The 282,464-nt window shown below is 46.1% G+C and overlaps 1 protein-coding gene, 1 long non-coding RNA gene and 1 pseudogene across 2 annotated transcripts; 1 reads left to right on the top strand and 2 right to left on the bottom strand.

Annotated features, from left to right (window-relative positions):
• Positions 1–52,307: 52,307 nt before the first annotated feature.
• On the bottom strand, positions 52,308–198,897 carry LOC134984421 (zinc finger protein 585A-like; annotated as a pseudogene).
• LOC134984422 (uncharacterized) lies at positions 85,388–94,181 on the bottom strand. Its single transcript, XR_010191747.1, has 3 exons — positions 94,094–94,181; positions 87,935–87,966; positions 85,388–85,466 (listed from the first exon to the last, which is right to left on the bottom strand). It is a non-coding gene; the product is annotated as an uncharacterized LOC134984422 (long non-coding RNA).
• Positions 198,898–231,283: 32,386 nt separating the features above from the next.
• Positions 231,284–245,269, top strand: LOC134984423 (gastrula zinc finger protein XlCGF17.1-like). Its single transcript, XM_063950006.1, has 2 exons — positions 231,284–231,654; positions 242,921–245,269. Exons 1-2 carry the CDS (start codon positions 231,561–231,563, stop codon positions 243,913–243,915), a joined length of 1,089 nt encoding a protein of 362 aa, XP_063806076.1. The 5' UTR covers positions 231,284–231,560; the 3' UTR covers positions 243,916–245,269.
• Positions 245,270–282,464: the final 37,195 nt, after the last annotated feature.

The following is a 282,464-nucleotide window of genomic DNA, read 5'->3' as shown; positions in this document are numbered from 1 at the left end:
AAAGAAGCTGCACAACACAGCTAGGTCCCAGGAACAGAAGTCCTCCCCGGCCTCTACAAAAATCCACCGCATGTCGCTGGAGCTCCACAGGCGGAGCTAGGCCCGGTGGGGGCACACTTTCGTAAGTTCAGCCACAAGTGGGTTCACTCCCTATTAGATCCCTGGGCAATAGATATTGTGTCTCCGGGATACAAGCTGGACATTGAGAAGATGCCCCCTCACTGACGGCCCTGCCGGCTTCCCCCTGCGAGAGGGAAACAGGGTTAACTGCAATTCACAAGTAGTATCTTCAACAGGTGGTGGTCAAGGTTCCCTTCCTTCAACAAGGAGGGTGTTATTATTCGACCATGTTGTAGTCACGAAACCGGAAGGTTCGGTCAGACCCATATTGAATTTAAAATCCCTGAACATATACCTGGAAAGGTTCAAGTTCAAGATGGAATCACTCAGAGCGGTCATCGCAAGCCCGGAAGGGGGGGATTTTATGGTGTCTCTGGACATAAAGGATGCATACCTTCGTGTCCCCATTTATCCACCTCATCAGGCGTACCTCAATTGCGGTACGGAATTGTCATTACCAATTTCTGACGTGGCCGGTTGGTCTCTCCAAGGCCCGAGAATTTTCACCAAGGTAATGACGGAAATGATGGTGCTCCTGCGGACGCAAGGTGTCACTATTATCACGTTCTTGGTCTATCTCCTCATAAGAGCGAGATTGAGAGAGCAGTTGCTGAACAGCGTATCACTTTCTCTGGAAGTGTAACGGCAACACGGCTGGATTCTATATATTCCAGAGTCGCAGTTGGTTCCTACAGCTCATCTGCCTCTTCTAGGCATGATCCTAGACACAGACCAGAAAAGGGTTTATCTCCCGATTATAGAGAGCTCAGGAGCTCGTGACACTGGTCAGGAATCTATTGAAACCAAAACTGGTGTCAGTGCATCACTGCACTCGAGTCCTGGGAAGGATGGTGGCATCATACGAGGCCATTCCCTTAGGCAGGTTCCATGCGAGGACCTTCCAATGGGACTTACTGGACGAGTGGTCTGGATCACATCTTCAGATGCATCGGTTAATTACCCTATCCCCCAGTGCCAGGGTGTCTCTCCTGTGGTGGCTGCAGAGTGCCCATCTTCTCGAAGGTCGCAGATTCGGCATTCAGGACTGGGTCCGGGTGACCACGGATGCAAGCCTCTGAGGGTGGGGGGCAGTCACACAAGGAAAACAATTTCCAAGGGCGGAGGTCAAGTCAGGAAACTTGCCTTCACGTAAATATCCTGGAATTAAGGGCCATATGCAATGCCCTAAGTCAAGCGGAGAACTTGCTTCGCGAAAAAACTGTGCTGATTCTGTCAGACAACATCACAGCAGTGGCTCATGTAAACCGCCAAGGTGGCACAGGGAGCATAGTGGTGATGGCGGAGGCCACTAGAATTCTTCGCTGGGCGGAGAATCACGTAAGAGCACTGTCAGCAGTGTTCATTCCGGGAGTGGACGACTGGGAAGCAGACTTCCTCAGCTGGCACGACCTCCACCCGGGAGAGTGGGGACTTCATCAAGAAGTCTTCACGCAGATTGCAAGGCAGTGGGAACTGCCACAGGTGGGCATGATGGCATCCCGCCACAACAAAACGCTACAGAGATATTGTGCCAGGTCAAGAGACTCTCAGGCGATAGCTGTAGACGCACTAGTGACACCGTGGGTGTTCCAGTCGGTTTATGTGTTTCCTCCACTTCCTCTCATACCCAAGGTGCAGAGAATCGTAAGGAAAAGAGGAGTGAGAACAATACTTATTGCTCTGGATTGGCCAAGAAGGATTTGGTATCCGGAACTGCAAGAAATGCTCACAGAGGACCCATGGCCTCTGCCTCTCAGACAGGATCTGTTGCAACAGGGGCCCTGTCTGTTCCAGGACTTACCGCGGCTGCGTTTGACGGCATTGCGGTTGAACGCCGGATCCTAGCAGAAAAAAGGGATTCCGGATGAGGTTATTCCTACGCTAATAAAGGTTAGGAAGGACGTGACGGCTAAACATTATCACCGTATAGGGCGAAAATATGTTGCTTGGTGTGAGGCCAGGAATGCTCCTACAGAGGAATTCCAGCTGGGCCGTTTCCTTCACTTTCTACAGTTGTGAGTGACTTTGGGCCTCAAATTGGAGTCCATAAAGGTCCAGATTTCGGCCCTATCTATTTTCTTTTAGAAAGAACTGGCTTCTCTTCCTGAAGTTCAGACTTTTGTAAAGGGAGTGCTGCATATTGCCTCCAGTGGCACCTTGGGATCTTAATGTGGTGTTGAGTTTCCTGAAATCACACTGGTTTGAGCCACTTAAAACCGTGGAGTTAAAATTTCTCACGTGGAAGGTGGTTATGCTGTTAGCCTTGGCTTCAGCTAGGCGTGTGTCAGAATTGGCGGCTTTATCACATAAAAGCCCCTATCTGGTTTTCCATATGGACAGGGCAGAATTGCGGACTCGTCCGAAATTGCTGCCAAAAGTAGTGTCATGTTTCATATGAACCAACCTATTGTGGTGCCTGTGACTACTCGTGACTTGAAGGATTCTGAGTTATTAGATGTAGTCAGGGCTTTGAAGGTTTATGTAGCCAGAACGGCCAGAGTCAGGAAAACTGAGTCGCTGTTTATCCTGTATGCATCCAACAAGCTGGGTGCTCCTGCTTCAAAGCAAACTATTGCTCGCTGGATCGGTAACACGATTCAGCAGGCTCATTCTGCGGCTGGATTGCCGCGTCCAAAATCAGTAAAGGCCCATTCCACAAGGAAGGTGGGCTCTTCTTGGGCGGCTGCCCGAGGGGTCTCGGCATTACAGCTTTGCCGAGCAGCTACTTGGTCAGGTTCAAACACTTTTGCAAAGTTCTACAAGTTTGTTACCCTGGCTGAGGAGGACCTTGTGTTGCTCATTCGGTGCTGCAGAGTCATCCGCACTCTCCTGCCTGTTTGGTAGCTTTGGTATAATCCCCATGGTCCTTACGGAGTCCCCAGCATCCACTAAGACGTTAGGGAAAATAAGATTTTACTTACCGGTAAATCTATTTCTCGTAGTCCGTAGTGGATGCTGGGTGCCCGTCCCAAGTGCGGACTTCTTCTGCAATACTTGTATATAGTTATTGTTTATATAAGGGTTATTTTATGGTTGCATCAAGTTTATCTGATGCTCTGTTTGTTCATTCTGTTAACTGGGTAAGCTTATCACGAGTTATACGGTGTGATTGGTGTGGCTGGTATGATTCTTATCCTGGATTCCAAAATCCTTTCCTTGTAATGTCAGCTCTTCTGGGCACAGTTTCCTTAACTGAGGTTTGGAGGAGGGGCATAGAGGGAGGAGCCAGTGCACACCAGTAGTCCTAATTCTTTCTTAGAGTGCCCAGTCTCCTGCGGAGCCCGTCTATTCCCCATGGTCCTTACGGAGTCCCCAGCATCCACTACGGACTACGAGAAATAGATTTACCGGTATGTAAAATCTTATTTTTAGATGTTGTTTGCAAACTCTAATCTGGTCTTCCTGTTTTTGTGGCTCACCAATGGTTTACATCTTGTGGTGAACCCTCTATATTCACTCTTGTGAAGTCTTCTCTTGATTGTTGACTTTGACACATAAAGGCCCTCATTCCGAGTTGTTAGCTCGCAAGCTGCTTTTAGCAGCATTGCACACACTAAGCCGCCGCCTACTGGGAGTGAATCTTAGCTTCTTAAAATTGCGAACGAAAGATTCGCAATATTGCAAAAAGACTTCTCTGTGCAGTTTCTGAGTAGCTCGAGACTTACTCTGCCAGTGCGATCAGTTCAGTGCTTGTCGTTCCTGGTTTGACGTCACAAACACACCCAGCGTTCGCCCAGACACGCCTCCGTTTCTCCAGCCACTCCCGCGTTTTTCCCAGAAACTGTATCGTTTTTTCACACACACCCATAAAACGGCCAGTTTCCGCCCAGAAACACCCACTTCCTGTCAATCACATTACGATCACCAGAACGAAGAAATAACCTTGTAATGCCGTGAGTAAAATACCTAACTGCATAGCAAATTTACTTGGCGCAGTCGCAGTGTGAACATTGCGCAATAAGCGGAAAATCGCTGCAATGCGAAAAAAATTACCGAGCGAACAACTGGGAATGACCACCATAGACCTATCTTCTGGAGAGTGCTCTTGATCTGGGCAACTGTTGTGATGGGGTTTTTCTTCACCAGGGAAATAATTCTGTCATCCACCACAGTTGTTTTCCGTGGTCTTCCGGGTCCCTTTGGTGTTGCTGACCTCTCCGGTGTGTTCTTTCTTAAGAATGTTCCAAACAGTTGATTTGGCCACACCTAATGTTTTTGCTATCTCTCTGATGTGTTTGTTTTGATTGTTTAGCCTAATGATGGCTTGCTTTACTGATAGTGGCAGCTCTTTGGATCAGATTAGAAATGCAAATGTCACAGCTGGAATCTACTCCTGACCTTTTACCTGCTTAATTGATGATGAAATAATGAGGGAATAGCCCACTCCTGTCCTTGAAATAGCTTTTGAGTCGATTGTCCCATTACTTTTGGTCCCTTAAAAAGTGGGAGGCACACATAGAAACCGTTGTAATTCCTACACAGTTCACCTGATTTGGATGTAAATACCCTCAAATTAAAGCGAAAAGTCTGCAGTTAAAGCACATCTTGTTTGTTTCATTTCAAATCCATTGTGATGGTGTATAGAGCCCAAAATATGAGAATTGTGTTGATGTCCCAATATTTATGGACCTGACTGTACATTCTACCACTGGGTGATATAATCGGACATCATGGCCTGGTCTACCACTGCTATGCAGATGACCTGCTTTTTACTCCATGTACTGAGAACCTAATACCAATCCTAAATTGTCTAGCTGAGCGCCAGGGGTGGATGATGCCAGTTAGCTGTGACTCAGTCTTTGTGAAACATAATAGAAGCTCACCAACAAAGGACAAGACTACAGCTTTACCAACCATCTGGATTTATGCTTTGGTGTTCAGAATTGAAAATACTGAATATGTGATGAATCTCTGTGTTGTCCTGGTATGTGGCTGACACAGACATCAGGTATCCGCCACATACAAATCCTTATTCTTCCATCTGTGGACCATAGCCAGAATCAAGCACTTGATTCCCTCAGAAGTTCATAGACTACTGCAATGCCATCTACCTGGGTCACCCAGCAAAAGAATTACAGAGCTTGCAGCTAGTACAGAATGCAGCAGCCAAGCTGTTACCTAACCAGCCCGTTCCTGCCTCATAACACCCATTCTCTACTCCCTTCACTGGCTGCCTGTAAGATGACAAATCTATTTCATAATTGGCTAACTGACCTTCCCAGCCCAACATTACATGGTCCAAGGTACTAGAAGCAGCTTCTGCCTCCTTACTGCCCTGCTTGCTTGCTTCTACAGATAAAGGACTGTTACCAGCAGTACCAAGAATCTCCTGTAATTCATAAGGGTCAAACTTTTAGTTTTGCAGCCCTGACCATGGAACTCACTGCCTTGCACAGTCCAAGAGGCCTCCACTCTAGAGACCTTCACAAGCAGACTGATGACTGTTACGCTTTTCATTAATGTACTTACAGATGGGTCCTCCGTTATCTTGACTCTTTCTGCGCCTAGACGGAGGTTTAGTCACACCTAGGCGATAGCTTAGGTTCCTGAGTTTAATCACAGACAGGCGCGTTGAGGCATGACTGGATACTCAGCATGCAATACACATCTCCACCACTGGGTGGCTAATGCTTCAGTAATCCAGTACTTTAGTTTGAATAGCAGCGGATTGATCTACAGTACAAGCTCTGGCAAATGGTCAGTGACGACTGTAATGTTAATATACAGTCCTGTACTGCATAGTGTACACACAGATGGTGACCAATGGTCAGACGGACAGAATAAAAAAGAAAAATAGTTTATTCATACGCAAACAAACATGTTAAAACACTTGTGTAAGCAGACGCAACTGAGAGAACACTTGTTTATGCAGACGCACCTAATGTGTGAAAGGAATAATGTAGCAAATTGACTTTACAGTATGTAAAATGCACAAAATGAGCATCCGAGTCCCCTAATGGCATAAACAAACACCAATGTGAAGTAATCGCTCTTTGCAGTACTTTTACACATGAACTTGAGAATCTTCCATGCAGTGTTGTGGGCTAGTGATGAAGGCTCCCGTCTGCCACACTGAGAGTCCCAGGTTCGATTCCCAAAATGTCAGGGTTTTTTTTGTGTTCCCGTGATATTCACTTTATTATTATTTTCTGTGTAATCCATTGTAAAACATTCAACGGAAGGGTGCACACAGGTTTAAATCTGCAGGAGTGACTCATTTGCTATTTAAAATACACAACGGTAATGAGCACCTATAGACATACCAGTAAATATAAATTAGTGTATTCTGACGCAACTAACTGTTCGAGCAACACAGTACTGTAGATCGTCGGCATTAGAGAATCTGTGTTGTGAGAATCTGTGTTGTACATTATAAGCTGTTCGTGCTAATTAGTACTCTAATAGAAAAAACTGTACAGAGATACTAAGGACAGTGATTTGGCATCCAGGAACTTAGGGAGGAGCTTTTATTTCTCTCCATTATACTTAATACTACGGGATTTGGACGCTCACATATCCCAAACATCAACAGACCATACTGTATCTGTAACTTGTTTGTTTGCATCTGTATAAGCTGTACTATTTGCGTCTGTACTGTATATACTGTTTTCTGTATTTACTGTTGAACGTGTTTTCACTTCTAGTTTGCCTAACTTGTTGCTGACACTCATCTTGATCAGGAGTGTCGAGTGTTTTCAGATACAAGATCCTGTCCATATATACCCTGTACATTATCATGTGCATTAGTCACCCGGGTTCCATCTGCGGTGGTTTGTTGTATGTTACATCTATATGGTGCGGATACTCCCCTGTATGATTTCATAATAAAAGCTTTTGTTTGCATCTAATTATTATATTAAAGCTTTTATTTTTTTTATCTGTTTTATATTCCCGTCTGCGTAATTACGCCATAATGTCTAATCTCGGAGTGGACCCCAGAAGATTTAAAGAAACCATGTAAGTTTTCCATCATTCTGTTTCGTGTAAGCATACAGGTAAGTGATGGCACGGTGGTCACTGACCGTCACATTCCGGTGGTATAATGGTAGTGGACTGTCTGGGCTTATTCTAGTCTACTGCAGAAATAAAAAACTCAGCCTTTATCCTGCTTAAAAAATTGGTGGCACATCATATAGGCTGAGGACCCATGCTTCTGGTATATATGGCATAACTCCCTCTTTGCCCACAAAAACCTTCCCTTCACCATTCACAATGTCCACCATTGCCCCTTCAGAAGGGACACAACTTTCCTTTGCTTTTTCTACCTCCTCCTGTACAGAGCCCAGGACCACCTCCATGACCATTTCATGTTTATCTGGAGGCCTGGCATCTGGGAGGTTTATGGCCTGAGATGACCACAGAACCACCAGGTAGTGGGCAAGAAGAATCCACAGCCTCCTGAGGAACTGGAGAGTCCAAGGTTCCACCCCACATGAGGCAGAGAAGGATCAACCACAGGGTCTGGCTCACCAATTTCCTTCCTAAAAGCTGCTCTTTACCCAGTTTGGTACCTGTGGGATCCCACTCCAATTTCCCTTGAGAGTCCTTACCCTCACTAATCCCTTCTGAACCTGCCAGTTCCTTCCCCTTCCAACCACTCCTCCTTTTTAAGTTTTTCACCACCTGCTGTGTGAGTCCCATCCAACTACTCCATTCCTTGACTCATTGGTGTAGCAACCCCCTTCTAACCCCCCACCTCCACCACACTGCTACACTGCAGTCAATCTGTGAGGCTTGCTGCTAGCAGTACTCGCTACTCAGCACACACACATCATGATTACACACCTGTGCCAGAAACACTATCTCACTGACAACCAGGATGAGACACTCCCAGAAAGGCATGTATGTATGAGTACGGAGAGAGTGGGTGCAGTGGGGCTGCATGACTGACAGCTGAGCCTGTCATGTCAGTGAGGTGGATGGGGCATCCCATTCCGAGCTGGAGCAGCACACTATTTGTAAGAGCTGCAGAAGTCTGTAAATGATGGGAAATAACATCTGGCCCATGGCTACTGTGAGGAAATGAGAGGTCTGTGACAATATAGCTATGCCTCATTTCTCATGTCAAATATATACTTTTTAATCCCCATATCCCTATACATTCAATTTATCTCTTTGCTCATTCTCCATAACATGTCCATTACTGCTCACCCAATATTGTGTTTAAATCAACCTTAATATTGTTAATATATGCAATTGTGTTACGTTATCTGTTACCCTTTGGATAATGTATTCAAGTTAGACCTAGTTTTCTATTGTTTACTACCACCACAGTGGACACTCAAAGGGTGAGTCATATAAGGTACCATTGTCCCTTTTTGTTTACTCCCTATTGTCCAACAGTGAGCTGACCAGACATGGTTGCTCTCTGGCTGATGTAATCACCTTGATTAGAATATGTATTGTATTCCAATGCTGTAAGATCCTTATAGGCCCTACACACTGGCCGATAAACTGAAAGATATGAACGATCTCGTTCATAAATGAACGAGAACTCGTTCATATCTTTCAGTGTGGAGACTCCAGCGATGAACGATGCGCGTCCCCGCGCTCGTTCATCGCTGATCTCCCGTCGGCTGTGCATGCAGGCCAATATGGACGATCTCGTCCATATTAGCCTGCACTTCAATGCAGCCGGGTGACGGGGGGAGTGAAGAAACTTCACTCCCCCCGTCACTGCCCCCCCCCCCCCCCCCCCGCCGCCGGGTCGCTCGTCTGCCGTCGGGCACCTCGGCGGCGCGTCGTTTAATGTATAGGGCCCCTTAGACAAAGAAGTCACACACACCCCATGTAATATGAAGCTTCTGGGGGTATAAGTAGAGCTAACCAGAGAGCTGAAAGAGATTCTATGCTCCTTGACTAAGAAGTGATGTTCTGTCAGGAGTTTGTGGTGGGCATTGTCATGTGGAATTGGATTACAGAGGTGTGCTGAGCTGTTTATAACCCATTCTGTTCAATAAAGCACTGTTGGATTTTCATCTACCACTGTGCCTGAGTGATTTGGAACCCAGTATCTTCACAGCTACTATCGATGGCGGGTAACTACCTGGCTGTCTGCCTTTGATGGTAAAACTATATATCAGGTATAGACAATCAATGATTCCTGATCATCAATGGATGATGGCCAATCCTAGACCAGACCCTGAGAGACCACAGCCACCACCAGATCCACAAAGTGTACCTAGAAGCTGCCACATCTGGCACTTTGTTACCCGTCCTCAGATCTACCTTCTCCTACAGAGCCACCTCTCCACATCTAAGCTGGAACTCATTGCATCAGCATCCTGGCCAACCTCAGACAGGTCCATGGAATCAGCATTATGATAACTTTTGACTCTTTATTTGCTGCAGCTGCTTTATAGATCCTGTGATTTCCTCCAGCTTAATAACCAGCTGCACCAGCTCCTCATTTACATAACTCCCAGCTGCTGCAACAGTTGTTTCTCCTGCAGCGTCCACAGGTTATCCACAGGATAACATTGGCATATGATGATGCGACAGCAGATTTGCACCAAATGGTCAAAGCTTTTGGCCTCCCAGCATGCAGTGGCCCCATCCATATATCCCCACCTCCTGGCTCAGGCAAATCAGTTTTTTGTTTGGTGTGGCAGGAGCGAGACTATGGTCAAGAGGGCTTCTGGTTTTTAGCAGCTATAAGCATTCTTATTTTATTTGTATAGTCTTTTTCTTGAGTGATCTCTTTAAAAAGCATCTTACACGCACCTTAGAAAGAGTCGCTCCAACAATACCCCGCCGAGTCGTGACGATGCTTACCCACGTGTACAGTGCCTTTTTGGCGGGAGTCTGTGTCGGATATACTAGCAAGTCCAGCAGAAGTTACCCGGCTGTGGCCGGAGCATGGGGAGAAGGTAAGGCATCGGTTCTGCTTAGAGGGGGAACATGGACAAAGCTGCACTGTTTTGGAGGCGACTGCCAAACAGTCACTGATGTGGCTGCCACCTAGGGTGGTAGCTAGGCCTTCAGGATCATAGGCTAGGCCTATGATCATAGTACTAGGCCTTTGGGATCATAGGTTCCAGAGGTAGTATGAGGCCACGATCCCTGGGATTGATGTCAGCAGTAGAGAGTCAGACTCTCCCCCGGTTGCCCCTCCCCTGGTTCATGACCAGTTTCCTCAGAGTCTCCTGCCATGAATGGTTTTCCGGCTTCCGTCTGAGACACTGTATTTAAAAGGACCCAGTCGCAGCATAGGCGGCTGTGTGACTGGTGCGGCAGTGTTCTCTTGGGCGTTTGTGTTCACTGTAGGTTCACGGGGCGAGTGTGTACACTATTAGCATCTGGATCCACTCAGCGTTTGCTAACGTATTGATCGGTCCTGGAGGCAGGGTGAGTCTCCTTGTATCACACTCTACGGAGCCGGGTAATACAGCACTAAGTCTCTATCTACCTTTTGAGTATGAATAGTTGGATAAGTGCCGGATGCATATGAGTCTAATCATTATTACTGTTGTTTCTTTTGCTATGTGTCTGAATACGGTTAAACTCCTATATAAGGTAATAGTTACATAGTTACATAATTAGTGAGGTTGAAAAGAGGCAAAATGCCCATCGCATTCAACCTGTATTCTGTGATCAGCTGATCATATTATAATGTACCTGCTGATGTAATGCTTAGTACCAATTGACAACAATGATTCTTACCACTCTCAGTTTAATGTCACTGTGGTAAATGCTATAACCCTGGATTCCCTTTGCAGTTAGAAATGTGTCTAATCGGTTTTTAAATGCATTTACAGAGTCTGCCATTACTATCTTCTCCGGCAGGAATTTCCAAATTTTTATTGCCCTTACCGTGAAGAACCCTTTCCTACGTTGTATATGGAATTTTCTCTCCTCTAGCCTCAGCGAGAGCCCACGTGTCCTATACAGAGTTCTTTTAATACACGAATCCGCTGCTAGCTCCTTGTGCTGACCCTTTACATATTTGAATATATTAATGTCACCTCTTAGTCGCTGCGTACTCCAGAGACTCTAACCCTTTAATTAATTTAGTAGCCCGCCTTTGAACCCTTTTCTAGTTCTCTTATCTTTTTTATAATATGGTGCCCAAAATTGAACACAATATTCTGTTTTTGTCCCAAAATACATAATTTAGCATTTTTCTATATTGAACCTCATTCCCCATTTAGACGCCCAGACTTCAAGTTTAAATAAGTCATTTTGTAGAGACTCCACATCGCTATCTGAATTAATTACCTTACACAGCTTAGAATCATCCACAAAGATTGACACTGTGCTTTCCAGGACTATTTCTAGATTGTTGATAAATATATTGAACAGTAGCGGGCCAAGTACGGACCCTTGTGGTATTCTGCTGACTACTAGTGCCGAGCTGGAGAACATCCTGATGACCGCTACTCATTGTGCTCTGTTATCCAGCCAATTACCTATCCATGTACAAATAGTATATCCTAGACCAAGTTCCCTTAATTTGATGATCAGTCTCCTGTGAGGCACTGTTTCAAAGGCCTTTTCAAAATCTAAATACACCACATCCACTGCTTTTCCCTGATCAAGATTCTCGCTCACTTCCTCGTAGAAACTAATTAAGTTAGTTTGACATGATCTGTCCCTTACAAACCCAGGCTGACTTTTGCTAATAATCTTATTAACCTGCAGATAATCCTCTATGCTATCCCTCAAAATACTTTCCAATAATTTGCCCACTATAGAGGTTAAGATAACTGGTCTATAATTACCAGGATTATTTTTAGCTCCCTTTTTAAATAAAGGCACTACCTCCGCTATGCGCCAATCCTTAGGTACCTTGCCTGATCTGATTGAACTGTGGAAAATCAAGTATAGGGGTTTTGCTAGTTATGACCTAAGCTCTGTAATAACCCTCGGATGAAAACCATCTGGGCCTGGTGATTTATTAATCTTTATTTTGCTTAGTCTCTCAAGGACACAAGTATTCAGCCAAGAGTCATTACCTTCACTATCTTTATGCACTACTTTCTCCGACTGATCCTCCCTAGTGAATACTGAGGAAAAAAATTGTTCAGTATTTCCGCTTTTATTTTATCATCGTTTATCAAAGCTCCCAATTCATCTTTTAATGGGCCTACGGTCTCCTTCTTTAACCTTTTACTGTTTATGTATTTATAAAACTTTTTAGGATTGCTTTTACTCTATAGCGATTTGCTTTTCGTTTACAATCTTTGCTGCGATTATTACTTTTTTGCATTTTTTTATTGCTTGTAATGCTGGAATGACTCCTCCATTAGATTGAAATGTTTTGAAAGCACGCCTCTTTTTAGCCATTGCTGCTTTGACCCCCTTATTAAGCCACATTGGTTTGTATTTAGTACTCCTGTGTTTACTGCTCATGGGAATGAATTTGTGAATATGCTCATGGGAATGAATTTGCGGAAATTGCTGTCAAGCAACCCTTTTAAAGCATCCCACATTACCGTTGTGTCTTTACCATGAAAGATAACTTCCCAGTCAGTCTCGTTTACTGCCTGTCTCAGCATATTGAAATTAGCTTTTCTAAGGTTGAATGTTTTAGTTGTTCCCTTATAGCTATGTTTCTTGAAACTGATGTCGAATGTGATCATATAGTGGTCACTGTTTCCCAAGGTCTCCCCAACTTTAGTGTTTGATATAATGTCCACATTATTGGTAATAACTAGGTCCAGAATAGTTTTACCACTAGTTGGGTCCTCGACTAATTGAGTCAAGTATTGATCCTTTAATGTATTTAAGAACCTGCTGCTCCTAGTTTTTACACATGAATCGTTACTCCAATTTATATCAGGATAGTTAAAATCCCCTAACACTAGGATGTCCCCCATTCCCGCAGCTTTTTCAGTTTGGTGTAAGAGTTGTTCCTCATCATGTACACTAATATCTGGTTGCTGGTAGCACGTGCCAATGACTAGTTTCTTCGCCTCTATGCCCCCACTTGTGATCTCACCCCATAGAAACTCCATGTTATCTCCAGCCTCCCCGAAAATACCCTCTATTAAGTTTGGTTTTAGCGATGGTTTAACAAAGAGACATACCCCTCCTCCCTTTTGGTAGCTCGATCCCTCCTGAAAAGAGAATATCCCTCCAAATTCGCAACCCAGTCGTGAGAGTTGTCCCACCATGTTTCCATAATACCTATAGTATCATACTGAGACTTTGATACAAGCCATTCCAATTCCCCCATTTTACCCGATGGGCTTCTTGCGTTCACAACCATACATCTTAGCTTAGCCTCTCCATTGCCCGTTTGTTTTAGTGGTATCTTATCTATATTTACAAGAGCCTTTCTAGACTTCCCCTTACTGACTGTTATTCTACTCCCTCCCTTTCCACCCCATCATGCTTAATACAGCCTTCCTCTCTACTATCTCTATCTGACCTATTAAGACTTTCTAATCCCCCCTCCCTGATGCAATGCACATTATTTTCTATATACTGTGTTGCTAAGCCATATTCGTCATTCGGTAATAAATTGGGAATATCTTGGCAATACCTGTGTCAATATTTCCGGTGTCAATACCCATGCAAATACCCTTGCCATCTGACCTTATGCTCCCTACTTCTCCACCGCCCAATTGTTCACTACCCCCATCTTTACTGCTCTTCCTGATTAACCCACAGCTTCTAACTAAACCCTCTCCCCAGGCTCCTAGTTTAAAAGCTCCTCCAAACTTCTAACCATCCTGCCCCCCCAGCACCGCAGCTCCCTCCTCATTCAGTTGCAATCCATCGTGACAAAGATGGCACCTGACTGAGAAGTCCGCCCAGTGTTCCAGGAACATAAATCCCTCCTTCTTACACCAGTCTCTAAGTCACACATTTACCTCCCTAATCTCCCTCTGCCTCCCTGGGCTAGCGCATGGCACTGGTAATATTTCAGAGAATATTACCCTAGATGTCCTTGCCTTAAGTTTCTTGCCTACGTCCCTATAGTCTCTCTCAAGGACATCCCACCTACCACTAACTTTGTCATTGGTGCCAACATGCACCAAGAACGCTGGGTCTTTACCAGCCCCTCCCAACAATTTACGCGGTCCATGATGTGCCACACCCAAGCACCCGGAAGACAACAGACTGTACAGCGATCACGGTCCTGGTAGCAGATTGCCCTATCTTCCTGATAATAGAATCCCCTACAACCACAATCTGACTAGGTACCTCACTATCTTTTTCCCATCTGCACTGGAGGGACCGCTCCTCTGGTTGCTAGAGGAAACTGTCTCCTCCGGTTCCATCATTTCCTCACTTCCGTCTTCAGAATCTTCATCCAATCAGGTGAATGTATTGGGAGTTTTGGCAGACGGAGATGTCCTGTCTTCCCCTCCACCTCTTCTTCCTTCTAACTGTGACCCAGCGGTCTACCTCATCTACCAGTGATCCCCCTGCAACTCCTCCACCATTCTATCTAAACTTTGCTCGAGATTGTGAATGCTCCTTAGTCACGTAACGGTCCGCTCTAGATCAGTTACCTGGGCTTCCAGGGTGGCCGTACGCTCATATCTCGCACAGATGTACCCGCACTTGGACTGTTGTGTCAGGTGCGCAGACATCATGCACGGCATGCATTGAGAGAGATTCCCAATCTCGGCCAACCCCATTTTTTAATTAGTGGTAACTCCCTGTTACCTTCAGAAAATCAAAAAGAGGGGGACAATCAATATATAAGGAATATATAAGGAACAATAACTAACATAAAGGAATAAGGGACAATAAATAAAAATATAAATAAATGGATAGGATAAGGATACATTTAGTACAAAGACAGGGACTCAACAATAAAATGCAGTAATGGACAAAGGAAGACAATCAGTTATACAACACAGTGGGGAAAGCTAATAGGGAAAGTTAATACTTATCTGCTCCACTGATCTGTGCACAAAAGTTGTTCTCCCCGGCTGCAGGCTCCCTTCCCCACCGGCTGCTGGCTCCCTCCGGCCGCTGCTTCCTCCTGGCTGCTGGCTTCCCCCTTGCTGCCGGCTTCTGACTCCCCCGGCTTGCGGCTCTAGCACCTTGCTGTTCCGTCCTTGTGTGCGCCCTCGTGTGTGCGTGCCCAACGTCACTTCCGGTTCCAGTCACTCGATGCTCTATCTCAGTAATAGGTTTCTCCTACATACTTGAAATGTATTTGTAGTTGATTATGTGCTCATATTGATTATTATACTAATGTATAACCTGTGACTGCTGAATTTACTATAATTCTGCCAGTTTTTTCTGTCTATTCCGATCTTCAATGCTTGTGCAAAGCAGGGTAGGGTCGGATTTTATGTCACTCTAACAAAATTTAAAGTGATTACAGTCACAAATTGTGTAGTACACTGTGCAAGTGTTTGATTATTTATCATGTCTAAGAGCGGCAAAGGTGAGGAAAATATACTCACAGCAGCACCAATATTCATCATGTTTGTCAAAGCTGGGTTAACCTCTCAGGATCTGGTTCAGAAAAATTGTTTTAGCTTTCATCAAAGTCTCTTGAAAAATCCAAGGAGGACACAGGTGCAAGTTGAACCACCATGGGCTACCTTTGTACAGACATTATCCAGTATAGCTGAGTGGATAATTCCAACTTCTGTACCAGGGATAGGTTACACTATTAACCCTTACATGCAGCATTCCACCTGAGGTTTATCACATCCAGCACTGGAAGCAGCAGCCTCTCAACAAAAACAGGATGAAAGGACAGTGGTAAGTAAAGCACATAGACATGAAACAACATCTTCACAGTCTACACATGCTTCAGATGAGGATTCGTTGGAGAATGAAGACTCATTACACTCCATTTCTGCATACGAAGCTGAGGAGGAAGGTCTCAGCTCAGTGGACATAGCTGAGTTAATTAAGGCAATGAAAGCCATTCTAGCCTTACAAGAATCAGCAGAGCCTGTGTTAAAATCCAAGTCACCTGTGATTAAATGTCCCAAAACAGTCAGGACGGAGTTTCCTAGAACAGCTGAAGGAAATTATGGAAGAGGTTTGGGCTACTCCCAGTAAGAAATTTAGAATTCCAAGGAAATGGAATTCCAATTATCCTCTTCCCTACAACCACTTTCTGCAACATCACAATGGGATCCCAAAGGGCCTTCAGGCCTTTGGTATGAGACACTTTGAGACGAATATTCGAGGTGGGGATATAGATAGCAATCTCCTTAGGTTTGAGAGCCAAATGATATTTCTAATGGGATGTCAACATCCAAGAGGTCTGAATGAAAACAACAGTTACTTACCTTTTTAGTGAGATTGAACGTACATCAGGAGAAAACATGATCCTGTTGTATACCATTATGAGATCCAGTGTGTATCCAGGAGTTTTCCCTTTTGAGTAAATGATTACCTGTCGGATACGTCCACCTACTCACAAGTTCAAGTGATGATCCCCTGGGATTTGAGAGATCATATGTAAATGACAGCTACCTATTTTTTTTATAATTGGGGAACTATGATTCTGATATATACCATCATATGACGTATTGTTTTTTTTTGTCTTTCTAGGATTCTCTCTCTTGAGAAATTGATTACTTACTTGTTGTGTCCATATAGATACATGGACTCAGTTGAGGGTATTTTGAGATCACATTCATTATTATATATTAATAGACATATGTCTATTTCATATATATTTAGGGGATGATTTGTACTTAGAAATCCATTGTAGGGGCTAGATTCCTGTACGTGTCCCTTATTTTATGCATATTATCAATACCTGTATTGCTAACTTCAGATTTGATCCATATAGGAGGAGTATATAGTAACATAGTAATTATTAGATGTGGTGTTTTAGGGAAGAGCCCTGGATATACTTTAACATAGAATTTATTCACCTATGCAGGGAATACATGAGTATGTAACCTATTTGAGGCTAGCATTCAAATAAGTCCACACAGACCATTAGGCATTGGGTAGTAGACACTTTGAGATGAACATCCGAGGTGGGGACACAGATGGAGATCTTCTCAGGTTTGAAGGTCAATGGGATACCAGTATCCAAAAGGGCTAAAGGAAAATAATAGTCACTTACCTTATTTTTGAAGATTGAACATACATTAGGTAAAAATGTGATTTTGATGCATACCATCATGTGACCCACTGTGTACCCGGAATTCTCCCTACTGAGAAATAGACTACTTACCTGTTACACTCATTTATTCACAAATCCAAGTGATGATACCCTGAGATTTAAGAGATAACATATAACAATAGCCACTTACCTTTCAATGATGGGGGAATTAAGATCTCGATACACACCATGATACATTTTATTGATTGATAGCTCTCATGGGATTCCCTTATTTGAGAAATTGATCACTTACCCAATGTGCCCACACATTTATGGATTCAATTGAGGGTACTGTGGGACCACATTTACTATATGTCGACAGATATCTGTCTAATTCTATACATATCTAGTAGATGACATACGTTCATTAGATTTTTTTTCTTGCAGAGGTCAAAATCTTACTTGTATGTCTTATATGTTACAAATACTATTAATAACCATATTGATAAAGAAGGACTCAAATCTTTAGATGAGATCTATATAGAAGGAGCATACAGCAATATACAATTCACCAGACGTGGTAATTTAGAGAAGATTTTTGCATATACCTTATCATAAATTCATCCATTTTTGTAGGGAATTTATTGGAAAATGATTAATCTGAGAATACCATCATATTGAGTCCTCACAATCGGTTTAAATACTCTAATATAAATATATATATATATATATATATATATATATATATATATATATACACACAATATTATTTTCACCTTCACGTTTCTGCACGTTTATTTTATATAGCTTTTACTTCATTAATTTCACATGATTTGTTTATTTTATTTTTTCTCACATATGCACATTCACAATAATTTTTATAATAATTCTCACCACTCAATTTTGATAATTAATTTAATTAACACGTAAAAATGTATACACTCTAAGGTCATTGACCAATATTTTGTTTTGCACCTATCACGGTCATAATTCTTAAATCACCATCACTCATACACATATAATATAAGCATTAAACCGCAGGACCATTAATATATTCATGCTCAGCATTAGCTAGTAAATCCCAACACCAGAATTACCAGTCTAGGATTTCTATCAATGTATGATCCCCCTTCCCTCTTAACTTATCTTGTGATGAAGAGAGAAATTATCCTAGAGATCATAATATGCAATTAAGCATTCAATAATATATGTAATTATACCCAAAAAAATCTGTTTATGTAGTACAAATTCTCTAAGATTCGATTATGTATAGATTCTCATCTGCTGAATGTGTTATTTAATTTCTCCTTTTATTTAACTTATGTTGATCCCCGGGTTCTATTATGATCTGGGAATCATCTACCAAGATTGGACGTTTTAGACACATGACATGTGTGAGACAATCAGCGCTGCAGAAGTAAATAGGAGCCTTGGAGAGGACGATGTGATGCGTGATCACATGCTCACACACCCGTCCGCGATTGGCTCCCCTTTCCTTTATAGTCATTCTAGGTAGGGCAATCGGGTTTGTCCTGACAAAGCTGGTGTGAAACGTGCACGTTGGGTGGCGTTTCAAAGTGGCATTGATATGCCTGCTTAATTCACTGTGAAATTTTTTTACATTTAATCTAATGATATAAAGAATTGTGTAACAATACGACCAGAAATATCCAAATGAGTGACAACCAATCTAGTTTATCTATGGGATGTATAGTGAGACAATACTTGAAGATAGGTTAGCACATACGCACCTCAGGTTATCCGTGATATATAGTAAACTTCATGTGGTGCAATGCCTGAATGGAACTAGCACAGCACAGCGTATCTGTGATTTAATGGCTCCTAGAGAACATTTCCTATGATAGGCTTTCTCAGAAATACGGAGTCTCACATATGAGTGTAATTGAATCAATGTAATACGTGATATCAGGGCTGTAACTAGATGTGTGCGGAGGGGGCACCACACATAGCGCTGCAGGGTAGGGGGTGCTGTTGGTGGCACTTCTCAATTATCTGCTTTAATTACTTTCACTTGCAGCTTCCCCTCTTTTTGAAGTCCAGCATCTCCTGACTGCACCTGTCTCCTACCTTGTCGCCTTCTGTTGCTAATACCTAAACAACATTCATAAACTTAACTTGAGATTTCTTTGTTATTCAGTCACACTATCCTTTATTACATTTCAAAATGCTGACATACCCGGAATTCAAACCCACTGCCTGTGGCACTGCAGTCAGACAGTTTATTCATTGAGCTATCTGCCCTTGCATAGAAAGGTAGATAATTCTAAGCTAGAGAATTCTATTTGAAGCTTACCTTGTACTTTGTGAAAAAATGATCAGCATTGCGGCTGAGCAGATCTATGTGGTGTGTGGCTGCAAGAGATTGCATGTGTGGCTGCACACTACATAGAACTGCTCAATTGCAATGCTGATTATGTTTTTATAAACTTACAGTAGCTTCGTATAGTGTACATAGTTTTTATGCAGGATCAAATAGCTCAATGAGTAGGGTGTTTGATTCAAATTCAACAGGTTATAGGTTTGAATCCTGGGTATGGCAGTATATTGAAATGTGTTAATTAATAAAGGGTATTGTAACTGAATAACAACAAGCTTTCTCTGTCTATTATATATATAATGTGGAAAGGATGTCATAGCATTGTCATGCCCCTTTCCAACGAGTCATGCGCCTTATGTCCCAATTGGAAAAATGTAAGGGGGGGGGGGAATACCCAAATAAAAACAGTACAGGCACACCGTGAAAGTAAAACTTTATTACAAACATGCCGACACACACATACTTACCTATGTTCACACGAGGCTCGGTCCACTTCTCCAAGTTGAATCCAAGGTGTACCTGAAAATAAAATTATACTCACCAAAATCCAGTGTAGCATCTCTCCTCTTTTTTGTAATCCACGTACTTGGCAAGAAAACAAACTGCATTACCCGGACCACGCATTGAAAGGGGTCCCATGAAAGGGGTCCCACTGACTGCGAGTAACCTCACCGCTGACCTGCAAAGTTCCCACCATTGAAGATAATGGAGCGGTTATGTGCTATGCGCGTCTGACAGCTCAGACGCGCACAGCCAATCAGGAGAGTGCCACGACGTGGCGCTCCCTGATTGGCTGAAGGGACCCTCTGTGACAGGAGTCACGGGGGTCTCAGACATGGGACCCCTTTCAGTGCTGGTCCGGGTAAATGCGGTTTGTTTTTTTGCCAAGTACGTGGATTACAAAAAAGAAGAGGACAGATGCTACACTGGATTTTGGTGAGTATAATTTTATTTTCAGGTACACCATGGATTCTACTTGGAGAAGTGGACCGAGTCTCGTGTGAACATAGGTAAGTATGTGTGTGTCGGCATGTATGTAATAAAGTTTTACTTTCACGGTGTGCCTGTACTGTTTTTATTTGGGTATTTTTTTGTAGTAGAACTACAGGTACCAGCGGGCCCGTCCCCCCCCCCGCATGCTGGTACTTGTGGTTCTCCAAGTACCAGCTTGCGGGGGGAGGCTTGCTGGGACTTGTAGTTCTGCTACAAAAAACAATATTCTTTCTTTGTGTCAGTTGGCTATCAGCCTCCCATCCACAGCCCATGGATGGGGGGGGGGGGACAGCCTCGGGCTTCACCCCTGGCCCTTGGGTGGCTGGAGGGGGGACCCCTTTATTTAAGGGGTCCCCACTTCTCCAGGGTACCCCGGCCAGGGGTGACTAGTTGGGGATTTAATGCCACGGCCGCAGGGACCTATATAAAAGTGTCCCCTGGCTGTGGCATTATCTCTCCAGCTAGTGGAGCCCGGTGCTGGTGTTAAAAATACGGGGGACCCCTACATCATTTGTCCCCCGTATTTTTTGCACCAGGACCGGACGCAGAGCCCGGTGCTGTTTCTAAAAATATGGGGGATCCCCTGTCAATTTCCCCCCCCCCCCCCCCCCCTATTTTTACAACCAGGACCGGTTCAAATAGCCCGAAGCTGGTTATGCTTAGCTGGGGGGACCCCATGCATTTTTTTCTTGATTTTAACCCATTCCCACCCCTTCCCACTGAAAACCATGCTCTCTCTATTTTAGTCAGTTAAAAAAAATATATATTCTTTTAAAAAATATATAAATAATACTTGTGGCTCCTAATAGACAAAGCAGGTACATAATCCCTTCTAATATAAATAGATATGCTATTAGCAATAAAAAAACACACAAAAAAAACATGTTTTTACATTTTTTTATTAGATTCCGCCAGCAAAGTGAGGCGGACTGAAATTGACGAAATTACTGTCGAACAGCACTCTTGTTGAATCGACATTCTTCAATTGAATATACAGGTTGAGTATCCCTTATCCAAAATGCTTGGGACCAGAGGTATTTTGGATATCGGATTTTTCCGTATTTTGGAATAATTGCATACCATAATGAGATATCATGGTGATGGGACCTAAGTCTAAGCACAGAATGCATTTATGTTTCATATACACCTTATACACACAGCCTGAAGTCAATTTTAGCCAATATTTTTTAGAACTTTGTGCATTAAACAAAGTGTGTCTACATTCACACAATTTATTTATGTTTCATATACACCTTATTCACACAGCCTGAAGGTCATTTAATACAATATTTTTAATAACTGTGTGTATTAAACAAAGTTTGTGTACATTGTGCCATCAAAAAACAAAGGTTTAACTAATTCATTCTCACTCAAAAAAGTCCGTATTTCGGAATATTCCGTATTTCGGAATATTTGGATATGGGATACTCAACCTGTACTTTTGTCGATAAGCCGCATTTTTACCACTGCAGACATGTCGAATTTAACAACTGTCGAATTTCAAAAAGTCGAATCTGAAACGTCCGTTTTTTTGTGGAAAAGTACTGTATTGCAATGTCGAATTTAAAATGCCCCGTTTTTCGACATTTGCGGCAATTCGACCGCAATTACATATACCCCATCATTACAGTATTGCCAGCAGGAGAACTGCATAGCAACACTGTAACAAATGTGTTACACCGCAGCCTGCTCTCCCTCTGTGAAGGGAAGGATTTAAGACGTATCAGCTACAATCAATGTCAGAGTATGTAGCAATTGGATAAGAAACAATGTATAAATAAATCGGCTACAGTGAGGTTCTTTTTAATCCACCTTTCAATAACAGGCTTTTACATGATATGTGCTTCTACGACTTCATTTATATTTAAACTATCTCACGATTTGAGTCATCCACAAATGAAATGATACGTTAAGAATGACTTATGAGCTGTTTATTTAAACAGTTCAGACAACCAATTAGGTTGAGAACCCCATAATGAGAAATGGTAATATACCCCAATATTTGGAGACTATAGATAACTCCTTGGCTGGATTAATCACTCAATACTGTAAAACACCATACATGAATGTGACTGTCACCCCTTGGTATATATAAAACAATGACCACAGGTATACCACAAGGGACTAATGATATATTATAATCCAATCCTAAGGGAAGAGATATAACAGTAAATGTAATATTGTGACACATCCCACAATATTCTATTGAACATAGAACTGCATAGGTGGTACTACTTGTGCCAATTCATATAGTAAGTGTGGGATTGTGGGATCATTACTCAAGGGGTTTGGACTTACAGTACATTAATACAACTATAGGTTATATAACAATGATTACAGACATACTGTAAGGGATTTAGGACATATTGTGGGATCCGAATAACTTGCTCAATATTGTGATCTATCCCACAGTAATGTGTGGGGCCTAGAACTGTATAGGTGGTATTACCTGAGATAGTTGATATACTACGATAGGGGATGATTAACATTAAAAGTTATATTTTATACAAATTAATAATTTTCTCTCTCTCTTAGTGCGCCAACAAAGAGACAATCTTCTCTTTCTTACCTTTCCCTACACCATGAGCCATAATGGCTTAAGAAAAATAACATAAATGTTCCCCACACTGACCATGGCATATGAAGATATGATGACACTAGGAATATGTACAAAATAATGTTTTGATAAGATACTGATGAATATGTACTTGAGCAGAAGAAGAAATATATCACTTATCAATTGAGACATGCCTACCAAAAGTATCTATTTATATCTCGTGGTTATAGAGCTAAAATACTATGATTTACAATTAATTTACTATAAATCATACCCTTACTGATATATCTTTTGGCTTGCTATATAGACTTGTGATAGACCTAGGAAGTTTTACTTTTATGGACTAGCTAAAAATATAAAGGCTACAAGCACCTCTATAGGACTCATTAATGAAGAACTGAGAGACATTAGAGAAGGTATGATTCAATATCAAGTAGCCATCCATTAGTTACTGCTCAGAGAAGGTAGCGGTTGTGAACAATTAAAGGAATGTGTTGTTTTAATATCTCAGATAATTACAATCCCATTGAACAGAAGGTTAAATTACTACAAGATTTACAGGAACACATAAACCAATCGGCTGATTGGGATCTTTTTGGATGGATGGGAGCTAGTATTTCTAAGTGGCTATATCAAGTGTTACATTATGTCATGATGATAATTCTTATAATTCTCATACTCTATGTAAGCATCAAATGTCTGCCGGCCCTTGGTCGTCAGTGTGGCAAAATACTAATACCCCAAAGAAAGCCAAAAACTAATCTTATGGTGATGACCCCGGTTACCTACACTGCGGTAGCCCACACATGATCACACTAACAGAAATATACACTTAATAGGTGCGTACATGCTTTTGCTTCATACACATATACATAGCAAGAAGAACCTCAACCTATAGCCAGGGTAAAGAAACAACATGTTCTGTCGCTACCTCTTCCATTTCTCTTATCTATACAAGTTTTCGGGAGGGTTGAGGCTTTTCGCATCGATACTCAGTGGACTAGTGCCAGCGATTGTATCCAGAGAACGGGTTTTCCTTATTCTATCTCACATCTCACACTACTCCACTCATCACCAGACAAATCATTTACACATGGTGAGTATTTGATTTATTATATGATTGTTGTTTAGAGATTAAACAAAACAGTGGAATGTTGAAGTTATATCAAATATCCTGTATTGTCTCATTAATTGTGCTATGAGTCTTGATATTCTAATGTTCCCTTAAACAGTGTCCTCTTTTAGTATAGAGTTACTATGCACAGAGTAATATTCTCCCACAACCCTTGAGCATCATTTGATTAGGTGTTTATGTGGCTAGTAGCAAGGCCTTTGTGTAGATAACGAGAGCTCAATGATATTGTATGAGACTTTGTGGCAGAACAAGAACATATCATGGAATATCTGATGGACCTTCACTTTAGACAACACGTTATTATGAACAAGAATGACCTTTATGACAACGAAGCCTATCAGAGAACCTAATTGTTATGTATAGGAGATTCAAGCTTCATGACAAGTCTGCCATCTTATGGATAAAACCACTCTCTTTAATTAGCTAATCTGACCATATTTGGCATTTCCCCTTATTGTTCATCAACCAATATATCTCCATGATTTAATCTATATGTACGCCTTGTTTGTAAATAAGCTCTGAATAATTGTACAATGTTATGGTATAAATAATGTAAAATCAGTGTTCTAAAGACACAGGCTCATTGATGAATTCTGTCTTGGTCCAGGCTCCTCTGCACAGAATATTGGAAGCGGTTCCCTCTTTTGATAATAAATTCCATATGCTGAATATCATCACAACGGAGAACTCTCATTTATTATTATTATAATTCGGCTTTAACACCAGACTTCTTGTATTGGGACTGTTTGCCATCTCCTTTTCCTTTTGTTTTCCCTTGAGACGGAAAGGGCTGAAAAGCCGGAACTTTAGTCTTGAATTTGTATGTGGAAGGAAACTTCACTTTTTTGGAGTCTGCTTCTGACTCCAAGATACTGGTTAATTCTTTACCAAAAAGAATATCTCCAGTAAAAGGTAAAGACTCCAAAACCTTTTTGGATTCTGAATCAGCTTTCCATGTACGAAGCCAAACCACTCTGCGAGCGGCTACTGCTGAAGCTGATGCCTGAGAGGCAATAGTACCCATATCCAAGGCTGCTTCTTCCAAAAACATTGCAGCCTGTTTGATATGTGCTACATGAGAGTTTTGCTCTCTAGATTCAATTGAAAGATCCCCTTCCAATGCATCAGCCCAGGCAGCCACTGCTTTTGCCAGCCAGGCTGAAGTCATGACTGGTCTTACGATTGCCCCAGACAGGGAAAAAACCATCCACTCTCCTATCCATGACATTTAATGATGTTGAAGGCAGAGGTAATATAGATATTCCCACTAATCGAATGACATGCGTATGTACTTTAGGGGACACCTCCCTCTTTAAAGTCCTCAGCTGGAAGAGGATAATTGGAATTCCATTTCACTGGAATTCTTAATTTCTTACTGGGAGTAGCCCAAGCCTCTTTCATAATTTCCTTCAGCTGTTCTGACCCAGAAAACACAGTCCTGTTTTGGGACATTTAAACACAGATGTCTTGGATTTTAACACAGGCTCTGCTGATTCTTCTAAGGATGGAATGGCTTTTATCACATTAATTTACTCAGATATGTCCACTGAGCTAAGACCTTCCGCCTCATCTTCATATGCAGAACCAGAGTGTAATGAGTCTTCATTCTCCAACGAATCCTCATCTGAAGCATGTGTAGACTGTAAAGATGTTTTTTCATGTCTATGTGCTTTACTTACCACTAGCCTTTCAGCCTGTTTTTGTTGAGAGGTTGCTGCTTCCCCTGCTGATAAACCTCAGGAGGAATGCTGCATGTAAGGGTTAATAGTGTAACCTATCCCTGGTACAGAAGTTGGAATTATCCACTGAGCTATACTGGATAATGTCTGTACAAAGGTAGCCCATGGGGGTTCGACTTGCTCCTGTGTCCTCCTTGGATTTTTCAAGAGACTTTGGTGAAAGCTAAAACAATTTTTCTGAACCAGATCCTGAGAGGTTAGCTCAGCTTTGACTAACAGGATATGAGTGTTAGTGCTGCTTTGAGTGTTTTTTCCTCACCCTTGTCGCTCTTAGGGGGTAATTCCAAGTTAATTACAGCAGGAATTTTGTTAACAGTTGGGCAAAACCATGTGTACTGCAGGGGAGGCAGATATAACATGTGCAGAAAGAGTTAGATTTGGTTGGGTTATTTTGTTTCTGTGCAGGGTAAATACTGGATGCCATATTTTTACACTGCAAAAGAGATTGCAGATTTAACACACCCCACCCAAATCTAACTCTCTCTGCACATGTTAAATCTGCCTCCCCTGCAGTGCACATGGTTTTGCCCAACTGCTAAAAATTTTCCTGCTGCGATCAACTTGGAATTACCCCCTTAGACATGATAAATAATCAGACACTTGCACAGTGTACTACACAATTTGTGACTGTAATCACTTTAAATTTTGTTAAAGTGACCTAAAATCCGACCCTACCCTTCTTTGCACCAGCATTGAAGATTTGAATAGACAGAAAAAACTGACAGAATTATTATAAATTCATCAGTCACAGGTTATTCATTAGTATAATAAGCAATATGAGCACATAATCAACTACAAATACATTTCAAGTATGTAGGAGAAACCTATTACTGAGACAGAGCATTGAGCGACCGGAACCAGAAGTGACATTGGGCGCACACACACGAAGGCGCACACAAGGATGGAGCAGCAAGGTGCTAGAGCCAGAAGCCGGCAGCAAGGGGGAAGCCAGCGGTCGGGGAGAGCCAGTGGCCGGAGGAGAATCTTGCACAGACTGAAATGAGGTGGATTTATAATATGGGCACTCTAGCTCCAAAAGGACTACACCTGGACTTTGGACTCAAATGGTTTTTATAATAATTTATTGATATATATATTTTATGAAAATCTATTTATATGTTCCTTTAAGGTTACTTTTCATTTCCACCCCTGCCTTCATAATGCTGTATTTGTACACATATTATCAATAAGCATGGGGTTACAAAGACATTCTCAAAATTACTTTCCGGCACTATTTATGGTGTTATTTTCATATAACCTTTTTTTTTTTTTTTATATATTCTTTATTTTGGTTTTACAGAAAAAGTTAGGACGTTATCAAGAGTACAACAAGTCGTACAGTGTAGAAATACATGGGTTAAAGTAGCTGTAAAATATAAAACATCCAACATCTACACATAAAACAAGACAGAGGTTAGAGGGGGGAATGGGAATAGAAACGGGAGGGGAATGAGCGAGCTAATCAATCTTAAATATTAGCGCGGGTTCCACATAGCGAGGCGCGTTACACAAATAAGCGGCATCATGTTATGTCTAGTGGGATCTGGTCTTTGTAGGTAGAGGTAGATTTAAACTCTATCCAAGAGAACCACGTGGCGACATAATCGGCACGCGAGTCAAGGACCGAGTGAAAAATATCCTCCATTGAACTATAGAAATCTATCCGCTGAAACCATTCCCATATTTGAGGGGGGGTCTGGGATTTCCAGTGGACTGGCACCACAGCTCTCGCTGCGTTATTGAGGTGTTTGAGAAGGGAGTGTTTATATTTTGCCAGTGGAATTGTAGTGTGGGAGAGCAACCAGAAGTCGATTCCAGTAGGCGCCTGAAACCCCAGGATCTTGGAGGATATTTGAATTATTTGGTTCCAAAAGGTGGTGATCAGGGGACAGTCCCACCATATATGAGTAAGGGTGCCACGTTCTTTTCCACATCTCCAGCACAAGGGGGATACTGAGGGATAAAACTTGTGTAGAAGGGAGGGACAGCGATACCACCTGGTAAGCAGTTTATACTGTGTTTCAATAACTTCTAAGCTAGTAGAGCAACGGGACATAGCTTCACAGTGTTTCTGCCAGTTGATGTGTATCCCTCTAGGTATGAGATCTGCATCCCATTTCGCGCAGAAAGCGGGGTTACCGGGGTAACGACCTTGTAGTAGTATCTTATAGATACCTGATATAACATGTGAGGGGTCAGAGGATTGGGAGCACATTGCTTCAAAAGGGGTAAGACTACCAGTCAGTGCAGCAGCTGTCCTGTGAGATAAAATAAAATGGCGGGTTTGGAGATAGAACCAGAAGTCAGTCGCAGGAATATCAGTACCCTCTCTAATGTCATTGAAAGCTTTGATCTTCCCTCCAGAGAGCAGATGTGTTATTCTAGTTAAGCCCGCCCTGTTCCACCTAGCGGGCACACCACCACCCATGCCCGGTCCAAACAGCGGGTTGTCAAGGAGCGGGAGAAGTAGAGATGTTGATGAGGAAAGACCCACCTTAAATCTTAGCGTTCTCCATAGAGCCAAAGTGGGCCCAACCGTCAGATGTGAGGAGCGGCCAATGGTTCCCATCCAGGGTACTGCCTGCAATTGTAAACCTGAAGACCGTTTCTCCAAGTCAACCCACCGTTTGGAGCCGGCATCAGGCCGTGACCAATCCAGGACCCTATTCAAAATTGTAGCCTGATAGTATGCCGTAACCATGGGCAGCTGTTGGCCCCCTTGAGCTTTTCTTAAGAATAGGTAGCAGTGTTTAAACCTGGGTTTTCTGCCGTTCCAAACAAAGTGGCTGATCGCTTTGTGTGCGTTTGCCAAAAACTGTTGGGGGAGCTTTAAGGGGATAGTTTGGAAAAGGTAAAGTAACCGTGGCAGGATATTCATTTTTACAATGTTCATACGGCCTAGCCAGGAGAACTTCTGTTGGAGCCACTGCGACATTTCCTTACGCAGTTTCTGCAATAGAGGGATATGGTTCAGAGTGACAGTGGTCGAGAGGGAGGCGGGGATCAGAATGCCTAAGTATTTAATATGTGAGGGGTGCCAGGTAAATGGGAATGCACTCTTTAGAGACGAAACTAATTCCGTGGTGAGAGAGATACTAAGAGCCGTTGATTTGGCATTGTTAATTTTGAAATTGGATAATGTTCCAAAACGTGCAAGTTCTTTCATAAACCCAGATAGGGAAACAGCCGGATTTGTAACGATCGCTAATAGATCGTCCGCGAATAATGCAAGTTTATGTTCGTTTCCACCCACCTTCAGGCCAGTGATATCCGGGTTCTGTCTAATGGCTCTAGCCAGAGCTTCCATGCAGATAACATATATCAATGGCGACAGTGGGCATCCCTGTCTGGTCCCATTAGAGATGACTATCGGGTCAGATAGTATTCCGTTTACCCGCACTTGTGCTGAGGGTGTTCGATATAGTGCCAATATTTTTTGCAGGAACACCTCTCCTAAGCCTAGCCTGCGCAGAGTGACCTCCATAAAGACCCAGTCAATGCGGTCAAAGGCTTTCTCAGCATCTATGGAGAGAAGCATCATGGGGGCCTTAGCGGTGTTCGCATGGGCAATCAAGTCAATCACTCGTATGGTGTTGTCCCTCGCTTCTCTGCCACGTACGAAACCAACCTGGTCCGGGTGTATCACTGTTGGAAGCAACTGACACAGGCGATTTGCCAAGAGTTTAGCATATAATTTAAGGTCAACGTTAAGGAGGGAGATTGGCCTGTAATTAGATGGCAATGAAGGGTCTTTTCCGTCTTTAGGGATGACCGTGACATGGGCCTCCAGGGACTGATTTGAGAAGGGGATCAGTGGAGAGACAGTATTACATGCCCGGAGCAGGAGGGGGAGAAGCTTATCCTGAAATGTTTTGTAATAGGATATGGGAAAGCCGTCAGGACCTGGGCTCTTTCCAGACGGGGAGGACTTCAGAGCGGACAGCAGTTCGTCAGATGTAAAAGGGACGTCGAGTGCCTCAATTACAGCAGGGGAGAGGGACGGGAATCTAATCTCCTCTAGATACTCCTCTATTGCCTTCCCATGCAATGACTGCTCACATTGGGAGCGCTGAGAGGTCAGATTATAGAGTTTCATATAGTACGTATGAAAAATCTCAGCCATCTTGCCGTCAGAAGCATGGGGGACACCAGAGGAGTCCTTAATCTCTCTGATATAAGTCAGGGATCTTTGGGCGCGAAGGGCGCGGGCGAGAAGTTTCCCGGGTTTATTACCCCATCTGTGGAACTTGTGTCGACAGCAGCGGAATGCCCTACGAGTGCCTTCGTCCAGCAAACCATTTAGAGAAGATCGAGCGTCTTGCAATTCTGCTAATACGTCTGAAGTTAGTGTGGACTTATGAATGAGTTCCAACCGTTTAATTTTAGCAAGTAGAGCTTCCCGACATTCGTTTTTTTGTTTTTTAAGGAGGGAACCCAATTGGATACATTTGCCCCTAATAACACATTTATGGGCTTCCCACAGTGTCACTGGGGAGATTTCATTAGTCATGTTAAGAGCTATATAGTCTTCAATGGCACTGTCCAGTTGGGCTCGGCAGTCTGGGTCTCTGAGAAAATGCTCGTTAAAGCGCCAACGCCACTGACGCGGGGGAGGGCAGCGCAGGGACAGGGTAACAGTCGTTGGAGCATGGTCAGATCCTACTATTTGACCTATTGTGGCATCTACTAGAAAATCGAGGGAGTTGTGGTCTACAAAGATATAGTCAATCCGGGTATAAGAATTATGTGGGTGGGAATAAAACGTGTAGTCCCTATCTTTGGGATGGAGCAGGCGCCAGGTGTCCATTAACTGAAAATCATGCAAGATTGATTTGAAGCGTCTAACATCAGTCATAGAGGATCTAAGCGCTCCAGTTGAAGTATCTAGAAGAGGCTCCAACGCCCAGTTAAGATCGCCTCCTATCACTAATACACCTGCCAGGGATTGTTCTATCAACTCCAAGGCCTCCCTCATAAAGCGAATCTGACCCTGATTAGGAAGATAAAGATTAACAAATGTAAAAATTTGTTCAGCAATGGTAGCCTTCACCATCAGGCCCCTCCCATCTCCAATAGGGGTTTCTGACACATCATGTAATCTAATATGTTTGGCAAACAGTATTGCAACTCCCTTGGCCTTAGCCCCAGAGAAATCATTATAATACCCCTGCGGGAAATGACGGGAGTGCAGCTTCGGAGAGGCACCCTTTTTAAAGTGAGTCTCCTGAAGGAACACCACGTCCGCTTTGTCGGTGTGTAGAGAGTGTAGGAGCCGGGACCTCTTCTCGGGGATGTTGAGGCCTTTCACATTAAGCGATACCAACTTTAAGGTAGCCATAGTGGTCTAATGATCGTGGATATCAGCATTACTAGTTCGCTGTGGTACCCATGCATCTGTACGATAAGAGCAGCCGCCCAGAATACCTTATCTAAATAAGGGGAAAGGGGTAGGAAAACACAAGAGGGAGGGAGGGAGGGGGATGACAAGGACTTAAAGAAATAAAGACAACTGCTGTCAATGCAACAGCAATACTCTGCGTCATTAGTCATGGGAAACCAGAAACGGCCCATGATCTACGAATGTATAGCAGAGCAAGGGGGGGGGTCTGGGGGGAACTGGGACACACCACCATAAGTAACATTGAGGTATAAACAGTACTGTTCAAAGCTAATCAGTGGACATAACAGTTCTAGTAAGGGAAAAACTAAATCAGCAAACTGTAAGAACCCAGTAGGGCAGTAGGTACATGAAGGCAAGACAACGTAACAGGAGTCGGGAGTCCAGTATAAAAATGACAACTTAGAAACCCGGAAACAAACACAGAAATCAAAGTATATAATGTGGCAGGGGGTATCAGTACTTAGGCATCTATGATTGGCAATCGAGTACTGGAGTAGTTATTGGAGTAAACTATTCAACCTGTATTGAAGAAACAGCGTAAAAGAGAGAACAATATATCGCTACTCAATAAACATATCTAATAGTCACGTGTCTCTATGGATCTTAGCCGTAACTCCTGTCATCTCGTGCCATCCGTGGTACTCGCAGCATCAGGCACAGGTGGAAGTTCTCCGGACGTGTCATTCCGCCGACGTCTTCGAGGATTACGGACTCTTTGCCATCTCTCCCTCTGGGGTGGAGGAGCCAGCGAAAGTTCGAGCGGGTCCAGCCAGTTAGGGAGGGTCGGGGCCGGGATATCTAGAGCTGAGCAGAAGTCCTTGACGCCATCATATTCCTGCAGAACATAGAGGGATCCTTTATAGGTCACTTGGATAGATATTGGAAAACCCCAGCGGAATTTGATGTTACGGCTTTTGAGTTCATCTGTGATGGGGCGAAGTATACGCCTCTGCTGTAAGGTAGACCATGAAATGTCCGGGAAGATTTGTATCCTCTGGCCCTGAAAAGTTATGTCCGGTGCTCGTCTGGCTGCTCTCAGAATCTCCTCCTTCTCTTGAAAGTAGTGGAGTCTGCAGATTACGTCTCGGGGTCGTTCCGTCGGCGCTCCTCTAGGGCGTAAAGCCCGATGTGCTCTGTCAAACACTATCTGGTATTCGGAGTCCATCTCCAAAAGTTCATTGAATATTTTGGTTAGGGTATATTCAAGGTTTTGGGGCGCAACGTCCTCAGATAAACCTCGTATTCTTAGGTTATTCCGGCGACCTCTGTTATCGACGTCATCGAGTCGTCGACCCATGGCTACCAGAGAACACGACTGTCGAGAGATGAGGTCATGGAGGTCTGAGATTTTTGTATCCGTCTTCTCAGCGCAATCTTCTAGTGTTACTACTCTATCTACAACTTGCGTGATGTCCGACTGCAAGGAGGAGAGACGGGTCTGGATAGAATCCTGAATTCGTTGTTCCATGGATTGAAGATCTTGCTGTAGGTCCTGCCGGGTGGGCATAGACCGCAATGTGGAGAGAATCGTAGATAAGTCTGAGGATTCCACCACAGGAGAAGATGGCGGAGGGAGAGCAGGTTGCTCCCCAACCGTCTTGCCCGCCATGACTCTGGAGGGCAGGGAGGACGATGACGGGGTGGTTGAAGTTGGAACAGTTGTCGGCGGTCGGAATAGCGTCTGAAAGGCCTTGGTTCGGGATGAGTTGGCTGTGACAGATGACCTTTTCTTGGTTGACCGTCTGCCCGGCATGAGGCACGATACTAGGCGTGATCGGGAAGGGTTATCGTCGAACTGGGTATCCACGTATAGGTATAGGTGTCATATCACGCGTTCCCCCCAGCGTGGCTTGATCAGGTCATTGTATTTTAAAGTCCAGGTACCATAGTGCGAAGGGTTGTGAGTCGTAGTTGGGGAGTGTCGGCATGTCGTTCATCCATTTTAATGCGCTCCTAGCCTCTCCCAGAGATGTGACGAAGTATAAGAAAATCTGAGGAAATCTGAGGAAAGGGAGCGTAGTTCCAGGGTTCGCCACAAGAGGGAGATCCAGTCTCAGCAATAATGTGGGAAGGTGAAGCTGAGTGCCTGTCTCACAGCACGTAAAAGTGCTAAGCAATTTTAGTGTGTAGATACAAGGGGGCCAGGGGATTGGGGTGTTGTGCCCATATATAGCCAGTGTCCAGGCTATTTTGGTGTGCAGCAGGGTGGTCCAGATGCAGCCCAAAGCATATAGAAAGCTGAGTGGGCGTGCAGCCCATAACAAATATGGCGGCGTCGGCTTCACTTATGGGGCCTCTGAAGATGAATCAGATCAAGTGATTCTTATGTGCCCCAGAGTGATCTGTAGTGCTGGTGGCCGTGTAGCAGCACCCCTCGGGCAGCGAGGCTGTCAGGAGGCCGAGCGGGCGGCGGGGACGGCGCCCTCTCGACCGCGGTCACGCCAGCTCCAGCGCACCGCCGTCACCCGGCGCCGATCACTGGGGCCTCGTCTCGAGCCACACAGCGGGGCAGGAGCACTCCGGTCGGGTCTGCCAGGTAGGGAAAGCGCTGCAGAGGCGCGGCAAGGATGGGGGAGCCGCCGTTTCACTCCGGTGAGGCTGGCACAGGGTCACTTCCGGTCCGGGTCTGTAAGAAATTGAGGTCCCGGCTTTAGGTGTGCAGGTAGGCCGCAACCCGCACGGGTGCAGAAGGCACCCGCTGGCTCTGCAGACCCCTGCGTCCGGGGGAGAGGAGGGATAGGGGGTATTGAAGGAGGGAGAAGGGGTCCCGGGTTCACTTATAATGGTAGTGTTTTAGCAATTTAGGCAGGAGCTCTGATGGCACACGTCTGCCTAAGTTAAGCACCGCTGCTGCATTTCATATAACCTTTTTTTTATACCTAAAAAAAATTTTTCATACTACTCATGATTATATTGCTATAAGGGGCCATTTTATTTATTTTTAGCAAGTTTGTTTGTATTACGTCCTAAATGCAGGTCTGTGGAACGCATAATAACCAAAAATGCGTTCCATGATCGGGGCCTCCGTGAATGGAAATCCTAGATGCAGGTACACTACATCACCACGGCCAATAGCACGGGGTCCGCGCGGAAATGGAAATCGTGTGCGTTCCAGACCGCGGGAGGAGTAACACAAACTGACAAGCTCGCGCCACAAATAGGAACGAGTAGCGGACGGAAGCGGAAGTCAGGTGTGCGTTCCACAAGTTGGAACGCACACCCAATTACGGTTCTTTTTAATGTTTTCAAGTATTTAAAAATAATTATTTTATGATTTTACCACCAAAGGGGTTGTGAAATATCTACATAAGACCCTCTAAAATAAGCCCTATGAGGTAACATATAGAGGGAGACGTTTACTTGCACTGCACAGTCTAAACCAATCACACCACAGCCCTGGGTTTAAATATCCCCAGTTCTCTATTCCACCATACCTTGATAAAGGCTCCTTGTGAGCAGAAACGCGCTGGTATTGTGGGACAGACTGCAGCAGAATAAAGAATCTGTGAAGGTACCCAGGACTGCCATAGCCAGAGGAGGAACAGTGCTGAGTTCCTGGGAGGTACTTGTTCACTATCTCACAAGCGCTATAGGGTAACCATCACTGGGGACCCCACTTATTCTGGCATGCACATTTGCCCCATCAAATGTTGGTGGAATTGTTTTTAATACTATTTTAAATTGTAGGCAGTTTTTTTTTTAATAAAACTGTACTTCACTATATATTCCTTCATTTTCTGTTCTTTTGAGGGAAAAAAGAGGAATTCTGTTCTAATTTTTAAGGAAGGATTAAAGTAATTGGCTATTTCCTACGGAGTTAATATTCAAGCATTAATCCCGTATTACCCCGGTGGGTGCGCACATCTGCATCTTGTGCATTGTTTGGTGGTTTTTTGGAAGTGGCGGTGACCACTTCAGCGGACGTTGCAGCACTGCTGGTTTGGAGCGCTGGTTTGAAAAACTTTTCTTTACAACTTCTGTGCACAGATCAGTGGAGCAGATGAGTAGTAACTTTCCCTATTAGCTTTTCCCACTGTGTTGTATAACGGATTGTCTTCCTTTGTCCATTACTGCATTTTATTGTTGAGTCCCTGTATTTGTACTAAATGTATACTTATCCTATCCCTTTATTTATATATATATTTATTTATTTAGTGTCCCTTATTCCTTTATTTTATTTGTTTATTGTTCCTTATATATTCCTTGTATATTGATTGTCCCCCTCTTTTTGATTTTCTGAAGGTAGCAGGGAGTTAGCACTAATGAAAAAATGGGGGTGGCTGAGATTGGGAATCTCACTCAATGCATGTCGTGCATGATGTATGCGCACCTGACACAACAGTCTGAGTGCGGGTACATCTGTGCGCAATGTGTCCACCCTGAAAGCCCAGGTAACTGATCTAGAGCGGACCGTTATGCGACTGAGGAGCATTCACAATCTCGAGCAAAGTTTAGATAAAATGGTGGAGGAGTTGCAGAGGGGATCATTGGTAGATGAGGAAGATCAGGTAGACAGCTGGGTCATGGTTAGAAGGAAGAAGAGGGGGAGGGGAAGATAGGACATCTCCGATCCCCCAAACCCCAATAAATTTGCCCAATTTGATGAAGGTTCTGAGGATGGCAGTGAGGAAATGATGTAACCGGAGGAAAAAAGATAGGTATCTAGTCAAATTGTGGTGGTAGGGGATTCTATTATCAGGACGACAGGGCAATCTGCTACAGGGACCATGATCGTCATAGTCTGTTGTCTTCTGGGTGCTCGGGTACAGTACATCGCGGACAGGGTAGATTGTTGGGAAGGGCCGGTAAAGACCCGGCGGACTTGGTGCATGTTGGCACCAATGACAAAGTTAGTGGTAGGTGGGATGTCCTTAAGAAAGACTATAGGGACTTAGGCAAGAAACTTAACGCAAGGACATCTAGGGTAATATTCTCCGAAATATTACCAGTGCCATGCACTAGCCCAGGGAGGCAGAGGGAGATCATGGAGGTAAATGTGTGGCTTAGAGACTGGTGTAGGAAGGAGGGGTTTGTGTTCCTGGAACCCTGGGTGGACTTCTCAGTCAGGCGGCATCTTTGTCATGATGGATTGCACCTGAATGAGGAGAGGGCTGTGGTGCTGGATGGATTAGAAGGTTGGAGGAGCTTTTAAACTAGGAGCCTGGGGGAGGGTTTAGCTAGAAGCTGCGGGTTAATTAGTGAGAGCAGTAAGGATGGGGGTAGTGAACAATTTGGGGGTGGAGAAGGAGGGAGCGTAAGATCAGATGGCAAGGGTATTTGCATGGGTATTGACACCGGAAATACTGACACAGGTATTGCCCAAGATATTCCCAATTTATTACCTAATGATGAATATGGCTCAGCAATACGGTATATAGAAAATAATGTGCATAGCATAAGGGAGGATGCTAACATCAGGGAGGGGGTTTACAAAGTCTTATAGGTCAGATAGAGATAGTAGTGAGGAAGGCTGTATTAAGCATGATGGGGTGGAAAGGGAGGAAGTAGAATAACAGTCAGTAAGGGTAAGTCTAGAAAGACACTTGTAAATATAGATAAGATACCACTAAAACAAACAGGCAATGGAGAGACTAAGCAAAGATGTATGCTTGTGAAGGCAAGAAGCCTATCGGGTAAAATGGGGGAATTGGAATGGCTTGTATCAAAGTCTCAGTATGATATTATAGATATTACGGAAACATGGTGGAACGACTCTCACGACTGGGTTGCGAATTTGGAGGAATATTCTCTTTTCAGGAGGGACAGGGCTACCAAAAAGGGGAGGAGGGGTATGTCTCTTTGTTACACCATCTCTAAAACCAAACTTAATAGAGGGTATTTTCGGGGAGGCTGGAGATAACGTGGAGTCGCTATGGGGTGAGATCACAAGTGGGGGCACAGAGGCAAAGAAACTAGTCATTGGCACGTGCTACAAGCAACCAGATATTAGTGTACATGACGAGGAACAACTCTTACACCAAATTGAAAAAGCTGCGGGAAAGGGGGACATCCTAGTGTTAGGGGATTTTAACTATCCTGATACAAATTGGAGTAACGATTCATGTGTAAAAACTAGGAGCATCAGGTTCTTAAATACATTAAAGGATCAATACTTAACTCAATTAGTCGAGGACCCAACTAGAGGTAAAACTATTCTGGACCTAGTTATTACCAATAATGTGGACATTATATCAAACACTAAAGTTGGGGAGACTTTGGGAAACAGTGACCACTATATGATCACATTTGACATCAGTTTCAAGAAACATAGCTATAAGGGAACAACTAAAACATTTAACCTTAGAAAAGCTAATTTCAATATGCTGAGACAGGCACTAAACGAGATTGATTGGGAAGTTTTGTTTCATGGTAAAGACACAACGGAAATGTGGGATGCTTTAAAAGGGTTGCTTGATAGCAATATTCACAAATTCATTCCTATGAACAGTAAACGCAGGCGTACTAAAAACAAACCAATATGGCTTAATAAGGAGGTCAAAGAAGCAATGGCTAAAAAGAGGCGTGCTTTCAAAACATTTAAATCTAATGGAGGGGAGGAGTCATTCCAGCATTACAAAGAATGCAAAAAAAATGCAATAAAGTAATAATCGCAGCAAAAGTTGTAAACGAAAAGCAAATCGCTATAGAGAGTAAAAGCAATCCTAAACAGTTTTATAAATACATAAACAGTAAAAGGTTAAAGAATGAGAATGTAGGCCCGTTAAAAGATGAATTGGGAGCTTTGATAAACGATGATAAAATAAAAGCGGAAATACTGAACAATTTTTTTCCTCAGTATTCACCAGGGAGGATCAGTCGGAGAAAGTAGTGCATAAAGATAGTGATGGTAATGACTCTTGGCTGAATACTTGTTGTCCTTGAGAGACTAAGCAAAATAAAGATTAATAAATCACCAGGCCCAGATGGTTTTCATCAGAGGGTTATTACGGAGCTTAGGTCATAGCTAGCAAAACCCCTATACAGGTTGAGTATCCCATATCCAAATATTCCGAAATACGGAATATTCCGAAATACGGACTTTTTTGAGTGAGAGTGAGATAGTGAAACCTTTGTTTTTTGATGGCTCAATATACACAAACTTTGTTTAATACACAAAGTTATTAAAAATATTGTATTAAATGACCTTCAGGCTGTGTGTATAAGGTGTATATGAAACATAAATGAATTGTGTGAACGTAGACACACTTTGTTTAATGCACAAAATTATAAAAAATATTGGCTAAAATGACCTTCAGGCTGTGTGTATAAGGTGTATGTGAAACATAAATGCATTCTGTGCTTAGACTTGGGTCCCATCACCATGATATCTCATTATGGTATGCGATTATTCCAAAATACAGAAAAATCCGATATCCAAAATACCTCTGGTCCCAAGCATTTTGGATAAGGGATACTCAACCTGTACTTGATAATCCACAGTTCAAACAGATCAGGCAAGGTACCTAAGGATTGGTGCATAGTGGAGCTAGTGCCATAATTAAAAAAGGAAACTAAAAATAATCCTTGTAACTATAGACCAGTTAGCTTAACCTCTATAGTGGGCAAAATATTGGAAGGTTTCTTGAGGGATAGCATAAAGGATTATCTGCAGGTTAATAAGATTATTAGCAAAAGTCAGCATGGGTTTGTAAGGGACAGATCATGTCAAACCAACTTAATTAGCTTCTACGAGGAAGTGAGCGAGAATCTTGATCAGGGTAAAGCAGTGGATGTGGTGTATTTTAGATTTTGCAAAAGCCTTCGATACACTGCCTCACAGGAGACTGATCATCAAATTAGGGGAACTTGGTCTAGGATATACTATTTGTACATGGATAGGTAATTGGCTGGATAACAGAGTACAACGAGAAATGGTGAACAGGATGTTCTCCAGCTGGGCACCAGTAGTTAGTGGAATACCACAAGGGTCCGTACTTGGCGCGCAACTGTTCAATATATTTATCAACGATCTAGGAATAGGCCTGGAAAGCACAGTGTCACACTTTGTGGATGATATTAAGCTGTGTAAGGTAATTCAGATAGCGATGTGGAGTCTCTACAAAATGACTTATTTATACTTGAAGCCTGGGCGTCTAAATGGGTCATTAGGTTCAATATAGAAAAATGCTAAATTATGCATTTTGGGACAAAAAACACACAAATATCGTACACTCTAAATGGGGAAATTATAGGGGTAACTGTGGTGGAAAAAGATTTGGGGGTGCTCATGGATAATAGGCTTATCAGTACACAATGTCAAAATGCAGCAAAAAAAGGCAAGTAAAGTGCTCGCATGCATAAAACGGGGCATTGAGACCAAGGACGAGGATGTAATCCTGCCACTGTACAAATCATTGGTACGTATGTATCTGGCATATTGTGTTCAATTTTGGGCACCATATTATAAAAAAGATTTAGGAGAACTAGAAAGGGTTCAAAGGCGGGCTACTAATCTGATTAAAGGGTTAGAGACACTGGAGTATGAGGAAAGGCTTCCGTATACAGCGTAGGGAAGGGTTCTTCATGGTAAGGGTAATAAAAATGTGAATCTCCCTGCCGGAGAAGATAGTAATGGCAGACTCTGTAAATGCATTTAAAAACCGATTAGACAAATTTCTAACTGGAAAGAGTATCCAGGGTTATAGCATTTAACACAGTGACATTAATCTGGGAGTGGTAAGAGTCATTGTTGTCAATTGGTACTAAGCATTACATCAGCAGGTACATTATAATATGGTCAGCTGATCACAGAATACAGGTTGAACCCGATGGGCATTTTGCCTCTTTTCAACCTCACTAATTATGTAACTATGTAACTATTACTTTATATAGGAGTTTAACCGTATTCAGACGCATAGCAAAAGAAACAACAGTAATAATTATTAGACTCGTATGCATCAGGCACACATCCAACTATTCATACTCAAAAGGTAGATAGAGACTTAGTGCTGTATTACCCAGCTCAGGAGAGTGGGATACGATGAGACTCACCTCACTTCCAGGACCGATCAATACGTTAGCGAACGCTGAGTGGATCCAGACACTAATAGTGTACACACTCGCCCCGTGAACCTACAGTGAACACAGATGCCCAAGTGAACAAAGCCGCACCAGTCACACAGCCGCCTATGCTGCGACTGGGTCCTTTTAGATATACAGGGGTATATTTACTAACATTCGTAATTTTCGGAAAAAGGTCAAAGTTCAATCACGAATGACATCGAAAGTGTAAACTTGCAACTTTTTAAATTGATTACGACTAATTTACTAAGCTGTCGTATTCTGCATTTGAATTTGTTCCGATGTCGATGTCATTCGTGTTTTTTTTCAATTTTTTACGGCAGTGATTACAAAACACTGCCGACTTTTTAAAAATGAATCTCGGCCGGATCTGTGTGATCCGTGCTGGGGTTAATTTTTTTTTTTTTACACTAAACATTGTCTAGGATATACTATTTGTACATGGATAGGTAATTGGCTGGATAACAGAGTACAACGAGAAATGGTCAACAGGATGTTCTCCAGCTGGGCACCAGTAGTCAGTGGAATACCACAAGGGTCCGTACTCGGCACGATACTGTTCAATACATTTATCAACGATCTAGGAATAGTCCTGGAAAGCACAGTGTCAATCTTTGTGGATGATACTAAGCTGTGTAAGGTAATTAATTCAGATAGTGATGTGGAGTCTCTACAAAATGACTTATTTAAACTTGAAGCCTGGGTGTCTAAATGGGGAATGAGGTTCAATATAGAAAAATGCTAAATTATGCATTTTGGGACCAAAAAAAATCACAAATATCGTACACTCTAAATGGGGAAATTATAGGGGGAAAAAGATTTGGGGGTGCTCATGGATAATAGGCTTATCAGTACACAATGTCAAAATGCAGCAAAAAAAGGCAAGTGCTTGCATGCATAAAACGGGGCATTGAGACCAAGGACGAGGATTTAATCCTGCCACTGTACAAATCATTGGTACGTCATGCCACAGCCGGGGGTCACTTTTATATAGTTCCCTGTGGCCGTGGCATCAAAAATCCAACTAGTCACCCCTGGCCGGGGTACCCTGGGGGAGTGGGGACCCCTTCAATCAAGGGGTCCCCCCCCAGCCACCCAAGGGCCAGGGGTGAAGCCCGAGGCTGTCCCCCCCATCCAATGGGCTGCAGATGTGGGGCTGATAGCCTTTTTTGAATTTGAAAAGATATTGTTTTTAGTGGCAGTACTACAAGTCCCAGCAAGCCTCCCCCGCATGCTGGTACTTGGAGAACCACAAGTACCAGCATGCGGCGGAAAAACGGGCCCGCTGGTACCTGTAGTACTATTATTCAAAAAATACTCAAAAAAACACAAGACACATGGTGGGAACTTTCTGCCCTGCGGTTGCCCGAAAGTGACCTCACCGCTGAGCAGAAAGTTCCCACCATTGGTTACAATGGAGCGCATAGGCGCTACATTGTAACACTGCCGCGTGCTGCCTGTCACTCAGTACAGGAGCACACAGCCGATCAGGAGAGTGCTACAACGTGGCGCTCCCTGATTGGCTGAAGAAACCCACTTAGACAGAAGTCAGAGTGGGTTTCTGGCAGTCGGGGAAAAGGGACCCATGTGAAAACATGGGTCCCCTTTCAGTGCGTGGCTCGGGTGTCCGTTTTATTTTTTTATTCAAGTACGTGGATTACAAAGTGATGCTACGAGGAGCCTGGGACCCTGGAGCTGGTGAGTATAATTTATTCAACAGGTACCCCTTGGATTCTACTGGACAAGAGGACCGACCTGCGTGGGGATATAGGTAAGTATGTATGTATGTTTGTGTGGATGTATGTAATAAAACTTTACTTTCAAGGTGTGTGTGTCTTGTGTTTTTTGGGGTATTTTTTTAGTAATAGCACTACAGGTACCAGCGGGCCCATTTTCCGCCGCATGCTGGTACTTGTGGTTCTCCAAGTACCAGCATGCGGGGAGGCTTGCTGGGACTTGTAGTACTGCTACTAAAAACAATATCTTTTCAAATTCAACAAAGGCTATCAGCCCCCCATCCGCAGCCCATTGGATGGGGGGGACAGCCTCGGGCTTCACCCCTGGCCCTTGGGTGGCTGGGGGGGACCCCTTGATTGAAGGGGTCCCCGCTCCCCCAGGGTACCCCGGCCAGGGGTGACTAGTTGGATTTTTGATGCCACGGCTGCAGGGCACTATATAAAAGTGACCCCCGGCTGTGGCATTATCTGTCCAGCTAGTGGAGCCCAGTGCTGGTTTTAAAAATACGGGGGACCCCTACTCTTTTTGTCCCCCGTATTTTTGGAACCAGGACCAGGCGCAGAGCCCGATGCTGGTTGCTTAAATATGGGGGAACCCCTGTCAATTATTTCCCCATATTTCTGCAACCAGGATCGGCTCAAAGAGCCCGAGGCTGGTTATGCTTAGGAGGGGGACCCCACGCAATTTTTTTGGGGAAAATAAGCACTTTCCCACCCCTTCCCACTGATATACATGCACGGATCTCATGGATCCGTGCATGCCTATCCAATCACGGATATAAAAAGCAGGTCTGGTTTTTTTTAGCACTTTTTTACGAGTTGTAATTTTTTACGGCAGTGTTTTTTTTTTTTGCTTTGCACTTCTTAGTAAATGACCGAGATTCATACTTAAACAGCCGTGTTTTGACCGATGGTGTATTAATTCGTATTTTTTTTGTTGGACTTCCAAAAAAATATGATTGCCCTCATCACTGCCGTGATTTGAGTTTAGTAAATTACCGAGATGACACTTTGAAGAAAAAACGGCATCTCGGTCAAAATCGGGACCTTAGTAAATATACCCCAGTGTCTCAGATGGAAGCCGGAAAATGGTTCATGGGAGGGGTGAGCAGGGGAGCGTCTGACTCCCCACAGCTGACATCAATCCCAGGGATCGTGGCCTCATACTACCTCTGGAGCCTATGATCCTGAAGGCCTAGCACTGTGCACCATAGGTGGCAGCTGCATCAGTGACTGGTAGTCTCCTCCAAAACTGTGCGGCTGTGTCCGTGTTCCCCCTCTAAGCAGAACCGATGCCTTACCTTCTCCCCATGCTCCGGTCACAGCCAGGTAACTTCTGCTGGACTTGCTAGTATATCCGATGCAGACTCCCGCCAAAACAGCACTGTACATGTGGGTAAGCGTTGTCATGTCTCGGCGGGGCATTGTTGGAGCTACTCTTTCTAAGGTAGGTGTAAGACGCTTTTTAGAAAGATCACTCAAGAAAAAGACTATAAAAATAAAATAAGAAAGCTTATAGCTGCTAAAAACCAGAAGCCCTCTTGACCATGGACTGGCTCCTGCCACACCAAACAAAAAACTGATTTGCCTGAGCCAGGAGGTGGGGATATATGGATGGGCCCACTGCATGCTGGGAGGCCAAAAGCTTTGACCATTTGGTGCAAATCCACTGTTGCATCATCATATCCCAATGTTATCCTATGGATAACCTGTGGACCCTGCAGGAGAAAAAACTGTTACAGCAGCTGGGAGAGTTACATGAAATGAGGAGCTGGTGCAGCTGTTAATGAGCTGGAGGAAATCACAGGAACTATACAGCAGCTGCAGCAAATAGAGAGTCAAAAGTTATCATAATGCTGATTCCATGGACCTGTCTGAGGCTGGCCAGGATGCTGATGCAAAGGAGATCCAAGCTGGTGGTGAAGGAAACCTGCAGAGTTCCAGCTTAGATGTGGAAAGCTGTGGAGAGGTGGCTCTCTAGGAGAAGGTAGATCTGATGGTGGGTGACCAAGTGCCAGATGTGGAAGCTTCTAGGTACACATTGTGGATCTGGTGGTGGCTGTGGTCTCTCGGTCTGGTCTAGGATTGGCCATCAACTATTGATGATCAGGAATCATTGATGGTTTATACCTGATGATAACTAGTTTTACCATCAAAGGCAGAGAGCCAGGTAATTACCCGCCATCGATAGTAGCTGTGAAGATACTGGGTTCCAAATCACTCAGGCACAGTGTGTAATTAAAAACCAACAGTGGTTTATTGAACAGTATGGGCTATAAACAGCTCAGCACACCTCTGTAATCCAATTCCACATGAAAATTCCCACCACAAACTCCTGACAGAACATCACATCTTAGTCAAGGAGCATAGAATCTCTTTCAGCTCTCTGGTTAGCTCTACTTATACCCCCAGAAGCTTCATATTACATGGAGTGTGTGTGACTTCTTTGTCTAAGGATTTTACAGCATTGGAATACAATACATATTCTAATCAAGGTGATTACATCAGCCAAAGAACAACCATGTCTGGTCAGCTCACTGTCGGACAATAGGGAGTAAACAAAAAGGGATAATGGTACCTTATATGACTCACCCTTTGAGTGTCCACTGTGGTGGTAGTAAACGATAGAAAACTAGGTCTAACTTGAATACATTATCTAAAGGGTAACAGATTACATAACACAATTGCATATATTAACAATATTAAGGTTGATTTAAACAATATTGGGTGAGCAGTAATGGACATGTTATGGAGAATGAGGAAATAGATGAATTGAATGTATAGGGATAAAAAGTACATATTTGACATAAGAAAATAAGATTTTACTCATCGGTAAATCTTTTTCTCGTAGTCCGTAGTGGATGCTGGGAACACCGAAAGGACCATGGGGAATAGGGGCTCCGCAGGAGAATGGGCACAACTAAAAGAAAGCTTTTAGACTACCTGGTGTGCACTGGCTCCTCCCACTATGACCCTCCTCCAAGCCTCAGTTAGGATACTGTGCCCGGAAGAGCTGACACAATAAGGAAGGATTTGGAATCCCGGGTAAGACTCATACCAGCCACACCAATCACACCGTATAACTCGTGATACTATACCCAGTTAACAGTATGAAACATAACTGAGCCCCTCAACAGATGGCTCATAACAATAACCCTTTAGTTAGGCAATAACTATATACAAGTATTGCAGACAATCCGCACTTGGGATGGGCGCCCAGCATCCACTACGGACTACGAGAAAAAGATTTACCGGTGAGTAAAATCTTGTTTTCTCTGACGTCCTAGTGGATGCTGGGAACTCCGAAAGGACCATGGGGATTATACCAAAGCTCCCAAACGGGCGGGAGAGTGCGGATGACTCTGCAGCACCGAATGAGAGAACTCCAGGTCCTCCTCAGCCAGGGTATCAAATTTGTAGAATTTAGCAAACGTGTTTGCCCCTGACCAAGTAGCAGCTCGGCAAAGTTGCAAAGCCGAGACCCCTCGGGCAGCCGCCCAAGATGAGCCCATTTTCCTCGTGGAGTGGGCTTTTACTGATTTAGGATGTGGCAATCCCACCGCAGAATGCGCCAGCTGAATAGTGATACAAATCCAGTGCGCAATAGACTGCTTAGAAGCAGGAGCACCCAGCTTGTTGGGTGCATACAGGATAAACAGCGAGTCAGTTTTCCTGACTCCAGCCGTCCTGGAAACATAAATTTTCAAGGCCCTGACCACGTCCAGTAACTTGGAATCCTCCAAGTCCCTAGTAGCCGCAGGCACTACAATAGGTTGGTTCAAGTGAAAAGCTGATACCACCTTAGGGAGAAACTGGGGCGAGTCCTCAATTCTGCCCTATTCATATGGAAAATCAGATAAGGGCTTTTACAAGACAAAGCTGCCAATTCTGATAAACGCCTGGCCGAAGCCAAGGCCAATAACATGACCACTTTCCACGTGAGATATTTCAGATCCACGGTTTTAAGTGGCTCAAACCAATGAGATTTTAGAAAACTCAACACCACGTTGAGATCCCAAGGTGCCACTGGAGGCACAAAAGGGGGCTGAATATGCAGTACTCCCTTTACAAATGTCTGAACTTCAGGCAGTGAAGCCAGTTCTTTCTGGAAGAAAATCGACAGAGCCGAAATCTGGACCTTAATGGAACCCAATTTTAGGCCCATAGTCACTCCTGACTGTAGGAAGTGCAGAAATCGACCCAGCTGAAATTCCTCCGTTGGGGCCTTCCTGGCCTCACAACATGCAACATATTTTCGCCAAATACGGTGATAATGGTTTGCGGTTACTTCTTTCCTGGCTTTTATCAGCGTAGGAATTACTTCATCCGGAATGCCCTTTTCCTTTAGGATCCGGTATTCAACCGCCATGCCGTCAAACGCAGCCGCGGTATGTCTTGGAACAGACAGGGCCCCTGCTGTAGCAGATCCTGTCTGAGCGGTAGAGGCCATGGGTCCTCTGATATAATTTCTTGAAGTTCTGGGTACCAAGTTCTTCTTGGCCAATCCGGAACCACGAGTATCGTTCTTACTCCTCGCCTTCTTATTATTCTCAGTACCTTTGGTATGAGAGGCAGAGGAGGGAACACATAAACCGACTGGTACACCCACGGTGTCACTAGGGCGTCCACAGCTATCGCCTGAGGGTCCCTTGACCTTGCGCAATATCTCTCTAGTTTTTTGTTTAGGTGAGATGCCATCATGTCCACCTGTGGCCTTTCCCAACGATTTACCATCAGTTGGAAGACTTCTGGATGAAGTCCCCACTCTCCCGGGTGTAGGTCGTGTCTGCTGAGGAAGTCTGCTTCCCAGTTGTCCACTCCCAGAATGAACACTGCTGACAGTGCTAAGACGTGATTTTCCGCCCATCGGAGAATCCTTGTGCCTTCTGCCATTGCCATCCTGCTTCTTGTGCCGCCCTGTCGGTTTACATGGGCGACTGCCGTGATGTTGTCTGATTGGATCAGAACCGGCTGGTTTTGAAGCAGGGGCCTTGCCTGACTTAGGGCATTGTAAATGGCCCTCAGTTCCAGAATATTTATGTGTAGACTCCTGACTTGACCAAAGTCCTTGGAAATTTCTTCCCTGTGTGACTGCCCCCCACCCTCGAAGGCTGGCATCCATGGTCACCAGGACCCAGTCCTGTATGCCAAATCTGCGGCCCTCTAGAAGATGAGCCGTCTGCAGCCACCACAACAGAGATACCCTGGTCCTTGGAGACAGGGTTATCAGCCGATGCATCTGAAGATGCGATCCGGACCACTTGTCCAAGAGGTCCCACTAAAAAATTCTTGCATGAAACCTGCCGAATGGAATTGCTTCGTAGGAAGCTACCATTTTTCCCAGGACTCGTGTGCAGTGATGCACCGACACCTGTTTTGGTTTCAGGAGGTCTCTGACTAGAGATGACAGCTCCTCGGCCTTCTCCATCGGGAGAAACACTTTTTTCTGTTCTGTGTCCAGAACCATCCCCAGGAACAGTAGGCGTGTGGTAGGAACCAGCTGTGACTTTGGAATGTTTAGAATCCATCCATGCTGTTGTAGCACTTCCCGAGATAGTGCTACCCCGACCAACAACTGCTCCTTGGACCTCACCTTTATAACGAGATCGTCCAAGTACGGGATAATTAAAACTCCCTTTTTTCGAAGGAGTATCATCATTTCTGCCATTACCTTGATAAACACCCTCGGTGCCGTGAAGAGTCCAAACGGCAGTGTCTGGAATTGGTAATGGCAATCCTGTACCACAAATCTGAGGTACTCCTGGTGAGGATGGTAAATGGGGACATGCAGGTAAGTATCCTTGATGTCCAGAGATACCATATAATCCCCCTCGTCCAGGCTTGCAATAACCGCCCTGAGCGATTCCATCTTGAACTTGAATTTTTTTATGTATGTGTTCAAGGATTTCAAATTTCAAATTGGTCTCACCGAACCGTCCAGTTTCAGTACCACAAACAGTGTGGAATAGTAACCCCGTCCTTGTTGAAGTAGGGGCACCTTGACAATCACCTGCTGGGAATACAGCTTGTGAATTGCCGCTAGCACAGCCTCCCTGCTGAGGGAGTTATCGGCAAGGCAGATTTGAGGAAACGGCGGGGGGGGTGGGGGGGGGAGACGCCTCGAATTCCAGCTTGTACCCGAGATACTATTTGAAGGATCCAGGGATCCACCTGTGAGCGAGCCCACTGATCGCTGACATTTTTGAGGCGGCCCCCCACCGTACCTGGCTCCGCCTGTGGAGCCCCACCGTCATGCGGCGGACTTGGAAGAAGCGGGGGAGGACTTTTGTTCCTGGGAACCTGCTGTTTGTTGCAGCCTTTTTCCCCTACCTCTGCCTCTGGACAAAAAGGACCCTCCTTTTCCCCGCCTGTTTTTCTGCGGTCGAAAGGACTGTACCTGATAATACGGCACTTTCTTAGGCTGTGAGGGAACATGGGGCAAAAATGCTGACTTCCCAGCTGTTGCTGTGGAAACTAGGTCCGAGAGACCATCCCCGAATAACTCCTCACCCTTATAAGGCAAAACTTCCATGTGCCTTTTCGAATCTGCATCCCCTGTCCACTGCCGAGTCCATAAGCCTCTCCTAGCAGAAATGGACAATGCACTTATTTTTGATGCCAGCCGGCAGATCTCCCTCTGTGCATCTCTCATGTATAAGACTGAGTCTTTTATATGCTCTATGGTTAGCAGAATAGTGTCCCTGTCTAGGGTGTCAATATTTTCCGACAGGGAATCTGACCACGCAGCTGCAGCGCTGCACATCCATGCTGAAGCAATAGCTGGTCTAAGTATAATGCCTGAGTGTGCATACACAGACTTCAGGATAGCCTCCTGCTTCCTATCAGCAGGCTCCTTCAGGGCGGCCATATCCGGAGACGGTAGTGCCACCTTCTTTGACAAGCATGTGAGCGCTTTATCCACCCTAGGAGGTGTTTCCTAACGTGACCTATCCTCTGGCGGGAAAGGGTACACCATTAGTAACTTTTTAGAAATTACCAATTTTTTTTATCGGGGGAAGCCCACGCTTCTTCACACACTTAATTTCATTAATTCATTCATTTCATTAATTCTTCAGATGGGGGAAAAACTTCAGAAATGTGTAATACCTCTTTCATTGCCTCAATCATGCAACGAATGGCCCTAGTGGACATTAAATTTGACTCTTCATCGTCGACACTGGTATCAGTATCCGTGTCGACATCTGTGCCTGCCATCTGAGGTAGCGGGCGCTTTAGAGCCCCTGATGGCCTTTGAGACGCCTGGGCAGGCACGAGCTGAGAAGCCGGCTGTCCCACATTTAGCATGTCATCAAATTTTTTATGTAAGGAGTCAACACTTGCACGTAATTCCTTCCATAAGTCCATCCACTCAGGTGTCTGCCCCGCAGGGGGTGACATCACATTTATAGGCATCTGCTCCGCCTCCACATATTGTTCCTCATCAAACATGTCGACACAGCTGTACCGACACACCGCACACACACAGGGAATGCTCTAACAGAGGACAGGACCCCACAAAGCCCTTTGGGGAGACAGAGAGAGAGTATGCCAGCACACACCAGAGCGCTATATAATACAGTGACTAACTAAATTATATCCCCTATAGCTGCTATAATCTTTATACTGCGCCTAAATTTAGTGCCCCCCTCTCTTTTTTACCCTTCTGTAGTGCAGACTGCAGGGGAGAGCCAGGGAGCTTCCTTCCAGGGGAGCTGTGAGGTAAAAATGGCGCCAGTGTGCTGAGGGAGATAGCTCCGCCCCTTTTTCTGCTGACTTTTCTCCCGCTTTTTTATGGATTCTGGCAGGGGTAATTATCACATATATAGCCTCTGGGGCTATATATTGTGATTATTTAGCCAGCCAAGGTGTTTTTATTGCTGCTCAGGGCGACCCCCCCCCCCCCCCCCAGCGCCCTGCACCCATCAGTGACCGGAGTGTGTGGTGTGCATGAAGAGCAATGGCACACAGCTGCAGTGCTGTGCACTACCTTGGTGAAGACTGAAGTCTTCTGCCGCCGATTTTCCGGACCTCTTCTTGCTTCTGGCTCTGTAAGGGGGATGGCGGCGCGGCTCCGGGACCGAACATCAAGGACGGGTCCTGCGGCCAATCCCTGTGGAGCTAATGGTGTCCAGTAGCCTAAGAAGCCCAAGCTAGCTGCAAGCAGGTAGGTTCGCTTCTTCTCCCCTTAGTCCCTTGTTGCAGTGAGCCTGTTGCCAGCAGGTCTCACAGTAAAATAAAAAAACTAAAATATACTTTCTTTTTAGGGGCTCAGGAGAGCCCCTAGTGTGCATCCAGCTCGGCCGGGCACAAAAATCTAACTGAGGCTTGGAGGAGGGTCATAGTGGGAGGAGCCAGTGCACACCAGGTAGTCTAAAAGCTTTCTTTAGTTGTGCCCAGTCTCCTGCGGAGCCGCTATTCCCCATGGTCCTTTCGGAGTTCCCAGCATCCACTAGGACGTCAGAGAAATGAGGCATAGCTATATTGTCACAGACCTCTCATTTCCTCATAGTAGCCATGGGCCAGATGTTATTTCCCATCATTTACAGACTTCTGCAGCTGCACCGAGATGATAGGCTGTCAGCCAGTAGCCCTGCACCGCTCCGGCTCTTACATGTAGTGTGCTGTTCCAGCTGGGAATGGGATGCCCCATCCACCTCACTGACATGACAGGCTCAGATGTCAGTCATGCAGCCCCACTGCTCCCACTCTCTCCGTACTATACATACATGCCTTTCTGGGAGTGTCTCGTCCTGGTTGTCAGTGAGACAGTGTCTCTGGCACAGCTGTGTAATCATGATGTGTGTGTGCTGAGTAGGGAGTGCTGCTAGCAGCAAGTCTCACAGCTTAACTGCAGTGTAGCAGTGTGGTGGGGGTGGGAGAAGGGGGTTGCTACACCAATGAGTCAAGGAGAGGAGGAGTGGTTGGATGGGACTCACACAGCAGGTGGTGAAAAGGTTAAAAATGAGGAGTGGTTGGAAGAGGAAGGAACTAGTAGGCTCAGAAGGGATTAGTAAGGACTCTCAAGGGAAATTGGAGTGGGATCCCACAGGTACCAAACTGGGTAAAGAGCAGCTTTTAGGAAGGAAATAGGTCAGCTAGACCCTGTGGTTGTCCCTTCTTTACCTCATGCGGGGTGGATCTTTGGACTCTCCACTTCCTGGGGAGTCTGGGTTCTTCTTGGCCACTGCAAAAGAAAAGAATTTCCAGCGCTGGCTGATCATGTATGATTAATAGGTACTATACATCCAAAAGGATTAGTGAATTAAAAAACACATTTATTCCACATGTAAAAACACATAAAAAAGAAAAAAATGGAGAAATAAATTAAAAGTTATAATATGCCACAATATGCCTGAGTTGATGATTTAGATGTCCACATCAACGGCTAATGACACTCAGAGAGGACCAATGTCACTGGAAATGTCCATCACTAGCAGTTCATGTGGACATCTAAATCATCAACACAGGCATATTGTGGCATATTCTAATTTTTAATCATTTATTTCTCAATGTTATTTATTTTATTTATTTTTTGTGTGTGTTTTTACATGTGGAATAACTGTGGTTTTTAATTCACTAAGCCTTTCGGATGTATAGTACCTATTAATCATACATGATCAGCCAGCGCTGGTAATTCTTTTCTTTTGCTGTATATTTATCCACCAGGGGATTTACCACCCCTCTTACCAGCTGCTATTGACGGCACTCCCCCTCTCTCTTCTTGGCAACTACCTGGTGGTTCTGTGGTCATCTCAGGCCATGAACCTCCCAGATAAACATGACATGGTCATGGAGATGGTCCTGGGCTCTGTGAAGTAGGTGGAACAAGCAAAGTTGTGTCCCTTCTGAAGGGGCAATGGTGGACATTGTGAATGGTGAAGGGAAGGTTTTTGTCGACAAAGAGGGTTATTCCATATACAGCAGAAGCACGTGGACACTGTCTTGTCCGACCAAGCTTGATTTATGGGCTTTGTCATTTTTTTAAGCAGGATAAAGGCTGAGTTTTTTATTTCTGCAGTAGACTAGAATAAGCCCAGACAGTCCACTTCCATTATACCACCTGAATGTGACGGTCAGTGACCACCGTGCCATCACTTACCTGTATGCTTACACGTAACAGAATGATGGAAAACTTACAAGGTTTCTTTACATCTTCTGGGGTCCACTCCGAGATTAGACATTATGGCGTAATTACTCAGACGGGAATATAAAACAGAATAAAAATAAAAGATTTAATGCAATAATTAGCTGCAATCAAAAGCTTTTATTATGAGATCATACAGGGAGTATCCGCACCATATAGATGTAACATACAACAAACCACCGCAGATGAAACCCGGGTGACTCTAATGCACATGGTAATGTACAGGGTATATATGGACAGGATCTTGTATCAGAAAACACTCGGCACTCCTTATCAAGATGAGTGTCTGCAACAAGTTAGACAAACTAGAAGAAGTGAAAACACGTTCCAATGGCCGCCATATTGTCGTGCAGCAATACAGATTGTGCAAACTGGTATTAGACATTCACATTTACACAAAGCACAAGATACAAAATAAACAGCAGAAAAAAGACCTAAGCATTTGGGATGTATTATTTAGGAAGTAAATATACAGATGGGTCCTCCGTTATCTTGGCTGGCTGAGGCGTTAGTCGCGATCAGGCATACGCAGCGTACTTGGGCGCAAGGAGGCGCGCCTAGTCGTAGGAAGGCACACAGAGCGTTTGGCGTTACCTTTGAGTGTTATACCTAAGATCATCCACCAGATGTCGCTTTTTTAAATCACCAATGGGCAAGCGTGTGGTCTCCATTAAAATACAATACTGAACTACAGCGTAAGAACTACTTTACTGGTGCATCTCATTACGCTACATTATGCTACAGTATGTCATAAAGTCTATAACAGTATATACAGTAAAGGTGCAAATAGTACAGCATATACAGATGCAAATGAACGTGTTACAGATACAGTATGGTCTATTGATGTTAGGGATATGCGAGTGTCCAAATCCCGTAGTATTAAGTATAATGGGGAGAGATAAAAGCTCCTCCCTAAGTTTCTGGATGCCAAATCCCTGTGTGTATAGTTTATACAGATGCAAATGAACGTGTTAAAACACTTGTGTATGCAGACACAACTAATGTAGCTCATTGACTTTACAGTATGTACAGTGCACGAAATGAGCATCCGAGTCCCCTAACGGCATAAACAAAGACCAATGGGGAGGAATCGCTCTTTGTAGTACTTTTACACATGAACTTGAGTATTTTCCGTGCAGTGCTGTGGGCTAGCGATGAAGGCTCCGGTCTGCCATGCTGAGAGTACCGGGTTCGATTCCCAAAGTGTCAAATTTTTTTGTGTTCCCGTCACATTCACTTTATTATTATTTTTTCTGTGTAATCCATTGTAAAACATTCAACAGAAGGGTGCACACAGGTTTCACACAAATCGGGATAAATCTGCAGGAGTGACTCATTCACTATCTAAAATACACAGCGGTAATGAGCACGTATAGACATACCAGTAAGTATAAATTAGTGTATTCTGACGCAACTAACTGTTCGAGCAACACAGTACTGTAGATCGTCGGCATTAGAGAATCTGTGTTGTGAGAATCTGTGTTGTTCATTATAAGCTGTTTGTGCTAATTAGTACTCTAATAGAAAAAACGTACAGAGATACTAAGGACAGTGATTTGGCATCCAGGAACTTAGGGGGGAGCTTTTATTTCTCTCCATTATACATAGAAAGATTAAACTTGCCACTCTACGTTACAAGCTGTTCGTGCTATTTAGTACACTACTAGTGTACTAAATAGCACGAACCCGATCACAACAGTTGCCCAGATCAAGAACACTCTCCAGGAGATAGGTGTATATGTGTCAAAGTCAACAATCAAGAGAAGACTTCACAAGAGTGAATATAGAGGGTTCACCACAAGATGTAAACCATTGGTGAGCAATAAAACAGGAAGACCAGATTAGAGTTTGCAAACAACATCTAAAAAAGCCTTTACAGTCCTGGAACAGCATCCTATGGACAGATGAGACAAATATCAACTTGTACCAGAGTGATGGGAAGAAAAGAGTATGGAGAAGGAAAGGAACTGCTCATGATCCAAAACCTACCAGCTCATCAGTGAAGCATGGTGGTGGTAGTGTCATGGCGTGGGCATGTATGGATGCCAATGGAACTGGTTTCCTTGTATTTATTGATGTGACTGCTGATAAAAGCAGCAGGATGAATGCTGAAGTGTTTTGGGCAGTTTTATCTGCTCATATTCAGTCAAATGTTTCGGAACTCACTGGAAGGCGCTTCACAGTGAAGATGGACAATGACCCGACGCATACTGCGAAAGCAACCAAAGCGTTTAAGGCAAATAAGTGGAATGTTATGCAATGGCCAAGTCAATCACCTGACCTGAATCCGATTGAGCATGCATTTCACTTGATGAAGACAAAACGGAAGAGAAAATGCCCCAAGAACAAGCAGGAACTGAAGACATTTGCAGTAGAGGCCTGGCATAGCATCACCAGGGATGAAACCCAGCGTCTGGTGATGTCTATGCTTTCCAGACTTCAGGCTGTAACTGACAAAAGGATTTGCAACAAAGTATTAAAAAGTAAAAGTTTGATTTAGGATTCTGGAAACAAAGGAAGAAACAAGAGAGCGACTATGGTGTAGTTTTGTCTAGTGTGAGCGGATTCGGTTTTACTCGGATCTCAAAACAGAATCTTTTTGGCTATACAAAACACATGACATCTGTAAGCCAATAAGATGCCGTTTTGAGAACAGAGTAAAACCGAATCGCTCATCACTAGTTTTGTCACACGCAAGAATATTATAGCGTACGGATTACGGCTTGACACATGGCGTATCCGTCCCCCATTCTTTAGTCCAGGTTACTGCTGGGATCTAAATGCTGCTAGGAGACACAAAGAATCGCTATATAGCGTAGTATATTTCCGTATGTGGGATTAAATTCAGTTATCACACAAAATTTATATGCGTACCAGATAAATATTTGCATATCAGTATGGATATTGTATCCAGGTCTTCATCTAGGAGATGGTAATCAGATCGCCCTTGGAAAATATGTCAAAGCTCAATTCACGAAACACTGATCCGGGCTGCGACCACATTAAGTAGTAAAGTATTTTTTGTTGAACTGGACGAGCGCACTGATCTACTGATTTACAATATTTGATTTAGGATTGTTTAGTTTGTACCATTACTTTTGGTCCCTTAAAAAGTGGGAGGCACATATAAAAACCATTTTAATTCCTACACCGTTCACCTGATTTTGATGTATATACCCTCAAATTAAAGCGGAAAGTCTGCAGTTAAAGCACATCTTGTTTGTCTAATTTCAAATCCATTGTGGTGGTGTATAGAGCCCAAAATATGAGAATTGTGTCGATGTCCCAATATATATGGACCAGACTGTATATTGCATGAAGCATAGGAGATAGGATTGACCCTTGAGGAACATTGCATGACAGTGATAATTATACTCCAGAAGATTTAAATGGTTCCGTGCTTGGGTAATGTCTAATATGTTCAACAAGAGCGGATTTATTTCTCTCACAGCATGAAAATGGCTTCTCACCTCGCTGATGTGTATCAAGACCTGATTTCTGTGTAAAACATTTCCCACACTTAGAACAGGAATACGGCTTCTCACCTGTGTGACTTCTCTGATGTGTAACAAGATTTGATTTCGTTGCAAAAAATTTCCCACACTCAGAACAGGAATACGGCTTCTCACCTGTGTGACTTCTCTGATGTGTAACAAGAGCCGATTTCTGTGGAAAACATTTCCCACACACAGAACAGGAATACGGCTTCTCACCTGTGTGACTTCTCTGATGACTAACAAAAGATGATTTGTGTGCAAAACATTTCCCACACTCAGAACAGGAATATGGCTGCTCACCTGTGTGACTTCTCTGATGTGTAACAAGAGCCGATTTCTGTGGAAAACATTTCCCACACTCAGAACAGGAATATGGCTTCTCACCTGTGTGACTTCTCTGATGTGTAACAAGATTTGGTTTCGATACAAAACATTTCCCACACTCAGAACAGGAATACGGCTTCTCACCTGTGTGACTTTTCTGATGTGCAACAAGATTTGATTTTGATGCAAAACATTTCCCACACTCAGAACAGGAATACGGCTTCTCACCTGTGTGACTTCTCTGATGTGTAACAAGAATTGATTGCGATGCAAAAAATTTCCCACACTCAGAACATGGAAATGGCTTCTCACCAGTGTGACTTCTCTGATGTGTAATAAGATCTGATTTCTGTGGAAAACATTTCATACACTCAGAACAGGAATACTGCTTCTCACCTGTGTGACTTCTCTGATGTGTTACAAGATTTGATTTCGATGCAAAACATTTCCCACACTCAGAACAGGAATATGGCTTCTCACCTGTGTGACTTCTCTGATGTTTAAAAAGAGACGATTTATGTGCAAAACATTTCCCACACTCAGAACAGGAATACGGCTTCTCACCTGTGTGACTTCTCTGATGTGTAACAAGATTTGATTTATTTGTAAAAAATTTCCCACACTCAGAATATGGAAATGGCTCCTCACCAGTGTGACTTCTCTGATGTGTAACAAGACCTGATTTCTGTGGAAAACATTTCATACACTCAGAACAGGAATACGGCTTCTCACCTGTGTGCCTTCTCTGATGTGTAACAAGACCTGATTTCTGTGTAAAACATTTCATACACTCAGAACAGGAATACGGCTTCTCACCTGTGTGCCTTCTCTGATGTGTAACAAGATTTGATTTCGATGCAAAAAATTTCCCACACTCAGAGCAGGAATACGGCTTCTCACCTGTGTGACTTCTCTGATGTGTAATAAGATCTGATTTCTGTGGAAAACATTTCATACACTCAGAACAGGAATACGGCTTCTCACCTGTGTGACTTCTCTGATGTGTAACAAGATATGATTTCGATGCAAAACATTTCCCACACTCAGAACAGGAATACGGCTTCTCACCTGTGTGACTTCTCTGATGTTTAAAAAGATCAGATTTCTGTGCAAAACATTTCCCACACTCAGAACAGGAATACGGCTTCTCACCGTGTGAAGTCTCTGATGTGTAACAAGATTTGATTTACTTGTAAAAAATTTCCCACACTCAGAACATGGAAATGGCTTCTCACCAGTGTGACGTCTCTGATGTGTAACAAGATCTGATTTATATGTAAAACATTTCCCACACTCAGAACATGGAAATGGCCTCCCACCTGCCTTAGCTGGCTGATGAGTAATACGGTTTGTGTTCTGTGTAAAACATTTGGCATCTGTAGAACAGGGAAACTCTGTATCTAATCTCAGAGCTGTAATAGATGCACCAATATCAGAGTGATCAGGAGAACATTTCCCAGGATCAGGGGGATCAGTTGATAGAGCTGGATGTATAATTGGGGTAATGAGGTTATCTCCTGGAGAATCCTGTCTACTGTCGTTATCTGTTATTTCACAATCCAGGGATAACATTAGATGTCGTTCTGAGATATTCCTGCTTGTGGGTCCATCTGCTGGAAATAAAATACATTAATATATAAAATGAGCAGACAAGACCCAGGATGTAACAGGATACAATATATAATTCTATAACTGCCACTTTTTTTTTTTACCTGTAATCAGTGCTTTTATGTTTATTAAAAAACAAAAACCTAGGATGCTTAGACTGGAGCTTGATCAACACTGAAGGCTCAAGTGGGATTACTAGAGGTGACATGGACGCTCAAGTGGGATTACTAGAGGTGACACGGACGCTCATATGGGATTACTAGAGGTGACACGGACGCTCATATGGGATTACTAGAGGTGATGTGGGCGCTCATATGGGATTACTAGAGGTGACACGGACGCTCATATGGGATTACTAGAGGTGACACGGACGCTCATATGGGATTACTAGAGGTGACACGGACGCTCATATGGGATTACTAGAGGTGACGTGGGCGCTCATGTGGGATTACTAGAGGTGACGTGGGCGCTCATGTGGGATTACTAGAGGTGACACGGACGCTCATGTGGGATAACTAGAGGGGACATTGGCGCTCATGTGGGATTACTAGAGGGGACATTGGCGCTCATGTGGGATTACTAGAGGGGACATGGACGCTCATGTGGGATTACTAGAGGTGACACAGACGCTCATGTGGGATTATTAGAGGTGACATGGACGCTCATGTGGGATTACTAGAGGTGACATGGACGCTCATGGGGGATTATTAGAGGTGACATGGACACTCATGTGGGATTACTAGGTGACATGGGCGCTCATGTGGGATTACTAGAGGTGACACGGACGCTCATGTGGGATTACTAGAGGTGACACGGACACTCATGTGGGATTAATAGAGGTGACATGGAACGCTCATGTGGGCGTACTAGAGGTGACACGGATGCTCATGTGGGATTACTAGAGGTGACATGGACGCTCATGTGGGATTGCTAGAGGTGACGTGGGCGCTCATGTGGGATTACTAGAGGTGACATGGACGCTCATGTGGGATTACTAGGAGGTGACATGGATGCTTATGTGGGATTACTAGAGGTGACGTAGGCGCTCATGTGGGATTACTAGAGGTGACATGGACATTGCTATAATAAAACACCATAGAAGAGAAAGTGCTGTCCTGTTTGCGCACTAATAAATAATATATAACCTTTATTAAGTACAGTAAAGTATGTAAGATAAATCGTTGAAATATTAAACACAAAGTTAAGTGTATAAAGAGCTGAATAAAGTAATAAAAATAAGATTTTACTCACCGGTAAATCTATTTCTCGTAGTCCGTAGTGGATGCTGGGACTCCGTAAGGACCGTGGGGAATAGCGGCTCCGCGGGAGACTGGGCACATCTAAAGAAAGCTTTAGAACTACCTGGTGTAACTGGCTCCTCCCACTATGACCCTCCTCCAGACCTCAGTTAGGATACTGTGCCCTGAAGAGCTGACACAATAAGGAAGGATTTTGAATCCCGGGTAAGTCTCATACCAACCACACCAATCACACCGTATAACTCGTGATATTATACCCAGTTAACAGTATGAAATATTAACGGAGCCTCTCAACAGATGGCTCAACAATAACCCTTTAGTTAACAATAACTATATACAAGTATTGCAGACAATCCGCACTTGGGATGGGCGCCCAGCATCCACTACGGACTACGAAAAATAGATTTACCGGTGAGTAAAATCTTATTTTCTCTGACGTCCTAAGTGGATGCTGGGACTTCGTAAGGACCATGGGGATTATACCAAAGCTCCCAAACGGGCGGGAGAGTGCGGATGACTCTGCAGCACCAAATGAGAGAACTCAAGGTCCTCCTCAGCCAGGGTATCAAATTTGTAGAATTTTGCAAAAGTGTTAGACCCTGACCTAGTAGCAGCTCGGCAAAGTTGTAAAGCCGAGACCCCTCGGGCAGCTGCCCAAGAAGAGCCCACCTTCCTCGTGGAATGGGCTTTTACAGATTTAGGATGCGGCAGTCCAGCCGCAGAATGTGCAAGCTGAATTGTGCTACAGTCCAGCGAGCAATAGTCTGCTTTGAAGCAGGAGCACCCAGCTTGTTGGGTGCATACAGAATAAACAGCGAGTCAGTTTTCCTGACTCCAGCCGTCCTGGAAACATAGATTTTCAAGGCCCTGATTACGTCCAGTAACTTGGAATCCTCCAAGTCCCTAGTAGCCGCAGGCACCACAATAGGTTGGTTCAAATGAAAAGCAGATACCACCTTAGGGAGAAACTGAGGACGAGTCCTCAATTCCGCCCTATCCATATGGAAAATCAGATAAGGGCTTTTACATGACAAAGCCGCCAATTCTGACACACGCCTGGCCGAAGCCAAGGCCAACAGCATGACCACTTTCCACGTGAGATATTTCAAATCCACGGTTTTTAGTGGCTCAAACCAATGTGACTTTAGGAAACCCAACACCACGTTGAGATCCCAAGGTGCCACTGGAGGCACAAAAGGGGGCTGAATACGCAGCACTCCCTTAACAAATGTCTGAACTTCAGGCAGTGAAGCCAGTTCTTTCTGAAAGAAAATCGACAGAGCCGAGATCTGGACCTTAATGGAACCCAATTTTAGGCCCATAGTCACTCCTGACTGTAGAAAGTGCAGAAATCGACCCAGCTGAAATTCCTCTGTTGGGGCCTTCCTGGCCTCACACCAAGCAACATATTTCCGCCATATGCGGTGATAATGTTTTGCAGTGACATCTTTCCTGGCTTTAATCAGCGTAGGAATTACTTCCTCCGGAATGCACTTTTCTTTTAGGATCCGGTGTTCAACCGCCATGCCATCAAACGCAGATGCGGTAAGTCTTGGAACAGACAGGGCCCCTGCTGCAGCAGGTCCTGTCTGAGCGGCAGAGGCCATGGGTCCTCTGAGATCATTTCTTGAAGTTTCGGATACCAAGCTCTTCTTGGCCAATCCAGAACCACGAGTTTAGTCCTTACTCCTCGTCTTCTTATTATTCTCAGTACCCTGGGTATGAGAGGTAGAGGAGGGAACACAAACAGACTGGTACACCCACGGTGTCGCTAGAGCGTCCACAGCTATCGCCTGAGGGTCCCTTGACCTGGCGCAATATCTTTTTAGCTTTTTGTTGAGGCAGGACGCCATCATGTCTACCTGTGGCCTTTCCCAACGGTTTACAATCATTTGGAAAACTTCTGGATGAAGTCCCCACTCTCCCGAGTGGAGGTCGTGCCTGCTGAGGAAGTCTGCTTCCCAGTTGTCCACTCCCGGAATGAACATTGCGGACAGTGCTAACGTGATTTTCCGCCCATCGGAGAATCTTTGTGGCTTCTGCCATCGCCATCCTGCTTCTTGTGCCGCCCTGTCGGTTTACATGGGCGACCGCCGTGATGTTGTCTGACTGAATCAGTACCGGCTGGTTTTGAAGCAGTGGTCTTGCTTGACTTAGGGCATTGTAAATGGCCCTCAGCTCCAGAACATTTATGTGTAGGGAGATCTCCTGGTTTGACCATAGTCCCTGGAAGTTTCTTCCCTGTGTGGCACCCGTGGTCACCAGGACCCAGTCCTGTATGCCGAATCTGCGGCCCTCTTGAAGATGAGCACTCTGCAGCCACCATAGCAGAGACACCCTGGTCCTCGGAGACAGGGTTATCAGCCGATGCATCTGAAGATGCGATCCGGACCACTTGTCCAACAGGTCCCACTGAAACGTTCTTGCATGGAACCTGCTGATGGAATTGCTTCGTATGAAGCTACCATTTTTCCCAGGACTCGCGTGCAGTGATGCACCGACACCTGTTTTGGTTTTAGGAGGCCTCTGACTAGAGATGACAGCTCCTTGGCTTTCTCCTCCGGGAGAAACACTTTTTTCTGGTCTGTGTCCAGAACCATCACCAGGAACAGTAAACGTGTCGTAGGGATCAGCTGTGACTTTGAAATGTTTAGAATCCAACCGTGCTGTTGTAGCACTTCCCGAGATAGTGCTACCCCTACCAACAACTGCTCCTTGGACCTCGCTTTTATCAGGAGATCGTCCAAGTACGGGATAATTAAAACTCCCTTTTTTAGAAGGAGTATCATCATTTCGGCCATTACCTTGGTTAATACCCTCGGTGCCGTGGAGAGACCGAACGGCAGCGTCTGGAATTGGTAATGACAGTCCTGTACCACAAATCTGAGGTACTCCTGGTGAAGATGGTAAATGGGGACATGCAGATAAGCATCCTTGATGTCCAGAGATACCATGTAATCCCCCTCGTCTAGGCTTGCAATAACCGCCCTGAGCGATTCCATCTTGAACTTGAATTTTATTATATACGTGTTCAAGGATTTTAAATTTAAAATGGGTCTCACTGAACCGTCCAGTTTCGGTACCACAAACAGTGTGGAATAGTAACCCCGTCCTTGTTGAAGTAGGGGCACCTTGACTATCACCTGCTGGGAATACAGCTTGTGAATTTGTGAATTGCCTCTAGCACAGCCTCCCTGCCTGAGGGAGTTGTCGGCAAGGCAGATTTGAGGAAACGGCGGGGGGGGGGGGGGGGGGGGAGACGTCTCAAATTCCAGCTTGTACCCGAGATACTACTTGAAGGATCCAGGGATCCACCTGTGAGCGAGCCCACTGACTGCTGAAATTTTTGAGTCGGCCCCCCACCGTACCTGGCTCCGCCTGTGGGGCCGAAAGGACTGTACCTGATAATACTGTGCTTTCTTTGGCTGTGAGGGAACATAGGGCAAAAACGTTGACTTCCCAGCTGTTGCTGTGGAAACGAGGTCCGAGAGACCATCCCCGAAAAACTCCTCACCCTTATAAGGCAAAACTTCCATGTGCCTTTTAGAATCTGCATCCCCTGTCCACTGCCGAGTCCATAACCCTCTTCTGGCAGAAATGGACATTGCACTTATTTTAGATGCCAGCCGGCAAATATCCCTCTGTGCATCTCTCATGTATAAGACTGCGTCTTTAATATGCTCTATGATTAGCAATACAGTGTCCCTGTCTAGGGTATCAATATTTTCTTACAGGGAATCTGACCACGCAGCTGCAGCACTGCACATCCATGCTGAAGCAATAGCTGATCTCAGTATAATGCCTGAGTGTGTATACACAAACTTCAGGATAGCCTCCTGCTTCCTATCAGCAGGCTCCTTTAGGGCGGCCATATCCGGAGACGGTAGTGCCACCTTCTTTGACAAGCATGTGAGCGCTTTATCCACCCTAGGGGGTGTTTCCCAACGTGACCTATCCTCTGGCGGGAAAGGGTACGGCATTAGTAACCTTTTAGAAATTACCAATTTCTTATCGGGGGAAGCCCACGCTTCTTCACACACTTCATTTAATTCCTCAGATGGGGGAAAAACTACTGGTAGTTTTTTCTCCCCAAACATAATACCCCTTTTTGTGGTACCGGGGTAAGATCAGAAATGTGCAACACATTTTTCATTGCCTCAATCATGTGGCCCTATTGGACATTACATTTGTCTCCTCATCGTCGACACTGGTATCAGTATCCGTGTCGACATCTGTGTCTGCCATCTGAGGTAGCGGGCGTTTCAGAACCCCTGATGGCCTTTGAGACGGCTGGGCAGGCACGAGCTGAGAAGCCGGCTGTCCCATATTTGGTATGTCGTCAAACCTTTTATGTAAGGAGTTAACACTTTCACGTAATTCCTTCCACAAGTCCATCCACTCAGGTGTCGGCCCCGCAGGGGGTGACATCACATTTATCGGCACCTGCTCCGCCTCCACATAAGCCTCCTCATCAAACATGTCGACACAGCCGTACCGACACACAGCACACACAGGGAATGCTCTGACTGAGGACAGGACCCCACAAAGCCCTTTGGGGAGACAGAGAGAGAGTATGCCAGCACACACCAGAGCGCTATATAACACAGGGATCCCACTATAACTGAGTGTTTTTTCCCTTATAGCTGCTTATATTATATATACTGCGCCTAAATTTTGTGCCCCCCCTCTCTTTTTTACCCTTCTGTAGTCAAAACTGCAGGCGAGAGCCTGGGAGCGATCTTTCCAGCGGAGCTGTGAGGGAAAAATGGCGCCAGTGTGCTGAGGGAGATAGCCCCGCCCCTTTTTCGGCAGACTTCTCCCGCTTTTTCTGGAACTCTGGCAGGGGTATTTTTACACCTATATAGCCTTCCTGACTATATATGGTGTAGATTTGCCAGCCAAGGTGTATTATATTGCCCTCAGGGCGCCCCCCCCCAGCGCCCTGCACCCATCAGTGACCGGAGTGTGAGGTGTGCATGAGGAGCAATGGCGCACAGCTGCAGTGCTGTGCGCTACCTTGTTGAAGACCGAAATCTTCTGCCGCCGATTTTCCGTTCTTGCTTCTGGCTCTGTAAGGGGGACAGCAGCGCGGCTCCGGAACCGGACGATCTAGGTCGGGCCCTGTGTTCGATCCCTCTGGAGCTAATGGTGTCCAGTAGCCTAAGAAGCCCAAGCTAGCTGCAAGCAGGTAGGTTCGCTTCTTCTCCCCCATAGTCCCTCGTAGCAGTGAGTCTGTTGCCAGCAGATCTCACTGTAAAATAAAAAACCTAAAATATACTTTCTTTCTAGGAGCTCAGGAGAGCCCCTAGTGTGCATCCAGCTCAGCCGGGCACAAGATTTTAACTGAGGTCTGGAGGAGGGTCATAGTGGGAGGAGCCAGTGCACACCAGGTAGCCCTAAAGCTTTCTTTAGATGTGCCCAGTCTCCTGTGGAGCCGCTATTCCCCATGGTCCTTACGGAGTCCCAGCATCCACTTAGGACGTCAGAGAAAAACCATTGGGTTTTAATTGGTTGTTAACTGATACAATGCTGGTAATGTGTGGGGGGGGGGGGAAGCTGCAGGCTTAAATGCATCGGTCAATACGTGAACTAATGCTCCACTGTTTATTATTGTTAGTTAATATAGCGAGTGCAGAGCCCCAGTGATTTGATTTAAACAATGTGGTCGTATACTGTGTTGCACCCCAAATCTAGGAACGGCGAGTGCTGTGGATTAGTATATTATGGGGTATATGCAATTGCGGTCGAATTTCCGACTGGAATTCGACTGTTTTTTAATTCAACAGTCACACACCCTCCCGCGGGGACCCAAATTCGTCATATTCAATAAAAAAACGGACTCGACAGTCCTGCTGTCGAAAAACGGACCAATTGACGATAGTGTGCGTCCTGGATTTGACTTCATGGACGGCACAAAGGTGTCTAAAAAACCCTGAAAAAAATTGCACAGGGTCCCCACTCCTAAGCATAACTAGCCTCTGAGTCCTGATTGTAAAAATACGGGGAAAAATGACAGGGGATCTGCATCTGGTCCTGGTGCAAAAAAAACGTGGGACAAAAGACGTAGGGGGACAAAAGACGTAGGGGGACAAAAGACGTAGGGGTCCCCGTATTTTTCACACCAGCACCGGGCTCCAGTAGCTAGATAGATAATGCCACAGCCGGGGGACACTTTTATACCGGTCCCTGCGGCCGTGGCATTAAATCCCCAACTAGTCACCCCTGGCCGGGGTACCCTGGAGGAGTGGGGACCCCTTAAATCAAGGGGTCCCCCCCCTCCAGCCACCCAAGAGCCAGGGGTGAAGCCCGAGGTTGCCCCCCCCCCATCCAAGGGCGGCGGATGGGAGGCTGATAGCCAAGTGTAAAAAAAAATAAGATTTTAAACCTACCGGTAAATCTATTTCTCCTAGTCCGTAGAGTATGCTGGGGACTCCGTAAGGACCATGGGGTATAGACGGGCTCCGCAGGAGATAGGGCACCTAAAAGAACTTTGACTATGGGTGTGCACTGGCTCCTCCCTCTATGCCCCTCCTCCAGACCTCAGAGAACTGTGCCCAGAGAAGATGGACACTACAAGGCAGGATTTGGAAAACCAAGGGCAAGATTCATACCAGCCCACACCAAGCATACCACGTAACCTGGATCATACATAACCAGTTAACCGTATGAACAAAAAACAGCAACGGTCCAAGACAGATTCCAACTGTAACATAACCCTTATGTAATCAACAACTATATACAAGTCTTGCAGAGTTTCCGCACTGGGACGGGCGCCCAGCATCCTCTACGGACTAGGAGAATGATAAAGTCAATTATTACCTTGGAACATTAGCTATATACTTTTTATGGACTAAGTACGCAAGTGGCGCATAGAGTACCGTAAGGGTACGCACTTAGCGTAGCAGACGCTAGACCGAGGGTGCGATGCACGAGCGACACGTATGCTCGCGGGTTTACGTTTAGTATCGAGCACGCTATAGGCGGCCGAGCACCGTAATGCTACGCTATTAGCGTAGCGGACGCTGTATCCGAGAGTGGGACATGAGCAGCGCAGACGCTCACTGAATGACACACAGTAAACCTTGCTAACAACACACTGTAAGGGTATGCTTATACTGTAAACCTTAGTGCTGTAATACTACAATGATGTAACGCTTATTGACCTTGATAATAAGAAAGCTGTTTGAGCGATTGAGACGCTCAGAAACCCTATGTAATAAATGGTGAAATACACAAGACCTGATAAGGTTCCAACACCTTCGTAAATACCTTTAGTATGTAAAAAGGGGAAAATAAGAATGTTACTCACCGGTAAATCTTATTCCCGTAGTCCGTAGTGGATGCTGGGAACTCCGGAAGGACCATGGGGAATAGCGGCTCCGCAGGAGACTGGGAACAACTAAAAGAAAGCTTTTAGACTACCTGGTGTGCACTGGCTCCTCCCTCTATGACCCTCCTCCAAGCCTCAGTTAGGATACTGTGCCCGGAAGAGCTGACACAATAAGGAAGGATTATGAATCCCGGGTAAGACTCATACCAGCCACACCAATCACACCGTATAACTCGTGATACTATACCCAGTTAACAGTATGAAGTATAACTGAGCCTCTCAACAGATGGCTCATAACAATAACCCTTTAGTTAGGCAATAACTATATACAAGTATTGCAGACAATCCGCACTTGGGATGGGCGCCCAGCATCCACTACGGACTACGAGAAAAATATTTACCGGTGAGTAAAATCTTATTTTCTCTGACGTCTTAGTGGATGCTGGAAACTCCGAAAGGACCATGGGGATTATACCAAAGCTCCCAAACGGGCGGGAGAGTGCGGATGACTCTGCAGCACCGAATGAGAGAACTCAAGGTCCTCCTCAGCCAGGGTATCAAATTTGTAGGATTTAGCAAACGTGTTTGCCCCTGACCAAGTAGCAGCTCGGCAAAGTTGCAAAGCCGAGACCCCTCGGGCAGCCCGTGGAATGGGCACTTTCCCCGTGGAATGGGCTTTTACTTATTTAGGATGTGGCTGTCCAGCCACAGAATGTGCAAGCTGAATCGTGCTACAGATCCAGCAAGCAATAGAGTGCTTCGAAGCAGGAGCACCCAGCTTGTTGGGTACATGCAGGATAAATAGCGAGTCAGTTTTCCTGACTCCAGCTGTCCTGGAAACATCGATTTTTAGGGCCCGGACTACGTCCAGCAACTTGGAATCCTCCAAGTCCCGAGTAGCCGCAGGCACCACAATAGGTTGGTTCAAGTGAAAAGCTGATACCACCTTAGGGAGAAACTGGGGACGAGTCCTCAATTCTGCCCTATCCATATGGAAAATCAGATAAGGGCTTTTAGAAGACAAAGCCGCCAATTCTGATACACGCCTGGCCGAAGTTAAGGCCAATAACATGACCACTTTCCACGTGAGATATTTTAGATCCACGGTTTTAAGTGGCTCAAACCAATGTGATTTTAGAAAACTCAACACCACGTTGAGATCCCAAGGTGCCACTGGAGGCACAAAAGGGGGCTGAATATGCAGTACTCCCTTTACAAATGTCTGAACTTCAGGCAGTGAAGCCAGTTCTTTCTGGAAGAAAATCGACAGAGCCGAAATCTGGACCTTAATGGAACCCAATTTTAGGCCCATAGTCACTCCTGACTGTAGGAAGTGCAGAAATCGACCCAGGTGAAATTCCTCTGTTGGGGCCTTCCTGGCCTTACACCACGCAACATATTTTCGCCAAATACGGTGATAATGGTTTGCGGTTACTTCTTTCCTGGCTTTTATCAGCGTAGGAATGACCTTTTCCTTTAGGATACGGTATTCAACCGCCATGCCGTCAAACGCAGCCGCGGTAAGTCTTGGAACAGACAGGTCCACTGCTGTAGCAGATCCTGTCTGAGCGGTAGAGGCCATGGGTCCTCTGATATCATTTCTTGAAGTTCTGGGTACCAAGCTCTTCTTGGCCAATCCGGAACCACGAGTATCGTTCTTACTCCTCGTCTTCTTATTATTCTCAGTACCTTTGGTATGAGAGGCAGAGGAGGGAACACATAAACCGACTGGTACACCCACGGTGTCACTAGGGCGTCCAAAGCTATCGCCTGAGGGTTCCTTGACCTTGCGCAATATCTCTGTAGTTTTTTGTTTAGGCGAGACGCCATCATGTCCACCTGTGGCCTTTCCCAACAGTTTACCATCAGTTGGAAGACTTCTGGATGAAGTCCCCACTCTCCCGGGTGTAGGTCGTGTCTGCTGAGGAAATCTGCTTCCCAGTTGTCCACTCCTGGAATGAACACTGCTGACAGTGCTAAGACGTGATTTTCCGCCCATCGGAGAATCTTTGTGGCTTCTGCCATCGCCATCCTGCTTCTTGTGCCGCCCTGTCGGTTTACATGGGCGACTGCCGTGATGTTGTCTGATTGGATCAGAACCGGCTGGGTTTGAAGCAGGGGCCTTGCCTGACTTAGGGCATTGTAAATGGCCCTCAGTTCCAGAATATTTATGTGTAGGGACGACTCCTGACTTGACCAAAGTCCTTGGATATTTCTTCCCTGTGTGACTGCCCCCCAGCCTCGTAGGCTGGCATCTGTGGTCACCAGGACCCAGTCCTGTATGCCGAATCTGCGGCCCTCTATAAGATGAGCCGTCTGCAGCCACCACAGCAGAGATACCCTGGTCCTTGGAGACAGGGTTATCAGCCGATGCATCTGAAGATGCGATCCTGACCACTTGTCCAAGAGGTCCCACTGAAAGGTTCTTGCATGGAACCTGCCGAATGGAATTGCTTTGTAGGAAGCTACCATTTTTCCCAGGACTCGTGTGCAGTGATGCACCGATACCTGTTTTGGTTTCAGGAGGTCTCTGACTAGAGATGACAGCTCCTTGGCCTTCTCCATCGGGAGAAACACTTTCTTCTGTTCTGTGTCCAGAACCATCCCCAGGAACAGTAGGCATGTGGTAGGAACCAGCTGTGACTTTGGAATGTTTAGAATCCATCCGTGCTGTTGTAGCACTTCCCGAGATAGTGCTACCCCGACCAACAACTGCTCCTTGGACCTCGCCTTTATAAGGAGATCGTCCAAGTACGGGATAATTAAAACTCCCTTTTTTCGAAGGAGTATCATCATTTCCGCTATTACCTTGGTAAACACCCTCGGTGCCGTGGACAGTCCAAACGGCAGCGTCTGGAATTGGTAATGGCAAATCTGAGGTACTCCTGGTGGAGGATGGTAAATGGGGACAAGCAGGTAAGCATCCTTGATGTCCAGAGATACCATGTAATCCCCCTCGTCCAGGCTTGCAATAACCGCCCTGAGCGATTCCATCTTGAACTTGAATTTTTTTATGTATGTGTTCAAGGATTTTAAATATAAAATGTGTCTCACCGAACCGTCCGGTTTCAGTACCACAAACAGTGTGGAATAGTAACCCCGTCCTTGTTGAAGTAGGGGCACCTTGACTATCACCTGCTGGGAATACAGCTTGTGAATTGCCGCTAGCACAGCCTCCCTGCCTGAGGGAGTAATCGGCAAGGCAGATTTGTGGAAACGGCGGGGGGGGGGGGGAGACGCCACGAATTCCAGCTTGTACCCCTGAGATACGACTTGGAGGATCCAGGGATCCACCTGTGAGCGAGCCCACTGATCGCTGAAATTTTTGTGGCGGCCCCTCACCGTACCTGGCTCCGCCTGTGGAGCCACACCGTCATGCGGTGGACTTGGTAGAAGCGGGGGAGGACTTTTGTTCCTGGGAACCTGCTGTTTGTTGCAGCCTTTTTCCCCTACCTCTGCCTCTGGACAGAAAGGACCCGCCTTTTCCCCGCCTGTTTTTCTGGGGTCGAAAGGACTGTACCTGATAATACGGCGCTTTCTTAGGCTGTGAGGGAACATGGGGCAAAAAAGCTGACTTCCCAGCTGTTGCTGTGGAAACGAGGTCCGAGAGACCATCCCCGAATAACTCCTCACCCTTATAAGGAAAAACTTCCATGTGCCTTTTCGAATCTGCATCCCCTGTCCACTGCCGAGTCCATAAGCCTCTCCTAGCAGAAATGGACAATGCACAATGCACTTATCTTAGATGCCAGCCGGCAGATCTCCCTCTGTGCATCTCTCATGTATAAGACTAAGTCTTTTATATGCTCTATGGTTAGCAGAATAGTGTCCCTGTCTAGGGTGTCAATATTTTCCGACAGGGAATCTGACCACGCAGCTGAAGCGCTGCACATCCATGCCGAAGCAATAGCTGGTCTAAGTATAATGCCTGAGTGTGTATATACAGACTTCAGGATCGCCTCCTGCTTTCTATCAGCAGGCTCCTTCAGGGTGGCCGTATCCGGAGATGGTAGTGCCATCTTTTTTGACAAACGTGTGAGCGCTTTATCCACCCTAGGGGGTGTTTCCCAACGTGACCTATCCTCTGGCGGGAAAGGGTACGCCATTAGTAACTTTTTAGAAATTACCAATTTTTTATCGGGGGAAGCCCACGCTTCTTTACACTTCATTTAATTCTTCAGATGGGGGAAAAACTATTGGTAGTTTTTTCTCCCCAAACATAATACCCTTTTTTGTGGTACCTGGGTTTATATCAGAAATGTGTAATACCTCTTTCATTGCCTCAATCATGCAACGAATGGCCCTAGTGGACATTAAATTTGACTCTTCATTGTCGACACTGGTATCAGTATCCGTGTCGACATCTGTGTCTGCCATCTGAGGTAGCGGGCGCTTTAGAGCCCCTGATGGCCTTTGAGACGCCTGGGCAGGCACGAGCTGAGAAGCTGGCTGTCCCGCATTTGGCATGTCGTCAAATTTTTTATGTAAGGAGTCTACACTTGCACGTAATTACTTCCATAAGTCCATCCACTCAGGTGTCTGCCCCGCAGGGGGTGACATCACATTTATAGGCAACTGCTCCGCCTCCACATAATGTTCCTCATCAAACATGTCGACACAGCCGTACCGACACACCGCACACACACAGGGAATGGTCTAACAGAGGACAGGACCCCACAAAGCCCTTTGGGGAGACAGAGAGAGAGAGTATGCCAGCACACACCAGAGCGCTATATAATACAGGGACTAACTGAATTATATCCCCTATAGCTGCTATAATCTTTATACTGCGCCTAAATTTAGTGCCCCCCCCCTCTCTTTTTTACCCTTCTGTAGTGCAGACTGCAGGGGAGAGCCAGGGAGCTTCCTTCCAGCGGAGCTGTGAGGGATAAATGGCGCCAGTGTGCTGGGGGAGATAGCTCCGCCCCTTTTTCGGCTGACTTTTCTCCCGCTTTTTTATGGATTCTGGCAGGGGTAATTATCACATATATAGCCTCTGGGGCTATATATTGTGATTATTTAGCCATCCAAGGTGTTTTTATTGCTGCTCAGGTCGCCCCCCCCCAGCACCCTGCACCCACAGTGACCGGAGTGTGAGGTGTGCATGAGGAGCAATGGCTACTTTGGCTACCTTGGTGAAGACTGAAGTCTTCTGCCGCTGATTTTCCGGACCTCTTCTTGCTTCTGGCTCTGTAAGGGGGACGGCGGCGCGGCTCCGGGACCGAACATCAAGGAAGGGTCCTGCGGTCGATCCCTCTGGAGCTAATGGTGTCCAGTAGCCTAAGAAGCCCAAGCTAGCTGCAAGCAGGTAGGTTCGCTTCTTCTCCCCTTAATCCCTCGTTGCAGTGAGCCTGTTGCCAGCAGGTCTCACTGTAAAATAAAAAACCTAAAATATACTTTCTTTCTAGGAGCTCAGGAGAGCCCCTAGTGTGCATCCAGCTCGGCCGGGCACAAAAATCTAACTGAGGCTTGGAGGAGGGTCATAGTGGGAGAAGCCAGTGCACACCAGGTAGTCTAAAAGCTTTCTTTTAATTGTGCCCAGTCTCCTGCGGAGCCGCTATTCCCCATGGTCCTTTCGGAGTTCCCAGCATCCACTAGGACGTCAGAGAAAAACAGTTACAGCTTATACACTACAGACCTAACATTAATAACTAAACAGAATAACATGAAACAAATATAAACAATAGCGAACGATCGTAAACACAAGTACACAGAGTGAGAATGAATGGCATACACAAAAGGTAACAAAGTGGCTACAGAGAACATACCATACGTGGGAATACTCGCATGCGCAACCCGGATCCAAACCTCCGATATCAAGCAGATGATCGTTGATGAGAGAGAGTACTGGCCGGTCAGGGAACAGTGGCCTTTATATACACACCCTACAGCACAATACAATGGTCCCTACAATCTCATTGTCCATTGGACACAGGAATGTGTCTCTGCATTATAACAAAAGGTCATAGGTGGATTCGAACAGGTGGGCTGTGACTATTTCAAACTGCTCAGGTGGGAGGTATCCTCAGGATTCCCACCGCATGGATAATGAACTGCAAATACAGTAAATGTCTGTAAACTACTTTTATACATAACTATACGCAGGAGCAAACAATCTCTTCCTAACCAACACCGGAATGTTTCTAATAAAATACTCTGCAGATTGATACTAAACACCATCGTTCAACCTTTGTCTGACCCTTCGTATTATGCAAAGAGGAATCCCCATGTCCACGAAGCATTTACACTATACATACTCGCAGACATTATTTAGGGGAATATTATCTACAAAACACACTATGGGGTATATGCAATTCACGGCGAATCGCGGCAATTTTTCGCCGTTTTTTTTTCCGACTCAATTCGCCAGGTGAATTCCGGCAGGTGCCTGCCGGAATTCACCATATTCAATGAAAAACGGATTCGCCAGAATCGCGGGCGAAAATCGGCCGATTTGGCGGATTTTGCCGCGATTTTAAAAAAACGGTAAAAACCGGGAAAAACCCGGAAAAAAAAATGGTGTGGGGTCCCCCCTCCAAAGCATAACCAGCCTCGGGCTCATCGAGCTGGTCCTGGTTCTAAAAATTCGGGGAAAAATTGGCCAGGGATCCCCCGTATTTTTAAAACCAGCACCGGGCTCTGCGCCTGGTGCTGGTGCCAAAAATACGGGGGACAAAAAGAGTAGGGGTCCCCCGTATTTTTAACACCAGCATCGGGCTCCACTAGCTGGACAGATAATGCCACAGCCGGGGGTCACTTTTATGCCGTGCCCTGCGGCCGTGGCATCAAATATCCAACTAGTCACCCCTGGCCGGGGTACCCTGGGGGAGTGGGGACCCCTTTAATCAAGGGGTCCCCCCCCCCCCAGCCACCCAAGGGCCAGGGGTGAAGCCCGAGGCTGTCCCCCCCCATCCAATGGGCTGCGGATGGGGGGGCTGATAGCCTTTTGTGATAATAAAAAGATATTGTTTTTTCCAGTAGTACTACAAGTCCCAGCAAGCCTCCCCCGCAAGCTGGTACTTGGAGAACCACAAGTACCAGCATGCGGGTGAAAAACGGGCCCGCTGGTACCTGTAGTACTACTGGGAAAAAAATACCCAAATAAAAACAGGACACAGACACCTTGATAGTAAAACTTTATTACACACTGCCGACACACACATACTTACCTATGTTGACACGCCGACTGCCACGGTCTCCGACGATCCGAGGGTACCTGTGAAAAAATTATACTCACCTTCCAGCGTCCAGAGATAAATCCACGTCCAGAGAGATAAATCCACGTACTTGTAAAAAAAAAAAAACGCAAATACCCGCTCCATACCGGACTGAAAGGGGTCCAATGCTTTCACATCAGACCCCTTTCTCCCGAATGCCGGGACATCACGTGACTCCTGTCACTGAAGTCCCTTCAGCCAATCAGGAAGCGCTACTTCCGTGGAGCTCACCTGATTGGCTGTGCGCTGTCTGTACTGTGACAGCGCATCGCAAAGCCGCTCCATTACTTTCAATGGTGGGAACTTTGCGGGTAGCGGTGGAGTCACCCGCCGGTCAGCCGCTGACCGGCGGGTGACCTCACCGCTAGCCGCTAAGTTCCCACCATTGAATATAATGGACGGGGCTGTGCGATGCGCTGTCTGAATTCAGACAGCGCACAGCCAATCAGGTGAGCGCAACGAAGTTGCGCTTCCTGATTGGCTTAGAGACCTTTGTGTGACAGCTGTCACTGACAGGTCTCATTCGTGGAAAGGTGTCCCATGTGTCAGCATGGAACCCCTTTCAGTCCGGTGGTCGGGTATTTGCGGTTTGTTTTTTTGCCAAGTACGTGGATGTATCTCTGGACCTTGGCTGAGGTGAGTATATTGTACTTTTCTTTTCAGGTATCCGTGGATTCTACATGGAGAAGAGGACCGATGTCGGCGTGTGAACATAGGTAAGTATGTGTGTGTCGACGTATGAAATGAAGTTTTACTGTCGACGGTGTGTGTCTCCTGTTTTTATTTGGGTATTTTTTTCCCAGTAGTACTACAGGTACCAGCGGGCCCGCTTTTCTCCCGCATGCTGGTACTTGTGGTTCTCCAAGTACCAGCTTGCGGGGGAGGCTTGCTGGGACTTGTAGTACTACTGGAAAAAACAATATCTTTTTATTATCACAAAAGGCTATCAGCCCCCCCATCCGCAGCCCATTGGATGGGGGGGGGGACAGCATCGGGCTTCACCCCTGGCCCTTGGGTGGCTGGGGGGGGGGGACCCCTTGATTGAAGGGGTCCCCACTCCCCCAGGGTACCCCGGCCAGGGGTGACTAGTTGGATATTTAATGCCACGGCCGCAGGGCACGGCATAAAAGTGACCCCCGGCTGTGGCATTATCTGTCCAGCTAGTGGAGCCCGATGCTGGTGTTAAAAATACGGGGGACCCCTACTCTTTTTGTCCCCCGTATTTTTGGCACCAGCACCAGGCGCAGAGCCCAGTGCTGGTTTTAAAAATACGGGGGATCCCCTGTCAATTTTTCCCCCGCATTTTTAGAACCAGGACCAGCTCGAAGAGCCCGAGGCTGGTTATGCTTTGGAGGGGGGACCCCACGCAATTTTTTTTTATGATTTTACCGTTCCAGCATTAAAAAAAAAAAAAAAAAAAATTTAAAAAATATATAAATAATATTTGTGCCTCCCAAAAAAAAAAAAGTACCTAATCCCTTCTAATATAAATAGATCTGCTATTCCCAAAAAAAAAAAACCACAAAAAAATACATGTTTAAAATTTTTTTATTTGTTTTCACCCTCCACAGTGTGGCGGATTGAAAATGACGAATTTGCTGTCTAAAAGCACTGCTGTCGAATTTCCAAACTTGAATTGAATATGCTTTGGTCGAATTGCAGCACTTGTATCATTGCAGAAAAGTCGAATTTGCAAAAATTCGAATTTCAAAAAGTCGAATTTTGAAAGTCTGTTTTTTGGTCGGAAAGCACTGAATTGCATAGGCGATTTTTTTTTTTTGGTCGAAAATGACCCGAAATTCGACAATTTCGGGAATTCGACCGCAATTGCATATACCCCTATATTGGTTAAATATGTAGCGATCGAGTCGCTCGCTAGACGCTCACAAACTCCGCAGTAAATACACATCTCAATGCGCAGGAGATGTAGGAGCGTCCCCTACGCAACCTGAGGGGATGCGTACGCACGGGGGAGTGGGTGCACGAGCAGCGGGCATGTGCATTGGGGTTAGTACAAGGCATTGTGAATCACAATATTTTTCGACTTTGACAAGAAATAGATTTACCGGTAGGTTTAAAATCTTATTTTCTCTTACATCCTAGAGGGACTCCGTAAGGACCATGGGGTTTATACCAAAGCATCCAATCGGGCAGGAGAGTGCGTATGACTCTACAGCACCGACTGAGCAAACGCTAGGTCCTCATCAGCCAGGCTATCAAACTTGTAGAATTTAGCAAAAGTGTTTGACCCCGACCAAGTCGCCGCTCGGCAAAGTTGTAATGCCGAGACACCTCGGGCAGCCGCCCAAGAAGAGCTCACCTTCCTAGTGGAATGGGCCTTAACCGAATTTGGAACCGGCAATCCAGCCATAGAGTGAGCCTGCTGAATCGTATTACAGATCCAGCGAGCAATAGTCTGCTTCGAAGCAGGTGCGCCAATCTTATTGGCCACATACAGGACAAACAGGGCCTCTGTTTTCCTAATACTAACCGCCCTGGCTACATAAATCTTTAAGGCCCTGACTACGTCCAGGGATCTGGAATCCTCCAGGTCACTTGTAGCCACAGGCACCACAATAGGTTGATTCACATGGAATGAAAAAACCACCTTAGGCAAAACTTGCGGTCGTGTCCTCAATTCAGCTCGATCCACATGAAAAATCAAGTAGGGGCTTTTGTGTGACAAAGCCGCCAATTCTGATACTCGCCTTGCTGATGCCAAGGCCAACAACATGTCCACCTTCCAAGTAAGAAATTTCAACTCAACCTTGTTTAGCGGTTCAAACCAGTGTGATTTTAGGAACTGCAACACTACGTTGAGATCCTATGGTGGAGGCACAAAAGGGGGCTGGATGTGAAGCACTCCCTTTACAAACGTCTGGACTTCTGGAAGAGAAGCCAATTCCTTCTGAAAGAAAATCGAGAGGGCCGAAATCTGAACCTTAACAGAGCCTAATTTCAGGCCCATATCCACTCCTGTTTGTAGAATGTGGAGAAAATGACCCAGATGAAAATCTTCCGTAGGTGCATTCTTGGTCTCACACCAAGACACATACTTTTGCCAGATACGGTGATAATGTTTTACCGTCACCTCCTTTATTAAAGTAAGGATGACCTCTTCCGGAATCCCCTTTTTTGCTAGGATTCGGGGTTCAACCGCCATGCCGTCAAACGTAACCGCGGTAAGTCTTGAAATAGACAGGGCCCCTGTTGCAACAGGTCTTCCCTCAGCGGAAGAGGCCAGGGATCTCCTGTGAGCATCTCTTGTAGATCTGAGTACCAGGCCCTTCGAGGCCAGTCTGTACTCTTCTTTGTCTTATGATCCTCAACACTTTTGTGATGAGAGGAAGAGGAGGAAACACGTAGACCAATTTGAACACCCACGGTGTTATCAGAGCGTCTACTGCTACTGCCTGAGGGTCCCGAGATCTGGCACAATACCTCCGAAGTTTTTTTGTTGAGGCGTGACGCCATCATGTCTATTTGAGGAGTTCCCCAAAGACGTATTATGTCTGCAAAGACTTCTTGATGAAGTCCCCACTCTCCTGGATGGAGATCGTGTCTGCTTCCCAGTTGTCCACTCCCGGAATGAAGACAGCCGACAGAGCGCTCACGTGATTTTCCGCCCAGCGAAGAATCCTGGTGGCTTCCGCCATCGCGACTCTGCTTCTTGTCCCGCCTTGGCAGTTCACATGAGCCACTGCTGTGGCATTGTCTGACTGAATCAGAACCGGTAGATTTTGAAGAAGACTCTCCGCTTGTCGAAGGCCGTTGTATATGGCCCTGAGTTCCAACACATTGATGTGTAGACATGACTCCTGGTCTGACCAAAGTCCCTGAAAATTTCTTCCTTGTGTGACTGCTCCCCATCCTCGGAGGCTCGCGTCCGTGGTAACCAGGATCCAATCCTGAATTCCGAATCTGCGACCCTCTAGTAGGTGAGCACTTTGCAACCACCACAGGAGAGACACCCTGGCCCCTGGTGACAGAATAATTTTTCGATGTAAGTGTAGATGAGACCCGGACCACTTGTCCAGAAGGTCCCATTGAAAAGTCCTTGCATGGAACCTTCCGAATGGAATGGCCTCATTGGCCGCCACCATTTTTCCCAGAACTCGAGTGCACTGGTGAACAGATACCCTTTTCGGTTTCAGCAGGTCTCTGACCATGTTCTGGATGTCCTGGGCTTTCTCCATTGGAAGGAAGACCTTCATTTGTTCCGTATCCAGTATCACACCTAGGAACGGTAGTCGAGTTGTCGGAATCAACTGTGACTTCGGTAGATTTAGGATCCAACCGTGTTGCTGGGAGCACTCTCAGAGAGAGCGCCACACTGCTCAGCAATTTGTCCCTTGATCTCGCTTTTATTAGGAGATCGTCCAAGTATGGGATAATTGTGACTCCATGCTTGCGCAGGACCACCATCATTTCCTCCATTATCTTGGTGAAAATCCTCGGGGCCGTGGAAAGTCCAAACGGCAACGTCTGAAATTGGTAATGACAATCCTGTACAGCGAATCTCAGGTATTCCTGATGGGGGGCATATATGGGGACATGAAGGTACGCATCCTTTATGTCCAGAGACACCATAAACTCCCCCTCCTCCATGTTTGCTATTATCGCTCTGAGTGATTCCATTTTGAATTTGAATCTTTTTATGTACAGGTTTCGGGATTTCAGATTCAAAATAGGTTTGACTGAACCGTCCGGTTTCGGGACCACAAATAGGGTTGAGTAGTAACCTCTTCCCTGCTGGTGCAGGGGAACCTTGATTATCACTTGCTGTATACACAGCGTTTGAATTGCAGCTAACACTACATCCCGTTCCGATGTGGAAGTAGGTAGGGTCGATTTGAAAAATCGGCGCGGGGGCACCTCCTCGAATTCCAGTTTGTAACCCTGGGAAACTATTTCCAACACCCAGGGATTCTGGTCTGATCTGACCCATGCCTGACTGAAAAGTCGAAGACGTGCCCCCACCGGTGCGGACTCCCTCAGGAGAGCCCCAGCGTCATGCTGTGGGTTTTGGAGCAGCCGGGAAGGACTTTTGTTCCTGGGCAGCTGCCGAAGCAGGTGCTCTTTTGCCTCTACCCTTACCTCTGGCAAGGAAAGAGGATCCCCGACCTCTTCTGGACTTGTGCGACCGAAAGGACTGCATCTGATAGGGTTGTACTTTCTTTTGCTGTTGGGAAATATATGGTAAAAAATTTGATTTATCTGCTGTAGCTGTGGAAACCAGGTCCGTCAGCCCATCCCCAAACAATACATCTCCCTTATAGGGTAGTACTTCCATATGTTTTTTGGAATCTGCATCACCCGTCCATTGGCGAGTCCATAAGGATCTTCTCGCAGAGATAGACATGGCATTGGCCCTAGAAGCTAGCAATCCAATGTCCCTTTGAGCATCCCTCATAAATAAGACTGTTTCTTTTATATGGGCTAGCGTTAAGAATATAGTATCCTTATCCATATTATCAAAGTGATCTGTCAGCTCATCTGTCCAAGCTGCAATTGCGCTACACACCCAAGCCGACGCAATTGTCGGTCTTGGCACAGCACCCGTATGAGAATAAATACACTTTAAGGTAGTTTCTTGCCTGCGATCTGCAGGGTCCTTAAGGGCCGATGTGTCAGGAGACGATAGCGCCACTTTCTTGGACAAGCGCGTCAGGGCCTTGTCCACAGTGGGGGGTGATTCCCAAATCTCCCTGTCCTGTTTAGGAAGGGGTATGCCATATAAATTCTTTTGGGGATCTGCGGTCTCTTTTCCCGAGTCTCCCAAGCTTTCCCAAAGAAATCATTTAATTCATGAGATGTGGGAAAATTAATAATCTGTTTCTTTCCCTTAAACATGTGTACCCTTGTGTCGGGGACCGAAGGTTCATCCTCAATATGCAAGACATCCCTTATTGCCACAATCATACACTGAATGGTTTTAGTCACCCTAGGGTGCAATTTTACTTCGTCATAGTCAACACTGGAATCAGAATCCGTGTCGGTAGTAGTGTCTTGTGTTAAGGGACGCTTTTGAGACCCCAACGGGCCCTGTGAGTCGGTCCAATCCGAAGATTGTCCCCCCTAATTCAGCCTTATCAAGCCTTTTATGTAAAGATGCCACACTTGCATTCAACATATGCCACATGTCCATCCATTTCTGAGTCAGCACAACCGACAGGGACACACCACTCATTTGCTCCACCTCCTTCTTGGAGAAGTCTTCTGCCTCAGACATGTCGACACACACGTACCGACACCCCCCACACACAGGGATTAACCTATAAGGGGACAAAACCCCAATCAGGCCCTTAGGAGAGACAGAGAGAGAGTATGCCAGCACACACCAGCGCTTAAAAACACTGGAATATATATGACCAGATAGCGCTTTTTATATATATAACCTTAATTCCCACTCACTGCGTCGCCAAAGTGCCCCCTCCTCTCTTTTCCAGCCTGTGAAGTTCAGCAGGGGAGAGATCAGGGAGCCAGCGTATCTCATGCAGTTTCTGTGGAGAAAATGGCGCTGGTTAGTGCTGAGGATCAAGCCCCGCCCACCCGACGGCGGGCTTCGGTCCCAGTAATTCTATATAAAAAATGGCGGGGGATTTTAGAATTTACTGTCCCACAGCCTAATCCTGCTTTATATTGCCAAAAAATGAGGAAACTTGCTGCCCAGGGCGCCCCCCCTGCGCCCTGCACCCTTCAGTGCCTGCTTGTGTGTGTGTGACTGGGAGCAATGTCTTACCTCATGAAGATCTGATGTCTTCTGCCGCCCGATGTCTTCTGCCTTCTCATACTCACCCGGCTTCTATCTTCGGCATCTGTGAGGAGGATGGCGGCGCGGCTCCGGGACGAACCCCAGGTGAGACCTGTGTTCCGACTCCCTCTGGAGCTAATGGTGTCCAGTAGCCTAGAAACAGAGCCCAACCGTAAAGCCAGCTCTGCTTCTCTCTCCTCAGTCCCACGATGCAGGGAGCCTGTTGCCAACAGGACTCCCTGAAAATAAAAAACCTAACAAAATTCTTCAAAACAGAAAACTCTGGAGAGCTCTCTGCATTGTACCCTTTCTCCTCTAGGCACAGAATCTAACCGAGGTCTGGAGGAGGGGCATAGAGGGAGGAGCCAGTGCACACCCATAGTCAAAGTTCTTTTAGGTGCCCTTTCGCCTGCGGAGCCCGTCTAAACCCTATGGTCCTTACGGAGTCCCCAGCATCCTCTAGGACGTAAGAGAAATAACCCTTGTTCTATAGCTGAGGTGGAACTGGGACAATGAACTGTGTCTGAACCAACTTTTGAATTGCCTGTTGCAGGATTGTACTTGCTTCCTGAGAGCTTGTAATCCTGATTTGAGGAATCTGTGAGGTGGGAGTTCTTGAAACTCCAGTCTGTATCCCTGGGCAATAAGATATTTGACCCAGAGACTTAAGCATGATGTTGCCCAGATATGACTGAAATCCTTTAAACGTTCTCCAACCTGCCTGTTCTCCAGGCAGTGTGGTCCACCGTCATGCTGAAGACTTTCAGGAAGCAGAACCTGAGCTCTGTTCTTGAGAACCTGTAGTTGCAGGTTTTCTGGATTTTCCTCGACCACCTCTAAAGGCAGTGGAGGAACCTTTGGATCTGTTTTTAAATTTTGCTGCCCGAAAGGACTGCAACGTAGGGGCAGAATATGATTTTCTAGCTAGGGTTGCTGCGGAAAGAAGATGTGTCGACCTACCCGCAGTCGCCTTGAATATCCACGTATCCAGTCCATCTCCAAACAAGGCCTCACCTGTGAAGGGCAGGCTCTCCACGCTTCTCCTGGAATCCGCAGTCTATTAGCGTAGCCATAAGCCTCTGCGTGCGGACACTGACACGTGCGTTGAGCAGGCCAATTTCCTTCATGGCCTTCACCATAACATTTGCAGAGTCCTGAATGTGATGCAAGAGTAATGTCACTCCTATGCAGAGAACCTAAATCATCAATTAGGTCACCTGACCATTTTGCCACCCCAGCAGCTGTGTACAGAGATTTGAGTGTGGTCTCAATTCCGCGGTCAGTCGTATCCTTTAAGGAGGCTTAGCCTGGGACAGGTAAAATAATTTTACGTGACAATCTAGATAAAGAGGCGTCCACTATCGGTGGCTTTTCCCATTTCTTCCTATCATCCTGAGGGAAAGGAAATGAGGTGAGCAATCTTTTAGGGATTTGAAACGTTTTCTCTGGATTTACCCAAGTTTCTGCAAAAAGAGAACGTAACTCTTCTGACGCAGGGAAAGTAACCGAGGATCTTTTTTACATTAAAATAAGATTCTTCCTCTTCTACTGTTACTTTTTCTGAGATCTGCAGTACATCCCTAATGGCCTCTATCAGAGCCTGCACCCCTTGAGCAAGAGCTGCACCCCCCCCTCCAGATCCACCTCACTGACCCCTGTATCTCAGGCATCGTCATCAGTGTCAGCCTGCAATATCTGGGCCAGTGTACGCTTCTGTGGATAAATGGGAGGGGTTAGAGGCGCAGGTGTGGGAGCTGACTCTTTATTCATCAGGTTCTCCATAGACTTTCTCAAATACTGCGTCTCCTTCTCAGTATGGGAGAGTTTATTAGAAATATTAGTAATCATCCCCCTTATGGAGTCCAACCAAGGCGGTTCAGACCCAGTAGCCTGAGAATGTGTACTGTCCTGAGTACACTGTAGTGATCCCCCTGGGGAGGAAAAACATTCTGCTGTGCAGGAAACACACTCCTTGGACATTTTGATGTGAGGTACACACACACACACACACACACACACACACACACACACACACACGAGAATATGCAGTAAGCACAATTCCACACAGAGCCCTTTAGAGAGTCACAGAGTAATGAGGAAACCAGCCACACAGCGCCCCTTTAGCTAACAAATAACTTAGCCAGGCGCAGACTAAATACCCTTAGTAGGACATTTTGATGTGAGGTACACACACACACACACACACACACACACACACACACACACACACACACGAGAATATGCAGTAAGCACAATTCCACACAGAGCCCTTTAGAGAGTCACAGAGTAATGAGGAAACCAGCCACACAGCGCCCCTTTAGCTAACAAATAACTTAGCCAGGCGCAGACTAAATACCCTTAGTAGGGTATTAGTAAGGATATAACTGCTGCCCCCCCCCCCCCCTCTATAACCCCCTGGTACCGCCGAGGTAGTCTGGAGTTGATGTGGAGGGGCAGCGCTTCCCTGCCAGCGTTTTCTGTGTGAGCTGCAGAGAGAAAATGGCGCTGGTGAGCTGCTGGATCCGCTCATGGTGAAGGCCCCGCCTCCTTAATGGCGCACGGTCTTCCCGCATTTTATACTGGCCCGAGGTACTTTTTATGTGCTTACACGATGAGTAAGACCCCTGTAAGGCTATATCTGCCAGTGTCCTGGGTATTGTGACTATCAGCTCGCCCGTCAGTGCTATCACTGTTCACATGTACTGAAAGCCTGGAGCCACAGCCTTGCAGCGCTGCGCTCCTACCCATGTGCTGCCATCTGCGCTGGTGACCCACTAGCCGGGACACCAGCATTATACTCACCACTCTTCTTACTTCTGGCTCTGTTAGGGGTGTCAGCATGCTGCGGGTCTGTACGCTCGCCGCGGGGATTGCGAGTAGGACCCTCAGGAGCTCAGTGTCCGGTCAGCGGAGTAACGGGACCATTAACGCATCAGGAAGTTGGTCCGTTCTCCCCCCTAAGTCCCATGAAGCAGGCATGCTGGTGCCACCCAGCCTGCCTGCAAAATAATAAGACAGAAAAACTCCTCAGGAGCTCTCCTATCTGTGACCAGCTCCTCCGGGCACATTTTCTAAACTGAGTCTGGTAGGAGGGGCATAGAGGGAGGAGCCAGCCCACACTATTAATTTCTTAAAGTGCCCTTGGCTCCTAGTGGACCCGTCTATACCCCATGGTACTAAATGGAAACCTAGCATCCTCTAGGACGTAAGAGAAATGACTGCTGTACGGCAATGTCTTCCAAAGGGACTTTTAACACATCCCGGATAGCAAGTATAAGGGGCTAAATACCCTGTGCAGAAGGTAAATCCTCTGTAATAGGATCCCATTCCTCCCCCTCCTCCTGTACCTCGTCCTCAGATTCTGAGAGTCAATAAGGCAGCCCACGCTTATGTGGCCCTGAACTAGGAAGGGGGGCTGTTTATTATCTGACCTTGCAGCTAGGTCTGCTACAGCCTGCTGCAGTTGTTGTGTCTTTTCATCATTAGCAGTGAGCTGGGATGACATGTCTGTCATCATGGTTTTTATGACACCTGAAGAGACCGGTAACCAACTGGGCTGGTAACACACAGTGACATGATGTGAGGGGGAGAGCAGGAGTATAATAGGGGCTGATGGCTCCTGATGTATGAGATACACCAGAGAGTGTGGGGAGGAGACTGGTCAGATCTCTGGTCTGGTAACACACAGTGACATGATGTGAGGGGGAGAGCAGGAGTATAATAGGGGCTGATGGCTCCTGATGTATGAGATACACCAGAGAGTGTGGGGAGGAGACTGGTCAGATCTCTGGTCTGGTAACACACAGTGACATGATGTGAGGGGGAGAGCAGGAGTATAATAGGGGCTGATGGCTCCTGATGTATGAGATACACCAGAGAGTGTGGGGAGGAGACTGGCCAGATCTCTGGGCTGGTAACACACAGTGACATGATGTGAGGGGAGAGCAGGAGTATAATAGGGACTGATGGCTCCTGATGTATGAGATACACCAGAGAGTGTGGGGAGGAGACTGGTCAGATCTCTGGGCTGGTAACACAGTGACATGATGTGAGGGGGAGAGCAGGAGTATAATAGGGGCTGATGGCTCCTGATGTATGAGATACACCAGAGAGTGTGGGGAGGAGAGTGGTCAGATCTCTGGGCTGGTAACACACAGTGACATGATGTGAGGAGGAGAGCAGGAGTATAATAGGGGCTGATGGCTCCTGATGTATGAGATACACCAGAGAGAGTGGGGAGGAGACTGGTCAGATCTCTGGGCTGGTAACACACAGTGACATGATGTGAGGGGGAGAGCAGGAGTATGATAGGGGCTGATGGCTCCTCACTCCCCTACTGGGCAAATACATTTCCCTCATTAGTCTGTACTGACAGAGAAGGGTGTAGGATAAGAGATTGCTGTAGTGACTGAGCAAGGAGAATATGTGATTCTTTTCTGTAATAAGTGTTTATTACTCACCTGTGCTGATATCTGTAGGGATCTCCTCCTCTTTACACTGCTGATCACCCGTCACATACATCTCTTCTTCTCCCCCTGTATCTTCTGCCTTCATATCAGTCACATACGTCTCTTCTTCTCCCTCTATATCTTCAGCCTTTATATCAGTCACATACGTCTCTTCTTCTTCCTCTGTATCTTCTGCTTTTATATCACTCACATACGTCTCTTCTTCTCCCTCTATATCTTCTGCCTTTATATCAGTCACACACGTCTCTTCTTCTCCCTCTAGATCTTCTACCTTTACAACAGTCACATACGTCTCTTCTTCTCCCTCTATATCTTCTGCCTTTATATCAGTCACATACGTCTCTTCTTCTTCCTCCATATCTTCTGCCTTTATACGAGAAAGACGTTCTACCTAAATAACCCAAAAAATACATTGGCATTTGCATACTGTTTGATTAAATTGAGGTGAAATAGTATAATATCAGTGTATAAGACACACAGCTCCTCTACAGATCATATAGTGACGGTCACTTTGGTATATTGGGGAGACCCTAAATCCCACCTACCTGATCCTCCTGTGGGGTCCAGTGATTTTCCTCTGTACAATCCTGGGAATACAGAGGACGGGGACATCTCTCTGGGGTATCTCTGTTACTGGGTCCATCTGTAGGAGACACACAGTGACCGAGTACAGTGTATATATGTGATTATCAGATGATGTGTGTATATAGGAGCCCCCATACCTGCTCTCCCCTGTACAATACATAACAGTCTCCTCTTACCCAGTGATGTGAGGGGCCGGTGATTCTCCATCATCACGTCCTTGTACAGACCCCTGTGTTCCTCTATATACTCCCTCTTCTGCATGGAGACATAGACAGTGACATCCTGACACCTTATAGACACCTGACACACACAGTGATACAGTCATCACCCAGACACATCCCCTGGTGTTACTGTATAATGCCCCATTCCCGGCAGTCACCTCTCCAGTCACCACCCAGACACATCCCCTGGTGTTACTGTATAATGTCCCATTCCCAGCAGTCACCTCTCCAGTCATCACCCAGACACATCCCCCGGTGTTACTGTAGAATGCCCCATTCCCAGCAGTCACCTCTCCAGTCATCATCCAGACACATCCCCTGGTGTTACTGTATAAAGCCCCATTCCCAGCAATCACCTCTCCAGTCATCACCCAGACACATCCCCTGGTGTTACTGTATAATGTCCCATTCCCAGCAGTCACCTCTCCAGTCATCACCCAGACACATCCCCTGGTGTTACTGTATAATGTCCCATTCCCAGCAGTCACCTCTCCAGTCATCACCCAGACACATCCCCTGGTGTTACTGTATAATGCCCCATTCCCAGCAGTCACCTCTCCAGTCATCACCCAGACACATCCCCTGGTGTTACTGTATAATGCCCCATTCCCAGCAGTCACCTCTCCAGTCATCACCCAGACACATCCCCCGGTGCCACTGTACTCCCAAGTCACCTCAGACCCCAGTCATGTTCCTGTATTATTACTATAGATATAAGTGACATTATTGTGACGCTCCCAGATCCCCTCATCTCCTCAGTCATGTCCCTGTATTATTACTATAGATACAAGTGATGTCACTGTGACACTCCCGGTCCCCTCACCTCTCCAGTGATGTCCCTGTATTATTACTATAAATATAAGTGACGTTATTGTGACGCTCCCAGATCCCCCTCATCTCTCCAGTCATGTCCCTGTATTATTACTGTAGTACTCTAGTGATTTGAAGGCCTTGGGACACTATGATGGGGCAAATCAATGAATGAATGTGTAGATCTATAAGGTAATAGAGATGCTGCCAACTGATGTATACCATATATGTGATAATAACTTGGATGTTTCTAGTGATCCAATAATGTATAGTGTTTAAGCATGTTATTATTCTGTGCCTGCTGAAGGTGAGGGGACTCTGGTAAGCGTGCAGTGTGCGGGGGAGATCATGGAGAAGCTTCCAGAGGTCCCGTGTGCTGAGAGAGGTGGCTGGGCGCGTGTAGTGGCGGTTTTGTTGGTGGGCTGACTAAGGGGAGAGAAAAAGGCTGGCGGCTGAGACAAGGGAGCTTACAGGAAGGCGGTTCCCTGCGAGTGAGAGAGCCCCTGTGGGGGAAAGGAATTGGATGTCTCCTGCTGTGGGTGAGAAGCGCTGTGTTAATTTCCCTAGGTGGACGCCGAGCAGGGTTGTGCCGATGCCTGGTTGTCACGGAGAATGCTGGGAGGCGGAGTGCTGGCGGGACAGGCTAGTACATGGGAGGAGACCGCAGTGTGGGCAGCAGCTACCAGGAGACCAGCAGTAGCAGACAGCTTCCCCCCCAAGGCAAAGCTGTGTACCTCATCCCATCCAACCCGCAGGAAGAGCCCGGTTGTTGGTGGAGGGGTCGGGGGGAGGTCCATACCGGGCACACTATCATTTTAAGTGCAGGATGCCCCCATATAAATCCTGCTAATCTGCATTCTCCCCTATCATCCTTTAACTATTAAAGTACCAGTAAATATCACCTCTAGAGACTCCATATCCATTAGATAATGACCAGCCGGGTAGCAGTCATAGAGTGCGGTGGTGTATAATGATGAAAGCAGCTCGGAGAGGGCGCAGGGTCGCCTAAACTTGGAAATTATACACTAGGGAGACTTTAAGCACCCCTCACCTATCAGAGACAGGTGCCAATAACCGGGACTTCTGCACGTTCTGGAGACAGCCCCACGAATCTACAGTGGGGCTATGCTTATACTGGGACAGGTAACACAGATCATCACCCCACTATATGTAACGAGTAGACCACGGGTATCAGGGATTCCAGAGTGGACAGCTCCACGTACTACCTTCTTGTTTCAGGTTGTCTAGGAGCGCTACAATTAGATCTTCCATGGAAACCATATTATTCATTGCCGTGAAGCAGGGATTGCTCAACAATCGTGAGGACAATTGCTCCAAGTGGATACCCATATAACCCAGAGTACTTCTTATACACAGACACGAAAGGGCCGCAACCGTGCACGATTATAGTAAGAGAACCTGGGTGGTTTTTCAAACACAGCCCCACAACTTTCTTGTGGAATCGTATTTTATGTATTGCATGCATTACCTTATGTATAGGTGGGGTATATTATTATGCATAGGTGGGGTATATTATTATGTATAGGTGGGGTATATTATTATGTATAGGCGGGGTATATTATTATGTATAGGTGGGGTATATTATTAGAACGGTACATGGTTTGAGTATTATATGATATAACTGTATAGGGTGGCCTATAACTTCTTACATATTAAAACTAGTATACTTACTTGTGGAACTGTCTTCGTATCTGTGGAAGAGCCTGAAATCACAAAGGAAAGGTACGATAGGTAAATGTGCATAGTCCTATCTGGTTACATTACATACTAATGTTATAGGCGACCACTACAGGGGTAGTTTATTTCTTAGGTGATTAGAGTATTGGGCTCTAAATAGCTTGGGTTGAGGCACAGTGCACATATACACTGTACCCCCAGGGAAAAATAAGAATTTACTTACCGATAATTCTATTTCTCGTAGTCCGTAGTGCATGCTGGGAACTCCGTAAGGACCATGGGAAATAGCGGCTCCGCAGGAGACTGGGCACAAAAGAAAAGCTTTAGGACTACCTGGTGTGCACTGGCTCCTCCCCCTATGACCCTCCTCCAAGCCTCAGTTAGGATACTGTGCCCGGACGAGCGTACACAATAAGGAAGGATTCTGAATCCCGGGTAAGACTCATACCAGCCACACCAATCACACCGTACAACTTGTGATATGAACCCAGTTAACAGCATGATAACAGAGGAGCCTCTGGATAGATGGCTCACAACAACAATAACCCGAATTGTTAACAATAACTATGTACAAGTATTGCAGATAATCCGCACTTGGGATGGGCGCCCAGCATCCACTACGGACTACGAGAAATAGAATTATCGGTAAGTAAATTCTTATTTTCTCTGACGTCCTAGTGGATGCTGGGAACTCCGTAAGGACCATGGGGATTATACCAAAGCTCCCAAACGGGCGGGAGAGTGCGGATGACTCTGCAGCACCGAATGAGAGAACTCCAGGTCCTCCTCAGCCAGAGTGTCAAATTTGTAAAATTTTACAAAGGTATTTGACCCTGACCAAGTAGCAGCTCGGCAAAGTTGTAACGCCGAGACCCCTCGGGCAGCCGCCCAGGATGAGCCCACCTTCCTTGTGGAGTGGGCATTTACAGATTTTGGCTGTGGCAGGCCTGCCACAGAATGCGCAAGCTGAATTGTATTACAGATCCAGCGAGCTATGGTCTGCTTAGAAGCAGGAGCACCCAGCTTGTTGGGTGCGTACAGGATAAACAGCGAGTCAGATTTTCTGACTCCAGCCGTCCTGGAAACATATATTTTCAGGGCCCTGACAACGTCTAGCAACTTGGAGTCCTCCAAGTCCCTAGTAGCCGCAGGCACCACAATAGGCTGGTTCAGGTGAAACGCTGACACCACCTTAGGGAGAAACTGAGGACGAGTCCTCAATTCCGCCCTGTCCGAATGGAAAATCAGATAAGGGCTTTTACAGGATAAAGCCGCCAATTCTGACACGCGCCTGGCCGAAGCCAGGGCCAACAGCATGACCACTTTCCATGTGAGATATTTTAAATCCACAGATTTAAGCGGTTCAAACCAATGTGACTTTAGGAACCCCAAAACTACATTGAGATCCCAAGGTGCCACTGGAGGCACAAAAGGAGGCTGTATATGCAGCACCCCCTTGACAAACGTCTGAACTTCAGGAACTGAAGCCAGTTCTTTCTGGAAGAAAATCGACAGGGCCGAAATCTGAACCTTAATGGATCCCAATTTGAGGCCCATAGACACTCCTTTTTGCAGGAAATGCAGGAATCGACCCAGTTGAAATTCCTCCGTTGGGGCCTTCCTGGCCTCGCACCACGCAACATATTTCCGCCAAATGCGGTGATAATGCTGTGCGGTTACATCCTTCCTGGCTTTGATCAGGGTAGGGATGACTTCCTCCGGAATGCCTTTTTCCTTCAGGATCCGGCGTTCAACCGCCATGCCGTCAAACGCAGCCGCGGTAAGTCTTGGAACAGACAGGGTCCTTGCTGGAGCAGGTCCCTTCTTAGAGGTAGAGGCCACGGGTCCTCTGTGAGCATCTCTTGAAGTTCCGGGTACCAAGTCCTTCTTGGCCAATCCGGAGCCACGAGTATAGTTCTTACTCCTCTCCGCCTTATAATCCTCAGTACCTTGGGTATGAGAGGCAGAGGAGGGAACACATACACCGACTGGTACACCCATGGTGTTACCAGAGCGTCCACAGCTATTGCCTGAGGGTCCCTTGACCTGGCGCAATACCTGTCCAGTTTTTTGTTGAGGCGGGACGCCATAATGTCCACCTTTGGTTTTTCCCAACGGTTTACAATCATGTGGAAGACTTCTGGGTGAAGTCCCCACTCTCCCGGGTGGAGGTCGTGTCTGCTGAGGAAGTCTGCTTCCAAGTTGTCCACTCCCGGAATAAACACTGCTGACAGTGCTATCACATGATTTTCCGCCCAGCGAAGAATCCTTGCAGCTTCTGCCATTGCCCTCCTGCTTCTTGTGCCGCCCTATCTGTTTACGTGGGCGACTGCCGTGATGTTGTCCGACTGGATCAGCACCGGCTGACCTTGAAGCAGAGGTCTTGCTTGGCTTAGAGCATTGTAAATGGCCCTTAACTCCAGGATATTTATGTGAAGTGATGTCTCCAGGCTTGACCACAAGCCCTGGAAATTTCTTCCCTGTGTGACTGCTCCCCAGCCTCGCAGGCTGGCATCTGTGGTCACCAGGACCCAGTCCTGAATGCCGAATCTGCGGCCCTCTAGAAGATGAGCACTCTGCAACCACCACAGGAGAGACACCCTTGTCCTTGGGGACAGGCTTATCCGCTGATGCATCTGAAGATGCGATCCGGACCATTTGTCCAGCAGGTCCCACTGGAATGTTCTTGCATGGAATCTGCCGAATGGGATTGCTTCGTAGGAAGCCACCATTTTTCCCAGGACCCTTGTGCATTGATGCACTGAGACTTGGCCTGGTTTTAGGAGGTTTCTGACTAGCTCGGATAACTCCCTGGCTTTCTCCTCCGGTAGAAACACCTTTTTCTGGACTGTGTCCAGGATCATCCTTAGGAATAGAAGACGTGTCGTCGGGATCAGCTGCGATTTTGGGATATTGAGAATCCACCCGTGCTGCCGCAGCACTACTTGAGATAGTGCTACTCCGACTACCAACTGTTCCCTGGATCTTGCCCTTATCAGGAGATCGTCCAAGTAAGGGATAATTAAAACTCCTTTCCTTCGAAGAAGTATCATCATTTCGGCCATTACTTTGGTAAAGACCCGGGGTGCCGTGGACAATCCAAACGGCAACGTCTGAAACTGATAGTGGCAGTTCTGTACCACAAACCTGAGGTACCCTTGGTGAGAAGGGTAAATTGGGACATGGAGGTAAGCATCCTTGATGTCCAGAGACACCATATAATCCCCTTCTTCCAGGTTCGCAATCACCGCTCTGAGTGACTCCATCTTGAATTTGAACCTCTGTATGTAAGTGTTCAAGGATTTCAGATTTAAAATGGGTCTCACCGAGCCGTCCGGCTTCGGTACCACAAACCGCGTGGAATAATACCCCTTTCCCTGTTGCAGGAGGGGTACCTTGATTATCACCTGCTGAAAATACAGCTTGTGAATGGCTTCCAATACCGCCTCCCTGTCGGAGGGAGACGTCAGTAAAGCAGACTTTAGGAAACGGCGAGGGGGAGACGTCTCGAATTCCAATTTGTACCCCTGAGATACCACCTGGAGGATCCAGGGGTCCACTTGTGAGTGAGCCCACTGCGCGCTGAAATTCTTGAGACTGGCCCCCACCGTGCCTGAGTCCGCTTGTAAAGCCCCAGCGTCATGCAGAAGCGGGAGAGGGCTTCTGTTCCTGGGAACTGGCTGTTTGCTGCAGCCTTTTTCCTCTCCCTCTGCCACGGGGCAGAAATGAGGAGCCTTTTGCCCGCTTGCCCTTATGGGGCCGAAAGGACTGCGCCTGATAATACGGCGTCTTCTTATGTTGAGAGGCTACCTGGGGTAAAAATGTGGATTTCCCAGCAGTTGCCGTGGCCACCAGGTCTGATAGACCTACCCCAAATAACTCCTCCCCTTTATAAGGCAATACTTCCATATGTCTTTTGGAATCAGCATCACCTGACCACTGCCGCGTCCATAACCCTCTTCTGGCAGAAATGGACAGCGCACTTACTCTTGATGCCAGTCGGCAAATATCCCTCTGTGCATCACGCATATATAAAAACGCATCTTTTAAATGCTCTATAGTCAGTAATATACTGTCCCTATCCAGGGTATCAATATTGTCAGTCAGGGAATCCGACCAAGCCACCCCAGCACTGCACATCCAGGCTGAGACGATTGCTGCTCGCAGTATAACACCCGTGTGAGTGTATATACATTTTAGGATATTCTCCTGCTTTCTGTCAGCAGGTTCCTTAAGGGCGGCCGTATCAGGAGACGGTAGTGCCACCTGTTTAGACAAACGTGTGAGCGCTTTATCCACCCTAGGGGGTGTTTCCCAACGTGCCCTATCCTCTGGCGGGAAGGGGTATGATGCCAATAACCTTTTAGGAATTATCAGTTTTTTATTGGGGGAAACCCACGCTTCATCACACACTTCATTTAATTCCTCAGATGCAGGAAAAACTACAGGTAGTTTTTTCTCACCAAACATAATACCCTTTTTAGTGGTACCTGTACTATCAGAAATGTGTAAAACATTTTTCATTGCCTCAATCATGTAACGTGTGGCCCTACTGGAAGTCACATTCGTCTCTTCATCGTCGACACTGGAGTCAGTATCCGTGTCGGCGTCTGTATCTGCCATCTGAGGTAACGGGCGTTTTAGAGCCCCTGATGGTCTTTGAGACGCCTGGACAGGCACAAGCTGAGTAGCCGGCTGTCTCATGTCATCAACCGTCTTTTGTAAAGAGCTGACACTGTCACGTAATTTCTTCCATAAGCCCATCCACTCAGGTGTCGACTCCCTAGGGGGTGACAACTCCATTACAGGCAATTGCTCCGCCTCCACATCATTTTCCTCCTCATACATGTCGACACAATCGTACCGACACACAGCACACACACAGGGAATGCTCTGATAGAGGACAGGACCCCACTAGCCCTTTGGGGAGACAGAGGGAGAGTATGCCAGCACACACCAGAGCGCTATATATATATTGGGATAACACTATACAGAGTGTTTTTCCCCCTTATAGCTGCTGTTTATATTATTACTGCGCCTAGTGCCCCCCCCTCGTTTTACCCTTTTCTGTAGTGCAGGACTGCAGGGGAGACGTCCTTCCAGCGGAGCTGTGAGGAAAAATGGCGCCAGTGTGCTGAGGAGATAGGCTCCGCCCCCTTCTCGGCGGACTTTGTTCCCGCTTTTTTCAGGAATCTGGCAGGGGTTAATATACATCCATATAGCCCTGGGGGCTATATGTGATGTATTTTAGCCAGCCAAGGTGTTTATATTGCTGCTCAGGGCGCCCCCCCCCAGCGTCCTGCACCCTCAGTGACCGGAGTGTGAGGTGTGCATGAGGAGCAATGGCGCACAGCTGCAGTGCTGTGCGCTACCTTGGTGAAGACTGATGTCTTCTGCAGCCGATTTTCCGGACCTCTTCTTGCTTCTGGCTCTGTAAGGGGGACGGCGGCGCGGCTCTGGGACCGGACTCCGAGGCTGGGCCTGTGTTCGGTCCCTCTGGAGCTAATGGTGTCCAGTAGCCTAAGAAGCCCAATCCACTCTGCACGCAGGTGAGTTCGCTTCTTCTCCCCTTAGTCCCTCGATGCAGTGAGCCTGTTGCCAGCAGGTCTCACTGAAAATAAAAAACCTAAAACTAACTTTTTCTAAGAAGCTCAGGAGAGACCCCTAGATTGCACCCTGCTCGGTCGGGCACAAAAATCTAACTGAGGCTTGGAGGAGGGTCATGGGGGGAGGAGCCAGTGCACACCAGGTAGTCCTAAAGCTTTCTTTAGTTGTGCCCAGTCTCCTGCGGAGCCGCTATTCCCCATGGTCCTTACGGAGTTCCCAGCATCCACTAGGACGTCAGAGAAATAAAAGGACACAACAGGCTGCTCCCTCTATATAATAATTTCTGGAAACCACAGGTTGATCCCCCAGTAAAATAATAATAACAACAACAACAACAGGACACCACAGGCTGCTCCCCCTGTATAGTAATAATAATAGGACACCACAGGCTGCTCCCCCTGTACAATAATAATAATAATAACAGGACACCACAGGCTGCTCCCCCTGTATAGTAATAATAACAGGACACCACAGGCTGCTCCCCCTGTATAGTAATAATAACAGGACACCACAGGCTGCTCCCCCTGTATAGTAAGACGCCATTACCTGATCTCTACGGACACTGAGGATTCCAGTGTGTGGAATGGAATGCAGTGACCGGAAGTCAGGTGGAACGCACAGGCCGGAAGTAGGGTATGATTGGCACAGGCCGCTTCCTAGTTACTGGCCCCTCCCCTCCAACACCCCGCCCACAGCCCGCCCTTTATAATGACTATTACCATACATGTCCTCAGTGCAGGATGCCGGCGGCCATTTTCTTGTAGACCAGTCCGGCAGCAGCTGCTGCAGCAGCAATAGGGTCCCTGGCCGTGTAGTGACGTCAGGAGCGGCGGCCATTTTCCCCTGGTCTGAGCTCCGCCTTCCTTCTATCATTCCCACAAGGCAGCAGGAGCAGAGAGCAGCCATTGCTGTGTCTGGCAGCAGGTAATGATATTATTATTATTATTCTATAGGCTGAGCAGCTCTGGTGTCAGGTTCTGTACTACAGGGGGAGCAGCCTCTGGTGCCTTGTTATAGTGCAGCTGGAGCAGCCTCTGGTGCTGCATTATCCCTGTACAGGTGGCTGACACTCTAGTGTCCTATTACTGTATTACAGGTGGCGCAGACCCCGCCGTTACCGTAATACAGGTGGAGCAGACCCCGCCGTTACCGTAATACAGGTGGCGCATATCCCGCCGTTACCGTAATACAGGTGGCACACACCCTGCCGTTACCGTAATACAGATGGCGCAGACCCCGCCGTTACTGTAATACAGGTGGCGCAGACCCCGCCGTTACTGTAATACAGGTGGAGCAGACCCCGCCGTTACCATAATACAGGTGGCGCAGTCCCCGCCATTACCCTAATACAGGTGGTGCAGACCCCGCCGTTACCGTAATTCTATACAGAGATAGGGGCCTGTGTTGTATTAATATACAGGGGAGCTGTATTAATATACAGGGGAGCAGCATGTGTGGTCCTACTCTACAGAGGGACCCCGCCGTTACTGTAATACAGGTGGAGCAGACCCCACCGTTACCGCAATACAGGTGGCGCAGACCCCACCGTTATCGTAATACAGGTGGCGCAGACCCCGCCATTTCCGTAATACAGGTGGCGCAGACCACGCCGATACCATAATACAGGTGGCGCGGACCCCGCCGTTACCGTAATACAGGTGGCGCGAACCCAGCCGTTACCGTAATACAGGTGGCGCAGACCCCGCCGTTACCATAGTACGGGGAACGCAGACCCCACCGTTACCGTAATACGGGGAACGCAGAACCCTCCGTTACCATAATACAGGGGGGCGCGGACCCCACCGTTACCGTAATACAGGGGGGCGCGGACCCAGCCATTACCGTAATACAGGTGGTGCAGACCCCGCCGTTATCGTAATACAGGTAGCGCAGACGCCACCGTTAGTGTAATACAGGTGGCGCAGACCCTGCCGTTACTGTAGTACAGGTGGAGCAGACCCCGCCGTTACCATAATACAGATGGCGCAGACCCCGCCGTTACCCTAATACAGGTGGTGCAGACCCCGCCGTTACCGTAATTCTATACGGAGATAGGGGCCTGTGTTGTATTAATATACAGGGGAGCTGTATTAATATACAGGGGAGCGGCATGTGTTGTCCTACTCTAAAGGGGGAGCGGCCTGTGTTGCCCTTTTATACAGGGGGATGGGTCTGTTGTGTCTTGTTACTATTATATAGGGTGAGCGGCATGTATTGTCTTTCTATACAGAAGGAGTGGCCTGTGTTGTCATAATATACAGGGGTAGCATTCTGTGCTATCGTAATATACAGGGGTAGCATCCTGTGTTGTCATAATATACAGCGGTAGCGGCCTGTGTTGTCATAATATACAGGGGTAGCATCCTGTGTTGTCATATTATACAGCGGGAGCGGCCTGTGTTGTCATAATATATAGGGGTAGCATCCTGTTTTGTCATAATATAAAGAGGTAACATCCTGTGTTGTCATAATATACAGGGGTAGCATCCTGTGTTGTAATAGTATACAGGGGGAGTGGCCTGTGTTGTCATAATATAGAAGTGGAGCAGCCTGTGCTGTCATAGTATACAGGGGGAGTGGCCTGTGTTGTCATAATATACAAGGGTAGCATCCTGTGCTGTTTTAGTATACAGGAGGAGCAGCCTGTGTTGCAATAATATACAGGGGTACATCCTGTGTTGTCATAATAGACAGAAAGAGCAGCCTGTGGCATCCTACTCTACAGGGGGAGCAGCCTGTGGTGTCCTGTTGTTGTTATTATTATTATTTTATTATTATTATTATACAGGAGGATCAGCCTGTGGTGTCCTGCTATTATTATACAGGAGGAGTAGCCTGTGGTGTCCTGTTATTATTATACAGAGGGAGCAGCCAGTGGTGTACAGTTATTATTATAATACAGGGGGAGCAGCCAGTGGTGTCCTATTATTATTATAATACAAGGGAAGCAGCCTGTGGTGTCCTATTATTATTATAATACAAGGGAAGCAGCCTGTGGTGTCCTGTTGTTATTATTATTATACAGTAGGAGCAGCCTGTGGTGTCCTGTCATACAGGATGAGCAGCCTGTGGTGTCCTGTTATTATTATATTGGGGAACCATTATTATTATTATTTTCTCTAACGTCCTAGTGGATGCTGGGGACTCCGTCAGGACCATGGGGAATAGCGGCTCCGCAGGAGACAGGGCACAAAAGCAAGCTTTTAGGATCACATGGTGTGTACTGTCTCCCCCCCCTATGACCCTCCTCCAAGCCTCAGTTAGGTTTTTGTGCCCGGCCGAGAAGGGTGCAATCTAGGTGGCTCTCTTAAAGAGTTACTTAGAAAAAGTTTTTAGGTTCTTTATTTTCAGTGAGTCCTGCTGGCAACAGGCTCACTGCATCAAGGGACTTAGGGGAGAGATTTTCAACTCACCTGCGTGCAGGATGGATTGGATTCTTAGGCTACTGGACATAGCTCCAGAGGGAGTCGGAACACAGGGCTCGCCCTGGGGTTCGTCCCGGAGCCGCGCCGCCGACCCCCCTTGCAGACGCTGAAGATGAAGAGGTCCGGAACCAGGCGGCAGAAGACTCTCAGTCTTCATCAGGTAGCGCACAGCACTGCAGCTGTGCGCCATTGTTGTCAGCACACTTCACACAGCGGTCACGGAGGGTGCAGGGCGCTGGGGGGGGGCGCCCTGGGCAGCAATGTATAATACCTGTATGGCGAAAAATACATCACATATAGCCCTTGAGGCTATATGGATGTATTTAACCCCTGCCAGATATCTAAAACTCCGGAGAAGAAGCCCGCCGAAAAGGGGGCGGGGCCTATTCTCCTCAGCACACAGCGCCATTTTCCCTCACAGAAAGGCTGGTGGGAAGGCTCCCATGCTCTCCCCTGCACTGCACTACAGAAACAGGGTTAAAACAGAGAGGGGGGGCACTGATTTGGCGATATGTATATATATTAAAATGCTATAAGGGAGGAACACTTATATAAAGGTTGTCCCTGGATAATTATAGCGTTTTGGTGTGTGCTGGCAAACTCTCCCTCTGTCTCCCCAAAGGGCTAGTGGGTCCTGTCCTCTATCAGAGCATTCCCTATGTGTGTGCTGTATGTCGGTACGTGTGTGTCGACATGTATGAGGAAAATATTGGTGAGGAGGCGGAGCAAATTGCCTGTAATGGTGATGTCACTCTCTAGGGAGTCGACACCGGAATGGATGGCTTATTTATGGAAATTATGTGACAATGTCAACACGCTGCAAGCCGGTTGACGACATGAGAGGGCCGGCGAACAAATTAGTATCTGTCCAGGCGTCTCAAACACCGTCAGGGGCTGTAAAATGCCCATTTACCTCAGTCGGTCGACACAGACCCAGACACGGACACTGATTCCAGTGTCGACGGTGAAGAAACAAACGTGTTTTCTTTTAGGGCCACACGTTAAGGGCAATGAAGGAGGTGTTACATATTTCTGATACTCCAAGTACCACAAAAAAGGGTATTATGTGTGAGGTGAAAAAACTACCTGTAGTTTTTCCTGAATCAGATAAATTAAATGAAGTGTGTGATGATGCGTGGGTTTCCCCCGATAGAAAATTATTGGCGGTATACCCTTTCCCGCCAGAAGTTAAGGCGCGGTGGTAAACACCCCTCAGGGTGGATAAGGCGCTCACACGCTTATCAGAACAAGTGGCGGTACCATCTACGGATAGGGCCGTACTTAAGGAGCTAGCTGATAGGAGGCTGAAAAATATCCTAAAAAGTATACACACACATGCTGGTGTTATACTGCGACCAGCGATCGCCTCAGCCTGGATGTGCAGAGCTGAGGTGGCTTGGTCGGATTCCCTGACTAAAAATATTGATACCTTTGACAGGGACAGTATTTTATTGACTATAGAGCATTTAAAGGATGCATTTCTATATATGCGAGATGCGCAGAGGGATATTTGCACTCTGGCATCAAGAGTAAATGCGATGTCCATATCTGCAAGAAGATGTTTATGGACACGACAGTGGTCAGGTGATGCAGATTCCAAACGGCACAAAGATGTATTGCCGTATAAAGGGGAGGAGTTATTTGGGGTCGGTCCATGGGACCTGGTGGCCAGGGCAACTGCTGGAAAATCCACCGTTTTTTACCCTAAGTCACATCTCTGCAGAAAAAGACACCGTCTTTTCAGCCTCTGTCCTTTCGTCCCTATAAGAGTCATATCTGCCCAGGGATAGAGGAAAGGGAAGAAGACTGCAGCAGGCAGCCCATTCCCAGGAACAGAAGCCCTCCACCGCTTCTACCAAGTTCTCAGCATGACGCTGGTACCGTACAGGACCCCTGGATCCTACAAGTAGTATCCAAGGGGTACAGATTGGAATGTCGAGAGGTTTCCCCCCTCGCAGGTTCCTGTAGTCTGCTGTACCAATGTCTCCCTCCGACAGGGAGGCAGTATTGAAAACAATTCACAAGCTGTATTCCCAGCAGGTGATAATAAAATTACCCCTCCGACAACAAGGAAAGGGGTATTACTCCACACTATATGGTGGTACTGAAGGCTAGGTGAGACCTTTTCTAAATCTGAAAAATTTGAACACTTACAAGGGTTCAAATCCAGATGGAGTCACTCAGAGCAGTGATAGCAAAGAACAAGGGGACTATATGGTGTCCCGGGACATCAGGGATGCTTACCTCCATGTCCCAAAAATTTGCCTTTTCTCACCAAGGGTACCTCAGGTTCGTGGTACAGAACTGTCACTATCAGTTTCAAGACGATGCCGTTGGATTGTCCAAGGCACCCCGGGTCCTTACCAAGGTAATGACCGAAAGGAGGATTCGTCTTCAAAGAAAATGGACGACCTCCTGATAAGAACAAGGTCCAGAGAACAGTTGGAGGTCGGAGTAGCACTATCTCAAGTAGTTCTACGACAGCACGGGTGGATTCTAAATATTCCAAAACCGCAGTTGTTCCGACGACACGTCTGCTGGTCCTAGGGATGATTCTGGACACAGTCCAGGAAAAGGTGTTTCTCCCAGAGGAGAAAGCCAGGGAGTTATCCGAGCTAATCGGGATCCTCCTAAAACCAGGAAAAGTGTCAGTGCATCATTGCACAAGAGTCCTGGTAAAAATGGTGGCTTATTACGAAGCGCTTCCATTCGGCAGATTTCACGCAAGAACTCTTCAGTGGGATCTGCTGGACAAATGGTCCGGATCGCATCTTCAGATGCATCAGCGGATAACCCTATATCCAAGGACAAGGGTGTCTCTCCTGTGGTGATTACAGAGTGCTCATCTTCTAGAGGGCCGCAGATTCGGCATTCAGGATCGGATGCTCGTGACCACGGAGGCCAGCCTGAGAGGCTGGGGAGCAGTCACACAAGGAGTGTGATCAAGTCTGGAGAATTCTCTCCACATAAATATACTGGAGCTAAGAGCAAATTTATAATGCTCTAAGCTTAGCAAGACCTCTGCTTCAAGGTCAGCCGGTATTGATCCAGTGGGATAACATCACGGCAGTCGCCCACGTAAACAGAAAGGGCGGCACAAGAAGCAGGAGGGCAGTGGCAAAACTGCAAGGATTTTTCGCTAGGCGGAAAATCATGTGATAGCACTGTCAGCAGTGTTCATTCCGGGAGTGGACGACTGGGAAGCAGACTTCCTCAGCAGGCACGACCTCCACCAGGGAGAGTGGGAACTTCATCGGGAAGTTTTCCGCATGATTGTGAACCGTTGGGAAAGACCAAAGGTGGACATGATGGCGTCCCGCCCGAACAAAAAATGGGACAGGTATTGCGCCAGGTCACGAGACCTTCAGGCGATAGCTGTGGACGTCCTGGTAACACCGTGGGTGTAACAGTCGGTGTATGTGTTCCCTCCTCTGCTTCTCATAACCAAGGTATTGAGAATTATAAGACATAGAGGAGTAAGAACTATACTCGTGGCTCCGGATTGGCCAAGAGGGACTTGGTAACCGGAACTTCAAGAGATGCTCACAGAGGACTAATGGCCTCGGGAGCTAAGAAGGGATTTGCTTTCAGCAAGTACCATGTCTGTTCCAAGAGGAACCGTGGCATCGGCCTTTAAGAAAGGACCTGCTCCAGCAGGGACCTTGTCTGTTCCAAGACTTACCGCGACTGCGTTTGACGGCATGGCGGTTTGAACGCCGGATCCTAAGGGAAAAGGCATTCCGGAAGAGGTCATACCTACCCTGGTCAAAGCCAGGAAGGAGGTGACCGCACAACGTTATCACCACATGTGGTAAAAATATGTTGCGTGGGTGAGGCCAGGAAGGCCCCACGAAAAAAATTCAACTAGGTCGATTTCTGCACTTCCTGCAAACAGGAGTGTCTATGAGCCTCAAATTGGGGTCCATTAAGGTTCAAGTTTCGGCCCTATAGATTTTCTTCCAGAAAGAATTGGCTTCAGTTCCTGAAGTCCAGACGTTTGTCAAGGGAGTATTGCATATACAGCCCTTGTGTGCCTCCAGTGGCACCGTGGGATCTCAACGTAGTGTTGGGATTCCTCAAATCATATTGGTTTGAACCACTCAAATCTGTGGATTTGAAATATCTCACATGGAAAGTGACCATGCTGTTGGCCCTGGCCTCGGCCAGGCGATTGTCAAAATTGGCGGCTTTGTCTTACAAAAGCCCATATTTGATTTTCCATTCGGACAGGGCAGAACTGCGGACTCGTCCCCAGTTTCTTCCTAAGGTGGTGTCAGCGTTTCACCTGAAACAACCTATTGTGGTGCCTGCGGCTACTAGGGACTTGGAGGACTCCAAGTTGCTAGACGTTGTCAGGGCCCTGAAAATATATATATATATATATATATATATATATATATATATATAATTCCAGGACGGCTGGAGTCAGAAAGTCTGACTTGCTGTTTATATTGTAGGCACCCAAAAAGCTGGGTGCTCCTGCTTCTAAGCAGACTATTGCTCGTTGGATTTGTAGTACAATTCAGCTTGCACATTCTGTGGCAGGCCTGCCACAGCTCAAAATCTGTAAATGCCCATTCCACAAGGAAGGTGGGCTCATCTTGGGCGGCTGCCCGAGGGGTCTCGGCTTTACAACTTTGCCGAGCAGCTACTTGGTCAGGGGCAAACACGTTTGCTAAATTCTACAAATTTGATACCCTGGCTGAGGAGGACCTGGAGTTCTCTCATTCGGTGCTGCAGAGTCATCCGCACTCTCCCGCCCGTTTGGGAGCTTTGGTATAATCCCCATGGTCCTGACGGAGTCCCCAGCATCCACTAGGACGTTAGAGAAAATAAGATTTACTTACCGATAAATCTATTTCTCATAGTCCGTAGTGGATGCTGGGCGCCCATCCCAAGTGCGGATTGTCTGCATTACTTGTACATAGTTATTGTTACAAAAAAAATCGGGTTATTATTGTTGTGAGCCATCTTTTTTAGAGGCTACTTCATTGTTATCATACTATTAACTGGGTTCAAATCACAAGTTGTACGGTGTGATTGGTGTGGCTGGTATGAGTCTTACCCGGGATTCAAGATCCTTCCTTATTGTGTACGCTCGTCCGGGCACAGTACCTAACTGAGGCTTGGAGGAGGGTCATAGGGGGAGGAGCCAGTACACACCATGTGATCCCAAAAGCTTGCTTTTGTGCCCTGTCTCCTGCGGAGCCGCTATTCCCCATGGTCCTGACGGAGTCCCCAGCATCCACTACGGACTATGAGAAATAGATTTATCGGTAAGTAAAATCTTATTATTATTATAATACAGGCGCAGCAGCCTGTGGTGTCCTGTCATTATTATTATTATACAGAAGGGAGCAGCCTTTGGTGTCTTTTATTATTACCATAAAGGGAGAGCAGAATGAGGTGTCCTGATGTTATTAGTATAATACGGGGGGAGCAGGTTTTTGTGTATGGTTATTATTATACAGGGACAGCAGCTTGTGGTGTCCTGGTATTATTTTATTATTATTATTATTATTATTATTATTATTATTATAATACATTGGGAGTGGTGGTGATGTCACAGTAATTTCACTTATATCTATAGTAGTAATACAGGGACATGACTGGGGAAGTGAGGGGGATCTGGGAGTGTCACATTTACATCACTTATAACTATAGTGATAATACAGGGACATGACTGGGGAGGTGAGGGGATCTGGGAGCTTCACAGAGGCATCACTTATATCTACAGTAATAATACAAGGACATGAATGGGGAGGTGAGGGGATCTGGTAGAGTCACAGTGACATCACTTATATCTATAGTAATAATACAGGGACATGACTAGGGGGGTGAGGAGGATCTGGGAGCGTCACATTTACATCACTCATAACTATAGTGATAATACAGGGACATGACTTGGGAGGTGAGGGGATCTGGGAGCTTCACAGTGACATCACTTATATATATAGTAATAATACAGGGACATGACTGGGGAGGTAATGGGATCTGGGAATGTCACAGTGACATCACTTATATCTATAGTAATAATACAGGGACATGACTGGGGAGGTGAGGGGATCTGGGAATGTCACAGTGACATCACTTATATCTACATTAATAATACAGGGACATGACTGTGGAGATGAAGGGGTCTGGGAGTGTCATAGTGACATCACTTATATCTATAGTAATAATACAGGGACATGATGGGGGGTGAGGGGAATCTGGGAGCGTCACATTTACATCACTTATAACTATAGTGATAATACAGGGACATGACTGGGGAGGTGAGGGGATCTGGGAGCTTCATAGTGACATCACTTATATCTATAGTAATAATACAGGGGCATGTATGGGGAGGTGAGGGGATCTGGGAGCATCACTGTGACACCACTTATATCTATGGTAATAATACAGGGACATGAGTGGGGAGGTGAGGGGGATCTGGGAGCGTCACATTTAATTCACGTATAACTATAGTGATAATACAGGGACATGACTGGGGAGGTGAGGGGATCTGGGAGCTTCACAGTGACATCACTTATATATATAGTAATAATACAGGGACATGACTGTGGAGGTGAGGGGATCTGGGAGCATCACTGTGTCACCACTTATATCTATAGTAATAATAAAGGGACATAAGTGGGGAGGTGAGGGGATCTGGGAATGTCACTGTGACATCACTTATATCTATAGTAATAATACATGGACATGACTGAGAAGGTGAGGAGAACTGGGAGCGTCACAGTGACATCACTTATATCTATAGTAATAATACAGAGACATGACTGGGGAGGTGAGGCAATCTGGGAATGTCACAGTGACATCACTTAAATCTATAGTAATAATACAGGGACATGACTGCTGAGGTGAGGGGATCTGGGAGCCTCACAGTGACATCACTTATATCTATAGTAATAATACAGGGACATGACTGGGTGATATAGAGGGGGATCTGGGAATGTCACAGTAACACCACTCATTTCAATAGTAATAATACAGGGACAAGACTGGGGAGGTGAGGAGATCTGGGAATATTTAAAGTGATATTGATGTCTCTCCCATTTAGCAGTATTACACCATACTAAAGAAGACATCCGGTGAGCGTGAGACCCCCAGCATCCATCCTCATGTTGCAGGTGGACTAAGCAGGACCTAGAGCCCCATCACGGTGCCTCCACCTCACTCACTGACTTACTGATACATAAGAGACACAATGACCAGAAGATCCTGGAACTCACAAAAAAGATAATTCAGCTGCTGACTGGAGAGGTGACTGCTGGGAATGGGACATTATACAGTAACACCGGGGGATGTGTCTGGGTGATGACTGGAGAGGTGACTGCTGGGAATGGGACATTATACAGTAACACCAGGGGAAGTGTCTGGGTGATGACTGGAGAGGTGACTGCTGGGAATGGGACATTATACAGTAACACCGGGGGATGTGTCTGGGTGAAGACTGGAGAGGTGACTGCTGGGAATAGGGCATTATACAGTAACACAAAGGGATGTGTCTCGGTGGTGACTGGAGAGGTGACTACTGGGAATGGGGCATTATACAGTAACACCAGGGGATGTGTCTGGGTGATGACTGGAGAGGTGACTGCTGGGAAGGGGACATTATACAGTAACACCAGGGAAAGTGTCTGGGTGATGACTGGAGAGGTGACTGCCTGGAATGGGACATTATACAGTAACACCAGGGGACGTGTCTGGGTGATGACTGGAGAGGTGACTGCTGGGAAGGGGACATTATACAGTAACACCAGGGGATGTGTCTGGGTGATGACTGGAGAGGTGACTGCTGGGAATGGAGCATTGTACAGTAACACCAGGGGGAGTGTCAGGGTGATGACTGGAGAGATGACTGCTGGGAATGGGACATTATACAGTAACACCGGGGGATGTGTCTGGGTGATGACTGGAGAGGTGACTGCTGGGAATGGGACATTATACAGTAACACAAAGGGACGTGTATCGGTGATGACTGGAGAAGTGACTGCTGGGAATGGGGCATTATAAAATAACACCAGGGGATGTGTCTGGGTGATGACTGGAGAGGTGACTGCTGGGAATGGGACATTATACAGTAACACTGGGGGATGTGTCTACGTGATGACTGGAGAGGTGACTGCTGGGAATGGAACATTATACAGTAACACAAAGGGATGTGTCTCGGTGGTGACTGGAGAGGTGACTGCTCGGAATGGGGCATTATACAGTAACACCAGGGGATGTGTCTGGGTGATGACTGGAGAGGTGACTGCTGGGAATGGAACATTATACAGTAACACCAGGGGATGTGTCTGGGTGATGACTGGAGAGGTGACTGCTGGGAATGGGACATTATACAGTAACACCAGGGGAAGTGTCTGGGTGATGACTGGAGAGCTGACTGCTGGGAATGGGACATTACACAGGAACAGCGGGGGATGTGTCTGGGTGATGACTGGAGAGGTGACTGCTGGGAATGGGACATTATACAGTAACACCAGGGGAAGTGTCTGGGTGATGACTGGAGAGGTGACTGCTGGGAATGGAACATTATACAGTAACACCAGGGGATGTGTCTGGGTGATGACTGGAGAGGTGACTGCTGGGAATGGAACATTATACAGTAACACCAGGGGACGTGTTTGGGTGATGACTGGAGAGGTGACTGCTGGGAATGGGACATTATACAGTAACACCAGGGGACGTGTCTGGGTGATGACTGGAGAAGTGACTGCTGGGAATGGGGCATTATACAGTAACACAAGGGGATGTGTCTGGGTGATGACTGCCGGGAATGGGGCATTATACAGTAACACCGGGGGATGTGTCTGGGTGATGACTGAAGAGGTGACTGTCGGGAATGGGACATTATACAGTAACACCAGGGGACGTGTTCTATAAGGTGTCAGGATGTCACTGTCTATGTATCCATGCAGGAGTGGGAGTATATAGAGGAACACAGGGGTCTGTACAAGGACGTGATGATGGAGAATCACCGGCCCCTCACATCACTGGGTAAGAGGAGACTGTCATGTATTGTACAGGGGAGAGCAGGTATGGGGGGCCCCTATATACACACATCATCTGATAATCACATATATACACTGTACTCAGTCACTGTGTGTCTCCTACAGATGGGCCCAGTAACAGAGATACCCCAGAGAGATGTCACAGGATCCCACAGGAGGATCATGTAGGTGGGATTTAGGGTCTCCCCAATATACCAAAGTGACTGTCACTATATGATCTGTAGAGGAGCTGTGTGTCTTATACACTGATATTATACTATTTCACCTCAGTTTAATCTGACTGTATGCAAATGTCATTCTAGTGGGGTTTTTTTTTTTTTTTAGGTAGAACATCTGATATTAAAACAGAAGATATAGAGGGAGAAGAAGAGACGTATGTGACTGATATAAAGGCAGAAGATATAGAGGGAGAAGAAGAGACGTATGTGACTGATATAAAGGCAGAAGATATAGAGGGAGAAGAAGAGACGTATGTGACTGATATAAAGGCAGAAGATACAGAGGGAGAAGAAGAGACGTATGTGACTGATATAAAGGCAGAAGATATAGTGGGAGAAGAAGAGACGTATGTGACTGATATAAAGGCAGAAGATATGGTGGAAGAAGAAGAGACGTATGTGACTGATATAAAGGCAGAAGATATAGAGGGAGAAGAAGAGACGTATGTGACTGATATAAAGGCAGAAGATATAGAGGGAGTAGAAGAGACGTATGTGACTGATATAAAGGCAGAAGATACAGAGGGAGAAGAAGAGACGTATGTGACTGATATAAAGGCAGAAGATGTAAAGGGAGAAGAAGAGACGTATGTGACTGATATGAAGGCAGAAGATATAGAGGGAGAAGAAGAGACGTATGTGACTGATATAAAGGCAGAAGATATAGAGGGAGAAGAAGAGACGTATGTGACTGATATAAAGGCAGAAGATATAGAGGGAGAAGAGACGTATGTGAGGGGAGATCAGCAGTGTAAGGAGGAGGAGATCCCTACAGATATCAGCACAGGTGAGTAATAAACACTTATTACAGAAGTCACATATTCTCCTTTCTCAGGCTTTTTCAACCAGTGTGCCGTGGCACACTAGTGTGCCGCGACCAGTTGCAAGGTGTGCCACGGAGCCAAAGCAGATTCCTGCACCTTCAGAGTGAACTGTTGGCCCGGGCTCTTCTTAGAAGATCAGTTGTGCTCCGGCCGTGACCTATGCCTTGAAAACACGGCGGTGTGATATCATAGGTCACGGCCACCGCATCTCACCGCCCAGCCAGCCCACCCGCCTGCATACACATCTTACCGGTAGGGGCTAATATTTATTTTATTTCTCCTGTGGGGAACAACAGGATTTCAATAGGATTTATGTGGGGAGAATAAGAATTTATGGATTTATGGGGTGAACAATGTAAATAATTAATGTGGCGAGCAATAGGATTTATGTGGGGAGAAATGTGATTGATTTATGTGTGAGCAACATGATTTATGTGGGGAGCAATGTGAATGTTTTTTCTGTGTAGGCCAATGCATGTGTGGATTTTTTTTGACTGTGAGGGCCAATGTGTGTGTTTTTTTTTTTTTTTTGTGGGGAACTGATGGTGTGCCTAAGCAATTTTTAATTATTGTTCAGTGTGCCGCGAGTAAAAAAAGATTGAAAATCACTGCACTACAGCAATCTCTTATCCTACACCTTCCTATATTTATTTTCCCAGTGAGGGAGTCAGGAGCCATCAGCCCCTATTATACTCCTGCTCTCCCCCTCACGTCATGTCACTATGTGTTACCAGCCCAGAGATCTGACCAGTCTCCTCCCCACACTCTCTGGTGTATCTCATACATCAGGAGCCATCAGCCCCTATTATACTCCTGCTCTCACCCTCACATCATGTCACTGTGTGTTACCAGCCCAGAGATCTGACCAGTCTCCTCCCCACACTCTCTGGTGTATCTCATACATCAGGAGCCATCAGCCCCTATTATACTCCTGCTCTCCCCTCACATCATGTCACTGTGTGTTACCAGCCCAGACATCTGACCAGTCTCCTCCCCACACTCTCTGGTGTATCTCATACATCAGGAGCCATCAGCCCCTATTATACTCCTGCTCTCCCCTCACATCATGTCACTGTGTGTTACCAGCCCAGACATCTGACCAGTCTCCTCCCCACACTCTCTGGTGTATCTCATACATCAGGAGACATCAGCCCCTATTATACTCCTGCTCTCCCCTCACATCATGTCACTGTGTGTTACCAGCCCAGAGATCTGACCAGTCTCCTCAAACACTCTCTGGTGTATCTCATACATCAGGAGCCATCAGCCCCTATTATACTCCTGCTCTCCCCCTCACATCATGTCACTGTGTGTTACCAGCCCAGAGATCTGACCAGTCTCCTCCCACACTCTGGTGTATCTCATACATCAGGAGCCATCAGCCACTATTATACTCCTGCTCTCCCACTCACATCATGTCACTGTGTGTTACCAGCCCAGAGATCTGACCAGTCTCCTCCCCACACTATCTGGTGTATCTCATACATCAGGAGCCATCAGCCCCTATTATACTCCTGCTCTCCTCCTCACATCATGTCACTGTGTGTCTCCAGCCCAGAGATCTGACCAGTCTCCTCCCCACACTCTCTGGTGTATCTCATACATCAGGAGCCATCAGCCACTATTATACTCCTGCTCTTCACTCACATCATGTCACTGTGTGTTACCAGCCCAGAGATCTGAAGAGTCTCCTCCCCACACTCTCTGGTGTATCTCATACATCAGGAGCCATCAGCCTCTATTATACTCCTGCTCTCCCCTCACATCATGTCACTGTGTGTTACCAGCCCAGAGATCTGACCAGTCTCCTCCCCACACTCTCTGGTATATTTCATACATCAGGAGCCATCAGCCCCTATTATACTCCTGCTCTCCCCCTCACATCATGTCACTGTGTGTTACCAGCCCGGAGATTTGACCAGTCTCCTCCCCACACTCTCTGGTGTATCTCATACATCAGGAGCCATCAGCCCCTATTATACTCCTGCTTTCCCCCTCACATCTTGTCACTGTGTGTTACCAGCCCAGAGATCTGACCAGTCTCCTCCCCACACTCTCTGGTGTATCTCATACATCAGGAGCCATCAGCCCCTATTATACTCCTGCTCTCCCCCTCACATCATGTCACTGTGTGTTACCAGCCCGGAGATCTGACCAGTCTCCTCCCCACACTCTCTGGTGTATCTCATACATCAGGAGCCATCAGCCCCTATTATACTCCTGCTCTCCCCCTCACATCATATCACTGTGTGTTACCAGACCAGAGATCTGACCAGTCTCCTCCCCACACTCTCTGGTATATTTCATACATCAGGAGCCATCAGCCCCTATTCAGCCCCTATTATACTCCTGCTCTCCCCCTCACATCATGTCACTGTGTGTTACCAGCCCGGAGATCTGACCAGTCTCCTCCCCACACTCTCTGGTGTATCTCATACATCAGGAGCCATCAGCCCCTATTATACTCCTGCTTTCCCCCTCACATCTTGTCACTGTGTGTTACCAGCCCAGAGATCTGACCAGTCTCCTCCCCACACTCTCTGGTGTATCTCATACATCAGGAGCCATCAGCCCCTATTATACTCCTGCTCTCCCCCTCACATCATGTCACTGTGTGTTACCAGCCCGGAGATCTGACCAGTCTCCTCCCCACACTCTCTGGTGTATCTCATATATCAGGAGCCATCAGCCCCTATTATACTCCTGCTTTCCCCCTCACATCTTGTCACTGTGTGTTACCAGCCCAGAGATCTGACCAGTCTCCTCCCCACACTCTCTGGTGTATCTCATACATCAGGAGCCATCAGCCCCTATTATACTCCTGCTCTCCTCCTCACATCATGTCACTGTGTGTCTCCAGCCCAGAGATCTGACCAGTCTCCTCCCCACACTCTCTGGTGTATCTCATACATCAGGAGCCATCAGCCACTATTATACTCCTGCTCTTCACTCACATCATGTCACTGTGTGTTACCAGCCCAGAGATCTGAAGAGTCTCCTCCCCACACTCTCTGGTGTATCTCATACATCAGGAGCCATCAGCCTCTATTATACTCCTGCTCTCCCCTCACATCATGTCACTGTGTGTTACCAGCCCAGAGATCTGACCAGTCTCCTCCCCACACTCTCTGGTATATTTCATACATCAGGAGCCATCAGCCCCTATTATACTCCTGCTCTCCCCCTCACATCATGTCACTGTGTGTTACCAGCCCGGAGATTTGACCAGTCTTCTCCCCACACTCTCTGGTGTATCTCATACATCAGGAGCCATCAGCCCCTATTATACTCCTGCTTTCCCCCTCACATCTTGTCACTGTGTGTTACCAGCCCAGAGATCTGACCAGTCTCCTCCCCACACTCTCTGGTGTATCTCATACATCAGGAGCCATCAGCCCCTATTATACTCCTGCTCTCCCCCTCACATCATGTCACTGTGTGTTACCAGCCCGGAGATCTGACCAGTCTCCTCCCCACACTCTCTGGTGTATCTCATACATCAGGAGCCATCAGCCCCTATTATACTCCTGCTCTCCCCCTCACATCATATCACTGTGTGTTACCAGACCAGAGATCTGACCAGTCTCCTCCCCACACTCTCTGGTATATTTCATACATCAGGAGCCATCAGCCCCTATTATACTCCTGCTCTCACCCTCACATCATGTCACTGTGTGTTACCAGCCCGGAGATCTGACCAGTCTCCTCCCCACACTCTCTGGTGTATCTCATACATCAGGAGCCATCAGCCCCTATTATACTCCTGCTCTCCCCCTCACATCATGTCACTGTGTGTTACCAGCCCGGAGATCTGACCAGTCTCCTCCCCACACTCTCTGGTGTATCTCATACATCAGGAGCCATCAGCCCCTATTATACTCCTGCTCCCCATCTCACATCATGTCACTCAGTGTTACCAGCCCAGAGATCTGACCAGTCTCCTCCCCACACTCTCTGGTGTTTCTCATACATCAGGAGCCATCAGCCCCTATTATACTCCTGCTCTCCCCTCACATCATGTCACTGTGTGTTACCAGCCCAGAGATCTGACCAGTCTCCTCCCCACACTCTCTGGTGTATCTCATACATCAGGAGCCATCAGCCTCTATTTTTCTAACATCCATAAGGGATATTGGGAACTTAGTCCGATGGGGTATAGATGGGGTCCAAAGGACCTGTGCCCTTTACATTTGTTCCACTGGGTGTGCTGGCTCCTCCCCTCTATGCCCCCTCCTGCAGCCAGTTCAGAAAAATGTGCCCTCAGGAGAGGATGCCACTCTGGAGCTCCCGAGGATTTTGTCTTCCGTTTATTTGCGGTATACTGTTTGGGTAACAGTATACCTGCACCGTGTGAGTTAGGGGTGGATGGTTACTGGTCTCTTCAGGCATCAGAGCCGCTTCCCCGCTGCAGGGGGAACCGCTATAGCCCCTCTGTGTACACTGGCAGTGGTGGTGTGAACAGACATTTATGTGATGATTTACACTTATTGGGAGACATTGCCAGTATAAATATCTATAGAGCTCCGACGCCATTACAGGGGGCGGAGCTTCCTTAGAGCGGGACCAGTGGCGCTTTGGCGCTTTCCTCTGCTTACAGCTGCAGCAGCAAGGAGACACAGCTCCTGCAGACACTCAGTATACACAGGAAACTGGTACAGGGGTGTAAATATGGGGGAGAGCCCTAATATTATACACACTATGTCCGGACAAGGACAAGAACTCCGGTGTTATACTGTGATACAGACATCCTGCAGTCTCACTGGGTCTGACAGGCTTTGGGTGTGCTGTTCCTCTCTCTGTGTCTCCTCACATGCAGTAAGAGCAGGATTGCTATTGAAATACGTGTGTGTGTGTGTGTGTGTGTGTGTGTGTGTGTGTGTGTGTGTGTGTGTGTGTGTTGTATACTGTAAACATGGTAAAACACCAATTATGCAGTGTATGTCACACCAGATTCTCTCCCTCTATGGCTGGTTCCATCTCATGTGAACAATGCAGTCAGTCCTCTCAAGTTAGTGAGGAGACTGGGGGGAGGGTCATACAATTCATAATGGCGGACATGTCATCCCAGCTCACTGCTAATAGTCAGTAGACACAACAACTGCAGTAGGCTGTAGCAGACCTAGCTGCAAGGGCAGATTAACCCCCCACACACACACACACACACACACACACACACACACACACCTCCCTAGTTCAGGGCCACATAAATGTGGGCTGCCTGATTTAATCTCAAGGAGTTACAGGAGGACTGGGAGATATTGGATCCTATTACTGAGGATTTACCTTCCGTACAGGGTAAAAATCCCCTTGGAAGACACTGTAGTACAGCAGTCGTTTGTCATCTTCCCTGATTCTAGATGACATGCTTGAGCAAAGCTGGAAAAATCCTGATCAAAAATATCAGGTGTCATAACTGTTTTTTCATACTTTCCCATTTGCCCCTGAAGGTAGGAAACTTGGGAAGAACCCCCAGCTGTGGACATATCAGTCTCTCGCCTATCAAAAAGGTGATACTACCAGCTCCGGGCTCCTTTGCATTAAAGGACCCTGAAGATAGGAAAATAGTGACTACACTAAAGTCTATTTACACAGCGGCTGGTGTATCACAAAGACCTGTGATAGCGGGTTGCTGGATGACACATGCCATTCATACATGGGCAACCCAAATTCAAGAAGGACTTGTGGGGGATATGCTCCTGGTCACTACGGTGACCCTCATAAAACACATTCAGGACACTGCACGCGTCCTGTGTGACTCTCTCAAGGAGATAGACGCTATTAATACTAGGACTACTGCCATGGCAGTGTCGGCACGCAGAACTTTGTGGCTGCGTCAGTGGATAGCGGACGCAGATTCCAAGCGCAGTGTGGAGTATCTTCCTTTCTCAGGGGAGTAGCTATTCGGGGTTGAGTTAGATACATGGATTTCTAAAGTTACTGCAGGAAAATTCACGTTTCTCCCATCTGGGGCCGTCTACACAGTCCTTTCGGACTACCAGGTTCTGATCAAGAGCCAGAGGCACCTCCAATACGGCGAAAGACACCAGGGGTAAGACAAGAAAACCAGCCACCACAGGTTCTCAGGAACAAAGCACCAGTTTTAGCTTCCACTAAGGCCTCAGCATGATGGTGGTCACCAGGCTTACCTGCGGTTTGCCCTGCTGAACGATCACTACCAGTTCCAGGTGCTACAGCTACGAGGGTATTCACGAAGGTAATGGCAGAGATGATGTTCCAGCTCTGAGTCAAGGGGGTCAACATTGTCCCTTACCTAGACGATCTCTTGATAAAAGCGAGATCCAGGGAGCTTCTATTGCTCAATATAGACCGCACTATTCAGCTTCTGTCACAACATGGGTGGATACTCAGTTTACAGAAGTCCCACCTGGAGCCTACTTAGCGGCTCCTGTTCCTGGGAATGGTTCTAAATACTGTGGTTCAGAAGGTATTCCTCCCAGAGGACAAAGCAAGAACGCTCCAGGAGATGGTCTGAGCGGTTCTATGGCCTACTCAGATATCCATCCATCTTTGCATAAGATTGTGAGGAAAGATGATAGCCTCATACGAGGCGATCCAGTAGGGAAGGTTCCATGACAGAACATTCAATTGGACCTCCTGAGCAAGTGTTCCGGCTGACATCTTCAGATGCACTGGGTAATACATCTTATCACCTCAGGCCAGGATTTCCCTCCTGTGGTGGCTGCAGTCCTCAAACCTGCTGGAAGGTCGCAGTTTTGGGATTCAGGATTGGATCCTCCTCACGACAGTTGTGAGTATGAGAGGATGGGGAGCTGTCACCTACGGTGCTCAGTTTCAGGGCAGGTGGTCAGCCCACGAAGCCCTACTTTCAGTCGACATTCTGGAACTTCTGGCGATCTACAATGCTCTGCTTCAGGCCTTTCTGCTCAGGGATCGAGCTGTTCAAGATCAGTCGAAAAATGCCACGGCTGTGGCTTGCATAAATCGTCAAGTAGGAACAAAAAGCAGAGCCTGCATGCAAGAGGTGTCCAGGATACTCTTTGGGCAGACAGAAATGCAAGAGCAATGTCGACCATCTTCATACTGGGGATGGACAACTGGAAAGTGGACTTCCTAAGTCATCACGATCTCCACCCAGGAGAGTGGGGTCTGCATCAACAGGTGTTTCAACAGATCATTGATTTGTAGGGCTGCCCACAGACTTGGTGGCATTTCGACTCAACAAGAAGCTTCATTGCTATTGAATAAGAACCAGGGACCCTCAGGCGAGGGCAGTAGAGGCTCTAATGACACTCTGGCCTTACCGGCTGGTCTACCTGCTTCCTCCAATTCCATTGCTCCCAAGGGTGCTAAAGTGAATTAGGAATCAAAGAGTCCAGGCAATTCTGATTACTCCAGATTGCCCTTGGTGGGCGTGGTATGTGGATCTTCTGGACATATCTACCACAGACTCTTGGCCGCTTCCATTAAGAAGAGATCTTCTTCAACAAGGACCGTTCGTCTACCCGGACTTACGGCGACTTTGTTTGACGGCATGAAGGTTGAGCGAAACATCCTAGCTCACAAAGGCCTTTCCAAGAATGTTATTGAAACCATGGTTCAAGCCAGAAAGACTGTGACGTCAAAGCACTATCATCCTATCTAGAGAAGATATGTCTCTTGGTGCAAGGAACACACGTTTCCACCTGCAGAGTTTCCACCTGCAGGCTGGTGTGGATAAGGGCTTATGTCTGGGTTCCATTACGGTCCAGATTTTAGCTCCCTCACTTTTCTTCCCGAAGAAGTTGGCAGTGTTGCCAAAAGTTCAAACCTTCTTGCAAGGGGTACTTCACATACAAACTGCCTTTGTGCCGCCCATGGCACCCTGGGATTTGAATGTAGTATTGGAATTTCTACAGTCCTCCCGGTTTGAACCTTTCATGATGGTAGAAGACAAGTACCTCAAATGGAAGACGGTAATGTTACTGGCCCTGGCTTCTGATAGATGTGTCTCGGAATTGGGGGCCTTATCGTGTAAAAGTCCCTACTTGGTCTTCTACGAGGACAGAGTGGAGCACAGGACTAGACAGCAGTTCCTGCCAAAAGTTGTCTCTGCATTCCACTTGAATCAACCGATTGTAGTGCCGTCAAGTTCTGGCACGTCTGCTCCTCCGGAGGCATTGGATGCTTTGCGAGCCTTGAAGATCTATATCGAGAGGATGGCTCGGATCAGAAAGACGAATATCCTGTTTGTGCTCTATGATGCGCAAAAAAAGGGTTGCCCTGCTTCTAAGCAGTCCATTGCTCATTGGATTAGGCTGACTATCCAACAGGCCTATGTGGCGGCAGCCTTACCTGTTCCACAGTCTCTGAAGGCCCACTCTACAAGATCGGTGGGGTCTTCCTGGGCTGCTGCCCGTGGAGTCTCGGCCTTGCAACTATGCCAAGCTGCTACCTGGTCGGGGAACACCTTTGTGAAGTTCTACAGGTTTCATACCCTGGCCAAAGAGGATACCCAGTTTGGCCATGTGGTGGTGCAGATGTCTCTGCACATTCCCGCCCATTCTGGAAGCTTTGGGACGTCCCCAATATCCCTTATGGATGTTAGAGGAAATAGGATTTTAATTCCCTACCGTTAAATCCCTTTCTCGTAGTCCATAAGAGATACTGGGCACCCGCCTCAGTGCATTGACTTTTCTGCAGGTTTTCTCTTATATAGTTACTTGTTCAGCTGTTGCTGTTTTGTTGCCAGACATTGCTGCCCATTTTATGTTATTGGTGTGCTGGTGTATGAATCTCACCACTCGTTATGTTCCTTCTCTCAAGTATGTCCATTCTCCTTCAGGCACAGTTTTACCTATACTGCCTGTAGGAGGGGGCATAGAGGGGAGGAGCCAGCACACCCAGTTGAAGAAATGTAAAGTGCACCAGATCCTTTAGACCCCATCTATACCCCATCGTACTAAGTCCCCAATATCCCTCATGGGTTACGAGAAAAGGATTTACTGGTAGGTAATCAAAATCCTATTTCTGCTGCGGGGTACACTGGGCTCCACAAGGATTAACATCGGGGTGTAGAGTAGGATCTTGATACGAGGCACCAACAGGCTCAAAGCTTTGACCTTCTTCCCAAGATGCATAGCGCCGCCTCCTATATCACCCCGCCTCCATGCACAGGGAGCTCAGTTTGTAAGTTGGTGCCCTGCAGTAAGCAGGCACGTAACTGGGGGCTGCCTCAGGCTACCTATTCTTAGCTTAAATTTGACAGAAAAGAAAATTGTTATTCTGAATCTACAAGGTCTGCAGCATGCTATGTCTAATAGATGTCTCTGCTGCAGCTCCATCACCCCCAGCGGCGCTGTGTATTCCCACACCTGGTTGCCGGGTCACTGCAGAGGAGGCTCCGGTTTTCTTCACGGTCAGTCACACACATGCCGCCGTCCTCCCGGATTGTGGGGCCGCAGTTTACCGCGATCCAGTGCGGCCATAGACACTGATTACTGGGCAGCCGCTCCACTAACCACCAGGGACATTTAAGGGACACAGGTCTGGGTCTTTTTCTCTTCTATTAACCCCACTTTTTTTGCCCTCGCACACGGTGGGGATGCCAGCAGGGGGAGCAGGTCGGACCTGAGGCCCCTCCCCCCAGCCCCAGGTCGCCATTTCTGAAAATGTTCCCGCCCTGGAGCTGCATCTCTCTCTCTCCCTCACTCCCTTGCAGCGGCCATTACAGACGGAGCTGCGCTGTTCCTGGGAATGCTGGGGCAAATCCTCCTCTGTAGAACCGCCTGATTGCCAGCGCTGCGCTTCCTACAGGACACTTAGTATTCTACCTATCACTGGGACTGTGTTAGGTAAGAAAGAGTGCATACAGTCAGGGTTGTGTGGTACAAACACCCTGTGATATACATCCAGTACCTACTGTGCATTGTTATATCTATTGTTATCACATATAGCCGTACTGAGTATTACTTTGTATTGCTAGTCCAGTGCAGTTTATGGTGTATAATTTCTGCATGGTACGTGTGTGACTATATATGTGTGTGTGCATGTAGCTGCTGTGTGGCTGCCTTATTGCAGGGTATTTCACTCAGTGTGCTACTCCTATATTGTTATATCTATTGTTATCACATATAGCCATACTGAGTATTACTTTGTATTGCTAGTCCAGTGCAGTTTATGGTGTATAATTTCTGCATGGTACGCTTGTGACTATATATGTGTGTGTGCATGTAGCTGCTGCGTGGCTGCCTTATTACAGAGTATTTCACTCAGTGGGCTATTCCTATATTGTTATATCTATTGTTATCACATATAGCCATACTGAGTATTACTTTGTATTGCTAGTCCAATGCAGTTTATGGTATATAATTTCTGCATGGTACGTGTGTGACTATATATATGTGTGTGTGTGCATGTAGCTGCTGCGTGGCTGCCTTATTGCAGACTATTTCACTCAGTGTGCTACTCCTATATTGTTATATCTATTGTTATCACATATAGCCATACTGAGTATTACTTTGTATTGCTAGTCCAGTGCAGTTTATGGTGTATAATGTCTGCATGGTACGTGTGTGACTATATATGTGTGTGTGCATGTAGCTGCTGCGTGGCTGCCTTATTGCAGGGTATTTCACTCAGTGTGCTATTCCTATATTGTTATATCTATTGTTATCACATATAGCCATACTGAGTATTACTTTGTATTGCTAGTCCAGTGCAGTTTATGGTGTATAATGTCTGCATGGTACGTGTGGGACTATATATGTGTTTGTGCATGTAGCTGCTGTGTGGCTGCCTTATTGCAGAGTATTTCACTCAGTGTGCTACTCCTATATTGTTATATCTATTGTTATCACATATAGCCGTACTGAGTATTACTTTGTATTGCTAGTCCAGAGCAGTTTATGGTATATCATTTCTGCATGGTACGTGTGTGACTATATATGTGTGTGTGCATGTAGCTGCTGCGTGGCTGCCTTATTGCAGAGTATTTCACTCAGTGGGCTATTCCTATATTGTTATATCTATTGTTATCACATATAGCCGTACTGAGTATTACTTTGTATTGCTAGTCCAGTGCAGTTTATGGTGTATAATTTCTGCATGGTACGTGTGTGACTATATATGTGTGTGTGCATGTAGCTGCTGCATGGCTGCCTTATTGCAGAGTATTTCACTCAGTGGGCTACTCCTATATTGTTATATCTATTGTTATCACATATAGCCATATTGAGTATTACTTTGTATTGCTAGTCCAGTGCAGTTTATGGTGTATAATTTCTGCATGGTACGTGTGTGACTATATATGTGTGTGTGCATGTAGCTGCTGCGTGGCTGCCTTATTGCAGAGTATTTCACTCAGTGTGCTACTCCTATATTGTTATATCTATTGTTATCACATATAGCCATACTGAGTATTACTTTGTATTGCTAGTCCAGTGCAGTTTATGGTGTATAATTTCTGTATTGTTCGTGTGTGACTATATATGTGTGTGTGTGCATGTAGCTGCTGCGTGGCTGCCTTATTGCAGAGTATTTCACTCAGTGGGCTATTCCTATATTGTTATATCTATTGTTATCACATATAGCCGTACTGAGTATTACTTTGTATTGCTAGTCCAGTGCAGTTTATGGTGCATAATTTCTGCATGGTACGTGTGTGACTATATATGTGTGTGTGCATGTAGCTGCTGTGTGGCTGCCTTATTGCAGAGTATTTCACTCAGTGGGCTATTCCTATATTGTTATATCTATTGTTATCACATATAGCCGTACTGAGTATTACTTTGTATTGCTAGTCCAGTGCAGTTTGTGGTGCATAATTTCTGCATGGTACGTGTGTGACTATATATGTGTGTGTGCATGTAGCTGCTGTGTGGCTGCCTTATTGCAGAGTATTTCACTCAGTGTGCTATTCCTATATTGTTATATCTATTGTTATCACATATAGCCATACTGAGTATTACTTTGTGTTGCTAGTCCAGTGCAGTTTATGGTATATAATTTCTGCATGGTACGTGTGTGACTATATATGTGTGTGTGCATGTAGCTGCTGTGTGGCTGCCTTATTGCAGAGTATTTCACTCAGTGGGCTATTCCTATATTGTTATCACATATAGCCGTACTGAGTATTACTTTGTATTGCTAGTCCAGTGCAGTTTATGGTGCATAATTTCTGCATGGTACGTGTGTGACTATATATGTGTGTGTGCATGTAGCTGCTGTGTGGCTGCCTTATTGCAGAGTATTTCACTCAGTGTGCTACTCCTATATTGTTATATCTATTGTTATCACATATAGCCATACTGAGTATTACTTTGTATTGCTAGTCCAGTGCAGTTTATGGTGTATAATTTCTGCATGGTACGTGTGTGACTATATATGTGTGTGTGTGTGTGCATGTAGCTGCTGCGTGGTTGCCTTATTGCAGAGTATTTCACTCAGTGGGCTATTCCTATATTGTTATATCTATTGTTATCACATATAGCCGTACTGAGTATTACTTTGTATTGCTAGTCCAGTGCAGTTTATGGTGCATAATTTCTGCATGGTACGTGTGTGACTATATATGTGTGTGTGCATGTAGCTGCTGTGTGGCTGCCTTATTGCAGAGTATTTCACTCAGTGGGCTATTCCTATATTGTTATATCTATTGTTATCACATATAGCCGTACTGAGTATTACTTTATATTGCTAGTCCAGTGCAGTTTATGGTGCATAATTTCTGCATGGTACGCGTGTGACTATATATATATATATATATATATATATATATATGTGTGTGTGTGCATGTAGCTGCTGTGTGGCTGCCTTATTGCAGAGTATTTCACTCAGTGTGCTATTCCTATATTGTTATATCTATTGTTATCACATATAGCCATACTGAGTATTACTTTGTGTTGCTAGTCCAGTGCAGTTTATGGTATATAATTTCTGCATGGTACGTGTGTGACTATATATGTGTGTGTGCATGTAGCTGCTGTGTGGCTGCCTTATTGCAGAGTATTTCACTCAGTGGGCTATTCCTATATTGTTATATCTATTGTTATCACATATAGCAGTACTGAGTATTACTTTATATTGCTAGTCCAGTGCAGTTTATGGTGCATAATTTCTGCATGGTACGTGTGTGACTATATATGTGTGTGTGCATGTAGCTGCTGTGTGGCTGCCTTATTGCAGAGTATTTCACTCAGTGTGCTACTCCTATATTGTTATATCTATTGTTATCACATATAGCCGTACTGAGTATTACTTTGTATTGCTAGTCCAGAGCAGTTTATGGTATATCATTTCTGCATGGTACGTGTGTGACTATATATGTGTGTGTGCATGTAGCTGCTGCGTGGCTGCCTTATTGCAGAGTATTTCACTCAGTGGGCTATTCCTATATTGTTATATCTATTGTTATCACATATAGCCGTACTGAGTATTACTTTGTATTGCTAGTCCAGTGCAGTTTATGGTGTATAATTTCTGCATGGTACGTGTGTGACTATATATGTGTGTGTGCATGTAGCTGCTGCATGGCTGCCTTATTGCAGAGTATTTCACTCAGTGGGCTACTCCTATATTGTTATATCTATTGTTATCACATATAGCCATATTGAGTATTACTTTGTATTGCTAGTCCAGTGCAGTTTATGGTGTATAATTTCTGCATGGTACGTGTGTGACTATATATGTGTGTGTGCATGTAGCTGCTGCGTGGCTGCCTTATTGCAGAGTATTTCACTCAGTGTGCTACTCCTATATTGTTATATCTATTGTTATCACATATAGCCATACTGAGTATTACTTTGTATTGCTAGTCCAGTGCAGTTTATGGTGTATAATTTCTGTATTGTTCGTGTGTGACTATATATGTGTGTGTGTGCATGTAGCTGCTGCGTGGCTGCCTTATTGCAGAGTATTTCACTCAGTGGGCTATTCCTATATTGTTATATCTATTGTTATCACATATAGCCGTACTGAGTATTACTTTGTATTGCTAGTCCAGTGCAGTTTATGGTGCATAATTTCTGCATGGTACGTGTGTAACTATATATGTGTGTGTGCATGTAGCTGCTGTGTGGCTGCCTTATTGCAGAGTATTTCACTCAGTGGGCTATTCCTATATTGTTATATCTATTGTTATCACATATAGCCGTACTGAGTATTACTTTGTATTGCTAGTCCAGTGCAGTTTATGGTGCATAATTTCTGCATGGTACGTGTGTGACTATATATGTGTGTGTGCATGTAGCTGCTGCGTGGCTGCCTTATTGCAGAGTATTTCACTCAGTGGGCTATTCCTATATTGTTATATCTATTGTTATCACATATAGCCGTACTGAGTATTACTTTGTATTGCTAGTCCAGTGCAGTTTATGGTGTATAATTTCTGCATGGTACGTGTGTGACTATATATGTGTGTGTGCATGTAGCTGCTGCATGGCTGCCTTATTGCAGAGTATTTCACTCAGTGGGCTACTCCTATATTGTTATATCTATTGTTATCACATATAGCCATATTGAGTATTACTTTGTATTGCTAGTCCAGTGCAGTTTATGGTGTATAATTTCTGCATGGTACGTGTGTGACTATATATGTGTGTGTGCATGTAGCTGCTGCGTGGCTGCCTTATTGCAGAGTATTTCACTCAGTGTGCTACTCCTATATTGTTATATCTATTGTTATCACATATAGCCATACTGAGTATTACTTTGTATTGCTAGTCCAGTGCAGTTTATGGTGTATAATTTCTGTATTGTTCTTGTGTGACTATATATGTGTGTGTGTGCATGTAGCTGCTGCGTGGCTGCCTTATTGCAGAGTATTTCACTCAGTGGGCTATTCCTATATTGTTATATCTATTGTTATCACATATAGCCGTACTGAGTATTACTTTGTATTGCTAGTCCAGTGCAGTTTATGGTGCATAATTTCTGCATGGTACGTGTGTGACTATATATGTGTGTGTGCATGTAGCTGCTGTGTGGCTGCCTTATTGCAGAGTATTTCACTCAGTGGGCTATTCCTATATTGTTATATCTATTGTTATCACATATAGCCGTACTGAGTATTACTTTGTATTGCTAGTCCAGTGCAGTTTATGGTGCATAATTTCTGCATGGTACGTGTGTGACTATATATGTGTGTGTGCATGTAGCTGCTGTGTGGCTGCCTTATTGCAGAGTATTTCACTCAGTGTGCTACTCCTATATTGTTATATCTATTGTTATCACATATAGCCATACTGAGTATTACTTTGTATTGCTAGTCCAGTGCAGTTTATGGTGTATAATTTCTGCATGGTACGTGTGTGACTATATATGTGTGTGTGTGTGTGCATGTAGCTGCTGCGTGGCTGCCTTATTGCAGAGTATTTCACTCAGTGGGCTATTCCTATATTGTTATATCTATTGTTATCACATATAGCCGTACTGAGTATTACTTTGTATTGCTAGTCCAGTGCAGTTTATGGTGCATAATTTCTGCATGGTACGTGTGTGACTATATATGTGTGTGTGTGCATGTAGCTGCTGTGTGGCTGCCTTATTGCAGAGTATTTCACTCAGTGGGCTATTCCTATATTGTTATATCTATTGTTATCACATATAGCCGTACTGAGTATTACTTTATATTGCTAGTCCAGTGCAGTTTATGGTGCATAATTTCTGCATGGTACGCGTGTGACTATATATATATATATGTGTGTGTGTGCATGTAGCTGCTGTGTGGCTGCCTTATTGCAGAGTATTTCACTCAGTGTGCTATTCCTATATTGTTATATCTATTGTTATCACATATAGCCATACTGAGTATTACTTTGTGTTGCTAGTCCAGTGCAGTTTATGGTATATAATTTCTGCATGGTACGTGTGTGACTATATATGTGTGTGTGCATGTAGCTGCTGTGTGGCTGCCTTATTGCAGAGTATTTCACTCAGTGGGCTATTCCTATATTGTTATATCTATTGTTATCACATATAGCAGTACTGAGTATTACTTTATATTGCTAGTCCAGTGCAGTTTATGGTGCATAATTTCTGCATGGTACGCGTGTGACTATATATATATATATATATATGTGTGTGTGCATGTAGCTGCTGTGTGGCTGCCTTATTGCAGAGTATTTCACTCAGTGTGCTATTCCTATATTGTTATATCTATTGTTATCACATATAGCCATACTGAGTATTACTTTGTGTTGCTAGTCCAGTGCAGTTTATGGTATATAATTTCTGCATGGTACGTGTGTGACTATATATGTGTGTGTGCATGTAGCTGCTGTGTGGCTGCCTTATTGCAGAGTATTTCACTCAGTGTGCTACTCCTATATTGTTATATCTATTGTTATCACATATAGCCGTACTGAGTATTACTTTGTATTGCTAGTCCAGAGCAGTTTATGGTATATCATTTCTGCATGGTACGTGTGTGACTATATATGTGTGTGTGCATGTAGCTGCTGCGTGGCTGCCTTATTGCAGAGTATTTCACTCAGTGGGCTATTCCTATATTGTTATATCTATTGTTATCACATATAGCCGTACTGAGTATTACTTTGTATTGCTAGTCCAGTGCAGTTTATGGTGTATAATTTCTGCATGGTACGTGTGTGACTATATATGTGTGTGTGCATGTAAATGCTGCATGGCTGCCTTATTGCAGAGTATTTCACTCAGTGGGCTACTCCTATATTGTTATATCTATTGTTATCACATATAGCCATATTGAGTATTACTTTGTATTGCTAGTCCAGTGCAGTTTATGGTGTATAATTTCTGCATGGTACGTGTGTGACTATATATGTGTGTGTGCATGTAGCTGCTGCGTGGCTGCCTTATTGCAGAGTATTTCACTCAGTGTGCTACTCCTATATTGTTATATCTATTGTTATCACATATAGCCATACTGAGTATTACTTTGTATTGCTAGTCCAGTGCAGTTTATGGTGTATAATTTCTGTATTGTTCGTGTGTGACTATATATGTGTGTGTGTGCATGTAGCTGCTGCGTGGCTGCCTTATTGCAGAGTATTTCACTCAGTGGGCTATTCCTATATTGTTATATCTATTGTTATCACATATAGCCGTACTGAGTATTACTTTGTATAGCTAGTCCAGTGCAGTTTATGGTGCATAATTTCTGCATGGTACGTGTGTGACTATATATGTGTGTGTGCATGTAGCTGCTGTGTGGCTGCCTTATTGCAGAGTATTTCACTCAGTGGGCTATTCCTATATTGTTATATCTATTGTTATCACATATAGCCGTACTGAGTATTACTTTGTATTGCTAGTCCAGTGCAGTTTATGGTGCATAATTTCTGCATGGTACGTGTGTGACTATATATGTGTGTGTGCATGTAGCTGCTGCGTGGCTGCCTTATTGCAGAGTATTTCACTCAGTGGGCTATTCCTATATTGTTATATCTATTGTTATCACATATAGCCGTACTGAGTATTACTTTGTATTGCTAGTCCAGTGCAGTTTATGGTGTATAATTTCTGCATGGTACGTGTGTGACTATATATGTGTGTGTGCATGTAGCTGCTGCATGGCTGCCTTATTGCAGAGTATTTCACTCAGTGGGCTACTCCTATATTGTTATATCTATTGTTATCACATATAGCCATATTGAGTATTACTTTGTATTGCTAGTCCAGTGCAGTTTATGGTGTATAATTTCTGCATGGTACGTGTGTGACTATATATGTGTGTGTGCATGTAGCTGCTGCGTGGCTGCCTTATTGCAGAGTATTTCACTCAGTGTGCTACTCCTATATTGTTATATCTATTGTTATCACATATAGCCATACTGAGTATTACTTTGTATTGCTAGTCCAGTGCAGTTTATGGTGTATAATTTCTGTATTGTTCGTGTGTGACTATATATGTGTGTGTGTGCATGTAGCTGCTGCGTGGCTGCCTTATTGCAGAGTATTTCACTCAGTGGGCTATTCCTATATTGTTATATCTATTGTTATCACATATAGCCGTACTGAGTATTACTTTGTATTGCTAGTCCAGTGCAGTTTATGGTGCATAATTTCTGCATGGTACGTGTGTGACTATATATGTGTGTGTGCATGTAGCTGCTGCGTGGCTGCCTTATTGCAGAGTATTTCACTCAGTGGGCTATTCCTATATTGTTATATCTTTTGTTATCACATATAGCCGTACTGAGTATTACTTTGTATTGCTAGTCCAGTGCAGTTTATGGTGCATAATTTCTGCATGGTACGTGTGTGACTATATATGTGTGTGTGCATGTAGCTGCTGTGTGGCTGCCTTATTGCAGAGTATTTCACTCAGTGGGCTATTCCTATATTGTTATATCTATTGTTATCACATATAGCCGTACTGAGTATTACTTTATATTGCTAGTCCAGTGCAGTTTATGGTGCATAATTTCTGCATGGTACGCGTGTGACTATATATATATATATGTGTGTGTGTGTGCATGTAGCTGCTGTGTGGCTGCCTTATTGCAGAGTATTTCACTCAGTGTGCTATTCCTATATTGTTATATCTATTGTTATCACATATAGCCATACTGAGTATTACTTTGTGTTGCTAGTCCAGTGCAGTTTATGGTATATAATTTCTGCATGGTACGTGTGTGACTATATATGTGTGTGTGCATGTAGCTGCTGCGTGGCTGCCTTATTGCAGGGTATTTCACTCAGTGTGCTATTCCTATATTGTTATACCTGAGGGACTAAGTGTATCAGATTTCTTTCTGTATAATATAGGATTGTATCACAAGATATACTTGCTGTGTATTTTTCCTTGTGATTTATAGTCACCATATTGATTTATATCTCTTGAACTCCCTGTCCGTGCTATCAGTGGCACACTTCACTGGGTGTTCTTGCTAGGTATATTGCTGCTACACCTTGTACCAGGTTGCCCAATATTGTGCACATTGTTACGTCTGCTACACGTGGCAACGACGCCGGGGCTTCTCCCACATTGCGTGGTAGTGAGGCCACGGACGTCACGGAGGATAATATGGCAGCTGAGAGTTCAGGTTCAGGAGGTTCCTTGCCCCCCAGTGGGTCGGTAGCACCTGAGGTATCCAAAGACCCACCTTGGGCTACATTTTTCACATTATTAAACACACTTGTGACTAAATTGACGCCCCCTGTGGGACCGCCTGTGCCACTGCAGCAGTTTATGGTCCCTGCTGTTAACACGCCGTGGACGGATCAGCTTTCTACTCAGCTGCAGCATTTGAACCAGTCTATGACTAAATCTAAGTCTCACTCTCGCCCGCCTAAGACTAAGTCGTCTTCTCGACGGGCCATTACCTCCTCCCAATCCACTGCTATCCCAGACACATCCTCTGAGGAGGACGGTGCCTATACTGATCCCACAGACACTGACACAGATGTTTCTGATGGGGAAGGGAAGTCATTGGTGGATGTCTCGGATTTAATTGAGGCGATCAGGCTCATTTTCAGGTGTCTTATGATCCTGAGCCTGGGACGGTCTCCAAGAAACCGGATAGATTTAAACGTAAGAAGGTGGTTAAACAGGGTTTACCTTATTCTGACCACCTAGTTGATGTACGCCAGGAATCCTGGGCTAGTCCGGGGACAAAATTCGCACCTAATAAGAGACTGTTGGCTCGCTATCTTCTTGCTGCGGAGGTATGTAATAATTGGGAAACTCCCCCGCCGGTTGATTCTCATGTGGCGCGTATGGTTGTTTCCTCTGCCCTACCCATTACTACAGTCACCTCTCTGAAGGAACCGATGGATAGACGTGTGGAGGGCTGTTTAAAAGCGATTTATACCCTTACGGGGGCAGTGCATAGGCCAACCATTGCAGCAACTTGGGCTGCTGAAGCTGTTGAGGCATGGGCTCAGGAGCTAGAGGCGGAGCTGCATTCCAATGCATCTGAGCATGCTCGACAATGTCTCTCGTATATTGCCACAGCTTCTCTATACCTTAAGCAGGCGGCATCCGATGCCAGGGTGCTGGCTGCCAAGGCTGCTACTACGTCCGTCTTGGCCAGACGTATCCTTTGGTTGAGCTCCTGGTCGGTGGATATGGATTCCAAGAAAATCCTGGAGGTGCTTCCTTTCAAGGGAGACATTCTCTTTGGAGAAGACCTCAGTAAGATTGTTGCTGATCTGGCTAATGCTAAAACAGCTTGCCTGCCCAGTACGGCTCCTTCGACGCAGAAGGCTTAAAGTACTTTCCCTCAGCCCTTTCGTACCCCAAGTAAAGCTAAAGGTCAGGCGTACCCTAAGCAAGCCCGTGCTTCCAAACCTGCCAAGCCCAGACCGAAACGAGCCTGGACTGCCGGTCAGCCTGCTTCCAAATCTGATAAGCCTGCTGCATGACGGGACGGGCCTTTCCCTGGGGGATCCCAGGGTGTGGGGCCGGCTTCTAGGTTTTGCCCAGGAATGGTTGAAGACCACTTCGGATACCTGAGTAAGGGAAGTTGTCACTCGAGGTTACGCCATACCCTTCAAGATCGTCCCCCCTCGTCGATTTTGCCTGACGGATGTGCCTCTAGATCCGGCAAAGGCAAACACTTTGCACTCAGTGGTACACTCCCTCCGGAACATGGGAGTGGTGGTACAGGTGCCTCTCCCTCAGAGAGGCATTGGGTATTATTCAGCTCTGTTTCTAGTCCCGAAGCCGGATGGGTCCTCGCGGCCCATCCTCAATCTAAAGTCCTTGAACAAGCATGTGTGGGTCAGTTTTGCATGGAAACACTGCGCTCTATTGTTCTGGCCTTGGAACCTGGTGACTTTATGGTCTCCCTAGACATACAGGATTCCTACCTGCATATTCCTATTGCCGTATCTCATCAGCAGTACCTGATGTTTGCAATGGGCAACCTCCATTACCAATTTTGGACGTTACCCTTTGGTTTGACAACAGCTCCCCGAGTTTTCACCAAAGTTATGGCGGTCATGACGGCTTCACTCCGCCGTCAAGGGGTCAGGATCCTGCCGTATTTGGACGACCTGTTGATTCTGGTGAATTCCCCAGACCTTCTCCTGTGTCATCTCGATCTGACGGTCCAACACATGACAGCCCACGGGTGGCTCATCAACTGGAAGAAATCCTCCCTGGTTCCTGCTCGGAGCATGGTACACCTGGGAGCAGTATTGGACACTCACAACCAGCGGTTGTTCCTTTCTCAGGAGAAAGTCCTAAAGCTTCAGGACAGGATTCGATGCTTCCTATCTCGTCCACGAGCTCGGCAATGCAAGTGCTAGGTCTCATGGCGTCGGCTTTTGACATGGTGGAGTATGCTCAATTCCATTCTCGCCCTCTGCAGAAGTTGATTCTGTCCAACTGGGACGGCCTGCCTCACCGGATTCGGTCTCACATGATCTCCTTATCTCCGGAGGTCCGCCTGTCACTGAGCTGGTGGCTTCAGGACCAACAATTGTGCAGGGGCCACCCCTTCTGGATATCCAACTGGGTCCTGTTGACGACGGATGCCAGTCTGAGAGGTTGGGGTGCAGTGTTGGAACAACACTCCCTTCAGGGTGGTGGACCACGGAGGAGTCTACTCCCGATAAACATTCTGGAACTGCGGGCAGTGTTCAATGCGTTGACAATGGCCCAGCATCTCATTCAGAACAGACCTGTTCAGGTACAGTCGGACAACGCCACCACGGTGGCGTTCATCAATCATCAGGGCGGCACTCGAAGCCGCAGGGCGATGAGGGAAGTATCACGGATTCTTCAGTGGGCAGAACGCCATCTGCCGGCCATATACGCAGTGTTCATCCCGGGCGTCCTGAACTGGGAAGCGAACTATCTCAGTCGTCATGACGTACACGCCGGAGAGTGGAGCCTTAATCCAGAAGTATTTCAACTCCTATTGGACAAGTGGGGCCTACCAGATGTACACCTGATGGCGTCTCGACACAATGATAAAGTTCCGGTCTTCGGAGCAAGAACAAGGGAACCTCAAGGTGCATTCGTGGACGCCCTGGCAATACCATGGAACTTTCAGCTACCGTATGTGTTCCCTCCGGTGTCACTCCTGCCCAGAGCAATAAGGAAGTTCAAACAAGAAGGAAGAAACCTGCTTCTGGTTGCTCCAGCGTGGCCCAGACAGCGCTGGTTCTCTAATCTACTGGGTCTCGCCTGGGATCGTCCTCTTCTACTTCCACAACGTCTGGACCTCCTCATTCAGGGCCCTTGTTTTTACCAGGATTTGGCCCTTCTGGCTTTGACGGCATGGCTCTTGAGGCTTCCGTTCTGAGGGCCAAGTGTTTTTCTGAGGCGGTCATTCAAACTATGTTGAAGGCCCTTAAGCCAGCTTCTGCTCGGATTACCATAGGGTCTGGAATGCTTACTTCACTTGGTGTGCGTCTCACAATCATGACGTTTTCAAGTTTAGCACGGCCACACTTTTGGCCTTTCTACAGCAGGGCCTGGACTTAGGCCTGCGTCTGGCCTCCGTCAAGGTTCACATCTCTGCCTTGTCGGTTTGGTTTCAAAGAAAGATTGCTACCTAGCCTGATGTCCATACATTCACTTATGTGCCGCCTGTGGCCTCTTGGGACCTCTCGGTGGTTTTGGAGGCCTTACAAGAGTCTCCGTTTGTGCCTCTTGCCTCTGCTGACCTTAAGTGGTTGTCTCTTAAGGTCCTCTTCCTACTGGCGATTGCTTCCGCTAGGAAGGTATCGGACTTGGGTGCCTTATCCTGTAAGTCTCCCTATTTGATTTTTCACCGTGACCGGGCGGTTCTTCAAACGCAGCCTGGTTATTTGCCTAAGGTGGTGTCTTCATTCCACCTTAACCAGGCGATAGTGGTTCCGGCATTTAATTCTCTGGAGCTGTCTTCCAAAGAGCGGTCTTTGGATGTGGTACGGGCTCTCCGTACCTATGTTAAGAGAACTTCCTCCATTAGGAAATCTGATTCTCTTTTTGTACTGTTTGGTATTCACAGACGTGGCTGGCCTGCTTCCAAACAGACTTTGGCTAGGTGGATTAGAATGGTGTTTGCACATGCTTATGTACAGGCTGGTCGTCCGGTTCCTGCTACCATTAAAGCCCATACTACTCGGTCGGTTGGACCTTCTTGGGCGGCCCACCGTGGTGCCACCCTTGAACAGTTGTGCAAGGCAGCAACGTGGTCCTCAGGGAACACGTTTATAAGGTTCTATGCCTTTGATACCGCCGCTTCCCAGGATGCTTCCTGTGGACGCCGGGTTCTTGTGCCCGCTTCAGTGCGTCCCCTCCCATAAGGAACTGCTTTAGGACATCCCCAATGTTATTCCCTGTGGAGCCCAGTGTACCCTGCAGCAGAAAACAAGATCTATGGTAAGAACTTACCATTGTTAAATCTCTTTCTGCGAGGTACACTGGGCTCCACATGGCGCCCACTTTGACGCACTTTGCTTTTCTTGGTTTGGTATTGGCATAGCCCCTGACACCCTCTCCTGTGGTAAGTGTGCAGTGTCTTTGGCTACGAGCAATTGTCGTCTCTGGTACCTGCTACTGCATTGGGCTGGTTAACAAAACTAAGCTCCCTGTGCAGGGAGGCGGGGTTAAGGAGGAGGCGGCGCTGTGCATCTTGGGAACAGTCAAAAGCTTTGAGCCTGTTGGTGACTCAGATCAAGATCCTACTCTACACCCCAATGTTATTTCCTTGTAGAGCCCAGTGTACCTCACAGAAAGAGATTTAACAACGGTAAGTTCTTACCATACATCTAATTTTCTATAGTGCTCTATCTCCAATAGGACTCAAGGCGCTTTACAGATATCAAAAACAATGCACATAATACAGAGGATTTGAGTAATACAGCAATAGATCAGCAACACAGACATAATAGAAAACCTTAAGCACACAGAAAGCATAATGCAGGATTGGTGTAGGCATTTTGGGTAATAACTTCCAAGGGTTGTGTATTCCAACCTCACAAGGTACCAGGTGCTGCAGCCATCTCGGGCGCACAGCGTAGGATTACCCAGATTGCAATAGTCTACCCAGTTCAGAGTAGGGTTCCATCAAAACCACCAGGCCCATGTATTTTTCATCCCATCCACAAGTGTACCATATGGGGCAGCCATGTTGGGCGCAATTCAAAGGTTACACTGTGGGAGGTGAGCCATACATACAGTAGGATACAAACTCTGAGTGTCTGCAACAGTCTTACTCCTTTAGCATATTACTTCGAGATGGAAGACAACTCCTCCAGGATTTGTTTAGGTAAAGTGTCATGAAGGACTGTCCCACTTTTTCAGAATAGCAGGGCCATCCTTGGGTGAAGGTATCACTGTGAAGGCGCCGTTTCACATTACAATAATCTTAGTAGGAAAGCCCCATTTGTATTGCACATTTCTTTGGGTGGAATAGACGCCTTTTGGCCAGTGTCACAGGAGAAATATCCGGAAATATCTGCAGATTATCCAGGCACTCAGCTGTGGATGATGAAGACAAAGCAGCCTGTAGAATACGTTCTTTAATATGAAAAAAGAGGACGCTGAGCAGAGTGTCCCTCGGTGCTTGGATAGGGGCCTGTTTGGACTTTGGGAGTCTATGGATCCTATCAATAAGAAGGTCCGCGGCAGAAGCCTTCAGTGGATGCTTCTGAATAGAGGACCATGGCATAATCATAAAGCTCAGAATTTGTAACAGAATCCGGAACGCCCATTATTCTGATATTATTTCTCAGAGAGCAGTCTTCTAAATCAATGACTTTATCACGAATAGAGACCGGGTCTTCCTGAAGGGTGTCATGTGCTGAAATCAGATCTTTGTGAAACGCAACAATCTCATCTTAGTCTGTACGAGTGCCACTCTCACTGATATCGGACCTCAAAGCTTGATTATTAGAGTTAAGTTCTGAGTTTCAGTCCTTAAATGCAGATAACATAGAATGTATAGAGCGTAGAGTAACAGGACCATCTAGAGTGTCTTAAGACGTCTTCAGCCATTACAGCTGGGCTGAGCGACTGACAAGTAGAAGCAGATGATGTTGTAGCGGTCTCAGAAGGACCACCTGAATTTGAGGTACCAAAGAGATGGACAGGTGGGGCCGATTTGGTACCTTTTAACCTTTTTTGGATGCATGATAACCCGGCTATAAAGAGACTGACCTCTCAGAGATAGGAAAATACAAACGATCTATAAATAAAAGGAGCAGTAGTACGCTGTCAGGAGGTTACATCAAGATGACTCTGTTCAAAATGACATTCTTAGTCGGGGTGACGGGGGTATCCGAGCCAAAATTTCAAGTAAACATGATGTAATGCAACTCAAATAACACAGTAATGACCGAGAAATTCCACTAGAGGTCAGCATGATCACAGACGTGAAGTACTCAGCACAGAGAGACACAAATGGCAAAATATATTCAGTGGATAAATCCACAAAATAATATACTGTGAGGTTGTAATCAGAGTGTAATGAGCTGTACTCAGACGATACTTGATAGTGGGCTCTGCATGTAGACTGAGAGGAAGTATATTATAGTGGTACCATATAAATAGAAGTAGTTTCACCTCCAGGCAAATGCTTCAATTTAGTGTAGTGACCCCGGTCCAGCCGTCAGGACACTTATTTATATTAAACCTTATTGAAGGCAAAAGACAAAGCATGCGATGGCCGGGCACCAGGATCCAAAATGGCAGCCATCTCACTTCCCAATTTCACCACTTGGCTCCGGTGACTGTGGGCAGCCCGTTCTGTCCCCAGCAGTATTGGGAGCTGCGCACCCGTGTTATCTGGAGAGCAAGTACTCCCGCCTGAGCCAAAAGCGCCTTCAAGTCAGGTGTCTGAAGCGTGCAGGAAAGACCAGGCGTGCACAGCCCCAGAATACAGCCCATGGCTTCATAGGCGTTACTGGGCTGCGGCAGTGAACAGTGCTCGGAGTGAGCGGAGCGAGCGGCTGTAGGGCAGTAGGAGTGGGGGACTTAATAAATTGGGTCTTGGTCCCAGCGGCGGCTGAGAGCTATCACGTAGGGTAGATAAGAAGCCACTTAGTGAGGAGAGGTCCAGAAAGCACATCTGGATGGACCACGCTCCTCTTATTTATTATTTTATATACTAACAGGGGTGACAGGTGTGGTATATCCCTGCAAAGGCAGATCCAATCTCTTTCTCATCAGACTCTGCTGTCTTCCCTGCACTCTCACTCAGATGTTCACTGCTGCCAGTAGCACATGTATGAGAAGCAGAAGTATGGCGGCAGCTGTATAGATTCTGATATGTGATTCTCTATATCATACTTACCGTACACACATCATCCTTATTACTATTGAGAATATAGAGGTAAGACACTGATGATGGGGATGTAAAAATAGGATTTTAATTACCTACCGGTAAATCCTTTTCTCGTAGTCTGTAGAGAATGCTGGGGTCCATTTAGTATCATGGGGTATAGACGGGTCCGTTGGAAGCCACTGGCACTTTAAGAGTTAAATAGTGTGGGCTAGTTTCCCTCTATGCCCCTCCTACCAGACTCAGTCTAGAAACTGTGCCCGAGGAGATGGATATACTTCGAGAGAAGGAAATACACAGATAGTGGTGAAATTCACACCAGCTCACACATAACAAAAAAGCCAAATTCACCAACTTGGAACACTTCAGCAATGGCTAAACCAACAATTCTGAACCAAGTAACAATGCAGTAATACGAAGCACAGGACGGGCGCCCAACATCCTCTACAGACTACGAGAAAAGGATTTACCAGTAGGTAATTAAAATCCTATTTTCTCTTACATCCTAGAGGATGCTGGGGTCCATTTAGTACCATGGGGATCTACCAAAGCTCCCAGTACAGGAGGGAGAGTGCTGAGGTTCCTGCAGAACTGATTGACCAAACTTGAAGTCCTCAGAGGCCGAAGTATAGAACTTGTAAAACAAAGCAAATGTGTTCGACCCTGATCAAGTAGCTGCTCGGCAAAGCTGAATAGCTGAGACACCCCGGGCAGCTGCCCAGGAAGAACCCACTTTACGGGTAGAGTGGGCCTGAACAGATTTTGGAATTGGCAATCCTGCTGTGGAATAAGCATGCTGGATAGTAAGCCTGATCCAGTGTGAAATTGTCTGCTTAGAAGCAGGACACCCAATCTTGTTGGGATGATAAAGTACAAATAGTGCGTCCGACTTCCTGTGACGAGTAGTTCTCTTCACATAGATTTTCAAAGCCCGCACAACATCCAAGGACTTTGAGGTAATTGAGGTGTCAGTAGCCACTGGCACCACAATAGGTTGGTTGATATGAAAAGCCGAAACAACCTTAGGGAGAAATTTCCGACGCGTTCTGAGCTCAGCTCTATCCTCATGGAAAATCAAGTAGCGGCTCTTGTGCGACAGTGCCCCCAATTCTGACAAACTACTGGCAGAAGCCAAGGGCAACAACATGACCGCCTTCCAAGTAAGAAACTTTACATCCACCTCCTGTAAATGTTCGAACCAATCCGATTGCAGGAACTGCAGCACCACATTAAGATCCCAAGGTGCCATAGGAGGCACAAAGGGTGGTTGGATGTGCAGAACTCCTTTCAAGAAAGTCTGAACCTCAGGGATAGCAGCCAATTGTTTCTGTAAGAAAATAGACAATGCCGAAATCTGGACCTTGATGGAGCCCAAGCGTAGGCCAACATCCACACCTGCTTGCAGAAAGAGGAGGAAATGTCCCAGTTGAAACGCCACTGTAGGAAACTTCTTGGATTCACACCAAGACACATACTTTTTCCAAATCCGATGGTAATGCTTAGACGTTACCCCCTTCCTAGCTTGGATCAGAGTAGGAATAACCTTATTCAGAATGCCCTTCCGAGCTAAGATCTGGCGTTCAACCTCCATGTCGTCAAACGTAGCCGCGGTAAGTCTTGATAGGCAAACGGACCCTGCAGTAGAAGGTCCTCGCGAAGAGGAAGAGGCCTCGGATCCTCCAGCAGTAATGCCAGAAGATTTGCGTACCAAGCACGCCTTGGCCAGTCCAGAGCAATGAGGATCGCCGGAACTCTTGATCTTTTTATTAGTTTGAGAATCCTTGGGATGAGTGGAAGTGGAGGGAACACATACAATGACTGGAAGACACCCGGGGAGTCAAAAGGGCGTTTACCGCCACTGCCTGTCGGTCTCGTGACCTGGAACAGTACCTCCGAAGCTTCTTGTTGAGGCAAGAGGCCATCATGTCTATCTGAGATACACCCCATCGGTGTGTTACCTCTGTGAATACCTCCGGGTGGATGCCCCATTCTCCTGTATGTAGATCATGTCTGCTGAGGAAGTCCGCTTCCCAGTTGTCCACTCCCGGAATGAAGATCGCCGACAGCGCCAGCACGTGTCTTTCTGACCAGAGGAGGGTTCTTGTTACCTCTGACATTGCAGCCCTGCTCTTCGTTCCACCCTGCCTGTTTATGTAGGACACCGCTGTGACGTTGTCCGACTAAACCTGAATGGCTCGATATTGCAGAAGATGAGACGCATGTAGAAGGCCATTGTATATGGCCCTTTTTTCCAGAATGTTTATTGGAAGGACAGATTCCTGGCCTGACCACTTTCCTTGGAAGTTTTCCCCCTGGGTGACTACTCCCCAACCTTTGATGCTTGCATCCATGGTTAGAAGAATCCAATTCTGAATCCCGAACCTGCGGCCCTCGAGCAGGTGAGAAGTTTGCAGCCACCAGAGTACTGAAATTCTGGCTTTCGGCGACAGGCATATCCGCTGGTGCATGTGAAGATGTGATCCCGACCACTTGTCCAGGAGATCCAGCTGGAAGAACCGTGCATGGAATCTTCCGTATTGTAGAGCCTTGTAGGAGGCTACCATCTTCCCCAGAAGGTGAATGCACTGATGAACCGTTACCCGGGGAGGTTTCAAGACATCCCGGACCATTGATTGGATCACCAACGCTTTCTCCACCGGTAGAAACAACCTCTGCACTTCCGTGTCGAGTATCATCCCCAGGAAGGGCAGTCTCCTTGTCTGTTCCAAATGTGACTTTGGAAGGTTCAGGATCCACCCATGATCCCAGAGTAGTTGAGTTGAGAGCGCAATACTCTGCAACAGCTTCTCTTTGGAAGATGCCTCTATCAGCAGTTCATCCAGATATGGAATTATGTTCACTCCCTGTTTGCGTAGGAGGAGCATTATCTCTGCCATGACCATGGTGAACACCCTTGGTGCTGTGGAGAGGCCAAATGACAACGTCTGGAACTAGTAGTGACAGTCCTGTAGTGCAAACCGTAGATAGGCCTGGTGAGGTTGCCAGATCAGAATGTGAAGGTACGCATCCTTGATATCCAGAGATACTAGGAATTCCCCCTGTTCCAGACCTGAGATCACCGCTCTCAGAGACTCCATCTTGAATTGGAAAACCCTCAAGTAGGGGTTCAACGACTTCAGGTTCAATATAGGCCTTACCGAACCGTCCGGTTTTGGTACCACAAACAGGATTGAGTAATAACCCTTGGTTTTTGGGTGAGGTGGAACTGGAACAATGACATTTGTTTGTACCAATTTTTGAATGGCTTCCTGTAGGATAGCACTTTTTGTCAGCGAAGCTGGTAAGCCTGATTTGAAGAATCTGTGAGGTGGGAGTTCCTGAAACTCCAGTCTGTACCCCTGGTTAACAATATCCTTCATCCAGGGGTCTAGGCATGATGACGCCCAGACGTGACTGAAATCTTTTAGTCTCGCTCCCACCTGCCTGATGTCCAGGCTGAGAGGTCCATCGTCATGCTGAATATTTGGAGGAAGCAGAACCTGGTTTCTGTTCCTGGGAACCTGTTGGTTCAGGTTTTTGGGATCTTCCCCGACCTCCTCTAAAGAAGGTGTGAGGGGGTATGGATTTTTTAAATTTTGCAGTCCAAAAGGACTGCAGTGTAGGATAAGATTTCCTAGCTGGGGCTGCTGCGGAGGGAAGAAATGTCGACTTACCCGCAGTCGCCGTGGAAATACACGCATCCAATGCGTCCCCAGATAGTGCCTGACCTGTAAATGGCAGGTTCTCCACACTTTTCTAGGATTCTGCATCCGCAGTCCATTGGCGTAGCCAGAGTCCTCTGCGTGCCGAGACAGCCATGGAAGTAGCAGGCCAATGTCCTTCATGGCATCCACCTTGAAGCCTGCAGAATCCTGTATGTGACGTAAAAACAAGTCAGTGTCACTCCTATCCATAGTTTCTAAGTCCTCGAGTAAGGTGCCTGACCACTTTACTATGGCTTTAGAAATCCACGCACAAGCAATAGTGGGCCTTAAAGCCACGCCTGTAGCAGTGTATAGTGATTTGAGCGTAGTCTCAATCTTGCGGTCAGCCAGCTCCTTTAAGGCGGTTGAACCAGAGACAGGTAAAACCACCTTTGTAGACAGCCTACATACAGAAGCGTCTACAATAGGTGGGTTTTCCCACTTTTCTATTCTCTTCAGGGAAAGGGAAAGCAATGAGAATTTTTAGGGATCTGGAATTTTTTCTCTGGGTTTTCCCAGGATTTTTCAAACAAGGAGTTTAACTCCTTAGAAGCAGGGAAGGTAAGCGAGGATTTCTTATTTACTGTAATATAAGATTCCTCTACTTGTTCTGGACCTTCTCAGAAATATGCAAAACATCCCTAATGGCTTCAATCATTAGCTGCACCCCTTTAGCAATGGATGCATCCCCCCCCCCCTGCATATCCCCATCACTGTCTCCTGTATCAGAGTCGGTATCAGTGTCAGCTTGCATTATCTGGGCAAGTGTACTTTTTTGGGGGTATGTAGATGGGGTTTTAAATGAAGTAGTGGGGGCTGAATATTTCAAACACTCCACAGATTGTCTCAAAAACTGCGTCTCTTTCTCAATAATGTGACATCCATGTTGAAATCTGGGATATCATTCCCCTTAAAGAATCCACCCATGGGGGTTCGGATTCAGAAGGCTGAGACAGCACATTGCAGTCCTGAGTATATGGAATAGACTCCTCAGGAGAAGATACACACTCTGCAGCACAGGACACAGAGTCCTTAGACATGGTAATGTGGATATACACACTTACACACACACTGGAAAATGTCGGACACAGTTTCCCCCAGAGTACCTTCAGAGAGTCACAGAGTATAAGGAGCCAGCCACACAGCGCCCCTGTAGGTAGTTATGATAAAAGCCCGGTGCTGACTAACCTTAATAGGGAGGGCAGCGCTCCCTGTCAGCGTCCTAGTTCCTATGATCTGCAGGGAGAAAATGGCGCTGGTGAGTCCTGGATCCGCTCTGAGAGGAAGCCCCGCCCCTTGTAATGTCGAGCGGCTTCCCGCACTAATTGTTTTTACTGGCCTGAGGATTTTAGTGCTAACAGGGGGATTAGCCCCTGTTAGCTGCGTGACCAGTATAGGGTTTATCCGTGCTGGCTCAGGACGCCCCTCAAAGCGCCTACACTGTATGTTGCTGAGCCTTCCTGGAGCACAGCCTGTCAGAGCTGCGCTCCCACCCTTGTGCCGCCATACCCTGCCGCTAACCGGGATGCCGGCGCTATACTCGCCACTTTTCTTCTGGCTTTGTTAGGGGGTGGCGGCCGTGTTGCGGGAGTGAACAGTCGCCTCATGGGCTTGCGATCAGCACGCTCAGGAGCTCAGTGTCCTGTCAGCGGAGTAGAGGACCATTGACTCTTCAGGAAGTTGGTTCCTATTCCCGACCCCCCCACCACCAAGTCCCACGAAGCAGGGAGGCTGTTGCCAGCAGCCTTCCTGTAACCTAACTAACTCTAGAAAATAAAAAAAAACTAGGAAACCTCCTAGGAGCTCCCCTAGCTGTGACCGACTCCTCTGGGCACATTTTCTAAACTGAGTCTGGTAGGAGGGGCATAGAGGGAGGGGCCAGCCCACACTATTAAACTCTTTAAGTGCCAGTGGCTCCAAAAGGACCCGTCTATACCCCATGGTACTAAATGGACCCCAGCATTCTCTAGGACGTAAGAGAAAGTAGATTATAGCCTAGCAGATGATGATTACAGGGTATCATATGGTGTATTGCATGTAAAGTACCTTGTTTCACACCTACTCTGCTATAGCAATATACCTTATATAAGGGTGAGTAACGCATGTACAGGCTTACATGCGTATGAGCACACACATAAAGGAATGCTACCTTACCAATGCTTCCAGGAGTAACGTTAGGAGACATTTCTCTGATCCATCAGCTCATATGACTGATGTTATTGTTCATCTAGAATCTCCAATTCATACGCTATGTTCCCTATCCATTGTTTTACATTGGTGCTGACATAGGACTTGGCGAGTGACTACATCTCCATTTATACTTCATGGTTAGTTACCAGTACAAGAGAGAGAGATATATCTGAGTCTTATTATATTACATTTGTTATTGTGAGTGTTCTCAGGAGGGTGGACACAATGATCATCTAAGACACAATAGTATAAAGCCTTCATTAAAAGTTGTTTTATTATACACACACATTTACAATTAATTGTCCCAGAGAGTCGTCTCCTATTCTTTGCAAGATTAATATTGTTACAGAAAAGTCACATTTCCATAATGTATTTTATTTCCAGCAGATGGACACACAAGCAGGAATATCTCAGAAGGACATCTAATGTTATCCACGGATTGTGAAATAAAAGATAATGACAGTAGACCGGATTCTCCAGGAGCTAACCCCATTACCCCAATTATACATCCAGCTTTATCAGCTGGTCCCCCTGATCCTGCAAAATATTCTCCTGATCACTCTGATATTGGTGTATCTGGTACAGCTCTGAGAGTAGATACAGAGTTTCCATGTGCTATAGATGCCAAATGTTTTACACAGAACACAAAGCCTATTAACCCACAGACAGGTAAGGCAAGTGAGAGGCCATTTCTATGTTCTGAGTGTGGGAAATGTTTTACATACAAATCAAATCTTATTAAACATCGGAGATATCACATAGGTGAGACGCCATTTCCATGTTCTGAGTGTGGGAAATGTTTTGCACACAAATCAGATCTTATTAGACATCAGAAAAGTCACACAGGTGAGAAGCCATTTCCATGTTCTGAGTGTGGGAAATGTTTTGCACACAAATCAGATCTTGTTGCACATCAGAGAAGTCACACAGGTGAGAAGCCATTTCCATGTTCTGAGTGTGGGAAATGTTTTGCATACAAATCAGTTCTTATTAGACATCAGAGAATTCACACAGGTGAGAAGCCATTTCCATGTTCTGAGTGTGGGAAATGTTTTGCACACAAATCAGATCTTATTAAACATCAGAGATATCACACAGGTGAGAAGCCATTTCCATGTTCTGAGTGTGGGAAATGTTTTGCACACAAACCAGATCTTATTATACATCAGCGAAGTCACACAGGTGAGGAGCCATTTCCATGTTCTGAGTGTGGGAAATGTTTTGCACGCAAATCACATCTTTTTAGACATAACAGAAGTCACACAGGTGAGAAGCCATTTCCATGTTCTGAGTGTGGGAAATGTTTTATCCAGAAATCACATCTTATTAAACATGAGAGAAGTCACACAGGCGAGAAGCCATTTTTTTGCTATGAGTGTGGGAAATGTTTTACCTGGAAATCACAACTTGTTACACATCAGCGAAGTCACAGGTGAGAAGCCATTTCCATGTTCTGAGTGTGGGAAATGTTTTGCACACAAATCAGATCTTTTTACACATCAGAGAAGTCACACAGGTGAGAAGCCATTTTTTGCTCAGAATGTGGGAAATGTTTTACACGGAAATTAGATCTTTTTACACATCAGAGAAGTCAGACAGGGGAGAAGCCATTTCCATGTTCTGAGTTTGGGAAATGTTTTGCACACAAATCAGATCTTATTAAACATGAGAGAAGTCACACAAGTGAGAGGCCATTTTCTTGTTCTGAGTGTGTGAAATGTTTTACATAGAAATCACAACTTGTTACACTTCAGCGAAGTCACAGGTGAGAGGCCATTTCCATACTCTGAGAAATAAATCAGCACAATAGACATCACTCAGGTGAGAAACAATTTTAATCTTCTGGATTATACTTATTGCCATGCGTCGTTGTTCAAGGTTCTTATCCTATCTCCTATGCTTTTTGCAATATACATGCTACCGCAGGGTGAAATAATCAGATGTCATGCCCTCATCTACCACTGCTATGCAGATGACCTGTCTTTTGCTCCAGGTACTGAGAACCCAGTACCAATTCTAAATGGTGGTCTAGCTGAGCTCCAGGTGTGGGTGATGCCAGTTGGCTGTGACTCAGTCCTGGTGAAACAGGTCCTTATGATAGAAGCTCACCAACAAAGGACAGGGCTACAGCTCAGCTTTGCAAACCAACCAGACTTACGCTTGGGGGTTCAGAGTTACAAAATGCTGATCCTGTGCGGAATCTTGGTGTCCTGGTTGGTGGAGTGACACTTAGACACCAGGTATCAGCCACATTTGGATCCTCATATGAGGAACATAGCCAGAATCCAGCACTTATTTCCCTCTGAAGATCTACCTACAGTCATACATTCACTTGTATCATCACGCATAGACTACTGCAATGTCCTCTACCTGGGTCTCCCAGCAAAAGAATTGCACCGCTTGTAGCTTGTACAGATTGCAGCAGCCAGGCTGTTACCTAACCAGCCCTTTTACTGCCACATAACACCCATTCTCTGCTCCCTTCACCAGCTGCCTGTAAAATGGTGACTATTACATAATCTTACTGACTCCCAATCCTACATGACCAGTGTCAAAGGTACCAGAAGCAGCTGCTGCCTCTTTACTGCCCGGTTACTTCCATCTGCAGATGAAGGACTGTTACCAGCAGTACCAAGAATCCCCAAGCAGTTCTGAGATGTCAGGGGGGAGACAGGGTGGGTGGCACTATTGCTGTAGCGGGGGCTGCCGGAGGCACTGTCTGTGGGTAATATTGTCCCCAAGCAGTGCTGAGGTGGAAGAGGGGGGACACAGGGTGGCGAGCAGTAGGGGGAGACAGGGAGGTTGGCAGTAGTGGGGTAAAGACAGGTTGAGGGGAGACAGGGCTGGTGGCGGTAGTGGGGGGAGACAGGGCGGATGGCCACAGTGCAGTACTAGGGGCTACTGGAGGCAGTAAAGAGGTGTATGGGTCCTGCACAGAATCAGTTGATAATTAGACTTATTGATGATTATGCTTCCTTATTTCTAATTAATCCCTCGTATGTGTTCTTGTTATTTGCTGTGTCAGCCTTTATGTGTGTTCTGTGTAATAATCCTGAAAATAGAGCTGCTACCAATCTCATCATTTGAATTAACTTCCAAAAAATGAGGAAAAGATGAGATATGAGGTGCACGCTGGAAGCTTATAGGGGGTTAAAGAGGAACGCATATGTGACATCACGCAGCCCTCCGGAAAATGGTCCTGGCCCGCCGGCATTCGCCCCTCAGGTATGTGGCCACAATGTGCGTGTCCGCGCGGCCGCTGCACATGTGCATTTTGCCAACACCAGCAAACTGCTGCAGTCCACTATTGCGGCTGGGTCTGAATGATATGTATCTGTTTTACTTACCTGCAATACTAACACGTAACTTAAATTGTTTCTGTGCTTTAAAGGATATTTTATCCATGTGCAGAGTAAAGTATATTTTAAGTTTAAAATATAGATAGACAAAAATCTCTATTAAAGATATGAAATAAAGTTGTTTAAAAACAAAAGATTTCCGTTGAGTCTTTTTATGTGTCTGTGTATTATCTTATTTTCAGATAATTGTTGCTATGGTGACAGAAACAATTTCCTGTTAATATATCACTTGTATTGTTACTTTTGTGTCCACATAATATCAGTGTTACTGTATATAAATATTTTGTCTGGTGTGTAAAGGTGGGTACACACACTGCCATTGTGACTGTGCGATTTCCCTTGAAGTAGCCAGAGCCCAGAACCACCAATAGTGACTATGTACTTGCAATTTTGGCTATGTCCGATTTTGACAGCTCATTTGAATAGTGGGATGACATTATGGGGGAGGGGGACTCTTTCTGTATGCGTTTCGAGTCTGGGGTGACTCAAGGCATGCCTTGAAAAAGTCACTCCAGACTCGAAACGCGTTGCCCAAAGGAGGTCTTTGCACAGGTGAGGTGGATGTGTGTCTCTCATGTAAGGTAAAACCTATTTTATTTCTATATATTTGGGATTTGGAGCTTCGTTACCGGACCTCAGCTCAACAAAATCATATATTCAAAATCATATATTCTTCCTTGCTGGGATCTCGCACAGCCCCCTCCCCCTAAGGCTTGTATGTTTATTTTTTCAACCATTTTAAACCATTTGTGAAATAAATTGTACCTTTATTGCATCACTGTACAAGTCTATTTGACGCAAAGAGACCTTTATATGTGGTGTTATGCTGTATTCATTGTGAGTAATGGTACGCTTGAGACGTACCTTATGATAACGATACCTTGATGTGTGTTATACTGTTCCTCACTATGTAAGTGAGGTATGCTGTTCCTAAGATCACCTGCATATCTTATTTGTGGGGTTAAGATATAAAGAAACCATTATAAGGGTTATAGCACATTATATTGTGTAAGTGAGGTACGCTACCTCTAATCTACTAAATAAAGATTATTCACTTTCATAAGGAGTACCGCATTATAATCTCGTGTATGGAATAATCTTGAACATACAGTGGGGCAAAAAAGTATTTTGACAGCCACCAATTGTGCAAGTTGACCCACAAGATGAGCGAGGTCTGTAATTTCCATCATTGGTACACTTCAACTGTGAGAGACAGAATCTGGAAATCACATTGTATGATTATTAAACAATTTATTTGTATATTCTTGCGGAAAATAAATATTTGGACAATGAAAAAGTTTAACTCAATACTTTGTAATATAACCTCGGTTGGCAATTACAGAGGTCAAACGTTTCCTGTAGTTCTTGACCAGGTATGCACACATTGTAGCAGGTATTTTGGCCTACTCTTCCATGAAGATCTTCTCTAGATCTGTCATGTTTTGGTGCTGTCACTGGGCAACACGGACTTTCAACTCCCTCCACAGATTTTCTACTGGGTTGAGGTCTGGAGACTGGCTAGACCACTCCAGGACCTTGAAATGCTTCTTACGAAGCCACTCAGTTGCCCGGGCAGTGTGTTTGGGGTCATTGTCATGCTGGAAGACCCAGCCACGTTCCATCTTCAATGCTCTTACTGAGGGAAGGAGATTTTTGCACAAAATCTCACGATACATGGCCCCATTCATCTTCTCCTTAATACGGATCAGTCGTCCTATCCCCTTTGCAGAAAAGCAGCCCCAAAGCATGATGTTTCCACCCCCATGCTTCACAGTGGGTATGGTGTTCTTGGGATGCCATTCACCATTCTTCTCCCTCCAAACACGGCGAGTGGAGTTTATACCAAAAAGTTTGAACATGGATTTTGACTTGCTTTTCTCACAATCCTGTGAGCTGTTCTGTCTGATATTTTTCATGGTCTTCCAGATCTTGCTTTAACTTCCACTGTTCCTGATGACTGCCATTTCTTAATTACATTTAGAACAGAGGATATGGGCATCTGATAACGCTTTGCTATCTTCTTATAGCCTTTCCTGCTTTGTGTCAACTATTCTCAGTTTCAGTGTTCTACACAACTGCTTAGAGGAACCCATGGTGCCGATTGTTGGAGCAAGGTCAGATGAGTCTGGGCTTTTAAAACCTTTGAGAATGACATCACCTGGTCTTTCCATACGATGATTGAGAACAATCCATGACACTGCCAGGTCACAGCTGTCCAAAGCGGGCAGTACACGGTATTAACTCTGCAGGGTGCCCAAACTTTCGATCCCCACTTTATGTCTCTTCATATCCCTCTGTATCTTCTGCCTTTATATCAGTCACATACGTCTCTTCTTCTCCCTCTGTATCTTCTATCTTAATATCAGTCACATACGACTCTTCTTCTCCCTCTATATCTTCTGTCTTTATATCAGTCAGATAAGTCACTTCTTCCTCTATATCTTCTGCCTTCGTATCAGTCACATATGTCTCTTCTTCCTCTATATCTTCTGCCTTTATATCAGTCACATACGTCTCTTCTTCTCCCTCTATATCTTCTGCCTTTATATCAGTCACATACGCCTCTTCTTCTCTCTCTGTATCTTCTTCCTTTATATCAGTCACATACATCTCTTCTTCTCCCTCTGTATCTTCTGCCTTTATATCAGTCACATACGTCTCTTCTTCTCCCTCTATATCTTCTGCCTTTATATCAGTCACTTACGTCTCTTCTTCTCCCTCTATATCTTCTGCCTTTATATCAGTCTCATATACGTCTCTTCTTCTCCCTCTGTATCTTCTGCCTTTATATCAGTCACATACGTCTCTTCTTCTTCCTCTATATTTTCTGTCTTTATATCAGTCAGATAAGTCTCTTCTTCTTCCTCTATATCTTCTGCCTTTATATCAGTCACATACGTCTCTTCTTCTCCCTCTGTATATTCTGTCTTTATAGCAGTCACATATGTCTCTTCTTCTCCCTCTGTATCTTCTGCCTTTATAGCAGTCACATACGTCTCTTCTTCTCCCTCTGTATCTTCTGTCTTTATATCAGTCAGATAAGTCTCTTCTTCTTCCTCTATATCTTCTGCCTTCATATCAGTCACATACATCTCTTCTTCCTCTATATCTTCTGCCTTTATAGCAGTCACATACGTCTCTGTTTCTCCCTCTGTATATTCTGTCTTTATATCAGTCACATACGTCTCTTCTTCTCCCTCTGTATCTTCTGCCTTTATAGCAGTCACATACGTCTCTTCTCCATCTATATCTTCTGCCTTTATATCATTCACATACGTCTCTTCTTCTCCCTCTGTATTGTCTATCTTAATATCAGTCTGACATTCATCCTAAATAGCAGTGATGTCAGGGTAACTGCTTCAAATCCCGAGTTCAACCTGTTCATAGTATTGGTCATTTTCCACCTGATGTTGATAATGGTAACAGTCTCGAAATATACCTTGAGAAAAGTCGCTCTGCTGCACTATGACATGGGTAGGCTCCGTATCCTAATGGTCAAGTGTCCTGCAGACCATGTCAGGGTCACTGGTTTGAATCCCAGTTTTAACCTGATAGTGTAGGTCATTTTCCGCCTGATGTTGATATTAGTCACAGGCTCAGAATATGCTTTGAGAAAAGTCTTTCTGCTGTGCAAAAACATGGACCAGCTCTGTAGCCTAAAGGATAAGGGCCCTCATTCCAAGTTGCTCGCTAGCTACTTTTAGCAGCCGTGCAAATGCATTGTCACCACGCACAGGGGAGTATATTTTCACTCTGAAGAAGTAAGAACGCCTGTGCAGTCAAGTGGCTGCAAACACATTTTGTGCATAACAAGACCAGCCCTGTAGTTACTTATCGTGTGCGATGATTCTAGCAACAAAGGTCCCAGAATTGACATCAGATACACGCCCTGGCCACATCTGCATTTTTCCAAACACTCCCAGAAAACCGTCAGTTGCCACCCAGAAACTCCCACTTCCTGACAATCTCCTTGCTTTTGGCTGTGCGATTGGTATCGTCGTTAGAACCAGTGCAAAACCACAAAGCACTTTGTACCCGTACGACGCACGTGTGCATTGCGGTGCATATGCATGCGCAGATTAGCCATTTGATTGTTACACAGCGTACAACGGCAGCTAGCGATCAACTCGGAATAACCCCCAAAGTCTCCTGCCCACAGTGATGACCGTGTCACTGGTTCGACCTGTGTTTATAGTAATGGTCATTTTCCACCTGATATTGATATTGGTAAGAGTCTCAGAATATACCTTGAGAAAAGTCTCTCCGCTGTGCAAAAACATGGGCAGGCTCTGTAGCCTAATGGTTAAGTGTCCTTCCCACAGTGATATATTCTGCAGCCAGTGATGTCAGAGTCACTAGTTTGAATCCCACGTTTGAACTGTGTTTATAGTATTGGTCATTTTCCGCCTGATATTGATATCAGTCTCAGAATACACCTTGAGAAAAGTCTCTCCGCTGTGCAAAAATCTGAAAAAACTATATCTGTGAAACGCACGTCGGCGATGCACACTGTGCCTATGTGATTCATCATTTTGTGCATACCAATTATGTGTGGAATAGTCAAAGTGCGATTTGTGTGAAAGTGTACTCCTGGGGCTCAATGCTCTGTGATACTGATAGGGCTTAGCATATACTTACCAGAGCTCAGCTTATTATTTAGTTACAGGTGAACAAACAGCTGAATAGATAGCAACAGTGTAACATCAGTTTAAGACACAGAGTTTAATGTGTCCACTTGATACTTTTATATAATTGTCTGTGATACATTACAAACATACTGCAACTGCCACATGTATAAAGTAATGGCTCCCCCTTAGTGAATGGATGAGTGGGACCTGCAATCTGTGGAACACAGTCACAGACCATCAGTTAGGATAAACTGTTGCCTGATCCATAATAGCTCGAGGAGAGTATTTAGGACACTGACATTTTGTGACATTAATTAAGCATGTTGAAATTAATGCCTCACACTATGGACACATCTTATATCTAGGTGTGAAATCTTGTATTAATTCAGTCCGCTGCAGACAATACAACTGATACAGCGCATTACGTGGGGAAATAATCCCCAGTCTGCCCTAATTATAAAATGCAGGGATAGTGCAGTGGATCCCCTCTACCACTCAATTATAGCAATTCAGCAATATGAATCAAGCTCCACTATATTAAGAAATATTGGAGATTTAAAGTTCAAGAAGTATTAGTGATATTACAATATAAAGTTGTCATGTGATTAGGCATATCACGCCAATAGCAGTCATATATACGACAATTGTCATGTGCAAGTTCACGTTGGAACAGTGAATTTGTGTATAATGCTGATAGCAATGATTGCGAGCATCCACTAATATCACAATTTCAACATCTTTATTGAATATAAGAAGTGATATTGCACACTGTGATATTTGAGTGGAAGCGCTTCAAAAGCTGACGGGATAATAGAAGCAACGCACATTGCCACACGCAGCGTTAAACAATACTGCATTAGCTGACTGCTAAAAAATGATAAGAGACATAGGGGGTAATTCCAAGTTGATCGCAGCATGATTTTTGATAGCAACTGGGCAAAACCATGGTGGTCATTCCGAGTTGTTCGCTCGGTATTTTATTCTCGCAACGGAGCGATAAGTCGCTAATGCGCATGCGCAATGTCTGCACTGCAACTGCGCCAAGTAAATTTGCTATGCAGTTAGGTATTTTACTCACGGCATTACGAGGTTTTTTCTTCGTTCTGGTGATCGTAATGTGATTGACAGGAAGTGGGTGTTTCTGGGCGGAAACAGGCCATTTTATGGGTGTGTGCGAAAAAACGCTACCGTTTCTGGGAAAAACGCAGGAGTGGCTGGAGAAATGGGGGAGTGTCTGGGCGAACGCTGGGTGTGTTTGTGACGTCAAACCAGGAACGACAAGCACTGAACTGATCGCAGATGCCGAGTAAGTCGAGCTACTCAGAAACTGCTAAGAAGTGTCTATTCGAAATTTTGCTAATCTTTAGTTTGCAATTTTACTATGCTAAGATTCACTCCCAGTAGGCGGCGGCTTAGCGTGTGCAAAGCTGCTAAAAGCAGCTTGCGAGCGAACAACTCGGAATGAGGGCCCATGTGCACTGCAGGTGGGGCAGATATAACATGTGCAGAGAGAGTTAGATTTGGGTGGGGTGTGTTCAATCTGCAATCTAATTTGCAGTGTAAAAATAAAGCAGACAGTATTTACCCTGCACAGAAACAATATAACCCACCCAAATCTAACTCTTTCTGCACATGTTATATCTGCCTCCCCTGCAGTGCACATGGTTTTGCCCAGTTGCTATCAAAAATCCTGCTGCGATCAACTTGGAATTACCCCCATATGCCCTCATTCTGAGTTGTTCGCCCGCTAGCTGCTTTTAGCAGCAATCCAAACGCTAAGCCGTCGCCCACTGGGAGTGTATCTAAGCATAGCAAAAGTACTAACGAAAACATCGCAGTGCGGCAGCAAAATAAGATTGAGCAGTTTCTGAGTAGCTCCAGACCTACTCCTTCCTTGCGATCACTTCAGACCATTCAGTTCCTGATTTGACGTCACAAATACGTCCAGCGTTCTCCAAGCCACGCCTACGTTTCTACAGGCACGCCTGCGTTTGTATCTGACACGCCTGCGTTTTTACGCTCACTCCTCGAAAACGGCAAGTTACCTACCAGAAAAGCCCCTTTCCTGTCAATCATTCTGCGGTGTGTAGTGCGTCTGAAAAGTGTAGTTCGAGCTTGTGTTAAAGTACTATGGATGATGTTAATGTCCGCCGCGTGTGCGCATTGCGATCCATGCGCAGAATTGCCGGTTTTTCACTTACTAGCAGAAATACGCACGAAAACTGCTAGCGAACAACTCGGAATGACCCCCATAATTGCTGTGTGAGTAGGTGGACTGTACTAACAGCAAATAGATACACGGCAACCGTTACTCATAAGTATATAATAGAACAGTGATTTCACTAATAAGGCTGACAGCAATGACTGAAAGCACTTAGATATATGTGGACTCCAACAGAGGGGAAACACTAGCCAGCAGTTTATCATTTATATAATATTATGTAATAGTGTCCAAGATTTGTGAGGCATTATCCTGGAAAATTATACACCAGGCCATATTTATTGAGCCCAGTTTAGATTCATATAATAAGTAAATACATCACAAGACAATACTGTGATATTACAGCTCAATAGTATACTTCGCACCTTGAAGGTTATACTACCCAAAACCTGGTAATGAATAAGAGAGTACACTGCAAGACATTAACAAATATTTTTATTTATATAAGCACTTAAATCAGGGCTGGCCAAACCAGTCCTCGAGATCTACCAACAGGTCACATTTTCCAGGCCACCTAGCTGGAGCACAGGTGTAGTCATTACTAATTAAGATGTGCTGCATTTATTCCTACCTGACAATTCTACAGATCTCCAGGAGGCCTGGAAAACATGCACTGTTGGTAGATCTCGAGGACCGGTTTGGCTAGCTCTGACTTAAATGGACAGTACACACAATATCATTGGAAGTCATAGTACAAATGAATTGACTATATATGGTGTACACGACACAGTAGGTACAGTGTGTGTTTTTAACAATATATGTTACACTGTTTTGTCAGTTGTTGATTTTGGTATTCACATTTCACAGTTACAGGCCTTTTAACATTAATACAATAAAAGTTATATTTTATGTATCTATTTACTGTTAAGTGCGCCACACTAAGACCAATTCTTTCCTTTCTTTGTGTGTAACTTTATACAAAAGTAACAGGATGGAAATGTACCAAGAGAGATTGTCAAAATTGTAATGTTCCTTGGTCTGATAAATCCAGAACTAATAAGTCTGGGGAACCGTCCACATCACGTAGTACTAGACGCTGTGATAAGGAAAGGGTAAGGGTTACTCCCTATAAGCAAGGTTCCTGGAAATGTGAATGTTCTCAGACCAAGTTACACATGACAATACGTCGTCTAGATTGTAATAGCAAAAAGAAAGAAACCGACAGGCAAAGTAATCCTACAGAACCACAGCTACAGCCTGTTTATATTGTAAGTCCCACAGGAAAGTCACAAAAGTTGGTTCCGTATGGACAAAATACTAGTATGAAAATCCAGACTATTGCAAAATCAGAAGAATAGATTATTGATATATCAAAGTTTATTGTGATAGTAATATTATCAATAATAATCTGTTATTCTATGTACTTTGTAAATATACAGGTCGGGGATGCCAGGATATCAGATACTTACTAAGTGATGGAGCCAGTGTCTAGATTTTCATGCACACATTGCACTGCACATGTTGTAATTCCACATAGAAGTCACATATATAATATTGTTAATTTTTTTCCCTTTCCTTGTATTTGATACTACATCAACCGACATAATTTACATATTTTTCCTACCACAAGGTCCTCATACTGCTGTTTTTTTTCTCTAAATATTATGTTTTTAAACTTTTATGGTCTTTATTTTATGATCCCGTAGTTATCCAAGAGTTATTTGCCCATATAACAAACAATTTCTGTTTTGTGACAAGGTTGTCACAAGGGGGGAGAGTAGAATATATTTGTTATAGGCAAAGATATTGTTACTATAAATAGCTGCATGGCGCATATTCCAGTGCATTTTATTTTTTAGAAAGATATGCAAGTGAAGAAAGGAAAAGTATGTAGGATAATAGATGGATCATAACGAGAGAGGTGATTGGAAAAGAAAAGTTGAGAAACAATATGAAGGTCGCATGAAAGTTTGAAGACTGAAAGAAAGTCTGTTTTAAGAAAGAAAAAAGAGAGAGACTATTGTAGTAATGAAGATAATGAGATTACACCGAGTCATCCTACACGGAACGATGATATTTCAAAGGCCCAAGGAAAACTACCGTCATAAAAGACAATGAAGATATTAATTCCATGTTTCTTGACAATGAGCCACTATGAGAAATCTAGAAAGTATCCTGTTCCAGAGAAGAAAATATGGTATAATAGAGAAATGTTAAACCTATGAGAAATGAATACAATTGTACCAGTCTTGTTTATAACAGGAAATATCCTTGTGGAAGGGAAAATGGATGTGTACCAGATAATAATGATATCTGGTGAGGTTACAGGTAAGACCACTGCACTGACATCACTATTACCGTACCTGGCCTGACGGAGAAAGCCCATAGGCTTACTCACATTGGTAAGGGGAGTATGGTGACAACAGTTCAGCTTTCTTTTCCTATGAATGTAAGAGGATGCAGTCATGCCTTCCCTGTCTAAAGAGAGAATACCCCGCTCTACACAAGGACCTTTCCCAGGCAATACAGAATAACTATCCACCCTATAGGAAATAAGTCTTAGTATGTTGTAAAGTGTTTAGCGGCAGCCAAAAGCACTGGTTGGCCACATTGTATAGAATAAAATTATTAAAACAATATATATATATATTTAATCATAAGAGTGGAATCCACAATTACACCGCCCTATAGGTCTTTGGCCTCAGAGAATCCCACCATGATATCATGTTGTCAAAAGTCACAGGGAACGTGGTGTGGGGGTGGCGTAGTCTTGCATAAGCACCAGTTGATGTCTATCGCTCCACTAACTCTGTTCCCAAGAACCGGTTTCCATATTAGATTTTCATTGGCACATGCCCAGTATAAGGTATCATGCTGAATTAAATAATGGCACCACATACTATAGCCATGCCTGAAAGGAAAAAATAAGGAGTTCAGGAAGATCCACCAGAGCACAGTCTCCTACCAGGCAAACAGCAGTGCTGGGAGCAGCTGGCATGAGATGAAGCCTGGTGAGTTTATGAATGGTCTGTAATTCTCTTATCAGGTCTCCTTATAGATCATTGGGGAAGAACCACGCCAAGGACTACCTCTATTTACAGAAATTTGCTGAGAGAAGCCCACCTGGAGAGGCTAATAGCACCAACGAGGGGGCTGATCTCACCATAAATTTGGAGGCACTGTTTAAGGGACAGTAAATAGTTCTATGCCTTGTTTGGTATGGATGGTAAAGTGGAAGAATCGCAAATCCCTGTAAGGTGTATAATGTTTAAGAATAGACCTGCTCATAGTAGATTGGATGGCAGATATTATATACTGTATATATTTCATACTTGGTGGAACAAGGGGGGGACAGGACGGGGAGCTGAATCAGGTTCCTGGTACTGTGGCAAGTAAGGTAACAATTCACCTGTGGGTTCTATGTGACTGATGACATTTCTCCCTACATCATGATCCATAATGGCTTAAGGAAAATAACATAAACATGTAGTATGTTCCCCACACTGACCAGGGCATATGAAGATATAATAACACTAGGAATATGTACAAAATGATGTTTTGATAAGATACTGATGAATATGTACTTGAGCAGAAGAAGAAATATATCACTTATCAATTGAGACATGCTTACCAAAAGTATCTATTTATATCTCGTGGTTATAGAGCTAAAATACTATGATTTACAAATTAATTTACTATAAAAAAAACCCTTACTGATATGCCTTTTGGCTTGCTATATAGACTTGTGATAGACCTAGGAAGTTTTACTTTTATGGACTAGCTAAAAATATAAAGGCTACAAATACCTCTATAGGACTCATTAATGAAGAAATGAGAGACATTAGAGAAGGTATGATTCACAATCAAGTAGCCATCCATTAGTTACTGCTCAGAGAAGGTAGCGGATGGGAATAATTTAAAGGAATGTGTTTTAATATCTCAGATAATTACAATCCCATTGAACAGAAGGTTAAATTACTACAAGATTTACAGGAACACATGAACCAATCGCCTTGACACACACTCATTGTCTAGTCACTTTAAAAGTAAACATAATTGTTCAATTGATCATATCAAAATGTTTGCTGGAATTAAATTGGTGGAGGGACACTGTCGAAAAAGGGACATAGGGACGCAATTAGCAAAAATGGAAATGCGTACTATCTACGAACTAAACACTCTGAAACCAAATGGGCTCAATTCAGATTTTGAGCTAAAATGGTTCCTATGATGAGGCAGCGAGTAATAGAAACACACGAAATGTTCATAACATCAATATGACATCTAAATCCATCACATTATAAAGAGACACAGTTACCCCACAAAGCCTATTGTCTGCATTTATATCTCTAATCATGCGGTGTATAACACATATTCACTCCTTTTTGTTTGAGGTGAAAATTGCCCGAAAATAATGTTACAAGACTTGAAATTGGGAATGGATGGTAATTAGCCCACTAGAAAACGCTGCAATCTCCGTCATACAAGACATGAGATCAACGTCATTCCCATACTGAAGTTGCTATATATAGGATTCGTTGGGCAGTGATCGGGACGTGCATATGGACACCATGGCAATAAGACTCAAAAGGGAATATATCCTGTTTGCGATCACCAAGACAACCAAGATAACGAGAATCGCTGTGGAATAAGTTTACAACACGCCCACGGTTACCAGGGCAACCATGCTGGACAGGAAGTGACGTGACGCAACCAGCCGAATGAGACGGAAGTAAACAGCAGCGGTGAGACGGAACATCAGGGAGACGCGGCGGTTAGCGGCTACGTCACTATGAGAACAGTGACATTGATGCGTCTCTATGGAAACAAGGGGGCGGAGCTATGAGTACTTTTCGAAAACCACCAATAGAAAATGAATGTTTGACCATCTCCATGGGAACAAGGGGGTGGAGCTATAAATCATCAGGACGGTAACAACTCACAGCTGTAATCATTGATTAGGCAATAGGACGATTCGATTGGAGGAGGACAGTTTAAAAACCAAACACACAGGGAACAATACACTCAGCACCTTGAAAAAGACCCGTGGAAAGGGTTGAAACGCGTTGGTGGGGACTACAGCGGTGACGGTGGTTTGCATATTACCAGGAGGAATCAGAGGTCCAGCCAGCGAGTCCGGGTCGCAGAACTGGTTTTACATCTTCTGTCTGATTTCCAGGGATTTCCGGTAATTAAGCCAACCATATCTTCACCTAAGCAGTTTTCCAAGAACTCTGAGTGTTCATTTTGGGGAGGAGGACGTGGCGTTTTTAAAGATTTGTTTCATGCATGTTTTATACTTTTAGCTGGTAATTGCTTTGCACTCTCCATTCAGGATTTCCTGAGGGAGATTATGTCATCCACTTGAAATTTATAGAATCCTTTAATAAATTGTATTACACTATATTACTCTCTTTCTGTTACAATAACACACGGTATAATGGGAGAATTTGCTTTGATGGGAATCGCTTGAGGAACATTTGAAAAGAAGAAGAAGATAGAACTCACACTTTGAGATTTCGGCTCCATTGCAAGATTTATTAAGGAACGTATACCAATTTTTTTTTTTTTACATAGTTGGCGCCTATAGAGTATTGCAATAATTTTCACACATGAACCAATCGGCTGATTGGGATCTTTTTGGATGGATGGGAGCTAGTATTTCTAAGTGGCTATATCAAGTGTTACATTATGTCATGATGATAATTCTTATAATTCTCATAATCTGTGTAAGCATCAAATGTCTGCCGTCCCTTGGTCAACAATGTTGCAAAATACTAACACCCCAAAGAAAGCCTAATCTTATGGTGATGACCCCGGTTACCTACACTGCGGTAGCCCACACATGATCACACTAACAGAAATATACACTTAATAGGTGCGTACATGCTTTTGCTTCATACACACACACAGCAAGAAGAACCTCAACCTATAGCCAGGGTAAAGAAACAGAACATATTCTGTCGCTACCTCTTCCATTTCTCTTATCTATACAAGTTTTCGGGAGGGTTGAGGCTTTTCGCATCGATACTCAGTGGACTAGTGCCAGCGATTGCATCCAGAGAACGGGTTTTCCTTATTCTATCTCACATCTCACACTACTCCACTCATCACCAGACAAATCATTTAAACATGGTGAATATTTGATTTATTATATGATAGTTGTTTAGAGATTAAACAAAACGGTGGAATGTTGAAATTATATCAAATATCCTGTATTGTCTCATTAATTGTGCTGATTCTTGATATTCTAATGTTCCCTTAAACAGTGTTTTCTTTTAGTATAGAGTTACTATGCACAGAGTAATATTCTCCCACAACCCTTGAGCATCATTTGATTAGGTGTTTTACGTGGCTAGTAGCAAGGCCTTTGTGTAGATAACGAGTGCTCAATGATATTGTATGAGACTTTGTGACAGAACAAGGACATATCATGGAATATCTGATGGACCTTCAATTTGGACAACACGTTATTATGAACAAGAATGACCTTTATGACAACGAAGCCTATTAGAGAATCTAACTGTTATGTATAGGAGATTCAAGATTCATGGACAAGTCTGCCATCTTATGGATAAAACCACTCTCTTTAATTAGCTAATCGGACCATATTTGGCATTTCCCCTTATTGTTCATCAACCAATGTATCTCCATTATTTAATCTATATGTACACCTTGTTTGTAAATAAGCTCTGAATAATTGTATAATGTTATGGTATAAATAATGTAAAGTGTTCTAAAGACACAGGCTCATTGATGAATTCTGTCTTGGTCCACGCTCCTCTGCGCAGAATATTGGGAGCGGTTCCTTCTTTGATAATAAATTCTATATGCTGAATATCATCACAACGGAGAACTCTTAATTATTTTTATAATTCATCTTTAACACCAGACTTGTTGTATTGGGACTGTTTGCCATCTCCTTCTTCTTTTGTTTTCCCTTGAGACAGAAAGGGCTGAAAAGCCGGAATTTTAGGCTTGAATTTGTATGTGGAAGGAAACTTCACATTTTTGGAGTCTGCTTCTGACTCCAAGATACTGATTAATTCTTTACCAAAAAGAATATCTCCAGTAAAAGGTAAAGACTCCAAAACCTTTTCGGATTCTGAATCAGCTTTCCATGTACGTAGCCAAACTGCTCTGTGAGCGGCTACTGCTGAAGCTGATGCCTGAGAGGCAATAGTACCCATATTCAAGGCTGCTTCTTCCATAAACATTGCAGCCTGTTTGATATGTGCTACATGAGATTTTTGCTCTCTAAATGCAACTGAAAGATCCCCTTCCAATGCATCAGTCCAGGCAGCCACTGCTTTTGCCAGCCAAGCTGAAGCCATGACTGGTCTTATGATTGCCCCAGACAAATAAAAATGTTTTGAAAACCATCAACTCTCCTATCCATGACATCATTTAATGATGTTGAAGGCAGAGGTAATGTAGATATTCCCAGTAACCAAATGACATGCATATCTACTTTGGGGGCCACCTCCCTGTTTGAACAGTCCTCAGCCGGAAGAGGATAATTGGAATTCCATTTCCTTGAAATTCTACATTTCTTACTGGAAGTAGCCCACGCCTCTTCCATAATTTCCTTCAGCTGTTCTGACCCAGGAAACTCAGTCCTGACTGTTTTGGGACATTTAAACACAGGTGACTTAGATTTTAACACAGGCTCTGCTGATTATTCTAAGGATAGAATGGCTTTCATCGCATTAATTAACTCAGATATGTCCACTGAGCTAAGACCTCCTTCCTCATCTTTGTATGCAGAACCAGAGTGTAATGAGTCTTCTTTCTCCAACGAATCCTCATCTGAAGCATGTGTAGACTGTGAAGATGTTGTTTCATGTCTATGTGCTTTACTTACCACTGGCCTTTCAGCCTGTTTTTGTTGAGAGGCTGCTGCTTCCCCCGCTGGATGTGATAAACCCCAGGTGGATGCTGCATGTAAGGATTAATAGTGTAACCTATCCCTGGTACAGAAGTTGGAATTATCCACTCAGCTATACTGGATAATGCCTGTACAAAGGTAGCCCATGGGCGTTCAACTTGCACCTGTGTCCTCCTTGGATTTTTTAAGAGACTTTGGTGAAAGCTAAAACAATTTTTCTGAACCAGATCCTGAGAGGTTAACCCAGATTTGACAGACATGATATGAGCGTTGGTGCTGCTATGAGTGTATTTTCCTCACCCTTGCTGCTCTTAGACATGATAAATAATAGTTAACAGTGTACTACACAATTTGTGACTGTAATCACTTTAAATTTCGTTAAAGTGACATAAAATCTGACCCTACCCTGCTCTACACCAGCATTGAAGATCGGAATAGACAGAAAAAACTGACAGAATTATAGTAAATTCAGTAGTCACAGGTTATACATTAGTATAATAAGCAATATGAGCACATGATCAACTACAAATACATTTCAAGCAAGTAGTAGAAACCTATTGCTGAGATAGAGCATTGAGTAACCAGAACCGGAAGTGATGTTGGGCGCACACACACGAGGGAGCAAATGAGGACAGAGCGGCAAGGTGTTAGAGCCGCGAGCCGGGGGAGCCAGAAGGCAGCAGCAAGGGGGAAACCAGCAACCAGCAGCCGGGAAGAGGCAGCGGCCAGGAGGAAGCAGTGGCCAGAGGGAGCCAACGGCTGGAGGGAACCAGCAGCCGGTGGGGAAGAGAGCCTGCAGCCGGGGAGAACAACTTCTGTGCGCAGATCAGTGGAGAAGGGGGAGCGTAAGATCAGATGCAAGGGTATTTGCATGGGTATTGACACCGGAAATACTGACACAGGTATTGCCCAAGATATTCCCAATTTATTACCTAATGACGACTATGGCTCAGCAATATGGTATATAGAAAATAATGTGCATAGCATAAGGGAGGATACTAACATCAGGGAGGGGGTTTAGAAAGTCTTAATAGGTCAGATAGAGATAGTAGTGAGGAAGGTTGTCTTAAGCATGATGGGGTGGAAAGGGAGGGAGGAGAATAACAGTCAGTAAGGGTAAGTCTAGAAAGGCTCTTGTAAATATAGATAAGATACCACTAAAACAAACGAGCAATGGAGAGGCTAAGCTAAGATGTATGCTTGTGAATGCAAGAAGCCTTTCGGGTAAAATGGAGGAATTGGAATGGCTTGTATCATAGTCTCAGTATGATATTATAGGTATTACGGAAACATGGTGGGACGACTCTCACAACTGGGTTGTGAATTTGGAGGGATATTCTCTTTTCAGGAGGGACAGGGCTACCAAAAGGGAGGAGGGGTATGTCTCTTTGTTAAACCATCTCTAAGACCAAACTTAATAGAGGGTATTTTCGGGGGAGGCTGGAGATAACGTGAAGTCGCTATGGGCTGAGATCACAAGAGGGGGCACAGAGGCGAAGAAACTAGTCATTGGCACGTGCTACAAGGAACCGGATATTAGTGTACATGACGAGGAACAACTCTTACACCAAATTGAAAAAGCTGCGGGAATGGGGGACATCCTAGTGTTAGGGGATTTTAACTATCCTGATATAAATTGGAGTAGCGATTCATGTGTAAAAACTAGGAGCAGCAGGTTCTTAAATACATTAAAGGATCAATACTTAACTCAATTAGTCGAGGACCCAACTAGAGGTAAAACTATTCTGGACCTAGTTATTACCAGTAATGTGGACATTATATCAAACACTAAAGTTGGGGAGACCTTGGGAAACAGTGACCACAATATGATCACATTCAACATAAGTTTCAAGAAACATAGCTATAATAAGGGAACAACTAAAACATTTAACCTTAGAAAAGCTAATTTCAATATGCTGAGACAGGCACTAAACGAGATTGACTGGGAAGTTTTGTTTCATGGTAAAGACACAACGGTAATGTGGGTAGCTTTAAAAGGGTTGCTTGATAGCAATATTCGCAAATTTATTCCCATGAGCAGTAAATACAGGAGTACTATAAACAAACTAATGTGGCTTAATAAGTAGGTCAAAGAAGCAATGGCTAAAAAGAGGCGTGCTTTCAAAACATTTAAATCTAATGGAGGGGAGGAGTCATTCCAGTATTATAAGGAATGCAATAAAAATGCTAGAGTAATCACAGAAAAAATTGTAAACGAAAAGCAAATCGCTATAGAGAGTAAAAGCAATCCTGAAAAGTTTTATAAATACCTAAAAAGGAAAAAGGTTAAAAAATGAGAATGTAGGCCCATTAAAAGATGAATTGGGAGGTTTGATAAATGATGATAAAATAAAAGCAGAAATACTGAACAATTTTTTTCCTCAGTATTCACCAGGGAGGATCAGTCGGAGAAAGTAGTGCATAAATATAGGGAAGGTAATGACTCTTGGCTGGATACTTATTGTCCTGGAGAGACTAAGCAAAATAAAGATTAATAAATCACCAGGCCCAGATGGTTTTCATCCGAGGGTTAATACGGAGCTTAGGTCATAGCTAGCAAAACCCCTATACTTGATTTTCCACAGTTCAATCAGATCAGGCAAGGTACCTAAGGATTGGCGCATAGCGGAGGTAGTGCCTTTATTTAAAAAGGGAACTAAAAATAATCCTGGTAATTATAGACCAGTTAGCTTAACCTCTATAGTGGGCAAATTATTGGAAGGTATCTTGAGGGATAGCATAGAGCAGGCATTCCCAACTACGGTCCTCAAGGCACACCAACAGTGCATGTTTTAGTGATATCCAGGCTGCAGCACAGATGGTTAAATCAAAATAACTGAGCTACTAATTAAGTCACCTGTGCTGCAGCCTGGATATCACTAAAACCTGCACTGTTAGTGTGCCTCGAGGACCGTGGTTGGGAATGCCTGGCATAGAGGATTATCTGCACGTTAATAAGATTATTAGCAAAAGTCAGCATTGGTTTGTAAGGGACAGATCATGTCAAACTAACTTAATTAGCTTCTATGAGGAAGTGAGCGAGAATCTTGATCAGGGAAAAGCAGTGGATGTGGTGTATTTAGATTTTGCAAAAGCCTTCAAAACAGTGCCTCACAGGAGACTGATCATCAAATTAAGGGAACTTAGTCTAGGATATACTATTTGTACATGGATAGGTAATTGGCTGGATAACATAGCACAATGAGTAGTGGTCAACGGGATGTTCTCCAGCTGGGCACCAGTAGTCAGCAGAATACCACAAGGGTCCGTACTTGGCCCGCTACTGTTCAATATATTTATCAACAATCTAGGAATAGTCCTGGAAAGCACAGTGTCAATCTTTGTGGATGATTCTAAGATGTGTAAGGTAATTAATTCAGATAGCGATGTGGAGTCTCTACAAAATGACTTATTTAAACTTGAAGCATGGGCGTCTAAATGGGGAATGAGGTTCAATATAGAAAAATGCTAAATTATGCATTTTGGGACAAAAAACACAATAGTGTGTTCAATTTTGGGCACCATATTATAAAAAAGATATGAGAACTAGAAAGGGTTCGAAGGTGGGCTACTAAATTGATTAAAGGGTTAGAGTCTCTGGAGTACGCAGCGGCTAAGAGGTGACATTAATATCTTCAAATATGTAAAGGGTCAGCACAAGGAGCTAGCAGCGGATTTGTGTATTAAAAGAACTCTGCATAGGACACGTAGGCTCTCGCTGAGGCTAGAGGAGAGAAAATTCCATATACAACGTAGGAAAGGGTTCTTCACGGTAAGGGCAATAAAAATTTGTAACTTCCTGCCGGAGAAGATAGTAATGGCAGACTCTGTAAATGCATTTAAAAACCGATTAGACAAATTTCTAACTGGAAAGGGTATCCAGGGTTATAGCATTTAACACAGTGACATTAAACTGGGAGTGGTAATAATCATTGTTGTCAATTGGTACTAAGACATTACATCAGCAGGTACATTATAATATGAACAGCTGATCACAGAATACAGGTTGAACCCGATGGGCATTTTGCCTCTTTTCAACCTCACTAATTATGTAACTATGTAACTATTACCTTATATAGGAGTTTAAACGTATTCAGACGCATAGCAAAAGAAACAACAGTAATAATTATTAGACTCATATGCATCCGGCACTTATCCAACTATTCGTACTCAAAAGGTAGATAGAGACTTAGTGCTGTATTACCCGGCTCAGTAGAGTGTGATACAAGGAGACTCACCCCACTTCCAGGACTGATCAATACGTTAGCAAACGCTGAGTGGATCCAGACGCTAATAGTGTACACACTCGCCCCGTAAACCTACAGTGAACACAGACGCCCAAGAGAACACTGACACACCAGTCACACAGCCGCCTATGCTGCGACTGGGTCCTTTTAGATACACAGTGTCTCAGATGGAAGCCGGAAAACCGTTCATGGCAGGAGACTCTGAGGAAACTGGTCATGAACCGGGGGAGGGACAACCAGGGGAGAGTCTGACTCTCCACTGTTGACATCAATCCCAGGGATCATGGCCTCATGCTACCTCTGGATCCTATGATCCTGAAGGCCTAGCACTATGATCATAGGCCTAGCCTATGATCCCGAAGGCCTAGCTGCCACGCTAGGTGGCAGCCACATCAGTGACTGTTTGGTAGTCACCTCCAAAATAGTGCAGCTGTGTCCATGTTCCCCCTCTAAGCAGAACCGATGCCTTACCTTCTCCCCATGCGCCGGCCACAGCCGGGTAACTTCTGCTGGACTTGCTAGTATATCCGACACAGACTCCCGCCAAAAAGGCACTGTACACGTGGGTAAGCATTGTCACGACTCGGCGGGGAATTGTTGGAGCGACTCTTTCTAAGGTGCGTGTAAGATGCTTTTTAGAAAGATCACTCAAGAAAAAGACTATAAAAATAAAATAAGAATGCTTATAGCTGCTAAAAACCAGAAGCCCTCTTGACCATGGTCTCGCTCCTGCCACACCAAACAAAAAACTGATTTGCCTGAGCCAGGAGGTGGGGATATATGGATGGGCCCACTGCATGCTGGGAGGCCAAAAGCTTTGACCATTTGGTGCAAATCTGCTGTCGCATCATCATATCCCAATGTTATCCTGTGGATAACCTGTGGACCCTGCAGGAGAAAAAACTGCTGCAGCAGCTGGGAGAGTTACATGAAATGAGGAGCTGGTGCAGCTGGTTAATAAGCTGGAGGAAATCACAGGATCTATATAGCAGCTGCAGCAAATAAAGAGTCAAAAGTTATCATAATGCTGATTCCATGGACCTGTGTGAGGCTGGCTGGGATGCTGATGCAAAGGAGATCAAAGCTGGTGGTGAAGGAAACCTGCAGAGTTCCAGCTTAGATGTGGAGAGGTGGCTCTGTAGGAGAAGGTAGATCTGAGGGCGGGTAACAAAGTGCCAGATGTGGCAGCTTCTAGGTACACATTGTGGATCTGGTGGTGGCTGTGGTCTCTCAGGGTCTGGTCTAGGATTGGCCATCAACCATTGATGATCAGGAATCATTGATGGACTATACGTGATATCTAGTTTTACCATCAAAGGAAGAGAGCCAGGTAGTTACCCGCCATCGATAGTAGCTGTGAAGATACTAGGTTCCAAATCACTCAGGCACAGTGGTAGATGAAAAACCAACAGTGGTTTATTGAACAGAATGGGTTATAAACAGCTCAGCACACCTCTGTAATCCAATTCCACATGACAATTCCCACCACAAATTCCTGGCAGAACATCACTTCTTAGTCAAGGAGCATAGAATCTCTTTCAGCTCTCTGGTTAGCTCTTCTTATACCCCCAGAAGCTTCATATTACATGGGGTGTGTGTGACTTCTTTGTCTAAGGATCTTACAGCATTGGAATACAATACATATTCTAATCAAGGTGATTACATCAGCCAGAGAGCAACCATGTCTGGTCAGCTCACTGTTGGACAATAGGGAGTAAACAAAAAGGGACAATGGTACCTTATATGACTCACCCTTTGAGAGTCCACCGTGGTGGTAGTAAACAATAGAAAACTAAGTCTAACATGAATACATTATCCAAAGGGTAACAGATAATGTAACACAATTGGATATATTAACAATATTAAGGTTGATTTAAACACAATATTGGGTGAGCAGTAATGGACATGTTATGGAGAATGAGGAAACAGATGAATTGAATGTATAGGGACATGGGGATAAAAAGCACATATCTGACATAAGAAATGAGGCATAGCTATATTGTCACAGACCTCTCATTTCCTCACTGTAGCCATGGGCCAGATGTTATTTCCCATCATTTACAGACTTCTGCCGCTGCACCGAGATGCTAGGCTGTCAGCCAGTAGCCCTGCACCGCTCCGGCTCTTACATATAGTGTGCTGTTCCAGCTGGGAATGGGATGCCCCATCCACCTCACTGACGATCATAATTCTTATCATATAGAACTAAAGAATATTTCGATATAGTGGGCAATATAAACTGCCTGACAACATTTGTGGTTTATGTAATCTCCTGCATTTGCGGTTGCCAATATGTCGGTAGAACAATACGCTCTCTAGGTTTTTAGAACATAGAAGATTAATTCTTAAAAAGTCAACTAAACACAGCGTACCTAGACATGTTTGCTCACTCCATGGAGGTGATTGTGGGGTTCTGTCCATACAGGGAGTTGAACATATAAAACAGACATTCCGAGGTGGGGATAGATATAACCTCCTCTGTAAGAGGGAAGCATACTGGATTTGTATGATAGATACTTTGTTCCCTCTAGGTCTCAACGAAAACATTGAGCTGAATAATATATGAATCAATATCTGTATGTTATTCTATTTTATCCTATAGCTTCCTTTTTTTTCTTCTTCCCTCCCCCCTTTTTTTCCCCTTGCTGTTTTCTTATCCTTCTGTTAAGAAACTTAGTCTATACATACATATATATCCTTTGCGATATCTATGGAGTATAGTATACACATGGTACTTTGTATCTATCTCTGGATTATTCTTTGGCTAGTGTGATATGAGCAACAATAGACTCATATATATATATATATATATATTTTCACCAATTTACACTGAATATGACGATGCATATGGCTAACTCAGATGGTCTCTGTCACAACGACTGATGATTCAGAAAAGATTTTTCTATTTAATTATTATTATCTGTATATCTTAGGAACATCTATTTGAATATTTTCTCTCCTACTATTTTGAATATAGTGGTTTGGTCCGATATGCTTTGGGTGGGTTATAAATAGTTTATACAGCTGTAGGTATTTCCTCCACCTTAATCTTGCCACAACTTGTGATTTATTTGTTGCCTCTTCTCAATATACGTACCTAATAGATTAAACCTATAATATAAATGTATTCCCCAATAACAACTATTGGGGTGCGCTTCAACCATTCTAAATGGCTGTAAACATAAAAACAATATAGAATTCTATATAAAGTAATTGAGTCTAGGTTGGATTTGAACTGATGACATCTCTCACTGGTGCTCAGTTACTTACTCACTGAGCTATTTTAGCTGTCTAGTTATTATGAGCTCTTTTGAAATACTTGTTTCTTGGAGCTTTCTAATTAAATTAATGGTTATACTCAGAGATTCCTTTTTATATTGAATGTGTTTTCAGAAAGTGGTGGGAATAACTTGAAACACGAAACCCCTTCAAAGGAATAGAGAGGATGATAAATATTCAAACTATATATAAAAAATAATCTCTATAAAGCAAGACATATTTAATGTCAAAGTAATAAAGCGACATATTAGGTATCTGTCCATTAGAAATTCTATCTGTATATACATATATATGGGGCTTAGTGTGTTCTTTGTTTTCCCACCACTATCTACTATAAGTACTAATTTTATTGTTTAAGCTTGATATTATCTGTATAGTTCCTTTTTCTTTTTAACAAAAGAGCACCTGTATTAATTACATCATGTGGATCAACTCTATACAAATTAAGCAACACCGAGCATTCACTCAGGTGTGCATATCACCACTCAAAAGCCAATTGGATACAAACGGTTTAAATAAGCATTTACTTCTTCATTGGGTATTCATATCTCCTGAGGAAACCGCCGTTTGCCTGTGGCGGAGAAACGCGTTGAGGGTTGTAGCTACTGTCGGTCCATTGAAGGAGATTCATACACTATAAACAATTTCATTGATCCTCACCGCTGTCACATGGGACAGAATGATACCGCCCGCCGCTGTGCTGAGACGCCCTGTCTGCAGACTGATCATCGGAGCTCGTGGCATCTCCCTCTGGTCCATCTGTGAGGGATACCTGCAGCCGCTTGTAGCTCACACTGCACTTTGCTATTGACGGGAACCAGCGGAGATTACCAACATTGGGTGAGAACACTGACCTATAAGTGAGGATACTGAACTACTTAAATTATCCACTTTAATACAATGGGATCCCTCTGGTATATACATAAACTGGAGTACTCCTACACTCTAATATGTTAATTAATGGACCGCAGTACTGCACATATCAGCTGATTCAACTGCATTTAAATACAACTGATCTAACATGAGTGATTACAGCTGAATCTGTATACAGTTTATATACAATCAGAAATATTGTGGCTACATTTTATCTGGTTATTATTGGCAGAACTGTTTTTATTGTGTTGAACTGTAATAAATATTAGAAATATTTTTATTTACATACCATCAGCGCTCTTTTATGTCTCTATTGAAACTTAAACAATCTATATTGTCTAAGGCATCCAGTTGCCGCATAGGAGCTGCTATCTAATAATCAATATATTTGGTGCTCATTTAATACATGTAACATTGCATTAGCGCCTGATTTAGCTAGGTAATTATATCTTGCATTTTGTCACCTCACTGACGTGACAGGCTCAGCTGTCAGTCATGTAGCCCCACTGCTCCCACTCTCTCCGTACTCATACATACATGCCTTTCTGGGAGTGTCTCATCCTGGTTGTCAGTGAGACAGTATATCTGGCACAGCTGTGTAATCATGATGTGAGTGTGTGCTGAGTAGTGAGTACTGCTAGCAGCAAGTCTCACAGCTTAACTGCAGTATAGCAGTGTGGTGGGGGTGGGGAGAAGGGGGTTGCTACACCAATGAGTCAAGGAATGGAGTAGTTGTATGGGACTCACACAGCAGGTGGTGAAAGCTTAAAAAGGAGGAGTGGTTGGAAGGGGAAGGATCTGGTAGGTTCAGAAGGGATTAGTGAGGGTAAGGACTCTCAAGGGAAATTGGAGTTGGATCCCACAGGTACCAAACTGGGTAAAGAGCAGTTTTTAGGAAGGAAATAGGCAAGCCAAACCCTATGGTTGACCCTTCTCTGCCTCATGTGGGGTAGATCCTTGGGCTCTCCAGTTCCTGGGGAGGCTGTGAATTCTTCTTGCCCACTACCTGGTGGTTCTGTGGCTATCTCAGGCCACAAACCTCCCAGATGCCTGGCCTCCAGATAAACATGAAATGGTCATGGAGGTGGTCATGGGCTCTGTGGAGTAGGTGGAACAAGCAAAGGAAAGTTGTGACCCTTCTGAAGGGGCAATGGTGGACATTGTGAATGGTGAAGAGAAGATTTTTGTGGGCGAAGAGTTATTCCATATATAGCAGAAGCATGGGTCCTCAGCCTATATGATGTGCCACCATTAATGTGGCTTCTATCTTGTCCGACCAAGCTTGATTTATGGGCTTTGTCATTTTTATAAGCAGGATAAAGGCTGATTTTTTATTTCTGCAGTAGACTAGAATAAGCCAAGACAGTCCCACTTCCATTATACCACCTGAATGTGACGGTCAGTGACCACCGTGCCATCACTTACCTGTATGCTTACACGTAACAGAATGATGGAACACTTACAAGGTTTCTTCACATCTTCTGGGGTCCACTCCGAGATTAGACATTATGGCGTAATTACTCAGATGGGAATATAAAACGGATAACAAAATAAAAGCTTTAATGTAATAATTAGATGCAAACAAAAGCTTTTATTATGAAATACAGGGGAGTATCCGCACCATATAGATGTAACATACAACAAACCACTGCAGATGGAACCCTGGTGATTCTAATGCACATGGTAATGTACAGGGTATATATGGATAGGATCTTGTATCACAAAAAACACTCGACACTCCTGATCAAGATGAGTGTCTGCAACAAGTTAGGCAAACTAGAAGAAGTGAAAACACGTTCCAATGGCCGCCATATTGTCGTGCAGCAATACAGATTGTGCAAACTGGTATTAGACATTCACATTTACACAAAACACAAGATACAAAATAAACAGCAGAAAAAAGACCTAAGCATTTGGGATGTATTATTTAGGAACTAAATAGAGGTAAATTAATGAATAGTGTGAGTAACAGTCATCAGTCTGCTTGTGAAGGTCTCTAGAGTGGAGGCCTCTTGGACTGTGCAAGGCAGTGAGTTCCAGGGTCAGGGCTGCAAAGCTAAAAGTTCAACCCTTAAATGAATGACAGGAGATTCTTGGTACTGCTGGTAACAGTCCTTCATCTGTAGAAGCAAGCAAGCAGGGCAGTAAGGAGGCAGAAGCTGCTTCTAGTACCTTGGACCATGTAATGTTGGGCTGGGAAGGTCAGTTAGCCAATTATGAAATAGATTTGTCATCTTACAGGCAGCCGGTGAAGGGAGTAGAGAATGGGTGTTAGGAGGCAGGAACGGGCTGGTTAGGTAACAGCTTGGCTGCTGCATTCTGTACTAGCTGCAAGCTCTGCAATTCTTTTGCTGGGTGACCCAGGTAGATGGCATTGCAGTAGTCTATGAACTTCTGAGGGAATCAAGTGCTTGATTCTGGCTATGGTCAAACAGATGAAAGAACGAGGATTTGTATGTGGCAGATACATGATGTCTATGTCAGCCACAAACCAGGACAACACAAAGATTCAGCACATGTTCAGTATTTAGCAATTCTGAACACCAAAGCATAAATCCTGATGGTTGGTAAAGCTGTAGTCTTGTCCTTTGTTGGTGAGCTTCTATTATGTTTCACAAAGACGGAGTCACAGCCAACTGGCATCATCCACCCCTGGAGCTCAGCTAGACAACCATTTAGGATTGGTATTAGGTTCTCAGTACATGGAGCAAAAAGCAGGTCATCTGCATAGCAGTGGTAGACCAGGCCATGACATCTGATTATATCACCCAATGGTAGCATGTATATTGCATAAAGCATAGGAGATGAGGTTGGCCCTTGAGGAACATTGCATGACAGTGATAAATATACTCCAGAAGATGTAAATGGTTCCGTAATGGGTAATGTCTAATATGTTCAACAAGACCGGATTTATTTCTCTCACAGCATGAAAATGGCTTCTCACCTGTGAAATCGCTGATGATTAACAAGAACTGATTTCCATGCAAAACATTTCCCACACTCAGAACAGGAGTACGGCTTCTCACCTGTGTGACTTCTCTGATGTGTAACCAGAGCTGGTTTCTGTGTAAAACATTTCCCACACTCAGAACAGGAGTACGGCTTCTCGCCTGTGTGACTTCTCTGATGTGTAACAAGAGCTGATTTCTGTGTAAAACATTTCCCACACTCAGAACAGGAATACGGCTTCTCACCTGTGTGAGTATGCTGATGAATAACAAAATGTGATTTAGATGCAAAACATTTCCCACACTCAGAACAGGAATATGGCTTCTCACCTGTGTGACTTCTCTCATGTTTATCAAGAGCTGATTTCTGTGTAAAACATTTCCCACACTCAGAACATGGAAATGGCTTCTCACCTGTGTGACTTCTCTGATGTAAAACAAGATCTGATTTCCGTGGAAAACATTTCCTACACTCAGAACAGGAATATGGCTTCTCACCTGTGTGACTTCTCTGATGTGTAACAAGAGCTGATTTCTGTGTAAAACATTTCCCACACTCAGAACAGGAAAATGGCCTCTCACCTGTGTGACTTCTTTGATGTGTAACAAGAGCTGATTTCCGTGCAAAACATTTTCTACACTCAGAACAGGAATACGGCTTCTCACCTGTGTGACTTCTCTCATGTTTATCAAGAGCTGATTTCTGTGTAAAACATTTCCCACACTCAGAACATGGAAATAGCTTCTCACCTGTGTGACTTCTCTGATGTGCAACAAGATCTGACTTCCGTGCAAAACCTTTCCTACACTCAGAACAGGAATACGGCTTCTCACCTGTGTGACTTATCTGATGTGTAACAAGAACTGGTTTATATGCAAAACATTTCCCACACTCCGAACAGGAAAACGGCTTCTCACCTGTGTGACTTCTCTGATGTGTAACAAGATTTGAGTTCCATGCAAAACATTTCCCACACTCAGAACAGTAATACGGCTTCTCACCTGTGTGACTTCTCTGATGTGTAACAAGAACTGATTTATGTGCGAAACATTTCCCACACTCAGAACAGGAATACGGCCTCTCACCTGAGTGACTTCTCTGATGTGTAACAAGATGTGATTTATATGTAAAACATTTCCCACACTCAGAACATATCAGTGGCCTCTCACCTGCCTTAGCTGGCTGATTGGTAATACGCTTTGTGTTCTGTGTAAAACATTTGGCATCTATAGAACAGGGAAACACTGTATCTACTCTCAGAGCTGTAACAGATGCACCAATATCAGAGTGATCAGGAGAACATTCCCCAGGATCAGGGGGATCAGCTGATAGAGCTGGATGTATAATTGGGGTAATGGGGATATCTCCTGGAGATTCCTGTCTACTGTCATTATCTTTTATGTCACAATCCGGGGATAACATTAGATGTCCTTCTGAGATGTTCCTGCTTGTGTGTCCATCTGCTGGAAATAAAATACATTATGGAAATATAAAATGAGTAGACAAGACCCAGGGTGTTACAGGATACAATATATAATTCTATAACTGACATTTTTTACTTGTAATCATTGCTTTTATGTTTATTAAAAAACAAAAAAAGCTAGGATTCTTAGACTGGAGCTTGATCAATACTGAACGCTCATGTGGGATTACTAGAGGGGACGTGGACGCTCATGTGGGATTACTAGAGGTGACGTGGATGCTCATGTGGAATTACTAGAGGTGACGTGGACGCTCATGTGGAATTACTAGAGGTGACGTGGACGCTCATGTAGGATTACTAGAGGTGACATGGGCGCTCATGTGTGATTACTAGAGGTGACATGGACGCTCATGTGGGATTACTAGGGGTGACATGGGTGGGATCACAAGAGGTGACATGGGCGCTCATGTGGGATTACTAGAGGTGACATGGACGCTCATGTGGGAGTACTAGAGGTGACATGGACGCTCATGTGGGATTACTAGGGGTGACATGGGTGGGATCACAAGAGGTGACATGGGCGCTCATGTGGGATTACTAGAGGTGACATGGACGCTCATGTGGGATTACTAAAGGTGACATGGACGCTCATGTGGGATTACTAGAGGTGACATGGGCGCTCATGTGGTATTACTAGAGGTGACATAGGCGCTCATGTGGGATTACTAGAGGTGACATGGGCGCTCATGTGGGATTACTAGAGGTGACATGAACGCTAATGTGGGATTACTATAGGTGACATGAATGCTCATGTGGGATTACTAGAAGTGACATGGACGCTCATGTGGGATTACTAGAGGTGACATGGACGCTCATGTAGGATTACTAGAGGTGACATGGACGCTCATGTGGGATTACTAGAAGTGACATGGATGCTCGTGTGGGATTACTAGAGGTGACATGGACGCTCGTGTGGGATTACTAGAAGTAACATGGACGCTCGTGTGGGATTACTAGAGGTGACATGGACACTCGTGTGGGATTACTAGAGGTGACATGGACGATCTTGTGGGATTACTAGAGGTGACATGGACGCTCATGTGGGATTACTAGAGGTGACATGGACGCTCATGTGGGATCACAAGAGGTGACATGGACGCTCATGTGGGATTACTAGAGGTGACATGGATGCTCATGTGGGATTACTAGAGGTGACATGGGTGGGATCACAAGAGGTGACATGGGCGCTCATGTGGGATTACTAGAGGTGACATGGACGCTCATGTGGGATTACTAGAGGTGACATGGACGTTTATGTGGGATTACTAGAGGTGACAAGGACGCTCATGTGGGATTACTAGAGGTGACATGGGTGGGATCACAAGAGGTGACATGGGCGCTCATGTGGGATTACTAGAGGTGACATGGACGCTCATGTGGGAGTACTAGAGGTGACATGGACGCTCATGTGGGATTACTAGAGGTGACATGGACGCTCATGTGGGATTACTAGAGGTGACATGGGCGCTCATGTGGGATTACTAGAGGTGACATGGGCGCTCATGTGGGATTACTAGAGGTGACATGGGCGCTCATGTGGGATTACTAGAGGTGACATGAACGCTAATGTGGGATTACTAGAGGTGACATGAATGCTCATGTGGGATTACTAGAAGTGACATGGATGCTCATGTGGGATTACTAGAGGTGACATGGACGCTCATGTGCGATTACTAGAGGTGACATGGACGCTCGTGTGGGATTACTGGAGGAGACATGGACGCTCATGTGGGATTACTGGAGGAGACATGGACGCTCGTGTGGGATTACTGGAGGAGACATGGACGCTCGTGTGGGATTACTAGAGGTGACATGGTTGCAATAATAAAACAGCAAAGAAGAGAAAGTGCTGCCCTGTTTGTGCACTAATATATAACCTTTATTAAGTACAGTAAAGTATGTAAGATAAATCAGTGATATATAAAACACAAAGGTAAATGTATAAAGGTGAATAAAGTAATAAAAAAACAAGTGTATTTGTTGTTAAACATCGGCATGTATATTATATTGGGTGATAATTGATTCAGTGCTGGTAATCCTGTTCAGTAAGAATATATTGATATATTACACCCATACGAGGATGGGCTAAATGACATATTCAATAATATTGTGGCAGAGTTTCCTCCAGCGGTAATCTCAATGTAACATCATACTGTATGTATAAACACTTAATGGGGGAATTCAGTTCATCGCAAAAACTCCCCATCCAATTAGCCGCAAAAAGTTTTTAGTGCTAATTCTCCATAGGTTTTACTGCAAGTTTTTTATTTTGCGCACAAATGTCTGCGCACTGAGCAGTTGTGCGGTGTTAGGAGGAACTTGTTTCAAAAGGCTTTTTAGAAGTTTCCTACTGTATTGTCTTACTGACCTATAATTTCCTTCTGTAATGTCTTACTGACCTACAGTTCCCTACTGTATTGTCTTACTGACCTATAGTTTCTTACTGTATTGTCTTACTGACCTAATTTCCTACTGTATTGTCTAACTGATCTATAATTTCCTTCTGTATTGTCTTACTGACCTACAGTTTACTACTGTATGTCTTACTGACCTACAGTTTACTACTGTGTTGTATTACTGACCTACAGTTTACTACTGTATTGTCTTACTGACCTACAGTTTCTTACTGTATTGTCTTACTGACCTAGTTTCCTACTGTATTGTCTTACTGACCTATTTCCCTACTGTATTGTCTTACTGACCTATAGTTTTTCTGTATTGTCTTACTGACCTATAATTTCCTTCTGTATTGTCTTACTGACCTATAGTTTCCTACTGTATTGTCTTACTGACCTATAGTTTCTTAATGTATTGTGTTACTGATCTACAGTTTAATACTGTATTGTCTAACTGACCTATTGTTTCTTACTATATTGTCTTACTGACCTATAGTTTCCTTCTGTATTACATAGTAACATAGTATCCAAGGTTGAAAAAAAGACAATTTGTCCATCAAATTTGACCTATTTGTGGTCTCCTGTGCAGTATTAATTCTTTTTCATCCACTAGGGGTCACTGGAGTACTCTTAGGGACGGTCGATAGCAGGGAGAGACACATTTAAATATTCAAATGTGCAACCTTCCTCCACCATCCATATTCCCAAGTGCCTCAGTGTTTTTTGTGTCTTCGAGTCGGGAGGAGCCGTTCCTGAAGTCTGCAAGGACTTCTATTATTTTTTTTTTTTAAATAAAGTATTTTTATTTCGAAGGAGAGTAGTTTGCATACAGACATTGCATAACAGGAACACATTAAACACGTAATGACATGTCCTCATCGGGGAACAGCATTCACTTTCGACTTATTTTCAAACTATGTCATTTGCTCATAGGCGCATAGGAATGTACAGTTATATATACCATTATTTTGCATTATCCGTACACTCTAGTATTCATGAAATCACATTATACTTTGTTTTGTTTCCCCCCCCTCAAATATAACTCTTACGGACAATCCGTCCGAGTAAAACCCTTTAAAAGAGAAGAAAACAATCAGAAACCAAACACAGAGAACCCCAGAAATAAAAAAATTAAAAAAACAAAGAGACAAAAAACATTATGGGGAAGAGGACGCATTGGGGGATACTAGCACTCTAAATCCTACCCTGTCCAGATGGGCACAGAGCCACTCTCTCATTCACAACCCATTGGGTGAGAAGGAAGCCTATGGCCCTAGAAGATCATAACTTGGCAAATCCAGGACCTGTTAGTAACCCTATCACCATTAAGTTGTAGGGTCTGGGACGGAGTATATGGATTCCAGCCATGGAGACCAAATTCTTTCAAATTTAGCGGAGGCATTGTGTTTCATATAAATGTATCGTTCCTTAAAAACAGTGTCGTTTATTAGTGCCTTAAGAGCGGGGAGTGTAGGGCCCTTAGGGGCCATCCATAGCCTCGCAATGCTCACCTTCGCCATTGCACATATGTTGCGAGCATATAGGCCCTCTGGACCAGACACAAAGTCAGAGCTACCCATTCCCAGGATGCAAAATTGCGGAGTAAGCATGGCCTCGTCCACCCCTGTGTTCCCCAGAATCGATCCGACCCCCGCCCAGAAAGCCCGCAGCACCGGACAATCCCAAATGAGGTGCCAAAAAGTACCTGCAGTCATCCCACAGTTAGGGCAGTCACCCACACGACCCGTCCCGAATTTGGCCAGTCTGGCCGGGGTCATATATATTCTATGCAAAAGGAAGTATTGTATCTGTTGATACCTGATGGATTTGGTAACCGTGCACGGAGTTTCCAAAGCAAGGGCCCAGTTCTCTTCATCTATGGGGCCCAGATCCTGCTCCCATTTGACACGGAGACGTGTCAAAGGATCTATATGGAGTTTGGCGAGTAGATAACCATAAGCATGGGAAATCATCTTAACTCGACCCAGCATACTTACAAAGGTCTTAACGGGAAATTGTATAATTTTAGGGGGGGAATTGGCGAATTGGGACTGCAAGGCATGTCTGAGCTGGAGGTATCTAAAAAAATAGGAGTTAGGCAAATTAAACTCATCTTTTAGTTGTTGGAAGGATTTGAGCGTATTATCCGTATAAAGGTGATTTATGGAAATCACTGATTTAGGGGCCCAAACTTCCCTCCCCTCGAGCGCATACAGTTCAGGGAGCCATTTAGAATACCAGAGGGGGGTGTCCGGGTCCAATCCATCAAATTTCAAAAGAATTTTTAGTGCCTGCCACACCTTCATGGCTTGGTATATAAGAGGAGGGAGGAACCGGGCCAAGCTCCCACTCAGCAACACCTGCAGGGGGGATAAGTCGGGGAAGTAGCATTGGACAAATACCCAGTGTAGAGAAGTGACGCCAGTATCCTGTACCCATGCACTAATATGAGACAGCTGAGCGGCAGAGTAGTACATCTGAAAGTTTGGCAAGGCCAGACCTCCGTCGCTGCGCAGCCTGGTGAGAGTGTTCAGTTGTATTCTAGGACGTTTGCTAGCCCATATTAAAGAAGACAGGACACTAGTCAATTTTCTAAAGAAGGATGGAAGAATATATACAGGGGATTGCAGAACCACATATAGAATCTTAGGTAGTATTATCATTTTTACGAGGCTGACCCTGCCAGATACAGTCAATGGAAGCTTACACCAAGTCTTGGATTTACGAGTAATTTGTTGCATGATCGGATCAAGGTTCAAAGGTGTAAAGTCAGAGGGGTCATTGGTTACCTGAATCCCAAGATATTTAAATTTCGCCGTCCAACATAGCGGTAGGGAGATTTTAGGAGCAGCAGGGGGGGGGGCAATCACAGGCATAATAGAGGACTTAGACCAGTTAATATGAAGGCCTGAATATACACCGAACTCCTCAATCAATTGCAACACTGTAGGCATAGACCTGGTGTAATCCTGCAGAAACAACAGCATGTCGTCAGCGTAAAGGGCAATCCTATCCTCACGAGGGCCGGTATGAATGCCCACCACGCCTGGGTGGGACCTTATTAGACAGGCCAAGGGTTCGATGGCCAGGGCAAACAAGGTTGGGGACAGAGGACATCCCTGCCTGGTCCCGCGAAACAGGCGGAACGAGGGAGAGATATAGCCATTCACTGAGATTCTGGCAGTCGGGTGCTGATAAAGCAATTTAATCCATTTTATAAAATTAGGCCCGAAACCCATAGCTGTCATGACCTCCCATAGATAGGACCACTCGATACAGTCAAATGCCTTGGCGGCATCCAGTGAGACCACTACCGAGTCAGAGGGGAAGTCATATGGGATTTGTAAGATGGTATATAATCTACGTAGGTTAATAGAAGTGGACATCCCTGGCATAAAGCCGGTCTGGTCAGAGTGGATAATGGAAGTAATTACGGTGTTGAGTCGAACTGCTAAAATCTTTGCCAGGATCTTAGCGTCAGTGGGAATCAATGATATCGGTCTATAGGATTCTGGGGATCTAGGGTCTTTTCCGGGCTTCGGGATCACTATAATAATCGCCTCCGCCATAGAGGGGGGAAGTTGATCATTAACAAAAATATCAGAATACAGGGCGTGAAGCCTAGGACCGAAGAAATCAATGTGGGTCTTGTATCTGAGGGGATGCCGTCATAGCCCGGTGCCTTGCCGCTGGGAGACAAGCCAATAGCCGCCGTTACCTCTTCCAGAGTTAAGGGTGCCTCCAGCATCTCAGAGGCCTCCGGGGGGAGTGAGGGTAGGGGAATATTACTTAAATAAGCGGAGAGGTCTGATGTCGAGTCTACCAGTTGTGAACTGTAGACCTCAGCATAGTAGGAGCGGAATAGCTGCGCAATTTCCGGCGTGGTGTTCACAAGGGAGCCATCGCTACCGGTCATCTGAGCAATTGTAGAACCTGGGCGGTCACTGTGCACCAATCGAGCCAACAGGCCACCTGGCCTATCGCCCTGCATGTAAATATTAGTAGCCTGAAATAGAAGCAAGCGCGAGTTTTTATCAGACAGATGAGCCACCCATGCCGACTGGGCCGCCAGCCAGCGTACCTTCAGCGCAGGGGTGCCATCCACCAAGTATCTAGATTCCAAATCCCTGGCGTCACTCTCAAGGGCTCGCTCTCTCTCCCTGCAGGACATTTTGAGGGCAGAAATACGTCTAATATACGTTCCCCTTAGGAATGCCTTAAATGAATCCCAAACCACTGTTCCGGGGGCCGAGCCTACATTGTCAGTAAAGTATCCCTCCCACTGAGTCACCTGGTCAGAGCAGTCACCTATTTGCAGCAGCCAGGAAGGATGCAGTTTCCAATAAGATTGACCCCTCTGGCTCACCATAGCGAGAGTCAACACCATAGGGGAGTGATCAGATATACCCCGGGCCTCGTATTGGACGTCAACCACCCTAGCGAGAAGAACGGGGGAGAGTAGGGTCAGATCGATCCTGGAGAACGAACCATGCGTGCCAGAGAAGCATGAAAACTGTCTAGTCGTAGGGTGCCGAGCTCTCCACACATCCACCCACTGCAAATTATTCAGAAAATCAGCAAATTTAGTAGGACTAGAGCGGACCCCAGCAGCCTGCGGAGAGCGCCATCTGTCTAAAGCTAAATTCATGACATTGTTAAAGTCACCCAAGCAGATTACCGGGGTGTCCGGAGAGGAGGCTATGAATGAAGCGGCCTGCTGTAGTACATCGTACGAGAATGGGGGGGGGATATAAACCGCCAGTATGTAGTAGGGTTGGGAACTTAGTCTACATTCAAGGAACACAAATCGACCGTATTTGTCAGTCTTGACCGATACCAGCTCAAATTGGACCGATTTCTTTATCAGGATTGACACACCCCTGGAGGAAGAGGAGTGAGAAGCGTGATAGGCCCAGCCCACCCAGGGTCTTCTAAGTGACAGTAACCTATTCCCCTCCAAGTGAGTCTCGCAGAGACATGCAACATCCGGGCCATATTTCCGAAGTGTAGTTAATACTAAGGAACGCTTTATCTTATTATTTAAACCTCGAACATTCCATGTCAGAAATTTCAAATTAGCCATAGATCTGGTAATATTCTATGTAGTAACCTAAAGATACAGTCCAGCGAATATTCCTGGAAATTGTTAGTGAGGGTAATAACAGTGCTATACTACTCAATCCCTGATTCTTAATCGACAGTATCCAATGCATCAGACATACTTCCCACATCAAAATGAATGTACTCCAAAACAAATTTAAGCATGAGAAAAATAACAAACTATAGAAAGAAAAAAACTTGTGTAAGGCACAGCAACAAGCTGTTCGCTGAACTCTCCCCCCCCTCCCCGTATACCACCCCTAACTTCGGCATACTTAAATCCCAAACTATCGTTTCTATCTCTCAAGGGCTAAATACTAAACAAAACCCTTAACCAAAGTCAAGCGATCAAGAGAAAGAAAAGAAAAGTCCTGAGCCACCAACGCCAAGGGGGGGCTCCCTGGACAATGGGTAGATGCCTCTGGTGGTCCCAACCGATCATTAGACAGTGCAGGGCCTCAATCCGGGGCCATCTGGCGCGCTCCCGGAGCATATCTGTCCAGCCATTGGGCCGCCTCTCTAGGGGAATTGAAGAATTTGGTTTCCCCGTCCGCTACCACCCGGAGTCGGGAGGGGAATAGCATAGAGTAGGAGACGTTCAGGTCTCTGAGGCGCCTCTTGATAGGCATAAACTGGGCTCGATCCTTCTGGACTTCCGCGGCAAAATCAGGAAAAGCAGACACGGTAACCCCGTTTCTGGTAAGGGGGCCTTTTGTGCGTCCCAACCGGAGGACCGAGTCACGGTCCTTATAATGCAGAAATTTGGCGATGAAGGTGCGCGGAGGGGCGCCAGGAGGTAGAGGACGAGATGGTATCCGGTGTGCACGCTCCACCGTAAACTGTGCCGTGAAGGATTCAGCGCCGTACAGTTCCTTAAGCCATGACTCCAGGAAGACCTCAGGCTGGGAGCCCTCCTCCTTCTCCGGCAGGCCCACAAATCGCACATTATTTCTACGCAGCCGACCCTCCATGTCTAGTAATTTGGATTGAAGGGATGTTACTTGCTGGGTTACCGTGGAAATAGATTGTTTCATAGGACCGCACATATCCTCCAGATTCGAGACACGGGTTTCTGCCTCTCCCACTCTCTCTCGTATGCGCTGGACGTCCTGCCGAAGCAGTGAGAGATCACACTGCACTTTCTCCATCTTATCTGAAAGACGCTGTTCCGATCCAGCTATTGCCTCCAGCACTTGTTGAAGAGATGGAGCTGCGGGTGTGTTAGGGGATTCAGCAGCTGTTGCAGGTGGGGAGTAGGAGTGGGACGGAGAGGCCCCCTGCGAAGCGGCCTGCGAGGCCCGTTGGTTTAGTGGGTTAGGTTGTCTGGCAAATTTCTCCAGCTTCGCCGCAGCCGTGCGCTGGCCGTCCCGAACCATGACGGACAATAGGTAGTAACAGACACTCCGGTATAATCTCAGGTCAAAAGCGTAGAAGGAGACTTCAGCAATGAGTGAATTTTAGGGTTGTAATAAGCAGAAACACATCCGCAGCTGGTCTCCAAAGTAGTAGGCAAATGTAAAAGAAAGTACTGGCAGCGTCCCAGAATATAGGTGAGAGCAGGAGCGATGCAGTTATTTAGTATGTAAAATAAGACAGCAACTGAAGTCAAAGTGTAATTTGATCCCAGGAGGTAGAAGTCACTCACCAGTTACATATCAGTCAGCCTTTAAGTGAGAGTGTTCCCTCTATGACTGGAAGCAGCAGTCCAGAGCAGTGGGGCCGGGAATCTCCAAAATTGAGGCCGGGGATCCGGAGGAGGTGTAGGCCGCAAATCCGGAAGTATGTCTCCTCGGCCGTACAGACCCCGGGGAGAGCGGGGAAATCGCCTGCCGGTGCCCTGCAGCGTAGGGAAGAAAAGCAGGGTATTCAGGCACACCAAAGGGGCCAGGATATTACAGGAGGATGTTTAATCCAGGGAGCTCCCGGGATCTGCTTCCTACTCCTGTGCTGCCGTGGCCACGCCCCCCTTCTATTTTTATTTTTAACTTTTTCCTTCCAGTCCCTTCCCAGCTTACCTTAATTAGCGTGGGTCCGGGACTGTGTGTGCTGCTATAGCAGCATAAGGCTTGTCAGCGCTTATAAGAGAAGCGCCGCCATAGACCTTATCAGCAAATGCTGACTCAGCCATGGCTGCAGGAGCAGGACGGATTTTACAGAGAAGGCCCGTCATTGCCTCCAGACCCCGCAGGTGCAGCGAGTATAGAGCAGATAGTCAGCTCACGCTGCCGCCGCTCCGTGTGTGTGTAATTTCACTACTGAGAGGGGTTACAGGCGCTGCGCCCGATACCCTCTCCCCAGGGACGCTGCTGTGGACTTAAAGGCAGGGACAGAGCAGCTCCTGCACACTCTCCCTAGATCACTGTGCCTCGCAGCGCTCCCCAGCGACCAGCCGCGGACAGCTTTATCTGCCACCACTGGGCGCCGTCAGGCTCCACAGTTCTTCAGCTTCCTTGAGCCCAATTGCGGCTCCCAGCAGCGGTCACACTTGGCTGACGGCAGCGCGGCTCCCAGCAGCGGTCACATCTCACTGCCGCCGCTGGCCGACGTCACGCTGCACAGCAAGATCCCCGGCTCCACACAGCACGGCTCCCATCACGTTACCGCCTCTCAGCAGCAGCGCTATCCCGATCCTCTGGTACGCGGCGGTCAGCTCTAAAATAACACATCCTAGATCTGAATGAATTAAATATTCTTATTAAATACTTTGTTCTTTACATAGTTGAATGTGCTGACAACAAAATCACACAAAAAAATAAGAATTTACTCACCGGTAATTCTATTTCTCGTAGTCTGTAGTGGATGCTGGGTACTCCGTAAGGACCATGGGGTATAGACGGGCTCCGCAGGAGACTGGGCACTCTAAAAGAAAGATTAGGTACTATCAGGTGTGCACTGGCTCCTCCCTCTATGCACCTCCTCCAGACCTCAGTTAGAATCTGTGCCCAGCCAATCAATATGTCACTTTGTAAAGATTCAAGATGTAATTGCTGTGGTCCGTGATTGTGCGTCTTGTCCACAGGAATTCATGATTTCACTGAATACTCACACATTCCAATTTGGCCACCGCGCATTTTCAGTTTGCGGTAAAACAAAAACATTATCACTCAGTCACTGCCACTTGGTCTCTTATCAGTGCCTCCGGTATTTACAAGAAGTGATGTCTGGGGGAAGGGATGTCTGTGGTGATTGCTCATCACAGATCTATGGAAGTGAAAATAGTTCCGCACTGAGACAATCTGCTCAAGACTTTGTATCAATACATGTTTTTTCAGCAGGCTTTACGCCGTACAATGTCCTAGTTTAGCAGTTTTACCTGACAGCGGTAAAATCACAGTATTTGTCATCTGGTACTGGCAGTACTCTAACCACGGCCAGTTTCCATGCACTGGGTGCATTCGACTATTCGCAAAGATACTAGCATCTTCCAGACATCCTACTTTGGAATGCTTCATTCGAGTCCTTTGCTGCTTAATCTGCTCGCAGAGGGGGCCACTGGCACCAGGGTCCAGGGTATCGATATTCTCATGGCTCCAAATACAAAATTACACTGCGGGGGGACTCGAATAAGAGATTTGGAGTCTGGAATTGGATAATTCTGACGACTAACACAATTCTCAACTGTTTGGATACTATAGTCCAACATGGTCTATTTCAAGGTCTGTGCAGACCAGAAAAGATTACTGTCAATGCCTAGAACTCAGGCCTGTTTACAAGTCTCTGCACAGGCAGTTCATTTCTTACAAAGCCGGCCGTGGTGGCGTGCGTCTGTAATCCCAGCTACCTGAGAGGCTGAGGCTGGCGGATTGCTTGAGTCCAGGAGTTCTGGTCCTCACTGAGCTATGTCGATCGGGTGTCCGCACTAATACCCTTATTTATCAATGAGTGATAAATTTCACTGTGGGTGATAAATTGCACCAGCCAATCAGCTCCTAACTTTCATATTTGGCCAAATAACGTGACTGCAGTCGCATACATCAACAACAAAGAAGGACTCGAAGCCCCATGCCCATGGGAGAGGTTTCTCGATTCCTAGATTGAGTTGAACATCACCAGGTGATGGACAACTAGAACAGTCATCAGGTTTTTCACCAAATAAAATGGTCTCTGCATACACAGGTGTTCCAGATCGTAGTCCAGCAGTGGGGGTTCACACGGGTGGATCTACTGGCATCTCGCCAATTCATCAGACACTCAAGTAGAGGTTCAAAACAAGGCTGGGGGCAGTGTACAATAGCGTGGCATTCGCGCTGCTTACTCTGTTGATAAAGCGGATCAAGTAAGAAAAGCCACGACTAATTTCAGTGGCGCTTCTTTGGAATCTGAGAGCGGGGTTCTCGGATCCTCACTGTCTACTCACAGACAGTCCATGGCCGGTCGCTACGTCCATACCTTCTGGAAAAGGGTCAGTTTCGTTACCCCAAGTTAGCTCGGTTGAGTTTCACGAGATGACTATGGAAACCACTCTCTTAAAATGAGAGGGCATTCCACTGTCAGTTATACCAAGCATGTTACATGCTGGGAAGCCAGTTACAGCAGCTCATTATCACAGGATTGAGCGACCTTATGTTGGATGGGGTGAAGCTCGGAAGATTCTGAAATCTTCTTTCAAATGATTCCGTCTGGTGCTATGTTTACAAACGGGGTTAGGTGGAGGACTAGGTTTAAGAACACTAAAGATGACGGTTTCTAGTTTGACGAATTTCATTCAGCACCATTTGGCTCTTTTGCCAACAGCGCATACGTTTCTGCAGGGTGTCCTTACAGTTAACCTTCGTTTATACCACCTACAGCTCCATGGGACTTCAATAGACTTTTAGGGTTTTGGAGTCCTCACCTTTTGAACTCTTCCAACAAGGGGCTGTTAGGTTTCTCAATTACACACCAGTTTTCTTCTAGCCTGGACTTCGGCAGGGTGTGTTCTAAATGATGTCATGCAAACCCCCGTATCTGATGTTTAAAGATTACAATGCGCAATTTCGAAATAATTCCGTTATTCAACCAGAGGTAGTAGCCTCTCTTCACATAAATTTACAGAGGGCTCAGAAACTCCAGTTACGGTGAATGTGGTTCGTGTGCTTTGCATTTATGTAGCCGATATCAACAGTACATAGAATACATTGCTTGCTCTTTATAATGCAGTCACCGTAGTTTGGACAAATTCCAGTTGGAGGTAGGCTGGAGGAATTAAGCTGAACATTCGTCAGGCTTCTTTTCATACTAGTTTACAACCGCTTGATTTGATTTCAGCATTCCACGCGTTCTGTGGGAACGGCAGTGACAGCAGGTGGTCAACATAGTTGTCACGGCAGACGTTTGTGCGCTTTTACAAGTTTAATACCTTTGCGGCATCAGCATCTAGCTTTGGCTGTCTAATATTACAGGTGACAACCAGCTCTCCCGCCCAAGGGGGAAACTTTGGTACGTCCCAAGAGTAGTCCAGTGACCCCTAGTGGATGAAAAAGAAAATAGGATTTTGGTACTTACCAGGTAAATCTTTTTCTTTGAATCCATAGGGGGCACTGGACGCCCACCCAGAGCAGTTTCACCTGTCTTGTGGTAGGTTCAGTATATCTTATGGTAACACATTCTCACCAACTTGTTGGAAGCTTACGGTGATTATCGGTTGTCGGGTCAACTTTCCAGTTGACCGTTATGTTAGGTGTCAACTTTTCAGTTGTCCGTTATGTTAGGTGTCAACTTTCCAGTTGACCGTTATTTTATAATGTTGTAACTGTCCATTGTTCATCCTCTCTTTCGCTCCTGTTCATCTCAGCACAAAAACACTGAGGCACTTGAGAGTATGGAGGGTGGAGGAAGGTTGGATATTTGAATATTTAAATGCGTCTCTCCCTGCTATCGACCGTCCATATCCCTAAAAGTACTCCAGTGACCCCTATGGATTCAAAGAAAAGGATTTACATGGTAAGTACCAAAATCCTATTTTTTGGACTAAATTCTGTCTGATGCGGTTGTCAGCCGTTGTGTTTATTCCTTTTTTTTTAATAACTATAGTGCGTGACTACGCACCATAACCCTTGATATCCTTATCCATTAGGAATTTATCCAACCCATTCTTAAAGGTGTTGACTGAGTCCGCCATTACAACTCTCTCAGGCAGGGAATTACAAACACATATTGTCCTTACTGTGAAAAAACAGTTTCCCCGCTTTGTGCGGAGTCTCCTCTCCTCTAACCTGAGTGTCCACGTGTCATCTGTGCTGATCTTACCATAAACAGGTCCCATGCAAGCTCTGTGTATTGTTCCCTTATATATTTGCAAATGTTGATCATGTCCCCTTAGTCTCCTCTTTTCCAGTATAAACATGCCTAGCAAGCCTTTCCTCATATTCCAGCATCTCCATGCCCTTAATTAGTTTGTTCGCCCGCCTCTGAACCTTTTCTAACTCCAGGATATCCTTTTTGTAGTATGGTGCCCAAAATTGTACACAGTATTCAAGATGTGGCCTCACTAGTGATTTATATAATGGGAGTATAACACTCTCGTCCCTTGCATCAATTCCTCGTTTTATGCATGCTAATATCTTATTAGCTTTCTTTGCTGCAATCCGACTTTGGGTACTGCTGCTTAGTTTGCTATCTATGTGAACACCTAAGTCTTTTTGGTATCGTCTGCAAAAATTGACACCATGTTCCCTAGACCTACTGTTAGGTCGTTAATGAAAATGTTGAACAATAGTGGTCCTAGTACAGACCCTTGCGGCACACCACTTGGCACTTCAGTCCAATTTGAAAATGATTCATTAACCACAACGTACTGCTAACTATTATCTAACCAATTTCTGACCCAAGTGCATATTGTGCTCCCTAGCCCTATTCCTTGTACCTTATAGATAAGTCGCATGTGTGGTACAGTATCGAACGCTTTGGCAAAGTCTAAAAAGATTACATCCACCTCCTTACCCTGATCAAGGTTTGCACTTACGGTTTCATAAAAGCCAAGTAAGTTGGTTTGATATGATCTGTCCTTCACAAATCCATGTTGATTCCTTTTAATGACCTTACTGAACTTCCTAATACTATCCCTCAGAATATCTTCCAATACTTTCCCCACTATAGATGTAAGACTAACTGGTCTATAATTACCCGGTTAAGCTTTACTTCCCTTTTTAGATACTGACACTACTTCCGCTATACGCCAGTCTTTGGGTACCATACCCGATATAACTGAATCTTTAAAGATCAAAAATAGCGGTCTTGCAAGTTCAGAGTGAAGCTCCATAAGAACCCTAGGGTGAATTCCATCGGGACCCGGTGACTTATTAATCTTTAAAAATTTTAATCGGTCACAGACTACCTCCTCACTTAAAACCACTTAACGGACGATTTTTCCCTTCAAAAGCGTTAAAACATTGTATTTTTTTATTTATTTATCTTATTTAATCACGTTGAAATAGTATTTTTTTAAATATTTAAACATTATATTATGCACATCTGCAGAACGGATCTCCTCGTCAAAAACGGGGGGACAGGGTGGGACGGCGCAGTTGCATGAAATCTGACCATGCCAGTTAAGCACCAGTGGGACATTCTCTTTATTGAGACTGTGGGGTATATTTACTAAGCTCCCGATTTTGACCGAGATGCCGTTTTTTCATCAAAGTGTCATCTCGGTCAATCTCGGTCATTTACTAAACACTAATCACGGCAGTGATGAGGGCATTCGTAATTTTTTGCTAGTTCAGGTAAAAAATTACGAATGAATACACCATCGGTCAAATTACGCCTGTTTAGATACGAATCTCGGTCATTTACTAAGCAAAAAAACACAAAACACTGCCGTGAAAAATTACAATTCGCAAAAAAGTCCTAAGAAAAAACAGACCTGCTTTTTTTATTCGTGATTTGAGATGCATGCAGGGATCCATGAGATCCGTGCATGTATATCAATGGGAAGGGGTGGGAAAGTGTTTTTTGTTGTTAAAAAAAATTGCGTGGGGTCCCCCCTCCTAAGCATAACCAGCCTCGGGCTCTTTGAGCCGATCCTGGTTGCAGAAATATGGGGAAAAAAATGACAGGGGTTCCCCCATATTTAAGCAACCAGCATCGGGCTCTGCGCCTGGTCCTGGTCCCAAAAATACGGGGGACAAAAAGAGTAGGGGTCCCCCGTATTTTTAAAACCAGCACCGGGCTCCACTAGCTGGACAGATAATGCCACAGCCGGGGGTCACTTTTATACTGCGCCCTGCGGCCGTGGCATCAAAAATCCAACTAGTCACCCCTGGCCGGGGTACCCTGGGGGAGTGGGGACCCCTTCAATCAAGGGGTCCCCCCCCCCCAGCCACCCAAGGGCCAGGGGTGAAGCCCGAGGCTGTCCCCCCCCATCCAATGGGCTGCGGATGGGAGGGCTGATAGCCTTTGTTGAAAAATAAAAGATATTGTTTTTAGTAGCAGTACTACAAGTCCCAGCAAGCCTCCCCCGCATGCTGGTACTTGGAGAACCACAAGTACCAGCATGCGGCGGAAAAACTGGCCCGCTGGTACCTGTAGTACTATTACTAAAAAAATACCCAAAAAAACACAAGACACACACACCGTGAAAGTATAATTTTATTACATACACACATACATACATACTTACCTTAAGTTCCCACGCAGGTCGGTCCTCTTGTCCAGTAGAATCCAAGGGGTACCTGTTGAAAAAATTATACTCACGAGATCCAGTGGTCCAGGCTCCTCGGCAAATCCAGGGTTAATCCACGTACTTGAATAAAATAAAAAAACGCTGTCACGACCACGAACTGAAAGGTGACCCATGTTTGCACATGGGTCACCTTTCCCCGAATGCCAGAAACCCACTTTGCCTTCTGGCTAAGTGGGTTTCTTCAGCCAATCAGGGAGTGCCACGTTGTAGCACTCTCCTGATCAGCTGTGTGCTCCTGTCTTCACTGACAGGCAGCACGCGGCAGTGTTACAATGTAGCGCCTATGCGCTACATTGTAACCAATGATGGGAACTTTCTGCTGAGCGGTGACGTCACTTTAGGTCAACCGCAGGGCAGAAAGTTCCCATCATTGGTTACAATGTAGCGCATAGGCGCTACATTGTAACACTGCCGTGTGCTGCCTGTCAGTGAAGACAGGAGCACACAGCTGATCAGGAGAGTGCTACAACGTGGCACTCCCTGATTGGCTGAAGAAACCCACTTAGCCAGAAGGCAAAGTGGGTTTCTGGCATTTGGGGCAAGGTGACCCATGTGCAAACATGGGTCACCTTTCAGTTCGTGGTCGTGACAGCGTTTTTTATTTTATTCAAGTACGTGGATTAACCCTGGATTTGCCGAGGAGCCTGGACCACTGGATCTCGTGAGTATAATTTTTTCAACAGGTACCCCTTGGATTCTACTGGACAAGAGGACCGACCTGCGTGGGAACTTAAGGTAAGTATGTATGTATGTGTGTATGTATTTAATAAAATTATACTTTCACGGTGTGTGTGTCTTGTGTTTTTTTGGGTATTTTTTTAGTAATAGTACTACAGGTACCAGCGGGCCAGTTTTTCCGCCGCATGCTGGTACTTGTGGTTCTCCAAGTACCAGCATGCGGGGGAGGCTTGCTGGGACTTGTAGTACTGCTACTAAAAACAATATCTTTTATTTTACAACAAAGGCTATCAGCCCTCCCATCCGCAGCCCATTGGATGGGGGGGGACAGCCTCGAGCTTCACCCCTGGCCCTTGGGTGGCTGGGGGGGGGGACCCCTTGATTGAGGGGGTCCCCACTCCCCCAGGGTACCCCGGCCAGGGGTGACTAGTTGGATTTTTGATGCCACGGCCGCAGGGCACTATATAAAAGTGACCCCCGGCTGTGGCATTATCTGTCCAGCTAGTGGAGCCCGGTGCTGGTTTTAAAAATACGGGGGACCCCTACTCTTTTTGTCCCCCGTATTTTTGGGACCAGGACCAGGCGCAGAGCCCGATGCTGGTTGCTTAAATATGGGGGAACCCCTGTCATTTTTTTCCACATATTTCTGCAACCAGGATCGGCTCAAAGAGCCCGAGGCTGGTTATGCTTAGGAGGGGGGACCCCACGCATTTTTTTTAAAAAAATTACATTGTTTACTTTAAAAAAAAAAAACCCAGCACGGATCACACAAATCCGGCCGAGATTGATTGTAAAAAAAAACGGCAGTGTTTTGCTAATCACTGCCGTTAAATTAGGTAAAAAAACACGAATGACATCGACATCGGAAGCAAAGAAAAACACGAATACGACAGTTTAGTAAATTAGTCGTAATCCATTCAAAAAGTTGCAGTTTTACACTGTCGATGTCATTCGTGATTGAACTTTGACCTTTTTTCGGAAATTACGAATCTTAGTAAATAAACCCCTGTGTGTTAGTCCCTGCATTTGGTCCTCTCTTGTAAATACTGTTGAAAAAAACTAATTTAGTGTGTCCGCTATGTCATTATCATTTTTGCATAAGACTCCCAACTTGTCTTTTAAAGGCAATATACTCTCCTTCTTTAATCTCTTGCTGTTGATATATTTAAAAAAAACTATTTGGGGATTTGCTTTGCTTTCCTTTGCTGCTAGTTTTTCAGTTTCTACTTTAGCCGCTCTTATTTCTTTTTTGCATATTTTGTTACAATCCTTGAGCCAGTATAGGACTGCTTATGAACGCTGATATTGAATGAGACCATATCGTGGTCGCTGTTTCCTATCGGCTCCCCTACTATAATATTTGATACCATTTCCCCATTGTTTGCTAATACCAAGTATAAGACTGCATTGTACCAGTTGGTTCCTCGATTAATTGAATGAAGTAGATATCATTAGTGTGTGTAAAAACATATTACCCCTAGCAGTATCACATGAATGGATTTTCCAATTTATCTCTGGATAGTTAAAGTCTCCCATCACTACTATGTCTCCTACTCCTGCTGCTCTTTCAATTTGCTTCAGTAACAATTCCTCATCAGACACATTAATACCAGGCGTCCTGTAGCATAACCCCAATAACATTTTTATTGCTTTACCCCCGCATGCAATTTCTACCCATAACGTCTCAATAGTATTTACAGTCCCCTCTTGAATATCTTCCCGTATATGAGGTTTTAATAACGGCTTTACATAAAGACATACCCCTCCACCCGTTTATTTAAGCGGTCTCTCCTGAACAGCGTATAACCCTCTAGATTGACTGTCCAATCATGAGATTCATCCCACCAAGTTTCAGTAATGCCTATAGTATCATACTGTTTGCTTGCTGCAAGGATTTCTAGTTCACCCTATTTGCCTGTAAGGCTTCTGGCATTTACATACATACAATTAAGATCAGTATTTCCCCCTGTGCTAGGGACATCATTCTCTTTATGCAGCAACGGTGACCCATAATCATTATTACTTAGTGTTTTGGTAAAAACTTTTTTAATACCCATGTTATACCCTTGCCGGCTGCTCTTTCCCTACCCCCTACTCCTCCTTCCTTTCATTCACTACTGCCATCCCCACTATTCTCACTGCATTGTCTTACTGACATATAGTTTCCTTCTGTATTGTCTTACTGACTTATAGTTTCCTACAGTATTGTCTTACTGACCTATAGTTTCCTTCCATATTGTCTTACTGACCTATAGTTTCCTTCTTTATTGTCTTACTGACCTATGGTTTCCTACTGTATTGTTTTACTGACTTATAGTTACTGTATTCTCACTAACCTATAGTTTCCTACTGTATTGTCTTACTGACCTATAGTTTCCTACAGTATTGTTTTACTGACTTATAGTTTCCTGCTGTATTGTCTTACTGACCTATAGTGTCCTTCCATATTGTCTTACTGACCTATAGTTACTGTATTCTCACTAACCTATAGTTTCCTACTGTATTGTCTAACTGACCTATAGTTTCCTACTGTATTGTCTTACTGACCTATAGTTTTCTACTGTAATGTCTTACTGACCTATAGTTTCCTTCCATATTGTCTTACTGACCTATAGTTTCTTACTGTATTGTCTTACTGACCCATAGTTTCCTAGTGTATTGTCTTACTAACCTAGTTTCCTACTGTATTGTCTTACTGATCTATAGTTTCTTACTGTATTGTCTTACTGACCTACAGTTTCCTACTGTATTGTCTTACTGGCCTATAGTTTCCTTCTGTAAGGTCTTACTGACCTATAGTTTCTTACTGTTTTGTCTTATTGACATATAGTGGCTTACTGTATTGTCTTACTGACCTATAGTTTACTTCTGTATTGTCTTACTAACCTATAGTTTCTTCTGTATTGTTTTACTGACCTACTTTCTTCTGTACTGATGTACTGACCTATAGTTTCTTCTGTATTGTTTTACAGACCTATACTTTCCTTCTGTATTGTCTTACTGACCTAGTAACCTTCTGTATTGTCTTACTGACCTATAGTTTCCTTCTGTATTGTCTTACTGACCTATAGTTACCTTCTGTATTGTCTTACTGACCTATAGTTTCCTACAGTATTGTTTTACTGACCTATAGTTTCCTTCCATATTGTCTTACTGACCTATAGTTTCTTACTGTATTCTCACTAACCTATAGTTTCCTACTGTATTGTCTTACTGACCTATAGTTTCTTCTGTATTGTCTTACTGACCTAGTTTCCTACTGTATTGTCTTACTGATCTATAGTTTCTTACTGTATTGTCTTACTGACCTACAGTTTCCTACTGTATTGTCTTACTGGCCTATAGTTTCCTTCTGTATGGTCTTACTGACCTATAGTTTCTTACTGTATTGTCTTACTGACCAAGTTGCCTTCTGCATTGTCTTACTGACCTATAGTCTCCTTCTATATTGTCTTACTGACCTATAGTTTCCTACTGTATTACTGTCTTACTGACCTATAGTTTCCTACTGTCTTACTGACCTATAGTTTCCTTCTGTGTTGTCTTACGGACCTATAATTTCCTACTGTATTGTCTTACTGACCTATAGTTTCCTACTGTATTGTCTTACTGACCTATAGCTTCCTACTGTATTGTCTTACTGACCTATAGTTTCCTTCTGTATTGTCTTACTGACTTAAAGTTTCTTCTGTATTGTCTTACTGATCTATAGTTTCTTATTGTATTGTCTTACTGATATATAGTGGCTTACTGTAGTCTTGCTGACCTATAGTTTCTTCTGTATTGTCTTACTGACCTATAGTTTTCTTCTGTAATGTCTTCCTGACCTATAATTTCTTCTGTATTGTTTTACTGACCTATAGTTTCTTCTGTATTGTCTTACAGACCTATAGTATCTGTATTGTCTTACAGACCTATAGTTTTCTATATATCCCTCAGTTTAGAAAATTTGAGCGAGAGAACAGGACATGATACTATAGCACATGGCAAGGAACCGAACCGTACAACATATCAAACAGTCCAGTGTCCACTAGAGGATTCAGAGAAATGGATTTATCGGTAAGTACCAAAATCCTTTTTTCTCTTTCATCAACTAGGGGACACTGGAGTCCTGTACAGTAGGGGACGTCCCAAAGTTTCCCCCAGGGAGGGAGTGCTATCGGTGGCCTGCAAAACTAAACGTCCGAACTTAACGAGTCTCCGGACGCAAAGGTATCAAACTTGTAAAATTTCGCGAACGTGTGGGCTGAGGACCACGTCGCCGCTCTGCAAAGTTGAGTAGTGGAAACACCTCTGGCAGCCGCCCATGAGGCACCCACTGATCTGGTGGTATGAGCACCCGTCTGAACCGGAACCTGTTTGCCACAGGAAATATAAGCTTGCCGAATGGTAAGTCGAATCCATCTAGACAAAGGCTGCTTAGATGCTGGCCAGCCCTTCTTTGGCCCATCATAAAGAACAAACAATGGTCCGACTTTCTGAAGGAAGACGTAACTTGTACGTATACCCGTAAAGTTCGGACAACATCCAAGGACACTTCCCCATCTGCGAGACCCTGAAAAGATGGGACCACAATTGGCTGATTTACGTGAAATCCCGAAACCAACCTTAGGAAGGAAACCTGCTCTTGTACGGAGTTCTGCCCTGTCCTCATGAAACATTCGAAGGACTCTTACACGATAAGGCTCCCAACTCAGAAACCCGTCTGGCCGAAACCAAGGCAAGCAATAACGTGACCTTCCAAAAGAGATATTTCAGGTCTGTTCTTGCTAACGGCTCAAAAGTTGGAGATCTCAAAAATTCCAACACCAAATTTAAGTCCCATGGTGCAGTGGTAGGACGAAAAGGGGGTTGTATCCTCAGAACTCCCTGTAAAAAGGTTTGAACCCCTGACAAGCATGCTAACTGCTTGTTGAAATAGGATGGAGAGAGACAAAATTTGAACCTTCAGAGAGCCCAGACTCAGTCCTACATCTAGACCGGCCTGAAGGAAAAGTAGAAGTCTGGATAAGTGGAAGTTCGTCGAATTCCACCCACGTTCTTGACACCAGTCCATGTACCACTTCCAAATCCTGTAGTAGTGCATGGCTGTGACAGGCTTCCTAGCGGCAAACATCGTAGGAATGGCCGTTCTTGGTATCCCTCTGTTTCTTAAGATCCGGGTTTCAATAGCCACGCCGTTAAATGCAGCCTGTGCAGGTCTGGGTGTTGGAACAGTCCCTGAGATAGCAGGTCCTCCCTCTGAGGTAACCGCCAAGGATCTTCCACTAGTAACCCTTGCAGGTCTGAGTACCAACTCCTGCGGGGCTAATCTAGTGCGATTAGAAATGCCCACACTCGTTCTCGTTTCAACCGTTTCAGAACCCTGGGTATGAGTGGGAAAGGTGGAAAAATGTAAACCCTCCTGTAACACCAAGGAAGTGTTAATGCGTCCACTCCTTCTGCTGCTGGATCTTTTGTCCTGGACACATATCTGGGCAGCTGATAGTTTTGCCAAGACGCCATTAGATTGACTTGAGGTAGACCCCATCTCCTCACCACCATGTCGAAAATCCGTGGATGTAGGCACCACTCTCCCGGATGCATGCCCTGGCGGCCGAGATAATATGCTTCCCAGTTTTCCACACATGGAATGAACACTGCCGAGAGGATGATGTTTCACCTTTCTGCCCACAACAAGATCTTTGTGGCTTCTTTTAACGCCATCCTGCTCTTTGTTCCTCCTTGATGGTTTATGTAAGCCGTCATCGTGACATTGTCCGACTGTATCTTTAAGTGTTGACCCATGACTAGGTCTGCGGCTAAGAGAAGCGCATTGTAAACTGCTCTCAGTTGGAGAATGTTTATGGGTAGGCTGCTCTCCTGTAACGTCCATCCTTTATGTCCATGGATACCATGACCCCTCCATGTTCTAAACCCACAATAACTGACTGGATTTATTCCATCTTGAATCTGCAAACCGGTAGGAATTTGTACCACTAGGACGGCACCCCAACCTCTGAGACTGGCATCCGTTGTCAGGATCCTCCAATCCCAAATGCCGAATCTCTTGCCTGCTGCGAGATTCTTGTGCAACGACCACCAAATCAAGTAGGTTCGTATGCGTGGTGGAAGCTGGATTCTTCAATGTAGAAGCCAGTGCGAACCTGCTCCCTGAGCAATGAGTTTCATCTGGAATGGTCAGGAATGAAGTCCTCCGTACCGGAGAGCTGCAAATGACGCCACCCTCTTCTCGAGAAGTAGCACAGAGGTGTAGAGAACCCATCTGTGTTCTTAGTACCTGAGCCACTAACCTCTGTGGGTCCTGGATCTAGTTCTCTGGTAGGAATACTCTTAATTGTATCGTGTCCAAGATGAGACCGAGGAAATTAATCCGTTGAGTTGGCATGAAGTTGGATTTCTGGAAGTTCACAATCCACCCATGTTGAATGAGAAATTGATGAGATGTCTGAGCATCCTCTATCAGCTGTTTCTGAGATGAGGCCTTGATCGGTAGATCGTCTAGATAAGGTATGATCATGACCCCTGTCTCAATCCTGTCACCACTATTGCTATGATCTTTATAAAGATTCTTGGGGCTGATGATAGACCGAATGGCAGGGCCCTGATTCGGTAGTGATCCCACACCGGTGCAAATCTTAAGTAAGCTTGGTGAGGGGTCCAAATCGGGATATGAAGGTATTTTGCACTACCAAAAGTTTTGAATAAAATCCACTTCCTCATTGAGGATCTGGGACTGGTGACTTAACCCTTTGTATGCAGGAGTCTTTGAATTTGCCTCCTGTAAACACTCCTGCTCACAACGGGCACCTAGGCCCTCGCGCTGCAAATAAATGGACTGTGCGGACGCTCTTGTAATTATCCTGTAACCCTGGGAAATATCTTGTTGACCCAGACGTCTGGTGATGTTTTGGCCCAGGCGTCCCGAAAACCTTCCAACTCTGCGCCCCCCAAGGGGGACCCCAGGTGAGCAGGGAAACCGTCATGCCACGGGTTTGTCAGCAGGTCTGTCCTGCTTTTCTGGTGTCGACTATGAACGACCTCTACCTCTGGTTCCACGAGTCTGTTGCTCCAAAACCTCTTCTGGCTCGGTACGACAGCGATCCAATGAATTTAAACACTGGTCCCGAGCAACCTCCTCTAACGTGTGACGTGGTGCTCGAGTAAGAAGTAGGTAGAAAGGTGGATGTCACTGCAGTTGCCTGCGAAATCCACTTGTCTAACTCATCAAACATCATCTAACCCCCAAATGGAATAGCCTCTACTCTCTATAAAAGAAGGGGAGCGGCGGAGGAGCTGCGCTGCTAGCCTACCAGGGCTTAAGTTATAAGGCAGCAGCGTATGAGAAGCCCTCGTACTAGCGCCGAAGGCGGGAGGAAGCGTGTGGGGGATATAGCCCGGGTCCCGGTGAGTGCAGGGGAAGCTGCGGCTGCTAGCCGCGAGAGATATGTCGTTTCAGCGGGCGGCGGGAGGGGATGCTCTTTTCAAGCACCCCGCTGTGTGTTTAAGAGGCGGCGGTATACGCTGCCGCTGACAGCCGCGCTGTGTCTCCCTCAGCCCTCCGTCTGTAGAGGAAGGAGGGGCGGGCGGGGGAGCTGACATGAAGCGGGAGTGTATAGCCGGCCAGGGAGTGTTTTAGACCGTTTGTTCTGTCCCAGCGCCAGCGGAAGGAGGGGGGCGGCGGGGAAGCTGCGCTGCTGAGTCCCAGGGCTTAGAGCCAGAAGGTAGCAGCAATGTGTGCGGTCCGCGGGAGGATGTCTGTCAAACTGCCTCCTGGATCCATGAAGAAGCTATGGTTACCGTAAGTGTAACTAGGGCCCCTTTACAACCAGTACTCACTGCTGACTCTGTGCTCCGGATTTTCTGAGGAGAGATGCAGATCCCCTTTAGTAGGGATCATTGTCTCTCTATTCTGAAGACTTTCGTCCCCCTTTACATTAGGGTAACTCAGTCTCAGTACTGAAATGGAGCAGGAGCTTCCTTCTTGTGCTTGTACCTCCTTGGCACAATTTTTCAAACTGAGGGATGTGAAGGGGGAGGAGCCGGCTGTGCAGACAATGCTAATTTTTAGATTGTGCCACACCACCGGTTGCAAGCTTCACATCCCTACTGTATAAGACTCCAGTGTCCCCTAGTGGATGAAAGAGAAAGGAGGTTTACTTCTTTCTTTCCCGACCGCTCTTCTATGCAGAAGGGAAATATCTGCTGTTTATTGAGAGATGCTCCCTGTAAGGAATATAGAAATTTGCCACTTGTAGCTGAACTTGCAAAAGACCCCTCCCAATTTACATCAGTTAAATTAAAGTCTCCCATGATTATGACTTCTCCCTTTAAAGCCATTTTAGTGATGTCCAACAATAGATTCCTGTCCAAATCCTGCCCCTGGCCAGGTGGTCTACAGATCACCCCAATGCGAATAATGTCCTTTTCCACGGTTTCTGTGGTGACCCAAAGGGCCTCAGATTTGTCTTCAATGTTTTGTATTAATTGAAGTAGCATTTATGCTTTTTCCCCCACATACATTGCTACCCTTCCTCCTATACTGACCATTCTATCCTTCCTAAATAAATTGTATCCTGGTATAGCTATGGCCCAGTCATGATTCTCATTGCACCATGACTCTGTAATTGCCACAATATCCAGGTTATCCCTGGTTATTATCACAATTAGCTCTGGAATTTTGTCTCCTAAGCTCCTAGCATTTGCACACATAGCTTTAAGAATTATGTCTGTGCATCTGTTATTAGTAGCCATGTCCAGACAGTACAAAATAAATGACAAGTTTAAAGTTGAAATTACCTGTTTGGTGATGTTGCTCAGTATTTGGTATTTGTTTTTTTAACTAATCAGGAATCACACTCTGTCCTTTACACCACGACTACACCTCGCTAAATGTAAAGATATAGTAAACCTGACCACAAATGGCCAAATAGGTGTACTATATACAAGGAATTATTTAATACCTGCATCATCTAACAAAATGAAGGTTATTTAATAAAAGGTTGCTAAACTGAGAAATTTAGATCCCATACAAATTAGACGCTCCACAAAAAAACACAATACTACTTATATATGATCCCTAAATATAAACTTCTGCTTGTTACTTTTAATAACACTATAGTGATGTTTGTAATAACTCTCTTCATGTGATGTTTGTCATGGATAACCTTGTGTTATAAATACCCAACTGAGAACAGGGCTGATGGCGGAGGAGGGTGTAGAATAAAAGATTGCTGTAGTGACTGAGCAATGAGAATATGTGACTTCTGTAATAAGTGTTTATTACTCACCTGTGCTGATATCTGTAGGGATCTCCTCCTCCTTACACTGCTGATCACCCCTCACATACGTCTCCTCTTCTCCCCCTGTATCTTCTGCCTTCATATCAGTCACATACGTCTCTTCTTCTCCCTCTGTATCTTCTGCCTTCATATCAGTCACATACGTCTCTTCTTCTCCCTCTATATCTTCTGTCTTCATATCAGTCACATACGTCTCTTCTTCTCCCTCTATATCTTCTGCCTTCATATCAGTCACATACGTCTCTTCTTCTCCCTCTATATCTTCTTCCTTTATATCAGTCACATACGTCTCTTCTTCTCCCTCTATATCTTCTGCCTTCATATCAGTCACATACGTCTCTTCTTCTCCCTCTATATCTTCTTCCTTTATATCAGTCACATACGTCTCTTCTTCTCCCTCTATATCTTCTGCCTTCATATCAGTCACATACGTCTCTTCTTCTCCCTCTAGATCTTCTGCCTTTATATCAGTCACATACGTCTCTTCTTCTCCCTCTATATCTTCTGTCTTCATATCAGTCACATACGTCTCTTCTTCTCCCTCTATATCTTCTGATTTCATATCAATCACATAGGTCTCTTCTTCTCCCTCTATATCTTCTGCCTTTATACAAGAAAGACGTTCTACCTAAATAACCCAAAAAATACAATGGCATTTGCATATTGTTTGATTAAATTGAGGTGAAACAGTATAATATTAATGTATTATATGCACACAGCTTCTCTGAACATCATATAGTGACAATCACTTTGGTGTATTGGATGAGACCCTAAATCCCACCTACCTGATCCTCCTGTGGGATCCTGTGATTCTCCTCTGTACAGTCCTGGGAATACAGAGGACGGGGACATCTCTCTGGGGTATCTCTGTTACTGGGTCCATCTGTAGGAGACACACAGTGACTGAGTACAGTGTATATATGTGATTATCAGATGATGTGTGTAAATAGGGGGCCCCCATACCTGCTCTCCCATGTACAATACATGACAGTCTCCTCTTACCCAGTGATGTGAGGGGCCGGTGATTCTCCATCATCACGTCCTTGTACAGACCCCTGTGCTCCTCTATATACTCCCCCTCCTGCATGGAGACATAGTGACATCCTGACACCTAATAGACACCTGACACATACAGTGATAGTTATCACACAGACACGTCCCCTGGTGTTACTGTATAATGTCTCATTCCCAGCAGTCACCTCTCCAGTCATCACCCAGACACACCCCCAGGTGTTACTGTATAATGCCCCATTCCCAGCAGTCACCTCTCCGATCATCACCCAGACCACATTCCCCGGTGTTACTGTATAATGCCCCATTCCCAGCAGTCACCTCTCCAGTCATCACCCAGACACCCCCCCCCCCCGGTGTTACTGTATAATGCCCCATTCCCAGCAGTCACCTCTCCAATCATCACCCAGACACATCCCCCGGTGTTACTGTATAATGTCCCATTCCCAGCAGTCACCTCTCCAGTCATCACCCAGACACGTCCCCTGGTGTTACTGTATAATGCCCCATTCCCAGCAGTCACCTCTCCAGTCATCACCCAGACACATCCCCTGGTGTTACTGTATAATGCCCCATTCCCAGCAGTCACCTCTCCAGTTATCACCCAGACATGTCCCCCGGTGTTACTGTATAATAACCCCATTCCCGGCAGTCACCTCTCCAGTCACCACCCAGATACATCCCCTGATGTTACTATATAATCCCCCATTCCCAGCAGTCACCTCTCCAGTCATCACCCAGACACATTCACTGGTGTTACTGTATAATGCCCCATTCCCAGCAGTCACCTCACCAGTCATCACCCAGACACATCCCCCGGTGTTACTGTATAATGCCCCATTCCCAGCAGTCACCTCTCCAGTCATCACCCAGACACATCCCCCGGTGCTACTGTACTCCCAAGTCTCCTCAGACCCCAGTCATGTTCCTGTATTATTACTATAGATAGAAGTGACGTTATTGTGACGCTCCCAGATCCCCTCACCTCGCCAGTAATGTCCCTGTATTATTACTATAGATATGTGATGTCACTGTGACATTCCCAGATCCTATCACCTCCCAGTCATGTCCCTGTATTATTACTATAGATATAAGTGATGTCACTGTGACAGTCCCAGATCTCCTCACCTCCCCAGTCATGTCCCTGTATTATTACTATAGATATAAGTGATGTCACTGTGACGCTCCCAGATCCCCTCACCTCCCCAGTCTTGTCCCTGTATTATTACTATAGATAGAAGTGACGTTATTGTGACGCTCCCAGATCCCCTCACCTCCACAGTCATGTCCCTGTATTATTACTAGAGATATAAGTGATGTCACTGTGACGCTTCCAGTTCCCCTCACATCCCCAGTCATGTCCCTGTACTCTTACTGTAGTACTCTAGTAATTTGAAGGCCTTGGGACACTATGAGGGGGCAAATCAATTAATGAATGTGTAGATCTATAAGGTAATAGAGATGCTGCCAACTGATGTATACCATATATGTGATAATAACTTGGATCTTTCTAGTGATCCAATAATGTATAGTGTGTTTATGCATGTTATTATTCTGTGCCTGCTGAAGGTGAGGGGACTCTGGTAAGCGCGCAGTGCGTAACGGAGATCGTGGAGAAGCTTCCAGTGTAGCGGCGGTTTTGTTGGTTGGCTGACTAAGGGGAGAGAAAAAGGCTGAAATAACTGTTTAAGGTGGCCTATAACTTCTTACATATTAAAGCTAGTATACTTACCAGTGGAACTGTCTCAGTATCTGTGGAAGAGCCTGAAATCACAAAGGAAAGGTACGATAGGTAAATGTGCATAGTCCTATCTGCTTACATCACATACTAATGTTATAGGCAGGGGTAGGTTATTTCTTAAGCGATTAGAGTATTGGGCTCTAAATAGCTTGGGTGGAGGCACATTGCACATATACACTGTACCCCCAGGTAAAAGAGGGGTTACATTACTATAGATATGTGATGTCACTGTGACGCTCCCAGTTCCCCTCACCAGTCATGTCCCTGTATTATTACTATAGATATAAGTGACGTCACTGTGACACTCCAAGGTCCCCTCACCTCGCCAGTCATGTCCCTGTATTATTACTATGGATATAAGTGACGTCACTGTGACACTCCCAGTTCCCCTCACCTCACCAGTCATGTCCCTGTATTATTACTATAGATATAAGTGACGTCTCCCAGTTCCCCTCACCTCGCCAGTCATGTCCCTGTATTATTACTATAAATATAAGTGACGTCTCCCAGTTCCCCTCACCTCCCCAGTCATGGCCCTGTATTATTACTACAGATATGTGATGTTACTGTGACATTCCCAGATCCCCTCACCTCCCCAGTCATGTCTCTGTATTATTACTATATATATAAGTGATGTCACTGTGACATTCCTAGATCCCCTCACCTCCTCAGTCATGTCCCTGTATTATTACTATAGATATGTGACGTCACTGTGACGATCTCAGATACCGTCACCTCCCCAGTCATGTTCCTGTATTATTACTAGAGATATAAGTGATGTCACTGTTACACTCCCAGATCCCCTCTCCTACCCAGTCATGTTCCTGTATTATAACTATAGATATAAGTGATGTCACTGTGACACTCCCAGATCCCCTCACCTCCCCAGTCATGTCCCTGTATTATTACTATAGACATAAGTGATGTCACTGTGACGCTCCCAGATCCCCTCACCTCCCCAGTCATGTCCCTGTATTAGTACTATAGATATAAGTGATGTCACTGTGACGCTCCCAGATCCCCTCACCTCCCCAGTCATGTCCCGGTATTATTACGATAGATATAAGTGATGTCACTGTGACGCTCCCAGGTGTGTGATATACATTTGCTTCATACTGAGCAGTATTTTCAATCCCCACAATTACATATAATAAAATTAATAATAACAATAATAACAATAATAATAATAACGACACTAAAGGCTGCACCCCAGTATAAAAATAATAACGGATGTCTTTAAAAGCAGGACACCTCAGGCCATTCCTCCAGTATTGTAGGACATCACCACCACTCCCAATGTATAATAATAATACCAGGACACCACAAGCTGCTGTTCCTGTATAATAATAACAACCGTACACAAAAACCTGCTCCCCCTGTAAAACACTAATAACAACAGGACACCACAGGCCGCTCCCTCTGTATAATAATAATAATAATAACAACAACAGGACACCATAGGCCGCTCCCCCTGTATAATAATAATAACAGGACACCACTGGCCGCTCTCCCTGTATAATAATAACAACAACAACAACAACAGGACACCACAGGCTGCTCCCCCTGTATAATAACAATAACAGGACACCACAGGCTGCTCCCTCTGTATAATAATAACAACAACAACAACAACAGGACACCACAGGCCGCTCCCTCTGTATAATAATAACAACAGGACACCATAGGCTGCTACCCCTGTATAATAATAACAACATGACAACACAGGCTGCTCCCCATGTATAGTAATAATAACAGGACACCACAGGCTACTCACCCTGTATAATAATAATAATAATAATAATAATAATAATATCAGGACACCACAGGCTGCTCACCCTGTATAGTAATAATAACAGGACACCACAAGCTGCTCCCCCTGTATAATAATAATAACAGGACATCACAGGCTGCTCCCCCTGTATAATAATAATAACAGGACACCACAGGCTGCTCCACCTGTATAATAATAATAACAACAGGACACCACAGGCTACTCCCCCTGTATAGTAAGACGCCATTACCTGATCTCCACGGACACTGGGAGGCTGCAACAGTCGATGAAAATTCACTTCCTGTATGTGGAACGCAAAGTCCGGAAGTAAGGTGGAACGCACAGTCCGGAAGTAGGGCATGATTGGCACAGGCTGCTTACTGGTTACTGGCCCCTCCCCTCCTTCACCCCGCCCACAGCCCTGCCCTCTGTAACGATTATTACTATACATGTCCTCAGTGCAGTAGGCCGGCGGCCATTTTCTTGTAGACCAGTCCGGCAGCAGCAATAGGTTCCCTGGCCGTGTAGTGACGTCAGGAGCGGCGGCCATTTTCCCCTGGTCTGAGCTCCTCCTTCCTTCTATCATTCCCACAAGGCAGCAGGAGCAGAGAGCAGCCATTGCTGTGTCTGGCAGCAGGTAATGATATTATTATTATTATTCTATAGGCTGAGCAGCTCTGGTGTCAGGTTCTGTACTACAGGGGGAGCAGCCTCTGGTGCCTTGTTATAGTGCAGCTGGAGCAGCCTCTGGTGCTGCATTATCCCTGTACAGGTGGCTGACACTCTAGTGTCCTATTACCGTAATACAGGTGGCGCAGACCCCGCCGTTACCCTAATACAGGTGGCGCAGACCCCGCCGTTACCGTAATACAGGTGGCGCATATCCCGCCGTTACTGTAATACAGGTGGCGCAGACCCCGCCGTTACTGTAATGCAGGTGGCACAGACCCCGCCGTTACTGTAATACAGGTGGCGCAAACCCGGCCGTTACCATAATACAGGTGGCGCAGACCCCGCCGTTACCGTAATACAGGTGGCGCAGAGCCCGCCGTTACCGTAATACAGGTGGTGCAGGCCCCGCCGTTACCGTAATACAGGTGGCGCAGACCCCGCCGTTACCGCAATACAGGTGGCGCAGACCCCGCCGTTACCGTAATACAGGTGGCGCAGGCCCCGTCGTTACCGTAATGCAGGTGGAGCAGACCCCGCCGTTACCGTAATACAGGTGGCGCAGACCCCGCCGTTACCGTAATACAGGTGGAGCAGACCCCACCGTTACTGTAATACAGGTGGCGCAGACCCCGCCGTTACCGTAATTCTATACATATAATGGCATTGTACTATACAGGGGAGCGCTATGTGTTGTCCTACTCTACAGGGGGAGCGACCTGTGTTGCCCTTTTATACAGGTGGAGGTGCCTGTGGTGTCTTGTTACTATTATTATATAGGGTGAGCGGCATGTATTGTCTTTCTATACAGAAGGGGTGGCCTGTGTTGTCATAATATACAGGGGTAGCATCCTGTGCTGTCATAGTAATACAGGAGGAGCGTCCTGTGTTATCATTATATACAGGGGGAGCGGCCTGTGTTGTCATAATATACAGGGGTAGCGTCCTGTACTGTCATAATATACAGGGGTAGCATCCTGTGTTATCATTATATACAAGGGGAGCGGCCTGTGTTGTCATAATATACTAGGGTAGCTTTCTTTGCTGTCATAGTATACAGGTGTAGTATCCTGTGCTGTCATTATATACAGGGGGAGCGGCCTGTGTTGTCATAATATACAGGAGTAGCATCCTGTGCTGTCATAGTATACAGGGGGAGCGGCCTGTGTTGTCATAATATACAGGGGTAGCATCCTGTGCTGTCATAGTATACAGGGGGAGTGGCCTTTGTTGTCATAATACACAGGGGGAGCGACCTGTGTTGTCATAATGTACAGGGGTAGCTTCCTTTGCTGTCATAGTATACAGGGGTAGCATCCTGTGCTGTCATAGTATACAGGGGGAGTGGCCTGTGTTGTCATAGTGTACAGGGGTAGCATCCTGTGCTGTCATAGTATACAGGGGGAGTGGCCTGTGTTGTCATAATATACAGGGGTAGCATCCAGTGCTGTCATAGTATACAGGGGGAGCGACCTGTGTTGTCATAATATACAGGGGTAGCGGCCTGGGTTGTCATAATATACAGGGGGAGCGGCCTGTGTTGTCATAATATACAGGGGGAGCGGCCTGTGCTGTCATAGTATACAGGAGGAGCGGCCTGTGTTGTCATAATATACAGGGGGAGCGTCCTGTGCTGTCATAGTATACAGGGGAAGTGTCCTGTGTTGTCATAATATACAGGGGTAGCATCCTGTGTTGTCATAGTATACAGGTGTAACATCCTGTGCTGTCATAGTATACAGAAGGAGTGTCCTATGTTGTCATAATATACAGGGGGAGCGTCCTGTGCTGTCATAGTATACAGGGGGAGCAGCCTGTGTTGTCATAATATACAGGGGTAACATCCTGTGCTGTCATAGTATACAGGGGGAGTGTCCTGTGTTGCCGTAATATACAAGAGGAGCGGCCTGTGTTGTCATAATATGCAGGGGTAGCATCAGTGGTCGAAGTGGAAATTTTTAAATGGGGGTATGCAAAAGTCAAGGACTCAATCATGCGCTCGCTCGCGCTCCAGAAAAGGGGGCGTGGTCACTTAAAAGGGAGCATGTCTAGTGTAGTAGAACCCCTTATATTATCTAGTACTGGTGCCCCTTTCACCTTATAGCACACGGTACGAGCTGAAATTCACATTGTACTGAATGAGCTGAAATTGTGACAGCAGGGACAGCAAGAGTGACGATAGGGAGAGAGAGTGACGACAGGGAGAGAGAGTGACGACAGTGACAGCAGAGAGAAAGAGAGTGACAGCAGGGAGAGAGTGACAGTAACGACAGGGAGAGAGGGTGACAGCAGGGGAACATAACCTGACTCATTTGTCCTGGCGGCGGCGGTGAGCTAGCACGGCACTCTACACAACCGCCGACCGCCGAGCAGGGACGGGAGCAACATGTGCAGCAGGATGGCCATTTCCCTCGCCTCCTGCTGCACTTTCATTTCCGGGTCAGTGGAAGAAGTGGCGGTATACCATACCGCTGTATACCGCCCCACTTCAACCACTGGGTAGCATCCTGTGTTGTCATAGTATACAAGGGGAGCAGCCTGTGTTGTCATAATATACAGGAGGAGCGCCTGTGTTGTCATAATATACAGGGTAAGCGGCCTGTATTGTCATAATATACAGGGGTAGCATCCTGTGCTGTCATAATATACAGGGTGAGCGGCCTGTGTTGTCATAATATACAGGGGTAGCATCCTGTGCTGTCATAGTATACAGGAGGAGCGTCCTGTGTTATCATTATATACAGGGGGAGCGGCCTGTGTTGTCATAATATACAGGGGTAGAGTCCTGTACTGTCATAATATACAGGGGTAGCATCCTGTGTTATCATTATATACAAGGGGAGCGGCCTGTGTTGTCATAATATACAAGGGTAGCTTTCTTTGCTGTCATAGTATACAGGTGTATCCTGTGCTGTCATTATATACAGGGGGAGCGGCCTGTGTTGTCATAATATACAGGAGTAGCATCCTGTGCTGTCATAGTATACAGGGGAAGCGGCCTGTGTTGTCATAATATACAGGGGTAGCATCCTGTGCTGTCATAGTATACAGGGGGAGTGGCCTTTGTTGTCATAATACACAGGGGGAGCGACCTGTGTTGTCATAATATACAGGGGTAGCTTCCTTTGCTGTCATAGTATACAGGGGTAGCATCCTGTGCTGTCATAGTATACAGGGGGAGTGGCCTGTGTTGTCATAGTGTACAGGGGTAGCATCCTGTGCTGTCATAGAATACAGGGGGAGTGGCCTGTGTTGTCATAGTGTACAGGGGTAGCATCCTGTGCTGTCATAGTATACAGGGGGAGTGGCCTGTGTTGTCATAATATACAGGGGTAGCATCCAGTGCTGTCATAGTATACAGGGGGAGCGACCTGTGTTGTCATAATATACAGGGGTAGCGGCCTGGGTTGTCATAATATACAGGGGGAGCGGCCTGTGTTGTCATAATATACAGGGGGAGCGGCCTGTGCTGTCATAGTATACAGGAGGAGCGGCCTGTGTTGTCATAATATACAGGGGGAGCGTCCTGTGCTGTCATAGTATACAGGGGAAGTGTCCTGTGTTGTCATAATATACAGGGGTAGCATCCTGTGTTGTCATAATATACAGGTGTAACATCCTGTGCTGTCATAGTATACAGAAGGAGTGTCCTATGTTGTCATAATATACAGGGGGAGCGTCCTGTGCTGTCATAGTATACAGGGGGAGCAGCCTGTGTTGTCATAATATACAGGGGTAACATCCTGTGCTGTCATAGTATATAGGGGCAGTGTCCTGTGTTGCCGTAATATACAAGAGGAGCGGCCTGTGTTGTCATAATATACAGGGGTAGCATCAGTGGTCGAAGTGGAAATTTTTAAATGGGGGTATGCAAAAGTCAAGGACTCAATCATGCGCGCGCTCGCGCTCCAGAAAAGGGGGCGTGGTCACTTAAAAGGGAGCATGTCTAGTGTAGTAGAACCCCTTATATTATCTAGTACTGGTGCCCCTTTCACCTTATAGCACACGGTACAAGCCGAAATTCACATTGTACTGAATGAGCTGAAATTGTGACAGCAGGGACAGCAAGAGTGACGATAGGGAGAGAGAGTGACGACAGGGAGAGAGAGTGACGACAGTGACAGCAGAGAGAAAGAGAGTGACAGCAGGGAGAGAGTGACAGTAACGACAGGGAGAGAGGGTGACAGCAGGGGAACATAACCTGACTCATTTGTCCTGGCGGCGGCGGTGAGCTAGCACGGCACTCTACACAGCCGCCGAGCAGGGACGGGAGCAACATGTGCAGCAGGATGGCCATTTCCCTCGCCTCCTGCTGCACTTTCATTTCCGGGTCAGTGGAAGAAGTGGCGGTATACCATACCGCTGTATACCGCCCCACTTCAACCACTGGGTAGCATCCTGTGTTGTCATAGTATACAAGGGGAGCAGCCTGTGTTGTCATAATATACAGGAGGAGCGGCCTGTGTTGTCATAATATACAGGGTAAGCGGCCTGTGTTGTCATAATATACAGGGGTAGCATCCTGTGCTGTCATAATATACAGGGTGAGCGGCCTGTGTTGTCATAATATACAGGGGTAGCATCCTGTGCTGTCATAGTATACAGGGGAAGCAGCCTGTGCTGTCATAATATACAGGGGTAGCATCCTGTGTTGTCATAATACACAGGGGGAGTGGACTGTGTTGTCATAATTGACGGGAGGAACGGCCTGTGGCATCCTACTCTACAGGGGGAGCGGCCTGTGTTATAATATTTACTTCCTTTCGTTCCTCACACTCACTGCTTGACCCATTCCAGTCTGAGTTCCGTCCACTCCACTGAAACTGCCCTTACAAAAGTCTGCAATGACCTCCATGCTGCTAAATCCTACTCTCTACTTATTCTTCTTGATCTCTCTGCTGCTTTTGACACTGTGGACCACCCTCCTACTGCAAATCCTTCACTACATTGGTCTGCGTGATACTGCCCTCTCCTGGCTGTCCTACCTCTCTGACCAGTCCTTCTCTGTCTCGTCTCATGACTCCACCTCCCCCTCACTTCCACTAACTGTAGGTGTCCCCCAAGGTTCTGTCCTTGGACCTCTTCTTTTCTCTAACGTCCTAGTGGATGCTGGGGACTCCGTAAGGACCATGGGGAATAGACGGGCTCCGCAGGAGACATGGGCACTTTAAGAAAGAATTTAGATTCTGGTGTGCTCTGGCTCCTCCCTCTATGTCCCTCCTCCAGACCTCAGTTTGAATCTGTGCCCGGACGAGCTGGGTGCTACTTAGTGAGCTTGCTATAAGAAAGTATTTTGTTAGGTTTTTTATTTTCAGAGAGATTTGCTGGCAACAGACTCCCTGCATCGTGGGACTGAGGGGAGAGAAGCAGCCCTACTCACTGAAGATAGGTCCTGCTTCTTAGGCTACTGGACACCATTAGCTCCAGAGGGATCGTACACAGGATCTCACCCTTTGTCGTCCGATCCCGGAGCCGCGCCGCCGTCCCCCTCGCAGAGCCGGAAGACAGAAGCAGGGTGAAAGAAGCAAGAAGACTTCGAAATCGGCGGCAGAAGACTCCAGTCTTCATATGAGGTAGCGCACAGCACTGCAGCTGTGCGCCATTGCTCCCACACTACACCCACATACTCCGGTCACTGCAAGGGTGCAGGGCGCAGGGGGGGGCGCCCTGGGCAGCAATTAGAGACCTCTTTGGCAAAAGTTTGCATAATATACAGTTGGGCACTGTATATATGCATGAGCCCCCGCCAAAATTGTACATGAAAGCGGGACAGAAGCCCGCCGTCGAGGGGGCGGGGCTTCTTCCTCAGCACTCACCAGCGCCATGTTTTTTCTCCACAGCACCGCTGAGAGGAAGCTCCCCAGTCTCTCCCCTGCAGTTACACGGTAGAAGAGGGTAAAAAGAGAGGGGGGGCACATAATTAGGCGCAAAAATCAATATAAACAGCAGCTACTGGGTTAACATTAAGTTACTGTGTTATTCCTGGGTTAATAGCGCTGGGGTGTGTGCTGGCATACTCTCTCTCTATCTCTCCAAAGGGCCTTATGGGGGAATTGTCTTCAGATGAGCATTCCCTGAGTGTGTGGTGTGTCGGTACGTGTGTGTCGACATGTCTGAGGTAAAAGGCTCCCCTAAGGAGGAGATGGAGCAAATGTGTGTGAGAGGGTGTCTCTGTCGACAACGCCGACACCTGTTTGGATATGTGTAATTAAGTGCTAAGGTAAATTTATTCCACAAAAGATTAGAGAACAGACAGGGAATCTACCCATGTCTGTCCCTATGTCGCAGAGACCTTCAGAGTCTCTCAATGATCACTATCCAAAATAATAAACACTGATATCGACACGGAGTTTGACTCCAGTGTCGACTATGATAATGCAAAGTTACAGCCAAAATGGCAGAAAAGTATTCAATATATGATTATTGTAATAAAAGATGTTTTGCATATCACTGATGACTCATCTGTCCCTGACACAAGGGTACACATGTTTAAGGGGAAGAATGCTGAGGTAAATTTCCCTTCTCTCATGATGATAAAGAGCGGGAATCTCCAGACAAGAGACTGCAGCTTCCCACAAAGAATTCTCGGGCAGTTTCCTTTCCCCACTAGGGCCAGGATATGTTGGGAATCTTCCCCTAGGGTGTCACGTTTGCCCAAAAGGTAGCCCTGACGTAACAGCTATTCTCAGGGATCCTGCAGATAGCGTGCACATTCTGGTACACTACTCAGACCGGCGATTGTGTCGGCATGGGTTTATAGCGCTGTGGCAGCGTGGACAGGTACCTTATCAGCAGAGATTGAGACACTAGTATGTAGATATATATATATATATGTATATATATATATATATATATATATATATATATATTAAAGATGCTGTCTTAAGATATATATATATATATATATATATATATATAAAACATGCCCAAAGAGACATGAGTATACTGGGTCCTAGAGTCAAAGCTATGTCGATTTCTGCTTGACGTGTCCTGTAGAATATGCAATGGACAGATGATGCCGACTTAAGAGGCATATGGAAGGCTGAGGATTGTGTGGAGAAGGGATCTCGGACCTGGTCACCACAGCTATAGCTGGTAATTCTGATATTTTGCCTTATATTCCTGCACAGCCTAGGAAAGCACGACATTATAAAATGCAGCCTTTCGAACAAAGAAACAATAAAGTCCGAGGTGCGTCCTTTCTTGCCAGAGGCGGGGGCAGAGGAAAGAAGCTGCACAACACAGCTAGTTCCCAGGAACAGAAGTCCTCCCCGGCCTCTAAAAAAATCCACCGCATGTCGCTGGGGCTCCACAGGCGGAGCTAGGCCCGGTGGGGGCACGCCTTCGTAAGTTCAGCCACAAGTGGGTTCACTCCCTGTTAGATCCCTGGGCAATAGATATTGTGTCTCAGGGATACAAGCTGGACTTTGAGAAGATGCCCCCTCACCGACGGCCCTGCCGGCTCCCCCCCCGAGAGGGAAACAGTGTTAACTGCAATTCACAAATTGTATCTTCAACAGGTGGTAGTCAAGGTTCCCCTCCTTCAACAAGGAGGGGGTTATTATTCGACCATGTGGTAGTCCCGAAACCGGACGGTTCGGTCAGACCCATATTGAATTTAAAATCCCTGAACATATACCTGAAAAGGTTCAAGTTCAAGATGGAATCGCTAAGAGCGGTCATTGCAAGCCTGAAAGGGGGAGATTTTAATATCAGGCGTACCTCAGAATTGCGGTACGGGATTTTCATTACCAATTTCAGACGTTGCCGTTTGGTCTCTCCACGGCCCCGAGAATGTTCACCAAGGTAATGGCGGAAATGATGGTGCTCCTGCGGAAGCAAGGTGTCACTATTATCACGTACTTGGACGATCTCCTCATAAAAGCGAGATCAAGAGAGCAGTGGCTGAACAGCGTATCACTTTCTCTGGAAGTGTAACGGCAACACGGCTGGATTCTATATATTCCAAAGTCGCAGTTGGTTCCTACAGCTCATCTGCCTCTCCTAGGCATGATCCTAGACACAGACCAGAAAAGGGTTTATCTCCCGGTAGAGAGAGTTCAGGAGCTCGTGACACTAGTCAGGAATCTATTAAAACCAAAACAGGTGTCAGTGCATCACTGCACTCGAGTCCTGGGAAGAATGGTGGCATCATACGAGGCCATTCCCTTCGGCATTTTCCATGCGAGGACCTTCCAATGGGACTTACTGGACAAGTGGTCCGGATCACATCTTCAGATGCATCGGTTAATCACCCTATCCCCCAGGGCCAGGGTGTCTCTCCTGTGGTGGCTGCAGAGTGCTCACCTTCTCGAAGGTCGCAGATTCGGCATTCAGGACTGGGTGCTGGTGACCACGGATGCAAGCCTCCGAGGGTGGGGGGCAGTCACATAGGGAAGAAATTTCCAGGGGCTGTGGTCAAGTCAGGAGACTTGCCTTCACATCAACATCCTGGAACTAAGGGCCATATACAACGCCCTACGTCAAGCGGAGTCCCTGCTTCGCGACCAACCGGTTCTGATTCAGTCAGACAATATCACCGCAGTGGCTCATGTAAACCGCCAAGGTGGCACAAGGAGCGGGGTGGCGATGGTAGAAGCCACCAGAATTCTTCGCTGGGCGGAGAATCACGTAAGAGCACTGTCAGCAGTGTTCTTTCCGGGAGTGGACAACTGGGAAGCAGACTTCCTCAGCAGGCACGACCTCCACCCGGGAGAGTGGGGACTTCATCAAGAAGTCTTCGCGCAGATTGCAAGGAGGTGGGAACTGCCACAGGTGGACATGATGGCATCCCGCCTCAACAAAAAGCTACAGAGATATTGCGCCAGGTCAAGAGACACTCAGGCGATAGCTGTAGACGCACTAGTGACACCGTGGGTGTTCCAGTCAGTTTATGTATTTCCTCCTCTTCCTCTCATACCAAAGGTGCTGAGAATCATAAAAAAAAAAAAAAGAAGAGTGCGAACAATACTCATTGTTCCGGATTGGCCAAGAAGGACTTGGTATCCGGATCTGCAAGAAATGCTCACAGAGGACCCATGGCCTCTGCCTCTAAGACAGGACTTGTTGCAACAGGGGCCCTGTCTGTTCCAAGACTTACCACGGCTGCGTTTGACGGCATGGCGGTTGACCGCCGGATCCTAGCAGAAAAAGGCATTCCGGATGAGGTTATTCCTACGCTGATAAAGGCTAGGAAGGACGTGACGCCTAAACATTATCACCGCATATGGCAAAAATATGTTGCTTGGTGTGAGGCCAGGAATGCTCCTACGGAGGAATTCCAGCTGGGCCGTTTCCTTCACTTCCTACAGTCGGGAGTGACTTTGGGCCTGAAATCTGGTTCCATTAAGGTCCAGATTTCGGCTCTATCCATTTTCTTTCAAAAAGAACTGGCTTCTCTTCCTGAAGTCCAGACGTTTGTAAAGGGAGTGCTGCATATTCAGCCCCCTTTTGTGCCTCCAGTGGCACCTTGGGATCTTAACGTGGTGTTGAGTCTCCTGAAGTCACACAGGTTTGAGCCACTCAAAACCGTGGAGTTAAAATTTCTCACGTGGAAGGTGGTCATGCTATTAGCCTTGGCTTCAGCTAGGCGTGTGTCAGAATTAGCGGCTTTGTCACATAAAAGCCCCTATCTGGTTTTCCATATAGACAGGGCAGAATTGCGGACCCGTCCACAATTTCTGCCAAAAGTGGTGTCATCCTTTCATATGAACCAACCTATTGTGGTGCCTGTGGCTACTCGTGACTTGGAGGATTCCGAGTTACTAGATGTGGTCAGGGCTTTGAAGGTTTATGTAGCCAGAACGGCTAGGGTCAGGAAAACAGAATCTTTGTTGACCCTGTATGCTTCCAACAAGCTTGGGGCGCCTGCTTCAAAGCAAACTATTGCTCGCTGGATCTGTAACACGATTCAGCAGGCTCATTCTGTGGCTGGGTTGCCGCTGCCTAAATCAGTTAAGGCCCATTCCACAAGTAAGGTGGGCTCTTCTTGAGCGGCTGCCCGAGGGGTCTCGGCATTACAGCTTTGCCGAGCGGCTACTTGGTCAGGTTCAAACACCTTTGCAAAGTTCTACAAGTTTGATACCCTGGCTGAGGAGGACCTTGTGTTTGCTCATTCGGTGCTGCAGAGTCATCCGCACTCTCCCGCCCGTTTGGGAGCTTTGGTATAATCCCCATGGTCCTTACGGAGTCCCCAGCTTCCACTAGGACGTTAGAGAAAATAAGATTTTACTTACCGGTAAATCTATTTCTCGTAGTCCGTAGTGGATGCTGGGCGCCCGTCCCAAGTGCGGACTTCTTCTGCAATACTTGTATATAGTTATTGCTGCAATAAGGGCTATGTTATGGTTGCATCAGGGTTGATCTGATGCTCCGTTGTTGTTCATACTGTTAACTGGGTAAGTTTATCACGAGTTATACGGTGTGATTGGTGTGACTGGTATGAGTCTTGCCCTGGATTCCAAAATCCTTTCCTTGTACTGTCAGCTCTTCCGGGCACAGTTTCTCTAACTGAGGTCTGGAGGAGGGACATAGAGGGAGGAGCCAGTGCACACCAGTATCCAAATTCTTTCTTAAAGTGCCCTGTCTCCTGCGGAGCCCGTCTATTCCCCATGGTCCTTACGGAGTCTCCAGCATCCACTACGGACTACGAGAAATAGATTTAACGGTAAGTAAAATCTTATTTTTAATGATTTCGGTATGCTGTTTGGGCAACAGTATGCCTGCGCCATGGGAGTTTGGGGGGGGGGGGGGCGGTCACCGGCCTCCTGAGATGCAGAGCCGCTTCTCCGCTGCAGGGCCACTGTCCTGAGGGGCTGTTTGTTCAGCGGGGCATGGCGCCTTGACTGTCACAGCCGTAGCATGCCGCACACCCTTAACACTGCCTGAAGGTGATCGTCGGTGAGTACCAGCCGGGGGCCACACTAGGGGGGGTCCCTCGGTCAAATGTGTGGCCTAAGCGTGGGTGCGGCGTACGGGTCCCTCCTGGGGGGGACCCGCTATAGCCCCTGTGTGAGACTGGCTAAACCCAGGTAAATGGTTGGTTCATGTGAAGTTGTACATACATAAGGAGACATGGCCAGTATAAATATTTCTCTTACGTCCTAGAGGATGCTGGGGTCCACATTAGTACCATGGGGTATAGACGGGTCCACCAGGAGCCATTGGCACTTTAAGAGTTTGAGAGTGTGGGCTGGCTCCTCCCTCTATGCCCCTCCTACCAGACTCAGTTTAGAAAATGTGCCCGGAGGAGCCGGTCACAGCTAGGGGAGTTCTACAGAGCTTTTCTAGTAAAGTTTATTTTAGAGTTTGTCTTTTTACAGGGAGGCTGTTGGCAACAGCCTGCCTGCAACAAGGGACTAAGGGGGGGAGCAGTGTCCGCCCTGCGTGGTCTGAGCCACTGTCTCCGCTGACTGGACACTGAGCTCCTGAGGGGATCGATCGTTCTCCGCCACAGGGTACCGCTCGCCCCAGCAGCATGCCGACGACCCCTTACAGAGCTGGAGAGTGGTGAGTGAGACACCGACATCCCTAGCAAGTGGGGGGCTGGTGTGAAGATGGCGGCAACGTGGAAGGAGCGCAGTATTAACCGCTTCTGTGAAGGTTCAGAAGCACATGGTGCGGTGCTGTGAGGGGCGCCCTGGGCCAGAACTTACCCCCACACTGGTCCACAAGCCTGTCGGGGTCCACGGATCTGAGCCAGAACGTTTCTTCTCAGGCCAGTATAATCTAAGAAGAGCGGGAAGAAGCGCCATTAAGGGGGCGGAGCTTCTCAGAGCGGACCCAGCAGCGTTCCAGCGCCATTTTCCTGCCTACACAGCGCTGGAAGGAAGAACAGGTCCCTCCACAGCAACTCCAGCTATCAGTACACGGTACCAGGGGGTTGTAGAAGAGGGGGAGGCTGTAATAAGGCTGTGGATCCTATTAAGGATCACAGCCAGTGCTGACAAGGGGTTTCTCCTTGCTACAAAGCGCTGCGTGTGGGTTGGCTCCAATCTCTGTGTCTCTCTTGCCATTCTTGGGGGGGAAACTCTGCCCTGTACCCTGTGTGTGTGGAGTGTTTGCTGGTCTCCTTTAGCTATGTCCAGGGACACTGTGCCATATGCTGCAGAGGATTTATCCTCCCAGGATGATCCCATTCCATGTAATCAGGATAGCACTGGTTTAGCACAGATACAAACAAGGGAACCAGAGTGGTTTTCCCCTATCAAATCTTGGATTTCTCAGATTTCTGACAGGGTTGCAAATAATGAATCTGCAACCCAGGTATTACAGAGCTCTATGGCAGTATGGCCCTGTTCTGGTACCTCAGGACGCCCCGCTATATACCCCAATAAGCGTGCGCTTGTGCATGTCACACAAGACGACACGGATACCAATTCTGACACCACAGACGGTGATGGGGATATGTTGCGGGGGTCCACAATTGTTGATAGAGGCTATCAGGGATGTGTTGACTGTTAATGATACCACACCTGAGCAGGTGGAGGAGGCTTTTTTCACTCACTAACCTTCCCTGCATCAAAGGAGCTGAATGCTATATTTGAAAAAACATGGGAAAACCCTGAGAAAAAAATCCAGGTCCCTAAGAGGGTCCAGGTGGCATTTCCTTTCCCTGAGGAGGATAGGAAAAAAATGGGAAAAGACGCCGATTGTTGACGCATCTGTGTCTAGACTCAAAGAAGGTGGTTTTACCTGTTCCGGGATCTACCGCCTTGAAGGAGCCGGCAGATAGGAAGATTGATAACACGCTTATATCAATGTACACTGCTTCAGGGGCCATATTATGTCCCACTATTGCTAGTGCATGGATTGCATAGGCTATAGTAAAGTGGTCGGCTACCTTACTTGAGGATTTGGATACGATGGAAAGGGATGACGTTGCTTTATATTTCTCTTACGTCCTAGAGGATGCTGGGGACTCCGTAAGGACCATGGGGTATAGACGGGCTCCGCAGGAGATAGGGCACCTAAAAAGAACTTTTACTATGGGTGTGCACTGGCTCCTCCCTCTTTGCCCCTCCCCCAGACCTCAGTTAGATTCTGTGCCCAGAGGAGAAGGGTGCACTGCAGAGAGCTCTCCAGAGTTTTCTGTTGGAAAATAATTTTGTTAGGTTTTTTATTTTCAGGGAGTCCTGTTGGCAACAGGCTCCCTGCATCGTGGGTCTGAGGGGAGAGAAGCAGAGCTGGCTTGTTAAGTTGGGCTCTGTTTCTAAGGCTACTGGACACCATTAGCTCCAGAGGGAGTCGGAACACAGGTCTCACCTTTGGTTCGTCCCGGAGCCGCGCCGCCGTCCTCCTCACAGATGCCGAAGATAGAAGCCAGGTGAGTATGAGAAGGCAGAAGACATCATAGGCGGCAGAAGACATCAGATCTTCATGAGGTACCGCTGCGCGCCATTGCTCCCAGTCACACACACAGAGCAGCACTGAAGGGTGCAGGGCGCAGGGGGGGCGCCCTGGGCAGCAATAAACCTCTCATTTGGGCACTGACAAGGTAGATTAGGCTGCTGGGCAGTAATTCTACGATCCCCCGCCATTTTCTATAAAAAAAATCACCGGGACCGAAGCCCGCCGTCGGGTGGGCGGAGCTTGATCCCCAGCACTAACCAGCGCCATTTTCTCCACAGAAGCTGCATGAGGAAAACGCTGGCTCCCTGGTCTCTCCCCTGCTGAACATTCAGGCTGGAAAAAAGAGGAGGGGGGGTATTTTGAGCGCAGTGAGTGGGAATCTGGTCATTTTATATATATATATATATATAAACGCTATCTGGTCATATCTTTCCAGTGTTATTAAGCGCTGGGTGTGTGCTGGCATACTCTCTCTCTGTCTCTCCTAAGGGCCTGGTTGGGGTTTTGTCCCCTTATAGGTTAATCCCTGTGTGTGTGGGGTGTCGGTACGTGGTGTCGACATGTCTGAAGCGGAAGGCTTTTCCAAGGAGGAGGTGGAGCAAATGAGTGGTGTGTCCCCGTCGGTTGTGCCGACTCCGGATTGGATGGACATGTGGTATATGTTGAATGCAAGTGTGGCATCCTTACATAAGAGGCTTGATAAGGCTGAATTAGGGGGGACATCAGGGGGTCAATCCTCGGATTGGACCGACTCACAGGGCCCGTCGGGGTCTCAAAAGCGTCCCTTAACACAAGACACTACTACCGACACGGACTCTGATTCCAGTGTCGACTATGACGAAGTGAAATTGCACCCTAGGGTGACAAAAAGCATTCAGTGTATGATTGTGGCAATAAGGGATGTGTTGCATATTACGGATGAACCCTCGGTCCCCGACACAAGGGTACACATGTTTAAGAGAAAGAAACAGATTATAAATTTTCCCACATCTCATAAACTAAATGATTTCTTTGAAAAAGCTTGGGAGACTCCGGAAAAGAGACCGCAGATACCCAAAAGAATTTATATGGCATACCCCTTCCCTAAACAGGACAGGGAGCATTGGGAATCACCTCCCACTGTGGACAAGGCCCTGACGCGCTTGTCCAAGAAAGTGGCGCTACCGTCTCCTGACACAGCTGCCCTTAGGGACCCTGCAGATCGCAAGAGACTACCTTAAAGTGTATTTATTCTCATACTGGAGCAGTCCTTAGACCGACAATTGCGTCGGCATGGGTGTGTAGAGCGATTTCAGCTTGGACAGATGAGCTGACAGCTGATTTTGATAAGATGGATAAGGATACTATATTCTTAACTCTAGCCCATATTAAAGACGCAGTCTTATTTATGAGGGATGCTCAAAGGGACATTGGTTTGCTGGCTTCTAGGGCCAATGCCATTTCTATCTCTGCGAGAAGATCCTTATGGACTCGCCAATGGACGGGTGATGCAGATTCCAAAAAACATATGGAAGTTCTACCCTATAAGGGAGATGTATTGTTTGGGGATGGGCTGACGGACCTGGTTTCCACAGCTACAGCAGGTAAATCAAACTTTTTACCATTTATTCCCCAACAGCAAAAGAAAGTACCACCCTATCAGATGCAGTCCTTTCGGTCGCACAAGTCCATAAGAGGTCGGGGATCCTCCTTCCTCGCCAGAGGTAAGGGCAGAGACAGAAGAGCACCTGCTTCGGCAGGTGCCCAGGAACAAAAGTCCTCCCCGGCTACTCCAAAGCCCACAGCATGACGCTGGGGCTCCCCTGAGGGAGTCCGCACCGGTGGGGGCACATCTTCGACTTTTCAGCCAGGCTTGGGTCAGCTCAGGCCTGAATCCTTGGGTGTTGGAAATAGTTTCCCAGGGTTACAAACTGGAATTCGAGGAGGTGCCCCCGCGCCGATTTTTCAAATCGGCCCTACCAGCTTCCACATCGGAACGGGATGTATTGTTAGCTGCAATTCAAACGCTGTGTCTACAGCAAGTAATAATCAGGGTTCCCCTGAACCAGCAGGGAAGAGGTTACTACTCAACCCTATTTGTGGTCCCGAAACCGGACGGTTCGGTCAGACCTATTTTGAATCTGAAGTCCCTAAACCTGTACATACAAAGATTCAAATTCAAAATGGAATCACTCAGAGCGATAATAGCCAACATGGAGGAGGGGGAGTTTATGATGTCTCTGGACATAAAGGATGCGTACCTTCATGTCCCCATATATTCCCCCCATCAGGAATACCTGAGATTCGCTGTACAGGATTGTCATTACCAATTTCAGACGTTGCCGTTTGGTCTTTCCACGGCCCCGAGGATTTTCACCAAGATAATGGTGGAAATGATGGTGGTCCTGCGCAAGCATGGAGTCACAATTATACCATACTTGGACGATCTCCTAATAAAAGCGAGATCCAGAGAGAAATTGCTGAGCAGCGTGGCGCTCTCTCTGAGAGTGCTCCAGCAACACGGTTGGATTCTAAATCTACCGAAGTCACAGTTGATTCCGACAACTCGGCTAACGTTCCTAGGTATGATACTGGATACGGAACAAATGAAGGTCTTTCTCCCACTGGAGAAAGCCCAGGACATCCAGAACATGGTCAGAGACCTGCTAAAAACGAAAAGGGTGTCAGTTCACCAATGCACTCGAGTTCTGGGAAAAATGGTGGCGGCCTACGAGGCCATTCCCTTCGGAAGGTTCCATGCAAGGACTTTTCAATGGGACCTTCTGGACAAGTGGTCCGGGTCCCATCTGCACTTACATCGGAAAATAACTGTCCCCAGGGGCCAGGGTGTCTCTCCTGTGGTGGTTGCAAAGTACTCACCTGCTGGAGGGTCGCAGGTTCGGAATTCAGGATTGGATCTTGGTTACCACGGACGCGAGCCTCCGAGGATGGGGAGCAGTCACACAAGGAAGAAATTTTCAGGGACTGTGGTCAGACCAGGAGTCCTGTCTACACATCAATGTGTTGGAACTCAGGGCCATTTACAACGGCCTTCGACAAGCGGAGAGTTCTTCGAAACCTACCGGTTCTGATTCAATCAGACAATGTCACAGCAGTTGCTCATGTGAATCGCCAAGGCGGGACAAGAAGCAGAGTCGCGATGGCGGATGCCAGCAGGATTCTTCGCTGGGCGGAAAATCACGTAAGCGCTCTGTCGGCTGTCTTCATTCCGGGAGTGGACAACTGGGAAGCGGACTTCCTCAGCAGACACGATCTCCATCCAGGAGAGTGGGGACTTCATCAAGAAGTCTTTGCAGACGTAACGCGTCTTTGGGGAACTCCTCAAATAGACATGATGGCGTCACGCCTCAACAAAATGCTTCGGAGGTATTGTGCCTGGTCTCTGGACCCTCTGGCAGTAGCAGTAGATGCTCTGGTAACACCGTGGGTGTTCAAATCGGTCTACGTGTTTCCTCCTCTTCCTCTCATCACAAAAGTGTTGAGGATCATAAGACGAAGAAGAGTACAGACGATACTCGTTGTCCCAGACTGGCCTCGAAGGGCCTGGTACTCGGATCTACAAGAGACACAGGAGATCCCTGGCCTCTTCCTCTGAGGGAAGACCTGTTGCAACAGGGGCCCTGTGTTTTTCAAGACTTACCGCGGTTACGTTTGACGGCATGGCGGTTGAACGCCGAATCCTAGCGAAAAAGGGGATTCTGGAAGAGGTCATCCTTACTTTAATAAAGGCTAGGAAGGAGGTGACGGTAAAACATTATCACCGTATCTGGCGAAAGTATGTGTCTTGGTGTGAGACCAAGAATGCACCTATGGAAGATTTTCATCTGGGTCGTTTTCTCCACTTCCTACAGACAGGAGTGGATATGGGCCTGAAATTAGGCTCTGTTAAGGTACAGATTTCGGCCCTCTCGATTTTCTTTCAGAAGGAATTGGCTTCTCTTCCAGAAGTCCAGACGTTTGTAAAGGGAGTGCTGCACATCCAGCCCCCTTTTGTGCCTCCAGTGGCACCATGGGACCTGAACGTGGTGTTGCAGTTCCTAAAATCACACTGGTTTGAACCGCTTAACACGGTTGAGTTGAAATTTCTTACCTGGAAGGTGGTCATGTTGTTGGCCTTAGCATCAGCAAGGCGAGTGTCAGAATTGGCGGCTTTGTCACACAAGAGCCCCTACTTGATTTTTCATGTGGATCGAGCTGAATTGAGGACACGTCCGCAATTTTTGCCTAAAGTGGTTTCTTCATTCCATATGAATCAACCTATTGTGGTGCCTGTGGCTACAAGTGACCTGGAGGATTCCAGATCCCTGGACGTAGTCAGGGCCTTAAAGATTTATGTAGCCAGGATGGCTACAATTAGGAAAACAGAGGCTCTGTTTGTCCTGTATGCTGCTAATAAGATTGGCGCACCTGCTTCGAAGCAGAATATTGCTCGCTGGATCTGTAATACAATTCAGCAGGCTCATTCTACGGCTGGATTGCCGGTACCGAATTCGGTTAAGGCCCATTCCACTAGGAAGGTGGGTTCTTCTTGGGCGGCTGCCCGAGGCGTCTCGGCATTACAGCTTTGCCGAGCGGCGACTTGGTCGGGGTCAAACACTTTTGCTAAATTCTACAAGTTTGATACCCTGGCTGATGAGGACCTAGCGTTTGCTCAGTCGGTGCTGCAGAGTCATACGCACTCTCCCGCCTGATTGGATGCTTTGGTATAAACCCCATGGTCCTTACGGAGTCCCCAGCATCCTCTAGGACGTAAGAGAAAATAAGATTTTAAACCTACCAGTAAATCTATTTCTCCTAGTCCGTAGAGGATGCTGGGCGCCCACCCCAGTGCGGGAACTCTGCAAGACTTGTATATAGTTGATGCTTACATAAGGGTTATGTTACAGTTGGAGTCGGTCTTGGACCGTTACTGTTATTGTTCATACGGTTAACTGGTTATGTATGATCCAGGTTACATGGTATGATTGGTGTGGGCTGGTATGAATCTTGCCCTTGGATTTCTAAATCCTGCCTTGTATTGTCCATCTACTCTGGGCACAGTTCTCTAACTGAGGTCTGGAGGAGGGGCATAGAGGGAGGAGCCTGTGCACACCCATAGTAAAAGTTCTTTTTAGGTGCCCTATCTCCTGTGGAGCCCGTCTATACCCGATGGTCCTTACGGAGTCCCCAGCATCCTCTACGGACTAGGAGAAATAGGTTTACCGGTAGGTTTAAAATCTTATTTTACGCAACATACATGATTCAGCAGGTTTTATGGTAGAATCCATGAAAGACCTGGGTTCCATGGCTGTGGGAATATTTCCATGTCTGTTTCAGCTCGTCGGGACTGTGGCTGCACCAGTGGTCGGCCGACGCGGAATCCAGGAAAAGTGTGGAGTCCCTACCCTATACAGGTCAGGCTCTCTTTGGGGAAGCGCTAGATGCGTGTAAATCCACTGCTACAGCGGGTAAGTCTCAGTTTCTTCCCTCAGCAGCACCTGCTCCGTAGAAGTCCTTCTCTTCACCTGCAACGCAGTCCTTTCGGCCTAACAGAACGTCCAATTCCTTCTTTAGGGGAAGTCGAGTTAAGTCCAAGAAACCTGCAGCTGCAGGTTCCCAGGAGCAAAAGCCTGCTTCAGGTACGCGGTGGACTGCGCGGCCTGGATATGGGACCAGTGGGAGCCAGACTCAGACACTTCAGTCACGTCTGGGTATCGTCCGGCCTGGATCCCTGGGTGATAGATATTGTATCCCAGGGATACAGGCTGGAATTTCAAAGTCTCCCTCCTCATCATTTTTTCAAATCAGGTATGCCAACTGTGTTGGCAGACAGCACTGTACTACAGAACGCTGTCCAAAAACTGGTGGAGGCACAGGTCATTGTACCAGTACCACCTCACATGCAGAACAAAGGTTACTATTTGAACCTTTTCATGGTACCAAAACCGGATGGTTCGGTCAGGCCCATTCTGAACCTAAAATCATTAAACCCCTTTCTAAAGGAGTTCAAGTTCAAGATGAAGTCTCTCAGGGCGGTGATATCAGGTCTGGAAGAGGGGGAGTTCCTGGTATCTCTGGATATCATTGCTGGACTGTCATTTCCAGTTCCAGGCCCTGCCATTCGGCCTCCCCACGGCACCAAGGGTGTTTACCACGGTGATGGCAGAAATTATTATTCTCCTCCGCAAACGGGGTGTGAACATCATTCCATATCTGGACGATCTGCTGATAAAGGCATTGTCCAAGGATAAGCTGCTGCAATCCATTGTTCTTACAACATGCCTCCTCGAGAGTCATGGTTGGATCCTGAACCATTCCAAAGTCACATTTGGAACCAACCCAGAGGTTATCATTTCTGGGAATGATCCTGGACATGGAAGTGCAAAAGGTGTTTCTGCCGCAGGAAAAGGCATTGGTGATACAAACTATGGTCCGGGAGGTCCTGAAGCCATCCCGGGTGTCGGTTCATCAGTGCATTTGCCTATTGGGAAAGATGGTGGCCTCTTACGAGGCTCTCCAGTTCGGGAGGTTCCACGCTCGGACCTTCCAACTGGATCTCCTAGACAAATGGTCGGGATCTCATCTCCACATACACCAGAGAATTCGTCTGTCACCAAAGGCAAGGATTTCACTCCTCTGGTGGCTCCACTTGCCTCACCTTCTAGAGGGCCGCAGGTTCGGGATTGAGGACTGGGTCCTTCTAACCACGGATGCGACCCTTCGGAGCTGGGGAGCAGTCACTCAATGAGTAACCTTCCAAGGACGGTGGTCAAGTCTGGAAGCCGGCCCGCCCATCAACATCCTGGAACTCTAAACCGTCTACAACGGTCTTCTTCAGGCGGCCCCTCTTCTAAGAAATCAGGCCATTCAAGTGCAGTCGGACAACGTAACAACAGTGGCTTACATAAACCGACAAGGCGGAACGAAGAGCAGAGTGTCAATGTCAGAGGTGTCAAAAATACTTCTCTGGACAGAAAAACATGTGTTAGCGCTGTCAGCCATCTTCATTCTGGGAGTAGACAACTGGGAAGCAGATTCCTGAGCAGACACGATCTCCATCCAGGAGAGTGGGGACTCCATCCGGAGGTGTCCAAGGAAATAACAGATCTTTGGGGTTTACCCCAAATAGACATGATGGCCTCTCGTCTCAACAAGAAGCTTCGGTGTTCAAGCGATCCTCATTGCCCCAGACTGGCCAAGAAGGGCTTGGTACGCAGCCCTTCTGAATCTACTGCAAGAAGAGCCGAAGCCTCTTCCTCTTCGGGAGGACCTGCTGCAGCAGGGGCCGTTCGCATATCAAGACTTACCGCAGCTACGTTTGACGGCATGGAAGTTGAGCGCCTGATTCTTGCTCGGAAGGGCATTCCGAAGAAGGTTATTCCTACCCTCATACAGGCTAGGAAAGGAGTAACGTCTAAACATTACCATCGTATTTGGAAGAAATATATCTCTTGGTGTGAGTCCAAGAAGTTTCCTATGGTGGAGTTTCAACTGGGACGTTTCCTACTCTTCCTGCAAGCAGGAGTGGATATGGGTCTGAGGTTGGGATCTGTGAAGGTCCAGATTTCAGCCCTATCCATTTTCTTTCAGAAACAATTGGCTGCCCTCCCTGAGGTTCAGACCTTTTTGAAGGGAGTTCTGCATATCCAACCTCCCTTTGTACTGCCTACGGCGCCTTGGGACCTTAACGTGGTGTTGCAGCTCCTCCAGTCGGATTGGTTCGAACCTCTACAGGAGGTAGAGGTCAAATTTCTTACATGGAAGGCAGTCACTTTGTTGGCCTCGGCTTCTGCTAGACGTGTGTCCGAGCTGGGGGCTTTGTCCTGTAAAAGCCCTTACTTGATCTTCCACGAAGATCGAGCTGAGCTCCGGACTCGTTGGCAGTTTCTTCCAAAGGTTGTGTCGACATTTCATATCAACCAACCTTTCTCTGACGTCCTAGTGGATGCTGGAAACTCCGTAAGGACCATGGGGAATAGACAGGCTCCGCAGGACACTGGGCACTCTAAAAGAAAGATTAGGTACTATCTGGTGTGCACTGGCTCCTCCCTCTATGCCCCTCCTCCAGACCTCAGTTAGAATCTGTGCCCGGCCAGAGCTGGGTGCTCCTAGTGGGCTCTCCTGAGCTTGCTAGAAAGAAAGTATTTGTTAGGTTTTTTATTTTCAGTGAGATCTGCTGGCAACAGACTCACTGCTACGTGGGACTGAGGGGAGAGAAGCAAACCTACCTGCGTGCAGCTAGCTCGTGCTTCTTAGGCTACTGGACACCATTAGCTCCAGAGGGTTCGAACACAGGGCCTGACCTCGATCGTCCGTTCCCGGAGCCGCGCCGCCGTCCCCCTTGCAGAGCCAGAAGACAGAAGAAGAAGATGAAATCGGCGGCAGAAGACTCCGGTCTTCATTAAGGTAGCGCACAGCACTGCAGCTGTGCGCCATTGCTCCCACAGCACACCACACACTCCGGTCACTGTAGGGTGCAGGGCGCTGGGGGGGGGGCGCCCTGGGCAGCAATTATATTACCTTTTGGCTAAATATACACATAATACAGTCTGCTAACTGTATATGTGTAAAAAAAAACACCATTAAGTTATAGAAAACACGGGACAGAAGCCCGCCGCTGAGGGGGCGGGGCCTTCTTCCTCAGCACACCGGCGCCATTTTCCCTTCACAGCTCCGCTGGAAGCACGCTCCCCAGGCTCTCCCCTGCAGTATCCAGGTACAAGACGGGTTAAAAAGAGAGGGGGGCACATAAATTTAGGCGCAAATCGATACACACAAGCAGCTATTGGGAAAATCACTTATTAGCAGTGTAAATCCCTGTGTTATATAGCGCTGTGGTGTGTGCTGCCATACTCTCTCTTTGTCTCCCCAAAGGACTTTGTGGGGTCCTGTCCTCAGTCTGAGCATTCCCTGTGTGTGTGCGGTGTGTCTGTACGGCTGTGTCGACATGTTTGATGAGGAGGGTTACGTGGAGGCGGAGCAGGGGCAGATACATGTGGTGTCGCCCCCGACGGGGCCGACACCTGATTGAATGGATATGTGGAAGGTTTTAACCGACAGTGTCAACTCCTTACAGAAAAGGTTTGGTGACGCAGCAGCCTTGGGACAGCCAGGGTCTCAGCCCGCACCTGCCCAGGCGACTCAGAAGCTGTCAGGGGCTCATAAACGCCCGCTAGCTCTGATGGTAGACACAGATGTCGACACGGAGTCTGACTCCAGTGTGGATGAGGATGAGACAAATGTTCAGTCTACAAAAGCCATCCGATACATGATTACTGCAATGAAAGATGTATTGCACATTTCTGATATTAACCCGGTTACCACCAAAAGGGGTATTATGTTTGGGGAGAAAAAGCAGCCAGTGACTTTTCCCCCATCTGATGAATTAAATGATTTGTGTGAAGAAGCGTGTAGTTCCCCTGATAAGAAACTAGTGATTTCTAAGAAGTTACTGATGGCGTACCCTTTCCCGCCAACGGATAGGTTACGTTGGGAAACATCCCCTAGGGTGGACAAGGCGCTAACACGCTTATCTAAAAGGGTGGCACTGCCGTCTCAGGATACGGCCGCCCTAAAGGATCCTGCGGATAGAAAGCAGGAAGCTATCCTGAAGTCTGTGTATACACACTCTGGTACTCTACTGAGACCTGCTATTGCTTCAGCCTGGATGTGTAGTGCTGCAGCAGCATGGGCTGATACCCTGTCAGACAACATTGATTCCCTCGACAGGGATACTATTTTGCTAACCATCGAACATATAAAAGACGTCGTCTTATATATGCGGGATGCACAGAGGGACATTTGCCTGCTGGCATCTAGAATTAATGCAATGTCCATTTCTGCCAGGAGAGTATTATGGACTCGGCAGTGGACAGGTGATGCAGATTCTAAAAAAACACATGGAGGTTTTGCCTTATAAGGGTGAGGAACTATTTGGGGACGGTCTCTCGGACCTCGTATCCACAGCAACTGCTGGGAAGTCGACTTTTTTGCCTCAGGTTCCCTCACAGCCTAAGAAAGCACCGTATTATCAAATGCAGTCCTTTCGGCCTCAGAAAGGCAAGCGGGTCAGAGGAGCATCCTTTCTGGCCAGAGGCAAGGGTAGAGGAAAGAAGCTGCACCAGGCAGCCAGTTCCCAGGAACAAAAATCCTCCCCTGCTTCCACTAAGTCCACCGCATGACGTTGGGGCTCCACAGGCGGAGCCAGGTGCGGTGGGGGCGCGTCTCCGAAACTTCAGCAACCAGTGGGTTCGCTCACAAGTGGATCTATAGGTTGTACAAATTGTATCTCAGGGATACAAGCTGGAGTTCGAGGCGACTCCCCCTCGCCGTTACCTCAAATCAGCCTTGCCAGCTGCTCCCAGGGAAAGGGAGGTAGTACTGGTGGCAATTCACAAGCTGTACCTCCAGCAGGTGATAATCAAGGTCCCCCTCCTTCAACAGGGCAGGGGTTACTATTCCACAATGTTTGTGGTACCGAAACCGGACGGTTCGGTGAGACCCATCCTGAATTTAAAATCCTTGAACACTTATATAAAGAAGTTCAAGTTCAAAATGGAATCGCTCAGGGCGGTTATTGCAAGTCTGGAAGAGGAGGATTTTATGGTGTCGCTGGACATCAAGGATGCTTACTTGCATGTCCCCATTTTCCCACCTCACCAGGAGTACCTCAGGTTTGTGGTACAGAACTGTCATTACCAATTCCAGACGTTGCCGTTTGGTCTCTCCACGGCTCCGAGAATATTTACCAAGGTAATGGCCGAAATTATGATACTCCTTCGAAGAAAGGGAGTTATAATTATCCCGTACTTGGACGATCTCCTCATAAAGGCGAGGTCCAAAGAGCAGTTGTTGGTCAGCGTAGCACTCTCTCAGGAAGTGTTGCAACAGCACGGCTGGATTCTGAATATCCCAAAGTCGCAGCTGATCCCTACGACGCGACTGCTTTTCCTGGGAATGATTCTGGACACAGAATAGAAGAAGGTGTTTCTCCCGGAGGAGAAGGCCCAGGAATTGTCATCTCTGGTCAGGGACCTCCTGAAATCAAAACAGGTGTCGGTGCATCACTGCACGCGAGTCCTGGGAAAGATGGTGGCTTCTTACGAAGCAATTCCCTTCGGCAGGTTCCATGCAAGGATCTTTCAGTGGGATCTGTTGGACAAATGGTCCGGATCGCATCTTCAGATGCATAGGTTGATCACCCTGTCCCCAAGGGCCAGGGTGTCTCTGCTGTGGTGGCTGCAGAGTGCTCATCTTCTTAGGGGACGCAGGTTCGGCATACAGGACTGGATCCTGGTGACCATGGATGCAAGCCTCCGAGGATGGGGGGCAGTCACTCAGGGAAGAAACTTCCAGGGACAGTGGTCAAGTCTGGAGACTTCTCTACACATAAATATATTGGAACTAAGGGCCATCTACAACGCCCTGAGTCAAGCAGAGCCCCTGCTTCAAAACCAATCTGTACTGATTCAGTCAGACAACATCACGGCGGTCGCCCATGTAAACCGCCAGGGCGGCACAAGAAGCAGGATGACAATGGCAGAAGCCACAAGGATTCTTCGATGGACGGAGAATCACGTGCTAGCACTGTCAGCAGTGTTCATTCCGGGAGTGGACAACTGGGAAGCAGACTTCCTCAGCAGGCACGACCTCCACCCGGGAGAGTGGGGACTTCATCAAGAAGTCTTCACACAGATTGTAAATCGTTGGGAACTGCCACAAGTGGACATGATGGCGTCCCGCCTCAACAAAAAGCTAAAAAAATATTGCGCCAGGTCACGGGACCCTCAGGCGATAGCTGTGGACGCACTAGTGACACCGTGGGTGTACCAGTCGGTTTATGTGTTCCCTCCTCTTCCTCTCATACCCAAGGTACTGAGGATAGTAAGAAAGAGAGGAGTAAGAACTATACTCACCGTTCCGGATTGGCCAAGAAGAACTTGGTACCCAGAACTACAAGAAATGATCTCAGAGGACCCATGGCCTCTGCCTCTCAGACAGGACCTGTTACAGCAGGGGCCCTGTCTGTTCCAAGACTTACCGCGGCTGCGTTTGACGGCATGGCGGTTGAACGCCGGATCCTAGCGGAAAAGGGCATTCCGGATGAAGTTATTCCTACGCTGATAAAGGCTAGGAAAGACGTGACAGCAAAACATTATCACCGTATATGGCGAAAATATGTTGCTTGGTGTGAGGCCAGGGAGGCCCCTACAGAGGAATTCCAGCTGGGTCGATTCCTGCACTTCCTACAGTCAGGAGTGACTATGGGCCTAAAATTAGGATCCATAAAGATCCAGATTTCGGCCCTATCTATTTTCTTTCAAAAAGAACTGGCTTCACTGCCTGAAGTTCAGACATTTGTTAAGGGAGTGCTGCATATTCAGCCCCCTTTTGTGCCTCCAGTGACACCTTGGGATCTTAACGTTGTGTTGAATTTCCTGAAATCACACTGGTTTGAGCCACTTAAGACCGTGGAGCTAAAGTATCTCACGTGGAAGGTGGTCATGCTGTTGGCCTTGGCTTCAGCTAGGCGTGTGTCAGAATTGGCGGCTTTGTCATGTAAAAGCCCGTATCTGATCTTCCATATGGACAGGACAGAATTGAGGACTCGTCCCCAATTTCTCCCAAAGGTGGTATCAGCGTTTCATTTGAACCAACCTATTGTGGTGCCTGCGGCTACTCGGGACTTGGAGGCTTCCAAGTTGCTGGACGTAGTCAGGGCTTTGAAAATCTATGTAGCCAGGACGGCTGGAGTCAGGAAAACTGACTCGCTGTTTATCCTGCATGCACCCAACAAACTGGGTGCTCCGGCTTCAAAGCAAACTATTGCGCGCTGGATCTGTAACACGATTCAGCAAGCTCATTCTGCGGCAGGGTTACCGCATCCTAAATCAGTAAAAGCCCATTCCACAAGGACGGTGGGCTCTTCTTGGGCGGCTGCCCGAGGGGACTCGGCTTTACAGCTTTGCCGAGCTGCTACTTGGTCGGGTTCAAACACATTTGCTAAGTTCTACAAGTTTGATACCCTGGCTGAGGAGGACCTTGCCTTTGCTCATTCGGTGCTGCAGAGTCATCCGCACTTTCCCGCCCGTTTGGATGCTTTGGTATAATCCCCATGGTCCTTACGGAGTTCCCAGCATCCACTAGGACGTCAGAGAAAATAAGAATTTACTCACCGGTAATTCTATTTCTCGTAGTCCGTAGTGGATGCTGGGCGCCCGTCCCAAGTGCGGACTCTCTGCAATACATGTATATAGTTATTGCTTAACTCAAGGGTTATTGTTCTGAGCCGTCTGTTACTGAGGCTCAGTTGTTGTTCATACTGTTAACTGGGTATGGTTATCACAAGTTGTACGGTGTGATTGGTGTGGCTGGTATGAGTCTTACCCTGGATTCCAAATCCTTTCCTTGTTGTGTCAGCTCTTCCGGGCACAGTTTCCTTAAGTGAGGTCTGGAGGAGGGGCATAGAGGGAGGAGCCAGTGCACACCAGATAGTACCTAATCTTTCTTTTAGAGTGCCCAGTCTCCTGCGGAGCCCGTCTATTCCCCATGGTCCTTACGGAGTTCCCAGCATCCACTACGGACTACGAGAAATAGAGTTACCGGTGAGTAAATTCTTATTATTGTGGTGCCAGTGGCTACGGACTCCTCAATTACTTCAAAGTCTTTGGATGTCATAAGGGCTGTGAAGATTTATGTGAAGAGAACGTCTCGTCACAGAAAGTCGGACTCTCTGTTTGTCCTATATGATCCCAAGAAGATTGGGTGTCCTGCTTCTAAGCAGACGATTTCTCGCTGGATCAGGTTCACTATCCAGCACGCTTATTCGACGGCAGGACTGCCGTGTCCAAAATCTGTTAAGGCCCACTCTATTCGTAAGGTGGGGTCTTCCTGGGCGGCTGCCCGGGGTGTCTCCGCAGTGCAACTTTGCCGAGCAGCAACTTGATCAGGGTCGAACATGTTTGCAAAGTTTTACAAGTTCGATACTTTGGCCGCTGATGATCTGAAGTTCAGTCAATCAGTTCTGCAGGAGTCTCCGCACTCTCCCTCCCGTTCTGGGAGCTTTTGGTACATCCCCATGGTACTAATGTGGACCCCAGCATCCTCTGGGATGTAAGAGAAAATAGGATTTTGGTACCTACCAGTAAATCCTTTTCTCGTAGTCCGTAGAGGATGCTGGGCGTCCGCCTGCCCAGTGCTTCGTTTTCCTGCAAATGTTATTTGGTTCAGTACAACTTCATTTTAGTTGAGTACTGCATTGTTACTTGGTAAGTAATGTTTCAGCTGTTGCTGAGTAGTTCAAGCTAGTTGACTTGTCGTGCCTTGTATATGTGAGCTGGTATGAAGCTCACCACTATCTGTGTAATATCCTTCTCTCGAAGTATGTCGTCTCCTTGGGAACAGTTTCTACACTGAGTCTGGTAGGATGGGCATAGAGGGAGGAGCCAGCCCACACTCTCAAACTCTTAAAGTGCCAATGGCTCATGATGGACCCATCTATACCCCATGGTACTAATGTGGACCCCAGCATCCTCTATGGACTACGAGAAAAGGATCTACCGGTAGGTACCAAAATTTGTATACAGAGGCCTCTCCTGCCAACTGATTACCTCCTCCCACTCCTACCTACAAGATTTCTCACGTGCTGCTCTCTGGAATTCTCTACCTCTCCCCATCCGACTCTCCACCTCTCTACAAAACTTCAATTGGGCTCTCAAAACCCACTTCTTCACCAACCCCAGCCAACTGTCCTCCAAACCCTCTTGTCCACGCTCACAGTCTACCCCTTCTATGTCACCATGGTCTGTTAGCCCTTCACCTTTTAGATTGTAAGCTCACAAGAGCAGGGCCTTCTCCATCATGTGCCTTGCCTTCTCTTACTTACACTATCTTATACTCCATACTCCCTTTGATGGCACCTAACCCCGGCATTTCTGTATATACCTTGTATTTGTCCTATATTGTCTCACACTGTAAGTGGGTTTTTTTTTTTTTTTGCTCATTTGTTTATGTACTGTGTAAGGGGCGCTGCGGATCCCTTATGGCACCATATAAATAAAGGATACTACTACATTTTTTTTTTTTTAACAGATACAATTCACCATTATTGTTTCTTATAAATACTTTATATACATTTATTGTTGAAACATTAGTGTCCAAGATTTACAGTATGATCGTATCATTACAATGACATGACTGGGGAGGTGAGGGGATCTGGGAGCATCACAGTGACATCACTTATATCTATAGTAATAATACAGGGACATGACTGGGGAGGTGAGGGGATCTGGGAATGTCACAGTGACATCACTTATATCTATAGTAATAATACAGGGACATGACTGGGGAGGTGAGGGGATCTGGGAATGTCACAGTGACATCACTTATATCTATAGTAATAATACAGGAACATGACTGGGGAGGTGAGGGGATCTGGGAAATGTCACAGTGACATCACTTTTATCTTCAGTATTAAAACAGGGACATAACTGGGGAGGTGACTGCTGGGAATGGGGCATTATACAGTAACACTGGGGGATGTGTCTGGATGATGACTGGAAAGGTAACTGCTGGGAATGGAACATTATACAGTAACATCAGGGGACGTGTCTGGGTGATGACTGGAGAGGTGACTGCTGGGTATTGGACATTATACAGTAACACCAGGGAACGTGTCTGGGTGATGACTGTATCATTGTGTGTGTCAGGTTCCTATAAGGTGTCAGGATGTCACTGTCTACGTCTCCATGCAGGATGGGGAGTATATAGAAGAGCACAGTGCTCTGTACAAGGACGTGATGATGGAGAATCACCGGCCCCCTCACATCACTGGGTAAGAGGATACTGTCATGTATTGTACAGGGGAGAGCAGGTATGGGGACCCCTATATACACACATCACCTTATAATGACATATATACACTGTACTCAGTCACTGTTTGTCTCCTACAGATGGGCCCAGTAACAGAGATACCCCAGAGAGATGTCCCCGTCCTCTGTATTCCCAGGATTGTACAGAGGAGAGTCACAGGACCCCACAGGAGGATCAGGTAGGTTTGATTTAAGTTCTCACCCATATACCAAAGTGACCATCACTATGTGATCTGTAGAGGAGCTGTGTGTTTCTTATACACTGATATTATACTGTTTCACCTCAGTTTAATCTGACTGTATTCAAATGTCATTATAGTGTTTTGTTTTGTTTTGTTGTTAGATAGAACGTCTGTCTGATATTAAAACAGAAGATATAGAGGGAGAAGAAGAGACGTATGTGACTGATATGAAGGCAGAAGATATAGAGGGAGAAGAAGAGACGTATGTGACTGATATAAAGGCAAAAGATATGGAGGGAGAAGAAGAGACGTATGTGACTGATATAAAGGCAGAAGACGTAGAAGGAGAAGAAGAGACGTATGTGACTGATATAAAGGCAGAAGATATAGAGGGAGAAGAAGCGACGTATGTGACTGATATAAAGGCAGAAGATATAGAGGGAGAAGAAGAGACGTATGTGACTGATATAAAGGCAGAAGATATAGAGGGAGAAGAAGCGACGTATGTGACTGATATAAAGGCAGAAGATATAGAGGGAGAAGAAGAGACGTATGTGACTGATATAAAGGCAGAAGATATAGAGGGAGAAGAAGAGACGTATGTGACTGATATAAAGGCAGAAGATATAGAGGGAGAAGAAGAGACGTATGTGACTGATATAAAGGCAGAAGATATAGAGGGAGAAGAAGAGACATATGTGACTGATATAAAGGCAGAAGATACAGAGGGAGAAGAAGAGACGTATGTGACTGATATAAAGGCAGAAGATATAGAGAGAGAAGAAGAGACGTATGTGACTGATATAAAGGCAGAAGATATAGAGGGAGAAGAAGAGACGTATGTGACTGATATAAAGGCAGAAGATATAGAGGGAGAAGAAGAGACGTATGTGACTGCTATGAAGGCAGAAGATACAGGGGGAGAAGAAGAGACGTATGTGAGGGGTGATCAGCAGTGTAAGGAGGAGGAAATCCCTACAGATATCAGCACAGGTGAGTAATAAACACTTATTACAGAATAGAGTCACATATTCTCCTTCAGTCACTACAGCAATCTCTTATACTACACCCTCCTTTGTCAGTACAAACTAATGAGCAATATGTATTTTCCCAGTGTGGCGTTAGGAGCCATCACCTCTATAATACTCCTGCTCTCCCCCTCACATTATGGCACTGTGTGTTACCAGCCCAGAGATCTGACCAGTCTCCTCCCCACACTCTCTGGTGTATCTCATACATCAGGAGCCATCAGCCCCTATTATACTCCTGCTCCCCCCTCACATCATGTCACTGTGTGTTACCAGCCCAGAGATCTGACCAGTCTCCTCCCCACACTCTCTGGTGTATCTCATAGATCAGGAGACATCAGCCCCTATTATACTACTGCTCTCCCCCTCACATCATGTCACTGTATGTTACCAGCCCAGAGATCTGACCAGTCTCCTCCACACACTCTGGTGTATCTTATACATCAGGAGACATCAGCCCCTATTTCTCTAGCATCTATAAGGGATATTGCGGACACATTAGTACGATGGGTATAGACTGGGTCCAAAGGAGCTAGTGCACTTTAAATTTCTTCAACTGGGTGTGCTGGCTCTGCTAGGGGGGTCCCCCGGGTTCATGTTGCGGCTGTCACATGGGTGAGGCATACGGGTCCCTCCTGGGGGGACCAGCTATAGCCCCTGTGTAAAACTGGCCAGCGATGGGCTGAACTAAGCATTCATATAAGGTTACAGCATGTTTTGGAGACGTGGCCAGTATAAATATATTCAGTAGCTCCGGCGCCATTACGTTCAATTAGACCGAAAGTAACCTCACCGCTGACCGAAAGTAACCTCACCGCTGACCGCAAAGTTCCCACCATTGGCTACAATGGAGCGCATAGGCGCTACATTGTATCTCTGCCGTGTGCAGCCTGACAGACACTACAGGAGCACACAGCCAATCAGGAGAGTGCCACGACGTGGCGCTCCCTGATTGGCTGAAGGGACCCCCTTTGACAGGAGTCAGGGGGGGGTCCTGGCAGTCGGGGAAAGGGGTCCCATGTGTAAACATGAAACCCCTTTCAGTGCGTGGTCGGGTTTCCATTTTATTATTTTGCCAAGTACGTGGATTATACAAAGGACAGAATCTACACTGGATTATGTGAGTATAATTTTTTTCACAGGTACCCCAAGGATTCTACATGGAGAAGAGGACCGAGCCTCGTGGGAACATAGGTAAGTATGTGTGTATGGAGGTGTGCATGTATGTAATAAACTTATACTTTCACGGTGTGTGTGTGTCCTGTTTTTTGGGGGGTATTTTTTTACTAGTAGTACTACAGGTACCAGCGGGCCCGGTTTTCCACCGCATGCTGGTACTTGTGGTTCTCCAAGTACCAGCTTGCGGGGGAGGCTTGCTGGGACTTGTAGTACTGCTACTAAAAACAATATTCACATTTTTTCAAAAGGCTATCAGCCCCCCATCCGCCGCCCTTGGATGGGGGGGACAGCCTCGGGCTTCACCCCTGGCCCTTGGGTGTTTGGAGGGGGAAACCCCTTGATTTAAGGGGTTCCCACTCCTCCAGGGTACCCCGGCCAGGGGTGACTAGTTGGGTATGTAATGCCGGGGCCGCAGGGACCAGTATAAAAGTGTCCCCCGGCTGTGGCATTATGTACCTGGCTAGTGGAGCCCGGTGCTGGTTTCAAAAATACGGGAGACCCCTACGCTTTTTGTCCCCCGTATGTTTGGAACCAGGACCAGGTGCAGAGCCCGGTGCTGGTTGATTAAATATGGGGGAACCCCTGTCATTTTTCCCCCCATAGTTTTTCAACCAGGACCGGCTCAAAGAGCCCGAGGCTTGTTATGCTTAGGAGGGGGGACCCCACGCAATTTTTTTTTCAGCTTTTACACTAAACAGACCCTTTCCCATAGATAACCATGCACAGATCTCACTGATCCATGCATGGTTATCCAAACTCCACTGGAAAAAGCAGGTCTATTTTTTTGCTGCTTTTTTTAACGAATCGAAAAAAAATAGACCCGCACTTGAGCACTCAGAAACTAACACCCAAATACGAATGAATAGCGAATGCCCGTATTGTATTGAAATAACAGCCGTGTTTGACCGATGGTCTATTCATTCGTATTTCGGAACTTTGCAAATCAAACCATTACGAATAGTCCAAACACTGCCGAGATTGGTGCTTAGTGAATTCCCGGATTGGGACTTAGGAAAAAAAAAAAACAAATCGGACAAACTCGAATTCTTAGTAAATATTGGCCCATGTCTTCCTGAAGGGTGTCATGTGCTGAAATCAGATCTTTGTGAGACGCAACAATCTCTTTCATCTTAGTCTGTACGAGTGCCAATCTCACTGATATCGGACCTCATAGCTTGAATATTGCAGTTAAGTTCTGAGGTTATTTCAGTCCTTAAATGTAGATAACATAGAATGTATAGAGCGAAGAGTAAGAGGACCATCTAGAGTAGGGGTAGGCAACATGCGTCCCACGGACCGATCCTGCCTGGCCCGCTGTGCCCCATCAGAGTGCAATGACAAGCGGCCCGACAGGCTGAGCCGCTTGTCATTGCACTACACTGCTCCCAAACGTGGCGCCGCTGAGGAAATTCCGGTCACGTCACAGGGTCAACTGACCGGGTTTTCCTCTGTTATGCGCTGGGTGGCATGGGGGGCAGGCAGTGAGCAGGAGCGGTGGCCAGTGATTAGGAGCGGCAGCCAGTGAGTAGGAGCAGCGAGCAGGAGCGGGCAGAGGCCACAGCAGCATTGACTCCGGCCAGCAGCAGCAGCGCGGATCATCGGACAGCGGGGATCGTCTGCCAGTGTGAAAAACAGGTTAACCCCCTGTCCAGCCAGCCCCTGAAACGGATCAGTGCTTAAGCTGACATATAGGTTCAGGGGAGGGGAGTTAAAAACTGCAATATAGGTTTAGGGGAGGGGGGCAGGGACTGCTATATAGGTTTTGGGGAGGGGGGAAAAGAGGGGTAGGGACTGCTACGGGGTGGAACTACCGCCAGTGCCTTACACTGGGGCCCGCCACTGTCCAGGGGCCCAAAGCATGTAATGAGTCAAATCGCCCGCCGAGGAGAGGAGAAGAGTGCAGCGGAACGAGGGAGGAGGAGGGAGGTGGTGGAGGGAGCCGCAGCAGTGCTGTGTAATTGGTAGAGGCGCTGCTGCTGCTGTCCCTCTGCTTCACCATAGGCTGCCCTCTGCCGCTGTGAATGCTGGGAAGCGCATCCCAGCATTCACAGCGGCGGAGAACAGCCTATGGTGAAGCAAGGGGACAGCAGCAGCGCCTCCACCAATTACGCAGCGCTGCTGCGGCTCCCTCCTCCACCTCCCTCCTCCTCCTCCTCTCCTGCCCGGGATCTCTGCAGAAGCTGCGCCTGAGCCAGCGGAGACAGTAAATATAATTCTATTTATTTCTTTTCTGCCGCAATGTGTAAAAAGGGGGACGATGTCTGCCGTAATGTGTAAAAAGGGGGACTGTCTGCCGTATTGTGTAAAAAAGGGCACGCTATCTGCCGTAATGTGTAAAAAGGGGAACGAGGTCTGCCGTAATGTGTAAAAAGGCTGTCTGCCATAATGTGTAAAAAAGGGCATGCTGTCTGCTGTAATGTGTACAAAGGGGACTCTTTTTGTGTATTTTGTGTGTGGCCCTCGAATATTCGCTGGAAGTGTTAAGCGACCCCCCCAGTTGAAATAATTGCCCATCTCTGATCTAGAGTGTCTTAAGACATCTTCAGCCATTACAGCTGGGTTGTGCAAGAAGAAGCAGATGATGTAGTGGTCTCAGAAAGACCACCTGAATTCGAGGTACCAAAGAGATGGACAGGTGGGGCCGATTTGGTACCTTTTAACCTTTTTTGGAGGCATGGTAAGCCGGCTACAAAGAGACTGACCTCTCAGAGATAGGAAAATACAAACGATCTATAAATAAAAGGAGCAGTAGTACGCTGTCAGGAGGTTACATCAAGATGACTCAGTTCAAAATGACATTCTTAGTCGGGGTGACGGGGGTATCCGAACCAAAGTTTCACGTAAACATGATGTAATACAACTCAAATAACACAGTAATGACCGAGAAATTCCACTAGAGGTCAGCGTGATCACAGACGTGAAGTACTCAGCACAGAGAGACACAAATGGCAAAATATATTCAGTGGATAAATCCACAAAATAATATACTGTGAGGTTGTAATCAGAGTGTAATGAGCTGTACTCAGACGATACTTGATACTGGGCTCTGCATGTAGACTGAGAGGAAGTAGATTATAGTGGTACCATATAAATAGACGGTAGTTTCACCTCCAGGCAAATGCCTCAATTTAGTGTAGTTACCCCGGTCCAGCCGTCAGGTAGCAGCTTATATCAATTTTTCTCTATCGTCCTAAGTGGATGCTGGGGTTCCTGAAAGGACCATGGGGAATAGCGGCTCCGCAGGAGACAGGGCACAAAAGTAAAGCTTTTACAGGTCAGGTGGTGTGTACTGGCTCCTCCCCCTATGACCCTCCTCCAGACTCCAGTTAGATTTTTGTGCCCGGCCGAGAAGGGTGCAATTCTAGGTGGCTCTCATAAAGAGCTGCTTAGAGAGTTTAGCTTAGGTTTTTTTATTTTACAGTGATTCCTGCTGGCAACAGGATCACTGCAACGAGGGACAGAGGGGAGAAGAAGTGAACTCACCTGCGTGCAGGATGGATTGGCTTCTTGGCTACTGGACATGAAGCTCCAGAGGGACGATCACAGGTACAGCCTGGATGGTCACCGGAGCCACGCCGCCGGCCCCCTCACAGATGCTGAAGCAAGAAGAGGTCCAGAATCGGCGGCTGAAGACTCCTGCAGTCTTCTTAAGGTAGCGCACAGCACTGCAGCTGTGCGCCATTTTCCTCTCAGCACACTTCACACGGCAGTCACTGAGGGTGCAGGGCGCTGGGAGGGGGGCGCCCTGGGAGGCAAATGAAAACCTTTAAAAAGGCTAAAAATACCTCACATATAGCCCCAGAGGCTATATGGAGATATTTACCCCTGCCTAAATGTACTAAATAGCGGGAGACGAGCCCGCCGGAAAAGGGGCGGGGCCTATCTCCTCAGCACACGGCGCCATTTTCTGTCACAGCTCCGCTGGTCAGGAAGGCTCCCAGGTCTCTCCCCTGCACTGCACTACAGAAACAGGGTATAACAGAGAGGGGGGGCAAAATAAATGGCAATATATCAATATAAAAGCAGCTATAAGGGAGCACTTAATCATAAGGCTATCCCTGTCATATATAGCGTTTTTTGGTGTGTGCTGGCAGACTCTCCCTCTGTCTCCCCAAAGGGCTAGTGGGTCCTGTCTTCGTATAGAGCATTCCCTGTGTGTCTGCTGTGTGTCGGTACGTGTGTGTCGACATGTATGAGGACGTTATTGGTGTGGAGGCGGAGCAATTGCCAAATATGAGGATGTCACCTCCTAGGGGGTCGACACCAGAATGGATGCCTTTATTTGTGGAATTACGGGATAGCGTCAACTCGCTTAAGCAGTCGTTTGCCGACATGAGGCGGCCGGACACTCAATTAGTGCTTGTCCAGGCGCCTCAAACACCGTCAGGGGCTGTAAAACGCCCCTTGCCTCAGTCGGTCGACACAGACCCAGACACAGGCACTGATTCCGGTGGTGAAGGTGACGAATCAACCGTATTTTCCAGTAGGGCCACACGTTATATGATTTTGGCAATAAAGGAGATGTTACATTTAGCTGATACTACAGGTACCACTAAACAGGGTATTATGTGGGGTGTGAAAAAACTACCAGTAGTTTTTACCGAATCAGAAGAATTAAATGACGTGTGTGATGAAGCGTGGGGTGCCCCGATAAAAAACTGCTAATTTCAAAGAAGTTATTGGCTTTATACCCTTTCCCGCCAGAGGTTAGGGAGCGCTGGGAAACACCTCCTAGGGTGGACAAAGCGCTAACACGCTTATCAAAACAAGTGGCGTTACCCTCTCCTGAGACGGCCGCACTTAAAGATCCATCAGATAGGAGGATGGAAAATATCCAAAAAGGTATATACACACATGCAGGTGTTATACTACGACCAGCTATTGCGACTGCCTGGATGTGCAGTGCTGGGGTAGTTTGGTCAGAGTCCCTGATCGAAAATATTGATACCCTGGACGGGGACAATATTTTACTGTCGTTAGAACAAATAAAGGATGCATTTCTTTATATGCGTGATGCACAGAGAGATATCTGCACACTGGCATCACGGGTAAGTGCTATGTCCATTTCGGCCAGAAGAGCTTTATGGACACGACAGTGGACAGGCGATGCGTAGAGGAGTTATTTGGGGTCGGTCTATCGGATTTGGTGGCCACGGCTACGGCCGGGAAATCCACCTTTCTACCTCAAGTCACTCCCCAACAGAAAAAGGCACCGATTTTTCAACCGCAGCCTTTTCGTTCCTTTAAAAATAAGAGAGCAAAGGGCTATTCATATCTGCCACGAGGCAGAGGACGAGGGAAGAGACAGCAACAGGCAGCTCCTTCCCAGGAACAGAAGCCCTCCCCGGCTTCTACAAAAGCCTCAGCATGACGCTGGGGCTTCGCAAGCGGACTTGGGGGCGGTAGGCGGTCGTCTCAAAAATTACAGCGCGCAGTGGGCTCACTCGCAGGTAAATCCCTGGATCCTGCAGATAATATCTCAGGGGTACAGGTTGAAATTAGAGACAGAGCCACCTCGCCGTTTCCTGAAGTCGGCTTTACCAACGTCCCCCTCAGAAAGGGAGACGGTTTTGGAAGCCATTCACAAGCTGTATTCTCAGCAGGTGATAGTCAAGGTACCTCTTCTACAACAAGGGAAGGGGTATTATTCCACTCTTTTTGTGGTACCGAAGCCGGATGGCTCGGTAAGGCCTATTCTAAATCTGAAGTCCTTGAACCTGTACATAAAGAAGTTCAAGTTCAAGATGGAGTCACTCAGAGCAGTGATAGCGAACCTGGAAGAAGGGGACTTTATGGTATCCTTGGACATCAAGGATGCGTATCTCCACGTTCCAATTACCCCTCACACCAGGGGTACCTCAGGTTCGTTGTACAAAACTGTCACTATCAGTTTCAGACGCTGCCGTTTGGTTTGTCCACGGCACCTCGGGTCTTTACAAAGGTAATGGCCGAGATAATATTTCTTCTTCGAAGAAAAGGCGTATTAATTATCCCATACTTGGACGATCTCCTAATAAGGACAAGGTCCAGAGAACAGCTAGAGATGGGTTTAGCACTATCTCAAGAGGTGCTAAAGCAGCACGGATGGATTCTGAATATTCCAAAATCCCAATTAATGCCGACAACTCGTCTGCTGTTCCTGGGGATGATTCTGGACACAGTTCAGAAAAAGGTTTTTCTTCCCGAAGAAAAAGCCAAGGAGTTATCTGACCTGGTCAGGAACCTCCTAAAACCAGGAAAGGTGTCTGTACATCAATGCACAAGAGTCCTGGGAAAAAATGGTAGCTTCTTACGAAGCAATCCCTTTCGGCAGATTCCATGCAAAGGGATCTGTTGGACAAATGGTCAGGGTCGCATCTTCAGATGCACCTGCGGATAACCCTGTCGCCGAGGACAAGGGTATCCCTTCTGTGGTGGTTGCAGGAGGCTCATCTATTGGAGGGCCGCAGATTCGGCATGCAGGATTGGATCCTGGTGACCACGGATGCCAGCCTGAGAGGCTGGGGAGCAGTCACACAGGGAAGAAATTTCCAGGGAGTGTGGTCGAGCCTGAAAAAGTCTCTTCACATAAGCATTCTGGAACTAAGAGCAATCTACAATGCTCTAAGCCAGGCGGAACCTCTGCTTCAAGGAAGACCGGTGTTGATCCAGTCGGACAACATCACGGCAGTCGCCCATGTAAACAGACAGGGCGGCACAAGAAACAGAATGGCAGAAGCTGCCAGGATCCTTCGCTGGGCGGAGAATCACGTGATAGCACTGTCAGCAGTATTCATCCCGGGCGTGGACAACTGGGAAGCAGACTTCCTCAGCAGACACGACCTTCACCCGGGAGAGTGGGTACTTCATCCAGAAGTTTTCCACATGCTATTAAACCGTTGGGTAAAACCAATGGTGGACATGATGGCGTCTTGCCTCAACAAGACACTGGACAGTTATTGCGCCAGGTCAAGAGATCCGCAGGCAATAGCTGTGGACGCGTTGGTAACACTTTGGGTGTACCAGTCCGTATATGTGTTTCCTCCTCTGCCTCTCATACCAAAGGTATTGAGGATTATACGGCAAAGAGGAGTAAGACTAGTGGCTCCGGATTGGCCAAGAAGGACTTGGTACCCGGAACTTCAAGAGATGGTCACGGACGATCCGTGGCCTCTACTTCTGAGAAGGGACCTGCTTCAGCAGGGTCCTTGTCTTTTTCAAGACTTACCGCGGCTGCGTTTGACGGCATGGCGTTTGAATGCCAGATCCTAAAAGGAAAAGGCATTCCAGAAGAAGTCATTCCTACCTTGATAAAGGCAAGGAAGGAAGTCACCGCGAAGCATTATCGCCGTATTTGGCGAAAATATGTTGCGTGGTGCGAGCAGCGGAGTGCTCCGATGGAGGAATTTCAACTGGGTCGTTTTCCTACATTTCCTGCAATCAGGATTGTCTATGGGTCTCAAATTGGGATCTATTAAGGTTCAAATTTCGGCCCTATCAATATTCTTCCAAAAAGAATTGGCCTCAGTCCCTGAGGTCCAGATTTTTATCAAAGGAGTACTGCATATACAGCCTCCTGTGGTGCCTAAGGTGGCACCGTGGGATCTAAATGTAGTTTTAGATTTCCTCAAATCCAATTGGTTTGAACCACTAAAGAATGTGGATTTGAAATATCTCACATGGAAAGTGACTATGTTACTGGCCCTGGCTTCGGCCGGGAGAGTATCTGAACTGGCGGCTTTGTTTTATAAAAGCCCTTATTTAATTTTCCATTCGACATAGGGCAGAGCTGCGGACGCGTCCGCATTTTCTCCCTAAGGTGGTATCAGCGTTTCACCTGAACCAGCCTATTGTAGTGCCTGCGGCTACAGACGACTTGAAGGACTCCAAGTTGTTGGACGTTGTCAGAGCCTTAAAAATATACATTTAAAGGACGGCTGGAGTCAGAAAATCTGACTCGCTGTTTATACTGTATGCACCCAACAAGTTGGGTGCACCTGCTTCTAAGCAGTCGATTGCTCGTTGGATTTGTAACAAAATTCAACTTGTACATTCTGTGGCAGGCCTGCCACAGCCTAAATCTGTTAAGGCCCATTCCGCAAGGAAGGTGGGCTCATCTTGGGCGGCTGCCCGAGGGGTCTCGGCATTACAACTCTGCCGAGCAGCTACGTGGTCAGGGGAGAACACGTTTGTAAATTTTTACAAATTTGATACCCTGGCAAAGGAGGACCTGGAGTTCTCTCATTCGGTGCTGCAGAGTCATCCGCACTCTCCCGCCCGTTTGGGAGCTTTGGTATAATCCCCATGGTCCTTTCAGGAACCCCAGCATCCACTTAGGACGATAGAGAAAATAAGAATTTACTTACCGATAATTCTATTTCTCGGAGTCCGTAGTGGATGCTGGGCGCCCATCCCAAGTGCGGATTATCTGCAATACTTGTACATAGTTATTGTTAACTAATTCGGGTTATTGTTTAGGAAGCCATCTTTCAGAGGCTCCTCTGTTATCATACTGTTAACCTGGTTTAGATCACAAGTTGTACGGTGTGATTGGTGTGGCTGGTATGAGTCTTACCCGGGATTCAAAATCCTCCCTTATTGTGTACGCTCGTCCGGGCACAGTACCTAACTGGAGTCTGGAGGAGGGTCATAGGGGGAGGAGCCAGTACACACCACCTGACCTGTAAAAGCTTTACTTTTGTGCCCTGTCTCCTGCGGAGCCGCTATTCCCCATGGTCCTTTCAGGAACCCCAGCATCCACTACGGACTCCGAGAAATAGAATTATCGGTAAGTAAATTCTTATTTAAACCTAATTGAAGGCAAAGCATGCGATGGCCGGGCACCAGGATCCAAAATGGCAGCCATCTCACTTCCTAATATCACCGCTGGGCTCCGGTGACTGCGGGCAGCCCGTTCTTTCCCCAGCAGTTGCGAGAGAGCATTTGCTCCCTCCTGAGGCAAAAGCGACTCCAAGTCAGGTGTCCGGAGCGTGCAGGAAAGACTGGGCAAACTTAGCCCCAGAATTTGAACAGTGTCCAAAGAGAGCAGAGCGCGCGGCTTTAGGGCAGTAGGAGCGGGGAACTTAATAGATTGGGTCTTGGTGCAAGCGGCAGCTGAGAGTTATCATGTAGGGTAGATAAAAAGCCACTTAGTGAGTCGAGCTCCAGAAAGTACGTCTGGATGGACCACGCTCCCTCTTATGTATTATTTTATATACTAACAGGGGTGACAGGTGTGGTACATCCCTGCAAAGGCAGATCCAATCTCTTTCTCATCAGACTCTGCTGTCTTCCCTGCACTCTCACTCAGATGTTCACTGCTGCCAGTAGCACACGTATGAGAAGCAGAAGTATGGCTGTATAGATTCTGATATGTAATTCTCTGTATCATAGTTACCGTACACACATCATCCTTATTACTATTAAGGGAATAGAGGTAAGACACTGATGATGGGGGTGTAAAAGTGGATTATAACCTAGCAGATGATGATGATGATGAATACAGGGTATTATATGGTGTATTGCATGTAAAGTATCTTGTTCCACACCTACTCTGCTGTAGCAATATACCTTATATAAGGGTGAGTAACACTTGTATAGGCTTACAAGCGTATGAGCACACACATAAAGGAATGCTACCTTACCAATGCTTCCAGGAGTAACGTTAGGAGACTTTTCTCTGATCCATCAGCTCATATGACTGATGTTATTGTTCATCTAGAATCTCCAATTCATACTATATGTTCCCCATCCATTGTTTTACATTGGTGCTGACATAGGACTTGGCGAGTGACTACATCTCCATTTATACTTCATGGTTAGTTACCAGTACAAGAGAGAGATATATCTAAGTCTTATTATAATATTACATTTGTTATTGTGATGTTCTCAGGAGGGTGGACACAATGATAGTCTGAGACACAATATTATAAAGCCTTCATTAAAAGTTATGTTTTATTATACACACACATTTACAATTAAGTGTCCCAGAGAGTCGTCTTCTCCTATTGTTTACAAGATTAATATTGTTACAGAAAATGTCACATTTCCATAATGTATTTTATTTCCAGCAGATGGACACACAAGCAGGAATATCTCAGAAGGACATCTAATGTTATCCCCGGATTGTAAAATAAAAGATAATGACAGTATACAGGATTCTCCAGGAGCTAACCCCATTACCCCAATTATACATCCAGCTCTATCAGTTGATCCCCCTGATCCTGGGATATGTTCTCCTATTCACTTTGATATTGGTGCATCTGTTACAGCTCTGACAGTAGATACAGTGTTTCTCTGTTTTATAGATGCCAAATGTTTTACACAGAACACAAAGCTTATTACCCATCAGACAGGTAGGGCAGGGGAGAGGCCATTTCCATGTTCTGAGTGTGGAAAATGTTTTACCTGGAAATCACAACTTGTTGCACATCAGCGAAGTCACACAGGTGAGAAGTCATTTCCATGTCCTGAGTGTGGGAAATGTTTTGCACACAAATCAGGTCTCGTTATACATTACAGAAGTCACACAGGTGAGAAGCCATTTTCTTGCTCTAAGTGCGAGAAATGTTTTATCCAGAAATCAAAACTTGTTACACATCAAAGAAGTCACACAGGTGAGAAGCCATTTCCATGTTCTGAGTGTGGGAAATGTTTTGCACGCAAATCAGATCTTGTTATGCATCACAGAAGTCACACAGGTGAGAAGCCATTTTCTTGCTCTGAGTGCGGGAAATGTTTTATCCGGAAATCACAACTTGTTATACATCAGAGAAGTCACACAGGTGAGAGGCCATTTCCATGTTCTGAGTGTGGGAAATATTTTGCACACAAATCAGATCTTGTTATACATAAGAGAAGTCACACAGGTGAGAAGCCATTTTTTTGCTCTGAATGCGGGAAATGTTTTGCACAGAAATCACAACTTGCTAGACATCACAGAAGTCACACAGGTGAGAGGCCATTTTCTTGCTCTGAGTGCGGGAAAACCTTTGCCCACAAATCACATCTTGTTACACATCAGCGAAGTCACACAAGTGAGAAGCCACTTCCATGGTCTGAGAAATAAATCCGCTCTTGTTGCACGCAATGGACATCACTCAGATGAGGAACCATTTTAGTCTTCTGGAGTATACTAATTGCCATGCATTGTTCTTTAAGGTTCTTATCCTATCTCCAATGCTTTTTGCAATATACATGCTACCACTGGGTGAAATAATCAGATGTCATGCCCTCATCTACTACTGCTATGCAGATGACCTGTCTCTTGCTTCGGGTACTGAGAACCCAGTACCAATCCTAAATGGTTGTGTAGCTGAGATCCAGGTGTGGGTGATGCCAGTTGGCTGTGACTGAGTCCTGGTGAAACAGGTCCATATGGTAGAAGCTCACCAACAAAGGGCAGGGCTACAGCTCTGCTTTGTTACCAACCAGACTTACACTTGTGGGTTCCGAGTTACAAAATGCTGATCCTGTGCAGAATCTTGGTGTCCTGGATGGTGGAGTGACACTTAGACATCAGGTATCAGCCACAATCAGATCCTCATCTGAGGAACATAGCCAGACTCCAGCACTTATTTCCCTCAGAAGATCTACCTACAGTCATACATGCACTTGTATCATCACGCATAGACTACTGCAATGTCCTCTACCTGGGTCTCCCAGCAATAGAATTGCACCGGTTGTAACTTGTACAGATTGCAGCAGCCAGGCTGTTACCTAACCAGCCCGTTCCTGCCCCATAACACCCATTCTCTGCTCCCTTCACCGGCTGCCTGTAAGATGGTGACTCTGGGCCTAATTTAGGTTGGATTGCAGTGTGTGATCCAAAAGGAATTATTGAGAAAAAGTTGCGGACGCATGCGCAGCACCCGTCATGCGCATGCGCCTGCATTCTCTACGTGGGGGCTGCAGACAATGCGATTACTTCTTGTTAATCAGGCAGAGGCGGTCACGGGGTGGGGGCAATGCTCCATTTCCAGGGAGAAGATAGAGCATTGCAAGTGTGGTGCGGCGAGAAAGGGAAGCAGACAAACGGACGTGATCACGGTGGCATCACACGCAGCCATCGCAATCGAGAAGAATGCGGTAGGTATCCTGCAGGTACAGCTAAGCTGGCAGGATGCTTCACTAATTTCTAAAATGAAGCAGAAATTGTGAAGCGATCGCAATTTCTGCTTCAAGGGTGGAGGCGTCAGTCAGCATGGTAGGCGGCCTTGACCTGCGATGGGTGGCCCCCTGCAAGATAGAAAAAGAATTGCTAATTAGCAGCTTCTGCCTCCTTACTGACTTACTGTAGGCCCCTATTACATAATCTTACTGACTCTCCCAGCCCTACATGACCAGGGTCCATGTACCAGAAGCAGCTTCTGCCTCCTTACTGACTTACTGTAGGCCCCTATTACAGAATCTTACTGACTCTCCCAGCCCTACATGACCAGGGTCCATGTACCAGAAGCAGCTTCTGCCTCCTTACTGACTTACTGTAGGCCCCTATTACATAATCTTACTGACTCTCCCAGCCCTACATGACCAGGGTCCATGTACCAGAAGCAGCTTCTGCCTCCTTACTGACTTACTGTAGGCCCCTATTACACAATCTTACTGACTCTCCCAGCCCTACATGACCAGGGTCCATGTACCAGAAGCAGCTTCTGTCTCCTTACTGTAGGCCCCTATTACAGAATCTTACTGATTCTCCCAGCCCTACATGACCATGGTCCATGTACCAGAAGCAGCTTCTGCCTCCTTACTGACTTACTGTAGGCCCCTATTACAGAATCTTACCGACTCTCCCAGCCCTACATGACCAGGGTCCATGTACCAGAAGCAGCTTCTGCCTCCTTACTGACTTACTGTAGGCATCCTATTACATAATCTTACCGACTCCCAGCCCTACATGACCAGGGTCCATGTACCAGAAGCAGCTTCTGCCTCCTTACTGACTTACTGTAGGCCCCTATTACATAATCTTACTGACTCTCCCAGCCCTACATGACCAGGGTCCATGTACCAGAAGCAGCTTCTGCCTCCTTACTGACTTACTGTAGGCCCCTATTACATAATCTTACTGACTCTCCCAGCCCTACATGACCAGGGTCAATGTACCAGAAGCAGCTTCTGCCTCCTTACTGACTTACTGTAGGCCCCTATTACAGAATCTAACTGACTCTCCCAGCCCTACATGACCAGGGTCCATGTACCAGAAGCAGCTTCTGCCTCCTTACTGACTTACTGTAGGCCCCTATTACATAATCTTACTGACTCTCCCAGCCCTACATGACCAGGGTCCATGTACCAGAAGCAGCTTCTGCCTCCTTACTGACTTACTGTAGGCCCCTATTACAGAATCTTACTGACTCTCCCAGCCCTACATGACCAGGGTCCATGTACCAGAAGCAGCTTCTGCCTCCTTACTGACTTACTGTAGGCCCCTATTACATAATCTTACTGACTCTCCCAGCCCTACATGACCAGGGTCCATGTACCAGAAGCAGCTTCTGCCTCCTTACTGACTTACTGTAGGCCCCTATTACAGAATCTTACTGATTCTCCCAGCCCTACATGACCAGGGTCCATGTACCAGAAGCAGCTTCTGCCTCCTTACTGACTTACTGTAGGCCCCTATTACAGAATCTTACCGACTCTCCCTGCCCTACATGACCAGGGTCCATGTACCAGAAGCAGCTTCTGCCTCCTTACTGACTTACTGTAGGCATCCTATTACATAATCTTACCGACTCCCAGCCCTACATGACCAGGGTCCATGTACCAGAAGCAGCTTCTGCCTCCTTACTGACTTACTGTAGGCCCCTATTACATAATCTTACTGACTCTCCCAGCCCTACATGACCAGGGTCCATGTACCAGAAGCAGCTTCTGCCTCCTTACTGACTTACTGTAGGCCCCTATTACAGAATCTTACTGACTCTCCCAGCCCTACATGACCAGGGTCCATGTACCAGAAGCAGCTTCTGCCTCCTTACTGACTTACTGTAGGCCCCTATTACATAATCTTACTGACTCTCGCAGCCCTACATGACCAGGGTCCATATACCAGAAGCAGCTTCTGTCTCCTTACTGTAGGCCCCTATTACATAATCTTACTGACTCTCCCAGCCCTACATGACCAGGGTCCATGTACCAGAAGCAGCTTCTGCCTCCTTACTGACTTACTGTAGGCCCCTATTACATAATCTTACTGACTCTCCCAGCCCTACATGACCAGGGTCCATGTACCAGAAGCAGCTTCTGCCTCCTTACTGCTCTGGTTACTTCCATCTGCAGATGAAGGACTGTTCATAGTACCATAAATTCCCAACTAGTGCTTGGATGTCGGGAGACAGGTGGGTGGCAGTGGGGAGAGTCAGGGCGGTGGCAGTAGTGTAAAGAGACAGGGTGGTGGCAGTAGTGCGGGGAGACAGGGCGGGTGGCAGTAGTGGAAGGAGACGGCTGGGGGCAGTGGGGGGAGACAGGGTGGGTGGCAGTAGTGGGGGGAGGCAGGGTGGGTGGCAATAGTGGGGGGAGACAGGGTGGTGGCAGTAGTGGGGGGGACAGGGCGGATGGCCGCAGTGCAGTACAAGGGGCTGCTGGAGACAGTAAAGAGTTGTATGGGTCCCGCACAGAACCAGTTGATAATTAGACTTAATGATGATTATGCTTCCTTATTTCTAAATAATCCCTTGTATGTGTTACTGTTATTTGCTGTGTCAGCCTTTATGTGTGTTCTGTGTAATAATCCTGAAAGTAGTGGTGCTACCGATCTCATATCATTTGTAGTAACTTGGAAAAGATGAGATATGAGGTGCACTCTGGAAGCTTATAGGGGGTTAATCAGAAAAATGCAGATGTTACATCACACAGCCCCTGGAAAATGGTCCCGGCCCGCCCGCGTTCACCCTCAGGGATGCCGCCGAAATGTGTGTTCACGCTGCCGCTGCGCATGTGCATTTTGTCACCACCAGCAAACTGCTGCAAGCCGCTATTGCGGCTGGGTCTGAATGACCCCCATAGGCTGTTGTGCAGAGTAAAGTATTTTTTAAGTTTAAAATATAAATAAAATATGTGTATTAAAGATATGAAATAAAGCAGTTTAAAAGCAAAAGATTTCTCGTGTGATTTTGGCTATGTCTGAGTTTGACAGCGCATTTGAATGATGGTATGATATTACTGGGGGAGGGTCTCTTTCTGTGTTATTATTTGTTGGTTTTAAATAAATGATGTCTGTTCAAATGTTGTTTTTTTCACTTGTAGGTGAATTAGGGTTGTTGTATTTGAAAAAAAATAAATAAACTTACATGACCCTTGCCTGGAAATGTCCACGTATGAAGGTATGGGAGATACCTGCTGCAGTCCCTTCTACTTACATTAGGGAGGTACGGTTGTTTTGAGGGAATTAGTAGCAAATATTAAATGATACATTGGCTCCATAACGTCTCGCTGACCCTCTGATTTTAACAAACATGTTACACAAAATGACTTTTGCATTAACAACCATTAATTAAACGACATTTTTTTTACAAAAAACCTATATATAAAAAAAATAGAAGAAAATCACCAATTCTGGTCTGGACTCATTGACTCTATCACGAGAACAAGAGCCTTTTTAGCAGATAAAGTGCAGATTTCTGAACAGTGCTTTTAGAAGGAACTGATCATAAGTCCAGGACAATGAGGTCAAGAAACCAACGCTGTGGTACTAATGACATATTTACATATTCATCACAGATAACGAAATACACACCAACACGTTCAACAAACCAGTGGACGTCCGTAGCTTCATACTAACCTCCAGCTGCCACCACCCAAACTGGTTGAACAGTATCCCAGTAGGCCAATTCAAAAGACTCAGGAGGAACTGCTCCCGAGTCAGCGATTATGAGACACAAGGACAAGAACTAAGTTTAAAATTTAGAGAGAAACAGTACGATACAGAAAAGGTACAGACGGCATATACCATGGTTAAGGGAAATGATAGGCCTCCCCCCCTACAATACAAAAAGAGATCAGAACAAAAAACAGAAAAGAAGAGATCCTTTTCATAACACAATACACAAAACAAGCAAATCAGATTAAAAAGATCATAAACAAACACTGGCCAATACTTCAAGATGACACACTAGCAGATATCATACCTCCAAAACCAAAAGTAGTGTTCCTGAAAGCACCAGACATTAAGAAGAAGCTGGTACACAGCCACATACCACCAAAACATACTACTATAGATGGAACACATAAAAAGGGGGCTTCTACCACTGTGGGACCTGCATGGGCTGCAAGACAACAAAAGCTAGAAGCGCCACACCTACCCAAACAGTAATGTCTGTTTCTCATTCCACAAAATGTAAAATACCGGACAACTTACCATGCCACAGCAAGGGCATCATATATATGTTAGAATGTCCCTGCCCGCAACAATACATAGGAAGGACTTTACGACCACTCAAAATGAGAATAAATGAACACATACGGAATATAAAAAAAAGGTTCAGAAGAACATCCACTTTCCTTACATTACAAAGAACATCATGAATCAGATCTCACACTACTCAAGTTCACAGGGCTGAAGGAGATTAAGAAAAACTGGAGAGGGGGTGACTATATACACACCATCAACAGGGAGGAACTGCGTATGATAATCCACATGGGGACCCTAACACCCAAAGGCCTCAACCAGGACAATGAAGTACGATCCATAATTTATATATGAAGATAATATCTTTACATCCTGGGATCAAACACTCTCTATAAGCCCACTAGTATCCAAGTAAATATATTTATAACAACCAGGTAACACCTTTCTGATAGGAATAATACATTTATACAGAATACAGGCACAAAATTAGACTATTCAATTCACACTTATTGAAAAAACAATATAGTGGTATATGCAATTGCGGTTGAATTTGACTGTTTTGGGATTTGACACAATTCGACAGTGGAATCCCGGCCACCGGGACCCGAATTCGATATATTCAATAAAAAACGGATTCGACAGTCCCGCTGTCGAAAAACAAACCAATTGACGATAGTGTGCGTCCTGGATTCGACTTCATGGACGGCACAAAAGTGTTCAAAAAACCCTGAAAAAAATTGCGTGGGATCCCCCTCCTAAGCATAACCAGCCTCGGGCTCTTTGAGCCGGTCCTGGTTGTAAAAATACGGGGGGGGGGGGGGGAATGACAGGGGATCCCCCGTATTTTAACAACCAGCACCTGGCTCTGCCTCCGGTCCTGGTGCCAACAATATGGGGGACAAAGCACGTAGGGGTCGCCCGTATTTTTAACACCAGCACCGGGCTCCACTAGCTGGAGAGATAATGCCACAGCCGGGGGACACTTTTATATCGGTCTCTGTGGCCCTGGTATTAAATCACTAACTTGTCACCCCTGGCCGGGGTACCCCGGAGGAGTAGGGATCCCTTAAATCAAGGGGTCTCCCCCTCCAGCCACCCAATGGCCAGGGGTGAAGCCCGAGGCTGCCCCCCCATCGAAGGGCGGCGGATGGGAGGCTGATAGCCAAGTTTCAAAAAATAGAATATTGTTTCTCTGATGTCCTAAATGGATGCTGGGACTCCGTAAGGACCATGGGGATTAGCGGCTCCGCAGGAGACTGGGCACAACTAAAGAAAGTTTTAGGACTACCTGATGTGCACTGGCTCCTCCCACTAAGACCCTCCTCCAGACCTCAGTTAGATTCTTGTGCCCGGCTGAGCTGGATGCACACTAGGGGCTCTCCTGAGCTCCTAGAAAGAAAGTATATTTTAGGTTTTTTATTTTACAGTGAGATCTGCTGGCAACAGACTCACTGCAGCGAGGGACTAAGGGGAGAAGAAGCGAACCTACCTAACTGGTGGTAGCTTGGGCTTCTTAGGCTACTGGACTCCATTAGCTCCAGAGGGAACCGGCCATTGATGTTCGGTCCCGGAGCCGCGCCGCCGTCCCCCTTACAGAGCCAGAAGCAAGAAGTGTTCCGGAAAATCGGCGGCAGAAGACTTCAGTCTTCACCAAGGTAGCGCACAGCACTGCAGCTGTGCACCATTGCTCCTCATGCACACCTCACACTCCGGTCACTGATGGGTGCAGGGCGCTGGGGGGGGCGCCCTGAGCAGCAATATAAACACCTTGCCTGGCAAAATCATCACAATATATAGCCCCAGAGGCTATATATGTGATAAATACCCCTGCCAGAATCCATAAAAAAGCGGGAGAAAAGTCAGCAAAAAAGGGGCGGAGCTACCTCCCTCAGCACACTGGCGCCATTTTCTCTTCACAGTGCAGCTGGAAGACAGCTCCCCAGGCTCTCCCCTGTAGTTTTCAGGCTCAAAGGGTTAAAAAGAGAGGGGGGGGCACTAAATTTAGGCGCAATATTGTTTATACAAGCAGCTATTGGGGGAAAAATCACTCAGTTATAGTGTTAATCCCTGCATTATATAGCGCTCTGGTGTGTGCTGGCATACTCTCTCTCTCTGTCTCCCCAAAGGACTTTGTGGGGTCCTGTCCTCAGTCAGAGCATTCCCTGTGTGTGTGCTGTGTGTCGGTACGGCTGTGTCGACATGTGGGATGAGGAAGGTTACGTGGAGGTGGAGCAGAGGCCGATAAATGGGATGTCGCCCCCTGGGGGCCGACACCAGAGTGTATGGATATGTGGAAGGTATTAACCGACAATGTCAACTCCTTACATAGAAGGCTGGATGACGTAAAACAGCTGTGGGACAGCCGGCTTCTCAGCCCGCGCCTGCCCAGGCATCTCAAAGGCCATCAGGGGCTCAAAAAAGTGCCCGTTACCTCAGATGGCAGACACAGATGTCGACACGGAGTCTGACTCCAGTGTCGACGAGGTTGAGACATATACACAATCCACTAGGAACATCCGTTACATGATCTCGGCAATGAAAAATGTGTTACGCATTTCTGACATGAACCCAAGTACCACATAAAAGGGGTTTTATTTTTGGGGAGAAAAAGCAGCCAGTGTTTTGTTCCCCATCAGATGAATGAATGAAGTGTGTAAAGTAGCGTGGGTTCCCCCGATAAGAAACTGGTAATTTCTAAAAAGTTACTGATGGCGTACCCTTTCCCGCCAGAGGATAGGTCACGTTGGGAGATATCCCTTAGGGTGGATAAGGCGCTCACACGTTTGTCAAAAAAGGTGGCACTGCCGTCTTAGGATACGGCCACCTTGAAGGAGCCTGCTGATAAAAAGTAGGAGGCTATCCTGAAGTCTGTATATACACACTCAGGTTATATACTGAGACCTGCAATTGCCTCAGCATAAATAGTGCTGCTGCAGCGTGGTCTGATACCCAGTCAGATAATATTAATACTCTAAGACAGGGATAATAGTTTGCTAACATAGAGCATATTAAAGACGTCGTCTTAGATATAAAGGATGCACAGAGGGATATTTGCCGGCTGGCATCCAGAATTAATGCAATGTCCATTCTGCCAGGAGGGTATTAGAAACCCGGCAGTGGACAGGTGATGCTGCCTATAAAAGGCACATGGAGATTCTGCCTTATAAGGGTGAGGAATTGTTTGGGGATGGTCTCTGGGACCTCGTATCCACAGCAACAGCTGGGAAGAAATTTTTTTACCTCAGGTTTCCTCACAGCCTAAGAAAGCACTGTATTTTCAGGTACAGTCCTTTCGGCTTCAGAAAAGCAAGCGGGTCAAAGGCGCTTCCTTTCTGCACAGAGACAAGGGAAGAAGGAAAAAGCTGCACCAGCAGCCAGTTCCCAGGGTCAAAAATCTTCCCCCGCTTCCTCTGAGTCCACCGCATGACGCTGGGGCTCCACAGGTGGAGACAGGTGCGGTAGGGGCGCGTCTCGGGAACTTCAGGGACCAGTGGGCTTGCCCACAGGTGGATCCCTAGGTTCTGCAAATAGTATCACAGGGATACAGGCTGGAGTTCGAGGCGACTCCCCCTCGCCGTTACCTCACATCAGCCTTGCCTGCTGCCCTCGGAGAAAGGTAGTACTGGCGGCAATTCACAAGCTGTACTTCCAGCAGGTGAAATCAAGGTACCCCTCCTTCAACAAGGCCGGGGTTACTATTCCAAAATGTTGTGGTACCGAAACCAGACGGTTCGGTGAGACCCATTCTAAAATTGAAAGTCTTGAACACTTATATACGAAGGTTCAAGTTCAAAATGGAATCGCTCAGGGCGATTATTGCAAGCCTGGAGAATTTCATGGTATCACTGGACATCAAGGATGCTTACCTGCATGTCCCTATTTACCCTCTTCACCAGGAGTACCTCAAAATTGTGGTACAGGATTGTCATTACCAATGCCAGACGTTGCCGTTGGTCTGTCCCCGGCACAGAGGTATTTACCAAGGTAATGGCCGAAATAATTATCCCGTACTTGGACGATCTCCTTATAAAGGCGAGGTCCAGGGAGCAGTTGTTCGGCGGAGTAGCACTATCTCGGGAAGTGCTACAACAGCACGGCTGGATTCTGAATATTCCAAAGTCGCAGCTGGTTCCTACGACGCGTCTACTGTTCCTGGGTATGGTTCTGGACACAGAACAGGATAAAAAGGGTTTCTCCCGGAGGAGAAGTCCAAGGAGTTGTCGTCTCTAGACAGAGACCTCCTAATACGTATACAGGTGTCGGTGCATCAATGCACGCGAGCCCTGGGAAGGATGGTAGCTTCTTATGAAGAAATTCCATTCGCCAGGTCCCATGCAAGGATTTTCCAGTGGGATCTGTTGGACAAGTGGTCCGGGTCGCATCTTCAGATGCATCGGCGGATAACCCTGTCTCCAAGGACCAGGGTGTCGCTGTTGTGGTGGCTGCAGAGTGCTCATCTTCTAGGTGGCCGCAGATTCGGCATACAGGACTGGGTCCTGGTGACCACGGATGCCAGCCTTCGAGGCTGGGGGGCAGTCACACAGGGAAGAAACTTCCAAGGCTATGGAAAAATCAGGAGACTTCCCTACACATAAATATTCTGGAACTAATGGCCATTTACAATGCCCTAAGTCAGGCTAGAACCCTGCTATCACAACTGAGGGCCTGAGCTGACGGGAGGCAGCCTCAGTTGTAGGGGCTGAGATGTAACGGAACCTGGGAGGTTGTATCAGACCCCTAGACATGTAAGTAACATGTAGAATAACTGCCCGAAGGCATGACCACGACAACCAGGATAAAAGTCAATGATGTTTATTATGACAAACTCCGTAACACAGCAGCAGTAAAAGGAAACATAAAAGTCAACAGAGGATAAATACAATTCCTGGGTACTACAGGGTGGCAAGGGCCACAGGCACTGGTAGTGTGAGACAGTTCTTATAATCTTCTAGTTGGAAAGTCCTTACCAGGCCTGACTGTAGCAATGGAGAGAACCCAGGATCGTACCAGCTGATGTTCCAGGAAAGGCTGGGCTGCTGAAGGTAAAACGGCTGCTGTGGATACTGGCTGGAACCAGACTATTGTTGGTACGGAGTGGATACTGGCTGGAACCAGTTAAATAATAAACGAACTTGAGAGCGATGAAATAATAATGAAGTTTGGAGTTTGAGAGCGGTGAAATAATAATACCGGTGGAGAGTGGTAAACTGCAGAAAAGGACACCGGCCCTTTAAGAGAAGCTATACACTGCTGGAAGCTGGGCTGGAAGCAGGTGATTGTTTGAGAGCGGTGAAATAATAATGAAGTTTGGAGTTTGAGAGCGGTGAAATAATAATACCGGTGAAGAGTGGTAAACTGCAGAAAAGGACACCGGCCCTTTAAGAGAAGCTGTACACTGCTGGAAGCTGGGCTGGAAGCAGGTGATTGTTGTAGCTGGAAACAGGTGAGTCCAGAATGGATCGGAGAGTCAGGCTACACCGCAGATGGAATGCTGGTGCGGGTCTCTATAGCAGAAGTCTGGAGACAGGAGCTGGAACCTGGAAGACAACCACAGGAGAGAGACAAACTGGAACTAGGTTAGACAACCAAAGCACTGACGCCTTCCTTGCTCAGGCACAGCATACTTATACCTGCAGCAAGGAAGGGGTTGGCTAGGCAATTATGCAAATCAACAATACAGACAGCAGATTGGTGGAAATAATCAGATGACAAAATCCAAGATGGCTGCGCCCATGCAGACACTTGGAGGGAAGTTTGGTTTGTGAGAATTGAAACAGTAATGGCGACGCCGGCCACAGGAGACAGGAGACGCCAGACTGACAAGCGCACATTTAACCACGCGGGCACAGCGGAGGCCGCGGCTGATGAAATCACCACTCTGACATTCTGCATGTGGAAACTCAGGAACAGCGGGATCCGGTCCTGGAACGCTGAGCCAGCCTTAGGAGGCATCTGAAGGGTAAGTAATGGCGTCCAGATACCCGGATCGTGACAGCACCCCCCTCTTTAGGAGTGGCCCCAGGACACTTCTTAGGCTTTAAAGGAAACTTTGCGTGGAAATTTCGGACCAAGGCAGGAGCATGGACGTCTGAGGCATTGGTCCAAGAGCGTTCTTCAGGACCATAGCCCTTCCAGTCAATGAGGTATTGTAACTGACCGTAACGGAAACGTGAGTCCAAAATCTTGGCCACCTCGTACTCGACTCCCCGTTGAGTCTGAACTTTGGGAGCTGGAGGAAGTGCGGAATGAAACCGATTCAGGATCAGCGGTTTCAACAAAGAAACATGAAATGTCCTGGGTATTTTCAAGAAGGATGGTAACTGTAACCTGTAGGCAACAGGATTGATGACTTGTTCAATCTTGAAGGGTCCGATGTAGCGAGGTGCAAATTTCATGCTGGGAACTCTCAACCTCAAATTCTTCGTGGACAGCCACACACGATCACCCACCTTGAGAGCAGGAACCGCTCTACGCTTCCTATCGGCAAACTTCTTATACCTGAATGAGGCTTTAAGCAGGGCTGCGCGGACGTTCCTCCAGTTATTTGAAAACTGACGCAAGGTGACATCCACTGCTGGAACAGAAGTTGCGGGAAGCGGTTGGAATTCTGGGACTTTAGGGTGGAATCCATAATTAATGAAGAATGGTGTAGAAGAAGATGAGGAATGGTATTGATTGTTGTGGCTGAACTCGGCCCAAGGAAGGAGTTGAACCCAGTCATCTTGAAAGGAAGACACATATATACGGAGGAAGGCCTCCAAGTCCTGATTCACCCTCTCGGTTTGACCATTGGTCTGAGGATGGTAAGCCGTGGAAAACTTTAACTTGACTTGGAGGGCTTGACACAAACTTTGCCAAAATTTGGCTACAAATTGTACTCCACGATCCGAGATGATCTCTTCAGGAAGACCGTGAAGTCGGAAGATCTCTTGTATAAACACTTGAGCCAACTTGGAAGCTGACGGAAGACCGGTGAGAGGGATGAAATGTGCCATCTTGGTGAACCGGTCAACTACCACCCAGATGGTATTAAACTTGTTGCAGATAGGTAGATCGGAAACAAAGTCCATCGACAAATGGGTCCAAGGTCGACGGGGAACAGATAATGGAACCAGTTGCCCCGCAGGCGACTGGCGGGAGACTTTGTGTTGGGCACACTTTGGGCAGGAGGCGATAAATTCCATAACGTCCTTCTTCAGAGTTGGCCACCAGTAGGACCTAGAAATAAATTCAAGGGTTTTCTGAATGCCCATATGTCCAGCAAAACGGGAAGCATGGGCCCAATGCATGAGCTTCTTCCTTAGAACTGGCTTAACAAAACTTTTCCCTGGTGGAGGCGTAGAGTCCATCCCTACCGTGGAGAATGCCAACGGATTAATAATAGGATGCTTGTCTGCAGACTCGGACTCATTTTCTTGCTCCCATGAGCGGGAAAGGGCATCGGCCTTACGATTCTGAGAACCCGGACAGAACTGGAGTTTAAAGTCAAACCTAGAGAAAAAAAGTGCCCATCTGGCCTGACGAGGATTCAGACATTGTGCGCCTTTGAGATATAAAAGATTTTTGTGGTCGGTAAGTATGGTGATTGAGTGGGAAGCTCCCTCCAACAGGTATCTCCACTCCTCCAGAGCGAGCTTGATGGCTAGCAACTCCTGATCGCCAATGGCATAGTTGCGCTCAGCTGGGGAGAACTTCCGGGAGAAGAAACTGCAAGGATGTAGATGTCCATCTTTGGCCCTCTGGGATAACACTGCTCCTACTCCAACGAAGGAGGCATCTACCTCTAAGATAAAAGGAGAGTCGGTGTCGGGCTGTTTCAGAACTGGTGCAGAGATGAACCGTTGCTTCAGAAGGTGAAAGGCCTGTGTAGCTTCCTCGGACCACTTGGACGGATTAGCACCTTTCTTGGTTAATGCAGTGATAGGCGCCACGATGGTGGAAAAGTCTCGTATAAATTTTCTATTATAATTGGCGAACCCTAAGAACCTCTGGACCCCTTTGAGGCTTAAGGGTATAGGCCAATTCTGGATTGCTTGGAGTTTCTCAGGATCCATCTCTAGTCCGGAACCGGACACAATGTAACCTAGAAACGGAATGGTTTTAACTTCAAACACACACTTCTCCAATTTACAATAGAGGTGATTGACACAGAGACGGGAAAGAACCTCTTTTACCCAGAAACGATGATCTTCGAGATTATTAGCAAAGATGAGGATGTTGTCTAGATAAACCACGACATGGCGGTACAAGATGTCCCTGAAAATCTCATTCACGAAGTGCTGGAAGACTGCTGGAGCGTTGCTCAATCCGAAGGGCATGATGAGGTACTCATAATGTCCGTCACGGGTGTTAAAGGCGGTCTTCCACTCGTCACCCTCACGGATTCGGATGAGATTGTAGGCACCCCTCAAGTCCAGCTTTGTGAAAATAGTTGCACCACTAACTCTATCAAAGAGCTCGGTAATCAGGGGTAAAGGGTATCGGTTCTTGACGGTAATGTCGTTCAGACCTCTGTAGTCGATGCACGGACGCAGACCACCGTCTTTCTTCTTAACGAAGAAGAAGCCTGCGCCGGCTGGAGAAGAAGATGGTCGGATGAAACCCTTCGCCAGGTTCTCTTTGATGTACTCTTCCATGGAGTGTGTCTCAGGCAGAGACAACGGATAAGTTCGGCCTCGCGGTGGAACCTTCCCTGGAATGAGGTCGATTGGGCAGTCCCATTCTCTATGAGGAGGAAGGATATCAGCAGAGGCTTTACTGAACACGTCTGTGAAGTCTTGATATGGAGGAGGCGGAACATCAGATGACCTGGGGAAGGAAGAACAAACAGGAAGAACTTTGGCTAAACAAGTCTCAGCACAGGAGGGACCCCATGCCAGTATTTGCGTAGTCGTCCAGTCAATTGATGGGTTGTGGAGACGGAGCCATGGAAGGCCTAAAACCACTGGATGTGTGGCTCTTGGAATCACTAAAAAAGAAATATACTCAGAATGAAGAACTCCCACTCTCAGACGAACTGGAAGAGTCCTTAAGGAAATGACTGCGTCAAAAATCTTGCTGCCATCCACGGCAGTCAAAGAGATGGACGAGGACAGTCTCTCGGTGGGTAGGGACCACCGTTTAACATAAGCTTCGGTTATGAAATTCCCAGCTGCTCCGGAATCAAGGAGGGCAATGACGTTCCTGTAACGTTGAGCAATTTGGAGCGACACTGGGAGGTTACAATCATGAGGAGATGGAGAGGAGATCATTACTCCTAGCCAGCCCTCTCCTTGGCGAGCTAGGATCTGGAGTTTCCCGGACGTTTGGGACAGGCATTGATAGTGTGCGACGGAGCTGCACAGTAGAGACAGAGAGACTCAGAGAGACGTCTTCGGCGCTCAGCGGGAGATAGACGAGAACGACTAATTTGCATAGGCTCATCCTTGGATGGAGATGGTTGACGAGGAGGAGGAGCAGAAGATTTAGGAGTAGATGATCTTCCTCGCTCAGTTGCTCTCTCTCTGAAACGTAGATCAACCTTCGTGCAAAGAGAAATTAGCTCATCCAACTTAGAGGGCAAGTCTCTGGTAGCTAACTCATCCTTGATGCGTTCTGATAAGCCATGCCAGAATGCAGCATACAGGGCCTCGTCGTTCCATGCCAGTTCGGATGCCAGGATTTTAAACTGTATAAGATACTGTCCCACAGTACGTGTTCCCTGGCGTAAACAGAGAATCTCAGATGAAGCAGATGTTATCCGGCCTGGCTCGTCGAAGATGCGCCTGAATGTAGCTACAAAGTCAGTATAGGAGGACAGCAGGGGATCAGACTTCTCCCATAAAGGTGATGCCCAGTCAAGGGCTGAGCCACTGAGAAGGGAGATGATATAGGCAATTTTGGTACGGTCACTGAAGAAATTGCCAGGTAGAAGCTCAAAGTGGATTTCACATTGATTGAGAAATCCCCTGCAGAACCTTGGAGATCCATCAAATTTTGCTGGCGTTGGAAGATGAAGATGTGGACTGGAAATGGGTAAGGTGGGTGGGGTTACAGCTGGTGTCACTGTAGTTGGTGTAATTGGTGATAAAAGCTGCACTCACCCTGCACCTGAACCCAGGGATGTTGGAGATGCAGGAGATGTCAGCTCCAGAAGCAGCACATATTTTCCAAGATGGCCGCCGAGGCCTCTAGGTGCCAGATCTGCTGCTGATGTTGGAGCTCCTTGTGTGGGTCACTCAGGGCAGACTTCCACCCCCAGCTCCGTGCCCTGGGGTCCGGAGGTGTTTGCAGGCACTGCAGGAGGCTGGGGAGGCGTTCGCGGCCGCTTACTTCCGGTGCGCGACTCGCGAGTCCTCTGGAGCTCAATTCCCGGGTTCGGCGCGTACTCGAGCCCCCGGCTTCCGGACCCGACTAGGCCGCAACCTGCAGGGACTTGCAGGAACGTCCCCCGGCTCCGCGGCTCCTCGAATCAGGTACAGGGGGGCCCCCGGGGGGATAGTAGGGAACTGTGAAGTAGGGCTAGGGCAGGTATAAATGTGGCGATTAGCCCTCTGAAGTGGGAGCCCAGTGCAAGGACGTCTGGTCACCACGTAGGCCACGCCCCCTCCTCCTAAGATAGATTTTTTAATAGGCATGACATAAGGCAATTGATTGTCAGCTGGGAAAGACAAAGTCAGCTGGGGAAAGACAAAAAATGAATGAAAGATATAAAATAATTTATATACCAGCACTACCTATGTATGGGTATATGGGTAGAGCAATAATTGATATAAGCAAGTGAAATATAAAAGGGATAAAACACAGGTTTTATTTATCACATTTATGAGATCCTTTCACAAGGGAAAAAAAAAAGAAAAATCTTGTTTTACAGCTGCTCCCTGGAGAGTGTTACTACTGCATACAACCTAAGTGCTCCCTGCAGAGCATTACTACTGCATACAACCTAAGTGCTCCCTGCAGAGCATTACTACTGCATACAACCTAAGTGCTCCCTGCAGAGCATTACTACTGCATACAACCTAAGTGCTCCCTGCAGAGCGTTACTACTGCATACAACCTAAGTGCTCCCTGCAGAGCGTTACTACTGCGTACAACCTAAGTGCTCCCTGCAGAGCGTTACTACTGCATACAACCTAAGTGCTCCCTGCAGAGCATTACTACTGCATACAACCTAAGTGCTCCCTGCAGAGCATTACTACTGCATACAACCTAAGTGCTCCCTGCAGAGCATTACTACTGCATACAACCTAAATGCTCCCTGCAGAGCGTTACTACTGCATACAACCTAAGTGCTCCCTGCAGAGCGTTACTACTGCGTACAACCTAAGTGCTCCCTGCAGAGCGTTACTACTGCATACAACCTAAGTGCTCCCTGCAGAGCATTACTACTGCATACAACCTAAGTGCTCCCTGCAGAGCATTACTACTACATACAACCTAAGTACTCCCTGCAGAGCATTACTGCTGCATACAACCTAAGTGCTCCCTGCAGAGCGTTACTACTGCATACAACCTAAGTGCTCCCTGCAGAGCATTACTGCTGCATACAACCTAAGTGCTCCCTGCAGAGCATTACTACTGCATACAACCTAAGTGCTCCCTGCAGAGCATTACTACTGCATACAACCTAAGTGCTCCCTGCAGAGCGTTACTACTGCATACAACCTAAGTGCTCCCTGCAGAGCGTTACTACTGCGTACAACCTAAGTGCTCCCTGCAGAGCGTTACTACTGCATACAACCTAAGTGCTCCCTGCAGAGCATTACTACTGCATACAACCTAAGTGCTCCCTGCAGAGCATTACTACTGCATACAACCTAAGTGCTCCCTGCAGAGCATTACTACTGCATACAACCTAAGTGCTCCCTGCAGAGCGTTACTACTGCATACAACCTAAGTGCTCCCTGCAGAGCGTTACTACTGCGTACAACCTAAGTGCTCCCTGCAGAGCGTTACTACTGCTTACAACCTAAGTGCTCCCTGCAGAGCATTACTACTGCTTACAACCTAAGTGCTCCCTGCAGAGCGCTACTACTGCTTACAACCTAAGTGCTCCCTGCAGAGCGTTACTACTGCATACAACCTTAGTGCTCCCTGCAGAGCGTTACTACTGCGTACAACCTAAGTGCTCCCTGCAGAGCGTTACTACTGCGTACAACCTAAGTGCTCCCTGCAGAGCGTTACTACTGCATACAACCTAAGTGCTCCCTGCAGAGCGTTACTACTGCTTACAACCTAAGTGCTCCCTGGAGAGTGTTACTACTGCATACAACCTAAGTGCTCCCTGCAGAGCATTACTACTGCATACAACCTAAGTGCTCCCTGCAGAGCGTTACTACTGCATACAACCTAAGTGCTCCCTGCAGAGCGTTACTACTGCATACAACCTAAGTGCTCCCTGCAGAGTGTTACTACTGCATACAACCTAAGTGCTCCCTGGAGAGTGTTACTACTGCATACAACCTAAGTGCTCCCTGCAGAGCATTACTACTGCATACAACCTAAGTGCTCCCTGCAGAGCGTTACTACTGCATACAACCTAAGTGCTCCCTGCAGAGCATTACTACTGCATACAACCTAAGTGCTCCCTGCAGAGCGTTACTACTGCATACAACCTAAGTGCTCCCTGCAGAGCGTTACTACTGCATGCAACCTAAGTGCTCCCTGCAGAGCATTACTACTGCATACAACCTAAGTGCTCCCTGCAGAGCGTTACTACTGCATACAACCTAAGTGCTCCCTGCAGAGCATTACTACTGCATACAACCTAAGTGCTCCCTGCAGAGCGTTACTACTGCATACAACCTAAGTGCTCCCTGCAGAGCATTACTACTGCATACAACCTAAGTGCTCCCTGCAGAGCGTTACTACTGCATACAACCTAAGTGCTCCCTGCAGAGCATTACTACTGCATACAACCTAAGTGCTCCCTGCAGAGTGTTACTAATGCATACAACCTAAGTGCTCCCTGGAGAGTGTTACTACTGCATACAACCTAAGTGCTCCCTGCAGAGCATTACTACTGCATACAACCTAAGTGCTCCCTGGAGAGCGTTACTACTGCATACAACCTAAGTGCTCCCTGCAGAGCATTACTACTGCATACAACCTAAGTGCTCCCTGCAGAGCGTTACTACTGCATACAACCTAAGTGCTCCCTGCAGAGCATTACTACTGCATACAACCTAAGTGCTCCCTGCAGATCGTTACTACTGCATACAACCTAAGTGGCCTTTTCTGGTAACCACTATGTCTTACAATGACCACTTTGTTACTACCCGTAGCGTATCACACGTTAAGACAGTGTTTCTACCTATAATGTATAACAGTGGGATCGTTCTGAAAGGCACAAAGAAACATATATGTTCAATTCAGCACATATGTAATAATATTGGTATTGAAAGGAAAATAGGATTTTGGTACTTACCAGGTAAATCCTTTTCTTTGAATCCATAGGGGGCACTGGAGTACTCTTGGTCACTGGAGTACTCTTGGGATATGGACGGCTTCCACCGGAAGAAGGCACTGAATAAATTAATTTTGAGACTACTCCTCCCCTCCATATCCTGCAGCACTTCAGTGTTTTTTACTGAGCCGAACAGGATCGATAGAGAGATTGACAAAAGGAGAATTACATATAGTCTCACAGACAACAATAAAGTTGACACAACGTAACAGACAACTAAACAGTTGACACCATAACTGATTAACCCTTGTTAAATTTAAACCAGTCGTGAAAGTGTGTTACCATAAGAACCACTGAACTCCTAAAACAGGTAAACTGCTCTGGGTGGGCGTCCAGTGCCCCCTATGGATTCAAAGAAAAGGATTTACCTGGTAAGTACCAAAATCCTATTTTCTTTTTCATCCACTAGGGGTCACTGGAGTACTCTTGGGATGTACCAAAGTCTCCTCCGTGGCGGGAGAGCTGTTTGGCCCTTGTAACACTAAACGGCCAAAGCTAGATGCTGATGCCGCGAACGTATCAAACTTGTAAAAGCGCACAAACGTGTGCACTGACGACCAAGTAGCCGCACGGCAAAGCTGTGTCGTAGAAGCCCCACGACTCGCTGCCCATGACGTCCCCACAGAACGTGTGGAATGAGCTGTTACTGAAGTAGGTGGCTGTAACTTAGCATAAAGGTAAGCCTGACGTATAGTCAGTTTGATCCATCTGGATAAGGTCTGCTTAGAGGCTGGCCAACCCCTCTTAGCTGCGTCATAGAGAACAAACAACGTATCTGTCTTACGCACAGTAGACGTTCGGGAAACATAGATGCGCAATGCGCGAACTACATCCAACATTCCAGAATCTCCTGTTAACACAGGAACTACTATTGGTTGATTGATGTGAAAAGACGACACTACTTTTGGTAGAAAAACGGGATTCGTCCGAAGTTCCGCTCTGTCATCATGAAAAATTAAATACGGTGACTTGCATGACAAGGCACCCAAATCTGAAACACGCTTAGCCGAGGCTAAGGCTAAAAGAAAAATCGTTTTCCAAGTGAGAAATTTAATATCCACTTGTTGTAAGGGTTCAAAGTAATCGGACTGTAAGAAATCTAAAACCAGATTCAAGTCCCATGGTGCTGTAGGTGGAATGAAAGGAGGCTGTATCCTCTTTACACCCTGTAGAAACGTATGTATTGACTGCAACGAGGCCAATTTCCTTTGAAAATAAATTGACAACGCAGATACCTGCACCTTTAGTGTGGAAAGACGTAGTCCTCCATCTAACCCCATTTGTAAAAATAACAAAAGACGGGATAATTTAAAAGATGATGTCGGAAATTTCCGAGCTTCACACCAACCTATATAAGTACGCCAAATTCTATAATAATGAGCTGCCGTAACCGGCTTCCTAGCTCGTACCATGGTTGGTATAACAGACTCAGGAATGCCCTCTTTCCTTAAGATGGCCTTTTCAACAGCCACCCCGTCAAACGCAGCCGCGCTAAATCGGGGTAGAGGAACGGACCCTGTTGTAACAGGTCCGGACGTAGTGGGAGTGGCCATGGATCGTCTGCGAGTAACCCGAGAAGATCCGAGAACCAAGCCCTCCGAGGCCAATGAGGCGCTATTAGAATGACTGTGGCGAACCCTCTCTTGATCCGTTTTAGCACCAGCGGGAGCAGCGGAAACGGTGGAAACAGATACACAAGGCTGTATGGCCACGTGGCTGTGAGAGCATCCACCGCCACTGCCCCTGGATCTCTTGTTCTGGACACATATCTTGACACCTGATGATTGTGGCGGGATGCCATTAGATCCACCTGAGGGTAACCCCACTTCTGGATCAACATCTGAAAAACTTCTGGATTTAATGCCCACTCTCCTGGATGAAAATCCCGACGACTGAGAAAATCTGCCTCCCAGTTGTCCACTCCAGGAATGAACACTGCCGATAATATCACCTGGTGATATTCGGCCCATCTGAGGATCCGAGCTACTTCCCGCATAGCCATGCGGCTTCTCGTTCCTCCTTGTTTGTTTATGTATGCGACTGCCGTCGCATTGTCTGACTGCACCTGCACAGTCTGAAAACGAAACATGTACACCGCTTGTCTTAGAGCATTGTAAATCGCCCTGAGTTCCAGAACATTTATGGATAGCGATCTTTCGTGATCCGCCCAGAGGCCCTGGAGCCGATAACTCTGAACTACAGCTCCCCAACCTCTGAGACTTGCGTCCGTTGTCAGAATTATCCAATTCGCGACTCCGAATCGTCTCCCTGCAGATAGATTGTGTATTTTTAACCACCAGAGAAGAGACACCCTGACTTGTGGTGACAACCTCACCCTGTGGTGCAGCTGCAGATGTGATCCCGACCACTGTGCTAACACCTCCAGTTGAAACGGACGTGAGTGAAATCTTCCGAACTGAAGTGCTTCGAAAGCCGCCACCATAGTGCCTAAAAGGCGAATGCACAAATGTACTGAGACTGTGCGTGGCTTGAGCACTAATTGCACCAGATGACGAATGCCCTGTACTTTCTGTTGTGGCAAGTAAACCCTTTGTTTTACTGTATCGAGAATCATCCCTAGGAATTGAAGTCGTTGACACGGAATTAGATGTGATTTCTTTAAACTGACTATCCAACCGTGCTGAACTAGTACATTGTACGTTAGCAAGGCATGTTGGAGAAGCAATTGTTGAGACGGAGCCTTTATGAGTAGATCGTCTAAATACGGAACAATTATTACCCCTAGGGACCTGAGATGAGCTGTCATCACGGACATTACCTTGGTGAATACCCGAGGCGCTGATGAGAGGCCAAACGGTAGAGCCTGAAATTGGTAATGGTCTCGCCTTATCGCAAACCTTAAAAAACTTTGGTGAGGTGGCCAAATCGGAATGTGCAAATACGCATCCTTGAGATCTAGTGCAATCATGAATTCCTGTGGCTCTAACCCTGCAATTACTGACCTGAGAGATTCCATCTTGAATCTGTGGTAAGTGACGTAATGATTGAGACCTTTTAGGTTCAATATTGGCCTGACTGAGCCATCTGGTTTTGGTACCAGAAACAGACTGGAATAATAACCCTGCCCCTGTTCCTGCACAGGGACTGGAATTATCACTGCAGCATTCAGCAGAGACTGAATGGCAACCTGCAGAACTGCTTTCTTGTCGTCCGACACAGGCAGTCCTGTCGTGAAAAATCTTCCTGTCGGAAGATAATCGAACTCTATTTTGTAACCCTCTAATACTAAATTGCGGATCCACCCATCTGTGGACGTCTGCAGCCACGCCCCCTGAAAGCTCTGAAGGCGTGCTCCCACAATTGGGGATCCGAGATGGGCTGGGAGCCCGTCATGCCACTGGTTTGTTAGTGGTCTTGGTGTCTTGACGACGTGCATTGGATTGTCGGGCACTACGTCCCCGACCTCTTCTGCCCGGCGTGACTGCTCCTGTGCCCTGCCCACGAAAGGGCTGAGTTCTAAAGGATTTGAACGCCGGACCAGAATATTTCCGTTTAGGTATAGTTGTAGGCGAAGGAAGAAAAACAGACTTCCCTCCAGTAGCCTCAGAAATCCATTTGTCCAATTCAGGACCAAAAAGTTTCTCGCCATCATAAGGCAATGCCTCTATACCTTTTTTAACCTCCGTCTCCGCCTGCCACGAACGCAGCCAAAGTGCTCGTCGTACTATGACTAGCGATGAGGACAGGCGAGAAGTAAGCTGACAGACGTCAGTAGAAGCTGTACATAAATATTCAGCAGCTTCCCAGATTTGATCTGCGAGAAGTATAAGATGATCATCTTGCAGAGCCGACTTGAGCTCTTTTATCCATACCATTAAAGCTTTAGTAACCCAAATGCCAACCAACCCAGGTCTTAACAGCACTCCAGTTGCTGTATACATGGACCTTAGCATAGCCTCTATTTTACGATCTGCAGGGTCTTTAAGTGTAGTAGCAGTTGGTACTGGTATGGTTAACTTCCTCGTAAGTTTAGATACGGATGAATCCACCAATGGTGGGTTCTCCCATGTAGCTGTCATGGCCTCTGGAAACGGGTAACTCGATTTAAATCTACGAGGAATAGAAAACCGTTTGTCCGGATTTTTCCGTGACTCCAGTAACATTTTATTAAGAGATTCCGAGATAGGGAAACACATCGGAGATCTCTGTCGTTTAGTAAAGACTACTTCATCATTCGTCAGTGGCTCCTCAGTTTCTGTAAACTCCAGCGACTGACGAACTGCTCTGATGAGATTGTCAATACCTGGGCTGTCAAAGTCGTCACCTTCTGACTGTTGTTCTATTTCGCCCTCCTCATACTCCTGTTCAGTGAGATCTAGTATCCCAGAGACAGGAAAATTAGTAGGAAAAGGAAACTTATCTTTTCCACTCAAGGTGGACTTATGACCAGCTTGAGATTCTCCAGGTAACTCAAATGGTCTCATTTTAAACTCAGATCTTGCCGCCTCTCTTTCTTCACGAGAGGCGGCCAGCTCTGATTGTAAACCAACTAATACATCTGCAAGTAAAGCCCACGGAGGGTCCTGAGATGCTGGCTTTACTTCTGGAATGGAAATCGTATTTATGGCTGTATTAACAACACATGCTGTACATGTGGTGGATCCATCAGGCAACACACTCTTACAGACATGACATGACAAATGTTTCTTAGATTTTGCTGGTGTCTTACTCATTATGACAGACAATACAAACTCCACACAGACAGACTGCACGACTCAGTAATAACACCAAAGTTCCTGGTATATATCTTAGGCAAGTGCAGTGCCTGCTAATACGAAAACTGACCCAAAAATTCCCCTAGTACCACTCTTAGCTGAGATGTAAAATAGGAAACCTGGAACAGACAGGAGAACATTAAACATACTATGCACCAAGTTTTTTTTTTTTTTTTTTTCTTAAAACTTAACACTGCCCAATACTGTTAAAGTCTCCCCCCCACTCCCACGACCTCCGTGTACAGCACCGGGTCTGGGCCTGTGGAAGTTTTTGCAAAGGGCCGTGTGAGCGGCCTGTCCTGTAGGCCCCGGACAACGGAACTCCTCGGCTGCTGCGGGCGGATGGCGGAAGCAGAGAGCGTGCTGCATAGAGCCGTGGAGCGGCCTATGCACACGTGCTCCCGCCCGCCACACACAGCATGGCGGCGTGTTTGTGTAGCCAAGCAGCGCTGCTGCTGCGCAGGGAGCAGCGGTCTCCTAGGATGCTGGGGGCCGGAGAGTGAGAGCGCGCCCCGGGCAGCGGTGAGTACCAAATAATCCCCCACAGTGGAGCGGCAGCAAGCGCTGACCGCCCCAACCCAACATACCTGGACCGTGACAGAAGTCTATGACGGGGCTTTCATCCAAGCTCCGTCCAGCTTTCCTGCAGGCAGCCTGCAAGTGGAGTGAGGGAGCTCTTTACAGAGAGGTCCGACACTCACGGCTACTCAGCCGCTTCCACTGTCCCTGACCCACGCCTGTTAGAAGGGGGGAAAGGACGTGGAAATTGACGGAAAAAAAAAACTTAGAAAAAAATTCCAATACTTTGTGGACGAGCTCCACTATGCCTTCTAACTGTGTCGAGCACAGAAAAAACACTGAAGTGCTGCAGGATATGGAGGGGAGGAGTAGTCTCAAAATTAATTTATTCAGTGCCTTCTTCCGGTGGAAGCCGTCCATATCCCAAGAGTACTCCAGTGACCAAGAGTACTCCAGTGACCCCTAGTGGATGAAAAAGAAATGTTTTCCTATAACCAAGTATATAATTTTAAAACCCAGGCACCGATGTGATCAAGCAAACATGAAACGTACGTCATCGGAAGCTCAGACGTACACTGTCTCCGGGTGCGTGGAGTTCAAACCCGACCCGGCGTCTGCGCCCTCGAGCGGCTCCCAGCGCAGCGTTACAGGTCTCCTAGTGGTATTGACACCGCTATCTGCACAGCGCTACAGATTTCCTAGTGGAATTGACACTGCAGCCACCCATTTCGGGCAGGTATTCAGAGCGGCTCTCTCATTCCTGGAACACCGCTCACCTCCTCTGCAATGTGTACCCACAACAGGGGAGGGAGTGACTGATCCCGGGGACAGCAGAAGCTGCTCGCACTTTATCTTTCCTTCTGCTCTGGTGTTGGTGCTTTCCCTGCTCTCATTGTTCCCAGTCACTGCCGCACACCACATGGGACAAAAGTAGAAGGGGGATTCAGCCTATATATACCAGAGCTTCTTTATATCTATCAGAGGAAGGATCTCTACCAGAAGAATGGTTATAGCACTGTTTATCTAACAGCATATATTATCATAATTACAGGCTGCTACTCTCTCCCCAACCTCAATCATTCTTCAGATGTTATATTTCTGTAGCGGGTGCTGGAGATACAGAAAGGTGGTTCTCCTGATTTGTAGACTCATTGCATACAGACGTCATTACTAGTCACTGGTTACTACTCGTTATCTGACTGATTTATATTTATATCAGCGTCACTCAGTGATTGGCAATAGTATTGTGTAGATACATGTTGAGACAACTTAGCAGGCCTTTGGAATTAAACAGTGAGAAAGCTGGATATTATCTATGCACTAACCTTGGGATAATATAATGTTTACCTTGCTCTGTGACAGGGTTTCATATTGTATACCTTGTTACAGGGAATATCCCTTCTCAATAACAATTGTTAGGATTACTAGGTTTCTCTGTGTGTGCATACCTGAAATGAGGTCAGCTGAAGCCAGGTGAAAATTAAAACAAGGTTTATTGTAGAAAAGAACCAGTAAAATATCAGCATACAGAAACTGGATCCTTGATTAACATGGAACAGAACACAATATTCCCAGATAATTGTAATGGCTTGTTATATAAACAGGGAGGATGATTATGCTCGAGTATAGATATAGTCCAGGTTAATTACAGAGGTGAAATAAACATGAAGATATCCGGGTTTAAACCAAGCAGGGGGAAAATAACATACCAGAACGTAGTAATCAGGCAGGGGTGGAAACAGACTGCAAATAATAATTCAGGAATGCAGATGTTGATCCAGCAGGGTTAGAAGTCTTGTAGCAAAGCATATGTAACAACAAACTGCAGGAAATGTCTCCAAGATGTAGGTATGGCAGAATCAGGACAGGATTACTGGAGAGAGCCTAGTCGCACTCCAGACGGAACCACAATGATCTGCACATGAATGCTGGTGAGCTAGAGCTAAATAGCAGCACAAGGTGTTGGCCACAGCTGCTCACAATCAGGTAATCAACCTGCAAGGACAAAGGTGGTCATTCCGAGTTGTTCGCTCGGTAAATTTCTTCGCATCGCAGCGATTTTCCGCTTAGTGCGCATGCGCAATGTCCGCACTGCGACTGCGCCAAGTAAATTTGCTATGCAGTTAGGTATTTTACTCACGGCATTACGAGGTATTTTCTTCGTTCTAGAAATCGTAATGTGATTGACAGGAAGTGGGTGTTTCTGGGCGGAAACAGGCCGTTTTATGGGTGTGTGCGAAAAAATGCTACCGTTTCTGGGAAAAACGCTGGAGTGGCTGGAGAAACGGAGGAGTGTCTGGACGAACGCTGGGTGTGTTTATGACGTCAAACCAGGAACGACAAGCACTGAACTGATCGCAGATGCCGAGTAAGTCTGGAGCTACTCAGAAACTGCTAAGAGGTGTGTAATCGCAATTTTGAGAATCTTTCGTTCGCAATTTTACTATGCTAAGATTCACTCCCAGTAGGCAGCAGCTTAGCCTGTGCAAAGCTGCTAAAAGCAGCTTGCGAGCGAACAACTCGGAATGAGGGCCAAAGTGTGCAACTGCCATTCAGACCTAAGGCAGCAAGTGAGACCCCTAGAGGCAGGAAAGAGACAATGCAAGGCAACACAAACACACAGACATTCCTAACAACAATATTGTCACAGAAGTGATACAAATGTGTAGAATTGGATATGCATGCCTTAGAGAACTGTGCTGTGTTACAGGGTTACACATGATATGCTCAGTCACAGGAGAACATCTTTTATTACCAACAATTTTGTTTTATTCAATGTGCATATCTTTGTGATGTGGTCAATTATCGATTTATATATGTACTGAATGGGTAACACATGTGATTGAGGATTCTGCTCTGGTACAGGGTTTTACAATGATATACTTGTTATAGGAAAACATTTCCTCTCAATACCAATATTATTACATATGTGCTGAATTGAACATATATGTTTCTTTGTGCCTTTGAGAACGATGCCACTGTTATACATTATAGGTAGTAACACTGTCTTATCGTGTGATACGCTACGGGTAGTAACAAAGTGGTCATTGTAAGACATAGTGGTTACCAGAAAAGGCCACTTAGGTTGTATGCAGTAGTAACGCTCTGCAGGGAGCACTAAGGTTGTATGCAGTAGTAACGCTCTGCAGGGAGCACTTAGGTTGTATACAGTAGTAACGCTCTGCAGGGAGCAGCTTTAAAAGAGTTTTTTTCTGAGATCACAATCCCGTAGCGAAAGGATCTCATAAATTTGATAAATAAAACCTATGTTTAAATCATACTTGCCTACCTGACCTTCTCCATGAGGGAGAAAATACTCTGTTCCTGGACTTTCCTGGTAATGTATGATTGCCATCACCTGTGGTGAGCTAGTTAATTGGTAAGAAAGGTGTTTCACCACAGGTGATGGCAATCATACATTACCAGGTAAGTCCAGGAACAGAGCATTTTCTCCCTCATGGAGAGGGTCAGGTAGGCAAGTATGGTTTAAATCTCTTTTATATTTCACTTGCTTATATCAATTATTGCTCTACCCATATACCCATACATAGGTAGTGCTGGTATATAAACTATTTTAGATCTTTCATTCGATTTTTTGTCTTTCCAGGCTGACAATCAATTGTCTTATGTCATGCCTATTGAAAAATATATCTTAAATATAAAAATAAAACTTATGTTTTAATTTATTCATGAAACAAAGAAAAAAAGAGTGCGCCACACATTAAGGTTTTTAGATATAAGCCCACTAGTGTTTCTTCTAAACCACCTAACCAATCATGGCAATTTGCTTAATGGCGCACCTCCAACCAGATTAGCTAATCTTTGGTAGTAACACTTTCGGATTATTCCCTCTATCGGTTGGTTCATACATAGAAGGATCATAAAACAATTATCATTTGGGCCTGTGCATAGTCCCTCGGTCTTAACGTCTTCCCTGGAAATACTTGTGGATGGAGACCTTCATTCGCTTTGCCAGGATTCAAGGGTGGTCAATCTGTTGAAATCAGAGCACTACATTTTGGCCACCGTGCTCGATCCTAGGTTTAAAGCCTACGTTGTATCTCTCTTTCCGGACACAAGTCTGCAGAGGAGGAAAGACCTTCTGGTGAGAAAATTGTCAGCTCAGGTGGAACGTGACCCGTCACCAGCTCCTCATTCATTTTCTCCAGCAACTGGGGCTGCTAGGAAAAGGATAACATTTCCGAGCCCACTCGCTGGACACAAAAGTAACACTACACATTAACAGGAAATTGTTTCTGCCATCATAGCGACAATTATCTGGAAATAAAATAATACACAGACACATAAAAAGACTCAACAGAAATCTTTTGTTTTTAAACGACTTTATTTCATATCTTTAATACACAGATTTTTCTCTATATTTTAAACTTAAAAAATACTTTACTCTGCTCAACATGGATAAAATATCCTTTAAAGCACAGAAATTCAAGTTACATTATAGTATTACAGGTAAGTAAAACAGATACATATCAAGGGAGCCGAAAGCCTATGGGGGTCATTCAGACCCAGCCGCAATAGCAGCCCGCAGCAGTTTACTGGTGGTGACAAAATGCACATGCGCAGCGGCTGCACGGACACACACATTGTGGTCACATCCCTGAGGGGTATACGCGGGCGGGCCGGCACCATTTTCCAGGGACTGCGTGATGTCACATCTGCGTTCATCTCTGATTATCCCCCTATAAGCTTCCAGAGTGCACCTCATATCTCATCTTTTCCAAGTTACTACAAATGATATGAGATCGGTAGCAGCACTACTTTCAGGATTATTACACAGAACACACATAAAGGCTGACACAGCAAATAACAGTAACACATACAAGGGATCAAATAAGAATAATCATCATTAAGTCTAATTATCAACTGATTCTGTGCAGGACCCATACCTCTTTACTGCCTCCAGCAGCCCCTGATACTTCACTGCAGCCATCCGTCCTATCTCCCCCTACCCTGTCTCCCTCACTACTGCCTCCCACCGTCTCCCTCTCTGACACCACAGCGCTGCTTGGGAACATGATTGCCCACATACACTGCCTCCAGCAGCCTCCACTACTGCCACCTACCCTGTCTCTCATACATAGGCGATAGGATAAAAACCTTGAACGACGCATGGCAAAGATAAGTATACTCCACAAGATTAAAATGGTTCCTCACCTGAGTGATGTCTATTGTGTGCAACAAGAGCTGATTTATTTCTCAGAGTATGGAAATGCCTTCTCACCTGTGTGACTTTGCTGATGTCTAAAAAGATGTGATTTCCGGGTATAACATTTCCCACACTCAGAGCAAGAAAATGGCTTCTCACCTGTGTGACTTCTCTGATGTCTAATAAGATGTGATTTGTGTGCAAAACTTTTCTCACACTCAGGACATGGAAATGGCTTCTCACCTGTGTGACTTCTCTGATGTCTAACAAGATGTGATTTACTTAAACAACACTTCCCACACTCAGAGCAAGAAAATGGTCTGTCACCTGTGTGACTTCTCCGATGTCTAACAAGATCGGATTTGTTTGCAAAACATTTCACACACTCAGAGCAGGAAAATGGATTCTCACCTGTGTGACTTCTCTGATGTATAACAAGATGTGATTTCCGTGCAAAACATTTCTCACATTCAGAACATGGAAATGGCCTCTCACCTGTGTGACTTCTCTGATGTATAACAAGAGCTGATTTGTATGTAAAACATTTCCCACACTCAGAACATATCAGTGGACTCTCACCTGCCTTACCTGTCTGTTGGTTAATAGGCTTTGTGTTCTGTGTAAAACATTTGGTATCTATAGAACAGGGAAATACTGTACCTACTCTCAGAGCTGTAACAGATGCACCAATATCAGAGTGATCAGGAGAACATTTCCCAGGATCAGAGGGATCAGCTGATAGAGCTGGATGTATAATTGGGGTAATGGGGTTATCTCCTGGAGAATCCTGTCTACTGTCATTATCTTTTATGTCACAATCCGGGGATAACATTAGATGTCTTTCTGAGATATTCCTGCTTGTGTGTCCATCTGCTGGAAATAAAATACATTATGGAAATGTGACATTTTCTGTGACAATATTAATCTTGTAAACAATAGGAGAAGACGACTCTCTGGGACACTTAATTGTAAATGTGTGTATATTAAAACATAACTTTTAATGAAGGCTGTATAATATTGTGTCTCAGACTATCATTGTGTCCACCCTCCTGAGAACACTCACAATAACAAATATAATATTATAATAAGACTTAGATATATCTCTATATTGTACTGGTAACTAACCATGAAGTATAAATGGAGATGTAGTCACTCGCCAAGTCCTATGTCAGCACCAATGTAAAACAATGGATGGGGAACATATCGTATGAATTGGAGATTCTAGATGAACAATAACATCAGTCATATGAGCTGATGGATCAGAGAAATGTCTCCTAATGTTACTCCTGGAAGCATTGGTAAGGTGGCATTCCTTTATGTGTGTGCTCATACGCTGGTAAGCCTGTACATGTGTTACCCACCCTTATATAAGGTATATTGCTACAGCAGAGTAGGTGTGGAACAAGGTACTTTACATGCAATACACCATGATACCCTGTAATCATCATCTGCTAGGTTATAATCCACTTTTACACCCCCAAAGTGACATAGGGATGAATTTATCTTTAAATACTTTTGTAGTTTGCAATGGTAAACCCATCTGGACCAGGACTTTTATCCGACAGGGTGGAGGATATGACTTGGTTAATCTCTTGTGAGGTGAAAGGGGATTCTAGCGCTGTGATTTCCAGAAGGTGGAGTGTAGGATAGGCAATAGACATCAAATATTTTCTGGATTGTTGGAGGATAAGTTGAGGGTCGGTGATCGAGGGTTCACTGTCCCAAGTTGTACAGCTTGGCATAAAAATGAGAAACACAAGTTGCTATTGCAGGAGTCTTAAATTGGAGAACACCATCAGCATCCTTCATGGAGTTAAGGCGGCAAATGATGTCCCATGATCTATCGGAGGAGAGGCCTCTTTGTTTAAGAGCTCTGTGGGCCCTATCAAAAGTGATAATGTTATCGGAGTCTTTCTCTAAGATCTCATTGAATAATTTAGTGAGGGCGTCCACTAGGCCAGATTGGGGAACATCCTCTGGGAGCCCAGGGACACAAATATTATTCCGTCTGCCCCTATTATCAATATCTGTCATTCTCGCCTGCAGGGTACGAATTTCGCTGGATTGGGAAAGAAAAGAATCTCTCAGGGTGGACAAGGATGAGGTTGTAGAATTCTGGTGTTAATCTAGATCAACTATATGCTGTGACATATGCGAAATTTTGCCCTTGAATGAGGCAAGCTTGTGTCTGATCGTGTCTTGAAGATCTTGTTTGGTAGGAAGAGATTTCATGAAGGATAGGATCTCTTGAAGATCCTGACAGCTCCTAGTAGCGGGGCTCATCATGTCATCTACTAAAGGTGAAAGAGAGAAAGCTGACGAGGAAGGAGGGGGGAAGGAGGGGGCAGGAGGTCGTGCTGCGATCCAGGGCTGTAGGTTGTAGAAAGGGTCGAAGGTCAGTTTAGGGGAGAGAGGCTCTTGTGTGTTGATTTTTTATTCTTTAGGGAGGACTTTGAATTTTGGACCATAATGTGACAAAACTGCGGAAATGGATGATCTCAATATGCTGAGGTTGTGTCAGATATATGCGGCAACATAGCGGAGTTGGGTTCCCAGCAGGTGGACATAATCAGTGCGGATGGGTATCCGGGTACAAGAAAGTGGAGGGGACGCACCTCCTCAATTAAAAAGTGGCATAGACAATACAGCTCGTCAGTGCAGCCGTCAGGGTGCATTGAAATAATCACTACTGCATAGGAAGGAAATGGGATGGGCGACTGGGTTATGGAGAGTAGGGGCAGTTTAGTATAGTTGTGTATCAGTGCTCCGCGGACAGAGATGTCAGAGCTCCGGTAATACTGTAGTTTTGCTTATCCAGACGTCGGAGCAGGCAGTACACCACCTAGAATACTATTAACAAAGATGCTGCTGCTAGTTATAGTAATAAGGGCATTCACCCAATGTATAGCAGAGCACAGCTTCCAGAGGAGCAGTCATTCACTGCATCCCCAGTGAGGTCACAAGTGTTATGAATGGCAATTGTGTGGGCAGGATCAGTCGTGGTTCCCCAGCCAGCTCCACCACTTAAATTAGGATGGCCACCCAGGCTCTAGAGAGTGGGCGCAGGACAGTGAACCCGAAGGAGCCACAGCAGCGCAGGTCTCATAGAGATGATCAAAGATGGCCACCGTCAGCAGCTCCCAGCTGTGCTGAAGCCCGTTCCCAGACTCACCAGCCGCCAGCAGGCTCCCAGCGGCCACCGCCAAATCCCTCCGTCACTCAGCCCATCCAAGGGGCTTCTCAGGATCGGCGGCGCCGAGCGGTCTCCATTTCCAGTGGGACGGCTGAATTCGGTGAGACTCCTGGTCCTCCGGACATCCGCGTCTGCCACGTCCTGCACGCCAGGCCCCGGACCCGACGCTGCAGGAAGGCCGCAACCCGTAAGAGTGGAAAAACCACTCCTTGGCTCCGCTGCCGTATCTTGCAGGTAGAAACGGGGGTTCAGCAGGGGTGAGGGCTATCAAATGAGCCGGAGGGGTCTCTCTGAGTGCAGTAGAGTGACTTAGGGGTATACAGCAGGAGCCCACCAAGACATGTCTGCTCCTGTTAGCCGCCAGGCCACACCCCCATCCGAGCCAAATTTTCAAGTAAACCTGATGTAATGCAACTCAAATAACACAGTAATGACCGAGAAATTCCACTAGAGGTCAGCGTGATCACAGACGTGAAGTACTCAGCACAGAGAGACACAAATGGCAAAATATATCAAGTGAATAAATCCACAAAATAATATACTGTGAGGTTGTAATCAGAGTGTAATGAGCTGTACTCAGATGATACTTGATACTGGGCTCTGCATGTAGACTGAGAGGAAGTAGATTATAGTGGTACCATATAAATAGAAGGTAGTGTCACCTCCTGGCAAATGCTGCAATTTAGTGTAGTGACCCCGGTCCAGCCGTCAGGACATTTATTTAGCAGCTTATAGCAATTTTACACCTTATTGAAGGCAGACGGCAAAGAATGCAATGGCCGGGCACCAGGATCCAAAATGGCAGTCACCTCACTTCCCAATATCACCGCCGGGCTCCGGTGACTGTGGTCAGCCCGTTCTGTCCCCAGCAGTGACGGGAGCTGCACACCCGTGTGATTGGGAGAGCAAGTGCTCCCGCCTGAGACAAAAGCTCCTCCAAGTCAGGTGTCCGGAGCGTGCAGGAAAGACTGGGCACACTTAGCCCCACAATACAGGCCGTGGCTTCAGCAGTGTCACTAGGCTGCGGCAGTGAACGGTGCCCGGAGTAAGCGGAGTGCAGTAGTAGTGGGTGACTTAATAGTTTGGGTCTTGGTCCCAGCGGCACCCGACTTATTTTTCGCGAAACTCACTAGAAGCCCACATCTCAGTGATACCGAAGCAGGGCAAAGACCCATCAGTCTGCTCTAGCTATAAACCCATCTCCCTCTTAAATGTTGACCTCAAACTATGCGCAAAGATATTGGCGAACAGACTGAGTAAACTAGTCCCCCTTTTGGTCCACAACAACCAAGTGGGTTTTGTTATGGGCCGTGAGGCCAAAGACACCACCACCAAAATTCTTAACCTTATTCATTTAGCTTCTCATAGCCCCGTCCCTACCATTCTACTCTCTACTGATGCCGAAAAGGCATTCAATAGGGTCAACTGGAACTTCATGCAATCGGTCCTAGAACATATCGTCTTAGGTCCCAGCATCCTTAGCAGAATATTAGCCCTCTATTGTTCCCCCTACAGCCAAAGTCCGCGTCAATGGTTCTCTATCTAACTCCTTTCCCATAAACAACGGGACTAGACAGGGATGCCCTTTATCTCCGCTGATTTTTGTGTTATGTATAGAGGCACTGGCAAGGGCTATTAGAGCCAACCAGGATATTAAAGGCTTCGTTGTGGGAGACCAGGAATACAAATTGGCACTGTTCGCTGAAGACCTGTTGGCTATTATCTCACACCCAGGTACGTCACTATCATACCCGATGGACGAATTAGATTTTTTTTGGAAAACTATAAAATTTTAAAATCAACCTGTCCAAATCTAGTGCCCTGAATATTTCCACCCCCGCTGACACTCACGAGCCTCAAACACTCTATCCCGTTCTCATGGCAACCTTCACATATCACATACCTGGGTATCAAATGACCTATTGATCTGTCCAAATTGGCCCCACTGAACTTCCAACCCTTACTGCAATCGATTTGGAACGATTATTCTAGATGGCATGCGAAACACCTTTCCTGGTTTGGTAGATTGTATATCGCTAAGATGAATACCCTTCCTAAGTTGCTTTACACGATGCAGGCCCTGCTGATTCATATCCCGGAGTCCTGGTTCCGCTCTATTTTATCTCTGATCCTACAATTTATTTGGCAACGGAAAAGGCACAGAATGAAACAATCTTTTCTGACTGGATCGACTTCAGCTGGAGGCCTCCATCTTCCTGATATTAAGGACTATTATTATGCTATTCTATTAAATAGAGTTCAGGACTGGACGAGGTGTCATGAGACCAAACAACGGGTAGAATTGGAGGGCTTGTATGTGCAGCAGTTTACGGAGATATTTCCCTGGCTCCCTTCTTCACCTAGATTATCCCCACCTCACCCCTCAATCACCCCTACTCTCTCAGCGTGGAAGAAACTTCTGGGCCTTTCTCATGTCTTGTCCAAATTCGGTCCTTTGACGTCTTTTTTGGCAAACTCGGATTTTCCACCAGGTGTAAATCTAACCCACTTCTCCCAATGGGCAGTGGCGGGTTTATTCTGGGTAGGTCAGATAGTAACCCCTTCTGCAGTTAAACAGTTTTCGGAAGTAAAAGTGACATGGGACATCCCCTCAAAGTGACTTCTGGAAATTTTCACAGATTAGACATTTTTTGGTATCTGGCTCGAGATTCCGGGAGGCTTCTAGAGAATTGACCTTATTCGAGAAACTCTGTGTTGCCACTCACAATCCAACACACACTATTTCCTCCTTCAATAGGATTCTCCATCATCTTACACCCACTCGTCCCCCTTCATTTGCTGCGGCGTGGGAGGGGGACTTGGGTGTCTCCTTATCATCTCGTGATGGGGAGAGAATATTCCTTAAAACACACAAGAGTTCTGTCTGTACAAAATCATCACGAGGTGGTATCGGCACCCTTCTCTTCTCCATGCGATGTACCCTGCTACTTTAGCGCAGTGCTGGCGCTGCTCCTCTTCTGTAGGTACAATGTTCCACATCTGGTGGGATTGCCCCCCCCCCCCCCCCCTCCAACTCTTTTGGCAAGATGTAATTAGTATTTCACAAGATATCCTGGGATCTGAGGTCCTGCTCAGCCCGCCTTCTGGCTTTTAACCACTCCAACATAACGATGTCACATTATAAGAAATCTCTGCTATGACACCTGAGCAATGCAGCCCGAGCTGTTATTCCAACTATTTGGAAATCTAAACGCACCCCCTTCCCTTCCACATGTCGTTTATGGTTTTCGAGAATCGACTATTTTATGCATATGGAAGATCTGTTACTCTCGTCAATTGGTAGATCACATGACTTTGTTTCTACTTGGTCTCCGTGGTTAGTCTATAAGTCCTCCCAGCATATCTTGTTACTCCTCTGGACTGCTGATCTCTGTCTTTTTTCACTATAGACTCTTCCTCAATACATCTTACTCATAGTGCCCCTCTCTTCTCTGAGGGACTCTCAACAAGGAGTGGTCTGAATCTGATTTCTTCTTTCTTTCTTTCTTCTTTCTTTTCTTGCTCTGCTCTCCTTTTATTATTCCTGTTTCACATTGTTAGTTGTTTACACTTCAATATAGTGTTACGTTTTCTTTTTAGTAAAACTTAGAAGTTTTGATTATATGTTGTGACAATTTCTAAATTAACGGAGATGCTCTCATATTGATCATATTGGTGGTTTTGATTGCTTTTTGTCTCCTATTCTGTCGACTCTTTCTATGAAACTGTTGACCTGCATTTATTGGTACTTGTAGAACCCTTTTGTCAAAACTTCGTAAATTTCTTCAATAAAAAAATGATTGTATAAAAAAAAAGAAATTTTGGCTCGGATACCCCCGTCACTCTGACTAAATGTAATTTTGAACAGAGTCATCTTGATGTAACCTCCTGACAGCGTACTACTGCTCCTTTTATTTATAGATCGTTTGTATTTTCCTATCACTGAGAGGTCAGTCTCTTTGTAGCCGGCTTACCATGCCTTCAAAAAAGGTTAAAAGGTACCAAATCGGCCCCACCTGGCCATCTCTTTGGTACCTCGAATTCAAGTGGTCCTTCTGAGTCCGCTACATCATCTGCTTCTTGTCAGTCGCACGGCCCAGCTGTAATGGCTGAAGACGTCTTAAGACACTCTAGATGGTCCTGTTACACTGCGCTCTATACACTCTATGTTATCTACATTTAAGGACTGAAATAACCTCAGAACTTAACTCTAATATTCAAGCTTTGAGGTCTGATATCAGTGAGATTGGCACTCGTACAGACTAAGATGAAAGAGATTGTTGCATCTCACAAAGATCTAATTTCAGCACATGACACCCTTCAGGAAGACATGGTCTCTATTCGTGATAAAGTCATTGATTTAGAAGACAGGTCACGGAGAAATAATATCAGAATAATGGGCGTTTTAATAGACATATAAATATGTCCCCCTCACTTCTCTCTATGCCCCTCATGCCAGACAGCCCCGATTTCTTAAATATTTTTTTTAAAAGCTACAAGAAATTGCACTTCTGCTTATGGGAGATTTTATTCTTGCTCCAGACCCTTATCTTGATAGATCCTCCACTACTGATGAACAGACCAGTAATGTCGCCCATTCCTTAGCTTCCTCATGCTCCCTTTATTAGCTGAATCTGACCTCTATAATACTTGGAGAATTAGACATCCAGATGTGCGTGATTATACTTATTACTCTGCTGTACACAGGTCATATTAGAGAATAGACCTTCTTCTAGGTCGTTACAATTGATCCCTTGCATTGATATATTTCTGTATGGTGTGATATTTGTAACTACTTTTTAGATGCCATTTTGTCCATGTGTAACTCCATTTTGTATATGTATGACCTCATTGCGCTATATATGTACATTTTATTTGGATTAGTGGGAAGAATATACACCAGGGACGTGCAGTCAGGGGAGGCAGGGGAGGCAGTGCCTCCCCTGTCATTAATGATTAAGATAATACAAAGAAGATGCATATGACACATATTCTGTGTCATATGTATCTTCTTAATATTATTCTGATCATTGCTCCCCTCCTTATGTGTTTGGGAGGCACCGATCGTGGTGCCTCCCGTTGTCACTGGGGAAAGTATGGGGAGCGGGGGGCGGGCACGGGCGGGGACTAGCCATGGGCTGTAAAAGCCCATTGAAAATATATGGGAAAGCGGCACCATTAGTGGTGCCGCTTTCATACAGGGACGTGCTTTCAACCTATGAAAGCACGTCCCTGTCAGTGAGGCCACAGTGATTGGCCAGCGGATCCGTCACTGGATCCGCTGTCAATCACTGTGTGGGGGACGCTGGCGGAGGAGGTGCGGGCGGCGGGATGCGGGGATGGTGCGGGCGGCGGGATGCGGCGGTGGTGCGGGCGGCGGGTTGCGGCAGTGGAAAATTACCTTGATCTTGCAGAGTTTGTCAGCGGAGCGGTTCCAGTTTCAAAAATGGCGCCTCAGCGTCATTTTCGTCATTTTTGAAATTCAAGATGGCCGCCGTGAGCCAATCACGGCTCGCTGCGTCATCGCCCCGACCCCTCCGGCTGACTTATATAAGTCAGCGCGAGGCGGAGGAGAGTCAGTCCGACGGCGGAGGAGGAGCAGTGAAGAGCTCCTGAAGAAAGAAGACGGCCGGAAGTCCTGGCTGGGCGGCGGCTATGCAAAAGAGCTTAGCAGCCGCCGCCCACCAGGTGAAGACGCTGGAAGACCTGGGGGGGGTGGCGCCCCCCAGGTGAAGACGCCAAAAGCCCTGGGAAGGCGGCGGCCACGCAAAAGAGCTTAAAGGCCGCCGCCCCCAGGTGAAGACCCAGTTTAATAAAGCTTCTTTTCAAGACGTGTGGCGTTTTATTTTAATATTTTCTTTACAGGTGGACTATAGGTGCCAGCGGGCCCTTTATGTCCGGGCATGCTGGCACTTGTGGTTCTCCAAGTGTCAGCATGCTGGGGAAGGCTTGCTGGGACCTGTAGGCTACCTGTAAAGAACAATATTACTATTCTTTGCAGGTGGACTACAGGTGCCAGCAGGCCCTTTATGTCCGGGCATGCTGGCACTTGTGGTTCTCCAAGTGCCAGCATGCTGGGGCAGGCTTGCTGGGACCTGTAGGCCACCTGTAAAGAACAATATTAACACACAATGAACCCCGCACCCACCGCCACCAGGGGTGCGGGGCATAGCACTGGGCTATCAGCCCAGTGCTGGTTAT

Source organism: Pseudophryne corroboree (genome assembly GCF_028390025.1).
Source record: "Pseudophryne corroboree isolate aPseCor3 chromosome 3 unlocalized genomic scaffold, aPseCor3.hap2 SUPER_3_unloc_52, whole genome shotgun sequence".
In the NCBI taxonomy this organism is placed as follows: domain Eukaryota; kingdom Metazoa; phylum Chordata; class Amphibia; order Anura; family Myobatrachidae; genus Pseudophryne; species Pseudophryne corroboree.
Note: the sequence above shows the minus strand (reverse complement) of the source record. Positions and strands in the feature narration are given on the sequence as shown.

What these genes read in the sequence shown, in the direction of transcription:
- LOC134984423 (XM_063950006.1), top strand. Translation starts at nt 231,561, where the DNA reads ATGAAGGCAGAAGATACAGGGGGAGAAGAAGAGACGTATGTGAGGGGT. An exon ending in CCCTACAGATATCAGCACAG is followed by an intron (nt 231,655 to 242,920) that starts GTGAGTAATAAA and finishes TATTTCCAGCAG; the next exon opens with ATGGACACACAAGCAGGAAT.